General features: G+C 48.3%; 2 protein-coding genes and 2 long non-coding RNA genes across 8 annotated transcripts; 1 reads left to right on the forward strand and 3 right to left on the reverse strand.

The window, feature by feature from the left end:
- Positions 1–6,220: 6,220 nt before the first annotated feature.
- Positions 6,221–23,870, reverse strand: LOC141569155 (uncharacterized). The gene is made up of 3 exons (XR_012492579.2): positions 23,777–23,870; positions 13,525–13,625; positions 6,221–7,114 (listed from the first exon to the last, which is right to left on the reverse strand). It is a non-coding gene; the product is annotated as an uncharacterized LOC141569155 (long non-coding RNA).
- On the forward strand, positions 22,859–48,758 carry NSG1 (neuronal vesicle trafficking associated 1). The gene is made up of 5 exons (XM_074321246.2): positions 22,859–23,963; positions 24,308–24,462; positions 28,070–28,186; positions 44,025–44,135; positions 47,443–48,758. Exons 2-5 carry the CDS (start codon positions 24,334–24,336, stop codon positions 47,641–47,643), a joined length of 558 nt encoding a protein of 185 aa, XP_074177347.1. The 5' UTR covers positions 22,859–23,963; positions 24,308–24,333; the 3' UTR covers positions 47,644–48,758.
- A 188-nt stretch (positions 48,759–48,946) lies between these two features.
- STX18 (syntaxin 18) lies at positions 48,947–155,835 on the reverse strand. 3 transcript variants are annotated; one of them, XM_019716690.3, is made up of 11 exons: positions 155,312–155,819; positions 90,288–90,355; positions 79,116–79,231; positions 77,360–77,437; positions 77,147–77,213; positions 66,981–67,096; positions 62,537–62,625; positions 53,761–53,819; positions 52,585–52,654; positions 50,491–50,571; positions 48,947–49,870 (listed from the first exon to the last, which is right to left on the reverse strand). In XM_019716690.3, the coding sequence occupies exons 1-11, from the start codon at positions 155,474–155,476 to the stop codon at positions 49,775–49,777; spliced, it is 1,005 nt and encodes a 334-aa protein (XP_019572249.3). In that variant the 5' UTR covers positions 155,477–155,819; the 3' UTR covers positions 48,947–49,774. The 3 variants fall into 3 exon arrangements, with proteins under 3 accessions (XP_019572249.3, XP_019572248.3, XP_088649039.1); XM_019716689.3 differs by having other exon boundaries at positions 155,309–155,814; XM_088792913.1 differs by lacking the exons at positions 48,947–49,870; positions 50,491–50,571; positions 52,585–52,654; positions 53,761–53,819 and adding an exon at positions 54,596–62,128 and having other exon boundaries at positions 155,309–155,835.
- Positions 155,836–167,039: 11,204 nt separating this feature from the next.
- Positions 167,040–171,944, reverse strand: LOC141569152 (uncharacterized). 3 transcript variants are annotated; one of them, XR_016019208.1, is made up of 4 exons: positions 171,717–171,944; positions 170,707–170,816; positions 168,803–168,848; positions 167,040–168,416 (listed from the first exon to the last, which is right to left on the reverse strand). It is a non-coding gene; the product is annotated as an uncharacterized LOC141569152 (long non-coding RNA). The 3 variants fall into 3 exon arrangements; XR_016019207.1 differs by lacking the exon at positions 171,717–171,944 and adding an exon at positions 171,045–171,652; XR_016019206.1 differs by lacking the exon at positions 171,717–171,944 and having other exon boundaries at positions 170,707–171,659.
- Between the last annotated feature and the right edge of the window lie 106,979 nt (positions 171,945–278,923).

Below are 278,923 nucleotides of genomic sequence, written 5' to 3' on the forward strand. Positions count from 1 at the left end.
TTGGAGGAATGTATCCTAAGAAGGGCGGTCACTTGCTCATTTATTTTTCATCCTTGTTGAGTGCTGACAATATGCCCGACTCCAGTGTCCACACAGGAGATGCCCTGGGAGCCACGCGGCCTACGCCTTTGCCCTCACGGCTCTAAGAGGAAGCTCCATTCAACAGCTTCGTGAACTCTCACAGTTCCCGGGTCCTCCACGTCTCCTCTGTACAGATGGGCTTAAAAAATAGCTCCAAGTCATATGTGACCCTTGAGGACATGATTCTGAGTAAAAGAAACCAGACATAAAGGTCACACGTTGTAAGAGTCCATTTATATGAAATGTCTATAATAGGCAAATCCCTAGTGAAAGAAAATAGATTAGTGGTTGCCAGGGATTGGGGGAGGGGGAAGGAGAAGTGACTGCCAATGAGTTTGGGGGTTCCACTTGGGATCGTGGACCCCAAGAAAGAATGAATCTGCTAAGGAGGACTCCTTGTGGTCAATCGGGCCCACGTTCTTAGTCAGAGTCTAGCAGCCATTGTGTGTGTGTGTGGGGGGGGGGGTCTTCCACACACGCTGCGTATCAGGGAGGCAGCCACAGACGGAGCTGCCAAGCCTCCTGCACGGTTCCTGTTAGCTGAACCCACCTTTATAAAGCAGTTCCTGGAATCGTATTTCCACCAACGGCCTGAGTCCTGCCCCATCCAACTGGAACAGCACAGCTATATCCTCATCTACATCTTTACTAACCAATCAGAGCATCTCCATAACAACAAATCACCACAGTGCTTTTTGGACCAATCAAACTGTGTGAAGTTGGAGTCCTCATTTGCATAGAAATGGACCAGGGATGGGAACTTCTCTCTATATAAGCCAGCCTCCCCTCTGTCTTGATGGACACTTTCAGTTTCCGCTGAAGTCTGTGTTTCTCCTACTGGAGCTGCCTCACTCGAGCTGCTTCACTGGAATAAAGTCTCTCCCTTCACCACACCACAGAATGGGGACTCCTGTTGGCATTGAATTGGTGGCAGCCATCTTTTGTTGACAGGATGATGAAAAAGTTCTGGAACTGGACAGTGGTTGTTACGGACTGAATTATGTCTCTACTGCCCCCCAATAATGAGGTCGTAAGGCTGAGGTCCCGCCTACAGAACTGGTGTCCTTATAAGAAGAAGAGCCCCCAGCGCTAGTCAGGAAGTGGGGACTGGGTCTTCCCTCTGCTCCCCTGTGGTGACCTCAGTGAGTTAAAGCACCTGCAGGGTGCCCGGAGAGGGAGAAATGAGACAGCTGCCTGATCGCCTCATGTCTGCCTAACCCCCTTCTGTTCGCTTCCCGCTACCTTCAGGACACAAATATCCTGATGGCCTCACCATCTCCTGAGAATTCGCTAAACCGGCTGTGCCTGGCAGACAGACAACAGAAAGGAATTTTGAAAATTCTGCCTCTCTAACAGACCCCTGGCTATCGAATCTATTGTCTTGTGCAAGATGCATTCTGCATGCCAGAGTCGGAATAGACCTCGATCGTTCTCTGCTTCCTCTGCACTTTTCCTAGTCTCACTCGCATCCCCACCCAAGGCAGCTGGATGCTTTGAGGTTCACGGAGGAAGGTCGCGTACTCAGAGGCAAAAGAGAAACAAAATAAGTTTCAAAATAGTGCACCTTATAGATGAACATGCAAATGTAAACCTGATTCCTCCTGGGCCAGTAGGAATGGAAATGATTCTTGTCTATGGTTGTGGAAATTCTGTCCTGGCCAGCACAGCTTCCATCGGCTCCTCTCCCAGCTATGAAAAGCCGGCCCTGGCTCCAATTCATACTCATTTCAGTTCCTGATATGAAATGCATCTGTTCTTTGAATTCTCTGCTGAACCAGTGAGAATATCTGCCTCGTTCCCTCCCCGATGAATGAGTTAAATTAAATCCTTAACACATATTCATTTTTATATCTGTATGAGAGGCATGATTTTACCTTTTTTTGAAAATTATTTTTATTAACAGAGTTCTGAAAGCAAAGGTTTGTTCAGAAGGAGACAAAATTCTCTCGTTTACCATTTAATTTATGCCTGAATTTGTTAGATTTCTAAACATAGAGTGTATTAGTTTGCTAGGGCTGCCCTAACAAAGTATCACAGGCTAGAGGGAATTTATTGTCTTACAGTTTTGGAGACTAGAAGTCAAGATCAAAGTACGGACAGGTTGCTTTCTCCTGAGGCCTTTCTCCTTGGCTTGCGGGTGGTCACTTTCTCCCTGTGTCCTCACATGGTTGTCCCTCTGTGTATGTGTGTGTGTGTGTGTGTGTGTGTGTGTGTGTGTGTGTGTGTGTCGGGGTTGGAGGGCAGTCTGTGTCCTGACTCTTTTTATAAGGGTGCCAGTTGTATTGGACCAGGGCCCACCCAAGTGACCTCATTTTACCTTAATCATTTCAAGGCCCAATCTCTAAACATGGTCACATTCTGAGGTACTGGGGGTGAGGGCTTCACCATATGAATTTGGGGGGACATGAGTCAGCCCATAACAGAGCAGGCACACAGGAGGGCCAGAGTCCATGGTATGAGGAGAGGCCTGGAATCCTCAGCGGGACCCGGCAGACGCAGCTGCCCCACTGCCCTGGGCCTGTGCCAACAATGTGCCAAGTGACCCAATTAAGGAATCTGCCTATGGTTCCCAAACCCAAGAGGCCACAGCAGCAAGGCCAGTGACAGACAAGTCCGCCTGCTAGCGGTCATTTCTCTGTTGGTCTCAGATTCACCAATTACTGGGTGATTTTATCAGGGCCATTGGCTCTAGACTGCCTGACCCTCCCACTGAAGGAAAGATGACAGACAGTGGACTATCGGCTGTGAGGGGAGGTGCTTCTTCCTGCTGCCTGGCCCTATTGCTGCTGGTTTGGCCTCAGGGTTCTCCAAACAATCTTGGCCATGGGACCTTCAATTCGTGGCATGTCAGGTGGGCGCCCAATCCTCAGAGCAGAAGAAACCAAGTACTCTGGTTCAAGGAGGTGGGGGTCAGAGCCCGGTGTGCAGGGCCTCACCACTCTGTCCCCCACCAGCCTTGAACCCTCAGGGGGCTCCCTGAGACCCCCAGGGACTCCCATGAAAACCACTGGCCTCAGGTGGGTCATTGAGTCTCCTGCCATTTGGACATCAACAGAGGACAGTCCTACTATGTCGTTACTTATCAAGACCAGCCTCACTCCAAGACAACTGCAGAAACAAGCATATTTTTGTCTTTCTAAAATACACAAGGAGGCGGACGGGTGGCTCTGTTGGTTAGAGCATGAGCTCTGGGCAACTGGGCGGTTCGATTCCCACATAGGCCAGTGAGCTGCGCCCTCTGCAACTAGAATGAAGTCAATGAGCTGCCGCTCAGCTCTGGGGTGGCCAGATGACTCAGTTGTTTGGAGCGCGGGCTCTCAACAATAAAGTTGCCAGTTTGACTCCCGCAAGGGATGGTGGGCTGTGCCCCCTGCAAATAACAACAGTAACTAGACCTGGAGCTGAGCTGCGCCCTCCACAACTAAGACTGAAAGGACAACAACTTGACTTGGAAAAAGTCCTGGAAGTACACATTGTACCTCAATAAAGTCCTGTTCCCCTTCCCCAATAAAAATTTATAAATACCTAAATAAAACACACAAGGAGACTGAGACAAAGAGAAAATAGAGACAGGTGATAAGTGGAACCAGGGGTGTGGGTGTTATCTAGAAATGTGTGGCGTGGTGTTATGGCTGGTGCTGGACTGCAAGTTTGTGTCCCCCCAAATTTACACGGTGAAGCCCTGACACCCGCCCCCGCAGTGTGGCTGTATTTGAAGATGGGGTCTCTAATGAGGTGAGTGAGGTGAAATGAGGCCATAACGGCTGTGATCTGATAGGTTTGGCTTCCTTATAAGAAGAGACACCAGAGAGCTTGCTCTCTTTCTTCCCACGTGCGTACACGGAGACAAGGCCGTGTGAAGACGTAGTGAGAAGGCAGCCACATCCCTCAAAATTTCATATGTTGAGGTCCTTACCCTCAGGGCCTCAGAATGTGATCTTATTTGGAAATGGGGTTGTTCAGCTATAACTAGTCAAGATGAGGTCACACTGGAGTAGGTGGGCCCTGCCCCAGTGACTGGGGTCCTTCCCAAAAGGAGACATTTGGACACAGACACAGGGAGAACATCATGTGAAGACTGGCTCTGCTGCCACAAACCAAGAAACTGGGAAAGAGGTCTGGAACAGGTCTTCCCCTAGCGCCTTCACAGGGGCATGGCCCGGCCACCACCTTGGCCTTGGACTTCCAGCCTCCAATACTGTGAGACAATAATTGTCGCTTGTTTAAGCCCCTCGATTTGTGGTACTTTGTTATGGCAGCCCTAGCAAACTAATACCATACTGTCCTGCCAATCAATACACATGAACTTCACCTTGAGCCATGAAGTTCCTGGTGGCCAGAGCAAAGAAAGAATCTGTTACTGGAATCTCAGCACCTCTTGTGGGCTGAGCCGGCCACCTCAGCAGAACCGTAAGTCCAGGGTGCTTAGCACGATGCCTGGTACCCAGGTAGTGCTCAAAAGGAAATGTTACCTGCTATGTTTATTATTGTTAATTTTTCTTATTTTTAACTTTTTAGCCACGGAATTTTTTTCCATGAACTCATCGCTTTGGGAAACAGTAGGCTAGAAACTCAATTCCCTCCCAGTTCTGTGATTTTAAGATTTTACACTCCTCTTTCGGTAGCTAGTGTTGGTTTTCATTCCAGAGAAATAGCTGACATGGGACTTCATGGGCTGTGGACTCGGGCCAAACCACAGCCCTGGCGAGGCCAGCGAGGTACCAACGGAGAGGAGACCTGCCCAGGCGCGTGTGACAGGGACCATCCCGGGTATTTGCAGATGTGGCCGGCAAGGCCAGCCCCAGAGCAGTGAGGGCCTCGTCTGTGCTCTGGCTTGTGTTCCCTTCTGGCTGAGCCAAGAGGCCTCAGGCAGTTTGTGTTTTGCTGCTTCCTGCTGTGCAACCTCTGGAAAAGCAGGTGGCCTCTCTGGGCTTGCTCTCTTCCTGTGTGAAACGATGGGGTTAGACCAGCAGGAGTTTCCAGGACATCCCGTGCTCACTCAGACCTGCTCACGGGAAGGGAGGTCTTTAACTCCCCCAAACTAAAGAACCCCAAAGCTCCTTCAAGAGTAAATGTTCTAGAATGTCATCATTTCCGCTACAAGCCCTCAGACCGTGCCTCTTCCATCCTTTGATGCTTTTGTTCTCACAGTCTGGTGGGTCTTTGAGTTGGTCACTGAGTGTCCGTCTCTCGCAGGTTTGTGCCCCTTCAGAGTAGACATGTGGGCGGTCCCCTCACAGCACCAACACCGTCACTCAGGTCACTCAGTCACTCTCCCGTGTGACCCCACTGATGCACTGCGGCCCCAGGGCCTTTGCAAGGCACAGACCCAGAGAAGGGGCGCTTTCCTGCCTCGCAGTGACACACAGGGCAGTGGTCACCTTCTCATCTCTCCAGCCACCCCGTAGGTACCCCCTGTTGCCGGGAGCACAGTAAATGCCGAAAAATACGTATTGATTTTGTGAAATAAAGAACAAATCTGACCTGATACCCATTAGGGTGGCTACTATCAAAGAAACAATACATAGCAAAAGGTGGCGAGGCCATGAAGAAATTGGAACCCTCGCGCAGCGTGCTTGGGAATGTAAAATGGGGCAATCACTGTGGAGAACAGCATGGAGCGTCTTCATTTTTTAATTAAAATTATTTTTAAAAAATTAAACATTGATCCAGCAAACCCACTTCTGGGTATATATCCAAAAGAATTGAAAACAGGGTCCCAAAGAGCTGTTAGCACAACTGTTCATAGCAGCATTATTCACAACAGCCAACAGGTGGAAACCACCCAAGGGTCCACGGGCCAATAAGTGAATAAAGAAATCGTGGGCCATCCACACAATAGGATATTATCCGCCTTAGAGAGGGAGGAAATCCTGTCACATGCTGTAACACGGATGGAGATAGAGGACATTATGCTTAGTGACATCAACCAACCACAAAAAGACAAAATCATAGAGACAGAAAATAGAACGGTGGGTGCCAGGGGTCGGGGAGCTGTTTCATGGGCACAGAGTCTCAGTCTGGGGGATGGAAAGTTCTGGAGACAGTGGCGCTGACGGCTGCACAACTATGTGAATGTACGTCACACTACCAAAGCGTAACTTAAAAATGGTCAAGACGGTACATTTTATATGTGTTTTTTGCCACAATTTTTAAAAGAGAGATGAGCACATATTAAAAACCAAGGAACCAACCAATCTGGACTTCGGTAAGGAAAAACTTTATTGGAAAGGATTGTTGCAGGCGGTTGCAACGGGGAGAAGGCTGGGCCCGTGAGGGCGGCCAGCACCCAGCACCCCTGAGGCCAGGTAAAGAAGGCGTTTCTCCTCCAGGACGGCACGAGCAAGGCAACTGGAGCCCAGTGTGGGGGCGTGGTGGACAGTGGAGGAGGACAGATGGGACAGTCGGTCAGAGGATGTCTTTCCTGCCATCAGCCCTGTGTCTGGGAGCCGCGTCGGGAGGGGTGCTTGCCGGCCCGGGCGGGGGGCGGCCAGAGTTCAGGATCCTGGGAGAGGCAGAACCTCCACTAACATCTGGCCCTGTCAGATTACCGGACACGCCCAGTGGGGACGAACAGTTGGGCTGGTCTTTCGTGAGCAAAGAGCCGGCATTTGGAGGGTCTGTGTGTGGCCTTGTCACGGGTAAACAAGGGGACATCGGTGAGTCATAGCTAAGGCCCAGGCAGAAGGTTGACGCTTTGCAGTCAGCCATTTTCCAGAACACAAAAGTGTGGAGGGATTTCTGCATCCTTGTGTTTCCCAGGCGCACAGGGCTCGGGTGAACTGTCGATTTGAATAGGGGGGAATGATAAAGTGGCAGAGGGTATCTAGTTTGTTCTGGCACAAAGTAGACCCGCAATAGGCACCCACTGAATGAATGAATGAGTAAGTGAATGAGTGAATGAATGAAAGGGCAGCTGGGAGCAGCCACTGCGTGCTGGAGTGGCCTGAGAAGGCTTCCCAGAGAAGGTGGTATCTGAAGTTGTGTGACGGACGCGCAGGAGAAGTGTCACCTGCAGATCACAAGACGACAGCTGCAGGGAAGGGAAGGCAGAGAACCGTGTGATCAGGCGCGTACTCCACGTGAGGCCCTGCAGTTCTACCAGGAAAACAGAAATCTCTGCAGTTATTTTAAGCAGAAAAGGGTGCAGACAAGGAATGGATTGCTTACAAAGCTGTTCAAAGGTGGGGGGAGCAAATGTCAGCTGCTGCTCCAATGCCGTCTCTCCCAGGACCCCGTCTCTCTTTCCCTCTCCCCAGTTTTTCCAGCCTTGGTCACTGCAAGCCTCGCCTCGGGGACTCAGCCTCCCTGAAGATAAAGCCTGAGCCCAGCCCCTGGCAGTCCCGGCAGTCACAGCCGCCGGCACTGCCACAGGCACAGCTGGCAGAGGCCTCCTCTGTTTGCTGTTGAGCCCTCCATGGTTAGCTTACATTTCCTGCAAATCCCCCAGAGATGCAATTATGGAACCCAAGCTTTGCAAACAGACCTCCCACCTGTACAAACAAAATCAGGGGAGCAGGGCTCCCATCCAGCTGCAGCCCTCAGGGACCAGCTCCCCTCATCAGCCTGGTTCCTTCCCGGGCTCCAGGAGAGGAGGAGGTGGCCTGGGTCCAGCCACAGACAGTCGGCCCTTGCCAGAGCCAGTGACAATGGGCCAGGACAATGCTCAGGTCTCAGAGCAGCAGCCTGGCCTCTCACGGTCAAGGTGAAGGTGAGGCGTTCGGGCACGGTTATTCCCACGCTCGCCTGGGGCCTGGTCCAGGGACACCAGCCCGGTGCTGTTATCGCTCCCTGTGCACCCCCTGCCTCCGTCCATCAGGGACCCAGCTCCCTGGTGTTTAGGCCTGTCTCACTCACCCACTAGACCCTGAGACACCTAAGAGCAGGGTCTACACGCCACCCACTGCTGTACCCACGGCCTTGGCTCTGTGTCTGGCACCTACCCATCCTCATTCACAGCGATAGACACGAGCATGCTAGAACAAATGGGCTCTGGGACACGTGAGGCAGAGGCCGAGGGAAAAGTCCTGGTGGGGAAATAGTGTCCACTTCACGGACGTCCTGCATTCGTGTTGAACACAAGCGTGTTCAGAAAAGGATGGTTCGGGGCTGGAAGACCCCCGGCAGAGGCCCACTGCCCCGGCCAAGGTCTAGTTCAAAATACCAAGAGCAGTTCCAGAAACGGACACATTTGCCCATGAGGTGGCCCAGGTAGACCCTCCCTGTATAAAGGATTCTTCATTGTGAAGTTTGCGAGAATCAGCTGCCTTGCTGCTCTTGTTCATTAAATCTGCTTTTCACGGCACAGCATGCTTGTAATACAGCTCAGGGAGAACCCTTCCGCAAAGGAAGGATTTCTCACTCGTATGGGTGCTATGAGGTTTCTTAGAGAGACCACCTGGGCTCCCCACTCCCCAACCCTGGGAGGGAGAATGACAGAGAAACGAGTGTATTGGATAAGTGGCCACGGTGAAGGGAGGTAGAAGCAAGTGCTTTCCCACATCTGTCCTTTGAACCTGGCCCTGGATGACAGCCTGGAAGAGGCTGCAGCTTTCCCAGTGACTCTCAGACTATACAAAGTGTGCCGCTATCTCGTTATTGAAGGTCTAGTGTAGTCAGCTCTAAGGCTACAATGTGGCAGCTAACGTAAAGCACCTCCCCACCCCAGTTCCCGGGTATGCAGGGGTGTGGCTGCGGGTCCCACTCTTCCTGTTACCCCTTGCAGGCCTCTGCCATGCACCAGGCTGCTCCTGGCTCCCCCCGCATGGAGGGTGGATCCTGCAAAGAAAGTGGGCCTGGTGGAGCCGGTGGAGCTGAAGTCTGCTCTTAGCTGTGAGGTGCCCTGGCCAGGCCTGCAGTCATTCTGTGGACACCTGTGGGGGTTCTTGGGAGCCTGCCCCAACCCTACCACCCAAGTCACTGGAGCCAAGAGCCGCTGACAACATCCCATCAGGCCCCAGCTTCCGGCAGGGCCCCCTGCAAAGATGCCTTCTGCGAGGCCCCTGCAGTCAGTTATACAAGACCCCTGAGACTCCCAGGGCCTGATTCCTGGAACTTGTAAAGGCCACCTTCTACAGCAGAAGGGACTTTGCAGATGTGATTAATTTAAGATTCTTGACATAGAGAGATTATCCTGGATCATTTTACTGCACCCCAAATGTCATCACAAAGGTCTTTATAAGAGGGGCCAGAGGGAGAGGTGAAGCCGCAGGCACTGCAGACCCAGCCCTGTGGCCAGGACACTGATCTCATGGAGGCTACATTTCAGTGGGAGGAGACAAGTAGGCAAGCAATTAGCAAGGTATTTTTAGAGAACAGAAAAATGCTACAAGGTAATGAAACAGGATGGCAATCATCTACCTCAGGGGCGGCTGGTATGGGGACAAAGGAGCTTGAGTGAGATGAGAGTCAGGGTGCCTGGAACCCGCTGGTGTGTGTTAAGGACTCACCTACATATCAGCTAAATTTGAGTATGAAATGCAGGCAGGCTTTCCCCGAGGGGCCAGAATATTGGGGGTTGGGGTTTCAATACATACATTTGGGAGGGGACACAACATTCAGTCCATAATAGTGTGGTAGGCTGAATAATACCCCTCCAAATATATGCTTTTCATCTATTATCTAATAGAGAGACTGGGAAGATAAATACTTGGTTTTCCAGACTCCCTTGCAGCTAGAGAGGCCTAGAGACCCAGTCCTGACCAACGAGTGCAACTCTTCTAGAAGCATCTACGGGAAAGGTTTTGTTTTCCTATAGGGACTAAATCTTAATCACCAGAATTTATGAATGTCACCTTATATGGGAAAAGGGACTTTGCAGGTGGGATAAGTTCAGGGTGTTGAGCTGGGCAATCATCCCTGATGTAATCACAGCAGCCCCTGTGGGACACAGATGGGAGGAGTCAGGGCAGATGGGAGGAGAGGATGATGGGACAACGACAGAAGCAGAGATTGAAGGGATGCTCTTTGAAGATGGAGGAAGGGGCTGTGAAGTAGGGAGTACAAGTGACCGCTAGAAGGTGAAAAAGGCAATGAAACACATTCTCCCTTAGCACTTCAAGGAGGAAACAGCTCTACCAACACCTTGACTTCAGCCTAGCAAAGTTGATTTAAGACTTCTGACCTCCAAAAGTATAAGATAATAAATTTGGGTTGTTTTAAGCCAATGAGCTTTTGTAATTTGTTACGGCAGCCATAGGAAACTAATAGAGTGGGGATGAGGTTTGACCATAATAGAAACCTCCGCCACATAACAGTGGCTTAAAGATGAGAGCTGAATACAAAGTCTGGAGGTAAGTGGGTCAGGGCTGTGGGGGCTTCTGCCCCACAAAGTCCTTAGGGTCCCAGCTCCCTGCTACACCACCCTCGGTGGGGCCCTTATCCTCATGACCCAACATGGCGGTACCTGCATAACAGGCAGCAGAAGGGAGGAAGGGACAAAGAAGTCAGAGGCAAGGAGTGGGCACCAACTGTCCCTTACAGAAGGTTTCTAGGAGCAGCCACACAACACATCTGCTCTTTCTCTCTTGCCAGAACTTACTTACAGGCCCATGCTTAGCTGCAACGAAGGTAAGTCAGTGGTATTTTTACTCTAAGCAGACACGTTCCTGGAGGAAATTTTCTTTTTTTTTCGGGGGGCGGGGGTTATTACAACAGAAGAAGGGAGAATGGATGTTGGGGAATAGTCCACATGTCTACTATACTTAACTTGTCTGAAACTGTCAGTTAGGAATTGCTCAGCTTCAAGAAACAGAAATCCTGCCCCACCAAGGCTTAAACAAATAAGTCTATGCTTTTCTCAGAGAACAAGAGGTGTTCGGTTTCTGGTGCAGTGTAGCCATTTCAAAGACGACCACACTTTGAGGTTTGGTTTCCATCTTTAGACTTGGAACCTCATGGATGCAAGAAGGCTGCTGTGGCTTCAAACAGCATTTTCACATTCAAGGAAGGAAGAAGGATGAAGAATAGTGCCAGCCTATATGTCCCTCTTCAATAGGAAAAGAAAAGCTTTCCCATAGACACTCCCAGAATATTTGCATACAGCACTCGTTGGTTAGGACTGGGTTTCTTGGCCTCTCTAGCTGCAAGGGAGTCTAGAAAACCAAGTATTTTTTTTTTACTTTTCTTTTTTATTTTTAATTTATTGGGGTGACAATTGTTAGTAAAATTACATAGATTTCAGGTGTACAATTCTGTATTACATCATCTGTAAATCCCATTGTGTGTTCACCACCCAGAGTCAGTTCTCCTTCCATCACCATATATTCGATCCCCCTTACCCTCATCTCCCACCCCCCACCCCCCTTAGCCTCTGGTAACCACTAAACTATTGTCTGTGTCTATGATTTTTTGTTTCTCATTTGTTTGTCTTGTTCTTTTGTTGTTTTTGGTTTATATACCACATATCAGTGAAATCATATGGTTCTCTGCTTTTTCTGTCTGACTTATTTTGCTTAGCATTATACTCTCAAGATCCATCCATGTTGTCACAAATGTTCCTATATCATCTTTTCTTACCGCCAAATAGTATTCCACTGTGTATATATACCACAACTTCTTTATCCATTCATCTATCGAAGGACATTTTGGTTGTTTCCATGTCTTGGCCACCGTAAACAAAGCTGCAATGAACATTGGAGCACACGTGTCTTTATGTATAAATGTTTTCAGATTTTTTTGGTAGATACCCAGGAGAGGGATTGTTGGGTCATATGGCAATTCTATTCGTAATTTTTTGAGGAACCTCCACACTGCCTTCCGTAACGGCTGCACCAGTCTGCATTCCCACCAACAGTGTATGAGGTTTCCTTTTTCTCCACAGCCTCTCCAACACTTGGTACTATTTGTCTTGTTGATGATAGCCATTCTGACTGGGGTGAGGTGATACCTCATTGTGGTTTTCATTTGCATTTCTCTGATGACTAGTGATGTTGAGCATTTTTCCATATGTCTATTTGCCATTTGTATGTTCTCTTTGGAGAAATGTCTCTTCAGGTCGTCTGCCCATTTTTCAATTGGGTTGTTTTGTTGTTGTTGAGTTTCATGAGGTCCTTGTATATTTTGGATATTAGCCCCTTATCGGAGGCACTGTTTGCAAAAATCTTCTCCCGTTCAGTTGGTTGCCTCTTTATTTTGTCGATGGTTTCTTTTGCTGTGCAGAAGTTTTTAAGTTTCATATAGTCCCATTCTTTTATTTTAGCTTTTACTTCCCTTGCCTTTGGAGTCAAATTCATAAAATGCTCTTTGAACCCAATGTCCATAAGTTTAGAACCTATGTTTTCTTCTATGCAGTTTATTGTGTCAGGTCTTATGCTTAAGTCTTTGATCCATTTTGAAATAATTTTGGTACATGGTGACAGATAGCAGTCCAGTTTCATTCTTTTGCATGTGGCTTTCCAATTCTCCCAGCACCATTTATTGAAGAGGCTGTCTTTGCTCCATTGTATGTTTTTTGCTTCTTTGTCAAAAATTATCTGTCCATATTTATGTGGTTTTGTTTCTGGGTTCTCAATTCTATTCCATTGGTCTATGTGTCTGTTTTTCTGCCAATACCATGCTGTTTTGATTATTGTAGCCCTGTAGTACAAGCCAAAGTCAGGGAGTGTGATACCTCCATTATTGTTCTTTTTTCTTAAGATTGCTTTGGCTGTTTGGGGTCTTTTGTGTTTCCAAACAAATCTGATGATTTTTTGTTCTGTTTCTTTAAAAAATACCATTGGGATTTTGATGTGGATTGCATTAAATCTGTATATTGCTTTGGGTAATATGGCCATTTAACTATGTTGATTCTTCCAATCCATGAGCATGGAATGTCTTTCCATTTCTTTGTGTCTTCTTCAATTGCTTTCAAAAATGTCGTATAGTTTTCAGTATATAGGTCTTTCACATCCTTGGTTAAGTTTATTCCTAGGTATTTTATTCTTTTTGCTGCAATTGCAAAAGGAATTGCTTTTTGTATTTCTTTTTCTGAGATTTCATTGTTAGTATATAGGAATGCAATGGACTTTTGTACATTGATTTTGTAGCCAGCAACTTTACTGTATTCGTTGATTGTTTCTAATAGCTTTTTGGTGGAGTCTTTAGGGTTTTCTATAGATAGCATCATGTCATCTGCAAAGAGTGACAATTTAACTTCTTCATTCCCAATTTGGATGCCTTTTATTTCTGTCTCTTGCCTGATTGCTCTGGCGAGGACTTCCAACACTATGTTGAAAAGCAGAGGTGATAGGGGACAGCCCTGTCATGTTCCTGAACGTAGAGCAAAGGGTTTCAGGAAAACCAAGTATTTATCTTCCCAGCCTCTCTATTAGCTAGTAGACCAGAAGCACATATGCCCTTTGACCACTAATTCCATTTCTAAGAACTCCCATACCCGTAGTTACTACCACAGATGGGCTCAGAGACTTGTAGATACCCAAAGACGTTCATTACAGTGCTACTTACCATTATGAAAAATCATAAACATCCTAAATGTTCGACGTGTGTTTTTTGGGTCCCAACTGATGAGGCAATCATTCAGTGTCTGGTCCCAGTACCTATGTTACCTCATCGGGAAAACAGAAGGAAATACAATTTACTTTGCAGGATTATGGTGAGGACCAGAGATAAGAAACAAAGTTTGTCTGGTGCATAGCTGGTGCTGAGTCAATGGTAATGCATGTGAATCTCCAAACCTTCCATCATCTGCCCCATATTTTACCAACCAAAAGAATGGAGAATGAGCCCATATCAAAGGTTTCTGATTGGTTTATCTTTTCAGATCGCAGGAGAGTGAAATTCTATCCTCCAACCCTAACTCTTGCCCATGTGACAAGATGGGGACAGGACAGCTTTGGGGCAAGATATTCTTGGTTCAAATCTGTGTTAGATGACTTCCTGCTCTACCATCCTACAGAGGTGTCCCTCAACCCCTGTCCTGTAAAATGGGGTAACAGTGTCTGCAACCTGGTACACCCCAAACAGATGCTGCTTCCCCCTCCTGACACCAGATGCTGAAGGAAGCCCACTTTCCTGCCCCAGAGGCGTCCTGGTATTAGCACTGAGACACTGACATGCTAAGGGCTTCTGTTCCAGCTGGAAGTCTCCTGGGCCAGCCAGGGCTCCTGGCTGAAAGGTGACCTAATTATTAATGAAGCCTCCAGAGATGAAAGCTAAGACATAATCCACCCCTGAATGGCTTCAGAAGGAGCAGATAATGGGACAGTAAAATTAATCTTGTAGAAAAACACAATTAGCTATATCATTTATACATCTCATCTGTTTCCACGTCGGGTGACACGGGGAGCAGCATTGCCTGAGACCTTCACAGCCCAGCCTCCCATTTCACAAGGATGGATGCATCTTTTGCTGGGAAAATATTTTCATTTCACATTCAGAGGTCACTGCTGGGAAAATATTTTCATTTCACATTCCGAAGATAGAAAGAATCTTCGGAAGCCAAGATGACCCAGGGAACCAAATAAATGCGATGGCCCCTCCACCTCCCCCACCCCCGTTTCTTGCCTATGTCAAGTCACGTCAAAGCAACCCAAGCACCCCTTACAGAGAACACATCACGAAGGCCCCTCACTAGGACTGGGGGGCCGAATGAATGAGCCCCTGTGTCTTCTCTTCCAGAGCTCACAGGCCAGAGGGGAGGCACAGACATACCTGAGACCCCCACCCCCCACTCACCACGACCACCACCAGCTGCCTGCCTCCACCTCCCTGCTGTGTGACCTTGAGGAAGCACTTCACCTTGCTTGGTAGGCCTCCATTTCCTCAGAGATAATGCACAGCTAATAAGGGTGCCTCCCTCACTCCCACGGCTGGGGGAGGATTAGAGACAAAGCCTGCAGAGCTCCCTGCACAGGACTGGCTCACGGCAGCCTCAGTAACTAACTGGGAGCTGGGATGACGCCTACGGCGGGGCGTTATTTATTGAGCACCAGGTACTGTCAGAGACAGTAAACCTGAGGGCATCTAATTGGAAACTCACCGTGACTCTCATTGTTCAGAGGAGGGAACTGGGGCTCTGAGAGGTGAAATGACTTTGTCACAGCTGGAAAGTGACCAAACCCAGTTTTGAACCCTGTGGCCTGTGTGACTTTGAAGCCCCAGCTAGTTTCTGAAACATTACTCTATGGAAGTGTAGTGAGCTGGGCTGAATTGTGCCCCTCCCCTCTCCCCCAATTTTATATGTTGAAGTCCTAACCCCAGCACCACAGAACGTGACTGGGTTTCGAGACGGGGTCTCTAAAGGGTCTTTGAGGTAAAATGAGGTCACATGTGTGGGCACTGATCCAATCTGACTGGGGTCCTGATAAGAAGAGATCAGGACACAGACACACACAGAGGGACAGCCACATGAGGACACGGGGAGACGACGGCCATCTGCATGCCAGAGAGAGAGGCTTCGGGAGAAACCAACCTACCCTCACCTGGATCTCGGACTTCCAGCCTCCAGAACTGTGAGAACGTACGTTTTTGCTGTTTAAGACACCTGGTCTGTGGCACTTTGTCATGGTGCCCGAGCTGATGAACGCAGGGGGCATCAGGAACGGGAGAGACGAGTCTCAACCTGGGGGTGTGGAGATTTCTTAGAGGAACTGCACCTCCAGCTGACCTTGAAGTTCAGACAGGAGGGGCTGGCCCTGGGAGGGCTTCTTCTGGTCCCAGGTCCCAGTCTCTCTCTCTCTGCCCATCTTGCCCTTAGGTACAAGCTGACTTCCTCTGGAGCTTTTATTCTCTCAACCCAGGCCATCCCACCCTGGGAAACAGCCCAACGAGGAGACAGAGAGCCTCCCTCATGGGCCCTCAGGCTCCTCTCGCGGGCGTGCAAGACCTGTGCACACATGGGCACACACACATAATACACACACGTGTTAGATCACTCAATTTTTCAAAAGAAAGCAGGAAATCAGGATGTTCTTTGAAATTTCCTGGTTTTTAGATATTTCCAATAAATAAAAGCAATTTAAAAAGCATACAAACAAACCACATCTGTGTATCTAGTATAGCCCAGCCTGCAGAATTCCAGTTTGCAAACCTGGAACCAATGGTTCTGAAACCCGAGTGTCCGTGCTGATCACGTGGCGGGCTGGTGAAAGCAGGTGTCTGGTCCTGCGGGCTCCGGGGGCGGGGCCTGAGAATCGATCCTCTGCCAACTTCCCAGGTGAGGCAGAGGCTGCTGGTTCGGGGACCCCACTTGGAGAAGCACAGCCTGAACTAACGCTCTCTACGTTCCATCCCAGCTCTGAAAGGCACGTTCATGACTCTAGAATGCAGAGTGCAAGCGCTCCACTCGAGGGGAGGAAGCAGCTCGTCCCGCACAGGACAAGGAGCCCTGAGCGCCTGTGACCCCCACCTGGCAAGACCACCTGGCAGGAGCAGCCGCCAGGCAGGTACCAGGCACCTTCTTGCTACTGAGCTTCAATCGGAGAAATTCACTCTTGTGAATTGCTTTGAAAACCCTTAATGAGCTATTTTACAAACAATGCATGTGATGTCAAAATATGCAACAGATCAAGATATAAAGTGGAAAAGCCTGCAGTAAGCTGTTGGGGCTGTAGAATTTCTGTGTTAGTTTCCTGGGGCTGTCGTAACAAATGACCACAAACTAGGGGGCTTAAAACAGCAGAAATGCATTCTCTCCCCGTTCTCGAGGCCGGAAGTCCAAAAATCAAGGTGCCAGCAGGGTCGTGTCGGTCGGACTCTCCGGGAGGATCTTTTGCAGGACTGTCTCCTAGTTTCTGGTGGCTGCCTCGTGGCAGCACCACTCTGCTTTTCACCTGCCCTCGTCTGTGCGTCTCCGTGTCCTCTCCGTCTTAAAAGGACACCAGTCATTGGATTTAGGGCTCATCCTAAATCCAGGGTGGTTTCATCCCAAGATTCTCAACCAATTATATCTATTTCCAAAGTTATATTCTGAGATTCCAGGTGGACGTGAATTTTTAGGGGGTGCCCTTCAACCCACTACTGTCTCCTTACTCCCGTTTTTAAAATGTCGTTCTAATACATTTGACTATTTGGATTTTCTGCTCACAGCAAATGGGAAAGAGGCGATGGGGTGCGTGGTGAGGATGGTCCCCAGCAGCCCCCCGACCGGGACAGAGGTCACAGAGATAGCAAGGAAAGCACGAGGCACTCTAATCAAGCCCAGGAGCTTGGGGACGCTCAGTGTGCAAGGGCCCCCAGCCCTTTGCCCCTGGTCCAGCTCTGTGCATAAAGCTGACCTGATTTTTTTTTTTCCCCAATTCTTTTCAACATCCTCTGTTTTAGGAGGCAGGGCAACGTGCCTTGCATTTTAGAATGACTCTGGTCCAAAAGGAGAAAAATTAGACTTTGAGATGTAAAAATTCAATCTTTTGGAAAATCTGCTCACAAGGAACCTACCCTGCCCCCCACCCCACTCCCCAACCCCTGGTGGACCAGAGAACCAAGGGGCGCCTGCCTGATAGAGAAAAGATGGTAAATTATGGATCTTTGGGGAAAAAACCATGCCATGGCTGGAAGTCCTAGGTCAGCTCAGAGCCCACGGACCAGCCATGTGCTAATTTCACTCCGCTGCGCCTACCAAAACCCCAGCCCCAGCTGCAAGAGCGAGCGGAGACGTTACAGACAGAAAAGCCCCATTAGGTCATCGCTGAGCTGCCTGCAATGCAGCTCAGCCTCGCGCTGTGTAATCTCCAGCGCACTCCGGGGATCCTGTGAATTTTAGACACTCGCCCAGGGCCCCCGGCTCCACAGAGCGTGGAATGAATTGCACTCATCCATCTGTGGGCTTTTAAAAAATTCAATAATTAATTCAAGCATACAGTGGTATTACTGTTAGGAGAATTTGGCCTTTCTGTGGCTCTTTACTTTGGCAAAGTGCTTTTATAATCATTTACCAGCTAAATAATTTAATACACGTTACTGCTACGCGCTGGCAACCCGGTGCTTAGCTGGGCGATATTGGAAAGCTGTGAACAAAGCAGGGGAAGAGCTGAATGACATTATATGGCCCTGGGTATTTGTTTCCCAGGTTGTGTGCAATACCTTTCTTGACCTCAACATGCCCTTGAACCTGGGTTCTGATTCATCCTGGGCCATTCCTGTTAGAGTGACAGTGAACCAAATGAGACGGGGGTTTTCAGAGGGAGGGGAATTAAGTTATTCTAGCCCAATCCCTCATTTTATGGCAGGGGAGACTGAAACCCAGGTGGGTCCCTGCTTTGCCTAAGGTCACACGGCTAGTACGACTCCCTGGGATGAGGAAAGGGAGCCACAGCCAGCATAACTCAGGACCTGGGGTAGCAGTCAGGTTTAGGGTATTGCCCCTCCCCCATGTGGGGCCGAAGGGCAACTTGGAGCAAGAAGGGGAAACCAGAGGCCTAGCTGGGCCCCCTCTCGGATGGCATAAGCGTGGGGGCAGGGCTGGGCTTGGAGCAGGGGAGGGGCTGCATCTTCGGTTGGGTGTCTATGCGGTGACTAGGTACTTGAAGTGTCTGGTTTTCTCCCTTCTGCCAACGTATCTTCCGAGCATGGTCTTAATGACCAGGTACCATCTCATCTGAGAGATGGAACAATTATACAGCCCACCCCAGGAGGTGTGGGGAGGGGTTCAGAGGCGGCACTTGTCAGCACACATGCATAGTAGCTGTTATTAATATGGTCGCTTTAACCAGATATTACGGCTCCTTTATCCATAAAATGGGTATAATCATACTGCCCCTTCTATTTTAGAATTTGTGCGAAGCTAAAAAGAAAAAGATAATGAGAGAGAAAGTATTTCATCATCATCATCTAATCCTTCACCCTGGACCAGGGTGGGAGGGGGGTGTATTTCTAGAGGCTCCAGAGGGGTCCAGGCAGGAACAAAAATTGTTCTCCTTAGAGTTTTAGCTGTCAGGACACCCAGAGGTCTCAGGTGGCTGGCTAAAGTGGGATCGGCTTGAACTGACAGTGTGGGGAGGGGGGTGCTGTGACAATTTTTGGACCAGCTGGGGGGCATAGAGAGGGGACAGACGATTGGTGTCCTGGAGGACCTGAGGCTGCCACAGAGGAGTGGTGACCTTCTTTGAGGGACAGGGCTAGCCTGAGAGGCCAGGGGAGTAGCTGTCCATTGGCCACATGGCAAGGGGTCCATTGACATAAGCCCTGGTCATACAGGTAGACAGAGGGTGGGATGGTGGGAGTGGGTCTGGGGGGCAAATGGCGGGGCCCGGCAGGGCGCCATTGGTGCACCCAGGGCAGTGAGAGTCCTGGGAGGTTGAGTGTGGGGAGGGAGTCTGGCTTGCAATATTTATGTGCGTCAGATCACCACAATGTAAACCATAAACATACACAATGTTATATGTCAATTATATCTCAATAAAGCTAAAAATATTTTCAAAATAATGTCTTGGCAAAGATAAAAAACAAAACAAAACATAGTAGTTGCCAGGAGCTTGGGAAGAGGGGCAGATGGGGAGAGCCTATTAATGGGTACGGGGTTGCTTTTTGGGGTGATGGAAATGTTCTGGAATTAGTGGTGATGGTCGCACAACTTTGCGAATACTAAAAACCTAAGTGAAGTATATATGTTTTAAAATGGTGAAATTTGTGGTACATGAATTATAGCTCAATTTAAAAAAAAAAAAAAAAGACTCACAGATGAAGCATCTCTGGGTCAACATGGCCAGGCTGTGGGAAATGGGGCAGAACCTTCTGGGTCACTGCAGCCTGCCCATGCTGACAGCCTGGTCCACCGCTCTGTCCACATGCATGGCGCTCACCAGTGCTGGGGGGTCAGGCTGCTTATGCGGAAGGCTGCTGGCAAGCGTAGAGCCTTCCTTGGCTCTGCCTGGCTCTCTGGGACCTGGGCCTGGGCATGAACTTCTCTGAGCTACCAAGAGGCTCAGCAGGACGTGAGGATAGAGTTTCCTTAGTCACTCTCAGCCCTAATCCTACACCCATAAGAGGCATCTACCACCTAGTCCTGGCTCCAGCATAAGCTACCAAGAAGAGAGACCACAGGGGTACCAAATTAGAGGTCAAAGCCATAATCATAGCCAAAGCAGGCCATGTTTTGTAAAAAATATAATAATAGCTCATTTGATCCTCAACACTACGATGGAAGTATTATCATCATGTCTACTTTATAGATGGGGAAACGGAGGCACAGAGAAGGTAAGCAACGTGTCTAGTCACACAGCTAGAAGTGGGAGATGGGATTTGAAATCAGACTGTCACTCTGCCTTCTGCTGTGGCCGTCTGGACTTCAACCAGTGGGACAAATGGAAGCCACGGAGAGGCTTGGACTTGGAAACGGCAGGGTCTTGAGTGGTGGGGAACAGCAGCTGGCTTCCCGGGGAGGGCGGATGGAGGTGGCGTGTCTGTCCCTGGGATCCGTGACCCTAGAAGTGTGCCTAAAAGTCATTTTGAAAAACCAAACACATGTCAAAAACCCTGCGAGGCACTTGGGAGTTATAGACTGTTGGTGCTAGGATAAAACTGGGGTGCAGAGGGGGAGACTAAGTCCTGTTGGTTTTACTGTGTGTACGCTGTAAAAATACCTTAAATCTGTTTGTCAGGCCGGCCCGGTGGCTCAGGTGGTTGGAGCTCCACGCTCCTAACTCCGAAGGCTGCCGGTTCGATTCCCACATGGGCCAGTGGGCTCTTAACCACAAAGTTGCCCGTTCAACAACTTGACTCCCGCAAGGGATGGTGGGCAGTGCCCCCTGCAACTAAGATTGAACACGGCACCTTGAGCTAAGCTGCCGCTGAGCTCCCGGATGGCTCAGTTGGTTGGAGCGCATCCTCTCAACCACAAGGTTGCCAGTTTGACTCCCGCAGGGGATGGTGGGCTATGCCCCCTGCAACTAGCAATGGCAACTGGACCTGGAGCTGAGCTGTGCCCTCCACAACTAAGACTGAAAGGACAACAACTTGACTTGGAAAAAACAGTCCTGGAAGTACACACTGTTCCCCAATAAAGTCCTGTTCCCCTTCCCCAATAAAATCTTTTAAAAAAAAATCTGTTTGTCCCACAACCACCATCACAGCTTCAGTTGTCCCCATTCCTGTGACTGTGGCCTCTTTAACCTAATTTCGTACCATGACCTTGCCCTCCGAGAACACCCTGATATGCCCAAATCACTGCACCCTTACAGGCCTGGAGCCTGTAGAGAGCTCAGTGGTGGACCCCCCAAAAAATGTCCAGGTCTAATCCCCGGGACATGTGACTATTGCCTTATTGGCAAAGATGTGATTACATTAAGGATTTTTAGGAGAACCTTATCCCAGTGGGCTTGAAACCCAATGACCAGTGTCCTTATAAGAGGCACAGAGAAGGAAGCAGTGGCCCACGGAGGCAGATCAGAGTGATGTGCCACAAGCCAAGTCATACCTGGGGCCACGAGAAGCTGGAAGAGGCAGGAACAGCTTCCCCCTACAGTCTCTACAGGGAGTGTGGCCTGGGTGACACCTTGACTTAGGACTTCTGGCCTCCAGAACTGTGAGACAATACATGTCTGTTGTTTTAAGCCACCCAAGTTGTGGCACTGCCTTGCACATTCCGTTCACCTACCTGCAATGCCTTCTCCCTTGCACATGAGATCTGGTCTGCTGTCCTGCAGGGGTCCCTCGTGGATTTCATCTTTTACCCACAGACCCCTGACAGTGGAGATGCCTCCCCCACCCCCAACCCTGCCGTGGACTCACTGCTTAGCTCAGAGACTTGCCATTTCATTACCCAACTTGGTGAGCTCCTGGTGGGTGGGCTACGTGTGCTGTACATTTGCATTGCCTGTGTGTGCCCTTCAGGGCCTGGCAGGCCCACACAGAATGAAGCTGCAAAGTCTCAACGACCAGCACCAGTCAAAACCCAGGACAGCACCGTGACTGTCCACGGCTGTATCTGGTACAACCACAGGTCCTTCTTGCCTCAGTCTTCTTCAGTTGACAGAGACTGATGGGGAGAGAGGTCCACAGGGGTCCAGGATGGCCCCCCCTGCAGCAACCTGTGTGGGATTCGGCCCAGTGCGTCTGTGTGCCTGTGGCCTGTTGTAGGGTCTGTAAAACACTGGCACCTGAGATGGGGACAAAGCCACTCCCTCCCTGAAGCCCACAGGGCTTTCTCCTGACCCCTGAACTTAGTAGGTCAGAGACTAACCCAGGCTGGCACCTGGGCAAGTTCTAACTATTCTTCACCTGCTGCAGCAGGAACCAGAGTGTCAGGAAGGCAGCTCCCCTGGTTCCACGTCAGAAACCTGAACCACAGAGATGCCATATCGCTGCACAGGTCCTGTGGTTCAAAGGGCCCTTGCCAGCAGGATGCTAAGGCCAGGCCCTGAGGTGGGTGGCAGGGGTCAGCTCCTGGGACACCTGCCTCCCCCAGGCTGGGCAGGAGTAGTGTCTGCCAGAGCCAGGGCCCTGCCAGGCTGTCCTGGGGTCAAAGGCCTACTTGGACACTGCTGGGGACCTGGGGCAAGTTCACAGGAATCCAGTTATCCCATCTGTAAAAGGGGTGGAGCCCTCTTGGGGATTGAAATAGGGTACCCAGGCCAGGTTACTAGCTTCAGCCACAGGCTCAGCACAGCAGGCAGTGGCTGTTCCTGCTCTGTTTATTGCAGGGGGTAGGGGTTGGGGGTCTGCTGGGTGTGGGGTTCTCTCATGGTTCTGTTGGCTGGTGGCAAATGCTGGGTCTCTGGCCATCAGCCAGGCAAAGGGGGAACCTGGGTAAAGGGTATGAAAGAAAGGCTTTGGGGACACCCACTCTGCACCTCCACAGGGCCGGGAGCCGGACACAGGTGACTGGGGAAGTCGCCTGTTCTCCAGCGGCAGGCTTCCTCCAGCTCCTGGTACTGCTCCCTCGGCCCCACCGCTTTTCATCTGGGGACTCCTGCAGTCTGGGGTGGGTTCGAAGTCTGCAAAATGGGGCCCTGCTCTGGGCAGCTGCGACAGTGGCCCTGCTGGGGTGGAAGGCCAACGGGGCAGGCTGGAACCCTCCTCGTTTCAGGCCGTGCCTCGCCTGCGCCCTGGGTGCTGGAGGCTGCCGGCGGCTGCAGAGGGGACCCCTGCTTTCTTCTTCGACCAGATCAGAAACCTTTCTTCCAACGCGGCGCGTGAAGTGCTCTTCACCCTCCCTCAGGCTCCCCCCGGGCGTCGCCCTCCACCCCGGGCACCGTCCTCAGGTCTGGAGAGCGCTCCCCCCACATCCCGCACCACCTAAAACCTCCCCCTCCTCTCCCATCTATGTCGCTTTGTACAGGGACGCGCGCTCTCTTTTTGTTTCCCCCTTCCCAACACAGCCACGTACTAACGAAACGCTCTGGTCCCTGCCACCGCCCGCTGCCTCCAAGCACCCCCTCCGAAACCCTTCATCATCCTTCAGGACCTCCAGGTCCGCGCGGCTGCAGAGAGGGCACTCTCCCTCCCACTTTTGGGGACCCCTGTATCCGTAGGATATCGCCCTTTTCCGCTTCCATTCGCCTTGTGCCCCGGCCGCCGCCCCAAGGTTGCGCAGCCCGCAGCACGTCCCGCCATCCCCGGCCTCCAGACCTGGGGTGCCCTCCGCTGCTGCTGCGATCCCCCATCGGGGGCGCGCGCCCATCCCCCTCCTCGCCCCTTCCCCGACCAGTTTGCGGCGCGGGGTCCCCGGGGAGCGCCCCCTCCCGCCCACCCCGCGCTCCTTTGTGCGCCGGGTGCGCGCTGCGTCAAGGCGGGGGCGCCACGGCCACACGCGCACACTCACCGGCGCACAATTAGCCCCCGGGAGCGGCAGGAAGGGAGGCGGGAGGGGGAGGGGGCCGCCGCCGCCGAGTCCAATCGCTCGCTCCCGCCCCGGCCGCGCGGCGCCGCCTCCGCCATTGCTGAGAGCAGATCGGGGACGCGGAGGCTCGGAGCGCGTCGGAGCCCAGACCTGCCGGAACCGGGCGCGGGTGAGTGCGGGCGGCCGTCGGGCCGGGGCAGGCGCTGGGCCCTTCCCGCCGGGAGCGGGCTCCCGGGCCGATGGTCTCCCCAGGCGGGAGGGACGGGAGTCTCCGGGCGCTGCCGCGCCAGGACCAGGGACGCATCTAGACTGGCCGGGCAGGGGCGGCGCACCCTCCCCTTCCTTTTCGTCCAGCGGGACCATAGTCTATAAAGACACAGCATCCCTTCCCACCCCGGGTCGTGCCCACCGCGTCCTCACGATCCCTCCCGGGAGACGAGGCGGGGACCGGCAAGTGGGGGACAGCAGGTGGGTCCTGCTCGCGGTGACTCCCGCCCGGTCCTCCCGCTGCAGGCGGCAGCCTCGGGTCTCCCGGAACGATGGTGAAGTTGGGGAACAATTTCGCTGAGAAGGGCACCAAGCAGGTGCTGTTGGAGGATGGCTTCGACACCATCCCCCTGATGACGCCCCTCGATGTCAATCAGCTGCAGTTCCCGCCCCCGGATAAGGTGAGAAGCCCCCGCATCTTCACACCCCCCCGCGCTGCCTAGTACGCACCCCCAAATCTCCAGAGGCGGCCGCAACAAAAGAAACAGCCGCGTGCACTGGGGAGGTGAAGTGGGGGACGGCTCGAGGACCCTCCCCCAAGGACAGCGTCCCCGCGCGGCATTCTGGATCGGGTGATCTGGAGGCCTGAGATGACAGCTCCGTGCTGACAAGGTCCCTTCTTGATTTCCGTGGGAGCCTTGTCCGAGAGAGGTCCCTGGCCCCACAGCTGCCACCCCAGCCTTGCTCCTCCCTGCCCCACCGTACCAGGGCGCTCTGGGTCTGGGGTGAGCCCAGGCGCTGCTGCCCCTCGTGCCTTCGCAGGTGGTGCAGTTTCAGCCAGATTTGCCCCATTGCGGTGGGGAAGCCGGTCTCCTTGGCCAGATGGTCCCTCCTTAGGGGCCGAAATCCCCTCCTTAACCTCTCCACCTGCCCCTCCCAGGCAGGCGCTGCTGCAGGCTGTGTGCTCTAACATCCAGCTTCCTGCCTCCTTTGTTCCTTTGTGAAATTTCCAAATCTGTGCCCCAGCTCCTCAGTGTTAGTATAACTGGGGACAGACATTCATCATTTCCCAAAGTGGGGAATTTAAAGAAGCCCTTCTTTTGTTGAATACAGGATCCAATCAAGTAGTTTGCATTCATTAGAGATAATATTTTCAGGAGTTAATAATTAAAAGGGTACCTATGGTGCTTAAAAGTCTAGACAATTGTATTGTAAACCTCAAACCTACACTAATAAACCAGCATCCATTCTCACCACCTTGCTGCTTCTTAAAAACTACCCGGCCACCAGCCACATGTAAGCACATTTTGTTCCCCGAACTGCTTTTGCATTTATTGTGTCATTTGGTCCCTGGTGAGGAGGTTCTGACTCAGTCTTGGTGGTTTATTCCGGCATGTTGGTAATATCTGGCTGTGGCAATGTGGGATATTCCTGTGGGTCCTTCCCTTCTAGAAGATTCCTTTGTGCCCTCGGGGGTCCTTTGAGAGGCTTGCTCAGTCCTCCAGAGTGGGTTTGACCCCCAGCTGTATTGTCTGTGTTGGGTAGGGGGGTAGGGGGGCAGGGGCGAGGCAGGCACAGGTGTTTCAGGGTCAGGAAAGGAAGATCAGCTGGTCACACCTGTGCACCTGGGCCGCGTTCCGGGACACTGATGGCCCAGAAGAGGCTTCTTGGCAGAAGGGGCGGGGCTGCCTGAGGCCTCAGCCTCTGAGTTCCTGTTCCCTGTCTGTGTCACACATGCCCAGTTAGCACAGCCTGGCCCCGCTGCCCCCATCTTACTCCCCCACCTACCCCAAGAGTGGTGGCGACCTGTGTCAAGAACGCTGGGTCTGAGCCAGCACCTGTGTCAGGTGAGCCCTTCCTTCTGTCTGACCCTCTTTCTCCCTCGGTCTGTTCTGTTCCAGGGCCATCTGGCACACAGTCTGCTTATATGAGGCAGGGTTTTAGGCAGGTAGGAAGTCCTGGCCAACCAATGGGGTTGTCCAAGAGTAGGGTAGGCAGCTCTGAAAGGTAATGAGCCTCCTGTCTCTGGGAGTGTTCAGACAAAGGAGGCAACTGGCAGGGATACCCCAGAAGCAGGAATTCTAGCCGGGACCCAGGGCTGGACTCGAAGATTTCTGAGGTCACAGATGAGGAAACTGAGTCTCAGAGAGTTGACAGGACATGCCCAAGATCCCTCAGCTAAAGGCCACGGTCCTCCAGAATGCAGAAGCTTCTGGCAGGGCCTCCTGTCTGCCCTGCTAGAGCCAGACATCTCTCAGGCAAGACCTGTCTGAACCCGAACAGCAGCAGTGTGCTGCTCACAGCCAGGGTTCAGGGAGGCGATGTCACCTGTCTCAGGTGACAGCGTCTGAGGGCTGATAACACAGGGTTGTCAGTAGGATCTGTTCTGAGGATGTGTACCAAGTGCTGAGCTTCTGGAGGAACAACGGAGCCGGCAGCAGTGGCCGGGCCACTCTCACTGACATGTGTTAAATGCTTGTTAGGTATCAGACACTTGTCTGTGTGTTTCACAGGTTTAAATTCCTTTAGTGTGCTAACATTACGAGGTTACTCCTGTAATTACCCCATTTTACAGATGTGGATATAGAGACACAGAGAGTTTAAGGCACTTGCCCAAGGTCGCTTAGCCTGTTAGTGGCAGATGCAGACTGAACCCAGGCCAATGGAATACCGACCCGTCCCCACTGGGCTGAGGGTTCGGTGGATTCCCTCCCTCTCACAGTAACCCAGTGAGACGGGCCTTGTTCCCAGTTCCAAGGTGAGGACACAGGTTCTGAGTGGCCAAGTGTGTGCTCAAGGTCACAAGTTAGTGAGGCACACTTGGGGTTTGAGGATGGACGGCCAGGTGATGCCCTGAGATGGGCGCCTCCCAGGGGAGGACACGTAGACTGTCATCACACTAGGCGTGCTGCATGGAGCTGACGGGGAGAGAAGGGAAGGCAAGAGTGTGCTTACGGGTCATGTGGCCCTTGGGATTGTTTCCTAGTGACACCTGGCATGGGCCACTTTCTTCCCCAGCTCTCCTCCCCAAGACTGGTCCCGGGGGCACAGCTCAGTCCGAAAGCCCCTCCAGCTGCCTGCCCCGGGGTGACAGCCCTGACCTCATGGGTTCTCCTTGTTCTTCCCTGGGTCCCGCTGTCACAGAGAGCGGGTATCTCCCCCAAACTATGGAACCCAGTGAGGGGCATTGTCATGGGGTGGCTGGTTCTCTCCACTCCAACAGCCATGGCCCCTGCTCTGGGAGTGGGGCCTGGGGATATGAGACGTGTAAGCTCTGGACACTGCTCCTGAACGCCTGCCTGTGCAGTGGGGACAGAAGTAAGCAGTCGCTGGCAGCAAGGTGTGGTGAGGGCAGTGATGGTGAGGGGAGACTGAGCATTGAGGGAGGAGGTTGGAAGGGGCGGGTTAGGGGTTCATCTGAAACTGGAGGGTAGGTTTCCTGGTTGGAAAACCATGTCCCACCTTCCAGTAGAGAGAGGAGGGCAGTAAGAGCAGGGAGAGCCTTTGGGGGCCGTTGCAGCGGGGAGAGGCGGGTGGTGGGGGGCTGCAAACAGAGAGACCGACCCAAGATCAGTTCCCTTGAAGGCTGGCTGCCTGCTCCTTCCTAATGCTGGCGGGAAATAGTGCCATTGAATCTTCCCGTTTCACCCATGGCGCCATATAGAGACCCGTGCAAAACCAAACGCAGCCTCCCACCACCGGGCAGTGGAAGGCTCGGGCGTGGAAGGAGCCGTGTCAGGAGTCGCACTCACTCCTGGTAGCCCTGCCACCTATGAGGCGTGTGGCCGTGGCCATGGCCTTGGCTAATGAGCTGAACGTCTCTGCCCCTCAGTTACCACATGCCCCCGACCCCAGGGCTGCTATCAGGATTATTGGTGCGTAATTCATTTCTCTGGAAGGTTGCCAATAAGTGGTGGCTATTCTGATTGATTCTTTGTGTGAAATACTTCCTGGCGAAATGGTGACTTTGAACATGAGAGTTCCCACACGCATCCTCTTTGGGCAGATGTGTCTGAAGGCGTCTGGCCGTACCACTGACCAGACGTTTGCTTCTGTTTCCTGGGCAAGGTGGTCGTGAAAACTAAGACCGCATATGAACCTGACCGCAAGAGACGCAAAGGGCGCATTTCCAAGCTAGCCGAGTTCACCGTCAGCGTCACCGAGAGCATGTCCGAGAGGTTTAAGGTGAGTGGCCCTGGGGCGGGGGGCGTGCTGCTGGACCTCAGGAGGGGCCTGAGCTTCACAGGTGACCAGGGGAGTGACCGGGACAGGACGAGACACCGTTATCTGGCCTGATCCCGGCCGTGCCAGACCACGGTGTGGTTTTAAAAAGTTCTTTGTGTCTTTATCTTCCCAAATAATCACGTATTACTTAGTTTTAATAACAGGGAGACCCCACCCCTAAACTTTCTTTTAGATAAAGGTCATAAGCATAGGAAAAATCACTTCCCAAACATGCAAATCTCGACCTAACAGTTCCAGGAAGGAAGCGGACAGCAGCAGAGGTCACTTGTTGCACTTACTGCCTGCTGGACACAGGTCAGCCCCGTACTCAGGCTCGCTTATCTAAGCCCCCTCCCTGCCAGGTCGGTACTGTCAGGATAACCCATTTAGCAGATGGGGAAGTTGAGGCACACAGGGGTCACAGCTAACGCGGCAGGGCCGGGATCCAGAGCCCTTGTGTTCAGCCTGTGTCCTTGCCGCCCCCTGACACCACGTGGACGTGGAGGGTGGGCTTGACACCGTCGGGACACGGGTTGCTGGAAACACTCACTTGGGGGAGGGAACCTTGCTCCCGATGGGTCTCCGGGGAGGAACAGCTGCTCAACAGGGTGAGTCCCAGCCAGGCCTGGGGGCCTCTGAGGGTGGACACAGCTGTGTTGGCAGAGGAACAAGTTAGGATATTGATCTTCTGGAAACTCGCTGTTTGGGAAATGAGAGATGGTACAGAGTCGCCCTCATGCAGATTGAAATGGGTGATTGGGAGACGTGAGGCACCTCGGCTGGCTGTCTGGTCACCCCCCCGCGGGCATGTGAGCACCTTGCTCAGGCTGGGGTGCAGAGGCTCTCCCACCCACACAGCTTCAGTGTCCAAACTGCCTGTGCATGAGGCGTCCTGTTCCAACCCCACAACAGCTCTCGGGATTGGTTGATACACGAAAGCCAAGCCTGGGGAGGTGAGGGGTGATTGGGGAGGTCAGGGCGAGATCTGACCTTAAACCCTCCTCCTCCCTATCGCTCCTCACAGCCTCACTGGGCTGGAGGGAAAACGTTCAGGGCCTGCCTGGCACAGGGATCCGTCAGAGTTGCAATCCTGTGTGTCCGGGTGTGGGGAGCGTTTCCTAGTGTTAGCTCATCTCATCCTCCCACAGCCCTCCCGGAGAGGTAGGTACTGTTAGTAAAGCCCGCTGTACAGGTGGGGAAGTTGAGGCACGCAGAGGGCTGCGGCCGTGGTTTCTGCTGGTAGTGTAAGGAGGGTAAATAGGCTGGGAGGCTCTTCTGATGGCTCCTGGCTTGGCTCAGACATGCTGTGACGTCATGGCCGGGACCAGGTCGGATTGGCCTGAGGTCAACGTCCCTCTCCCACTCTGGCCAGCCATCTCAGCTTCATCTGCTGCCACTCGCACAACCTGCCCCGTCTGTGCCCTGGGATAGTGCCCTGGGTTTGTGTCCAGAAGTGACCTTGATTTCAAGGTCATGATAGCCATCATTCCCAAGGTGGGATAGCACCTAGATAGTTGAGTGTGTCTGGTTTTCTCCTTCCTGATTTGACCTTTGCCCCTCCCAGCCCCAGCACGTTAGGTCGCCACAGGGTGGGGCGCAGTGTGGCACTTGAATGGTTGTCCCTTCATCTGTTGAGTGTCCACGGGTGCCACGCTATCTCCCACTTCCTGTTTCCTTCATCTGTGCTTCTCCCACATGCTCACCTGATGCAGGTCCCCAGGTCCCTTGTCAAAGGTACAGGTGACGCACATTGGCCACCAGGGCTCCCTGCAGCCATGGCTAGGCCTCTGTGGTTACCTGGCTCCTGTTGCCCAGAAGACCTCGGAAAACCTGCGGCCGTCGCAGGGGACCGGGCTGTGGTGGCAGAATCCTGCCTCACCTGTGCTCGCACCTCCTGGGGATGTCAGGAAGGGATGTATGCAGTCGGTGCTCCATAGATGATGGCACTGCAGTGAGCCCATGTCCCCAGCCTCGCACGTGAGGCCAGGCGTGTTCAGATACTCAGCATGTCTGGTCTTAACAATTCACGGCCACCCTGAGGGGGGCGTCATTGGTCCCTTTTACTAATGAGGCTGTTGAGTCCCACTTGGTAACTGGGGGGCTGGGGTACTTCCCACAACTCCCTGCCTCTGAGGCCAGTGCCTATCACCACACCTGCCACGCACACATCTCCCCACGGGCCCACCGTCCAGCCCCCAGAACCAGCCCCCTTCCATCTCCTTCCAGTGCCAGCTCAGAGATCATCTCCGCCATGGTCTCTGGGAATTAACCTGCCCTTCTGGTGTTTCCGCTGCCCTTTGTCCAGAGGCAGTGCTAGGACCTGACGCTTATGGGGGCTCCCGGGAGCCAGACTCTATGTCGAGCTGGTTAATGCTTATTACCTCATTTAATCCTTACAAAAACCTCACGCAGGGTGCACCATCATTGTCTCCATTTTGCAAGTGAGGGGAAACCGAGGCAGAGCTTGAACCTGGAAGCTGGCCCTGGACTGGGACACCTGCGGTCATGTGGCTTCTCCTGGAGGACAGGTCTGCATGGGGGCCCTCATCCCAGGCCACCCATTGCGTTGTTGATTGATCTGGTTCTAAGAATCCTTTTTGAAACCCAGCTGCACAGAACACAAGTCAGCGTGATTCTCCGTAGCCGCCAGATGTGCGGAGGGCCCACGTGTGAACATCATTCTTCTCTCCTCTCACGGCGCCTTCCTCCCCGCGGCTCCCTCCTCAGGAGTTGCTCCTGGCCCCGCCTCTCTTCAGGTGTGAGGCCTATGGCCAGGAGGCCTGGCAGGGTCCGGTGGGGGGGCCTGTCTGCCTGAGTTAGTGACATGGGGGAGGGAACCGGGGCATATCAGCCCTCGCGTGAGACGGTGTCATGAAATGAAGGCTCAGGGACTCCTGGTGCAGACCTACTTGGTGCCCCGCAGCATACGAGCTCCCTCTCTGGTGCTGAATACATGCACCGTCCCAGCTGGACAGTGACCAGCCAGGCTGCTGGCGTGCAGTGAGTGGGCACGCGGGGAGATGCCCAGGGTCTGCCTGCGGGACCCTCACTTGTTAAGTTCAGTGGCAGTTCCTGATGGGTATTAGCCCATTCCAGGTGTTACCGGTCAGTTCCACCCAGCGGGGCAGGTGACCCACCCAGGGTCACACAGTCAGGCAATGGCAGAGCGGGTCTGAACCTGGGCGGCCTGGCCAGCTTGACCTGGAGGCCTGTAGGCTGGATGCGCACAGCTGAAAGACCTGCGTTCTGCCGGCACCTCTTGCTCGCCCTTCTGGAATGTTCTCTGACTGCACACACACAATGTGGCATCCCTCTGCCGTGTGTGGCGTCAGCTAGTCCAGGGCTGGGAGCTCTTTCTGAACACCAGGGCAGACCGTCTTCCTCCCCCTCTTGGTGACCGGGCAGCTTCCGTGTCTGTCCCCAGTCCAGCCACCTCCTCAGTTCTTTCCATGTCTGTGTGAGACTCTCAGGAATGAAACTGTCTTTCGGCTGTTGAAGCAAGTAAATGTGTCACCCTTTGTCTCTGAATTGTGTGGTTCAGGAGCGAGGCGCCGGCTGGATGGCGTCCTTGAGACGAGATGTCTTTCTGGATGTCACTCTATGGTGATCACTGGGGGATTAATCTCTTGGCTACCAGGTTGCTAGGCTGGTTGCTAGGTAACAGCTGACTGGGGACAGGGTTTTGCAAGACTAGGCCACACTGGGATTTGCAGGATGAGTCACCCAATGACAGCCAAACATCCAGGCTTCCCAAGAGGTTAGTGTCAAGGAGGACAGCCATGGTTTCATTCTTTGGAGGAGTGTTTATGCCGGGAATAAACATATTTTGATTGCGCATTTGGGCTCACCTGTGCAGAGCGGCTGTCGCGGGGACACTGGGGGCCGCTGCTTGTCCTTATCTCCCATCGTGGACGATGGAGGGGCTGTAACTGGGCAAAATAAAGGAAGGTGCCATCTGAGAGCTGCAGGCACACCCGAGATCCCAGGCCCTCTCTCTGTGCATTAAGGGTCTGGGTGAGCAAACTGCTCCCCCTCACCCGTGCCATGTCGCCTTTGGGGCTTTTAGGAGATTCCAAGGTCGGCCTTGCATGTGAACGTTTCAGGGTCCACACAGAGCTTGGAGAATGTCCTAGAAGAAGAGACCATGTTTGTCTGAGTGGTCCCCATTGTAGGCACACGATACTGTGTGGGGGTGTCCTTTTGCATCCTGTCACAAACGAGTCTGTGGGTGGTTTGCATCTTTTTCACGTCCTTAATGACCTTGAGCTTCCCATGCACCCATCTGTTTTCCACACTCGCCAGTAGTCCCCTGGTGCGTCTCAAGACGCATTTGTTAAATATTTATGAACAGCGACTGGCAGTGCCGCTCCTGGAGGTGCATTGGGACACCCCCAACCTTCAGCAGAGATCTTGGGGGATTTGGCCGCCTGGTTCTGTCCCAGTACTAGAGTCGGGTATTCATCCAGAATCGGGTGACAAGTGGTGGAATCATCTTGGGGGTGGGTGTCTGTGTGTTCACTCTTCTGTGGGTTACCTAAAAGGTGTCAGGATTCATCTTATTTTCCCAAGATTGTGTTTTTTTTTAACTGCGTTACTCAGCAGAAATGCACCTCTCACTTTCCCTTCCCCCAAGGGTGGGAAGACAGACACTGGAATGGGAATAACCCAGGCACCACCGCCCCAGTGCCTGCTCGGCTCCGGGCTTCACGACGGGGATTTCTTTCCATCTTAGTTAGTCTTAAAGGTGGAGCTTGCTGTCCTGATGTTGATGGTGGGGAATTAAGGTCAGACAGGGTTAAGAAACAAGCTCAAGGTCACCCAGCTGGCCAGGGGTTCGCATACACATCCATCCGACCCCAGCCCTCCAAGCTGTGTCTTCCACACGAGCAGCTGTGTGGGATCCGTGCTGCTGACATCCTAGTTCCCACCCCAGATGGGCATGACCCCGGGAGGCCGCCAGCAGGAGAGGAGACCGCAGGCCAGAAAGAGCAGATGGGGACGCAGCAAATTCAAACGCCACTTGAGCCCCTCGTCTACAAAAGGGGGTGATTCCTACTTCCCAGCTCACGGCAAACATTTAGAGAACCTGGTACGTGGACCAGGGCCTTGTCAGTTGAGTGGCCATATACTTTGCAGTCCAGACTGGGGACACTTTTGAGAGTGACAGTGGACGCTGCATGTGGGATAGGGGTAGTATCTGTCAGCCTTATCAACTCCTTGTAAAGCTCTGCCCCAAGGCCCATATCCTTTTTGTTATCCACTGCTGGCAGTTCTTTCTAGAAAACTCTCTGCAGACCCCTCTTGCCCCCTGGGACAGGGCTGCTGTGCCTTGGGCTCACTGTGTCCTCAGAACCCCAGCCTCCTGCCCCCCTTTTTATTGTGGTAAAATATACATACCATAAAATTTACCATTTTAACCTGTTCAGTTCACTGACATGAGTACATTTGCAATGTTGTCGAACCGTCACCTCTTCTAGTTCCAGAACATTGTCGTCACCCCAAGAAGAGACCTCATGCCATCGGCGGTCGCTCCCGGTTTCCCCTCCCCAGCCCTGAGCAGTCTAATCCCCAATCTGCTTTCTGTGTTGGTGGCGTTCCCTGTTGTGTCATAGAAATGGAATCCTACAACCTCTGGTCCTTTGTGTCTGGCTTCTTTCACTCGGAATAATGTTTTCAGGGTTCATCCACGGTGGAGCGTGTGTCGGTACGCCATTCTTTTTTACGGCTGAGTAATACTCCATAGCGTAGATGGGCCACATGGTGGTTCCCGTCATCTGTCAGGGGACATCTGGGTGGTTTCCACCTTTTGGCTGCCGTGAACATTCAGGCGCATGGTTTTGTTTGAACACCTGTTTTCAGCTGTTTAGGGTGTATCCCCAGGAGTGGAATTGCCAGTACATGTGGTAATTTTATGTTTGCCAGATGGAGAAACTTCTGTTTTCCGCAGAAGCTGCACCAGTTTCCGTTCTCACCAGCAATGTAGGCGGCTTCCAATTTTTCCACATCCTCACCAACACTTGTTTATTTTTTTCTTGCAGCCATTCTAGTGCTATCTCATTGTGGTTTTGACTTGCAGTTCCCTAGCGGCTAAGGACATTGAGTGTCTTTTTCTATGCCTGTTAGCCATTTGTGTATCTTTGGAGAACTGCCTATGTCCTTTCCCATTTTTAATTGGGTTGTTTGTGTTGTTGTAAGAGGGCCTCGTGTATTCTGGATACTAGGTCCTTACCTGATGTGTCATCTGCAGATAAATTTACCACTTGGGGCTGTCTTTTCACTTTCTCACTAGTGTTCTTCAATGCGCAAAATTGTTCAATTTTGGTGGGTACAATTTATCTTTGTTTCTTTTGTTGCTTGTGCTTTTGGTGTCATATCTAAGATGCCATTGCCAAATCCAAGGTCATGAAGATGTACCTCTCTTTTCTTCTAAGAGTTTTATGGTGTAGCTTTTATACTTAGGTCTTTAATCCATTTTGAGTTAACTTTTGTGTGTGGTGTGAGGGCAGGGTCCAATTTCATTCTTTCGCATGTGGACATCCAATTGTCCCAGCACCATTTATTAAGCAGACTGACTGGTCTTGCCCGTTGAGTGGTCTGGGTATCCTTGTTGAACACCAGTTGACCACAGACACACGGTTTTATTTCTGGGCTCTCCATTCGACTTCATTGCTCTGTATGGCCATTCCTAGGCCAGTACCACACTGTTTTGATTACTGTAGCTTTGTAATACATTTTGAAATTGGGGAGCTTGAGTCCTCCAATTCATGCTTCATTTTCAAGATTGCTTTGGCTATTCAGGATCCCTTGCAATTTCCATTTCTGCAAAAAAGGTTGTTGGGCTTTGATACGGACTGCATTGAATGCATAGATCAGGTTGGGACTTATTCCCATCTTAACAGAATTACGACTTCAAACTCATGAACACAGGATGTCTTTCCATTTATTCAGGTCTTCTTTAATTTCCTTCAGCAGCGTTTTACAGTTGCAGTGTATGCGTTCTTTCACTTTTCAGTGTAGGTAATAAACTGGGGTAATAGTAGTAATACCTGTGACTGTCACCAATTTAAATCACAGGTGTTTTGCTCTCATGCCGCTGTTGTTGCCAAGATCTGGGGAACTGTTTATCCTCGCCGTTCCTTAGAAATCACAGTATTTATAAGAGCTGGTTGTTTGGTGTGTTGATAAAGAAGCACATACATATTAAATCATAGATCTACATGTTTGTGATATTTTGATGATAGTATTTCAGTATAATTGGTCCTCTTTGCCGTCCTGTGTACAGTGTTTCATGCATTTTAAGCACGATTCTGAGAAGGATGCTGTAGGCTTCACCTGGCTGCCACAGAGGTCAGCGGCACAGACCGAGTAGAAACCCTACACCAGACTCCCCCTAACCCACTGCTCCCACACACACTGTGCCTGCAGCCGTGGCGTCTGGGCGCCCGAGGGCCACATGCCCAAGGACATGCTGCAATGAGTACAGTGAGTACAGATCCGTGTGCCGTAGCTGTAATTTCATCTCATTGTCTCCTGCCTTAAAGCTTTCGTTGATAGCTACACAAAAGTCACGTAGATGTAGGGATAATGTAGAATCAGCTCTAACACACACACACATAAATCGTGGCAAACACCTGTGCTTTAGCCACTTGGCGACACCTCCCAGCGCTGTAAGCAATGCCCATTTGTCACAAAGGGGCAGCTGCCTCCTGGGATCCTGCAGTGCACTGTCCGGGTTCCACTTGCTGTGGGGCACACAGGGGCCTTTGTCATCTGGTGTGTGTCCCTGTGTGTCCCCTCTCCTGCAGGACGAGATGCTCCCCCACGCTGGCTGAATACATTGTGCCCTGTGACGCCTGAGCGCTTTGACACAGCTTTCTTTCTTCCCCTGAGAACGCCCTCTCCCCACCTTGCCTTCCCTGATGAGCTCCTCCTCTTCCAAGACCCTGACACCCCCTTGGGGAAGCCTCCCCACACAGTTAGGGTGTCGGCTGCGTTTCTGCCTCTCTCACACTTTTCTCCCTGGGTTGTGATAAGTTGATGCCACTTGGCAGAGACCGGAGTTGACACGGTAGGACCAAGGACACTCCAAGGTGGCCACTGTCAAGTCTCCTGAGAGCATCCGCTGGCCACTAGGGATTCCGTAGGTGGAGGAAGGCGGGGCCTTGGGGCCCGAGGCACTTTGGCCTTTGTCGGCCCCTTAAAAAAACAAAACAAAACATTATCTTATGATGGCCTTGGTCTGAAGATGGATGTAACCCAGGCTGGATTCCTTATTACATCTTTCTTCTATTTTTTTTTCTAGTTTTGAAATAAAATTAAAAACCATGTGCTTAGGTCACTAAAAGCATCAGAGGCCACAACACTGGGCCTCGTGTGCGTAATAGAGACGTCAGCCCGGAAAGCAAGCCAGGCTTCTAGGCAAATACGCTCGTCCAATCCAGGGATTCCCTGGCCTCTAGGCCCACAGCCCCACCCTGGAGACGACAGGTGTGGGGTCAGGCACTGGCCAGCCATCCACCCAGGCTTTCCTGGCCTCCAGGGGTTTGTGGAGGGCACAGCCCCCCTGGGTCCCACCTCCTTCCCTTGTGTGATCATTTGCCTAATAAAACTCAGACAAAGGGTACCTCTGCCAACTGCGTTTGTGTTCCATTGGGTGTAGACGCTCTGGGTCAGCTCTGGTACCGAGGGTTGCTCTGTAAGTACTCACTGGGAGATGGCTGCTCGCTAGCTGCACCCATTCACTCACTCTTATTCATTCATTCATTCATTCATTCATTCACTCATTCACTCACTCACTCACTCATTCACTCATTCACTCACTGCCCACTCATTCCCCATTCACTCACTCCCTCATTCACTCACTCTTATTCATTCATTCATTCACTCACTCATTCATTTACTTACGCAATCCTGATTCACTCGCTAAGCATTCGGGAGGAGCCTCCTCTCTGCCAGGTGTGTGGGCGTCTGCTCTGCCCACCGTGTGTGGGGAGATAGGCTTGATAGGACATGAAATCATTTCCTGGAGCTGCTGTAACAAAGTACCACCAATGGGGTGGCTTAAAACAACCACATTTCTTCTCTTAGAGTTCTGGAGGCCAGAGGTCCTAAGTCAGAGGTGCAGGCAGGGCTGCGTCCTCTGGGGGCCTTGTCTGGCTTTTGGAGCTGCACCCCTCACAGTCCTTGGCTACCGGCCCCTTCCTCCGTCTTCCAAACCTGGAGCACAGCATCTTACTCGCTGCCCTCTTCTCTGCAGCAGCATCTCCCTCTGCCTCCCTCTTCTAAGGTCACCTGTGACTCAGGGCCCACCCGGAAGACCCAGGATAACCTTCCCGTCTCAGTATCCTTGATTAATCCAAGTCCCCTTTCCCATATAAAGTGGCAGGCACGGGTTCCAGGCATTAGGACCTGGAGGTTCTTAGGGACATTATCCTGCCGACCCAGCCGACTCGCCTTGGGCCACTCCTCTGCGTGTTTGAGCCTCAGCTTCCCCGAGAGTAAAACGCAGTCAGTAACCCTCCTTTGCAGGTGCTACTGTCAGGAGCACACAAGCTTTATTGAAACACCAACCTCAGTGAAGAGCATGGCGGGAGCCTCCAGAGATACGGTGGAAACCCTGCACCAGGCTCTCCAAAATGTAGTGGCATTTGGCACGAGTGTGCAAAGGTGGGGTGGCGGCTCAGTAGCCCCCAGGCTCTGGGAATCCCATGCAGACATGGGTCCTCTACTTGTCCCCATGGCTCTGAGCTTAGGCTGCGCACAGGAAGTGGACTCTGGGTGGGCCTGAGGCCTGGCTGCGGCCCCCATAGTCCGCGGTCACTGCTCGGGCTGGGGTACGGGTGGCGGACCCTTAGGGGACCCTGTGATTCTAACTCAGCAGCCAGGGTTGAGGCCCTCTTTTGTGCTCAGGCTGGGTCATTGCAGATGCTGCTTCTCCTCTTGTGTGCACCCCTGGGCTCTCAGGACCACTGGAGGGTCCTGTTGGCCTAACTGGAAGGTGCTGCCTTTTCAGTGAGTGGACCTCTGTCGTGCATAAAGGAAGTTGCTGGATTTGATGGTCTCTGAGCGTCCTTCTTGCTCTGATGCTGCAACGCTGTAGGAATGGGGTCCGCATTGTGTACCGAGGGCAGGGCTGTGTCCCACAGGGGACGTCTCGGATGCCCCACTATAAACTGGGGCACTGGGCTGTCACCCCCTTTCACAGCTGAGAGGGAACCAAGGGTCAGGGGGCAGATGCCTTTTCCAGAGTCACTGTGTATGTTTACCGAGCAGCCTCGAACCCAGGGCTCTGGACACACATTGGCAACAAATGGCTGGTCTTCATCAGTCCTTTGGAGTTGGCTGACAGACGGAGCCGCTGGTGATTGGGGCTCTCCCGGTGCTTACAGTGTGGCGTGTCAATGTAGAGACAGCCTAAAGGGTATATACCCTGGCCTGGAGGAAGCACCTGGCTAAGGAATTCCACATTTTGTTCTAGAATATTCCTAGTTGTCTTTTTTTTTTTTTTTTTTTTTTGGGGGGGGGGGAGGTTCATGAAACTCTCCACACTGGGACACACTTTTATTTCACTTGAATTAGGAAGGAATAGATGCTGGGTTGCCTGGTGCACGCACATGCTGCTGGGTTGCAGAGAGGATGGGCGGTTCCAGAGGCTTCCTGGAGCCAGGGGCCTGGCTGGGGCTTTGACGGGCAAGGAGGCAAGAAGGCCGCTCAGTCTAGTTTGTGAGGACAAGGATGACGGCAGAGAGAGAATGCCTTCAGGGGAGGCGTGTCGGTCCTGAGCCCCCGAAAGAGCTCTGGTGTTAGGGGCTGTCAGTTTGCTCCGGCTGCCATGACAAAGTGCACCCCCTTCGACTGGGGGCTCCCTGGCAGAAATTTATTCTCTCCCCGTCCTGGAGGCCAGAGGTTCGAGACCAAGGTGTGGGCAGAGCCAGGCTCCCTCTGAAACCTTAGGGGCCAGTCCTTCCTCGCCGCCTCCTGGTTTCGGGGGTGGGGGGGTTGCCGGCAAGCCTTAGTGTTCCTTGGCTTGTAGACACATCAGTCCAGCGTCTGTCTTCAGGTGGCTCTCTCCCTGTATGTGTCTCTGTGTCCAGATTTCCCCTTTTGATAAGGACACAGTCATATTTGATTCGGGTCCACCCTAATGACCTCATTTTATTTAATCACACCTGCAAAGACCCTATTTCCCAATAAGGTCACAGCCACAGGGACCAAGAGTCAGGACTTCTGGATTTTCGAGGAGGGGGGTGCACAATTCAACCCATAACGGGCTCAGCACATGGGGCTGACAACATGCTCTCAAATCCTTGATTTCTTGTCGTTCTCCTGATAAATATGCGTGAGGCATTGTTCCCCTCTTCCGAGATGAGTTTCACAGGCAACTTGCGCAGTCGCACAGTTGGCAGGTGGCAGAGCTGAGACCCGGTTTTGAGCCAGTTGGGGATCTTTCTGGAAAGGCCTGTGGCTCTCTCCTCCGACCATGGGAACCAGAGGGGACACCATGCCACATAGTGAACTGCAAGCCCACATTTCTCTTCCCACAAGAGGGCATTTCCCAGGTCTGAGCAGACTCGGGGGCCCAGAAGAAGCCCAGGGTTTGCAGAGGTGTTGGGGCAGGAGAGGCCTTTGCCACGTCAGCTGCCTCCTGCTGACTCTCCATGCATGTATTTCTTTGCCCTTCTCACTCAACTATTCTGGGGACTGTCACTTTCTCATTTCTCGGTTCTGTGAGCTCCTCCGTCCTCAGGCCCTGGGAATCCTGGACGAAAGGCCCACCCAGGACAGGTTCCAGGAGGAGAGCCCCAAGGAAGTGGTTCCCCACAGCCCTGCGGACAGAGCTGGGGGTTATTTTTAAATCTAAACAGCTGGGGTGCTCTGAACCAAATTCTGATGAAGCTTTCAAATTCAGGGGACAGGTTTAAGAATGCCCCATCTCTCGACTTGAAATCATACTTTAAAAAAAAATTGAGATATAATTGACAGATAGGATTATATTAGTTTTAGGTGTGTAACATAATGAGTCAATATTTGTGTATATTGTGAAACTACCTGCACGATAAGTCTAGTTAACATCCGTTGATGGACACTTAGGTTGCTTCTGTATCTTGACTACCGTAGGCAATAAGGCAGTGAACATGGTATGTGCATGGATCTTTTTGAGTTTGTGTTTTCATTTCCTTTGGGTATATACCCAGGAGTGGAATTGCTGGGTCGTAAGGTAGTTCCACTTTTAATTTTTTGAGGAACCTCCATATTGTTTTCCATAGTGGCCGCATCACCTCCTTGGTTAAATTTATCCCTATGTACTTTATTCTTTTGGATGCAATTGTAAATGGGATTGTTTTCTTCATTTCTCTTTCTGATAGTTCGTTGTTAGTGTATAGAACTGCAACAGATTTTTGTATATTGATTTTGTATCCTGCAACTTGACTGAATTTGTTGGTAAGTTCTAACAGTTTTTTTGGTGGAGTCTTTAGGGTTTTCTATGTATGTCATCTGCAAATAGTGTTAGTTTTATTTCTTCCTTTCCAGTTTGGATGCTTTTATTTTTCTTGCCTAATTGCTTGTGACTTCAATACTGTCTTGACTAGAAGTGGTGAGAGTGGGCACCCTTGTCTTGTTCCTGATCTTAGAGGAAAAGCTTTCAGCGTTTCTCCGTTGAGTATGATGTTAGCTGTGGGCTTATCATAGATGGCCTTTGTTATCTGAGGTTTGTTTCCTCTGTACCCACTTCGTGGAGAGTTTTTATTTATTTTTTAACCATAAGTGGATGTTGCATTTTGTCAAATGCTTTTCTGCATCTACTGAGATGATTGTTTCCAGTATCGGGGGACTTTTTGTTCTTCATTTTGTTAATGTAGCTTGTCACTTTGATTGATTGGTGGCCGTTGAACCATCCTGTGTCCCTGGAATGAGCCCCACTTGATCACAGTGTGTGGTCCTTTTAATGTGCCATTGAATTCAGTTTGCTAATATTTTGTTGAGGTTACAGTCTAACAACTCCTTAACGTGTTGTGTGCCATGGGCCTCTTCTTGGAATAACGTTTTGAAATGCCCAAAGTAAAACACAAAGGGCTTTGAAGGAGGCCGCTTATATTAAATACAGCTCTTCTGACAGCCCCCCCTGGGTGAGGCAGTCCTGATGTTCTAGTGCGGAGAGAGCCCCTGGGGGCCGCCAGCAGGTAGCTGGGTCCCAGGCAGGGAAGATTGGGGTGAGTGGCAGTGGGAGTGAGTGTGGGTGGGACAGGGTGACAGGCTTGGGGGAGGCTGTGCAGCCTGGGCTGAGAGCCCAGCTTTGCATCTGCCAGCTGTGTGACCTGAAGGAGTGGTGGAATGACAGTGGTGACAGCCACGGCAATAAGAGCAAACGCTTCCTTCCATAGCACTCACCACGCACTGGCCCTGGGAGCCGGGTCCCCTCATGGCCATTGGCAAGCAGGATCCTGGGCCCAGAGGAGCGGAGTGACTTGTCCGGAGCCTGGCTGCAGGTGCTGCATGGCGGCCTCGCCCCTCCCGGGCCCGGGCAGCAAGGTTGCTGCTCCTGTTGGAAAGCCCTTCACCTGTTCCAGCCGCTCCCTCAGGGGCCACCGCCTCCTCCCCTTCCTGGCTGATTCGACCTCCTTCGTCACCCAGCTCCACTCTCAGCATCCTCTGCAGTCTCCCTGGGGCCAGGCGGTTGCGTCCTTGCCACCAGAACCCAGATGGTGTCTTCCCCATGGGTGCTTTGGGCCCCGACGCAGCCATGGCTCCATCCTGACCATGGCCCGGTGTCAGGCACGGGCTCCATATGCAGTACAGGTTGTCCAGACAGACGGGAGCTTCTCTGGCTCTTAGGGGTCACAGGAAGGGACAAGGAGGGCTGGGGGATAGAGGTGTGACGGGGACCAAAAGGATGGAGAGATGGGTAGGAAGGGCCTCAGCAGAGGCGACTGAGATTTCTCGCTTGCCTGGGAGTCTGAGGGGCTGTCCCCTGGGTGAGGGGACACAGAGGGCCTGGTGTGGTCCAGGCTGTAGTGAGTATGAGCTGGGGGAGTTATGGGGTTGGACATGGGCTTTGAAGCTGGGTGGGTGTGGCCAGTGGCCAGGGTGGCCCTGTACGGAGGAGGGAGAGAACAGCAGGCTGGGCCGGGAGAGTCTGGGTGTTGAGCTGGCCTGGAGCACGGGGGGCAGGGAAGGAGGGCCCGCTGGGCTGGGCTGGCCCTGGCCTGGTTCCCAGTAGCCAGGACGCAGCTGGGGCCAGGTCTGAACCCTGGAGGTTGACCCTGGGGAGCGGAGTCAGGGCACAGGCACAGTGATGCGATGGACACTCGCTGTGGTGGTCACGATTCTTTACCCAGTGCGTTCCTCCTTCACAGCCTCACTGGGGAACCGTCATCCTGGGTCACAGGCGAGGGGACTGTGGCTAGAGGTTCAGGGCCTTCCAGGGTTGGGGAACTTGGACCCCAGTGCTCATGCCTAAGCTGGGTGTAGGGGTGCACGGGGTTCCCAGAGGGCAGGAGAGTTACCTCCAGTCCCCAGCAGGGCTGGCATCCTGCCTTCCGGTGAACGTGCTGTGCAGTTTGCACACACTCCCTCACATCCATCTTCCCATGTCGCCCAGGATCCTGGCTGGAGACGCTCTGTCTTCCTTTCACAGATGGGGGCTAGGGGCTCCGAGAGACCATATAGGAGCTGAGGCCCCGCAGTATCGGGGGACCTGAGTTCGGGGTGAGGCTCGCGCACTTTGCTTGAGGGTCTCCCCAGATGAGCTCAGGGCTTGCCCCCAGCCTCTCTGCAGCCTCAGGAAGCAGCAGGGCTCCCCACACCTGGTGGCTGGGGACTGTGTGTGGCAGGAGCTCACCTGGCCCTTCGAGGAGAGGTGGGGAGTGAGCCCTGTTTGTCAGCCCTGCCCTGTGCTGGCTTCCAGGGCCCCACTGCCTGTCTTCTTCCTTCCCCCGTTCAGGAGCCTAAAAGCTGTCCCTGTGCTCTCCCGGGGCGGGGGTGGTGGGGGGCATGTCAGTGGGAAGGCCCTCGCCTCCGGACCTGCCATGCATTGCAGGCCCTTTTGGCCTCTGGACATGCTCTCGCCCCTGCCAGGTGGCCCCCAGTAGTCCAGTGAGCACCTTCAGGCCCAGATCCACTGTCATTTTGTCCCCCAGGTCCCACGTCCTCCAGCTGGGGTGGGACCTCCCACTTCCGTGCCCTTCTCACATGCAGTCTTGCATTCGTCTGCAAATGTTAGCTGAGCACATACTATGTGCCGGTCAGCATATACTGCACTGGGCACTCAGGTGAAGAAAGCTGAACCCCTGTGCTCACAGAGACTGTCCTCTGGGGAGGGGACGGACACTAACGGAGCACATAGGATACTGTCGAGGGCGGGGTGATGGAGGCCCGGGAGGCCAGCCTTTCCTGCTCAGCTGGTCGTAGCTCAAGGGCAGGGCCAGTGTCCAGGTCTCAGGAGATGTTTGTGGAACAGCTGATTAGCTGGTGGCTGCTGAGTCACCTTGGTGACTGGCGGCAGTCAGACGAGCAAACCGTCAATCACGTGTCTAAGTGTCCATGAGGCTTGATTATATCTGTACCCTGAGCTCTCTGTTAAGGGTCTGGCAGACTAAAAATGCCTAATTTATAAAAGGTGACGTGAGGATGTAGTGAAAATGAAAATGGTACGAAAGTGCAGTGATTCTGCGGACCGCTCATCCCCAGGGGCCTCCCGCGCTGTTTCTGTGCCTCCTGACGTGCGCATGCGTGCTTACCTGCACGAGCGCGTCTGGCTGCCCCGGGTCACCGACACTGATGCCCCCGCCTCTGCCTGCAGGTTTCGGTGCTGGTCTTCTTCGCCCTGGCCTTCCTCACCTGTGTCATCTTCCTGGTCGTCTACAAGGTGTACAAGTATGAACGCCTCTGTCCTGATGGGTTCATCCTCAAGGTAAAGCCCCTCCCCCACCCCGGGACGCCTTCGCACCTTGTGTCTCGCTGGCCCTCGCAGCACTTGAGGGACAGGCACTCGAGCAGCCGAGCAGCCATAACCCAGGCCGGCGAGGACGGTTCTTGGGAAAGGTTCCTGTGGAAGGTCCTGGTGGGAGCAGGGGAGGGAGGCAGAGGGGCAGGGGCGTGGCGGGACCTGTGGGAGGGGACGGCAGGCCCCACGCACCCCTGGGGGACGGACAGCGAGGGTGCTATGGGCCACATGAAAGGGGCAGGCACACCAGGGAGGCTGCCCAAGGCCACGCGGGGATCTGGGAGCGGGGCCAGCACACAAACCGCCCTCCTTACTGTGTGTCCCCCGCTCGTGGATGCTCACTGCTGATGGCTGCCTCGGTCCACAAGGCTGCACGTGGCACACAGCACACCAGACGCCGGGAGGGAATGAAGAAAATGAAGGGGAGTGGGGCGATGCGGGCGAGGAGGGGAGGCTGGGAGGAAGGCAAGTTCCGGGTGGACTTGCCCCTGTCCCCATCCACCCGGCTCTGGGCACCTCGCCTGGTTCTGAGCTTTCCAGAGCCAGTGTGAAGAGGAATCACCGTCATTTCCAGGGTTGTGTTACTGATGTCACAGCAGGAAAGCCCCATTGTCTGGCACTGAGCACTTGCAAGGACAGGCTTGATTTGTCATCTGTCACTGGTGGCTTTGGTCTGGGTGTCGCTGATATATGTGGGGCCCTTGCCAAGTTAGCAGGTGAGGCTGGGATCCAGTTCCTAACCCCGCCTCCTCGGAGAGGTACTTAGGGCTCCCACGAGGCAGCTTTCTGCACCCTGCCTGTGTGTGTGTGTGTGTGTGTGTGTGTGTGTGTGTGTGTGTGTGCGCGCGCGCGGGCGTTCCCCTGCCTGTGCCTGCCACGTGCAGGTCGCTGCTGCTGTCCCAGGTGCTGGAATATGGCAGGAGCCAAGCAGACAAAGAGACTGCCTTCGTGAAGCTCCCTGACATTCTCAAAAGCAGCTTGAAGTCAGTGGACTGAGTTACAGGGTTATAAGCACCGGGAAATGGGAAAGCAAAGCAGGATGGGCGCTGCCGCTTCTAGAAGGGAGGTCGGGTTCCAGGAGCAAGGCTCATGGGAAGCCTGTGCGGGAGCCTGCAGGGACCTGGGGAAGTGCATCCAGGCAGAGAGGCCCCCCACCCTTTAACAAGCCGCTGTCCATATCCTGGGCTGGAAGTGCCCCAGTTGCCACAAGTTTCACATTTGGGTGTTCCTTGTAGACTTTGTGGACACACGTTCCTTCTCTTTGTGGGGCACACAGCTGAGGAGGGCTTAGTAGCCAGACGCCCATGTGCCTGGGTTGTGGGGAGCATGCTCTCGGATTACATCACCAGCCTGATTAGCATTTGTTTCTGGCTGAGGGACAAGGCACAGGGAGGGTCAGTGACCTCCCGACACCCACCCGCAGGTGATGTGCAGTTCTCTGTAGATCCCATCTCCATGACAGCCGGAAGGGGGCTGGGTCGCAGCTTCCAGGGGAGCCCCCCACCCTGCCCCATCTTCCTCAGCGCCCCAGGGTGCCTGCCAGCATTTTCTTGCAGCCTCTCTGGGCTGCAGCCTAACATCTGTGCTGCTCCCTGGCCTGGGCACCGGGAGCCGTGTCACTCGCTGGCCAGCAGGTGTCAGCTGTCTCAGGTTGTCTTGCAGGACCCTGGGCTGGCGAGTGGCAAGTGGAGAGGACAGAGTGAAGGGCGGGTGGCAGTGCAGGCTGGGGCCAACAGAGCCTCCCCTGGACTGGCCAGAAGGCGGTGCTCAGGCTCAAGGGACTGTCTGCCTCTGCAGTGCCCAGGCTTCCCAACACCCCGGCCTGGCTGGAGTCAGGACGCTGATGGGCTGCGTATTGTCACTGTGCGGCCTTGGCCATGTCCTGGCTTCTTACCTGAGTTACTGCACCTTGACTGTAGTTCTCACAGCAACCTGGGAGGTGTGACTCATTAGCCCCATTTTAAAGATGAGGGAACTGAGGCTCAGAGAGACCAGGAACTCTAGGGAACTCAGCTGGTAACATGGGGCTGTGGGCAAAGCTGAGCTTTTTCTACCAGCTCCCACCCACTGAAACACTGGGTGAAGAACACTGCATGCCTCTGTCATTTCCTTCTGGAAATAGCTCTTTGTGCTCATGGGGGGGGGGGGGGGCTGGCAGGTATTTCTATCCTTATATTTCAGGGTTCAGTGAGCTGGGATGGAGAACCAATTCTCCGCGGGGCTGAGGGAAAGCAGGAGTTTATTACTTTCCCTTTCCCGCCTCAATAAAGCCATGGCAGCGAGTCACTCATGTCTGGGTAGCTATAGCAACCCAGACAGGAAAACAGCCAGAGCAGCACCACAGGCCCTGGCTGGGGGGACAGAGGTGTGGGGGTGCTGCCAGGATCCACTTACTTACAAAGCTCTGCAAGATCCCAGAGCGCTAAGCCTCCTTCCCACCAAACCATGTCCCGTCCTGCATCTGCCCACGTCTCCCCAGATTCAGCAGCGATGAAATCATAGCCTGCGGGCCAGGTGCTGGGCCAGGCTGGACACTGTCACATCTGGACTGACAAGGAGAGGCAGCCTTGGCCCCAGACCCCTGACAAGCTCATGAGAGCTGTGGACAGGTCTCTGGGCAAAACGCCCGGGCAGCAGAATTTCACACGTAACCTCAGGGGCTTCCCAGGTTCTGTGGGCTGCAGGGACAGTGTCTTCCTTATTAGGGGCCGGCTGCTCGGGACAGTGCCCTGCACTCAGTGCCCTCTTGCTGCATCCTGGATCACAAGGTCACACTCCCACAGGCCCTTGCAGGCTGTGCTGCCTCTCACTGTCGAGCCAGTGACCTTCCCTCAGGCCCCTGCCCCCAGGCCTGTCTCCTTCACCTCAAGGCTCCCCCCACACCAAGGCCTGCTAGGGAGCCAGCGCACAGGACGCCTTTCTGACTTCCCTCCCTCCCTTGTGTGAATGTGTTCTTTCTGGTGGACAGGTGAAAGGTTTCGTTGTTTTCTAGATTTAAAATAAATGACAACTAGCGTAAGGTCTTTAATGAGGTCGGAAGGCCTGCCGTCCTGTTACACACATGCCCTGGGAGCCAAGCAGCACCATCACGCCTTGTTAAAGATGGCTGCTCCGGGGCGGCTCCTCGGCCAGGCGGTCACCTGGCTGCGCGCCAAGGGCTGCAGACACGCCCCCCCCTGCATCACGCATGTGCTCAGTGGACACCTGCGGGGTGGTCACTGCAGACACGCCCCCCCCACCCCCCGCGTACGCTCACTGGCTTCCCCTCTTGCAGAACGCCCAGTGCATCCCTGATGGCCTGGCGGCCTACTACGCGGAGCAGGACACGCGCTCCCCGGATAAGTTCTACGCCATCGTGAACCACTACAACCTGGCCAAGCAGAGCATTACCCGCTCGGTGTCACCCTGGATGTCGGTTCTGTCGGAAGAGAAGCTGTCAGAGCAGGAGACTGAAGCTGCTGAGAAATCAGCTTAGCGAGATGGGCAGATTCCTCACAGTGTGTCACCCGAAGGTAACAAAGGGACTTTGAGGGACATTTCATTCAATATAATTACTGATAATTTAGAGGTTACTCATTTATGGTGCAACTGCTTCTGTTTGCTAATGCTGCTTTGCAAATAAAACTTGCTGCAGACCACCGTGGGCATAAAGGCAGGTGTGTATCAGCATTGCTTAAAGAGCGCTGACACCACTTTTCATGGTAAGGAATCTTAATTTAGCTGCGTTACTGGGATTTGTTGGATGCTGTTGAAAATAAATTTACACTGGATATGCAAGGGGTTTGGACTTGAGATGATAATGCATTTGTGGTTGCTGTGTGCAGACCTTACGCCCTAGCCGTATCTAGAATGATCCCTGCTTTGCTCAGAGCGAGCTGCACTCCACTCCCCCCCATTAGACGGTAACAGTGCCGAGCCCGGGACGCCCTGCCGTGGGCGGTGCAGAGAAGGAAGGGCAGATGCCATCAGGTCACTGCCAGGCGGGTGCATGTGTGTCACGGCACGTGAGGTGAGGGGACTCTGGAAAGAGCTGACCTCGGGCCCTGAGCTGCAGAAGCCCTTCTCCTGTGGGTGGTCTGTCTGCTCTGTGACGTGCTGAACAGGAACAAGCCCCACTGGCCCTTCTGTTCACTTCTGTTATGAATAAATTTGCACCAATGGCCCTATTAGCAAGTTAGGGTTTTAAAAATTGGCAGGGTGGGAAAAGTGAAAATGTAATTGTTGGTAAGCCAAGGCTACTTTAGTTTTAATTTTGTGAAACAGATGTGACTCCTTTGATGTAAGAAGCGGGCAGGAAAGGCTGGGGGGGAGGGGTTGGTGTGGTACCCCACAAGTCCAATTATGACATTTCAACTCACAATCTTTGTAAGAAAATTGTTTCAACCTGAATCTTGACATTAAAGTATATGTTTACAAAATTGCCAGTTAGATAAACTAAGTGTGTAAGACGATTAAATAGAACAAAGATATTCAGACATTTTCTTCCATGTTATTTGAATGTGTTGTTTCTGGTAGATGTGTCAAAAGTTTTACTGTTTTTTAGTAGATCCAAAATAAATGACAAATAGTGCAAGATCTGTTTCGAACAAGCATGCTGCTCACGGCCAATTCCATTCCCGTTTCCTGAAATGTGCTTCCAAAGCAAACTGCATTCTTATCGAGGGTGTTTGGAAACAGTGGCCACGACCGCAGGGCAGGGGGTGTGCGGCGTGGGGTCAGGTGCTGCGCAGCCGAGGGAAGCATACTGAGTACTAACTAGTCCCCAAGACTCCTGCACAGAGCTTTCAGTGGTGCCGAGGCAAGCCCGTTCGTGTCTGCCAGGAGACATGTACTTTATTGACTGTCAGTTCATTCACCTTTTCACTCTGCAAATAACACAGGGGTCCCCATGGCTGTCCAACACTGTAACACGCATGTCACAGGAGCCGTCCGCACCCGCACTGAGGTGGCCCTTGGGACACCGGGATGCTTCCTGCACAGATATGGCTCCAGGTGCCTCGTGCTTGCAGGTACAAACAGGCGTTCCCATTTTGTTTCCTAGAAGGTCAGATGCACAGGCCCAGAGCCGCAGGCCTGGTTCTCCTGGGGCCCAGGGCCCTGAGGCAGGAAGTCAGGCTTCCCGGCCCCCTGCCCGCCCTGTCAGGACGAAGTGTTGGGGTAGCAGTTCTGGGAGGAGCAGGCCGGCTGGTCCCACACGTCTTCCCAACAGGAGGCAGGCAGGCAGGCGGCTGCTGGATTTCTGCACTTGTACCCAGCGACATGTGAAGTGGCTGCCATGTATTTATTAGGTTAACAAGGCAAAGGTGAGTTTGCCACAATAGAGCATGTCTCAGTAGGCTCAGGCGGGGAAGAAGCCTTAGGGAACAGTCATCCGTGCTGAGGGGCTCTCACCCCAGGAGGGAAGGTCGTGCCTCCTCCAAGCCCAGAGGCAGCTGGGGGGCTGCACAGGCCACTTTCAATTGTGTCCATTGTTTTCCTTTTGCTCCTTGGTGGTCTGGGCGCCCCTTCTGTGAGCGTATGGGTCTGCCTCTCCCCACCCCCCTCTCACCAGTGGCTCTGTGGTCAGACCTGGCCCTGACCACGCTCCGGCGACAGCGCCCGGGCAGCTAGCTGTCGTACCAGTCGAGGAAGAGCAGCGAGAAGGAGCACATGACCAGGAAGAACAGCACCCACACTCGGAAGCCCGCGTTGTTTTTGATGGCCTGGAGGACGGGAGCACAGGCGTTTTCACCCTCCACGGCCCCCGACAGCGCCCCCACCGGGCTGCACCTGCGTGCATCGCCCCATCCTATGCTTAACAGGCGGCTTGCTTATTGAGCAAAACCAAACAGTCGGGCTAAAATCCCCGAGAAGACACACGGGCGGTATCTCCCTCCCTGCTCAGCGTTACTGGGCGGTCCTGCCAGTCCCCGGGAAATCCGGCCCCCAGAGCTGGCTCCCGGCCAGGCTTGGGTCCATCGCATCCACCCTGGCTGGTGTCCCCGGCAGCAGCCCCCGTCAGCCCAAACCAGAGGACCGCACTCAGGAGACGAGGTGCTCTCAGCAGTCAGCTGGTGGCCTCCGTACACAGCCAGGGCTTCTCCAGGGGGCACCCACCCCTGGATTTCGGGAGCTGGTCAGACCCTTGCCAAGAACACCCCCACACCCCAGATCGCTGCTTTGGAGGCAGTGAGCAGTCGGGCCCTGGGATTGGCCGGAGGGAGCGTGACCATGTAGCACACGGTGTGGGGCCAGCCCACAGGCTCGGCCCCGGCAAGGCTCTCGGGCTGGCACTCCTGCCCGGGCTCAATGCCAAGTCTGACTCGGGCCCGCGAGCACCCACCTCTCTGATATCTTCATTGCCTTCCTTGATGTTCTCAGTTGCCCCTACGACTAACTGGTGAATGCTGTCAATCTCGGCTTCCTGCGGAGACAAGGCGGCAGATAAACACCAGCACCGCCCCCCACCCGCCCCAGCGTACATCGTGATACAGACAGCAGACGCGATTACTAAGGGCTGGGCCTTTACACGCAGGAACCCGTGGATCTTCACAGCACCCCGACGGAGGCAACACCCTCATTTTACAAACGGGAAACTTAAGGCTCAGAGAAGGTTAATAACTTGCCCAAAGTCACACAGCGACCCAGTGCCAGGACTGGGAGTGGACCCCAGTGCCTGGGCCCCGACCTGCCACCTCTCCTGTGCCACTCGTAGGACAGTGAGGGACAAACACCTAAGGGCTGCTGATGACAGAGCAGCCACCACACGCCAGGGGCTTCTACTCGGGTCTCATCTCTTTGATGAAGTCCAGAGACGTAAGCTTCAAATGCATGTGCTTTCAAACACATAAACGCTGGCTTCAAAAAAGTGCTGTTTCGCCACTGTAGCTCTAAAAAAAGGCTAACTAAATATCAAAATGGGATGCAGGATGTTTGCAGAAAATACTCCTAACACTTGGAAAGCTTAAGAAGTAGGGGAGGCCGCTCTTACACACACAACATCTGGCTAGTAAGCGCCCGCCATTGCACAGGCAGTGACAAGGCCAGGCCGGTCTCAGCAGCAGCGGTGTCTCCCCCACTTCCTTTAGGGGTGGGGGTGGGCAGTGTGCACTCCGTGAGGTTTTAGACAATCAACTGTTGACGGCCCTCGGTGCTCCGTGGGAGCTGGGCCGAGTGTAGGAGCGCCAGCCAGGTCAGAAAAGTAAAATGACTGTCACTGGTCTGGCAACCAGGACCTCCGAGCATTTCACGGCACCCACGACACACGGTGCTGGGCTTCCCTTTGCCAGCGGCTCCCGGCTGTGCCAGGAAAACATCCGGGTCTGTCACAGCCACAGCTAGAAGTAACAGCTCACACATACTGAGCGCCCGCAGCGTGCCAGGCGTCTGTCAGGCACTTCCCCGTCACTAGCTCTAAATGCGGCGGAGACATAGGCCCATTTTGCAGAGGGGACGGGGCCCTGGAGCGCCCCAAGTCACATGATGTGTGATGGCGAGCCCAGGTCGGATACTGACAGGAGCTGGCCTGTCAGCCTCCACTGGCCCCTGAGTGCTCCACCCAACTCGGCTGCTTCTAGAAACAAGTCGTGTGCTCTGAGGGAGGCATATGCCTTAAGTGCCTGGGCGTCAGGCGGACCTCAGGGCCACCAGGCTCCTAAGTGAAGGCTAAGCGGAACACCTGCTAGAACAGCCCCTTCCACGTGCTGTTAAGAAAGGCAACTCTTTTGAAGCTGAACTTCCACACAGCTGTTGGGCTCCACATACCTGACCTACAGTGATTCCCCTTGGCTCTGTGGTTCACAGAGTTTAGTGAGTGGAGTAAAGCCAACTAGCCCAGTTTAACACAGCGCAGAGAAGTGAGTTTGTCTTTCAAACCCTTCCAGTCTGTGGAGGCTAAAAACAAAAGGGGAATTGATCAGGCCTGTAAAGACTTGCCAGTTACTGGCTGGAAGAATTTCAGAACTGCAAACCCACTTAGGAGAACAGTGGCATTCCTGAGGACGCTGCAGGAGGTGGCAGGGAGCAGGCACCGTGCGAGGGTGGAGTGTGAGCTCCTGTGAGGGCCGAGGGGCTCCTCCCCATCAGGACCAGCCGGGCGCTGTCCGTGTGTGGTCATCAGCCACGGCCCTGCAGCCCGCCAGGGCCAGTCCACACAGGTGGGCAGCTGGGGCTCGGCGGCCACCCAGCGCACTGAGGCCTGCAGGAGCTGGGATCTACGCGCCCTCCTCCCTGTGTCGGCCGCAGGTCCATGTGCAGCGCTGCCCCCCAACGCAGAGGCCGCCCCAGGGGTGAGAGGCTTCCCCCAGGAGCTCTCCAGACGCACACTGGCCGACAGCGCCAGGCCTGGGCACAACTGCAGACATCAGGAGAAACGTCCTGACATCTTAGTGTAGTCCTTTTTAAAGCTAAAATATAAAACAACATTTTTTTTCCTTACCTGTTGTAAAACCTTCTCTGTGAATATCTCTTGGAGTCTAGAAATTTCAACCACTTTCCCTTCGATTTGCCTTCATAAAAAAACAAAACAGATTACATAGTAATCATTAGTACTTGGTAATCTTAACAGGACTGTCACATGTCTAAAGAAACTGTCTCTAAGTGAAGGCATGAGAGGGAGAGGACACCATGTCATCTGTGAGAGAGGAAGGGAAAAAAGTCCTCTGACTGTGTTTGAAAATACATCTGCGTCTAGCCACTGAGTGAGGGAGTTTTCCGTGTCAGGGGCAGCATGGATGAGCCTGAGGGCGGCTGGGGTGGTGGGTGCCTAGAAAGGGAGGCTGAAAACAACTGCGATTCCAGCATGAGCAGTGATACAAGTGGCAGGAGGCTGTGGGCAGAGCCGAGCTCCCAGCCCAGGAGAAGCAGGCGTGTTCCCAGCTGTGTCAGGGGCACCGAGACGCCTCTCAGACTAGGTGAGGGACAGGCGAGGAAATGTGGTGACAAGAATGAGGTGGAGTGTGTGGGACAGAGCTGTCTCAGGGAGGACGAGGAGGCCACCTGAGGGCAGGGCCAGGGAGAGGCCGGGCGGCTGTCCGAGGGAGACTCCTGCACTCAGGGCAGCGGCAGGACTCACTTCACCGGGGACGCGCCCACAATGCACAGGGGTTCCGGGCCTTCCTGCCGGCCTGCTCCAGACACACCCAGGAAAGAGGACCCCGAGTGCGCCACCACAGGGCCAGCGCTTGTACCCGTGCGTGACCACGGCCACTTGCCTTGTGTGTCACAGGGAGCAGAGACCCCAGTGGAGCCATTTGCAGGAGGCAGCATCCTTCACAAGGCCCCCCCATTTCACCATAGAGGAATTAAATGTTAACAGCCCCCCAAGTGGTGGTGCTAATTATACCGGGTGCAGCCTGCAGTCACTCACTGGCCTTCTGGGTGGTGTGGCACATGGGAGCCCGGGAGCCGCAGGCGGAGGTGCCCGCCCACAAGCCCCAGGTGGAGGGGTTAGTGATCCGGCCAACTTCCCTGCCCCCCCGCAATGGCTCAGTGGGGGCTGCATTTGGCCCAACAGCCGGATGTGGATGCCTGGGCACCAAAGTGAATGAAGCAAGTCCCCAGTTTCGGAAAAGTTACAGACCGGGCCCTCAGCTCCCAAAGGGACTGCACATACCTCACTTCATCAAACAGGCTGTTCATCTCCCCAATCAGGCGCTGGTTTTCTTGCTCAAACTGCGAGGAGACACACACAGTAAGGATGACATCATGCTGAACTCACGTCTGAAAAGCAACGCAGGCAAAGGCAAGCGTCCAGCAAGGCGCCTGTCCAGAAACCTCTGGTCCGTCCTCCATGCGTGGGGTGACACGGCATTGCTGGAAGACCCTGAGCACTAAGTGTGAACACATCCCCGCTTTAGGAAGAAAATAAAAATGCACCGAAAAGCTGGGCAGCCTGGGGCTTGAGCTCCAAGTGTGCAAGCCGGCTTTGTGGGCCGCGAGTGTGAGAATGCAGAGGAGGGTGATGGGTCAGTGCGGCGGGGCCTTAGAGAGAGTGGCCCGTTATCCTGCCCACACCCTCCTCCGGGCTCCCCCGGGCCCTTGCTCTCTGCCTCTGGCACAGAAAGCCTCACACACATCCTTTCTCCCACACCTACGACAGCTGCAGTTGCACCACAGAGACATTCTGAGGCATTCCCCGTGCCAGGCGCTGGGGCGGGGGGACAAAGAAGCAAGTCCTTGCTGTCCAGCGGCTTCGCTGTCCAACTCAAGAGCTGGTCACTCGCTGAGTAAAGCACCAATGGAGACGGACATGGTTCCGGAACTCGGGAGGACCACCTGGCCCATTTCACCCCTGCACGGCCCTGCCCACCCTCAGCCCTCTTGTGGGGGCTCAGAGAGGCGTCACTTCCCTGGGCAGGGCCTCGTGAACAGCCCTTCTCATCTCCCTCCGGCCCCTCTCCTCCAGGCACGTCAGGCTGGCGCCCTCCCATCCTGTCGGCCAGTTTTACCTGGCACACTGGCTGTGTTCATTCGTTCGCTATCGTCTGAATTCTGCCCTCAGTCTCTCCTCCACGTGTCCTCCGCTCCTTGGTCAGAGTGATCTACAATGCAAGTCCTGCCACACTGTCCATGCTGGCCCTGTGCCTCCGCCCTGTATGTAGCTCAGGTCTGAGGTACAGTGTTGTCTGTGCTCTGGCCGCTGCCCGCCTCTCTGTGGATGTTGCATGCGCTCCCCGCCTCACCCCTGCACAGGCTGGCTCTCGGCCTGGCATGGACTTAGCCCTGGCTGGGGAATGCCCCTGGTCCCCGCCCTCAGCATGGGCACCTTAGTGAGGAGGCCTTGAGGGCAGATTCAGTCACTTTCTGTCAGCCCCTGTCTGAACGCTCCACGGCACCTGACTCCATCACGCACGCTCACGCCTGTCCTCCCTTCTGGGCGGGGTGGTCTGTCTTCTCTGGACCAAGTCCCGCACAGGGAGCGCCTGGCACTTCAATCCTGGCTGCTCCACAAAACACAGAGGCCTCTGCTCCGCCCCAGACCTCCTGGGTCGGAAAGCAGTGGAGTGGCAGAGCTTCCGGAAGGGCGGCAGAGCTGGGGCAGTGCCCTGAGTGCCACCTCGGCCCCAGCAGGCTGCCTCGGGGCTGCTGACACAGCGCTGCATGGCCCGTCTAATTAGGCATCAGAAAAGCTAGTAAGAGAATAAGATTTCACTTCTGAGTCTGCAAGTATCAGCTCTGTTAAATGTCAACTCAACCGGTATTTAAGAGTCTAGTATTTAAGGAAAAATACAATTACTTCAGAAGGTAGGTGCTAATTTACCCTGGCTAACCCTCTCAGGAACTACTCAGGTGTTTTTGTTTGTTTTTTTTGGCAGGGGGCATTTTGGGTTTTTCCAACAACAAAATAGGACCCTGTCCTTTTAAATCCACAGTCCTTTTATGCCTTGAAACTGTTGCTGGAGGAAATTAACCAGGGGTTTGAGCTGCTTTATGACTGGAATCTTCCTTGGGAACAAAGCTCTTTTGTTTCCCCCCCAACTTGAGGGCACATGGCCTCACGCTGCCCTTCCTTCTAGGCCTCTCAGTAATTGGTACTCGAGGGCCTCAGGTGAACAGCAGCAGGCCAGGCTCACAGGCTGATTTCCTTCAAGCCGCAGTTCCTGGTGCCACCTGAGAAGTACCCGGGCCCTGGAGGAAGTGGGAGAAACAAATGCCTCTAGGGACCGAGCAGTGCTAAGGCCACGCAGAGGCTGGCCAGGGGCCAGGAGGCTAACCCCCAGGCCCTCCCTGCTCTGGGCAGGGGTTACAATGAGACTGAGGGTTAAAGACAAAACCTGGCCGGCCAGGTGGTTCAGGCAGTTGGAGCTCCGAGCTCCTAACTCCGAAGGCTGCCAGTTCGATTCCCACATGGGCCAGTGGGCTCTCAACCACAAGGTTGCCAGTTCAACTCCTCGAGTCCCGCAAAGGATGGTGGGCTCTGCCCCCTGCAACTAAGATTGAACACGGCACCTTGAGCTGAGCTGCCTCCCCGATGGCTCATTTGGAGCACGGGCTCTCAACTACAAGGTTGCCAGTAAGACTCGTGCGACTCCCCCAAGGGATAGTGGGCTGCGCCCCCTGCAACTAGCAATGGCAACTGGACCTGGAGTTGAGCTGCGCCCTCCACAACTAAGACTGAAAGGACAACAACTTGACTTGGAAAAAAAAAATCCTGGACGTACACATTGTTCCCCAATAAAGTCCTGTTCCTCTTCCCCAATAAAATCTTTAAAAAAAACACACAAAAAAAACCTGTTTCCCACAGCCAAGGGCAAGGCAGCAGCTTAGGTGACGGCCAGGCTGCTGCCGTCCACCTGCAGCAGCCTTCAGATGGTTTCTGATCTTTAAGGCAAAGCTTTAAACCTCACCTCTCCTCTGCAGAGTGAGACAGGGAGCAGCCAAACAAATGGCAGGTGGCTGGGGCAGGTGGTGGCTATGCAGGGGCCTTGTGGGGACTCCCTGGGTGACCCTGGACAAGTCACTGGCCTATGTGGCCTGTCGCTTTCTCTTTGTGAACTGATGTGGTGACTCTTATCCTTTCTTGCCTGATCCTGAGGGTGGGAGGGATGGCTCCTTCACCATCTAAGCTGTGTGACTTTGGGTGGAACTTAACCTCTCTGTGCCTCTGTCTTCATCACTAAAATGGGGCTAGTACTTAATAGCATTGTTAGGAGTAAGCTATGTACTAATACACATAAGTAGATTATTTAAGTGCACAGCACACAGTCGGTGATTACTAAATGTTAATTGCTATTATTTACTCTGGGAGCCTGATTCCAGATACGCAAATGAATCACTAAATGCTTTGAAGGCCCCTTCCCTCTCTCAACCACAAGAAATGTGCACACAGCGTCATCTTCTAGGGCTCAATGGCAGCTGCGGCTGCTGGCGTCTATCCCTACACAGACAAGGACGTCACAAGGTGCGATGCTGAATGAAAGGTGTGGCATCCACAGCCAGCACCAGGGACAGAGGGACGTGGCGGGAAGGCAAACCTGGCCCAGGCTACGAAACACTTCATCCATCCGTGTCAGTCATTGAAAAGGGGGCAGAGCGGTCTAGAAGAAGGGTAAGGCAGGCAAGCAGGCCCCACAGGCATGACAGCAGCCAGCCGCTGTTCTGGGCTCCCTCCCACGGCCCATGCTGCTGTGTAGGCCTCACACCAAAAGGACAGCGCTTTCCCTCAGCGCAGACGGATGCCCCAGCCAAAGCGGCAGGCATCGTGTTCACCCGTCCAGCACCGGGAAGCTCTCTGCAAACGGGGCCGGCAACAGTCCCCACCCCGGGGTGGCATAAACTAATAGCCACTCAGGTGCTCAGAGCGGTACCTGGCACACGGTGTTACGTGTGTTAGGCAATATTATTTAACTGCCTTATTCCACTTAAAGTCACTTAGCCTTTCATATAAGGCCCCCCCAAATGGGTTTATAATCTGGTGTGAAGGATACAAATCCACATTGCAAATACATTGTTACAGAAATCCTTTTCTAACCTGATCCTCTTTACCACAGTTTTAAAAAGGAACTCACTCCTTGGAGTACAAAATGAGGCCAGAAGAAGTATTTGCATTGCAAAGGGCCAAGAGCAGCTAATGAACCAGAAACCTGGGAACCCCTGGGGCTGGAACCCACGGGGCAGGTGGCCACAGGGCTGCCCTAGAAAGCCTGCTGCCCCTGCTCAGAAGCCCCCAGCCCAGGCCCTCTGGGCTCTTCCACACGTGCTAGTTCTGCGCCGAACATCTCCACACTCGGGGCTCTGTGACCCTGACCTTGAGCCCCGCCTATGAACCTGGACCCTCCCCAGGGTCTAGACTCCAGCTCTCGCCTGTGTGGCCCCAGGATTCTGTCAATTCTCGCGTTCTCAGTGCGTGAGCTAGTGGTGGCCACAGATGGCAAGCCCTGCCAGCCAGCCACCTGGTGCTTCCAGGGCCACCTCAGGGACAAAGGCTAAGGACACCTTTCATGTATATTTCAGAACAGAAGTCACATTCAAGTCCTTAAAAATCATCCCAAGGAACACGTCAATAACTGCAGGTGGTTTCGCTGGAGGCAAGTAACGTGCACGTGGGCTTGGAAAGGGGGCCTTTTCTCCCCGTAACATGGGAAACAATGTGGCCGCCCAGCCTGACCACAGAACGCCTGCTTAGATCACTCGGAGGCATCGCATACCTGCATCCTGGGTTATAAATGGAAATTTATCGTGGAAATCATAGAATACTCTGCAGCCATTTTGGAACCTGTAACAACTGCTCCTATGGGTGAAATAATGAATTAAATTGCTATTATAGGGCTTAATTCTTTATTTTACCCCGAGGAAAACTTCCAAAACAGTGATTATGAATTACGACCACAATTTGCTACAACACTTTCCAATTCAATACCAACAGTGTAGTATTTCTTTCTCTTCACTTTCATAGTTAGGTTTTTTTATATAAGATTCGGGTTAGTCAGACTATAAGATGTGGTGGTGCTTGGCTGTTATTCCCAATTAAGAAAGAAGTTAACTGGACGTTAAACAGCTCGTCATAAAAGTACTGAACAGTGCAGCCCTTTTGCCCAACCCACTGGCGGTGACACAATGAAAATGAGGGAGGTCTGGCTGGTCCCGACCACGTCAGTCACTGACACGGCAAGGCCGAAATAATGGCCACTGGCGTGCTTTCAGACGGTGACTCAGTTAGGACAGCACAGTGAGATGACGTGAGGTGCAGCAATCAAGTCATTATGGGAAGGAGAGCCTGAGGAGATGGCCGGGTATTTGTCATCGGCATTAGCTAAGCCACATCCGGGCGTGTGCCGCAACAGCGGCAGGGCACGCACGGGCCAGTGTGTCCGGGGGAGGGGCCAGGATTTGGTGTGCGGCCGGTGGGTGCCTGTCCACACTTTCCTGCGCTCCCAACAGTTCTGTGGGTTGTTACCAAATTCAAGCTCAGTGAGGCTAATTTTCTTACCCCAAATTATACAGACAGTAAGTGATACAAAGAGGACTCATAACTGACTTTGCCTCGTCCCAGAGCCCATGTCCCGTCACCTCCCCTCCTGGGAGCCCACATCAGCTGGTCACAGATGCACTCGCACCAGCCTTCCTCTCTGGCCCACCCTCCACACACCCACGCAGAGGCTTCTAGGCCACACGTCTGCGGAGGTAAACAAAGCCCTGCGGCTCACCGCTGCCTACAGGAGAAAGGCAGACTATTATTATTCTAGCTGTTTCCTTTGCAAAGAGCAGTGCAGTGTGTTATAAAGAGTCCCAAACAAAAGTAAATTCTGCCTAAACACACATGCATTCATTCCTAATGAAGAGACTGTGCTAGACACATTTTTATCTCCCACACAGACATGTGGCCATGTTTCCTTATTTGGGGGAACATGACTCATCGTTTTCATTACAAAATTATTTTGTATAAATTGAAAAACGATGAGATTTTAGGAAACTTCTGCCATCATCTGTCTATAAGAAGGAGCAGCTCTAACTGCTCTCTGCTCCATGAGTTGGCCTCTCCGCCTCGGCCTGCCCTCCAGTGGAGTGTCCCGGGGTGATGTCCTTGGTCCCTCTCTTCTCTCCCCTGTCCACGCTGTTTCAAAGGCCAGCAGTAAGACGTCTCCCACATTCGCATCTCCAGCCGGAACTCCGGATCCCAGTGCCCACCAGACACCGCCACAGATGTCCCTGGGCACCTGAGACTCACACCTGTCCAGTGAAATTCGTCCCCTGCTGGACCACCCCAGCCTGCCCACCGTCTGTCTGCCTCCCTTCTCCTGACCCCCAGCGCCGTTTAGCCGAGTAACAGCTCCAGGCTTTTTCCTCACACTTTCCACACAGCCTCCTGCCCTCCAGTGACCACACGGCCAGTCTGCCGCCCCAGCACAGCTCCCATCTCTGCCTGCACTGCCGCTCTCTGGCCAAGCCCTCGCCATCTCCCTGCTGGACGGGCGGTGGCAGCCACCTGGAGCCCAGGCTGCGTCTCCTCCAGCTGCCCTCTGGGCCCCGCCTGCTGGGTCTGCCATGCACTGAACATGGGCTCAAGGTCAGACTGCATCTGGAACAGGGGCGGAGCCTGCAGGGAGGCGGGGCCTGGCAGGCCACTCCAAGGCGTCCGAGGTACTTTTGAGCTCAGGATCATTCTTGTCCACAAAAGACAGAGCGAGCCCTGCTCATTATTCCAAAGATCGTACCACAGGCTCTGAGGGAGCCTCCCCCCGCCCCCCAAAGCAAGTCCTAGGAAAGTCAGGCTAGTAGTTTGGAATCAGTTTCGAGTTTCTAAGGGGCAGATTTTAAAGGGGACACCACTCATCTGGGTGGATAAAGATTTGTGAAACCGAACTGTATAAACTATGAATCTCAACTGAGTAGCAGCTGCCACCCCACGTGACCTTTGAGCCTGCTGCAGGGGCAGCAGGCACCACAGCCCTCCCCTGCACACACGCAACTATGACCAAGGAGCCCAGGCACTGCCCAGTCTCCTCACCCTATACAGGGCACAGCTCACCTTTGCCACTCTTTGCTACTCTGTCACTCGGAAAAAGAAAGGCCAAAGGAACACAATTACAAGCGCCCACTGTGTGCTGGTGCCCTGATGCGTGCACCCCTGGGTCAGCTCACTCAGGGGCTAGCCCCACTATGAGGTGGCTTGGAGAAGAAACAGGAAGTCTGGAGAGGAAGAGGAATGGAGCCAATTCTCTGCCTTTGGCAGCCCCCAGCCACCCCTGCAGGGCCTGGCCTGCAGACCTGCGGGCAGTACCACTCCATGGGTCCCGAGTGGCTGGCTGACTCCTCTGCCAGGCTGCCCACACCAGTTTGTCACACAGCTCCTGGGCAGGCTACACTCACCCTGACCACCAGATGCCACCGGGGACTCATGTGAGCTGTGATACGGTGACAAAGCCCAGGATTGGAGCCAGGGCTTGGGGCAGAGCGTGGCTCAGTTGCTCTACAGTCTGGCTCTGTGACCTTGGGAACCTTGGGAGGGCTTTGGAGGTTTTGTTCCTTATTTTCTGCAACTGCCTAAGAGAGATAATTGCTACTTCACTGGATTGTTATGAAGATGACACGAGACGACACATAAAAGGCTTGGCATAAAGAAGGCATTCGTGAGTACAAACACTAATAGCAGTAACTTAGAACTAGACAGAATATTCCTGATGATCCTGCTCTCCCACTTAAAACAACCTACAGCTATTACTTTATACTCCTCAAAGTCACTCATCCATTCAACAAACAGTAACCGACGCTGTTCTAGGCTCTGGGAATTCTGCGATGGGAGCAGAAAAGTCCCCATGCTCATGGCACCTGTGTTCTCGTGGAGGGATGAGGGAAGGTGGGGCACGGGTCAGTGTGGCTGGGCACCACTTCAGCGGGGGTGGCCAGGGAGGGCGTGTCTGAGGGCTAACATGTGATTCCTCCAAGACATGACGACAACGGTGAAGAGGAAGAGTCCTTGGTCTGTGAGGCTCACGGCGGGGAGAACACTGGATCCCTTTCTCAGTCGGCTGAGCCCTGGCTCAAGGCTGTCTCCCTCTGACTTTCATCAGGAGACGGGGCTGGAAATCCACCAACTGATTATTAGGAAGGTCTACCTCTTACCAACTATGGGACCTTGGGTATAACACTGTACTGTCTGCCAACGTTACAAAAGATGGCAACGCCCCACCACCTCTTAGTGTGATTAGTGAGTACCGTGGAGAAAATGAGCATGAAAAAGTTTTGTCTCCTGTGAACGGCTGCAAATTCAAGGTGTCACTGGTTGGGTCCAGCCCCCCGGAAATCTGTGTGGGAGCCAGTTTCTCAGCTCTATAGGTAAAGGACAGTGTCATGCAAGGGCAGCTCTAGGAAACGTCTGTCCCCAGCCACTGTGACAGGCCCATATCTAGACAAGCTGCACAGATACTGCCCTGAACGAGCCAGCAGGGGCTCCTGCCAAACCTGACAGTTTCCTTTTGAAACTCACCTGGAGATGATGGGCCACGGCAACCGGCAACTAGAGGACAGGTAGCTAACAGGAGCTGCGAGGAGCAGTTCAGGCGTTACTCTGCATTTTTTAGCCTTATGTACACACTGCTCACATCACCATAACACCAGCAATTCAAGCAAAAAGCACCAGCACAGCAATTATAAAACCATTTAGTCTAGAAGACCATTTTGCTGCCGCTAAAAAGATACCTAATATTAGTAAAATTATTCCCAGTCAATTTCTTCCTTAATTATGCTGCTTCAAATTTAAAATACATGAAAAGCACACCAAGAATTAGGAAATCTGGTGGGACAATCATATCCAAAATGTTTATCTATAATTTTAAAAACTCGGTATGAAAATCAGGGCCAGGGCACTCACTTAGGACGACCCCCGACTCAGTGAAACATTCTCACTAAAACGAGTTACAAATAAATGAGTAGGCAGACAGTAACCTTACCATCTGTATCTCTTCGGGGGATAGTTCATCTTCAACTCTGCCATCCCCCCAGCTTCCCAGTTCCAGGTGTGCCTCGGCCGGAATCTTTTCTGTTAAAAGAAAAATCAATGAATCAATCAACAGAAGGCAAAACACTCATTTTAGGGCAGGCGGGCTGAGGATGCAGGTACGTGATAAAACACGAAGCTCTCATAGCTTTGTCTGCATTTGACTATTTTATCTGTTGGCCAATACTCAGGGATGGCAGCACGATTCTTCTACATGTGAAGACCAGCGTGTGCATGTGTGTACATTTGTGAGTGCACAGACGTGTGCGTGTGTAGTGGGAGGGGACCTATGCACACTCTCAGTACTGCAGTGACTTCAGCAGTGGTTGCAAACCAATGGACGCTCTTCATGACCAGCCTTCATGTGTATTTTACCTCGGAACACACACCCACATACACCCTCCCCCTATTTTGTGAAGATTGCAAACTATATGGGTATTTTCATTGTAAAAACAAGTTATACGTATGTAAACGATACAGAAAATACTGCTCCCTAATCCCATCCCTCTCTGGGAAGTAACCACGTTACTTTGTACCTCACGGACTTCAGCCAAGCACCTTCACGAACATACGCAACCACCTGCCTCCCCTCACCCCACCCCAAATATGATCCATAGTTCTGTGTGTGGTTTGTTTTGCTCAAGGATTTCAGGGGTAACACTGTTCGAAAACTTGCTTTTATGGCTTAACTATCTCGGCGGTCACCCTGTGCTGGGCGGGCCGCACAGGGCACCTCGCTCGCTGCATACTGTTCCATTGTAAGGACACACTATTCATTATGTAGCCGTAACGCCCCTGATAAGCCTTCAGTTCTGTTGGCTTGTTACTGGCATGATGGGATGTTGTGCCCGGCCGTACTGTGTTCATGTGGGGTGCTCTCGCACAGACACCTGGCTGGCGGTGTACGAACATTTTAATCTGGACAACTTTTTGGCCATGGTCACAAAACCACGTGACGGCTTATCCAGATGCACACCCATGGCACCAGCTCCTAGAAAGGGCCGTGCCACCCAGGACTGTGTAGGTGGGGGCAGGGGAGTGGAGATGGCAACGTGCTCTCAGCTCCTAAAGGTGACTTTGTGTCGGGGTCTCAGCAGTGCCTCTGGCTTGTGTGTGTGTGGGGGGTCAAGTACCCAAAGGCCAATCTGCTTTGTCTTTTCTTCCTCCATCTCGGTAAATTTCCCATAGCCGATCTCAGCCGTTGGAGATGGGCAAAAGCCCAGGGCTTTTGCTCTGAGGCTGATAAGGGAAAAGAACACACTGATAACACCGATTAGAGGAAGGAGGTCAGGCAGACCGTGTGTACAGGGCATGGTTATTTGGGATACATCGTCACAAAAAACTCCATGACCTTGTCCCAAGTGTTTAAAAAAATGGCTGTATGGCTATTTATGCCAGAACTGTTTTCATATTTATAAAAGACACGTATCTATAATTTTTATATAATAAATATGCACACACAAATAAAAGTAATATATAATTTATACATAAAGCCACATTTACAGAAGACAGGCTAGGGCACCTTTAGGGATGGATGCAGTTTCCCTCAGGACACTCTTCGGGTAAGCCTCTGCACTTTCGCTCCTCCCCCCGAGAGCCCTGTCTCCTACTGGACCCCACCAACCTCGAGGTCTGATAGAGGTGACCTGTCAAAGGCCCAGCAAACGGGTCGCAACAGGAAGTGGGGTGGGCACAGGCCTCTCCCCTCGCCCCATGCACTCCTTAGCGATGCTGCAGGCCCCTGGCTCCCAACGGCTGCTCTCCCGTGACTCCAGCCCTGAGGTCTGCAGCCCTGAGATCTGCCCCGAGCCCTAGGCTCACTCCAACAACTGACCCACTGTTTCCGCCTGGACATCCAGCAGGCGCCTGAAACCTAACACATGTAGACCAGCATTTCAGTTCCATTCACTGCCTGCTTCACCCAGCCCTGTTGCCAGACCCCATCTTCCTTCCACCGTCCTCATCTCAGCCCACCCAGCTGCGCATGCCCCAAACCTGGAAGTCACCCTTGGTTGCCCTTAGTCCTGCTCCTCTCACCACCTCCCTGGAGGCTGTGGCTATGGCTGGGCTTTGAGCACTTCCCTCCATCCCCCCCGCTGTGTCCCTGATGACAGATGCAGTTGTCCTGGTCTGGACCACTCACTGCGACAGATGCCTGACAAGCCCACCTGCTTCCACTTTTCCTCACTCCCCTCCAACTCCACACAGCAGTCAGAGAGCCAGACCTTGTCCCTCTCAGCTTAAAATCTTCCAGGGGCTTCTCACTACACGCAGAATCAAAGCCAAGCCTTCACCACAGCCTATAAAGCCCTGTAGGATCAGGCTCTGCCTGCACCTCCAGTCTCTTCTTACGCCACTCTCATGCGTGCCTCCTCTTGTGTGTGCGTGGGCACGTGTGTGTGTGCACGTGTGCGTGCACGTGTGTCTGAGTATGCCAAGCTCATCTCTCCCTCCCAGGCCTTTGCACTGGCCTGTCCTTTGCCTGGACAGCTCCTACCTGTGTGAGGGTTCTGATTTCCCCACATCCTCGCCAACATGTGTTGTTACCTGCCTTTTTCTTCCTGCCTATTCTAGTGCATGTGCAGCAGTATCTCATCACAGTTTGTATTTGCGTTTCCCTGATTTCTTATGAGCTGAGCATCTCATGTGCTTACAGCCATCTGTGTATCTATCTTGGATATACTGAAACGTGAAAGTCTCCCAGCTCTCTGGCAGGCCGAATGTCTCCTAGTACTAGGCCTTGTGTTTCACAGCACACAGGGATTGCACACCCATTTATGTAACTATCCCACTAACATCTGTTTCCCCACCAGGCTGCAGGTAATGAGTTTTCTACCCACGACCGTGTCCCCAGCACGCAGTGTGGGCTCAGGCCCAGCAAGGGCAGACTGGCCAGATCTCTCCCCAAACTGACCCTCAGCTCGGCCCCAATATCCACACTGACTTCTCCCCACGCTCATCAGCCCTAATGATATTTCTTGGATGGATGGATGGATGGATGGACGGATGGATGGATGGATGTGCTGTATATGGCACGGGTGAATTTAGATATGCTATCTCAATGTCTTAGGAAATGCAGAGCCCCATTACTTCACGGGTAATGTTGGGGTCTCCCTCATTAGGGACCAGTGGAGAGAGGAGGTGTGCAGGGCCTCTGGGAGGCAGGCAGCCACCGGGGGGATGGGCTCAGGCTCGACAAAGACAGTGTCCCACCTGCAACCCCAGTGCCCCCCCCTTTCTTGTTTGGCTCTGAACAGCTGTTTCCTTACACACAAAATGATTAGAGTAACACCTCAGTAAGACTGCATCTGCTGACACCCCAGCATATGCCCAGCACAGTGAGGGGCTCACTAAACGTCAGCCTGCTTGCCCTTCCCCACTGAAGTGGTTTTCATCGACGGGAAGGGCCTCTGGCATCTTACAGGTTTACAAAACCAGGATGTGTTCTGAATTCCCTCCCTTGTAAAATGCAGGGAATAAATCAGATGGAGAGGCAGCACACACCCCCACGTTACCCAGCCTCTTGGACCCTTTCACAAGGCTCCTCTGAGAAAGAGGCCGTACGGGTGGCTAAGATGTCTGTGAAAACTCAGGACACCTGTGGGACTGAGAACCACTGTCATGATGTCATGACACAGAAGGCAGCCTCAGCACACCACCCGCCTGGCTTTGTGCATTTACAACAGCGCCCCCACCCCACCCCCCAGCCTATGCGTGGTGGCCACACCGGCCGGACACACAGGAAAGAGGTCCGTGACAACACGCGTGTTCCTGATGTTTCCAGACTTGAGGGAGACCCTTGTTCACTAAGCGTCCACTGTGTGTCAGGAGCTGTTGGAAGCCACGGGCCCTCGAGCATATACACAGGCAGCATACAGAACCGGAATGGCAGTGTCCTCTTAGCTCAACTGGCTGCTGGAGGCCACTGACATCGCACACTCCACCCCAAGGCGGGCTGTCAGCTCCACGCAGGGTCACTGCTGACAGCGCCCCGATATCACTGGGGCAGCACCCTACTTTTCCTAAGGCCGACATGCAAGACGCAAGACTCCCGGAGCAGTGATCTCCGCCATTTCCTCCTGATTCTAGGTCTCCTGTGCCCGCCTCGCTGGTGCATAGCGACGTCAGGCCCTTCTGTCTGGACCCTGCCGGTTGCCAGGTGACTGGGGGAGCGCTCCGACTCTGCACCCCCATCTTGCCCCCCCACCCTGCCTCAGCGGCAGTCATTAAGACCCAACTGTGACAGGAAAAAAGGCTGCCACATCTGTGTTTCCTTGGCTTTATGTGAGTACAAACACCATAAGAGATCTGGGACCGTGTGCCTTCTTTTTCTGCTTTGTTTTACCAACATGTCATAAGGAAAAGATGCAAGGCCAGATTTGGACTTTAATTCATACCTGGATATTCTTCAGTGACGGGTTTTTCTTCAGAGTCTTTTGCAGGATCCCGCGAAACTTGCTCAGAAGACACAGATTCTCTTGACTTTGTATTTGGTTCTGGTTCCAGCTTAGATCTAAACACAAATAATTAGCAATCATATAACTTACTTAGGCAACAGGATTCCGTATGACGACAGAAGGGAGTCGCCTGGGACCTCGCACGCTTGTTCTGGGCCCTCTACTGGGGGGCGGAGTTGCTGCCTCTGGGCCCCCTGACCATCCTGCCACACCTCTAGTGGGGCACTTGGTATAAGGTGCTGGTGGCACTGTCTGCAGGGCAGGGACTGCGCACCGCCCCACCCCCACAGTGCACGGGGGACAGTGCGGTCAGCATGGGATGAAGGAAAGGACGCAGGGACCCGTCCCACACGCTGATACCACACCCAACACGTGGGCAGCGAAAGCTGACTGCTCCAAGTTCAACAAATCCAGGACGCTGGTTGTTTTACACCAGTGCCAGTGTTGCTAAATGAACACAAACACACACATGTGCGCACGTGCGCGCATGCGTCCATTACATAACATACATAAGTAGCATCTTAAAATAGTTTAAATATACAAGTCTTTAAACAACCCCTGGATGGAACCGACTTGTCTCAGGAACTCAGGCTTCTGCTCTTGGCATTGCCTCGGGCCTCCTCCCACTGCTGAATTCCGTTCCACCTGCAGGGCTAGGCTCAGTCTCACCTTCAGAGAGGCCTTCTCCCACTTTCCTATAAAAAAAGGCCTCCTTCCGTTACTGTGCCCACAGCACCTGTCTGCCTCCCGCTGCCACCACAGCCTGCACTGACCGTACTAGTTCGTGCTTCCTGTCTTGCTCCAGGGCAGTGCACACTGTCTGCTATGTAGCCCTAGGTGCCCGATGCACACCTGGCATGCAGTGTTTAATAAATATAAGTTAAATGAATGGATGCTTTATAACTGTCAGTAAAAGGCTAGTGAGAGAGAGAAAATTTGGTTATGAAAAAACAGGCCTTGTAATGGCTTTACGGGAATCCACACAGCGCTATGAAAATTATAGGCAGGGTCCTAAAACATATACGTATAGTCCACAGAAGTAGGCAGAGAGGTTATGAATAAAAAGAACAATGCAAATACATATGAGGGCGCTATTAATGCCAGCTGACATTTATTGACGGCTCATTGTGTACCAGGCATTTTTCTAAGGACTTCATACGGATAAGTTTATTTAATGCCGCCCATCCCTAGACGGCATGCTTATGACAAAAAAAATGACCTAAATGTTCATCAGAAAGTACCTGGTTTACAGTGAGAAGATATAATGAAAGAGGAAATCCATTTGCGGTAGCCAAAACAAAAGATAAAACATTACCAATAAAACCTGCAGCAAACTTAACAAAACCAAACTTAACAAAACCAAAACCCATATGTGAAAAACTGAAAGATGTTCTTAAAAGATATATAAAAAAAAATACTGTAACTACTGTGTTTCCCTGAAAATAAGACCCAGCTGGATAATCAGCTCTAATGTGTCTTTTGGAGCAAAAATTAATATAAGACCTGGTCTTATTTTACTATAAGACCCGGTCTTATATAACATAACATAACATAACATAACATAACATAACATAACATAACATAACATAATACCGGGTCTTATATTAATTTTTGCTCCAAAAGATGCATTAGAGCTGATTGTCTGGCTAGGTCTTATTTTCAGGGAAACACAGTAATTAGAAGATGTATTATGTTTTTGGATAGAAAAATATCATAAAGATGTGAGTTCTCCCTAAGTTAATTTATAAATGTAATGTGACCCCATCCTGAAGTCAGACAAGTCAGTTATGAAATTCATGTGGAAACATGCAAGAATGGTCAGAAAAACTGTAAACAAAACCTCTAGTTAATGATTTGCATGCTGAAGTATTTCAGGGGAAGAAAACTGATGTCTGCAGGGCTAAATGAACATACAGGATAGATATGTGACAGCAGGAAGGAACAGTAAAATGTAAATGCTCAAATTTAGGTGGTAGGTATATGGGTGTTCACTGTCAAATTAAACTGTGATGTATGTTTGTAAATGTTTATAACAAAATGTGCTAGGGGGTGGAGGAGAATAGCCAGGAAAACCCTTAAAAAGAAAGTGTGATATTAGGGTATAAAAAGATTGACAGACCAATGAAACAGAACAGAAAATTCAGAAAGACTCAATCATATATAGATTTTCGTATAAGATAAAAGTTTGACAAGTGAGACCAGGATAAACAGGCAGTTACATGGGAAAAGGATACAAGTGTTTCCTTATGCTGTGCACCAAGATAAACTTCAAATGCATCAGAGGTACAGACATAAAAAATGAGCCTCACACATGAAAAAAACATGGCTTCATTCTGGTATTCCCTCTTCCACCTCTGTGACAATGAGGAACCTGGCTTCCAGTAGCCTTCCAATAATATATCTACCACTCAAAAGTTGTTGCAAGACTAAATAAAATAGTAGAGCAAAAAAAAGTACCAAGTAAAATGTACGTACTTTACAAATTCTTCCTACGATTAAGCCAGAGTGTAGAAATTATTGGGGGTGTCACAGGTAGGTGTCACTTAGGCAAGATCTTGAAAGAGGAGCACGGTTCTGACAGGTACAGAGGGCAGAAAGGATATTCTATGCACATGCTTTCCCTGGCATCCTGTCAGGTTGTGCGTGAATTCCCTGTGGCCACTCCATCACAGTGGTGGCGGCCAGGCTTCTCCCCCGTAAAGTTCCTCTTTCCCCCTTTGTAATGAATCAGGACTGGGGCAGGGAGTGCGCTGACGCTATCTATCAATTTCAAACTTCCCATTTATTCATTTATTTATTCCTATCTAGATGGACTCATGATGTCCTATTTTATTCAGTAGGCTATCGTTTGCTACCATTTATTTCAATGTTCAAATGGTCTCCAGTTTGGCCAGGAGAAGCCCCTGCAAAATGGCTTGTGTTCTTTTCCCATGTCCCCATCATTCTCTGAGCCCTTACTCGTTTTCTGGTACAAAAAAAAAACACAACGTTTCAGGCTCATTTTACACTTTCTGGGCCTCAGAATCAGCCATTTCTCCAAGGAGTCATGGTTCCTGGCAGCTGAAATTGCTGTTTAGAAGCCACGATCTGAGTGCTAAGTATGGTTATTGCTCTCGGGTGTCACTGCTTCCAGGCCCTCTCAGTAGACAGTGCTAGAAAACTCGTGTATTCACTTGAGTACCTATACAGACATACACATTTACAACCACATTTATTTCTGTCTGTCTACGTAAACTGCAAACCATGCGTTCACACCAGCATCTGCCATTCCAGTCCAACACCACAGGGCTCATTCTGGCTTTTCCCCTCTCACTTTTCCAATAGTGAGAATCCTGGCTTCCGCTATCTTGATATATGTACTTGTCTGATCAATCCCTCTGTATAGAACCAGCCCCCCAGGCCTCCCCACAGGCATGTGCTCTCTCCCTGCTGGGGCTCCGACTGACTCCCCGTGCTGAGCCAGCCCTCCCAGCTCCACCAACTCTGAGCTGTGCAGGGAAACCAGCCCCATCACTGCACACACCCAACTTACTCTGCCCCACACCAGGCGGCAAGACTTGTGCATGAATTGTTCACGAAGGGGAAGGGCTTAATTGACTTTTAAATACAAGGCTGCTTTAATGTCTGTCATCCTTTGTGTCCAAAATATGCTAATGTGTCAGTGTGCGATTTAAAATGAACAAAAGACTGCAATGCAGCAGACTTAGACAAAGTTGAGTGATTTTTTTTTTTAAGTGATAAAAACAGATCTAATTATGCACAGAATGTCTACTTGAAATCCCTCAGGGAAAATTACAAATTATCTAGTTGAAGGCAATTTGAAAAAAGCCATTTTTAAAAAGTCATCAGAAAGATCAGTTTATGCCCCATGATTTATTTAAATAAATGTCTCTCACTGAAGGCGGAGCATTTCATAACTGCCATCAACACAGTTTCCACCTGGCCAACATCTGCTTCCAAGTCCCTTATTTGAAAAACCTTGGGGTTCTGTTTAAAATTTTAGAAGAACAGGAGGACATAGAAAAGAGGAGAAAAACAGATTTGTCAGTTTTGAAACAAGAAAATATATGGGAGTAATTCTTTGCAAACCTTAACTAAAGCCCAATACAAATATTAGAGAAAAGTAATTCAAATTCCAGGTTCAAGTGTAATTCTTATCCTTCTTTTCTGCCCCCAATAAAGACTCTAGGGGAAAAGAAGATATACTTGCCACATAATACTATAGTACTGTAACTTCAAAAGTGGCTTTCGGGCTCAGGCATGCACGTGGGCACAGATGCTCTGTACCCCCGTGGAGCAGGACTGTCTCACGCTACCTTGATGAACCCATCTGCACCATCTCCCATCACTCCCTGCAGGGATTTACTGGGCATGTACTACACAAAGGTGGTTTTCAGGCCAGTGCTACTCAAAGTGTGGGCCACGAACCAGACCAAGAACTGTGTGTTACTGGTCTGCTACGAGCTATGCACCAAAATGAAAAGAGCACGCATTTAGAACCATTTATAGCAATGTGACATTGCCATTTAACCAGTGGACTCATCTCCTGAACAGGGCACAGACCAGTCCAGGTGGGGTCAAAGCACTGTGGTGGGTCACCTGCGGTACAAGCCGTGAGCCTGCCCTGCACAGGGCGATGCATATCAGCCCAGGACGGATGCAAAGAACAAACAGCATAAAAAAAGGCCCTGCACCTCGGAGAGCCTATCCTAAGCCAGGGGTCGGCACGCTTTCCTGTAAAGGGCCAGACGGTAAGTGTCTCAGGCTTTCTGAGCCACATGTGACCTCTATCTCATAGTCTTCTTTCGCTCGTGTTTGTTTTGCATTAGTTTGTTTTTTACAAACCTTTAAAAATATAGAACCTGTGCTTAGCTCGAGCGCTATACAAAAGCAGGCAAAGGGCTGCAGTGGCCCTCAGGTCAGCGTGCTCACCCCTTCTGCAGACATGAGAAAGGCCCGTTTTGGGGAGTGAAAAAGACAAAGCCAAGGGAGGGGTAAATGGGGAGAGGCTGGTAAGAGGGCACAGACTACAGTGAAATGAACAAAATCTGAGGACCTCGTGTACACCATGCTCTCGAGAGTTGATAACACTGTAATGATAAAACTGAAATTTGCTGAGTAGAACTTCAATGTTCTCACCAAAAAAAGATAAATATGTGAGGTGATGGGTGTGTTATTAACAGATGGGCAGGGATCCTTTCACAATGCGTGTGTGTGTGTGTGTGTGTGTGTGTGTGTGTGTACACACAGATACATATATATATCAAATTACCACAATGTATACTTTAAATGTCTTACAATTTTATGTCAATTATACCTTAATAAAGCTGAAATTAAAAAATAAAAGATGAAATCACTGCTATGGACCCAGTATCACTTTTTCCTCCTCCACCACCCCCACCACCGTCAGTCACTGGCAAAATCCACTGAGCTTTTATATGTACGGCACACTGTTACGGGCTGCGGGTCCAACGCGGTAAAAGACAAGATTCTGCCTTCACCAAGCCTCCAGTCCAGCTGGGAAAAGAGGACCGGGTCATAAATAATAAGAGTATATTCTTGAAGGACCAAGTAAGTACGGTGAGAGTACATGTTGCAAAAGTACCAATGTTTTTTATTTTTTAAGAAAAATGGAACATGACAAAGTTTTGACCTTCTGTCCTAACTTGTAGGCGTAATAAATAACTCAGGGTCACATACCTGGCCATGGGATTAGGCAGTTCTTTCTAAAGTGGGTTTGCCAGGTGCCTCAAGAGGGAAGGGCTCCACTATCGGCAGGGCGCCCTCCTAGATGTAGTCGGGCCCCGTGGCCACGTTAAGGTCTCAGAGAACTCTTTACACCAAGTACTTCTTACCTTGCTGGACCATGGGAACAGCTTTCAGACTAGCATTTATGTAGGTCACCAGGCTTTCCTCAGAATACCTTAGGGAATTCTCACATTATCCTTCAGAACTGACAGTAAGATGCACTAAGATTCTGGTAGTTCACTTCAACTACACTGACCAATCCAGAAGGTGCTGTCAGGTTGTCCAGTCTTCCTGTCTGTTATTTCATGACCTACCCAACATTAGAAGAAACCACTATCTTTCAGACTAATATGTTTTACCCTTTTCAAATCTCCCTTGAGACAGAGAAAGTAGTCCAAAGTTTCCATTCTTAAGGACATCACCATAATAAAGTGATATGTTCAAATGATGGGCTGAAAACCAGCAACCTTCAAAGCACAGCTGGCCCTGGGTAGAAATGGGATCAGATGACCCACCACTTGGTAAGAGAAACAGCTGCCTGGAGAGAAAGGCCTTATGTTTTAAGTGTGCACTTCTGTATAGTTTATTATGCCTCCACAAAGAAAATCCTCTGATCTAGTAGAAAAGAATCTCAGAGGTTCATTCTGATTTCCAGAGTGTCACCTTAAACCTCTTCTCCAAGGAAAAGAGAGCCAATGATACACAAGCTGATTACTTACTGGAAAGGGGAAATGTTTCCGACTTAATCAGTTGGTTTTTAATTAGAGCATGTACTCAGGAGGGCATCTTACGGTTATTTCAACGTAAATCATAACCACATATCCGTATTTTACCGCGGTCAGAAAGGTCTAGGGTGTATTTTAAACCCTTTGGGATGACGAGGCCTCCTGTGCCAGTGTGGTACCTAGCGGCCCACAGCTTTTTCAACTGAGAAGCTCTCACTATGTAGAACCAAGGAGCCAGGAAACAGGGACTGGGCCCCCTTCTTTCCTTCACTCAAGAACTGTTAATTCGGCACCTCGTCTGTGGCAGGCTCTGATCAAGCCACTGGGATCAAAGGACTAAAAGTCACAGTGGTCCCTGCATTCGAAGGACTCGCAGTCTTGTAGCAGGAGAAACAGAGAGGAGACTGCCCCAAATAATTACCACTGTCCCTCACGTCCAGCTTAAGGCAACTAGCAGCAGGTGCCACTGTCAACTAGGATAGCGCAGTGCCAGGGGGTGGGTGGAACGAGCCACATTTAACGATGGCACTATCCTTCTAAGGAGACAGCGGGATGGGGAAAATGCAGGAAGACTTCGTGCTTAATAAGCAAACCATTTTCACCCCATTTGGAAGAAGAGCCCTGCAGTACGATAGATGACTGCGATACCACCATTCTATGAAAATAAATACCAGCACAGAATACCTTTTTCCCTATTCTGTGAAAAGGCTTAAGCAATTTGACGGCTCCTTAACTAACAAATATCTTTTTCTTTCCCCAAGAACAAAACAAACGCGATAGCAGCAACAATGCCATAAAACATGAGAACTAGGGGTTCTCAAATCTATTTTATAAGAAAGGTGTTTAGCCATAACCATCACCAATCAAAACAAAATAATAACAAAAAGAACCAATCCAACTTGACAATGAACAAACTCCACTTACAGTCAAATTACCTTCAGGAAATGTGTCATTCATTCATTCCTTCCTTCATTCAACAGTCCTAAGGGAGTGGCTTCTGGGGCCTCGGCAGGCGCTGGGCTCAGATGGGCTGAGGTGGTGGAACAGCAGCTCTCTGAGCGTTAAGAGTTACCCCTGGCCATGACAGTGTGGAGGGAGCTGACAGAGAAGGGACCCACTACCACGGCCCACAGGCACTGGGATCTTTACAGAGCAGCCACATCTTAACTGGGCCTGGAGGATGGGCAGGAGTTTGTTTGCCAGACAAATGGGGGGAAGGGCAGAAGTCAGAGGGGAGGGTATTCAGGACAGACAGATCAGCAAGAAGTACAGCGTAAGAACCTTCCAGAACAAGGCCTCTGCAGAACACACAGTAGTCGAGTGTGGCCAGAGCATGATTCCAAGAGACCAACTAAGAAACAGAGGCTGCCATCCAGTCATCAGGGGCCCTGAATGCTGTGCTGTAAAGTTTAGCCTTTGTAGGGCATGGCAGCACAGTGATAAAATTACAGGTGTGTTTTGGCAGATACATTCCGCAGCCAGGTGAGGAAGGAACTAGAAGAGAGGGTGGACTACATTGTGAAGGGTCACTTTCTTATTTCCCTCAAGGTCTTTCGCTCAGAGTAACTGGCACAGGGCAGCTCCATGGCAGGAGGCTGGGCTCCTTCGCTGTCTAAATGAGAACAATTCCCATCGGACTGATCTTAATTTGTCAAAACCTCTGCCGAGGACCTGGGACGGAGGCGGCAGCAGCAAAAGCCTCTTTTGACTCTACTTGGGGTGCTCGTTAAGTCTGGAGTGTCAGGGTCCTCCGGGATAAGGAAGCAGAGATTGGCATCTCTCCCTTGGTGGGTGACCCCCAGTGCCCTCACCACCTCCGCCGTGAATCACACATCTTCAGTCGCCTTCCTCCTCCTCCAGGACTGGCCTCAGACGCTCTGCCTGCTCTCCTCTCTGCCTCTCTAATCACTTCCCCACATCCTGTTCTTGCAACATCCAACGCAAAGCCCCTTGTTTTGACAAATCTGCCCCGGGTACTGGCTCACCCATTACGACCTGTGCTGATTAAGCTGGCTCATTTTTCGTGTTTATATGGCAAGCCATCCAACTGAACTCCATGAGGACGGAGATCCCATCTCTCCTGCTTCTCTCCGCCTGTGCTCTCAGGGCCTTGTGTCACAGTTTTGTGGACAGATAACTTGACTCATCTACTTACCATCTTCCACAAGTGCTTCTATTTGTTGGCATTTGAGGTTTTAAATGTTTCACAAGTGCGCAGAACAGTTAACAACACAGCAGGCCCGAGACTGCGCTCCTTAGAAAGGCTGGTTTGCAAGCTGGGCCCTGGGCTGGGGTCTGGGAACTTGGAGATGGTTCCCAGCACCTGACTGATAAGAGAGGCTCACTGTGCAAACGACGTGGCTTGTGCTAAAAACCTGCCTGCCTTCTGGGGTCTGCAGTTATGGTATGTGCAGCTGCGTACGTGCCCAGTCCCCAGGAAAATGCCTAGGCAGTGAGTCTCTAATGAACTTCCCTGGTGGACATTTCACACAAGGGGGCACAAGCGCCATCCTGTGTGACTCTGGAGAGGACGCTGGACGTGTGCTCCTGGCTTCCTCGGTTCTCGCCCGTGTGCCCCTTCCCTCTGCTGCTGGCCTCGCACCTTTCCACCTGAATAAGTCACAGCCATGAGCAGGGCTGTGTGCTGAGTCCTGAAAATCCTCCTGGCAAATCACTGAACCTGAGGGTGGTGTTGCGGCCCCGACACAGCAAGAATTCAGAAAATTTGTCCCCGATAGTATGCACTGTTACCTTCTAAGAGAACGCCCCAAAATGATCTAAGAGAACACCCCACAATCTTTCCCAACTTGTAAGTGGCCAAGGTTTGGAGCCTGGACCCACACTCTGTGTTCGTGTAGGATCCAATCTCAGGCTGGCTGAGCAGCTGCGAGGACAGCAGCTCGGAGGGCCCTGTCCCTGTGCTCTGAGGCTGGCATGCAGCCCAGTGGGGAGGGCAGATGCAGGGACGCCAGGTGCCGTGGGAAATACGGAAGTCTGGCGCTGCTGCGTCCTGGCTGTGTGGCTTTGGGCCGCAGCTTCAGTGTCCTCACCTGCAAGGGGGGCTCAGAACTGTACCTGCAGTAAGTGGGGGCTGGGCGCTGCAGTGGGGCGCGTGCTCAGAGCACCTGGCATCGAGTGAGGGGTGTCAGGAGGGGGTATACGCCACAGGAGCCCTGAGGGAGACCTCACAGCGAGCACTGCTGGCCGTGCTCCAGCTCTTTCCTCAGGAAAACACTTTCAGAGACAGCAGGGAGGGACGTGGGGCTCAGAGACCCAGGTACAGTGGCTAACACTGTGCCAGCCTCACAGGGTTCAGACCTCAGCTCTGCTTCCGCCTGGAGCTGGGACCTTGGGTGAGCCACCTAATGTCCCGAGCCACAACCTCCACACCTGCAAAACGAGGGTAACACCAGACCTGCTTCATGGGGCTGCGCTGACCTAATAAAGTCGCCGGCACGTGGTAAGTGCTGAGTAAACACTATTTCAGCGTTTTGTGAAGAAATTCCAGGACAGTACACTGTGGGGCCTCAGAGCTCCTTGTTAGTAGTAATAGTACTGCTATTATTATTATTATTGTTGTTGTTGTTATATTACTAACAGTGCTTAAGGAACCCCAACAGACACAGTACTTACAATCTTTTCTTATCCACCACTCGTTTAACTCGGATGGCTCTTTGTTCTGAGTAAAGCTTACACACTCCTGTTGCAGGGAAAATACCAGAAGACAGACTAGTTAAAACCGCTTCTCAGGCCAAAGCATCATTCAATATAAGGAGACACTACGGTCCGCGGCGGGCACCACCACACGGGCAGCGCCAGCTCCGACCCGTAGGCTGACGTGCATACTTTTCAGGTAATCTTCAGTGAAATCCAGAACAGCGGCCCTGTGCTCCTTCACTTGCTGCGGCTGTGCGTCCTTGCAGGCTGCAGAGGAAAGGACAGCAGTCAGGCCTCTATGTCACTCACGCTCAGGGACGGGCCGTCGGTTTCTCACGGCACGTGCTTTACTGACAGTGCTTCGCGACGTGCCGCCCTAACACCCATCTGTGGCACGGAACGCTACACTTTTAAAGAGTACGATGCATTAGGCTTTCCAACCTGAGATTAAGGCTGCAGAAAAACTTCCGTCACGTAGTTTACGGCGTGTCTGACAGCACGGAGTGCACGTGAGCAGCGCTGTCTGCTTCTGGGGTGCTGCCCTGTCAGCAGTAACAGCATCCGGTGCTCAAGCTGACTCTCAAGTAACATGTGTAAACCACTCAAGCCACACACGCCCCGTGGCTGAGCGAGTGGAACGCTCCCTCCTCTCCCCTCAGCCGTCCACGTTCCGGGCCCTTAGACACCGGGCGAACCTTCCTTCTCTGGGAAACCTTCCTCAAGGATGCCTTTCTTCTGCAAACTATCATATCTTGTGAAGTCTGGGCCATTTCTTTTGGTAGACAGCTGCCATTTATTGAGAGGCTGAGTGCCTACTGTGTGCAGGCACCTGCTAGCACATTACATCCATTACTGTTAATAATCCAAACAATCCTAAGGCCATTACGATTATGCTCATTTTAGGCGAGGAAACTAAGGTTCAGAGCCCAGAAGGAGCCCAAGGTCACAGGGCTTGGTACTTAACGGCTGGCTTTACTAATGCTCACGGGTATTTTCTAGGCTGTCTCATGCACAGGCCCTTCAGGGCCGGGGGCATGATGTGTTTTTGCTGTAGGGCTGCTTCACTTGGGAGTCCCGGGAGGGGCGCCGCGGGTCCAGGAAGCTGTCCTCTCAGCGACCTGTCCACGTGGTCTGCAGGGTGCTGACGGAAGCTTCCCAAATGAAGTCTGCGTCAAGAGCAGTGCAGTAGCACCTGGCCACTTTGAACTCTACACTACTGAATGTGCTCTGCACCTGCCTACGCAAGTGAAAAAGGAATCAAGGAAGACACGTGGCTTGGGAAGCCATCTCACGGCCTCGACTGGAATTAAACATCAATGAAAGGGACAGAAATAACCACACTAGTGCCAGCTACAGTTCTAAGCATGAGCTATGCGAGTTTAATGTATTTTTCATCACAATCCTGAGACATACCCTGTCGTTGTCCCCATTTTGCAGATGAAGAAACCGAGGCCCAAGGCAATTAAGTGGTTTGCCCCAGGCCGTATGGCAGATCTGGGCTGGGTACCTAAGCTACCATGAGAGACTGATGCTCGACTTAACTTGGATACACGAGTAGAGAGCTTAGATGACCCTCTTTCATCCTTATTATCTACATGTCATCTACCACTGCCCACTACTCACCAGGTGGGACACCACACGCACGCGCACACACACCCCTACACGCACCATTTGCCTTCTCTGACCCTGGTCGCTTAGTAAAGTTTTAGTCCTGTCTGGAGAGGTCCTTTCCACCTCCTTCCTCCCATTACTTATCTTGAGTCATGGCCCCTTCATTACTTTTAAGCTTAGGTTAAAGCACTGATGAGGACGGGAAGGATTTTTAAGTTTTCAGAGAGAAATCTAAATAAGAACCCAGAGGGCGGGACTTTAACTGGTTGTGCCCCGTGAGTCTGACGCACTGAGCAGCTCACGGCTGCCTGCCCGCACCTTTCAGGCACCTCACCTTGAGTTCTCAGCTGCTGAATTGCTTCTGAGCAGGTCCTCATGAACGTCTGAGCGTCCTGGTCTATCTGGTCGCGTTCTGCATCTGTCATCCTTCCATGTTCAGACGTGATATGGCTGAGGGAGAGGGAGAGAGAAAGGCACAAAACGGAAGGGCAGCAGCAAATGGCCGCATGATGTAGTCTGAATGGGGTGTGAAGGGAAGAAAACGCTCCTCTGTTGACACCAGTGACTTGTGAGCTGAGACTTGGAGTGAGGAGGAACTGGCCAGGCTAAGAGGTGGGAGAAGCGTCTCGATAGTGGGAGCAACGGTCAGGAAGGCTGTCGGGTAGAAGACGCTTCCTGCAGACACCACACTGGGGAGTCCAGGGCAGGGGAGGTGGGCATGGAGAGGCGTCAGGGCCGGCACACACGGCCTTACGCTCTGACAACAGGGCAGCCACCGCAGGCTTTCACACTGCACCACGCACAAGCAACTTCTGTTAGGAGAAATCCGTGGGTGCTGCGTGGACAGTGCTTCGGGACACTGATGAAGGCTCTTGAGAGGTCTGTGAGAAGCTGTTTCAGACTGCCACTCTGTCCCTGCTGACAGGCAGTCTGCAGAACTCACAATAAAAGAGCTTCCAGAAACACATTTCATTTCCCAATACTAAGTTAAAAACCCTAAAGTTACTCACCTAGTAAGGGTGCTCGCTTTTAGTAATGTAGCACCTGGAAGTTCAAAATATGCTAGTTCCATTACCGTGCTCACCCTGTCAGGTCCGGGCGGGTGTGGCAGCTTTATTGTTGACAGTGATGCTATCTGCCTAATTAACCACTCTGGACATCACAGCTGAAATCCAGAATCACCAAATATCAAGTCACAGGGAACTCAGATAAGGTACAGACTCAATCACTTCATTTCCACCCGCCAGCTCCTACTCTCACGAAGGATAAAATACAAAGTCCTGAACGCCCCCCACCCCGACCCGGACCTTACTTCCTGCCACACCCCCTCGTTCACGTCCCTCCAGCCACACTGGCCTCCTTGCTGTCCCCCCATGGCCACGCTCCTGCCACAGCCTGGAATGCTCTCCAAGCAGATGTCGGCTTTTCTCTTCCTTCAGATCTCTGCTCAGACGGCCAGATCAGAGCGGCCTCCCTTGGCTACCCTGTGTGCTCACAGTCCTGTGCCATTATTAAGCTGTTGTGTCTGAACTGCAAAGCCGTACACTCTGCTTCCTGGTACGTGGGCCAGGGCTCTCCAATCACTCTGCTACTCTCCTATCTCTCCTTTAGCCACTTTATTTTTCTTCACAGCACATATTACACTCTGAAATAAATATTTATGTCTATCTCCTCCCAAGAGACTGTAAGGTTCCTGAAATCAGGGACTTCATCTTGTTCATTTCTGCTTCCCCAACACCTGAAATGCACGTGGAGGGTGCGCTAACATCAGCTGAACTCTTAGTACACACCCGGCACTGTTCGCAGCATCTTACATGTCTTTTATTTACTTATTTTATCCTCGAAATCCGTTCATGCACTCATATATACACACCCCTACACACACACACACACAAATGTCAGGCACTGCGGCAGGGGTTAGGGGCTCAGAGTTGAACAAGGCTCATTTCTGATCCCCACAGAGGGGACCATATAACAGGGGGCAATGACCCAGAAACGGGGAACACAAGAACTGTGGTGGATGGTGTTGGTTTGGAAGTGGACAGTGGGACCCAGAGCGGGGTGGTCGGTTCGTGCAGGGGAGGTGGGTGCCAGGCAGGCAGAGAGGAAGACGCTCCACCCAGAGGAGAGCCGGGAAGACCCGCTGCCAGTCCCCAACCTGCGGTCATGGCTGGAATGACCATGTAACGTGGTTCTCCACCAGGACGGAAAACAGGAGTGACCTGGGTGGTCCCTGCACACCGGGCGTCCTAGCTATGGACCCGTGGGGTCCCTGCATTACATCGAGGGACAGCACAGCACACGAGCGTGTGTATCACAGACGCACTCGATGTATCTAGCACGGATCCCCACCTCTTTCCAAAGGAATGTAAATGGTATCATGATGAATAAGTACACATTTATTTCAAATTGTTCCTGAATCTGAATAGCTGTTTCTCCAGTATCAACAGGTTTCCCTAAAATACGATAATCATATAAAAGACAAATACCTCACTATCAGCTGGAAAGGAGTCCTTGTGGTGCAGAAGTTGGGGGCCACTAAGTTAGCCACTGGAGGATTTTAAACAGAGGGATCTGCCTTTTGCATGGGTTCCTTGGTGGTGACTGGCCTGGGGACGGAGGAAACCAGACGCCAGGTGGCCCTGACCACAGTCATGGCCAGTGCAGAGCCCAGGAAGAGGTGAAGAAAGCCTGGGTTGAGGCCACGTCAGTGGTGTGAGGCGGCACAGCCCCCCTGAGAGACATTTCACAGGTAACGTGGACTGACGGGTGGAGGCAAACAAGGAGAAGCCCAGGACACAGCGCACAGAAGAAGACACAAGTGTGGAAGGGAAGATGGGAGGTGCCGGGCAGAGACACCACGCCAAGCTTAGGACACGGAGCAACTTGAAGAAGGGCTCGGTCTCTTACTTTTCTCTGACATTTTAAGAACAGCACTAGAGATATAATGGGCATTAAAAATATAATCATCAAAAGTAAGGGATGCTTGGGGCTGGCCCAGGGGCTCAGGCGGTTAGAGCTCCGTGCTCCTAACTCCGAAGGTTGCCGGTTCGATTCCCACATGGGCCAGTGGGCTCTCAACCACAAGGTTGCCAGTTCAATTCCTCGAGTCCTGCAAGGGATGGTGGGCAGTGCCCCCTGCAACTAAGATTGAACATGGCACCTTGAGCTGAGCTCCCGGATGGCTCAGTTGGTTGGAGCGCGTCCTCTCAACCACAAGGTTGCCGGTTCGACTCCCGCAAGGGATGGTGGGCTGTGCCCCCTGCAACTAGCAATGGCAACTGGACCTGGAGCTGAGCTGCGCCCTCCACAACTAAGGCTGAAAGGACAACAACTTGAAGCTGAATGGCACCCTCCACAACTAAGATTGAAAGGACAACAACTTGACTTGGAAAAAAGTCCTGGAAGTACACACTGTTCCCCAATAAAGTCCTGTTCCCCTTCCCCAAGTCACAGGGAACTCAGATAAGGTACAGACTCAATCACTTCTCAGCTGCTGACGAAACACGGTAGTTGCAGGAGGCCCAGCCCACCATTCCATGTGGGAATTGAACCAGCAACCTTGTTGTTCAGAGCTCGCGCTCTAACCAGCTCAGCCATCTGGCCGTCCCTGTGCGTGTGTTTCTTAATGCTCATTTATTTCTTTTCATTCTTGGCATTTGAAATATTACTTTATACATTGTGCTCATGTTAAGTATTGCGTTATTATACTGATGACATTATTAAGTCAGTAATTAACCCTTTCCATGCATTAACACCACTCATTGTTCTAAGCGCTTCACATATATTTATGCACTTAATTCTCAAAATTCTATGAGGTAAGTACTATTATAATTTCTATTTTACACATGAAGCAATTGAGGTCAGAGAGGTTAAGTAACTTGCCACGGTCACACAGCTAGTAATTAGCAGAGTTGGGATTTGAACCAAGGCATCCTGGCTTTGGAGTCCATACTTTGCACTAACACCCAGGACAGAAAAGTTCAGAAGAAGGGGCGATGCTTGCTTCCCACTTGTTGATGTGCCGTGAGGAGACAAGAGGAGACAGAATGAAGTTGGGGGAGGGAGCCTGTCTGGAGAAGTCAGTGGTTCAGTTTGGCTGGAGCGCAGGACAGGCAGAAAGCGCTACATTCCTGGTGGGCTTCCAGTGCAGGTCAAAGGACTTTTCTTCTGCAGCCAACGGAGGGCTGAGCTACGGAAGTAAATGTGGTAATACCAGGTGAGACAGAAAGAGGCGGAGGGTCAGGCAAAGGGTTATTGACATCAGGCAGAGAACGCTGCCTTACTCATCTTGCACCCCTAGCGCCACGTAACAGGTGCTAATAAACCTGGTCTGTTGAACTGAAATTTAAGAAAGGGGCCACGGTTGAGCGTGAGTGGTGGCAGGACCCTGGAAGGCGGGGCTGGTTCTGAGATGTGACATCTCAGGGGCAGAACAGACGTTGGAAGCAGGGAGTCATCAGACTCTGAGCCCTGGGGCCGGGAGGAGTAGGCATTAAAACGAGGGACACAGAAGGAAGAGACGAACTGGAAACAGGAAAGTGAAAAACCACTATTAACATTTGTCCTTATAACGCAATTTAGAAGGACAAATGTCAGGCTCCTGACACCAAATGTTCTGTGACTAACTTTGTTTTGAAAAAAGAAACCAGGGCAAATGGTCTTCTAACCATTTTGTGATAAAAACTGGAGAAACTACAGGAGATTGTAAGTAACAAAGGGTCGCTCTCTGAGGTTCTGTAATCTATTTAGGGGGAAGGGAAAAGTCACTGTGACATACGTGACAACAGACACACGCTGTCGCAGGGCTGAGGCTACTAATGTTTCCCATGGCCTGATAAACAGAGCAAAACTCTGGTGCCGTCCAAAACCGTGCTTCCCGAAAATAAGACCTAGCCGGACAATCAGCTCTAATGCATCTTTTGGAGCAAAAATTCATATAAGACCCGGTCTTATTTTACTATAAATATTTCACTTATTTTACTTATAGTAAAATAAGACCGGGTCTATAATATAATAAATATAATGTGATGTGATGTCATGTGATATTAATTTTTGCTCCAAAAGACACCATTAGAGCTGATTGTTTGGCTAGGTCTTATTTTTGGGGAAACACAGAAATTGCAATAGCAGACTGCTGTCCCATGACGGGCACTGAGAAAACATTTGGTTGCTTGGGTCTTGTTCAATGGCTCTGAGCCTTTCTATCCTAATCCCTGAGGGGCACAGGAAAAGCCTGGCTCCTGGAAGAATGCTGGAGTGGGAAGCAATGAGAGAAGACCCACCTGGAGTGATAGTCAGAGAGAGAGGAGATGGTGGCACATAGAAAACCAAGAGTTAACAACTGGTTATTACAGACAGATCTAAATGCTGGCTTTATCACGATTACTAATCTCAAGTGGGACCTGGCATTTGCTCAGGGGCCCTGGTGTGTTTGCTTCCCACTCTGCTGATGACCATGTCATAGCTTCTCCACACTCCTCAAACCCCAACACCTTCCTCCCCTTCACAAGTGTGTGTGTGTGGGAGGGGGGGCTTTGCTTCCTGTTTCCTGGGAACTCCCACAAGCTCCCACCACCACATGGGCCCGCCCCTCTTCCTCTGGGCCTGCAGACTCCTGGCCATGCCCCCCACCTGGGCACCAGGGTGGCCCCAGCAATTCCCCTTTCTCTCTCCTGCACCACCAGCCTTAAGTGAGTTCATATGTGTACATAATGCTTAGACGGTGTCTGGCACAGTGAATAAATACTACACGTGTTAGTTACTAATAGCATCATTTTTTTTTCTGTCTATTGGATCTTTCCCGGCCACATACAAACATGGGGATATTTCTCCCAACTTAAAAAACAAAACAAAACCTTTCAACTGCATGTCTCCAACCAGCTACTGCCCGATTTCCCCCTCTTTTGTGTAAAACTTCTCTAAGACACCCCAGGTCTCTATTTTCCTGACCATTTGGTCTCAAACCCAATCCAAACAGGCTTTTATCCTCATCACTGCTGTCCTTGCTCCCAAGGTCACCAATGAGCCCCACCCAGTGACCTTCACAGATGGGATGGAGCTGATGGCCTCCTCCAGCCTCCACGACACCACACTCCTGTTTTCCTCACCTCACTGGCCACTTGTTTTCAGTCACTTCTGTCAATGCCTCCTCGCTCCCCGACCACTTAATGACGGGCAGGTCACGGCCAGCCCATGAACTCAATCTCCTCGCTATCTACGCTGCTCCCCGGGCGAGTTCGCCTCGTCTCGTGGCTTTAAGTGCCAGCTGTAGGCTGACAAGCCCCAAATTTATGTTTTTAGGCTGGACCGCTGCTTGAAACTGAGACACATGTATCTCACTACCTTTCAACATCTCCATTCAGATGCTGAATTTGTGTTTCAGCTACACCCCAAACTGAGCGCTGCCTGCTCTCCTCTGCCGTCCTCCCCACTGGTGCTGATGGCATTCCTTCTAGCTGCTCAGCCCCAAGGCTGGACCCATCCTTGACTCTCTCCTCTTTCTCTCCCAGCTCATGTCTAATCCATCAACACGTCTTGTTGCTCTCCTGCAAAGGTCCTCACAACCACCGCTCCCGCACTGGTCCACGCCACTACACCCCTCACCTGGACCGTAAGTGTACCTGCCTAATTCTGCTGCTTCTGCTGGTCCCTGTTCAGTCTGTTCTAACACATCAGCCTCACTGACCTGTTACAAAGTAAGTCAGATCCGTCATCCACCTATGGCTCCCAGTGGCTTCCCACCTGAGTGACAGTCCCTCAGATGGGCTCCTGCCATCTCTCTGAGTTCATCTTCAAGTTTCCCCTCATCCCTCCTGCTACATTCCCACTGGCCTCCTTGCTGTTCCTGGAACATCTGGACACACTCCTACATCAGGACCTTTATACTTGCTGGCTGTCTCTTCTTTCTGGAATGTTCTTTCTCTAGCTATCTATATAAACTAATCCCTTATGGCTTTTAGGTATTTTCTCAACATCTAAACGAGGTCTTCCCTAACTTACCTTTATAAACTTGTACCCTCCCTGACATTTTCTGTTCCCTTTCCCTCACCTTACTCCAAACGCACTTACCCTCGCTCTAAAATTCTATATATTTGACTTGCTTATTTTGCTTCTTGTCTGTCTTCTCCCACAAAATACAATCTCCACAAAGGCAAGGACTTCTGTCTGTCTGTCCACTGCTGTACGCCCATCACCAACTACAATGCCCAGCATAGAGTAGGCTGATCCATCAACAAATCAATAACCAGATACTTCTACAGCCTGAGGCTGACCTGGAGAACGGGCTCAACATACAGCCACAGCTGTATTCTGTGACAGGTCCCTCCGAACTGAGTCTACCCCACCCCAAGATGTGCAGGCACCCCCCTTCCAGAGCCTTCACTGGAAAACTGAAGGCACAGATGGGCAGGATGCATCCAACCTGACAGCAGGCCCCTCCCAAAGAGAAAAGGGCGGAGCCAAGCACAGGGGTCTCCTCAGCCATTGGCTGAGTCTCCTGTCCTCCCCTGGTTGCCCCCTTCCCACCCCCCACCCGGCCCACCTCCACGTTTTCTGGGAGACAGATGAAGGAGAGAAGGAAGGCCACAGGTTCCTGGGGAATGGACGGTCCTCCCCGCAATGAAACATGGAGTGAGACAAGCATTTCCCTATCCCCACACTCACCAGCATCTTGTTTTCTTAACTAGTTTCTTTGGCCTAACACGGTAACCCTAACAACATGTACTCCACCTGAGGCAGAAGGCCCAACGGTGGGGAACAGGGGCGGAGCGAGCTCGATCCCCTGCACCCCCTCCCCAGTCACCTCACCACGGGAGGCGTGACAGTGATGAGCAGAAGCCCCCCCTCCTCGTGCTGGTCCCCAACAGAAATGACCTCATCAGAAGTGCAGGCTGAAGGGGTCAGGGGCCAATACCTGAGAAAGGGACTCATTCTGGGGGAAGGCGCACGCGCGGTCAGAGCAGACCTATACAGGACTAATTCCAAGAACATTAGAGTAACATCCTCCTTCACCACATTTGGATTCAATGGAACCTCAGCTCAGTGAAATGGAAAAGGCCTAAAGGTTAATCTGAGAAAACTGATGACTCAATTAAAGGTGAGGTTCCCTTAGCACACAGTATACATTAACCTTTTAAACCGGAAATTAAGAGTATGGTTATTCTGTTAGTAACAACAACGGAAACCAAGCAAGTTTTTCCCCCAACTGGTATTGTTTTGTTGCCAGGATAATCCAGAAAAGATACATCTACCAGAGGGGAGAAATTACTTTTAAATAAAATCATTCAAGAGATCCAGCCAGAGGCTACCTAGGTTACATGCTGTTCTCTAGTAAAACGTCATTATTTAAAAAATTAAATGGGTCAATAAAATCTGAGCTCTACATTATGGAAAAAATTACAGCTTCCTAATTATGGGTCTGAAGGCACTGTTTCTAAACACGGTCTTTCAATTCCACCATCATATGCCTTCCAAAATGCCCCCAGAGGCAGGCCAAGGCCAGCTCCATGCCTGGGAGGCAGGGTGGTAAAAATGAAGGGCTTTGAACAGTCTGCCACCTTGGGAGGGAGAACTCCCTGGGAGAGGGAAGGGCCGCCTTTCTCCATCTGGAGAGAATATAGTGCATTGGGGGGAATGCTTATTCCCCAGCCCTCATGTTTCCTGCGAGGGAACTCACCCAGGCTGACACCCAGCCTCCTTCCTCCCTCCACCGCTCCCAAGGCAGGGGTGGGACTTCTCTTTCTGACAACCTGACAACTGGCAGGAGACATGCATCACACACCTCCAGCCACAGCTCCTTTCTCTCCTCTCTTTGGCGACTGCCTGCTAACAGACAGCAGGGGTTCTGCTCTCTCTCACTCTCTCATATGCTATCGGGGGCCTGTCCCTGCTGTCTGTGCTCCAGGAACTGTGACTGTCCAGTGGCACCCACAGCTGATGAGTCTGTCTCATTCAGGAGCCCTCATCACGGCCACCACGCGCAGGCCTGACCTCTGCCTGCCACCCCAGACGTTCCTAGTGATAAAACTGCTAACGCATGCACCTCCGTCATGCGGACCTGACGCCTGCATCCTATCCCTCTCGCTTTTCCTCCCTCCCTCCCACCTCTCTCTGGCAGGAAATAGAGGTGCTTTCTTTTTTAAATGACCGCCCCCAAACTGCATCTCAGGTCCAATGGGGTTCCAATTCAACCATCATTCCTTAAGGGACGGTGTGTGCCAGGAGCCCCACACACAGCTCTTAGGAGCACAGTCCACATTTTATGGAGAAGAAAAGAAGCAAGAGGTGGAGTGAGCCCCGTGCACTCTCAGGATGAACACTTTGCAGAACTAAGACTGCCGCTTAGGGGTGACTGACGGGAGGAATGGAACTCAGAGTGCATTCGCTGGCAAGGACTGGCTGCGACCAGCAAAAGGAGTCAAGGCTGAGTGTCTACTCGGGCCATGGACTCGCCAAGCCTAGAAAAGCCTCAGGAGCTGCAGTTCTTTCTGATGCTGGAGCCACAGCAGTAAGTGGCAGGGCTGGGACTGGTCCTCAGTCCCAGCTTTTGCTGTCATCGATGTCGGGAAAGGGGAAGGCCCGCTATACTGAGGGACATCAGAAAAAGGGACTCAGAGTGAGTCTGTGCCCTGGTGGCCTGGGACACTGGCACACAGTGGTGGGAGCTGAGGTGTGCGGTTTGAGGAGAACTGTCTTAATACCACTGTTATAACCAAACGTTTAAAACTACTGCAAAGTTACAGCACCCTCATATAATCATCTTTTTATAAATCCATTGTTTCTTTTCTTTTTGCACCGCATTTCAATTATATTGTCTTGTTTGAATTTCCCAACACCTCCATTATTTAGAGCAGGACTCGGCAAACTTTTTCAGAAAAGGGCCAGGTAGTAAAACGTTACACTCTTCGGGCCACGTGTTCTGTCACAGCCACTCAGCTTTGCTGGAGCAGCAGAAAAGAAGCCAAAGATAGATGTCAGCGAATGGGCGTGGTAGTGTTCCAATAAACTTCATTAATGATCACTGAAATCTGAATTTCATATGATTTTCATATGTGGTCAAATATTATTTCCCCAGCCATTTAAAAGTGTAAAAACTACCCTTAACTCACAGGCTGTACAAACACACAGGCGGCCGGCTGGGCTTGGCCTGCAGACTGTAGCTTGCTGAGGCCTGGTTTAGGGAAAGACACTGGGGTTTTACAGAGTAAATGACATTTTCAGGTTCATAAGTGAATAAGGGGAGGGTGGCTTGAACTAAACCAACGTTCACAGTCTTCACCTGCTGGACGGCTTTTCAAGGCAAAGGGAAGTGAGCTTTTCCACGAAAGCGCTACAAGCACCCCTGTGGCCTAAGCTGTCAGGCACCAAACAAAGGAGCTGCAAACCAAGGGTTTGTACCGGTGCTGTTGTTTCCCAAGTGACTGCAGCCTCCATTTTTATGGACTATACAATTAGCATCTGATATACAAACACATCCTGTTTCTAAACAGAATTTACACTGCCATCTAGTGCTCACCAACCATTTGGACTAAGAGCTTAAAAACAAGGTCCCCTTGGTACTATGCATTAGAATAATGATTTCTGGTACCATGCAACAGAATAATTTAATATATTCCCAAATTATACAAACAAAATACACTCAAAAGTATAAAGCTGCCAATGTTGTTTAAGTGGACAAAGTGGCAGGGGTAATTTTAAAAGTCACCTGAGGTATAATTATTTTCTCTGTTAAAGAATTTATATGAAATACTTTCATTTTTGCATATATGGACAAGGTTTTTAAAAGATCAGAGGATTTCTTTCGTATTCTCTAACTTCGTGAGAAGAAGGCTTCTGAAGTGCAAACACCCTGGTGTCTTTCATGATGATGAAACCTGTACAGATGCCCCTAAGGACGTCATTTCGGATGGCCAATCCCCTCTGCCACTAGCTGAGGTGACACGCGGGAAGCGGCCTCCTGTGGCAGAAACACATGCCAAAGCCAGGCGCCAACGTGGGTCAGGAAGAAGAGACAGGCGCCTGGACGGAGACGCTGGCTCCGTGTCTGCTGAGACCTGCAGTCTATTCCAGAAACCACTGTGGAAACCCCGATCAAGACGTGTTCTCTCTTTAATAAACAGCCTCACCAAAACCCTCCCTGGGGGCAAGAGCTGCTCTCTCCAGATGGCACCGCCCCTCATGTGAGCTGCATCGTCCCCTCATGTGTGTAACAAACATTTACTGAGTGAGACGCGGTCTCTGCCACATCTGCATGTTCACACGTACGGCACGCACAGCAGTGGGAGTCTGAGGACAGAAGCTGCTGCCGTGGGGACGTGTGGACTCAGGACGTAGGGATGGCAGTGCCCTCGCTGGCCAGGGGAGCTCTGTAGGTACCACTGCCAAACTGACCTTCCCCATTACAGCCCTGAGGTTTTAAATAAAAAGTGAGACTAAAAAGCTCAAAAGGAATACAGGTGCAGAAAAGAACACGGTTGGCAGAGTTATGGTAAAAAGACGCACTTACCTATAAGCGTTAATATAATCTTTCCTGTGTTCCAGAAGAAAATCTCTCAGTTTGCCAATGTGCGAAATCTAAAATGAAAAAACAAAACACAAAAACAGTTTAGATAGATATGTTACAATCACACGTAATAAATTTTAAATTACAGAGAATGGAATGCAGGTTGTAGAAAGATTTTGAAACTACAAACTGGATAACTTTGGTTTTAAACTCTTGTACAATCACAAGCTCGCTGGGTGACTCCCCCAAAGTTACCCACATTCCTGGGCCTTGGTCTCTTATTAATGGTTCCTTTTTCCTGTAATTGTTGTGATCTATGACATTAGGAAGAAATAACCTCCAAGGAAGCTGGAGATTAAATGAAACGATGCACGTCTGGTGTCTATATAGCCCGTGCTCAACACAGGCCAGCTCCTCCCTTTACGTGCTTTGTATCTATAATTTTCCCGTCACATGTGCCTTCCCCCAAATGTTCCGGGGATGGGTCCTCAGGCTGGAGCTGGCACAATCATAAGAAGGGCCATGCCCCTCTTACGTGAATCTTGAGTTACAAGATTCAGTTACAATTTATCCCTCCCCAGCAAGTGTCCGTCTTCCCTACGGCCTGCCTCGGGGACGACGAAAAGAACACAAGAGGACAAAGGATTCTGTTTGTGAGACTGATCTCTAGAATCATAAAAACCTAAAGCACCTACTGTGTGTCAAGTCCTGTGTGCATCGACCCAGGGGTTAAAAAATAAAATAACCAGACGTAGGAAGAAACCTAGGCTCATGTGCACAGGGACGGAAGTGTTTCCAGGAGAGAATGACAAGGCTGGCAGCCTGCTCGGCCTCTGACCACTGCTCACGCGGGTCTCCTGCCCTGTGAACTTCCTGCAAACACACACCGCCCCAGCCTTGAGGGTCTGCTGAACCTCCACCTTCCCCATGAAGGCTTTCCTGTCAAGGCCAAGCCAGGCTAATCTGCGCTTTGCTCTGAATTGGAAAGCACTTGTGCTTACCACCCAGCTGGCCCTCAGTTACACTGCTCTGGCTTAACTATCACATGCGTGCTTGTCAGTGGCATTGTGAGCCACACAAGGAGGGGCTGCACAGCTTCCCCCACAGTTCTAAACACAACATGCAGCACAGATGGGGGCCCATAGGTATTGTGGAATGAGCATGTATGTCTGAACACAAAAGTGGTATTTATCACAACAGAAACACGTGGCGTTCGTCTGGGGACAGGTCAGCAGCGGTTCAGTTAGATTTCCCACAGTCTACACCAATAAATGCAATTCAGGCATTTTAAGAGCTAGAATCAAAGAAACAACCAAGTGTTGCCACAATATTCACTTAAGGATCAGATAACAATGACTGAGTCTGTCCAATGTCCCTGGCTGTCATGTACCTGCCTCTTAACAGACAGTGTTCTCTTCCCCACAGCCCTGGGGGTCCCTGATCTCACTGCTCTCATTCATCAGTTGGGGACTTCACAGGAGCTATGTGACTTGTCCAAGGTTACACATTTAGTGCACGACAGAGCTCACACTCGAACTCAGGACTGCCTTCCTCACACGCCTATTCCTGCCCCCACTTAAACTGCATTACAAAATCTGACTTGCACATGTACTGCAAAACAAATGCAGAGATAGGCAAGCAAGGTGTTTACTGCATCACATGCAAGATTTGATCAAGTTACTCTTGTTTTAAAACTTTCAGTGTCCATCCTCGTCCCCAACCCCTGCCCTTGAGGGGCCAGGTAAACAACGCAAATGAGCAACGCAAGGAGAGTGGGTGGGTGCAGTGCCTCTGGCGGTGGTGAATTCTGGTCTTAAAGTACACTGCAGCCAATGTGTAACCTCTGGGCCCAACCAACGGAGTCAAGTCCAAGGCCCTGCCCAGTGCAGCTGCAGACGTCCCGAGTGGCCTCAGTCCCCCCACACTCTCCCACACTCCCAGCCGCGGGGCTCCCCAATCCACACGCCCACATGGTTCTCCCTTTCCCTGGAGTGCCCTGCCCGCCTTCTCTCCATCGCGAATTCCTCCTCCTCCTCCAAGGTCCTCTTCTCTTCCTTAGACCCCTCCACACGCCCAGGCACAGCCAGACCCCATTCGTGCACATGCGTCTGTTTTAGCATCTCTTCCTTTGTGGGGACCACGTGACGAGTTATAGACTGACTTCCCGTCCCCAGACTGCAAACTCCTGGACAGTGAAGGGCCCCTTCTCTCTCTTTCCCCAGAGCTCGTCAGGAAGTTCCTGGGCAAAGCAGAGCCTCAAAAACTTCTACTAAATTTTGGATAAATAGTGGGCACTGCATACTCATAATCCCAGAGGGTTAAGCCTACTGTGGTAGGCAGAATAATGCCACTTCCCTCCCTCCAAGATGGCCACGTCCCAGTCCCTGGAACCTGTGACTGTGATGTTACATGACAAGGGGGAATTAATGGGGCAGATGGCCCTAAGGTTGCTCATCGTTGACCTTAAAGTAGGACCCAGTAGGGAGGGCCCTCTATAATCACAAGGGCCCTTACGTGCGGAAGAGGAAGGCAGAAGAGAGTCGGCGTGACGCAATGGGAGAACTCAATCCAAGGCTGCTTGCTATGAAGACGGAGGAAGGAAGCCAAGAATGAGAGCAGTCGCTCCATACTAGAAAAGGCCACGAAATGCAGTGTCCTCTAGAGTCTCCCTGGAAAAGCACTCAGCCCTGCCAACACCTTGATTTCAGCCTAAGGAGTCCCATTTTGGACCTCTGACCTACACAAGTATAGGATAATAAATGTGTGTTGTTTTAAGCCACTGATTTGTGGTGATTTGTTACAGCAGCAATAAGAAACGAATACACCTCGTCTTAGTCCCTTTGGGCTGCGATCACAAAATCCCGTAGGCTGTGTGGCTTCCACAACAAACATTTATTTCTCACATTCTGGGGGCTGGAAGTCCAAGATCCAGGGGCAGACTCGGCGTCCGCTGAGGGCCCGCTTCCTGGTTTGCGGACAGCTGCCTTCTTGCTGAATCGTCACACGATGGAAAGAGGGCTCCTCTGTGTCTCTTCCCCTAAGGGCACTGATCCCGTTCATGAGGGCCCCACCCTCGTGACCTCGTGATCCACAGGCCGCACCGCCAAATACCATCACACGGGGAGGAAGAGCTCCAACATATGAACGAGGGCGGGAGGTGTAAGCATTCAGTCCATAGCTCACTTACTTAGAACCTTAAGATCCAAAACAGGTTTTTTCAGGAGTCATAAAGTTTTCCATAAAAAGTTTTAAAAGGTCCAAAGGAATCTACTACATAGGCTCATTCCAGCTGCTGACCCCCTGCCCACCCCACCCCTCTCTTCAGCTAGTTCTAGTCTACCAGGGTGAAATGGTACATGGGGTTCAGTGCCAGAACAAGAAGGCCCCACGGGCATCTCAAAAAACATAATTATAAGAGGGTTCACTTAAAGGATAACAAATGTGATCCCAATTTTGTATGCTCTGTAATGGCAAATTTCTATAAAATGAATTTATTAAAATGGAATTAAGCTTATTCAGGATTAAATGGAATTCTTGATAAGTTAAGAGGTTAAGTAATTACTGACTTAATAATGTCATCAGTATAATAACTCAATACTTAACATGAGCACAATGTATAAAGTAATATTTCAAATGCCGAGAATGAAAAGATATAAATGAGCATTAAGAAACACACGCACAGGGACGGCCAGATGGCTGAGCTGGTTAGAGTGCGAGCTCTGAACAACAAGGTTGCTGGTTCAATTCCCACATGGAATGGTGGGCTGGGCCTCCTGCAACTACCGTGTTTCCCTGAAAATAAGACCTAGCCAGACAATCAGCTCTAATGCATCTTTTGGAGCAAAATTAATATAAGACCTGGTCTTATTTTACTATAAGACTAGGTATAATATAATAAATATAATATAAATATTAATTTTTTTCTCCAAAAGACGCATTAGGAGTTGATTGTCCAGCTAGGTCTTATTTTCAGGGAAACAGGGTAAAGGTTGAAAACAGAGACTGGACTTGGAGCTGAGCTGCGCCCTCCACAACTAGATTGAAGGACAATGACTTGGAGCTGATGGGCCCTGGAGAAACACACTATCCCCCAATATTCCCTAGTAAAATTTATTTTAAAAAAGGAAGAAACATACGCACAAATCACAACAAATCAGTAAAGAAGAAAAAAATTTCAATCGGTCTTTGATTTACCTAAATAGACAACTTAAATCCCCAAATAGCAACACATGATAGGGTTATTTTCTTAAGAATGTTTTGACAACTGAATCACATGACCACCACCATCTTTGTAAAGATTCGTGGCCGAGCTCTGATCTGTTACTGTTGTGCTTAGTCCTATTTTTCAGAACAAACTGCCAAAGATAGCATATTACATTTCACACAACTCTGATATTTTCAAACATTTACAGAGGTTGAATAATTGTACGCTTTGGATCTCTAATATTTCCACATACAGTGCTAATTTTAAAGAGTCCTCATATGTATCTAAAGAGAATGCCTCTTACTTTTAAAAGGAGGCCATCTTTCTAGTGTCAAGTTTGACAAGGACATCAGAGTGAAATGACAGTACATTAGCCCATAAAGATCTAAAACTCGTGTCACTCTCTTAGTCTTGCTATCACTGAGTGACACGGGGAGCAGGGGTAGGGAGAGGGTCTCTGTGGGGCAGGTGGGTGACAAGATGCAAGGGCTAGCTCAGGGAGAGCTTTGGGGCTGCACCACGTCGCGGGCCTTTCCCAAGCCTGGGCGTGAGGGCCGGCCCATCCTCACAGCTCTCGGCCTTGCGGCTGCCCTTCTCTGCTTGGAGCAGCCTTCTTCCCTCACCCCACGCCCAGGCCACCCAAAGAACCCCTGCTCTTCCTTTAGGCCCTGCTTCAAGTTCACCTCCTCCATGAAGCCTTCCCTAACACTTCCCTCAGGCCTTTCCATTTAGAGTCCCAGTATTTATCTGTGACCCCACCAGACTTCAATTAAGTTCCTTGAGGTCAGGCTCTATGTGCTACTCATTGTTGCATCTCCGGTAGCGCCTACATGTTGGAAAGGAGAAAGGAGAAACAAAAGGGGCGGGGGGCAATCCAACAGAAAAAGGGCTTCAAGGTCTGATTATTCCTGACATACGGGTGGATCCAAAAGGTATCAAAGGTCATCACGAGGCTGCACTTAGATAACTGAGTGAGTAAACAAATGAAGAGAAACACGCTGGCGATTTGTGCACAGAATTTTCCTAGCAAGTCAGTGAGGTGCGTTTGGAAGGCACAGCATCAACCAGCAGGTAAAACCTACGGGGAAGGTGCAGCCTGAGGGCTCCACAGAGACGATGGTTCCCCAAAGTCAACAATCTTCCACCTGACAGCCCACGTGCAAGTCTCCACACCAGAGAGCTGTGGTTCTGACGGCACTGCCATGTCATACAAACGTGTCTCTATCGGAGGCGACGGGAGAAACCCTCATTTCTAACAAGAACTGTGGTTTAAAGTAAGAAATGAACTGTAGCTAAAAAAGGAAGAAAGGGATGCAATATTTATTTAATATCTCCTCCAAACCAGTCGCTTTGAGTGGGTTACTTCATTTTATTCTGAAAACAAGCCTATGGAAAGAGGTATTTTTCTTAGTGGAAAGAAACCAAAGCCCCGAGAGGTGGTATTACCGACAGAGCTCGGACTAGACCCTTACCTCGCTGAACTAGCATCGTTACTGTTAAATTGATGAGTATGTTGGTGTTTTCCAGCATCATTTGATATTAAATTCATTTTAATGCCTCCTGTGTATTATTATTTCCCTGGTTTAAAAAAATCGGCCAATTAACATGTAGTGATATTAAGGAATTATGATTTTTTTATTTAGGTATGATAATAGTATTATGTATTAGGATTATGTTTTTAGTTCTTTTTGTTTTTAAACCCCGTATTTTTTAGGGATATGTATACCGAAAAATTTATAAGTCAAATGATATGATACCTGGGATTTGCTTCAAAATAATATGGGGGGGAAGGTGTGAATAACAGATGAAACTAACAGATGAAACAGGACCAGTCATGAGTTGATAACTGCTGACTTGTTGAAGATGGGTTTGTGTGTACACGGGGTTCCTTACACCATTCTGTCTACTGTAGTATATATTTTACGTTTTCCTTAATCAAATATTATTTTTAAAAATCTCCCATTTAGCACTTTCTTCGCTTAACATTTTCAGTCATTTTGAAGTACAGATTTTCTGCCGCCAAACTAGTAACCCAAACATGAACCAACAACTAAATCCCACCCACCATCTCTAGCTACTTTATTTCCAAGTACTTGCAATCTTTGCTTAAAGTTCCCTTTAAAGTGCCACTTTAAAAAAACCCCCACCACCCCCACCTTCACTGCGAGTTAACAACGTACCAGGCAGCATTGCCAGAGCTCTGCACGTATCAGCTCATCTCATTCTCCCAGCAGCCCCCATGGGACAGGACGCATCATCATACCCATTTTACAGATGAGAAAAACTGAGACAGCGGGCAGCTAATTTGCTCGGGAACGCCTGCAGTAAAGCCTGGCTGGAACCCAGGCATTCTAAGAATCAGGTTTGAGTTCTTAACCCCTAAGTGTAAGCACAGATTCTTGGCAATTGCAGTTTTCTAGTACAGACACCACAACGGGGAGGGCTGGGAGCTGGGAAACGCAGCCAGTGAGCAACATCATGCTACGCTTTCCTTCTGGTATCTGGATTCAACAACGCACTCACTACCCACTCGAGTTAGCGAACAGAGTCTGCCCCTTATTGAGCACCCGCCATGTGTGGGCGCTGTTATTTACTGCCCCCATAGCAATCGGATGCAGTAGACACTACCCCATTCCCACTTAATGAACGTGGAAACGGAGGCCCACGCAAGGTCACAAGGCTAATGAGGCAGAACTGGGATGGCCTGCAGCTCTGTGGCTCAAAGGCTAAGGCATTTATTCTACATGATGCCACCAAAAGACTAATAAAACTACTACTACTTACTTAGCTTAATTAACTGAGGTTTTTCTTCACAGAAATATAGGCAGGGTTTTCATGTGAGAATATTTGTGTGTACTGATTTAAAAAATATTTTTAACTACAGCGGGTACAGAAAGGTCTGCAAGGAAGGCGTTCTGAGTGTTTCCACACACAGCACTCATTTCAAATCCCTTACATGGTACAGTGGGAGCGTGCGTATAGCTAAAGGGGGTGTTTGCACTGGCTGAAGTCACCTCCTCTGAAGTCGGCTGCTGCTCCTAGTGTTTTGCTACCCAGGAGGCCCGGAAGCGCCAAGACCACAGACAGGGATGCTGAGAGGGGGCCCACAGGTGTGAGCAAGGAGACAGGATGGTCAGAAAGACTGCCCAGTGGGGACCAGTTCATCCTGAGTATCAATCGGCAAACCACCACAGAACAGGGTCAAAGGAGCAATGAAGGCAGCTTCCAGGATGCGACATCTTCCCTACGACTGAGTTCCTCTCCACCCGGCTTTTGGCTGGGGATGGGGCGTGGGCAGAGGAGCAGGCTGTGGGCAAGACTCAGTGTGGGGTGTGCGTGGAGCAGGGCGGGAGAGGGGAAGGGGGAGGGAGAAGAGCGACCCACAGCTGGCCGAGGTTCTCTCTCTCTAATCTCTGCTCTGCTACCTACTGCCGAGGGGACCTGACTCCCACTCCTGAGGCTTTGTTTGGAGGGACTTCTTTCAGCTGAACATTCCAGGCCCCGGAAGGAAGAGGACCGCCGCACCTGGTTTCTGACCTGCTTTCGGACAAGGTGAGCATGCCTGGCAGCGGCCAGCGGAAGGGCCTGGTCTGGTCCACACTCCACCTGTGTGTAGCCACACATCGAAAGCCGGGCTCTGCATTTTTCATATTCTGACTCCTGTATTTCTCTTTCAGGTGGCTCCAAAGTTGGGCTGGGGAAAAGAGGTGTTTGTATAAGCTCCCCTAAACTCTTAAGTTTTGCCAAATGACATTTTGAGCAAGTTGCTTAATATCCCTGGGCTTTACTACAAAGGGAGGGCTGTAAAAATATATTTGAATAAATAGTAGTACACGTGTTAAGAGCTAACTTTTACTGAGTGCATACTATGGGGCAGGCACCACACTGAACACTCTGCATCCATTAGCTCACTTACTTCCAACAGCCCGAGATAGGGGCCATTATAATCCCACTTTACAGATGAGAAGACGCCGAGGTAACACATTACATATAAATGGTTCAAAACAAATGGGAGCCCAGTCCACCCACAATGGCCCCGTCTGTGGTCCCACCTGAGCACTGCAGCTCTGAGGGCTGCTTTTACCAGCAGTGCTGACGGAGCGTTTTGAGAGCAACAGTACCCAACGCTGAGGTGATCTGTTCAGGTGATCTGTGTACAGGTAGGTAGGGGGCAGCACGAAGCTAAGGGGATCCGCCAGGATCTGGCTTCTTCGGGAAGCTGCTACGTAACCAATCCATTTATTTGAACTGCATTCTAAAACCACAGGTACTCACCTGACTCATCCCTGTCTTTCCCTGAGGATAAATGCAGTTCACTACACGTGGCCATGCTTAAATAAGGAAATTCCCCAGTCCATCAAGACCGAAGGTCTCCGTGCAGCCCATCTACCACGAAGGGAAGCTCACTGTGAAACAGCAGCAGTGTGGTTCCCTCGTGCAGACGCATCTGACGGGTCAAAGAAGATTCATGTGACCTGTCCTTACACTTCCAGGTTTGATGACGAGACCAAACAGAAAGAAAACGTCCCAACATGGCCGCTGTGATCTGGGCCCATCCAGGGCTGCTGACAGGGATGGTTTCCCACAAGCGTGTTGTTGGGTGGGGAAAGCCAAGACGGCCGAGCATGTACCGTGTGATCCACTGATGTAACACACATGCCAGGCGCACCTCATGCTGTTTCCACGACGGAGAGGAACCCCAAAGACTGCTCACTAAATACTGATGGTTTCTGGGTGGTAGGGCTTAGCGATACCGCTTTATTCTTAATACCTTTTGTAGTTCAACATTTCCTACGATTAGTGTGTACAGTCTTTGCAATCAGACAAAAAAACATTTTTAAACCAAAGGTACCCCTTCCCACATACTTCCCGGACTAAAAGTGTCACTGATTCCCCAGTACCCACAGGACGAAGTTCAATTCCTTACGCCCGCGGCCCCCCATGACCCACTCCCCGACCTCCCCAGCCCAGCCTCTGACTTCCTCCGACTCCTGAGACTCTGCTCAGTGATACACCTGCCGTCCTCGCTGGTTGCCAGGCCAGGTAAAGGACCCTGCTGCATGCTGCCGTCTTGTTCTGAAGTGTGTTCCCGTCTCTCTGACAAGCGGCTCAGGCGTACACCTAGCCCGCAGCGGTTCCTCAAGAGTCACTAATGCTCCGAGGTGAACCGCTTTTCTACCGCTCGGGGAATTAACAGCAGGGAAAATGCCCTCAAACACAGGAAGCCCGCTACATACTGGACGTTGTCCACTAGGTGGCGACACACGTACTAGCGCTGTAGGAGCGACAGGAACTCTCAAACATACAAGCTTTTCCCAAGGGCTTTTAAAATGTCTCGGGTTCTTTGTTTTTGATCAGGAATCAAAGGATTATTAAAGGTTAATTGTTCTGCGCCGGCAGAAGCTGAAATGACACTGTTCTTAAATACATATGTGCACTTGGATGCGTCCGCGAAGCTCCCACACAAAGGGAGCTCGGGGGGCATGGCTGCCATCTGCCATCCCAGGCGGCCGGCCCAGCTTTGTTTATACGTGTCACCCACAGCACAGTCCTGCTAGCTGCTCCGTCGTGGGTGTTTTGTAAATTACCCAAAGGAAGATAAGCTGTAAAACAAAAACCCTGGTACAAAACGGTAGGGTTCTTCTCAAAGGACAGCGGCATTTTAACTGGAGGGAGAGTTCAAAGCAGTCACAGCGGCCTTTGCTGATCACAGCAGTGGTTTGACTTGCAAGCCGCCCCCCCTGCCCCCCCAGGATGATAGGAATTCTGTTCTGCTGGCACTCACAACACTGCCAACAAAGACCTGATTGATTATGAAACACTAAGTACCGATTTGCATAATTTGCCTCTGCAAGAAACAACCATTGTTCAAGATTAAAGAGACTCCAGTAGGTCCCTCTGGCATATTGTAAAAAGTTCCCGGTAACACAAAATCATTATTTTTTTCATTCAATCAGTGGACACAGCTTGCTGTTCAGTTTAGTGTGCAGCCAGAGGCACAGCCAACAACCACTGTTGTATAAATGCTTGCCAACTACTGATAAGCTAAAATGATTTTTCACAAGGATCATGTTCCCAAGTTTAATTTGGAGGCCCACTAACTAAATTCCGAATCCACTCCCTTCAGTCATAATTGAAAAATGCAACAGCACCAATTACAGCTCAAACTTTACAACCAGCACACCCTGCTGGAGTCCCAGCAGGGGCTGCGTCCCGTCCCCGTGTTAGAGAAGCTCCCCAGCGACTAGTCACCCACAAAAGCGCCTGGCATGGCCACAGACATTCCACCGGTGCTCTGCTCGGGGTCACACCAGCGAGCCTGACAGGGGGTTGCCTGTGGGAACTGCCCCTTTCTTATGCTCTTCTTCTCTTCCAGCAATTGTTCTGTAAGCAAACACTGTGGGCGCACCTATCACTGGCCCGGGTGGAACGGCGTGATGCCACCCTGCCACCCTTCCAGGACTGCGGGACACAGTGGGAGCCCAGGCCATCCGTCCAGTCCTCACACAAGCCCCGAAGCTCTCCCCCTACCCCTCCTGAAGCACTGTCCTCCCTTGGCTTCCAGGGGCCCACTCCCTCCAGGCTCCCTTCTTACACCCCACTACTTCTTCACCTTCATTCATTGCCTCCTGTGGCCTGGCTAACCTCTGAAGGTTACACCCAACCCTTACACTCTCCTGCTAAACCCACTCATTCCCACCCACAGCTTATTTACTGCCTACTGACAACGTCCACCGAGCCCCTGGCTCACCCCCAGTTCCGGACGAGTGGATTCCACTGTCCGAGGCAGATCCCACTGGAGCCTCAAAATCAACATGTCCCGAAATGCTAATTATCCGACTGCTCCCACCCAACCCTCCTGGCCCCATCCCCCTGAAGAGGAAGGGCGATCCCCCAAGTTAGGAAATCTCTTCCCTTTTCACCCCACACATTAAACTGGTCAGCGGGGCCTGTCCACTCAACTTGTGAACGGGCTGCCAAAGCCGCTGGCACCTGCCCGCATTCCCGAGCATTCCCAACGACCGCAGAGCCTCTCCCTTACCCAGAGGCTTCGTTCCGCCTCTGCGCTTTGGCGCCCGCTCTTCTCTCTGCCTGGAAGGTCTGCTGTCTCATCAGCCAAACTTCTACTCCAATGTGCTGGGCCCAAGGAGGTCCTGGCGTCCTGGGTTCACTTCCCACTGTCTCTGCATAAAGCCTTCCTTGAGGCACGCTGGGTCTGTTAGCTGCATGCTATGTTAGTGGGATGTATGTATGCTACATACATTAGATATATGTATGCGTGGGTGCACATATAACACTATACGTATGTTAGTTGAATGTATAACGTGCTCTATGTTTATACATTCTGGTCTGGAAACCTCATTAGAAAAAAGACATAGGGCGATCTTGATCCAAGAAAACCTGTAACCAGTAGCTAAATAACCGGTTCTAAATAAGCCGTTGCGAACCAATGCCAACCTTACTGGACTGTAGTTTCTAGAATTCAGCACGTGTTTTTAAGAGACAGACAGAAACGCAACATGAAAAAGGAGGGAGGCTGGTTTTACTAGTTCGACGCTTCAATGCTGGCTTCACAGTCCTGAGTGCAGACAACAGGACGGTTAAGCAGAGGGACCAGGACTCCTGACAGTAGTTGGGATGAGTTTGGTGGTCTAATTTTTTATATTAGCAACTAACTTTCTAGCAACCTGAAAAGGTTTGCTGCTTTCTATTACGCCTTACCCCCTTTTAAGAAATTCAGAAATTAAAAAGCAGTAAAATCTTACATTCTTAGTGTTAATGACATAATGAAAGAACTTGTGACTTAACTTTAAAAGTTGAGTCGCACCAGACGATGCTTACTGATCCATGAAGCTCAAGGCGACTTCCATTTAAAACAGGTCTACGACCCTTCAGCCTCAAGAAAAAGCAACAGCCTATCATGTCTCGAGCTTTTCCTCCTCACTCCTGGCCCCACCTTTCTCTTTACATCCCACTGTCATCACGGTGATACTTTTCTCTAATTAAACACTTTCATGCCCATGCTTCTAGCTCCCCAAAGTGCACGCATGGAGCACAGTGCCCCCGTTTCCGAAGCTCAGTCCACTCCTGGGTCTGTGACCTTGCTGCTTATTAGCACATACTCGATGACTCCCAGGGTCTGAAGCGAGTAAGGATGGCCCTTCCTGGAGTCTCGAGACTGGCCAGCGCCTGGCAGACACCACCGGCCTGTGTGCGTGGAGGCAGCCCCCGCCTCTCCCAGGTCTCCCACCCGCTCACAGAACACAGCTCTTTTCATCTGCGTCGAGGGGATGAGTCCATTCTCAGGACCACATGTGATTTCTGAGGCCTATAAATTACTGCATTCAGAGGAGAGTACAGAATTCTCGAGGGGATTGAGAATGTTTAGCTTCAAGCAGGGAGAAGACTCAGACGGGGGACTCCATCCCGTGCGTGAGCGGGAAGCACACAGGAAAGCAAAACCCCAGCCTCCCTTGTTCTAGCCTTTAGGCTTCCATTAATGCCACCTAAGGGCAAGCTCACTTTCATGTCACTGAGTCAAGCTGACTGAACAGCAACTCAAATTATTTCTTCAACTGCTGCTGATAAGCTATGTGTCTTCACTATATTCATATTTTCGCTTGCTTCCTGTCATTTGCCATTCTGATCATTCTGCCATTAAAGACATGTAACTAAAACTCATCAGTTAAAAAAATGGGATGAAAACGGGGCTGAAAAAAGCAGCACGGAGTTACAGACCCCTCCCTGTGGACAATCAGCTCACAGATGCTCTAACAGTCCAACTATTCAGTCCATTTAAAACAGGGGTGTCCAAACTTTTCTCAACGTTTTTCACCAAGGGCCATATGCGGTAAAATACACAACAAACAGCCGGGCCACTCACTCGAGGTGAAGTACGATTGCCTCACCTGGTTTATTTAAGTAAACTAAATATATTTTTGGAATTTGCTGAGGGCCAATTAACAACGGATTGTGCACGGGCCGCAGTTTGGACACCCCTGATTTAAAACAATGTTTCCTCCACAAAAGCATCCGAAAGCTGGTCTTCTCCCCACCTACCCGCCTCACGAACCCCCCGAGTACAGTGAGACCTGGGACGGGCACCATTCTGTATCCTGTGCGCTTGGAAACCTCTTTTATTTGTTCCCTGGACAAATACGTTAGACCCAGTATGGCCCAGGTACATTAAGAAAGAAGGTGATAAAGATAGAGAGGAAGGGAGGAGGGAGACAAGAACAGGAAGTCCCGACCCAAGGATCTGACACGGCTCCACACTGCTTTTCAGATACAATCCAATCCGTCTGGTCTGGAGGCTGAGTGCAGAGTGTGTGTGTGCAGAGACTGCGTCTGCAGAGACTGTGTACGTAGAGATGGCATGGGCAGAGACCGTGTGTTTGGCCTTCTTCCCAGTCTGGGTAATTCAAGCACAGACTGGAGTCTTACAGACCTGGGTTCAGATCCCAGCTCTGTCACTTACTATGACATGGCCTCGCGCAAGTTATTTAACTTCTTCAAGCCTTAACCTCTGATGTATAAGACAGTGAGACAGCAACTCTGAGTGGCCACAAGTCGTCAATGAAAGAATGTCTGGAAAGAGTGTGGCACACAGTAGGTGCTCAATCAGTCCCGGTTTTCTTCCGCGTCCTCTTCATCGCTGTTTGGGTCTCACCCATGGGGCCAGGGCAGCCTGGCCTGTGGACTGCATGGGGCAGCAGATGGAAGGGGAGGCGTGCAGGCCTGGGCCTGGAAGGTCACTCGCAAAACCATGGCGCCGTGGAGGCGAGTGGAAAGCTGCAGTCAGAAGAAGAAACGAAACTGGATTTGGCACAAGCCCAGCACACCTGGAGGACAGGTGGTGGCGATCCCCGCAGCGAACAGCACGGCAGGCTTACAGTACCCCGGGCCCAACTAGGAGCTTGACATTACTTAACTTATTTAACCCTCGCAATGATCCTGTGAGGTAGGTACTGTTATTCTCCCCTATGAAAGAGAAGGAAACTGAGGCCCAGAGAGAAGGTAAACACGCTGTGCTAGGTTCCACAGGAAGTCAGGGACACAACACAATTTGGCCCCAGACAGTCCGGCTGCAGAGCCCAAGTTTAACTCCCTCGAGGGCAGTGGGTGGCCCCCATGTGTACCAAGGCCAGAGCACAGGCAGGTAAGGGCTCAGAGCAAAGTCGGGAGTAGCAGAGGTAACCTGAGGTGGCTCAGTTCCATGACGGCGGGGCAGCCACACAAGCCTTCCTCGAAAGACACCTGGGCACAACCAGCTCCTTAAAAAAGCCAAACCTGGACACGATGCAGCGGCCCAGCCGTCCTCTGGCTGCACCTCACGTCAAGCTTACCCTGAGTGCAGAAGTTCCACAGCACACACTCTGATCCACACACGCTCAGAGGGCCCTCTGGCTTCCAGCGTGCACCCTTCCGTTCGGCTCCAAGCAGCTCGTTTCTCCAGCGTTGGACTAGACTGCTGTGTCTTCGGTTGTGCATCACGAGTGGCTGGTATGAGTCTGGGAGCCAGGGGGAGAGCGAGGACGCGTATTCCTAGAGACTGGGATCCCGGCAGAAGCCCTCAGCGTTGCTGCCCTGGGCGGCGGTCCCGCACAGGCTCGCTCGCTGCAAAGGCTACGCGAGAGGAGGGTCCCGTGACTCAGAAATCCCGAGATAACGTCCGGGTGCTCAATCGACTTGGAAGTTCCTTCTGCCCAGACCCTGCTGGTTCCTATTCGCTCCTTTCATGCTTTCCAGTTTCAAGCATGAGTCTAAGCAACCATGCACCTGGTGCCTTGTTTATTCCATTTTCCTGACTTAGGGCAATTCAGCTATAGGACCTTTGGAAGTTTAGTCCTAAGAAACTAGAAATATTTATAACTGTTCACACATCAATAAGGTGTAGGGGAATGGGCAATAAAAGACAATTTCTAACAGGCAACGAGCTTGTACCTATTCTAACGCCATCTAAGCGTCATCACACCCGATGAGGTAGGTACCGTAATGATTCCCTCTGACAGAGGGGAGAGGCTAAATCTCTGGCTCCAGGTCTCACTAGTAAGTGGTGCAGCTGAAGTTGAACCGGGGGGGTCCACTCCAGAGCCTGTGCTCCTAACGTTTCCTTGCTCCATGATCCTTCAGAACTTTGATAAGAGGGGTAAGATGGAAAGCACTCCATTTATATGTGAGTCCCTCAAATTAAAATCTCAACTCCATGCTTAAAATAATTTATCTATCAGCCAAAACAAATAGTGTAAAATTCAAATTCGAGTTACCTTTTCTAGGAACGGGTTCTATTTTTAACCTCTCGAGTGGCCTTCCAGAAAGAATCATGACCACCTAAAGTATACTTGGCCTTTTTACAGGGCACAGATGCCTCTGAGACTCTGACACGAGCTATGTAGTATCTGATCTCTTCCCTTAAGAAAACGAATATTCCTACCGATACTAAAAAAATTGTGCCTACCGTTTGGAGCTTCAGAGGCTCTGCGTTCTCTGGAGCTCAGGTTAAGAGCCTCTGCTCACAAAACTCGGTCCAATAAACAAACAGGACACGAGCACGGGCAGGCACAACCTTTCTGTCCACCTCGTGTGTAAGGAAGCGCTTCCAGGCCAGCACGGCTGCTGGCCATCCGCCCGCGGAGTTTGTCTGCAGGCTGAGTGCCCTGTGACAGCCCCTCACATGGCTGCCTGACGACACACACAAGTGGGGAGACGTGGAAGAGCACCATCATCATCCTTGTCAATATTTAGTGTTGACTATGCGTCAGGTACTGTGCTAAACCCATTGCACAGATGACCTATTATTCTCAACACACTGAGGAAACCGAGGTGGAGAGCCATTATGTAGCTTCCCAAGGTCATACAGTGAGCAAGTTTCAAAGCCAAGGTCCATCTTCCAAAACGGACTCTAGAGCCTGTACTCGCAATTCTTCACGCTGCACCTCTAAGCGTGGGCTCTTCAAGGATAAAGTCTGAGCGGAAAAACCAAACCCAAGAAGAGTTTCACGCAGCCTTCTACGACGTCGCACACACCAAACTCGTTAAAACAAAGCCACCAGTTTTGTTCGTCAGCATCTCCAAAAGCACTTGCTAAATGTCTTCTGAATTCTTCCAATCCAGGGCAGAAAGTACTACGCAAACAAACACACTTGTACTTCACTGTAGTACATTCCACATCCCAGGCATATGTTCATTCTCTTTTGTGGTGAAGAATTAAAAGACTTTTAAAAATTGTACACCCAGAAATGACCATACATCATGTTCATTTGGGATTCCCAAAGCTGGGCAAGGTTCCTAGCTCAACAAATGTCTGTTGGATGAGTGATACATTTTATCCAGAATTTGTCACTCTAAAATCAACATTAAGGAACAGCTATACCTGAAGCCAGCGGTTATGGTGTATTAACGTTGTTTTAATATGAAATTTTCTCACATGGTTTTTGCAAATGTGTTAGTATACACCAAAGGCACAACTCTCTAGAACAAGCAACCAACAAGTCATGACCCACAGCGGACAACCAGCAGCTACTCCCCCTTCACACGGTGAACAGCTTAGTAATCAAGTTTGTGGCAACACACGGTTTCTACCCAAAGGTAGTCTCTGATTACTAAGGTTAAAAATACACACTCAAAAACATAAAATCCCCAAACACTGAATGCTGCCCTACGGACATTTTTAAAAATGATCTTTTTATTTGAATTATAGGATCAACTATACAGAGAAAATTTTTGTGAAGACGGCAAGGACCGGCACATAAACCTACGGAAGTGGGAAAACTACAGATGAAGCTGACATATCACAACTGCTCCCAATCTCATTCTCCTGGGATCCTAACCCTGGATAGAAACTGCGACCTGGGAACAACATAAAACGTCACTTATTTGCAAGCCAAGGGCAAGAGTCAACAGAGACTACTAGTTCTCTAACCTTCTGCCCGTCGCAGCAGGAGCAGCCCCTGACCACTAGGTGGCGCTCTCCACCGCTCTGTTCCTCCGCGAACAGTACAGTACCTCAAAATGACAACAGCCTGGTTTTAAGATGATTTGTCTCTTGAGGATATACATTTGGTTTAAGTTTCCACTGCAAAGTTAAAGTTCTTAAGATAGGTCATGCAGATCAATTGCTCCTGTAATCTGAAACTCAAAAGAGCAAGTAATATCTAAACAAGGGGAGGGGGTGGTGGCCCTGAGCTTATGAGGCCCTCTAAAAGCCAGGAGACAGTCAGCCTGGCTACCTCTAATCTCATCATCAAAACTGTTACCTTGTCCAGCTTCTGCTTCACATCAGCAAAGAGAAGAGCGAAATCAACTGCGGGTGGTACAAAGGGAGAACATACATTCAACTTCCATACTGTGTGATAGAGGCCAATACTGTACATTCAACAGAAAGCCCTGCTTGATAACACTCGAACCCCCTACGTTTAAGCGCTTTGCTCTATTAAGGCATATTCTTTCTCTACTATAAAAACAAAAGCAAAGGAGTCAATGTGCATTTTATCGTGAAGCTCTGAGAAAGAGGGCTTGGTAACAAGATACAGAGCCCTGCCTCCAAAGACATCTTTCAGCTGAGTGAATAGCAATGAAATGCAGAGAGTGCGGGCTCCGCTTCCACCGAGAATCCAAATGTGCAAATTCCAAGCAAACTCCAGGGCCTTGTTTCATCATTCCCTGTCCTCCAAAAACTATAGATTCCTTTCCCTCATTATGGTCTTCTTTGGAGTAAATAGGGCATGAAACTTAAAGTACTTCCTTACACATGCCAAAAAAAAGAAAAGCAGAAAATATTATTCCAAGGAATAAGTTACAAAACATTCTAACAACCTCTTTGCTTGAAAAAAATGAAAATGAAATTTAGTGGTTTCTAGGATTTAAAGAAACTGTAGCAAATTGCTAACTGCTAAGTTTTATAAAATGGGGACTAGCTTCATAAAAATTGATTCTTACTTATGATTGAAAATAGCATAAAATAATTAGCCCCTAACACAACACTTGCTAGAGAAAAATTTGTGTGTAAAAATAACTAGAAAAATAATGCTTAGATCCTGAGTTGTGTATTACAGATCTTGATTTTGAGAATCAAAGCTTATCTTTTCATCCTAATTTTAAGATTGACTGTTTTACTAAGACAAAAAGTTTTAAGTCCTATATTTGAATTTCATATTCAGAACTCATGTTTAAAGCTTTAAAAGTAAAACCAGTATATATTTAAATCCCCTTTAACAGTTTTTCAGATCATTAGTAAAGCCTTTGACACAACTCATATAAAAATTTCCATCCTTAGCACAGCAACAAATTTCAGTTAAAATCACGTATCAAGTTGTAAGTAATAAAAGTGTCATCAAAATGTAACCCTGCCTCCCCAAACACGTACATATACACTTTTAAATGAAAGTCAAACTTGACAATGTTTGAGAACTCCTTCAAAACTCTACAGTTTTAGTCAGTATCTGATCAAATTTTGGCACAACTGCTATTTCAAAAGTGTCTATATGTAATAATTAGTAAAGTGGTGTCTTTCCACACTAACCGTATCATTACAGTAAAAAATGGACAAATTTCCCCAAGAGCTGGGGTAAAAGCAACTAAAAATAAAATGCCAATTTGCAATTGTGAGGTTAATGTTATAACAGTGAGATTTAAAACAAACTTTAGATTAAGGTTTTTAAATTTTATTTTTATTTATACTCTATATTGTGTTATAGTTCAATAAAACCAACTAAAATTTTTTTCCTCCTTGCAAAATTAAGACTCTCCTTATATGCTAAAATGTAATGCTTATTACATTTTTAAAAAATAGTTTAAATTTTCCTGGCAACTAAGTGTATATTTTGTTTTTTTAAATGGAATCTATAAATACATCCATAATTTCTGTGCCCATAATTGGAAAGGAGCATTTTTGGGACTCCTCTATGACAATCACTAAGGTTCTTCTAAAAAAAAAAGCGAACATCCATGTTGAAGAATTCATATATAATTTTCAATTACAGCCAAAGTCTTTGTTCCAGACCCACATAAATCACCATTCTTCTCTCTGAAAATGAGTTTTGGAGAAAACATTATTAAATGTTACATCTGACTTTAATCGAGTCTCCCAATTTGCTTTTTGCATGTTTATTATCAAACTCTAATCATGACTTTCCCAAACTTATTTATACTTTCACACAAACTTCCAAAGTTTTCCCAACTTAAATACAAACCCACAAAAACTGTGGGAAATGTTTCGCTTGAAAGATAAAAGTAAATTGGTTCAAATGTACATGTACAATAATCAGCATTTACTTTCGTTGCTCAGACATTCAGCTTACAGAACTTTCAATATCTGCATTCAACTTAATTTTCTTGTCTCTTTTTTTAAAACATGGAGGGAACGTAGTTTTCTTTTCCCCCATTTTGTTCTCAAAATATAAACTCATGTAATGCAGAGCATTCATGGATCCTGCATGTTTTAAACTACAAGCTTCCCTAGTCTCGACAGCATTCTTACTGCATACGAAATGTCACTTCTTTCAAAACTTCAGTCTGAATAGTTTATGAATCTAATTTCACTTTTCCTAATAAAATGAAAGCGTTTTTACTACATAAGGCCCAATTAAAATTTTAGTAAATGAAAAGAGCAAAAGAACTGATATGACAACGCTAAGATGGGAAAGAGGGCAAGTATTACTTTCCTTACTTTCAAAGTTGGGTTTTTTCCTTGCAGCGTCTCTTCCATAGACTGCACTACGTTTATTAAAATATGACAAGGCTTTAACCTGGGAGCAATTTACCAGTTAACATTATCTACCGAAAGAGGAAGTATACTTTGAGTAAGTAAAATACTAGAAACTACAGATGCTGCCTGTGTTCAAAGCTGCTTAGAAAGCTGGGCAGTGCGTTTTTGAAAATAATCATTACAAACAGTCTAAGGGGTAACTGGGATACAGTTAATCCACAAGCCAAGTGATGCCATTTAATTCTAGAGACAGAAATTTGTCTCTCAGAGGGGATCTTAAGACATCCATAGAGTAATACACGTTAAAGGTAATGAAAATATCTCCTAACAGAATGAGTATATTTTAAAGTTTGCATGACTGGCAACAGAAAAGATTTTTTTTACCATTAAAAAAAAAAAAAAATCTCCTGACAAGAGATTCTGGTTTTGAAGTATGTCACACCCCAGTTCCCCAGCCTCGAATCCCAGTTCATTTTTTAAAATGAGGTCTATTTCCTGTAATTTTAGATATTTTAGAGCACAATTATTTTACATTTTTATGATGCCTTTGGGGTATCATTACAAATATTTTTATGTGTTTAAACTTAGGAAAGTAAAATTAAGTAATAGCTTCTCTTAAAGGGAGCTGTCAACTCTCTCCTGAACAAAAATCTTTGTTTTAAAGCAATCTAGAGATTTATATCCCTAGTAACCATAGAAATTAATCTTAAGCTTTAGAAAAAAATTGCATAAAATGCTCTTTATTTAATTAAAATCAGAGCTCTGCTCTTAGAAATAAGGACCCTCTTTTGAACAGAAAGAACTTTCTACAGAGTCGAATTGTTTTAACTCAAGGTGGCACTCTTTGTGATAAATTAATCAAACACATGTTTAATTGACTCTTGAATTTGTGTGCACAGAAAGTTAATTACTTTGTTGGAAAGGATTTGCTCAGGGAACACATCGACTGAAAGCTTTTAGTAAGAAAGGAAAGTGAAACACGCAGGATCCAAAGAGGATGTGTGTAGATGACCTGAGTGAGAGCAGAAAGAGAAAGAGCAAAGAAAAGAATTTAATAGTAACAATGAGGAGAATCACTCGAGGAACTCACTTTGTTTTCATGGAAAATACCATACACCGTGCCTTAATATGAAGCCCCATCAACACATCATAACTCAAATTGCATTCTTGCGACGGCTCTCACTTTCTATTTCACATGCACTAAAACAGAGACATATTCCGCATTCTGCTTATCACCGTATGACTCGGAGTTTATTTCAGACGGAGAAGCTAGTGGGGGGAGGGGGCGCAGTGCCCTCCTGTGCCACTCTCTCCTCGAGTGGTCTGAAAGAATGTGCGCATTTGAAGGGTGGTAAAGACAAATTCCTTGAACATTTTTAAAAAGTCAAAGTTTTGAAGCTTATAAAATTCGAGTTTTGATGAAATCTGTGTACTACCAAATTTGATTAACTTTCATAAGATTTAAATTTTATAGCTTCGGGTTATCCTTTGCATAGTGGATGAATACTTTTTAAAGTGAAGCCACATTCTGTTTCCATTACATTTTTAAAAACCCAGACTTTCGGACTTTTCTGAGAAATGAGATAAAAACAAAACTGGTTAAGAGCTTAGTGTAGAATCAGAAAACAAAGACACTGATGATCACATAAAAAAAAAAACATGCTAAATATCCGTCAACTGCTTACACAGTGTACTGTGAACACCAAGTCAGACAGTCGAAGTCTTTGAAGAAGCCTGAAATAGGTGTTTTTTCACATGAGCTTAGGCGCTGCTAAGAATTCTACACATTGAGCATCTTCTAAGCAACCCCCCTTTTTGGAAAAGACACAGGCATTTTCTCCCCACACTGCCCATGGCTAGTAATTTCAGAGTTCTACAGAAGGAACCAGTTCCCAAGCATTTGAGAAAATCGGACGTCTTGGCACATGGGACGAGGTGCAAAACGGCACAGAAAGTGAGGAGGAACTGTAATGAGAAGGATGGGTAGCTTCCACTGTATTGGACCCCAGTGTGTGTTCACCTTGGTGGTTCTAAAAACTCTTCTTCTGCAGGGGAAAAAAATAATTGTTTCTGCGAGGGAAACAGGAATCAAGAACTTTGATTCTGAAAAATGACACATCTTACCGTCTTCACTCCAGGCTGCACACTTCCCTAGCAGTTAGACCCCAAATTAAACGATACATATTACGTGTCAATGAGCTGTTTTTCACTTTTAATTCACTTGCATAGTAATCAACAATGATAGAAATTCTAAAACATCAATAGAAAAGAATGTTTATAATGGTTTTAAAATCATCTCAAAGCATGATGCTGTTTTGAAACTTAATATGATGTTTAGGTAAAACATTGACTTTCTATTAAAAGTATAGTTGGAATTCCTTCGTTTCCCTCTGCTTTTAACCTTACACATGTAACAACTTATGAAAGATACAAGAGCCCCATTCTCATGGAAAACACAAGAAGTGGACAGAGGCTTATGGGCTTTCAACGATTCACCGTTGGTATGTTTTGAATTCTTCTGCCTCCTCGACCCCGACCCCATGGCGGTCTCCTTTAGGATCTCACTGGGGTCAGGCATTCTCGGCCTGCAAAGTTGCTTTGAGGGCTGCATAACATACACAAGAGCACACTGAGGTGATAACGCGAATGAAGTAATGGTGAAGCAGCAGGTAGTAAGAGCCACAGCTGTAAGAAAGTGTTTATCAACCACCTGTCTGTACCCAGTGTGGAATAAGCACCCACAGAAAGGCTGCGTCTGGGCCCAGGCGAGCCCTTGTCAGGTCCCGTCCTTATGCTTCAATTTCCTGGCTTGCATTCCCTGACCGCTACGGTCCAGCTGAAATCCAGAAATTCCATGACTTCTTGGATTTGACTGAAAACTGAAGAGGATATTCTCAAGTGATTTTTCATATGCAAGTTTCACGGGTACCTGTGCTTAATTTACAGGGGGAAGAACTTAGCATCTATTTCTCATTACCTACTACATGACAGAGCGTAGTCCGTATTTTCACACGCCTCATTTAACCTTCACAGTAATTCTCCACTATTATCAGCTTTCCCATTTTTACGGGTAAGAACACTGAGGTTCAGCTCTGCTACAGTTGCTAAAATCAGATCTGTCCAATGAATCATCCATGCTCTTCCCACCCATCATGGGCTCGCCCCCGATGCAGAAGGCCAACAATGCACTGACTCCTCACAAGCAAGTGCTGTGCGTGTGTCAAACGCTGTGTGCGTCACCTGGCAGAAGACCCAGGTGAGAGGCAGGTCCTGCCTCCACGGGCCCTACCTTCCAGGGCCATTAAAAACCCTCCATATGCCATGAAATTAGGGGAAGGAGAGGGTATGGGGGACTAGAAAACCAGGGAGGGAGTGCCCTTGGACTGTGGACATGGCAGAAGAGGGCAGATGTGATGGGTCTCAGGTAGGACTGGGTCAAATGTCTGTCTCTCCCCCAGGTCCTCTCCACAAGCTCCCCAGAAGACGCTAACTTACACGCAGGGCTGAGAGCCACCAATGGGGAGGGCATAGGAAGTGGCTTTGCAGTCGGACGGCCTGGATCCACACAGCTCTGACAGTCACCAGCTCTGTGGCCGTCCCAAACTACTCAACCTATCTTTGTCTCCATTTCTTCATTTGTAAAATGGGGAAAATAACAGCCATAGGGTGTGTCAGGCTGAGATGGGTTGTTTCCTGCCAAGGGCTTGGAAAAGTCCCACGGAAAGGCTGGGGGCCCCTGAAGGCCCAGGGAAGGGATTGTCAGTGGACGCTGTTCCATGTCCCATATAGACGGGGGTGACAGAGATGACAGCTTTTCTTCTTTCCTTTTTATCTGACTGTGACTGTTTGAATCATTCCGCTGAATTACATTTCCTTCAATAACTGCACCTTCAAGATCTTTGTCATACACACTTTCAAAACCAAGATTTCTGTCTTTCCTTTTTTGTTCCCAAGAGAAAAGTAAAACAAGAAATACAGGATCTTGGATTTTAAAATGAAGACACTGAGCGTCAGAGGGACTGTCCAAGGCCACCATTAAGTGAGACGAACAGTGATTTTCAACAGCAGCCCAGTGGTGACACGGGGAGAAGGCAGAGGCCTGGGCAGCAGAATTAAACAGTGCCCACCAGCTGCTGAGTCCTCGCACGTGCCCAGACCCCCATCTCAGCACAGATCTGTGGGCGCAGGGCCTGGGTTAGCCAGCTACCAGCTAGGAGCCAGTTCTGAGGACATCACTGTCTCCTCAGGCTGAGGCCCAAGGCTGCTCACTGCCACCTACTCAGCTACGCCAGCCAATGAGCCAGCAAGACCTCCAGATTCCAGCCCCTTCTGCTCTCCCGTCAGCTGGGATCCTGGAGAGTCCTCACTCCTGCCCCTGCTTTGCAGGCTCCCCTCTTCCGGACCCCACGGCCACCCCCCCACCCCCCCACCCCCGCCCGAGCTGGCCCCGGCCTGCCAGGGACAGGGAGCTGAGGCCTCGGGAATTCATGCTGTTTTAAAGTCAGTCACTTTGGCGTGTCCTTCTCAGCCTCGCACATACGTCATGAGGCTGCCCTCCACAACTGTGGGCGAGAGCCTGGCATTTCATCTCTACCCCTTTCCGTGCTAAATACTCATGGCACCACCTGCCACATGAAACCCTGGGGTCCTGCAGGAGCCTCAACTTCTACAAGCCCAAAGTGCTCAGGCTGTGCAAAGAACAGAAGCCTGAAAGAGCTAGACGAAGGGTGTGGGAAGCAGGGACCCACACGTCCTTTGCAGTAGGGAGAAGACGCCTCCGTACTGCCAAGAAAAACCAGCCCGTATCTGAGACGCCTTCACTAGGGGGCCCAGCCAATTAAGAACTGGCTCCTTACTGTTTTATACAGAAACGAATTCCATAAAACCAGTGTCAACCAGCGGCGTTTCTGAGGAGCGTGGCAGGCCTGCCATCCAGACCCAGGCTGGCTGTAAGAGTGGATGGTCACAGACACACAGGGGACAATGGCCCCGATGCCCCCGCAGGCTCCACAGAGCCAGGGGGCTGTGAAGACGACATGACACCCGCCCCGCCCCCCAAGTATCTATACAAGAAGACCTCCTTGGCATGGGATTAGGGAGGTATGCCCTCTGATTCCGCTCTCAGAGGCCCAGGCTGAATTCCCAGGATTACTGGACAATAGGCCAATGACAAGCACAGCCTTCCAGCTTCTGAGATGTAATGCACCACAGGGGCTGGGGACTAAGAAAAACCAGAAAAAACTAAGTCACCATCTGACTTATTCAGTATCAACTGACCAAGCCCTGGAGCTATAAATGTTGCTTTATTACTCTGTGATTAACACCCAAAATATCGACAGCTGACCAAGCATCTATTCGCCCGCTCACTAGCTCGCAGATGACACTATGCCCCAGGCACAGTTTTATGCTGTTCTACAAATAGTAACTCACTTAATTCTCATTAACAGCCTTAGGAGGTAAATGGCATTATTACCCCTATTTTACACGTGAGGAAATTGAGGCACAGAAAGGTTAAATACTGTGCCCAACGTCACTCAAATACATAGCATAACTGGATCAAAACCCAGTTAATCTGGCTCGAGTCTTTGCCCTTAACCACCGTCTACACTGCCTATCCTGCTGGAATTGACAAGATCTACCAATAAAAATGTGTTCACGGGTCCTCAGAATCACCTTGTCATATCCCTGAGACGCATCTAGTATGCCTGGAACAAAATGTGTATGTGGTGGCTAAGTTAGGCGAACATTAGCGTTATCTTCTGAAACACACGTGTGTAAGGAGACAGCAGGCTATGGCCACAGTGCGCTCCCCCAGGTGTCAGCACCTGGGGGTACATGGTAAGGCTCCAAGAGAGGTGTGGTCACTACCACGTTTCCCCGAAAACAAGACCTGGCTGGACCATCAGTTCCAATGTGGCTTTTGGAGCAAAAATTAATATAAGACCTATAATATAGGACCGGGTCTTATATAAGACCGGGTCTTTACACTACACTATAATAATGTAACATTATAATATAATATAGTATAATATAATATAATATAATATAATATAATATAATATAATATAATATAATACTGGGTACTATATTAATTTCTGCTCCGAAAGACGCATTAGAGCTGACAGTCCGGCCAGGTCTTATTTTCGGGGAGACAGGGGAGACAGCACATTCCAGGTCTAAAATTCCCTGGTTGCAGCATATGAAACAAAATATACAGACAGGTAAATGTAGAAAAAAAGGTGCCACTTTTTAGCAGGGGATAACCATTTAAGGTTATCGTGAATTTACATAAAACAAACATTTCAAAAATGTATCCCAGTGCCTAACAAACTTTCCTTAAAAGACCTTTTCTTTTAAATTAAAAACAGTAGCTTTATTAATGCACAACCCATTTCAAATTTGAAACACAACTCTAAGCCATACCTTGTGGAATGGAAAGCCATAATTGTAATATGGAATGAGACCAACTGAAATCAATATAAGAAATCTGAAGTAAGCAAATACTTTTTTTTCCTAGGGGGTAGTATAAAACGTATGAAATTACAGGAGTAAGAAGTTATTAATTTGAAATTATAAAGTGGAATTGAGGACTTCAAAATATTCATAGATTTTTTTTTTCCAAAGAATTTTGAAAGCAAAGAACACCATACCATGCTCTGGAAAAGCTTACCTTTTAGAAAAACAGCATTTAATTTGCACAGCTGCTCAACCACGTTGTACGGCAAAGCAACAGCAATGGATCCCTCCAAGCCCAGCCCTGACTAAAGTGGTATTTTCAGGTTCTTAGGTATTACACTGACTGGCTTCTATACAAATATTCATTATTTAATAGCTAACCCCATTTAATGATTAAACCCGAACCAGGTGAGAACAGGAACTGTGTCAAGTTACCTCTCTAACAGAAGACTCTGGCCAGCAGATTTATGGAAACCTCGACAATGACGGGGCAGAGACTCACTGGTAGCAGAACATGACCTCCAAGCCCGAGCTATCTCGTAGGTACTCAAAAACATTTGCTGAATGAAAGAATAAAGGAATTTTCGCTCCATAGGGGGAATCGGCTTTGAGAATTTATTTTTTCCCAATAAAATGCTGATTTTTTTCCCAATAAAATGCTGATTTCACCCCATTGCCCACAATCCAGATGGGTCACTGTCCCCCATTTGGGGTGGACGTGAGCAGCTGTGTGACTGATAGGAGCACGAGCGACAGAGAATGTGTGTCGTGGCCTCAGTGGGATATAAAGTGGGTTTTCCATCACCTGGTATTACCAAAGAATTTGCCTCTTCAACTACATTTCACTTTCTTTTTATAACCATCTTTTCTGCTTAGAGTGGAAAGTTTGTGAAATACGCAAAATATAAAAAAGAAAATAAATTCAACCTATATAACATCATTACCTAGAAATAAAGTCATCACTTTGATTTTATTATTATCCATTTTATGTATATATATCCTTCATATAACTGAAACCATATTAGATGTACAATTCTATTTTCTACTTATTTTAATTAACACCATAACAAGCACTTCCCCATGTAATTAACATTCTCCTAAAAAATTACTTTAATGTCTACATAATGTTTCATGTTTAAATTTACCGTAATTTGACTATTTTTCTATTGTTGGACAACTAGGTTGTTTCTTCTAAATTTTCATGTGGTAAATTATGCTGTAATGAACATCTTTTTGGTAAACCATACCAGAGTATTTTTGTCTCCTAAACTTCCATCTGATTTTGTAATTCCTTAAGACACAGTCTTAAACGAGGAATTACAAGGTGAAAAGTTACAAACATTTTAAAATCTGGACACAGATGGCAAACACTGCCCAGACAAGAAAGGACCTGTTTGCCCCACAGGGCGTCCCGCCCGGCAGAGAACAGCCGTCTGAAACAGTGCTGCCAGACACCCCTCCCTGTTTGCCTACCCTGAGCGATGGCATTTGAAAACAGCCACCAGCATGGTTATCCCAATACCAGTAAATCCAATTTCTTTTGCCTCAAGTTAGTGATCATTTTCTGTAAACAGGGCCAAACAGCACCTCAGTTTCCTCACCTGGAAAATGAGGAGAGTCAGACTAAACGACTTCTATGGCTCTTCTGAGTTCTACATTTTATGGTTCTCATCTGTCACCCTGTAGACACACAGTGTGTGTAAGTTCACAGGACACTGACAGGAGAATAAAATGTAACCTATTTGCTTAAAGCTGTTCTGCGCTGATTCAATCTGGTTTCTCTTGGAGCAAATCATGAACAATAACTCTGCAAATTGGAAATACTTAAATACAATTGCCATACTGTTTTATGAAAAGAAACAAAACATTCACTTCTGGTATTTAAATACATAACCTAGTTTTTGATTCTCAATTCAGGCTCCATAAAACTAGAAGCCACAGCTGGAAATTCTGATTCAAAATTATGACTTCACAGAAAACCAGATGCTATATCGAAGATAAGGTTTCCTGGAGAAGTGTAGCATTTTAAGGGGCAATCGAAAATCTGTATTCGATTTTCTGCAGAAAAGCAGAAACCTCCAGGATACTACTCAGCATTAAGAATCTGCACATTAACAGAAAGATAAAGCTGCCAATCTGCTTCATATTTCTTAACAGCAATATAACATATTTATTTGATGTGTGCACACAGACCTCTATTACCCTATAGGTGTAACGTGCCGAAAAGGATCTGCCAGATTCCTCAAACCACTGTAGGCAAAAAGAAAACAAATGACAACACTAGTTTTTTAATCTTTGAAAATTACATTAGTATAAAAAGTACCAAAAATATTCTAAACATTATTTTAGCACAGAATTCAAGCAGAACCTTGTTATTTGAAAAACAGCACAAGTTACGTAAAACAATGTAATTGGGAAAACAGAGAAAAAGAAATTAGGGAAAGCAGCATCGTGATTAAGATAGCAAGAGAGCTACTGAGTCAAAAATTTTACTTGTAAAAGGACATTTCTATTCTTGAAGCTCAAAATTTAACTTCATACATAGCATACGATACTGTTCAGGAATTTTAAAATTATGTTTTATATCTTTGGACGACAAACGAAAAGGTTAATAGATTTGGAGTCAAATTTTACATAAAATGTTTTGCCCTGGATTCAATATCAGTGAAAAAATATTTATTGAGTTCTTACTAGATGCCTTGAGTTGAGGAAAGAAACAAAAGAAAACACAGCTCTGTGCCCTCATGGAGCCTTGCAGCAGTGGTCTGTCCACACCCCAGAGGGACAGGGAGAAGCCGATTTCCAGATCCGCGACTTTAGTATGTGCTGTTTCCTGAAGCAGATCTGTGATCCACACCCCACTGCTTCCACTTTCCCTCACACCCTTCACAGCTACCCTCTCCCACATCTCCATCTTTAATGGTGCGCTGTCCTGGATGTGAAAACCTCTAACAAAGGACACTCAGAAATCCTGGGTAAGCTGAAAAAGTGGATGGCTCTCATGACCGGACAAGAAATCCTTTCCCAGGTCTGGGGGGTTCCCAAGTTTTTCCATTCCACAAAATTAAGGAGGATCTAACTGAGTTGTCATCTGACAGTTCATTAAAAAAAGTTTTGATGACAGTTTTGGCAAGTAACTCAAAGGAAATTCAAAGAACTGAATGGAGTGGCAGTGCTATCACAAAACTCCTTGCATTCTTGTCCACTTATGTGTATAAAGAAGGTTTCTCAGCTCTTACGTCACAAATGGAAACTAAGAATGTAGTAGATATTGAACCCTGTCATATTCTAGAAAAAAGTAATAGTCATCCACTTGCACGTGATCTAGTTAGGGAAAAAAAAAATCCACTGCCTTAAGAGGATTTTCGAATAAAATAATGTATTTTTTGTTTTAATCCATGTACACTAATAATCGCAAAGGTAACAAACAACTCAATACAATAACTCAACAGAGAGCAATTGCAGCCGTGTGGTCAGCACTGGAATTTTTAAAAAAATTAACTTGCATTTCTATTTTTGCATAATCTATTTTTGTTGCATGTAAGTATGATAGAATGATCAGGAAAGGATTTGCAGGCATAAACAGAGATAGGATACTATGATGTGGGGGAAGTGAAATGGAAATATGAGACCAAGGAGAAAAAAAGGTAAAATTGTGACTATAAAAACTGTTTTTTTGGGGATATTTTTTCAACAAATGATGGTATCAAACATAGTATTTAGATTCCGTGGGATACATTTTAAGAAGTGATACAAAGTTTCACTTTAAATGTTAAGGTTTATAGTATACTGGAGAGTATATCCTTTGCAACTATTTCAATTTATGATGAAAAATTATAGCTGTCAGCTTGAAATATATATATGAGTGATTACCAAGTTTCTTTCAAAATTTTTTAGGGAGTAAATAAACAAAAATGCTCAAAGGGCACTGGCTTATGGTCTGGTAGGGTGAAAAACGCTGAACATACATAATTACAAATAATTAAAGTTCTGTGAAGCAAAAACACAGGGATACTATGAGAGCATAAAATAGAGGTGCCCGGCCTCGTGGGGAGGTAGGGACAGAGGGTTTCTGCCACTAAAAGGAGCCCCAAGGGGATAAGGGCTGCGTCTCTCTTGTTCAGGCTTGTATTCCCACGGTCTAGAATAAATAAATAAACATGATGTTTGAGGTAGGAAATAAATGAAAATAAGGAGTTGGCCCGGCAAAGAGAGTGGAGGAAAAGTGTTTCAGGCAGAGGGAACAGCATACGCAAAGGATATGAGGCAGAAAAGAACATGAAAATGTCCAAGGAACCAAGATGGATCATGCCATGCTTGACAATCTGTATTAGAGGTTGTTGTTTTTTTCCCCTGAAGAGGTAACTGAAGAGAAATATTTTAATCAGGGTGATTAGTGACCTAATCAGGTTTCTTTTTATATATTTGCTATCTCTCAGAAAAAAATCTGTTGCTAATCAGTAAGAAGCGGCAACTCATGCATTCGTCCATCAAATACTAACTGAATATCTGTTTTGTGCCAGATACTGTATTAGGCGCTGAGTGTACAGGAGTAAACAGAGAAGGAAGCCCTCACCAGAACCTGTAACCCATCAGAGGCATTTAGAGAGTGAAAACACAAGTAATTTGGAGACTAAGAGAAAATACTTGCAAATCACACATCTGACAAAGGACTTGTATCACAAATATGTAAATAACTCTCGAACTTAACACTAAGAAAACAACTTAATTTTAAACTGGGCAGAAGACTTGTACAGACACCTCACTAAGGAAGGCAGAGAGGCGTATGAAAGACCTCACATCATTGGGCAGCAGGGACAATGAAAGAGCACTACACACCTATTAAAACAGCTGAAATAAAAAGTACTGACAATACCGAGTGCTGGTGAAGATACAGGGCCCCGAGAATTCTCACACATTGCTGGTGAGAATACAAAATGGTACAGCTACTCTGGAAAACAAGCTACAGTTTATTTTTTTAATAATAAATCATATCATAATAACTATATATCTATATATAATATAGATATAACTATATATAGTTATTTAATAATAACTATATATGAATAGCTTTATTGATATATAAGTCAGAGAACACATAATTTACCCATTGAAAGTGTGCTTCTCAATGGTTTCTAGTCTATACACAAATTGTGCAATCATTATCCCAATCAATTTTAGAACATTTTCTTCCCCCCTAAAACCCCAATGGGTAATTAGCAGTGACTCCCCATTTCTCCCTAAGCCTCCCAGCCCTCCAGGCAACCTACTTTCTGTCTCTATGCATTTGCCTTCTGGACAGTTCATGTAAATGGAATCAATCATACAATATGTAGCCCCCGTGACCGGCCTTTCTCACGGAGCTTGTTTTCAAGGCTTGTCTGTGTTGCAGCCAGTATCAGCACTTCCTTTCTTTTTATTGCCAAATAGATCCAGTGTGGATATATCACATTTTATTTATCCATTCATCAGTTAATGGACATTTGGATTGTTTTCACTTTGGGTCATTATGAATATGCTGCTATGGACGTTTGCGTCCAGGCACTTGTTTATAACATTAAACATACAGGTACCGTATGACCTAGCAACCCCACTCCTGGGCACATGCCCTGGAGAAACGGAAATGGAAGCTCACTCAAAACTCAGTACACAAACACTTACAGCAGCTCTAGTCGTAACCGCCCCAAACCGGAAACACCCCAAATGCCCTTCAGCAAGTAATCAACGGCGGTGCATCCACACGATGGGCTATTACTCAGCGAGGAAGAAGGAAGCTGCTACACACACATCTGGAACGACTCTCGAAGGCATTACGCTGACTAACGGAAGTCAGTTTCAGAGGGTTGTGTTCTGGAGGATTCCATTTACATAACATTCTCCAAAGACCAAACTATAGCCAGGACAGGCTGTGGAGGGCGGGGGGTGTAGTGTGGCGACAAAGGAATAACACAAGGGAGGCTCCGGGCACGAAATGGTTACACCAGTAAAATGTCAGAATCCACAGAATTGTACAGCAGAAAGGTAAACTTTACTATACGTTAATTTTAAAATAAAATTAAGAGAAATAAAGCGACACTGGCTAGAAAGACACACATTGCCTCTCCTAGCACCTTGTGCGCCAGCCTGGAAAGGAAGCATTCCGTCCTGACTGCATGCTTCTCGTCACTGTGCCCCTGGGCCACACAACAGGTGACACTGGCCATCCTAACGCGACGGAAAAGGTATTCTGACCCAGATCAAGAGTGTTCTCCAAGTGTAACCCTAGCTGGCCTCCAGGACTGCCTCGGAGAATTATGAATCATCATTAAATGAATGGGTCACAGCTGACATACCCGCTACAGCACAGAACAAAGAAATGCCCTGCGAAAAGCACCTGCTTCTAGGACTTTCAATCTGGGCCGTGTATCCCAAAGTGTTCTTCCTGTTTTGCTTTGCTTTGTCTGTTCATGGTGCCTTAATAAGTCTGTCATGTGGGCCTCTCCATGTTACCCCATTGAAGCTGCTCTGGAAAACAGCCTATCTTTGTGGACTGCCCCTTTCTTTCCTCTCATTTATGCTACGTGGCCTATACTTTACGTAAGATCATCCCAAACAGAACTTCCAAAGTTGGCAAAAATCCAGGGTTTTTTTGTGTTTTTGTCATAAACACAAAGCAACATCTCTTTAATTATGTAAATTACATATATTTATATATATATATATATATATATATATATATATATATATATATATATATGGACTTTACTGCTTTGAAGCAAAGACTGAGCCCAGAACTTCAGGAGACCAGGGGTAGTAAATCCCAAAACGTCGGGATCATTCTGAACTCAACAGGAAGGAGCTGGTTTGTCACAAAAACTGAATTGAACTTGGAATCAAAAGGCACCAATTTGAATGATCATGGCTTTGCTTACAATCCAGCCAGATTCTAGACAGATATGAAACAATATGATAAACACGTTTAAAAATAACAATAAATAATACTAAGTCTGTTAAAAGTACGTTAGATGGTGATAAGTGTCATGGGGGGAAAAGTAGAGCAAGGGAAGGGAAACCTCGGTCAAGTGTGGGGGAAGAAGTGAATTATCATTTTAAATAGCGTGGTCAGGATGGCCTGAGTGAGAAGATGACAGACATGTAAGGACGTTTGGAGGAGCAGAGGGAAGCGTTAGCCAGCGGTATCTGGGGAAGCACTGCAAGCGGAGGGAACAAGGACAGGGCCCAGAGACAGGCGTGCACCCGGCATGCGCGATGAAATGCAAGGAGACCAAGTGCCTGTCAGACCTCCTGGCAGAGATGTCAGGTAGGTAGTCAAACCAGAGTTTGAAAGAGAGTCTGAGCTGGAAATAAAACTTTGGGAGTTACTAGAATTCAGATAACAGAGCTGTGGAGCTGGGTGAGATCACCATTTATCATTCTTTGAACAAATATTTAATGAGTGCCAGTGTGTCTGTCATATGTGTGCCAAGGAGGGGAAAGAGGGAGGGGGTAAGGGAGGAGGAGGGAGAGGCGAGGGGAGGCAGAGGGGAGGGGAGGAGAGGAGAGGCAGGGAGAGGGGAGGGGAGGGAGAGGGAGGAGGCAGAGGGGAGGGGAGGAGAGGAGAGGCAGGGAGAGGGGAGGGGAGGGAGAGGCGAGGGGAGGCAGAGGGGAGGGGAGGAGAGGAGGAGAGGGAGGGAGACATCCTCACAAAACGCTCTCCATTTCAACTGTAGTTTAACCAGAGCAATACAGGAGGCCAGGGGGAAAGAAACAGAGATACTCCCCAGTTCATGGTTTTAAAAAAAAGCCAACGAGGGTTTTAAAAAGTAGTGTAAAATGTAGGTAACATCAGGCCTGATCCTTACTGCAGGGGATTAAGGGCAGGGCCACACTCAGCCTCAGCCTCTTGTCACATCACCGCTCACACGCCTCGTCCGTCTACTCTCTGAGAAACCGGTGAGTGCGATCAGAAGATGAATCAGAGCTGCCTTGCTTTCTGGTAGTTTCGACTAGAGGGATTCCGCTTGCTCAGCCTACGTTAATGCAAATGCTTCCAGTTCCTGCGTCTGCAATGCTTCATCAAGGCCGTTATAAGACAGTGTTATGTTTTGTTCTGCATAGCTGAACATTTGATTTTTATCACAGCTATTCCTAAAAATTGATGTTTCATCCCTGATATATGAGTTGAACATAGATCTCAAAAGAAACCTTATGGAGGACAGCACAGTTTTGATGCAATCCTAGCAGTAATTTATGACAGGCATTGCTTCAAAAGTTTAAAGTTTGCAGAGTCTACACACGTCCACCTATGTGGCAGGTGACTCAACAGCCCCTCTCATCTGGGTGATGGGGTATCTGTGTATTAGGTCAGCTATGTGCTGAAAAATCTTAGATATGGGACTGAAATGTGTACCAATAACCAAACACTCACAGTTAGCTTACATTACCCCTAGGTAATTAAGGTTCTCTTGAACAGAAACGAACTCTAGCTAGCTTTCAAAACAGGGCGGCACAGGAAGGTACTGAATGAATACTAAGGTTACCCAACATATTTGAAAGATGTAACTTCAGAGTTTATCAACCTAAGCCCTACCGACATTTTGAGCCAGATGATTTTCTGTTGTAGGGGAATTTCTGGGCGGCGGGTGGGCGGTGTCCTATACATTGTAAGACGTTTAGCAGCACCCCTGGCCTCTACCCTCTAGATGCCAGTAGCAGTTCCCTCGTTGTGACAACCCAAAATGTGCCCAGAAAGTGCCCAATATTCCCTGAGGCAAAACTGCCCCCAGTTGAGAACCACTGGTTTAATGACTAAAACATGGGAAGGGCAGAGGTACAGTTGGGGCCCTGGAACTAGAGGCAGATATTTCAAATGTCTTTGGAACTCCCCGGAATTCCAATCCCTTTTATCCTCGCACATTAGCTTAATTCTCTCAATGCAGTTCAGCAACGGGAGCATGGCTACCAAGAGCTGCTGAGTTCTGTAAAAATCCAGGCCCCAGGAGGGAAGAAAAAAAAAAAAAAGACTCTTTTTCCTAATCCCAATTTGTAAAAATTCCTAGGGGAGGACTCTGATTGGCCCGATTTGAGTCTGGTACCTGCCTCTGTTCTGTGACCTAGAGGGTGGAGGACGTTATGTGGGAACACAGCAGCTTCTGCTGAAACTACCAGTTTGCAGCCAGAGGCAGGGTAAGTTCCCAGATGGAGGAAGGGCAGCTGTCAATCAAAGGATGGTCAGGGGACAAAAAAATAACAAGATACCCACCACAGCCATTTCATGCTGAACAAGAAGCGAAACGCGCAGCAAACAGGCAGGCCAGTCAGAGCTCCTCATAACGGTGAGCGGGAGCTGCTCTCCTACATCCGGGGTATGTTTGTGAGTTAGGTTCTGCAGGAAGCCTCTGAGCCCACTTCGAGACCATTATTCATTTTTGGATAAGTGGGCAAGCGGAGTACGTATCTACGCTTGGCTGTTTTGTCACTGATGTATTTTAAAGTGAGTTTCTGGACGATACATTTAAGCAATACACAGGTGAAATTTGGGAATCACCGTAATATTACTGCCCAGTCAGACATGGGCAAGGAATCACAGTTGTGGGCTACTAACAAAATATACTGTTAACATGTGACCCTGCCTAAGTCAACGGGAGACCATAACTGAACACCCATTGCCCAATTTGTGGGCCATAAGAAAACCAAATGTTTGCCTTGAAACTTTCCAACCGAGATCAAGAACAAAATCCAGGAATATAATATACACATCCTACAGACGTGAATGCGTTCAATTCAGACTTTAAAAAAGGAAGCTGTCTAAGTTAAAATATTTTTGAGACTTTCCCAAAGTCTAAGAGAAGACAGGAGACAGGAAATCCTTCCCTGGTTTTCTCATTAGCAAATCGCAGAAATTATGTTCTGTGTTCATTAAAGAAGCACCTGTAGCTTGAGTGTGGCGATGGGGGTGCTGGCCTGCATCCCAGGTCTCAGCTTTGCCCCGGCAAGCCGGTGTTCCTACGGTGTCTCCCACGCCGTGTCATCTCCACAGAAGGGGGCGCAAACACCTGATTACAAGCTTAGTGCAGAAGAAGTTCCCCTTTATTGGCCAGGAGCCAATCATAACCAAAGGGGGACAAAGTGCGGGGGGTTTCCACCTGCACACTCAGCTCAGTCACGTTCACGGAGTCGAGTCGAAGGGTCACAGCCCTCTCCGCTGTGTTCTTGGAGCTCACTGTGTTACAGTTGGTTTGGGGGGCCACAGTTCCCAGTGAGCAACACACAGGAATAGCAGTATTTTCAAAGTCCATCTGTGGATTACTTACATGTGGCACCTCGAAAAATCTCTAAAATCCCAATATTAGGAAAAATCCCATTCCTACATTTTAAACAGACAGCTGACAAAAAGGAATAACCAATGCGCTTCTTAGTTGTGGGAGGGGTAAAAAGCACCCCAACACGCACCTCTTCACTGTGAAGCCAGAGCTCTGGGAAGTCTCCTGCTAAGGCAGCGATGACGAGCCTTGGCGGCAATCAGAAAACCATAAACTTCTATCTTTTCTTACAAAAGGCTGACGTTCAATTATTGCTTTTATGAAAGCCATGATTTCTTTCCATTTCCACCTGAGGGCCTAGGAAAAGCCATACAAAGACGGAAGCGTCACGACTGGAGGGAGGGCTGTGAGCTTCCACGTTCCACTGAGGGAGAGAATCCAGCCTGGGATACGTGACCATCAACCGTCAGACGTCACATTCCAGGAGGTGAGGACTTCTCTGTTAGGACTTCCCTGCGTCACGCAGCTCCGTGACGTCGGCAGTAACTGGTCACCGAGTGATTATTTCTGTAAGGCTTCTCCGGGAAGCAGGAAGACGTGTAAAGACACAAATCAGAGAAACGTTTCTCAGTCTTCTCACTGGGGGAAAGTGTGAAGCATAAATATGTATTGTGGGAAGTTAAGCAATCCATTTGTCAAGCCCAGCAACAGAGAGCGTACCTTCAACGGAAAACAGAAACTTCTTCATGAATAAACTTCATTCCATCATTGTTCTTTTTTTAAAAAATTTAAAGTGAGAAATAAAGTTCTTTCAGCTATTTGGACACGGCAAAAGAGCTTAGATGTTATGCAGCTGTGTTTCTATTAACTTTTAAGGGCTCCGTCTCTCACCTTTCCATACTAAGAGCCCTACATGGAGGGTCCACTTTGTCCCCCGTTTTCGACACCTCACATTAATCCTAGACCCTTATGACCTGGCTTCTCTCTTAACTCTTCATTATAACCATTACATTCTCTCCATTATAACCAATGAAGCGGGTCAAGCCTCCTGGTCTCTCCTCAGCATCATCACGACACATAACCGAGCATTTAGTCATAATTGTCTCTCTGTTGGCAGGCACGGTACCCCCATCTGTGCTCTTCATTCTCTAAGGGCACACTCCAGGAACTGTCCTTAGCTCCAGGCCAAAGAGCTGCTCTTGGCACCCTTCTCCTCCAAACATGACCTGTGGAATTCAGATGCATTTGCAAGGCAGCGTGTGCAGGAAATGCGGGGTAAGCTTTGCCGAGTGAACGCACTGTCGCCTTGAAACGCTCTTCTCCCACACTCCGTGTTCAGTATTCGCCTCGCCCACTGCGCATTCTCACACTGACCTCACTTAGCTTCAGCCACCAGATTATTCCAGCAACTCCTTAGTGTTTTCTACTATTCCTATTGTTACACACAATCAGGCGTGTTTATATTCAGTTACGGATGCCTACCTTTAGGGCCCAGTGCACTCCATGTTAATAAAGCTAATATTTGTTGAGCATTTACTATGAGCCAGACACTATTCTAGGAATACATATGTTAACAACCCTATGAGACAGGTACTAGCACAATCCCCATTTCACAGATGAGTAAACTGACGCACAGAGATAAAGTAACTTGCCTGGGTTGCACAGCTAGAAAGGGCCAAAGCTGGGGCTTGCAATCTAGACACACTGGATTCCAGCATCTCTGATCTTAACCACCACCCTGTACGGCCTTTACATTAGCCACTGTTTTCTTTTAAATTCTACACTCGTAAAGGCAAGCATTATTTTCCTCCCAACTATTTTTCCAGCGTCCAGCAGAGTGCTCTGAAAAAAATAAGGGTACATAAGCTATACCAGTTAAGGATTTCGACTTTGAGTGCATTTCTTTTCTTTCTTTCACTTAATTCATTCTACTCATCCCACAAATGTTGTCTGCATGTTTACCATGACCCTGCACTGCGGACTGAAAATTGAACAGGGCATGGCCAGTGCCTAAGAAGCAGAAGTGGGGAAAACAGTCAAGGACGGCAGCATAGCGCACTAAGTGTGTAACAGACACAACTGCAGGTTGCATCATATCAACCAATGGACAAACCAACACAACCTTCCATGTGCCCAGAATGTATATAAACATAAAATGTACCAAGAATTTACAAAAAAATATTTACAAAGACTCTTGATGTAACAGAAAGAACACAGGGTTTAGAGTGAATTCTGATCTGAATTCTTGTCCTGACGCTTTGGGGTTTACGACTCAGTCAGGTCAGCCTGGGTTCTCCAAAGCTCACGCTTCTTACAGCTCAGACAGGGAGGCCTTCCTCAGAGGACTGTGAGAAGCAAGTGAAGATGGCAAACTGGGATGCTTAAAGAAGGACCAGCCACAACTCACAGACCCCGGCCCAGGAGACCACACTGGTCACTACCAACAGATCAGGACACACTGTCCTCAACTACACAATACAGAACTTCTCCGAGGCCGTGTTTAATGAAGTGCAAATACCAGGCAAGTACAAGTATATAAAGAAGGTGTAGCTTGGAACGATCAGGTTTCTGAGGAATGGACCATTTTTTAAAAGACAAGAGTCGCTGGCTGGCTCAAAGGAAATGGTGGAAGGGATTCCAGGGCAGGGCACCAGCATGGCGACAGTCACTCGGCGAAGGAAAGAAGAGCCATACGATGATATGGCCCAAAAGTAAAAGGAGAGGAAGACTGGCAGGGGAACAAGAGGGGCGATCTGACGAGACAGTCTGAATATGGTGACACAGCCAGGGAGAGAGTGGGATGAAAGCAAGGAGACGGTGCCTTCATCCAGTCAACAAGGAGCAAGGCCTGCCACGCACTGTGTCTGATGCCGGAATAAAGGCGAGAACACAGCACGCGGCCAGCTTTGATCTGAAGGAGCTTCCAGTCCTGTGGGAGTGGCGTCAACAGGTTAATAAACAAATATAAACCCCAGACCACGCGAAGTGCCCGGAAGGAGGGAGCTTCCGTGGCCCGCACATTATATACTGGTGCAGAGACAGGAGGGAGGGCTGGTCTAGGAACAGGACTAGATAAGGGAGTGAACCAGCGAGGATCCCAAGGGTCTCTCAAGTTCACAGTCAGGAAGCCAGATCTTGCCCTTCTCCCTGAGGCTCTAAGGAGCAGGGGACAGGAGGAAAACAAAGTGAAGACATGACACTGTCCCTGCTCTTCTTGAGCAAATGTCTCCCGGAAACACTAAGCATAAGGGATGTGCAATCCTCTGTAAGTTTCATTTTCCTCATATGATTCTCAGAAGTACATTCATGCGACCAAATAAAACTCCCTCTCTCCTCCCGTGACAGAATCACTAAAACTTCCCTAGGATGGTGAGACCTAAATGAACACAACTTTAAAAAAATAATACAGCATACTGGGAATGGTCGTAAAGTTTCTAGAAAAATGCATGGTCTAATATGCACTGATTACATCCAATAAATACCTCAAAACATTTGTTTTCAATGCTAATTGGAATGTGAATGATCTGGGTACTAAATAACAGGGAAAAGAGCTTTGACTATTGCATACGCATTCTAAAAATGTGGTCATGTTTTGTTTGTATTTTAAGAAAAACTTCAGTTGACAAGATTCCTAGATAAAATTTAAATATTTTGAACTGGCCGTGCCTGCCATTCATGGTAATTCTCACAAAGACTCATCAAATCACAAAGTGACCTTAAGAGAAATGGTTTGAAGTGGGTTTTGAACACTATTCACTATATCTAATGGATACCAGCCTGACAAGCAAAAGCAATAGAAACGTATAAAGAGGAAAGAAAAACAAAACTGTAAGACCTATTTGAAAAGAGAGAGAGAGATTTCTTTTAGCAGTCTCCATGTATTTTAAAAAACATCTTATTAAGTGTACAAAGCAACTGAAAATTTCTACCTTTAAGAGGAAAATAAATTATATTTCCCTAGCACATAAAAAAGAGTTATAGTCAGCGGCAACATCTTAAAAGCTACTTTTAAAACATACCACTCCCAGATCTATGCCCCTCCCCCACCCCACGCAGCCTTTCCTTCCAGTGCAAATTATTGATTTGCAGACAAAAGTAGGCAGTATTCAGAAAACAAACATCTGATTATAACATAAGCTAACGCTGGTCCAAAAGCTTCTGTGATGATAGAAGGCACTATCTCAAATCTAAGAAGGTAAAACATCAAGTAGCAAAAACGAATCCTTTAAGAACGATCAAACTAAACAAAAATTAAAATTAGATATAAATTCAAGTTTTAGACTGTGGTCAATTGAGGTCTAGACAAAACTCTCTGTTTGTTCACTGCCTAGTCTCCAGTCTGCTCCAAGTTTGAAAAGGTAATTGAACACAGTCTATAATTACTGGATTAGACACAGATGGGCTCTGTACATTTCAGGGGAAAAAGCACTGTTTTGATTCATTTTATGATTGCCTGTAAGGTCAGACTTTTCAAAATGTACTTTCATCTGTTAAATGGTTTCTCAGATTCCCTGGGGTATATCTTCAATAACTGTGATGTTTTAAGCAATTTGGGCCTATCAGATCCTGTCTTTGAATGTAACTAGCTGCCCATTTTCTAGTATTATAAATGTGCATGTAGGTTAATTGCTACATCTCTTACATATTTTCTGAAGTTGAAGTTTTTTGGGAAAATACTGAAAAACTGTGCCCCTTTGCTGACAGGAGTTGGTCATACTGATGAAGATTTTCACATACGGAAAAAAAAAACTTATCTACTTAATAACAATTTAGTGTCATCTAAAGTCCATGAAAAATGTTTTCTAACTGAGGCAAGTGAAAAACAGAAACAGGAAAACATCAACATTTTGGACAAAAGTTGTAAGCAAAGTAAGCTTAAGTTTAGATTTCTTGCAACTGAATAATTTATCAAACATACTTGACTCAAATCCTATGTATTTTTATTTAATAACTATCCATGACTAGGAAGTATGCTGTCTGTGCTAACACAAAAAAAGAAAAACTATTCCCTAATCTAAAAAAAAAACAAAGAAGAAAAAAAAAACCCTAAACATAGCATTCCGTATCACTTACAATAATAATGCTGTCATTATACAGCAACGTATTATAAATTCATAGTGGAAAATAATATCTAACTTGGAGAATTCGGTATTTGGTCCCTTCAGTGTAAAGCCTATCCTATTTCCAAACATCTCATATTAAAACAATTTAGTCCACAGAGCTAGACACAAAATTTTTAATTATGAAAGTTTGTGGCATACTCAACAGCTTCAGTTAAGACGCCAGAAAAAGTTTCCTTTGCTCGGTATACTTAACCACAGAAAGTGGATTCCTAGGCCAAAGACCTGGTCAAAGGAGCCCCCCAATTCCACCAAGCAGCCCCCCGGAGAAGAGCTGGAGAAGTCCCGGGCTGTCGTGTACCAGCAGGAGCAAGGCTCACGATACATTCCTCATCTCATCCCTACCTTTCAGAACATCACAGCCTGACATGAGACGCTCCGAGGTTTTTCAACTCTCCTTTCCAATTATAGCTTCATTTTCTATTCCCCAAATTCACTTTGGTCAGCTATTCTGTGATCCTGAGAGAAGAGAAACACCCCAGTACCAGAAAACCAAAAACAGAAAGATAGTATAGAATAAGAAATAATTTCAAAACGTTTTTATATGTTTTAGGAAGTTGATTGTGTATGTTTAACACGTATGGAAAAGAGGAATTTATAGTCACATAATAAAACCTAAGTTGATAATCTTCATAAAATTACACATGCAAATAGGAAGTATTTCTACTTAGACAAAGACTTACAGCCATGTTCAAGAAAACTGAGCAGTTTTACTGACGCTCTCTACAAGATGCATAAATGTGATCTACTTATAACCTCTTGTCACAAAACCAAGGAGTTTCTAAACCAGAGATAATCTTGTTTTTTAAAAACACGCTAATTTGAACAGAAGAGAAAATTTTGCGGAAACAAATGTTTGTATCACTATTTGCACAAACACAACAATCATTTCATTTATACAGTGTTCCTATAAAATAGAATAGTTGTTGCAAATAGAATAATCTCACATGTACTAAGGAAGTGGTTTTTAACATAAAATCTATTATATATTTGTTATATCTTTATGCAAAATGAACAGCTACATTTGACACATATGTGGATTTTCTTATAACAATTTGCTAAACATAAGCTATATCTATCATAAGTGACTAAAAGCTCAGAGTGCCATGTAAATACCATAAAAGATTATTAACAGTTTCCGTCCTCGCTTTCCTTGGAGCTCATACACAAAACCAAGATAATATCAGAATAAGGCATTTGGACAGAAAACAATGTAAGAACTTTGGCCTTGTTACTGCGCTGTTTTATGCTTTTTTCCTAAGGGTGTATATAAACTGAGCGCAACAAGCCAACCGAAATGATACAACTGCCAAGGAGGGAAGTTTCTTTAGGTAAATCTACTCGTGAATTTAAATACGAGTTTCTCAAGAACGGTTAGCAAAAATGTTGCCTTAGTATTGATTATAGAGATACAACTTAAGAGAACATGAGGATTGTTTAAAAAGATGTATGTACACGCTATAAATTAATTCCATTCTTCCTCCCTTCCTCCCTCCCTCCATCTCTTCCTTTCTTCCTTAATTTCATTTCCAAGTCACAGAAAACACGTAAGAAGAGATTATACTACAATGAATTTGATCTATATTATTCACCGCCAACACGGGTTGGTTTCAGCCTTGCTCTAGCTCACAACCATCTTTACTCACGTACACGTGCACTTTATTTTTTAAACATTAATGCTTTAAATAAATTGTGAGCTTAAACTCATGAAACTGACTATAAGAAACAAAAGAAAGCCTGGAAAGATTTCTTCTTAGCCTTTCTCAAAAAAGGCCTTTCCCTTTTTAAACAATTTACATGATGTTTTATGGTCCTTTTAGAAGAGAATTATAGTAAATGGCACTCCAAGTGGGTTGTGTGAACCCACAAACCACTCCTCATAAAAACTGCTATAATTTTCTAGGACAGGGACAATAAAATATCATACATAAGCCAAAGCTAAATCACGGTGTGACCACAGTAACAAACACATTATTTTCACAAAAATTAAGCATGATAAAGCTAACAAAGAGATGACAAAAAATTTTTTTTCTCACAGATTTTTCCCAAGCACTTACACAAGCATTTTCAGAATTTTCCTCCATTTCCTAAGTGGCTTGAAATACAGGTGCTAATCTTGTACCCAAGTTTTTATATGTAGTTCACCTATTTTCAATAAGAAATTAAGAAAATAATTTCAACTGTAGCTCAAAGAACACTTTAAATAAAGCAAAACTGTTAACATTTTTGTTTCCAATCAAAATGTTAAGCTTTATGGGAAGTTCTAAAGAAATTTTCAAGAGATGCATTTCCTATTACAAACCACTAGGGACCAATAAGTGTCTTCCACTCCCAAATCAGTATCTTAATAGTTAATAGAACTAACATGATGGAAACACTAGCAATGCACTCCCTTCTGCCTAACAGAACCAAATTCATTATCTGTAAAACAGCTGAGAAGACCCCAACGCTGTACAGAAAAAAGGGTTGATCAATAAAATTTTTAAAGATGGAAGTAATTCAAATGGTACCATTCTCTAATCATCATCTACTCTGAAAAACTTCCCACTTTTCCCTTCCTCTTCGTAGAGTTATTAATCATTAACCCTGAAAAGCAATACTAAAACCAGACCTTTTCTCACTCAGGAGAAACTGCAATACCCCAATGATAGAGAAAAATAAAGCCTGCCTAATACGATTCATCGTAGCTGACAGTTACGGCTTCTTGCTAAGTCAGGCATAATACTGAAATTAGGATCAGCGTGCCACGCCAAACGATGTATAAAAGAATATCATTTACGGAGAGTTATCTTATGATGCAGTAATAATGGTGAAAGGAAACAGCATTTTGTACTTAAATCTGCTATTATTAATTCTGGATAAAGAGAATTATTTAAAATATTCACAACACTCCTTTATAGCAAAACATCAGGAATGAAATCATATAAAGCCTGAAAACAAGCTAACTGATGGAAACCTTAACAGATATGTTTTACTGCCTTTCAGATTCTCATACTAAAATGGATGGCTCTTTCGAGAGTAACAAATTATGCTCCACTTATATAGTATTTTTGTATATAAAGTTCCCAACTCTTTCCAAAAGGGTACCGTTAATTAGCATCTCAAATTTCTAGGGGAATATGGCACTGAATCAATTAAACCTGGTAAGACATCAGTACTCAGAAATCTGCTCTCCCTTCTTCCACACAGTGTACGTTAATGATAATTCTAAAACAGTGAGCTAGATAACAAAAGTTAAACACTTGAAATGTATCCTCATCAAATCCTTTCGTACAAAAATGCATTTTTTTATATGAAAAAATATTTCTGTTTCTAAATCAAGCTTGAAGAAATAGGACACTTTAAAACTATTTACTATTAGATATAAAGAACAGTCACATTGAAATAGTGTGCTATTAAAAATGAATTCATTCTTCGTGAGGTTGAAGCTTTGTATGACAAAACACGTCGCTCTACTTGTTCAGCCTAGCAGGCCTTTGTTTGTGTTTATTGGAAATGCCTCCCATACACTTAGGCCCCAAATCAGAGCTTCCCAAGTGGAATCTGCGGAGAAAAAACACTGATTCCAAAGAGAAGACTGTGCAAACAACGATCAGTTCCAAGATAAATAAATCAACCCACCCCAACTAAACTGTTCCTCCAGGTTAATCAGACTCCTCCCTAGTGAAACAGATCTTTCAGAAAACTGAAGATGCCCGTATGTCAGACTTAACAATTAAAATGATCTTCAGAATTAAAAAAAATCCATCCGCCCAAACACAACAATGAACAATTTATCTAGTCTTGCAAATAGATTTGAAGAATCTTTGAAGATGCAAAATATCTTCACCTCATCCTACAAAATCCGACCTGACTCCTCCTCCGATTACCGAAGTCTACCCACCCAATTCACGTCTCCACCCCCCCACCCCACTCCCCTTCCCTCACTGGACTCTATGTTATTTGCCTAATATGGCAAAATCCTTCTAAGTAAAAAGAAGAATTTGCGAAATCTCTTCTCACTCCACGGCCTGGTTTCCTCTGGGTCCCCTCACTGACGTGGGGGTACAGGCCAATCTCCATGGCTGGCTATGCAGATGGATCATGAAGCCTTTACAACTGACCACACAAACACAATAGCGCAGTGTAGGTCAACTTGTGCATTCAAATGCCAACGCGAAATTTATATGGAAGTAAACTATAGACATAAATCTAAAAGGGTAGAATCCCACCCAATGATCTTAAAATTATTTCAAGGAATCAATCTCCAAGAATGCATCATGAAATCAGAAGAGCCCCGTTAAGCTTTAAGGGGGGGGCGGGAGGCGAGAGGGGAAGAAAGAAAGAAAATGAAAGACTTTAGAAGAGGCAGCAAAGGTTTCACCAATCATATTATTGAAAGGGCTCAAACTACAGATGAAGTTAGAATACAGAAGATTGTAGAAAGGGCATTTAAAATTATTAACTGATCAAAAATTTGTAGTTGTCATTAAAAAAAAATACAACTTAGCAATTCAGTTCAGAAAGAAGAATATCCCCAGGAACATACACATCTGTTTAATATTACAAGCCAACTGTCAACATCCTAAGTGAAGTTTTAATTTAATATTTTTTCTTTCTTGATGTTTTACCTTTAATCAATGCCTCATGAGAGTATCAGCTTTCTATAAGAAACTGTTAAATATAAAGAAATGTTATTGTAGCATGTTTATAAAATCATAGTTCGAGAACTTTTTATTTTTCCAAAGCCCGACCACAACTTAATTATCTGCAGGACATTGCAGGCTCACAACTGCAAGCTCCAGTTCCCAAGCAATTTTAAACAATATCTACTGTACAGGACAGAGGGTACACAACAGACCGCAACACGGTTCTATTTCCAAAAGTCAGCATTAGGCCCTTTAGACATGGTTTTTATTTTCATTAAACAATATTTGTTTCCTCACTAATCATTAAATGGTTTTCATCACTATTGCCTGTTTTCCTTTCACATGTCGGTTGTTAGCATCAGTGTTTGTGTTCGTAATAAATAAAAAAGTGACCCACCCAGTTATTTAAAAATGAACACACACGACGTCTGGTGCGACGAGTGTTTAGAGAGGCAGCAACAACAGACTCACACTCTGACACTGTTACGTTTTCATCGAGACGCTAAGAAACTAGTGGAGCAAGACTCTGTACAATACCCCTTCAAGTCCGATTTCAGTTTCGTGCCTGCTTCTGTTATTGTGGGCAAATAGATCTAATCAGCGGTTCGAGACATTTACTTGGGAAAAGGGAAGAGGAAGGAGGAAAGACAGCGAGTTCATATTCCTAACCATAATGGGGAGGAGTCGAAAACACTGCCAGTTCCTACAGACAGATGAGAAAAGTAGCCTGATTGAAAGTAACATGCCAGAGACTGACCAAAATGCGGGGGAGCAAGGAACACAGCATTCCAGAACTTTAGGAATGATTCTGGGGAAAGAAATCTAAAGAAGGAGGAGGAGGCGGAGGAGGAAGGCAAAGAGCTGTATGCTCTGAGGCATCAGGAACAATTTAAAAATACGTTAAGTGTGGAAGAAACAGAAAAGTACATCAAAGTCAGAGGTAAAATAAGCAGCCAGTAGAAAAAAATAATCCCATAAATAATCTGGAAAACCTTCCAGAAGTCAGATACTTGCACTGTTGCACTGGAGCCACCAGAGTTTTCAGAAGAGCCAATGACTGCTGTCCAAATAAACCTATTTTGGATTTCAGGTTGACGGTGAGCTCAGAGACAGACATGACAAATGCACACGGACATGTTTATTGGTTTCTGGGTTTATTTATCAAACACTTTATAGCACTTACTATGTACCAGCACTTCCAAAGTGCTTTACGCATTGAATCCTCCAAAATCAGGGACTACTTTACCCCATTATATAGATGAGGAAACGAGGTTCAGTAATTCGCCCACAGGTCAGTCACCAGCAGGTGGTGGAGCCCAGAGCCCAGGCCACAAGCCATCCAGGTGATACTGCCTTCATCAAGGTGAGAAGAGCTCGACGAGCTGGAAGGACCCAGGCGGAACCTCGGCACAGCCCCTCTCTGACTCCTGCTCCTCTCCCAGCCTCTCCAATGCCACTGCCCAGAAATTACCCTGAGGCCCCCTGGGCACCCTGGCCCCTTCCTCAAGCCTTTGACCTCCACCCCCACTCTGAGGTCCCCTCATCTTCATCTCTAGCTCAGAAGCCCTTCCTGAGGTCTATTTCAGTATTTACAACTGCCTGATACCGTGTTTCCCCGAAAATAAGACCTAACTGGAAAACAAGCCCTAGCATGATTCTTCAGGATGCCATCCCCTGAACATAAGCCCCAATGCGTCTTTTGGAGCAGAAATTAATGTAAGACCCGGTCTTATTTTCGGAGATACACGGTAAACGTGGGTCCCTTGGGTGTTCGGCATGCACCTCAGAGGACACAAAACTGAGTCCGTCTTGACCACATACCTGTGCCCCACAGTTGACACCCTGAGGTCATCTAGAACCGCTGATTTTCAGCGCCTACAGCCAGCAAGTCCCACGTGCTGTCAAACACACCGTGACTCTGTCCTCTGTCCCATCAGTCACCGGCTGAGTTCAGGCCTCCACTGTCCGGATCAGACCTGATGACAGCAATGGCTCAACCGGTCCTCCCCCTGCCTCCCGTCCTGCTCCCCTCTGCTGACTCTACCAGCTGCCCGCGCGGTGACCTTCCTAAAATCCATGCCTGGTCCTGTCAGCCCCCTGCTGAGAACTTTCTACCGTTCACCATTCAGGAGAATGAATGCCTTTCCTTTCTGAGTCCAGGGAAATCCTTTACCCTTCAAGGCTCAGCTCAAAGCTCACCTGTCCCGTGCCGCCCTCCCCCCAAGCCCCGCCCACGGAGCCCTCCCAGCCTGGGGCCTGGGGCCTGGGGCCCTGATAACAGCACTGGCTGCAGCTGCTTTAGTTATCTGCCCAGGGTCGGCCCTTCTCACTACACTACGAGTTAGTTTCTCCTCGTGGGGACTGTCCCCCGTGTTTGTACACCGATACCCAGCCGCTTGCCTGGCATATACTGGGTGCTCAATAAGCAGTGACTAAGTGAAGGAAGACGTCGTTCTCAGACACAGCCTCAGTTCAAAGCCCTGTTCATAATCTGTCTGGGGCAGAGTGAGGGGGCACGACTTTGAGTGTAATGTACCGCTGTTGTTGGCCACCCACATCCACTGCCCCCTTCTTCTGGCAACGGTTCCCCAGATTTCCTGGGAGTTATTCTTCTCCTGGTCTCAGCCAGGGTACTGGGCGGCGTGACACTGCTCCAGGGCTGGGTCTCCCGTAGGCCACGCTGAGCAGTGTAGCCTTTCCCTCTGGAGACAGGCTGGGTATAAGAATAGGCTCATGGCCCAGCCTGAGCCAGTGAGAAGGACTGACTCCCAACATCCTCGCGGGACCACAACAGAGCCCCTCTCTGCCTCTGGATGGGTCAAGGTGGGACAGTGAGGTCCTCAAGTGCGGCAGCTTAAAGGTGCCTTAAGGGACATGCTGACACCATGAAGGCAGAACAGAGGGAGTGGGAAAAACCGGACCTCTGGTGACACTGCTGTGTCCACAGGTCCAAGAGTGCCAGAGGTCAGGTCCTACCACGACTGCTCCGTGATAGAAATCAATTAAATTCCCTCGATCATTTACGCTCATTTGCATTGGGTTCTCTGCAACCTGTAATCAAAAGACTCCTGATACAGCAAGTTAATGTTTGTGGGGAAAAAAATCAAGCTACGCATTTAAAGAAATGCACCAAAAAAGAGAAACAGAACAAGGAGAGGGGGAGAGCAGACCACAAGTTAAATCTGACAGGCAATGGGACCAAAAAAGCCAACAGGAAACTCTAAGACGCAACTGAGAGAATGAGCTTCGTGACGCCTTCCATTCCAGCCAGCGTTAACCAGGCCCTAACAGGGGTGTCCTGCGGTACATTTATAAAAAGAATCAAGTTTTATAAACAGCTAGAAAAAGAAATAAAAAATAACGAATGCTTCTTTTTGAAAAGGCCTTTATGAGGAGGAAAAAAAAAAAGCTTTGGGATAATTTAATCTGGAGAAAGCAAGTCCTAGAGGCAATTTAACTTGTTGAAGGGTTATTTATAAGGAGGTGACTAAACAGCTGTTCTCCAATTTCACAGGGAAAAGAATTAGAGGAAATTGATTTCCATTTCGGTATGTAGCTGAAAGCAGGCGAAAGGCAGAAGTGCTGGAGGGAGAACTGTTAATGACGAAAAGAAGCCACTGAAAACCTGGATTTTTATGGCTCTTAGAAGATGAAAATCACCTATGTTGATGCTTCTGGTTTGGGGTCAAGCTCATAAACAAATGTTTGAGAATGCCTTCTGTTCACGTCTTCACGTATCACGTACTGCGTCCCTACTATGGGCCAGGCGTGCTGCGCGGCACGGGGAACACAGACGATTCAGAGGTGGTGACAGTCCTGTCTGACGGCTCCCGCACTAGCTACGAGAGCCACTGAGGGAAGGCAGGGCAGCATCACATCAGAGACCTACCCACTCCTTTTCCATCCCCATGCTCAGAAGCAAACAATATCGTTTGCGAGACGGCGCAACAGCACTTACAAAGTTAAGCAACAAAGCAATCATTAAATGACAACACAAAACCATAACGCGAAGGCTGGAACAGCCACACATAGTTCCTCGCTCAATGAGCGACACAGGCAGCAAATGATCCGCGTTCAGAAGACTCGCTTGGATGGCCTGTGCCTTAAGGACGGGGGAATCTGAGTACATAAAGGAGAGCGAGGCATCCAGGCAAGAGAGACAGCAGGAGACAAGCAGGGAGGCGAGAAAGCAGAGGCTCTGAACAGCGGAGCTTGGGAGCTTGGTTAAAGCGGGTGGGATGATGGGGGAAGCGTGGGACGTAAAACTGGGAAAGTGGGTAGGGCCAGCTTTGGAAAGATCTTTGAACACCAGCCAAGTAACTGCGAGTTCGTCGCCTGAGGAATGAGCAGTACTGAACACATTTGCTTCTGAGCAAAGCAACACGATGAAAGCAGCATTTTCTGCACAGTGGCTTGGCAGGGGCGGGGGTTGGGGGGGGTGCGGGGGGGGGGGTGTTCAGTGTTGTTGAGCTCAGGCTCAAGACGGTGAGGGTCGGAACCCACACAGCTGCAGTGGGATGAGTGAGAAAGAGAGGGAACACGAGGCGTTTATTCACTTAACCCATCTCCCAAATCTGTGTCGACTCTGTGCTCTGTGCCGTGAGGAGGAGCACACGGCCCCGGCACTCTTGGGTCCGAGAAGGAAGGGGACGGGGAGGCTGGGAAAAGGCAGACAGACAACTGTAAAAACGGCGGTCAGTGTGGGTGCAACACGTGTTGGGTAGTCTCTGACGCCTGGAATTTTATTTACATAAGCTGGAACAACAACAGAATGGCAAAATATAAACAGAAAAGCCAACCCTCCCAAAATATCACCTCATGTGTATCTTGGGAGATACTGATTTTTGCTGACAGTTGAGTCATGGAAAAGTATAGAAGCAAATATGCCCGTACTGACTGAACTGTACCAAGAAATGAATATAAAGAAGACTTCTAAAAAAGAAAGGTCTTTTTTAGGACTGAAATGTTTCCAGATTTCATCTTTTCACATAACAGATATATTCACCGATTTCCCACTTACCCACAGATAGGTATTTAGAAGCTTTCAGAAAATTCATCACCTCTCCTTGATATCTCTCTCACTCTCTTTTTTTAAATTTCTTTCCCTTAATTTAATTTTGATTTAACTTCCTCTTGTCACTGCTTGCTTACAAATCACGGCCTCTATGTCTGGAGTCAATTAGGGCTATAAAGTACCCCACCACGCCTTCATCTGGGGACCCATTTATATGTATTTTCTTATTTCAAGAGGTAGAACTAAAAGCCTGTAACTCCAAAAGTTTCCAATCAACCATCACATTCTATTCTTTGGAAAAGTATGCTTCTCTCCACAGTTAAGAAAAAGACATCAAACTACACGTTTTGCAAGAATATTTCCTTACCACCTGTGTAAAGATGAATTGTACTTTGGGAATTCATTTGCAAAAAAATGGGTTGAGTGTGTGTAATACATGCTTAATAGCAATAACATTAAAAAAATCTTTCTACCATTTAAAATTAAACGTAATTTCCTTATTACTTTAATGGAATCCCTTGGAGTTGAAGTATTTAACTAGTCCCTTCACATCAAGTATTCATTATATAATTCCCTCTTACTATTAGGTACATTAGGTATGTAAACTGTCCATTGACAGAATAAAAACACACATTTCCACTGAAACAAAAACAGGAGAAAGACAAGGCAGCTTGATTCAGAATCTGATAATGGGTTACAGATTCCATTCCAGTTCAGATTTATAGTCAAAAATGCCACAAGAGCCATTTACCACCTCTAACCTTTCAGGTCGTATTTGGAAGAAAAGTATGAACTGCCACATCATTGAGAGAAAATCTGGTTGAGCCTAAAATTCTTGACTTTTGAGCTAGAAAGGGAGAGAAAGAAATATATTGCCGATAAACCCCCTTTCAATAAAAAGGCAGAGATGAGTTGTCCCACATTCTGCCCACAGGGAGGAACTCACTCCCCGTGGGCCCTGACAGGCCTGCAGTGCACTCCCGGCTGTGGCGGGCCTACCAGCCTGCGGGCTAACCGCATCCTCCCCCACGGGATGCGTGACACACACACAGAAACAAGCAGAGGGCTGGTGGGCAGACACCTCCCCAAGTCAGTCATGCAGTGTGAACGCACAGCCTCTCCCCACTTTCCAAACCAACACCTCTCTTCCAGCCCTGCAAGCCCTTGGCTGAAGCCAAGCGGAAGTCAGAGAGCAAGGAAACCCAGCCACACGCTCCATAAAGATCAGCCTCCTGGGGCAAGAGCAGGGGGAAGGGAAGGGCCAGGAGATAAGGTGCGGCCCGTCACCTGCAGCTCCATTACCTGCTCCTCACACTCCTTCCAGCTGAACTGAGCTTTCCTCAGATCTGACCATCCTGTGCATCCCCCCCCCCGGGGGGGGCCTCCGTCCTGCGTTCACGTCTGCTTCTCCTCTCCCCACTTCCATAAGTGGACAATCTATGAGGCCCACCTAATGTCAACCTCACCCAGAAGTCATCTCTCTGTCCTCTGAATTCTTCAAGTTCCCCTTTTGAAGATTTCTATAATTACATATGAGCATGTCTTATACTTACAAGTTTACTTATTAGCTGACATGAATATTTGTGTGCATCTGTTTACTTGTTTACTGTAAGTTTCCCATTTGAATATAAGCTTCATGAAAGCAGAGGTTCTGTCTGCCCTATCTTTGCTCCGTCCCCAGGAGCAAAAACAAATATTTGCTGAATGAATAAACAAGTGAACGAACGCCCCCTTCTAGACTGTAAGCGTATTGATGGCCAGAGGAAAGTCACTCATCTTTCTCCCCAAACAGTAATCTAAATGCCCTCCTTACTCACAGGTAGATACTCAACAAACATAAGACAACTATAAAGCGGCTGCCATTTAATGAGTGTCTGTAACGCACAAGGTAAATGCTGGCGGCTTCACATACAGCATCTCCTTCCATCCCCACAACAGCCCTGAGAGGCAGTGTGGCAGAGCTGTGCCTGCAGAAAGGAGGCCCTCACTTCCCTCCGCTTCCAGAACTGCCTGCGGATGGCTCACAGCAGGGAATGCTGCCTCGCCGCCCCCCACCCCCACCCCCTTGCCCATCCCTGGGGAAGCCCAGGGCCACTGGCTGGCCAATGCAGTGGATTGACAGGTCGTGCCCCGCCTCACCGGGCAATTCTGGAAAGTCATCTGGGCTCCAGCGTTCTCCACAGAACTGACTGTTGAACAAACAAATAAACAAAATAACAAACTAGTGCCCCCAAGACAGAAAAGGGAATTACACTTTTTCTAATGTCTATAATATATAAATTGAGTCTTCTTCCTTCTCATAATTATACTATCTAAAACCATAAATCTTTTCTCTTCCCCCCAAAGCATACCTCAAGACTACCTGTAAGAAATGCATTAAAATACGTTAACTATTAAAATACAAAAAAAAATAAATCTGTGTAAGAGGTCATTGTTGATTCAAAAAGAAAAAAGTTCGGTTTGGAGGCAGCTGTATTTCCCGAAAGCTAGTCAGGCACTTTCAAATGTGTATGATTTATGGACCAAAGTGTGCTCCTACAGACGGCAGGTCATCTGACAACACGCCCGGGAGAAAAATCACCAGAGATCTGACCTACGGAATTGGAATGGCGACCGTCCTGGGACAGCGCTCACCTGGAGAGGCGGCAGACAGCCCGAGGACCACGCATGCTCCTCTCTGTCACACCAACCTGCTCGGGCGTCGCCTCCGAACCTGGGTTTCCTCCTCAGGAAGGGAACCTCACTTGCAAAGGGAGTCAACTACATTTATTAAAGCTTTCAGCAAGCGCCAGGGACAGTAGGTGCTCAGCAAGTGGTAGCTATTATTAGCCTTTATTATTTTGTAGAATGCCAACCAGAAAGCTATACCTCAGTGCAACATTTGTGGATGATTTTCTTGTATAGGTTAAGAAAGTCCGAACTGAAAAGCCAGCTGAGTTACAGGAAAATTACTCCCTTTTCAAAAGTTTTCATGCAGACTTCCTTTAAAGGGGGAGGGACCTCCCTCCATTGTGCATTTGATATATAATTAGATACTGCTTACTCACGACACTTTTCTAATGAAAAGGTATTAACTCTTCTCCACTACCTACTGCAACATCTCAAAAGCAACTCATCTTCCGAGCTTTTACTAGTTCTGTTCTGCTTTTCATTTCAAAATATGTGCCCATTAAAGAAATTCAGGATGATGGAAGCAGAAAAATAAATCACCCATAGTGCCATCAGCCAGCAACAGCCATTGATAGTATTTTGGTGCATTCCCTTCTAACTGTTATTTCTATGCCTAGAGCTTTTTGATTCTGTATACATAGTTTTAACTGCAGCTGGTTTGGGTAGTAATTTTTTCAACCTAATATGATATAATTCTTCTCATGTCATGACATACACATCAGGTTGCCTTATTTACCTGACAATTTCTCTGGACTTGGGAATAATGCTACAATGCCTCTAAGGAAAGTACGCGTGTAGCTGCCATCACCATCATCACCAAAACCATCACCGTTATTAAGACTACTGCTGCTAATTTTCAAACTCAGAAAGACCTCCTATTCCCAGAAGATAGGTCAATATTCATATTCATTTTCTTCAGGTTTGCTTTTACAATGAAATATTTAATTCATCTAAAACTTTATTTTAATGTGTGTACAGTATAAGAACCTTAACAACAAAACCCTTTTTTTCAAAGTGCTAACCAATTAGCCCCAAATCATCACTAAATAAACTTTCCTTTTTTGACTGACAATGCCTCTTTTGTCCAGATAAACAATTGTGGGGGCAGAGCCCCAGAAAGTAGTTTCCAGGCTCTCGGCCTCACATAGACAGGTGCTGGCTCAGGTAGTAAATGGCCATCAACTGTGATTGCATGGCCATCAGCTGTGGCTAGTTGGCCGTCAGCTGTAACCAGTGAGCCACTGGCCACTAATATAACTGCTGTGGCTACGCTAGGAAAGAAAGGGAGAAAGAGAAAAGAATGGGGGCTAGCAAGAAGATGGCGGCTGGGCTGGCAAGCGTGGATGGCGGTTTGCGGACAGTGTGGATCCAGCCTCCAGTGAGAGTATAGTGCCACCAGAGAGAATATAGTGATATGACTCCCCTACCTATGGCTCCGTGGGTGTTCCTTTTTGGCCTCACCATATCCTGTGTTCTTGTATGGGGAGCGGGAGCAGAGACCTTGCAGGCCGCCCCGCACGACAAATGGCGCAGCGAGCAGGGTCCCCCGCACGACACAATACACCCCCCGCGCCACACACACACACACCCCTGGCCTAATAGGCTACACTGATGGATCTATAAATCCACAAATTAATTTAGGAATAATTGATGTCTTGAGAACACTTTCTCTTCCCTTCCAGGGACACAATATGTGTCTATTTACTCAAGTCTTCTGTATCTCTCTACAGAACTCTGAAGTTTTCTTTAAATGGGACATTTACATTTCTTACTAAGGTTATTTCTAGAAATGCTTTTTGTTACTACTGTAAATGTTTTCATTCGATTTTACGGGGTCATTAACTAGGTATAGGGTGGCTACTGATTTTTGTGCCTTCTGCAATCTGGAGGCCATAAGGCACCTCCCCAAGTTCATTCCACACTCCAAACCAAGAAGCACCCAGTGGCCGAGGCAGCCAGTTTCCTCACTGTCGCTGAACTTGCTTGTGTTCACCCCCCATCCAGTTCCACTTGCTCTTCCAGACTCTGCCGCCGCGTAAAAGCTTTCCTGAGTCTGCCCTGGTTATCACCCCCCTTTCTACACCTCTCCAGCATCGAGAATCAGTTCTAACATTTAACACTTTCGGAAAAATTAGGGACATTTTCCTTTATATATATTAGGACAACCAGTTTTTTTTATATTTGTGAAAAGATTAAAGAGAAAATGAGTAAGGTAAACTTATATATTGTTTTGCCTTTTTAAAAGATGATAAATTTCAGACAAATTTGGTAAAAATATACTGTTTAAGTGATAAACTAAAAGCAGCCTAAGTAGCTTTCAATGAGGGTTCAAGTAAATAAGTTATGTGATATTATTTTTAATGGCTATAAGGCCAAATAAATTGGTGACATAGAACAATACGTACTGACCTAAAAATATGTCCATAATACATGGGTAAGTAAAACAGGCAAGGAAAAAAAGAGGGGCTACATAACAGTATTATAGAAAGATTGCTCTTTTTATAGCCAAGGAAAAACGTCTGGAAAGATATTCACCAAAATTCTAACAGTGGCTAGTGGTACTCACGTGAACTTTATTTTCTCCTTTATTCTGTTTAACCAGCTCTTACTACTTTTATAATCAGATTTTAAAATCAGTCAACTTCCAAAGCACGTCCCGCTGACGCAAGTCCATTATGAGAATATACAATCACTACTAAATCAAATAACTTTGAAACACAAACGCATTGTTTTCATCTAGGTGAAAAATTCTGAGTCCATAGGAACTCAAGGGGGTGGGGGGCAGCATAAGGCATGGGGTAGTTATCACTGCAAAAAGCATTTAAAAATACCTGCTGGGCCCTTCAGGAAGAAGAGCACTGAATCATGGCACCTGTGGAAAGGTCCTTAAGGAGTATCACCGCCTCTCATTAAACAAGAAAAATGGGCGAAAAAGCAGCGAAAACAAAAAGGAAGTTAGGGGAGTTCACCAAGATTCCATAATTAATTAAAGTCCAAAAGTAGTTGTAATTCAAACTTACACTTTTTAATTCCTTCCTCAATTTCTGTAAGTCAAGATACGCTGCTTCCTGTCACTTCTACTTTGCCAAAGCAGGCAAACGTTCATGTCGCCAGAGGTTTCTTATCATCTGTCTAAAAGTAAACATGAATTTGTACAATAATGTGAACTAAGACTCGCGGTTAAATATCGTTTCTGAGCCCATAAGAAAGTCGTGACAAATAGGCATATGTGGGACCGTGACAAGTGGGGGCTGGCAAACGCTAGTATTTATAGGCTTCGAGAACCTGCAAGTCAGGAAGAGAAAACATACTGAGTTTAAAATGACAACTGTGCTGCAAGCTTTTCACGTCTGAGTTATATGAGCTCATTCAACACATCATACTTTCATTCCTCGGGTTTATTCACTTTCTTCTAGAGGGGTTTTGAAGGGGCCTCTTTTTAAGTCAACTTTAAACCTAATGTGTTTTAAACGTGGTAAGTTTTTCATAACACAAGCCATAATTAACCACTGTAGACGTCACTGATACTTCGCCCACCAGAGGGAGCCCACATAGGTGTCCAGGTAACAAAAAAACCTCAAACACCAAGTTTGTATGAATTCTATGGTGATATTATTCATAGTACAATCAATACTGTAAAATCACTTAATAACATTATATTTCTATCCCCCAAAAAGAGAAAAATTAAATGAGATCAGGTATGTAACATCCTTAACAGAGTTCCTGACCTATAGCATAAGTTCAAAAAGAAACTGGTTTTCCAAAATTTGTATCGTCCTGAGTATCAGTGACAGTGCTCAAAGGAAACGGACAAACTGGTATTCTGAATTTATACAAGTTGACATGAGCTCGGTTGACACCTGTCCTGACAGATGCCTCCACCCTCAGTATGTAGACAAATCTGGTTCTCAAGTTTGCAAGGCAGAACCAGACCCCGGATGGAAAGAATTCACTTAAAGTGTCACCCTGAGGGGACCTGCTTCAGCAGCCCTATCCCAGTAAGTGATGCAATGAACTGCTGGTGACCTGCCAACCAGAAACTGAAGAAGGAGGGAACTCTGATCCATTCCAGATTTTTCTTGACATGAAGGAGAATATCAATGACCATCCTTGAGAACCACGCTTCTCCAATGCATGAGACGATCGTTACCACCACCGTGAGTTCCTTTCAAGAATAAAGCAAGCACACTACATGAGAAGCTGGCATCTTGAAGGGCGCGGACGAGTCTCTCTCCCCATCTGCAGGCTGGCCAGGTTGACTTGCCTTTATTTCTCACAATAAGAAGGCCCAGCCCCGCGTTGGCTGGATTTGTGAGGCAGGTCTCAAATCTCCATGCAGCTGGCAGGGTATATGTACAGTTGACCCCTGAACAATGCGGGGATGAGGGGCGCCAACTGCTGTGCAGTCAAAAATCCATATCTAACTTTTGACTCCCCAAAAATGTAACTACAGTCATCCGTCAGTATCGGCAAGGGATTGGTTCCAGGACCTCCCAAAGATCCCCAACTGCACATGCTTAAGTCCCCTATACAAAACGGCACAGAACAGTCAACAAATAAAGCCGGTCCTCCACACGCGAGGATTCCCAGCCTCGGATGGAAAATACGGTTCCCCATCCACAGCTCGATGAATCTGCAGATGCAAAACCCAGGGACGTACGGAAGGCTGACTGAACATTTATTTTTTAAAAGTCTGTGTATAAGTGGACCCACGCAGCTCAGACCCACGTTGTTGCAGGGTCAGCTGGACTGGGTATCTTATTTGCAGACTCCACTGTCTCCGAGGTGAGTGACAAAGTTGGAGAACCCCACTGGGTCTCGCTATGCTCCCGTGTGGGTTTACCAAGAAGCATTGCCACTGGGGAGTTACCCACCACCTGCTGCCTTAATAAAACTCCTGTGCCCACTGGGCACATTGGCTCTATTCTCTACTGCTTCAAACTGAGAGAGAAGAACACGTAATTGTGTTCTCTGAGAAAACGTCACTGTGGAATATGACCACTTAACTTTGCAACCAGAGCGTGGGAATTACTTCTGCGTCCTCCTCTTTCTAACCCCACTAGCTACTGAAGTAGAGTCTCCCTCCTAAACAGTGACTGCATCCATCCACTCCTGCCCAACCCTGCCATCACTAACTCAGCAGCTGTCACCAGAACTACTGGGACAGCCTCCTAACGAGCTCTTCTGTCAGCCTTGTTACACCCCAAACCCATCTTCAGTATTGCTGCTTATTTTACAACACACACATGATCCCTTCACGCCTCTGCTTGCAAAGCTCAGAGCACAAAGTGCAACGTCCTCAGCCCTGCTGACAACGCTGTCACCTAAGGGTGGGCAGGCTTTTTCCCTCAAGGGCCAGACGGTAAATACTTGAGGTTCTATGGGCCTCTGAAGGCCACGGCTCTGCCACTACAGCACGAAAGTGCCCACAGCCTATATGTAAACAAATGAACGTGGCTGCACTCCAAAAAAACTTCATTTACAAGAACAGGCAGCGGACGGACGTGGCCTGGGGGCCGAAGCTGGCAGAGCCCAGCTCTAATCCCATCCAGCACAGCCCATCGCCGTCCACGATGACCCCCACCAGGCCTCTTCCGGAAAGGGGCTCCAGCCACCCCAGTCTTGCGTCCGCTCTGCCATCCCCTGCTGTTGTACACCAGTGCCTTTGCTCACACTTCCCTCTGCTGGGAACGTGATGTATCCCGTCCTCTGTCTGGTGCAATGGCTCTCATCCTTCAAGGTCCAACTTGAGGGTCACTTTCTGTCTGAGGTCGCACTGATTTCCCTCAAGGAGATTTTGTTATCCTTTCTCTGTGTTTTCAAAGAGCTGGGCATGTCTCCTAGTTTTCTGTGTCCTCACAATGCCTGACACACATCAGGGGTTCAACGCTTATAGGATGATGGAATAAATCAGTGAATAAATAAATATAATGTCAAAAGCTGCAGTCTTAATATATCCCGGGGGAATTCAGAAGTGCAGTGCACACAAAGGGCTCACTATTAATAGCATGAAAAGTCTCTAGCACTGAGTTCTGCTTACAGTACACACTCAGTCATTACGACCCATAAAAACAGAGCAGCGTGAAGCTAAAAGAGGCCTTGGAGAACACTAACACGTGGTTTTTAACCTGTGTGTCTGAGCCCTACGGTTGGTTCCAAAGGGGCTCCTCAAGGAGAGGGCAGAAGGGTGGTAGAGGGCAGGATGCCTAACAAACCCCTCCTCCCAGCCCTCCTCCCAGCCTTAGCCAGAGCTGCGCCTTCTTCCATTGGTACAAAGGTTTCTGCATTAATATTATGTTACGACTAACAAATACACGCTTCAACAGCTCATGCTCTGTGCAAAGCCTGCAGCCTAAACCTACACGGCTTCCTGGTCTCCTCTCTCGTCTGGCCCTTCGGGCTTCTCACGGATCCTGCCACTTGTTGCCTGGCACCTTTGCTTCAAGCCATGCTCCCTCGACTGAAACCCCTAAGTACAATTACAGCCAGTCCTTGGAGAAAGTCTACTTCCAGCTACTCTAGGTAATAACCCAGGTGGTCCCAGTTCAACCCTTAGGTCCCCAAACTCGCACACAGGTCAACACTACATCGCAGAAGAAAATCAAGGAGGATCTGTGGAATCAATGTCGAGAGAGGTGGCTGTCACTCATACCTGAGTTTTATACTATTTATGTGTCAGTTTCTCCACTGGACTGAGGTAGGAACCAAATCTTAAGAAAATAATGAGTTTAACAAAGTAAAAGCTACCGTTTATCTAATGTTTACTGCAGACGCTGCACTAAGTATACACATATGTTGTGGAATATTAAGGCATCGTGTTAGGATCACACGGTCCCAGAACTGGAAGGAGCCCGGGACAGAAATCAACTAGCTCCAAAACTGAAAGCAAAGCAGCACAGCAGATTAACACACGTTCATTAATTCAAGAAATATTGATGGTTCAAGAAATATTTTTGAGTACCTATGTCCCTGCATTGTTCTAGCACCTATGGGTTCAGTGTAAGCTACACAAAGTCTTTGTTTCCATGACGTGTACATTCTAGTGGATAAACAACAAATACATGGATATGCGATATGTTAGATAATGAAAAGAATAAGGCAGAGTAAGGGACAGAAAAGGATGCTACTTTATCCAGGGCAGTCGAGGAAGGTCTCATGAGGGAAGGTCCGAGCAGAGACCTGAAGACCAAACCATGTGCAATCCGGGAGGAAAATGTTCCAGGTAGAGGGAACAACATATGCAAAGGCCCTGAGGGAGCAGTGTGCCGGCGGCGAGTGAGAAGGCCGAGGCGAGGGCGTGGGAGTAGAGGAAGAGGAGAGAAAGGAGGCGAGTCAGAGAGCCCTGGGGACCAGACCATCTGGCTGGCGGTCACTCTGAATTTCAGACTGGAACTCAAGATAATCAATTCCTAAGAAAATAAAAATATGTGACAGTTAGCTTTCACACAAGCAATGTAATTACACAAAGAAAACCTCATCTACATGCCTCATCTGACAGCAGAATTCCCAACAACTCAGGGTTGCTCTTATCTGATATGTAATCAAAGCATCTTTGTTTGACAAGAAATCGTTGCAGTTATCTAGTCTGAGCTCTGAGTTTTACCCATGTGGAAACTGAGGCCCAGGAAGATTACGTGGCCTGCCCTCTTAATGGCAGGTCTGGGCTATACCACAGGTTTCCTGTGCTTTTCATTGGCCCCTGCCGCCCCTGGACAGTTTGGCCACTTAGCGGGGTCTTGGTTTCCTGTGTGGTGCTTTCCCTGGCCTCTGTAACCTTCGTAAGTCAGTAAAAACATGAAGAGCTGCCATCCGAGGCCCTTCCAGACACATTCGCACACCCAAAGTCTGTCATTCCAAACAACCACAATTCCAGTTTTTCATTCCCCCCAGAGTGAAGACCACCAGGCAGGCAAGGGGGCGGCATTCAGGCACTGCGCTGGCCACTGTGGGGACATTTCCGGTGCTTTTGCCTGCCCAGCATTCCTCACTCCACACTCCTAGACACTGCACTCCCTTTTCCAAAGTTCGGGCGGGGCAACAGTCATAGTATCCCACCCACCTACTGGGGTGGACATACGACCTGGCCTTTGGAAGAACCTTATTGCTCTGATGCCACGATGAGAGCTCAGGATCCAGGCAGAGTCAACCAGTGTCCTTTCCTGGGTGTGATGTCGAAGAGCCAGGGAAAGAAGGCCCATGCTGTGTTTTCCAGCTACATCAGCCAAGACGTTCCCATTTGGCTCAGGTGAATTCACATGACTAGCTCACTGTTACCTGCAACTAAAAGAATTCACACGCATGCAGGGGCCAGCATAACTGTTCTCGTTTCATTTGTATAACAACCTTACAAGGTTGCTCTTACTTTCTCTATTTTAGAAGTGAGGAAACTGAGGTTAAGGAACTTGACCAACTGGACACATTAGGAAGCACTCAAATTCAGGTCTTTCTAACCATTCAGTCTCCAGTTAGGAATTCAGTATTAACTCAAGAAGAAATTCACTGCCATTCGAAAGCCAAAGAATTTTGGGTTTAAAATAGCAGTGGAAATTAAAGGTAGGAGGATGGGGGTGGGTGGGACTGCGTAATAAACAGAATTAAACTGGGGTCAAAGCACCTGGCTTCTACCTCAGGCTCTGTCCTGTGACCTCAGCTATTAGGACTCTGGGCAAGTCGGTTCACTTACTTGGGTGTTAGTTTTCTCTATATCTATAAATTGAGAAACCTAAACAACATGAACATAAGATCCTTTTAAGTATATACAGAAAAAAGACCATGGCTCCACTTTAGGCATACGGGTTCTATGTTTACTATGTGTCAGGTAAGATGTCAAGCAGATTTCAACTTGAATGTCAGGCCCAACAACTGGTAACGGTTGCCTGGGACACAATGTTGCAAAGGAATGAGCTCCCCAGATCTGCTCCCAGGGTCATAGGGAGGAAGACACGCGCACAGCTGATGCTTGCCATACATGTGCCAAAGGACAGTTGCTGTCCCCACTGATGCTATTAGTACCTGCATGAGATTTGCACCGATTCCTTCGTGCACTTATTTGGTTCCCATTTGCAAGCAAGGAATGAAAAGTACAAGACAGCTAAGTGGTTTAGGGAATATAACTTGGTACCAATGATGAAAATAGTCTAAACAGCCTACACGGGGTTGGGGGTAGGAAGTGAAGGGAAACAATACTAATCAGTATGGTTCTTTATGATACATACTCGTAGATAGTCTCACAGATCCTAATAATTAGTTTATCGGTTAAGTAGGTATTATCGTTTCTATTTTATAGAAAGGGCAAATGAGACTCAGGTAATAGGACTTGCCCAAGTCACCAATTATAAGTAGCAGAACCCAGAACCCAAGTCTTTGAAATCCAAGTCCTAGTTCTCTTTTCATTCCCAAGGCCCCATTGGTCCCCACAACCCAAACGAATTCACTAATCAAACTCTCACTGCAAAGCAGCATATTCATCATGGTTAGGGAGTTGTTCCGCTGTAAGCTCCTTCCCCAACCCCCACCTGAAACGTCATTACTGACCAGTATGCTTGTACTTTAATGGGTAGACATGCACGAGTATATAAATCAAACGTAAGTTAACCCAGCTCCACACTTCTGTGCATCCTCTTCTCGGAGCCTCAGATGCCCTTTTGCACCAACAACTACTCCTCTTTCAAGATTTGTTTCAGGCAGTATCACCTCTATAAAGCCATTCTTGGAATTCAGGTAGAACCGAACACATTCTCTTCTGTGCTCTACACAACACTTACAAGGCTTTACGGCACGTGTTTGGTTAATATGTCTGTTTCTCCCACCCGTCCTTTTAAATTGTGTTATTCTAACATAGTGCTGGTGAGAAGGTAGGTGCTTAATGAATGTTGATAAATGGACTGAATGGATTCATGTCGTCCAATTTACTTCCCGGTATTTGGCTGTCCTCTGCAAACTGCCACTCATTAATTCATGCATACATATATTCATTTAAAAACAGCTGAGTGTCTACAATGTACCAGGCATTGGACTGCATGCCAAACAGAAGTGGATTTACCATGAAATTAATGTTCAAGCTTCAGGGCCCCTCCCACTTACACCTCCCAAAGCTCTGAACCTTCTTTTGTGATTTTGCATTTTAATTTCTTAAAGAAAACAGACAGAACTGTATAAGCTTCAAGCTCCACAAAATCAACACCTGCCCTTGGTGCTAAGGTTACAAAAGCGAACAAGGCAAACATTGTCTCTCCCCTTACCGTTTCCTCTCCCCTTACAGAGGTTAGTGGGGAAGACAGACAATCATTTGTTCATGTTTTCATTCAACACGTACTAAGCAATGCTGAGTGGGCACCGGCAACACTGTTCCTGCCGGAAGACGACGGTCCCTGCTCTCCTGCACGACAGCCCGCTGCATTCAATGACAGAAGCAGCAAGACGACTGTAACAGAATGTCCGTGCAAGACACCTTACACCGGTCTCAGGACGTACGGATCCCTGGCATGAGCCCGACCTACTGCAGGAGACAAGGGGCAGAGGCAGGCGAGCCGAACACGACCTCTGACCTCAGTGCGGGGGTGGGGGGTGAGGAGGAGCAAGAGAGACAAGTGAATAGACGAGGCAAATGCACCGCGGGCGGTGCTGCGACAGGAGCCAGGATCCGTGGGGAAACCTCCCCGGTGCCCAAGCCCGCAGCGACGGCGACCTCACGCTCTGCAAAGCAGCCCACGAACTGTGCCGACTCACATTTCCCAGCAGCTCTTCCCCCTAAGGAAAGTCTACTTCGTAGAGTCCCCAGTATATGTCCTCGTCCCTCCAAGGCGGCCACGTTCCCAACACAGCTGTCGGCTCTGGGGCCCACTCTCCTGTCCCCCGTCAGACCACTTTTCTCCAAGCGCTTCCGTCATGCACAGCTTGCGCGACACGGTCTGTTTTGGAGTCTGGGGTCTGCGTGGCGGGTGCGTCCCCTCTCCAGCCCTCCGTCCCCATAGCAACCAGCTTACCACCTCGCGCGCCCGGCTGGAGAAGTCGCCTTTGGGCCGGGGGCTCCGGCGGAACAACTCGTCGCGGCTGCCCTCGACGCCGCCGCCCACCGCCACTCCCAGCGCCTTGTTGCGCGTCTTCACGGTCTTGACGCTGGCCCGAAACAGCAGTGTGATGTCCACCGCCATGGCGCCCCGCACTTACTGCCCCCGACCCAGCCGGCCCACGTCAGCAGCAGGCGACGACGGCGCAATCCCAGCCGCCGGAGGACTGTTCCGGCTCCGCACGCCTCCGCCCGCCAACCGGGACGCACGAAGAAAGGTTCCGGCCCCCGCGGGATGACCGCCGCGAGAGGAGAAAAGTTCCGCCCTCCGCCCGCGCGCCTGGGGGGTGCCCGCGGCCTCCCCAGTCCCGAGATGCGTACACGTGCCCCTTTCTTTTCGCAGAAAACCTGGTCCGGCTTGGCGGCACAGGAAGGTGCCGGAGCCCCGAGCCCTCGTGAGCCGGCCCTGGGCGTGTGGGCCCCGGGAGCGAGAGGATGCGGAAGCCTATGGGCTCCATCCCGCTCGTCGGCTCCCGCACGGACAGCCCAGCCGCGCAGGTGGCAGGATAAACGACCCAGCCTGACCTTTGACCTCAAGGGCTCTCCTAGTGCGGGACCGGAGCACGGTGCGGGACGGTGACAATCTGGGTTCAGTTAGTGCGAGGGCAAAGGTATGCGTGGCCCAGAGCCAGACGTCGGAGGCCTTTCGTTTTCAGCCTCCAGCCACCAGATGCCTAGTACCTGCCTCAGTGTTATTGTGAGCATTAAATGAGATGACACGTGTAAAATATTGTGACACTTCCTTGGCTCCTAGTGACCAATACAAATTAGTTACCGTTGTTAATAATCTCGTTGTTATTTATGGTGGGGAAGCACTGTCTCTATGGGGAAGGCAACAGCATTAGAGAAGGCAGGTTTGAAGGATGACTAAGAATTTATTAGGTGGAGACAGAGGTGAAGGATGTCACTGGTTTCTGTTTATCCCTGATACGTAATGTTTAAATATGCCCTTCAAAGTCATAGTTATGTAACTTGCACATTAATCAGTGAGCTCTTACTACGTTTTTGGTTCAGGTTCAGATGTAATCCACGATCTCATGGATTTCATTTGTTTTCATTTTTAAAGAGGATGCACAAATTGGATATCAAAACAGAGGTTGTCAAAGAGTGGTCAGCAAGATATAATTATTTTGATAATAATAAGATGTTATTTGACTTTTTACTCTCAATTCTCTCATGAATTACACACAGTTGAATTTTCCAGAGGCTGTGTGACTTGTGATATTGCAAAACACTGAATGCAGAACAGCTGTCTCCTATTAAAGCCAGACTTTAAAGAGATTTGCAAAAATGTAAAACGATGCCATTCTCACGACATTTTTTTGTTTGTCTTGGGAATGTATTTTTTCACAAAAATATACTATTTATGTTAATATGTTTGGATTTGTTTTTTTGAGTGAATATTTACAATTTTTGTTTTCATGTCTAATATGGTAAATACTGATAGATAAAACCCATACAGACAAAAATTGTTTAGGGCCTTCAATACCTTTTAAGAAGGTAAAGGAGTTCTGAGAGCAAAGGTTTGACACCCACTGTGTTAAATAAATACGTTTATCAAAAATTGATGTCAAGAAAGGACATATATGGACCTGAAAGGAAGAAGGAAAACATTGTTTAAAACCCAAACTATAGCAGCTTCAGCCTTTCTGTATGAGGAAAACAAGTTTCCGTGCAGCCTATGGAGCATGAGAGAGAAAATGAGAAAGAAATGACAAAATCTCTGCCAATGATTCTGTATTGCATAAATGGTCCTTGTTTTATCAAGACACTAATGAGTCTTTGGCTATGCAAAGGTGAGCCTGGGGGCAGAGAAGAAGAAAGAGTTGAATTGCTCTGCATAATGTAGTGAAGGGTATTGAATTAGGGTAAAAGGGAAACCAGGGCCCGGGGAGGAGGCCAGGAAAAGAGTGCTTCCTTGAGAAGGGTTTTTAAGTTGGAGGAGGCTGAACTACACCACACCAACCTGCAGTGTGAGTAGTGTGTTTGGTGCAGTGGGTTTCGGTGTGAGAGCATGGGAACAAAGGTCTGAGTTTTCTTTCTGGGTCTGCAAGAGCAGAGAAGATTCTGAAGGTGAGACCCAAATAGGCTGAAAACATCAGGCTCTAAAGGCACAGTAACCACAAGTACCTGCTATTCCTAGACAAGTCACTGCGGAGGCCATTCATTTTGCCACAGCCCATGGGATATGAAACTTCACTTTTTTTATTACTTTATTTTATTTTATTTTACTCTTTCAACCTCGAAGAGCAAGGGAACTCCAGTTGACAGCGGACTAACAACTACCGTTTCCCCAAAAATAAGACCTAGCCGGACCATCAGCTCTAATGCATCTTTTGAAGCAAAAATTAATATAAGACCTGGTAATATATTATATTTGTTATATTATAGCATAGCATAACATATCATTATATAAGACCCGGTCTTGTTTTAATATAATTTTTTTAATTTATTTTGTATTATATTAAATTCTTGCTCCAAAAGATTCATTAGAGCTGATGATCCGGCTAGGTCTTATTTTCGGGGAAACACGGTATTTGAAACCTCATAAAGCTGAAAGAGGATATGGATAAAAAGGAAGAACAGCGAGGTGAGATGCTACAAACTATCCAGTTTGATGAACATAAATTATGTTTTATAAGTAACAATGTTTCATTCCTTAGGCCAGGTACTCATCTCTTGAAAAAGCGTAAGGCATATTGAAATTCCCTACAGCTCCCATAGGGCGCCCTACAACCACATCCTCCAGACCGTCTGGATGGATGCAGACAGCTTTGAATCATTCGGGGACTCTCACAGAAGTCCTTAAATGCAGCCTCTACCAAAAAGAGGGTATAGTGCACATTCAGATGCCCAACCCATGACGGACATGGGCTGTGAGTGAGAAATAGATTTCTGTTTTGGTCAGCCACCAAGATGTCATTGTCACATCCCTTAGAGGAAGATGGAGAAAGCAGGCATTTGCTGCATGGAGGGTGCCCAGTGCCTGGAAGTGTGAATTCTTACGGGGTCGCACAGGAAGACCAGAGTTTCATGGGCCCGTGGAATCACAAACTTGCCACAGCAATAGAGACTGGAGACCCTCTGTGGTAGTCTGTTTCATTGTTCAGTCATAGTCATGACCTCTCCCAAGGGGAGGACTATAGGTCCTTGACCTATTGATGGATAACCTGGCCAGGTGATTCTTTTTAGCCACAAAAAGTGATATGTGTTGCAAATTTAAGAGCTAATATGTGGTTCACTGTGCTCTCTTTACCCTCTGCCTTGACAACCCATATTACAATGTTTCATCAGCCTGGTCCCTAGTAAAGATGAGATGGAGCACAGTCAAGCAAGGCTGTGTGCTGGCAGTGACAAGTAAACCTTTGGTCTGCTTGTGCATGGAGATTTGTGGTTGGTTGTTACTGCAGCATAATTAGCTTCTTTCAATTGGTAAATCCATATCCAGATATCTGCCAAAACAGGACTGTTGGATGCACACTTCACTTACCATCATCAGTGGGTGGGAATTGCAAGCCTTGACATCAGGCAGAGATAGCGGCCCTAGGGCTGCTGAGTGTCCAGTGTCTGCTGGTGGGCACTCCCCAGGAACCACCCAGATGCGGACACCAGTTAGTAAAAGGCATCAGAAGAGAGACTGGGGAGCTACTGCTCTGTCAACCCTCATCCATATCTGACCTGTAGCTTCTGGACCCTGTAAGGCCCAGACTTCTCTGGACAGGAATTGTTGTAGGGTACATAAGAGATATTTATTAGATCTCTGAGTTCTTTCTAGTTCAAAAAAAAAGGAATTCCAGGAAGCAGTTAGCCAAGGATGAGTAATAGGAAAAGCAAAGGAACAAACGAAAAATACATGAGATTTGGAAACTGAAAGATGGGTTTGAATGCCAGCTTTCCTATGCACTAGCTGTGTGACTTTAAGCAACTTACTTCACGTCCCTGAGCCTCATCTGAAAAATGTCTGAAAAACAGAGAAACACCTATTAGCCACTCCTGATTCTATGAGCAGAGATTCCCTTCTAAAAACTCTTTCCCCCTCCCCATGGAACCGGTGTTAGTGATCTGGTTGTTGGGCAATAGCCACCAGTCTGCATTTTACAGTTGGTTGGAGCTGATCTGTCAACGTTTCTGCACTGAGGACATTGGCTCTTTTGCAAAGGTCAGTGGGAGGCAGTGACTGGGTGAGGCATTTGTTCTGTAGACTTGCACTTCACCTCAGAGGAGAGCTAGAAACTGGAATGCTACCAGATCGCTCTCCGTCTCTCTCTGCCTCTCTCTTCTTTGATATAATTCTCTTTGCACACCTTTTTTCTCTGCTTCTCATTCACATGGCCAAACATGGGCCCCTGTCAGCTCCTGAGTTTATATGTTATGCCTCTAGTCCAAATTCTGAGCAAGCAGAAAAAAAAAAAAGGCCCATCTTGGTACAGACATCTACCTCTGGTCCAATCAGCTATGGCTCAGCATCCAGTCATGTGGTTCAAACCTGACTGTCAGGACACACTCTGCTGGTTAGGGGTTTGGGGCATGTATTCATTTCCTGTGGCTGCTATAACAAATCAGCACAAAGTTGGTGGCTTAAAACAACCCAAGTGTGCTATCTTCCAGTTCTAGAGGTCAAAATTCCAAAATCGGTCTCACTGGGCTAAAATCAAGGTGTGGCCAGGACTGAGCTCCTTTCTGAAAGGTCCAAGGGAGAATCCATTTCTTTGCCTTCTCCAGTTTGTAGAAGCTGTCCACATATTTTGGCTTTTGGCCCCTTCCTCAATCTTCAAACCCAGCAATGGTGGGTTGAGTCCGTGCAACCTGTCACTCTGACACCTATGCTTCTCCTCCCTCTTTCACATTTAAGAACGCTTGTGATGACGAGGGGCCCACCCAGGAAGTCCAGGATAGTCTCCTATGTGAAGGCCGCTGACTGACAACCTTAATTCCACTCGCCACCTCAATCCCCCCCTTACCATGTAACATAATATATGCACACGTTGCAGGCATAGGATTTAGACATCTTTTGGGGGCCATTGTTCTACCTACCACAGGGGCGTAGCTCCAACAGAAAGGTGGGATGATGATGAACTGGGCAGATACCCCTTGCCTGTCTTCCTGGATGAACAGAGAGAGAGAGAGATCCACCCATAATTTTCCATTTCTCAATGTTTCTAAACCTCCTGCTTATAACACTCCTGGGGCTACAGCAATAAGGAGAGCAGTAGTGCTGCCCTTAAAGGATTTACTATGGCAGGAAGCTTTCACATATCCACAGGATAAGGCAGCGCTCCTCTGAAATCTTCCAGCCCTGACACCTCTAGTCAGAAATGATCCCACTTCGCTTAACCGTCTTAAAGGACACAACTTGCAACAAAGTAATCAACGGTTTCCAAACTTCAAGTTCGCTCTCCCTTCACCCCCGCCAGTTTGGAAGTTGGTGCCACTTCTTCCCAGCACTCGCTTCGTCCACCCCGGGAGTTTCATAAATCACCTCATAAAAACTCATTTACTGGTTTCCCTGACATAATGGCAGAAATAAACTGCTCGATACACACTCGGAAGCCCCCTCCAGAAAACGTGTGCAGCGTTTTGTTGGCGTGGCATCTTGGTTCCCAACCTGGGTGCTACCACCGTTGCTTTCTGACAGTATCTTCCATAATTAAGATGCCTGAACCCTCTACTTTTTATTGAGTTGGATGGCAAATCACAGAATAAATGCTTTCCTTTGCACTTTAAGAGGACTTAATAGGAAAATATTTTTCCTACATCCTGTTTCAAGGGGAAAATGTGATTTTAGAGGACATTTTATAGCTCACAACAGGATATTGAAGGGCATTTGGTTTTGCTTAGTTTATTATGACTGTATTTCTCCAGCATTAAGTGGTGATTTCTGTGATTATTTAGATAAGTCTGATTAAGGTAGTGGGATAGCCATAGAATTGTGGAAATTTTTGACTGGAAAGGGCCTCAAATATCATCCAGGCCAACTCCCCTCATGTTACAGATGAGAAAACATGTGATTTGTCCGAGATCACACATTGAGTTAGTGGGGGGAAATGAGAGTAGATTCTTTATCTCCCAACTGTTCAATGCCCTCAAACCATTATTTTTTTCCTTTTTTGGCAGAAGTGACATGTATACAAAGGGATCCATATGTATCTGTAAGTGCTTTTGAATTTAAGAATTGGGGGTAATTAATAAATGTGGATTTGTGTGGATTTCCTCCCTCCCCCACAATCCATCCTTCCATCGATCTATCCATCCAGTCATTCAGTCATATTCCAAACACATTTTGAATGTCTACTCAGTAAGTGGCACTGTGTTAGGTGCTGAAAATATAAAAACAGATCTGAAGTCCCCACCTTGTACAGGTCAAAGACTAATGGATCAGACTAGTGTATACATAGGTCATTATAATTAACAGTTGCAATAACAAAGTTTGTTGTTTTTAGATGACATCTCTGAAGAATGAAATGTTTCAAAGAAACCTTTAACACCCACCGATCCTCTATGGATAGGAAAAGATCTGCATGAATTCAGAAGGGGCCTCAACTCCAGAAACAGGGTTGTAGAGAAGGTGTTTTCATGGTCCTTTCTGGCCGTTTCAGTCACCCCAGTCTTGATGGGACTCGACAGCAGGTACCAGGTCTCAGCCTGGCATTGTTGCACGAGCTTGTGCTCTGCATCAGACAGCCCTAGATTCAAATCCCCAGGCACTTATTAGTAGGGAGATCTTTAGAAGATGCTTCTTCATCTGCGAATTCAAGATAAAAGTATCTATTCAACAGGGTTGTGTTAAAATGAGATTGTCTGAAGTATGTAGCAGCATCTGGCATGGAGCTGGTAATAAAAATAAAGCTGTGACAATGAGGGTGTGGAGGATGATGTAGATTAAACTTCACAGCTGGAGGTGGTGGAAAGTCTTCTTCAAATATTGGAAGGAGCCCTGGTTGAAACCAGGTCTCTACATGGCCCAGTGTGTGTGGGGTTCAAGAATGAAGGCTGAAATGGTGCCTTGGATTAACGTTGGAAGCAGAGGAAGCTCTTAGAAAGTAAGTGGCTACTGTGGTTTGGGTCCATCTCAGAGAATGTTTCTGGGACTTGCAGTATTTATTCTGGAGAAGACAAGACTTAGGGGATGGGTGAAATAGAGATCCTCAAGTGTGTGAACCGTGGATGAAGAGCAGCTGTTCCCTATTTCTGTTTTGGACAGGAGGAGAGGAAATGAGCTTACGCTGAAGCAGGAGGGAGGGAGGCTAAACATCAGGAAGAATTTCCTGGATGTGGGTGCTGCTGGACTTCAGAATGAGTTACCGTGGTGTTCCAGTGCAGGACAGTGTCTTCTGGCCACGGATCTTTACATGTGGGAGCACTGTCTATGTGTAGGGGTGGCTACACCCTTGAACACTTTCCAAACCAGGGAGCCCATGACACTAACAGCTCCCCGCAACACAAGGACGTGAGTCTCAGCCAACCCCAAACCGCTGTCCTAGGCCTTGGTCTATCATAAGGAACGATTAGGATTCGAGCTGGATGATCTCCTCTGGCAATCGGCACTTAGAACATTCCACAAATACCACAATGGCTCACGCAGGCTACTCCAGCGACCAAGCACCTCCCCTCTTTGAAATTTATTAAGAAATTCTCTGTAGGGCTTCTTTCACCAAAAGTGCATTTAATAAAGCTTGGAATTTCCTCACAACACATTTATTCTTGTTGCTATATTTTTAGCTCTCCATTATGACTTGTCTTCACCTTTCTGCTTTGGAGGCATGAGGCAGGCCAACACAGCAGGATTCCAAAAGTTATCAATAACCAGGAATTGGCCACGCCGCCAGGGTTCTCCCCAACCCTCCCAGGAAAGCCAAGTTTCTCCTTGTTAATTTAGGAAGCCTTTAAGCCAGCCACTGGTTTTAATAAGCATTCATTAAAAAAACGCCGGCAAATTATGGCTCTAAGTTCAAAATTGAATGCGAACGTCTCACTGTGACCATTGGTGGGAGTAGTTTTGAGTTTTTTCCCCCAAAAGTAGCCTCCGGATGGGTTCAGTTTGTGTTTTAAAATAGATTTAAAGTTGAGCAACTATAACTTGGAAGAGGTTTTTAACAAAGAACCTGTGTCATGCGGGGACCAGAACGCAGGACATGGTGAGGCCAAAAAGGAACACCCACGGAGCCATAGATAGGGGAGTCACACCACTATAGTCTCGCTGGCGGCTGGGTTGGAGGCACAGGAAGCAGGAGCCACACGATCCGCAACCCGCCATCCGCTTCTCTGCCAACCAACCAACCAACCGACCAACCGCCTTGCCAGCCTAGCCACGCAGTTATATTAGTGGCTAGTGGCCATCTGATCACAGCTGATGGCCATCTAATAACCAAGCCAGCACCTTTCCACATGAGGCCGAGAGCCTGGAAACTGCTCTCTAGGACTCTGTCCCCACAACCTGTATGTTGGTCATTCAGCAAGTATCAAATATGCCCCTGTACACCCCCAAAGTATTGTGTTGGAAATGCCTGATTTATTATAATAATACATTAATTTTTAAAGTCTGTAATTATACCCAAAGGACTTTCACCTGTTGGGTGCCCCCGTGACGAGGCGTAATTATGAATGAGCCCAGTTTAGCACTCTGTTTCCTTTGTTGAAGGACGGAGTCATGGTTTCCACAACCAACCACACTTGCTCTTATCAGGTAAATCTCCACAGAGTCCCGATAAGTGTGCAAGTTGTCCTTTACTTCAAGTTCCGACCCAGCAGGGTTGACAAAGGGAGGCGAGGCAGAGGCAGCCGGTCTACCCAACCATCGTCCCCGCCCTTGGGGCCAGCATGGGACCTTTGCTCTCCATTGCTAAGGCACCGCCACGCCCACCCTTCTGGTGTGCAGACGGTGTCCTCCCCTCAGACCCCCTTCCTTTTCTTCCCTTCCTCCCTCCCTGACTCCTTGGTCTGTTGAAGCCCTTCAGGTCCTACCCTCTCTTGGGTTGCCATTCATCTTTGTTTCTGCCGCTCGCTCGTAAGGGGACCAAAGGGGGGTGTGCTCCTCCCCACAGGGCGGCGGTCTGTGTAAGCGACAGCCAGACCTTCCGTTCCTGCTTCCAATGTGAGTCCTCGGCCTCCTTCTCGACCTTATGTCTCCCTCCTCCCCTTGGGTCGTAATCCCTGTTAGTCTTCACCTTGGAAACGGAGGATGGGAGTGGAGTGGTACATCCATTCCCCACAAGTAGATAAACTGAAATTTCTTGCTTGGGTGACTGGTTGCCATTAATCGAGGTGGGGGATGGTGAAGATGATGATGATGGTGGTGACGAGATAGCAAATAGCACTTACTGGCTCATTTACAAGCACTGCTATAAGCTTCATGGACAATAAATCACACAGTCCTATGAGGTAGGTAATCTTTTTTTTATTTTATTTTATTGGGGACTATTAGGGAACAGTGTGTTTCTCCAGGGCCCATCAGCTCCAAGTCATTGTCCTTCAATCTAGCTGTGGAGGGCGCAGCTCACTGGTCCATGTGGGAATCGACCCGGCAACCCTCTGTTCAGAGCTTGCGCTCCAATTAACTGAGCCATCTGGCCGCCCCAAGGTAGGTAATCTTATTCCCATTTTATAGATATGAGAAAGCAAGGTACAGAATGGTTAAGACACTTGCCTAAGGTCACACAGCAGAGCACAGGAGAAGTGGAACCCCGACAGCCCAGCTCCAAAACTTGAAAGGCCTCCCATGAAGAGAGCCGTCATGCTGGACGTGCCTGTGGGCCAGCCAGGTGTAAACAGAGAGTAGCTGCAGGAACTCTAGCTTTGAGACTAGAGCTGAACCCACAGGCAGAGCCCAGGAGTCATCTCTCCTCTCAGGCTCCAGGCCTGGCCAGACCTCCCAACTGTGCTGCTCTCCCAGCTCCCCTTGCTGGCCTGTCCTCTCCTTTGCCCCACTCGCCTCACCCCTGCACACCCATCCTCCTTGTTAAAGCCACCCAACCCCACCCCGGTCATCTCCAGGCTTCCTTTACACTTCCTGCCCTCGGAGTTCCTCCTGGTGCCAAGATGTCGGCCTCGCCGTTATTCTGTTGCTGGACCATCAGATTCCTGGCTCCCTTTCACACGAGCATCCCCAAAGCTCACATGTGTGCACGGCAGCCACCAGAGGGATTTGGTTCCGAGTGAAGAAGCAGAGGTGTCACACTCACTGTCTCCTTGGGCAGGCGCATTTTCACCAGGCAGCTCTTTGCCTTCAGTCCGCTCTGCCCCATCTCTGCTCCAGTTGCTGGAGCAGGAACCTGCGATCGCCCCACTCAAAGAATATAATTTACATAAAATAGTTTCCAAATTTATTAAGGGAACAGGCAGCAAAAGGAAACCTGTAATTAAGGAGTGTGAGCACGCATTCAATATCCTTCCACTGGCTGAGGTATCATCTTCCTGAATTAATAAGGTCTGGACAAAAACTGCAGTGTAAAAGGAGGCTCCACTTGGGGTGTTTGTCATCCTGGGTGGGGCAAGCAGCAGGGGCGGAGTCAGCAGGCAAGTGTTAGAGGTCGATCTGTGTTGTTAGGCTGTGTTGCCGACTGAAATTGTCAGGCTGACCCAGGTACAGGTCAGAGGAGGAGCCTGTGTTTGTATGCAACTAGCTATCTACCCATCGATTTGACTGTCCGTCATCCACCTTATCATTTAGCTAACTTTCTATCAATCCATCCTTTTAATACTTATATTCTAGCTTGTTTTCAAAAGCATTTGAAACAAGGAGCCAGAGATCTGGACCCAAGAACAACCAGGGGAAGAATGGGTCAGGCAGGTAGCAGGTAATGCCCAAGGTGAGCTTCACACAGGCCAAAGGCCACCGTCCCCTGAGTAGCCTGTGACAAAGAGGTTTCGCTGGGCTTGGAGTCAGGCGCTGCTGGCGTTGAATCCTGACCTGTTCCTTTACCACCGTTGACTAGTTTCTTCATCTTATTAGTCTTTATGACCAGTCACACTTACCCATTAGGGTGAGGGTAGACGAACAGCCCTGTTACTAATGTGCCCACTATGTCCTATCTGGCAGGCAGAAACTATTGTATTCACTCTTGAAGTACTTACTGAGCACCTACTATGTGTCAGGCACTGCTCTAACTGCAGGAACTATGATAGGGAAGAAGATAGCCCTGTCTGTCCTCACTGAAATTTCTTCACGTATTTATGGGCCTTAGCTCATTAAAAACCCTTACCCAAGGTACCAGATAGTATACAATTTTTCTAAACTTTGGAGACCAAGCAAGGAAGAGTATCAAAACCCAAATCCCAGAGATACATGCTCACATGATTTCATTATAAAAACGTAACAAGAGGTTTTGCTGTTTGTTGTTTGATTTTAGGAAACATAACTATTTACAGAAAAGAAAAAGTAAATATGACCTGATGTTTCAGCTTCAGGCATAATACCCCAGACATTTCTGAAACCCACAAAGAGTCGTTTCTACTTCTCCAGGATGTCTCCCTCTACCCCACCCCGCTGTCTGTCTTCCTTTTTCCTCCAAAGAAATAATGTACACAAACTCTATCTAAGAATGTTGTATGAAAAACACACCAGCGTAGAAAACCCATCCCTAACAAAGTATAAAGTACAAGACTCATTCACTCATTTATTCATTCATGCATTTATTCATTCATTAGACAAATATTTACTAACAGGTACTGTTCGACCAGTACTATGTAAGTGTTAGGAACAAAAAGTTACAAGACAAATGGCTCAGGCCTCAGGGGAGAGAAGCTGCCACACACAGAGACAGCAAACATGCGTCACAGTAAACACTAATGAAGTGACAAGCAGAGGCGGTGGTTCTCCTCCTGAGGCATGGGGAGAGGGAAAACAGCTTCAGGGGACCAACGGCTCTTGCAATGGCCACTCTTCCTTTCTTCTTTCCTCCCTTCCTCCTCTGTCTTCCCTCTTTCCCTTCTCTTTGGAAAGTACTAATGAAAAAGAAATAAATGTCTGAGAGGAGACATGGTGAGGGCATTAATTTCTAGGCTCATGGAATAGGATTCTCAGGACTTAGAAATTAGCATCTATTCCCAAACCCTCATTGGATGTTTGCATCCCTCCTAGAAAAACTTCAGCAAGGGGTTATTTTGTACTCAAATACCCCCATGAATGGGGAACTCTCTCCTTTATGTGAAGCTTTTACTACTTGGGAACACTTTAATTTGTTCATCCAGCAAATACTTACAAAGCCTGGAATGTGTTCCTGGTTCTGTACCAGGAACTGGGAAAACTGAGGTGACCCCTGCTTTCCAGCTGCTCCCAGCCTCCTTGCTTCTTTGAGGCCACCTCTTCTGCCCTGTTTTCCCTCTGTTCCCTCTGCTGTGACGTGGCTTTTTGTTGGGTCACCGTTTGCCCATGTTTCTCCCCAGAAATGAGCCCCAGACTTCAGGTGTGGTCTGACTCATGTGCCTCTCGGGTCTCCCGTTCTGAAAACTGTGTTGTATTAAAGCGACTCAGAAGCTCATTAATGTTTTTGGCAGCCGGGTCCTACTCCGGACTCACCGGAGCTGGCGGCCGCCGGGACCCTCCTTCCCTTTTCTGTTGTTAAGCCTCACCTCCCCCATCACCTCCCTGTGTGGGGCAGTTTGGGACAAATGTTCAGAGTCCAACACCTGCCCTTGTAAAACAGTCTTATTACATTAGTCCCCTTGTTTTAGCTTCTCGAACTTTTGAATCTTGTTTCTGTTACCCAAGAAGAGCTCCAAAGCTCTGCAAAGTTAGTGAGTGTGTGTGTGTGTGTGTTTGCGTGTACACACCTGGTACAGCTTTGAGGAGCCCACCCATAGCTTTCTGAACACTCCTGCATGAATGCAGCTCATTCATACACAAATTTATTCATTCTGCAACATTTATTCAGCATCCCCTCATAAAACGCTTGTTCTCTGAGAACTTTTGGCCTCAGCATTACAAAGAAAATGGAAGCAAAGTAATCCACACTGAGGAGTGAATGGCTGCAGTATTCACCCTCTTCTTAAGGATCCCAGGGTGTTTGCTTGTTAATCCAAATGAGAACCTGATTGGTGAAAGAGCAGACAGTAATATCAGGACTAAATGGAAGTTTGTTTTCAATTGTATTATTCAGCTAACTGTGACAAAGAGACCTTTCAACGCACCACCCATCCTCTCCTGTGGTGGAGCTTCTGGAGCAGGAGGCTGGCTAACCCCCAGGACCTAGAAATGTTCAGAGGGTCTTCAGCACACACTCTGCTCATCCCATTATCCCCCAGGAAACTGCACTGCGAGCCTCAGTGCCGTGGGGACCCCAGAGCCTGTCTCCAGCCTCAACTCACAACTTTCTCCTTTGGTATTGGAACGGGGTGGCAGACTTTGGCTCAAATCTGTTTCTCACGGCAATTTCTTGCCCAGACCATCCCCCGTTAGAAGAAAGCTCCCACTTACTGTGTTGGGATGAGTCCACAGGGACCAGGGTTTGTGCCTCGGGAGTCTGGGTAGAAATGGGGTAGTAGAGCTTTAGCTGATCCAGCCTCGGGAAAAGCAATCTAATGTGATAATAATATCACTTTCTCGTAGCATTATTACAAAGATTAAACGACATGTCATTGTAAAATGCTTAACACAGTTCCAGGCTTAAGGTAAGTGTCTGTCGCTAGTGTGTCAGTTAGGAAAGCTAGTAACTAACACGGAACGCAATCCCTGACACAAAATCCTCCATATACTACCGTAACCAGCGAGGGGTGTTACTGTCCTCAAATGGTTTACATTTGGCTATTGTGAATAATGCCCCAAGGGGTGTGAAAATATCAGCTGGGGTCCCCACTTTGAATTCTTTCAGGGATACACCCAGAAGTGAAATCACTGGGTCGTGTAATAATTCTGTTTCCTGCCGGCAGTGCACCAGGGTTCTAGCTATTCCACATCTCTGCCAGCACGCATTATTTTCTGTTTCTTTTTTCTTCTTTTTTTCTAATAGCCCTCCTCAGTGTATTGTTTTTCGACATACTGTGTACTTTACCTATTCTGACTTTTTTTTTTCTTCTTTCACTAGAATTCAGGCTCACAAGGGCAAGGGTCTTTGTTTCATTCACTGTCTCACTTGTGCCCAGAAATAAAAGGCTGGCATGTTGGGGATGCTCAGTAAGTACTGCGAGTGGATAGATGGGTGAGGAAGCGGAGGCTCTGAGGGGCGCTGCCATGGGCACACAGCCAGTGAGAGGGGGCGCTGGGACTCCATGCAGTGCCCTTTGTGCTGAGTCCTACAGAGCGCTGTGTGTGGGTGCTGTGGATACTGTGATGCTTAAGGCACTGCCCTGGTCCTCGGGGGCTGGCTGTTGGCAGGGAGACGCAGAGACTTAAATAAAAGAGCAACAGTGTTTTCTGGGCCACTGGGAGCTATTGCGCGGATGTGTCCATGCTCTGCCCAGAGACCCCCACACTCCTCAGATGCCCTTTACTGCACGCACGCCCCTCACCCCAAACTTGTGTGTATTGTGCTGTTAAAGCCCCACACCAGCAGCCTTCTTCAGGGCACTATCCTGGGCTGCTGGAGTCGCCCCTACACTGGCAGAGAGAGTAACAAGCAGTTCCTGAAGATGTGTCTCTCCCAGCCTTCCCCACTTGTCCCCCTGCTCCCCCCATGCCCCCCAAGCCAAAGACTGACAGGTAGGATACTAGGAGAGTCACCTTCCCAGCCTTCAGGCAGGACAAGCTCAGAGGTGTAATTGACTCTGGGTCAGGCTGAGTGGGCCTCACCTACCTGTGGTCCTGTGTGCCCTCCTCTCCAGTGGTGTCCGCCCCCACCTCCCCGTCTGCTTCCTCCTGGGTGCTCTTCCTTCATGAATCCCTTGCCCGCTAACTCTAGTCTCAGAGTCAGCATCTGGGAAACCTGGTGCTACACATTGTCTACCCAACGCCTCTCCTCCCTCCTGCCTGGCTCAGGGGCCAGGTATGTGGCCCAGTCAAGGCTCCAAGCAACCACCTCTGGCTCCAGGGCTCCTGTGCTAAAGAAACCAAAAAGGGCTGAAGGTGGGCGAAGACTCCTGGGTGAGCCCAGAGAGCCTTATAGGGGAGGCTACGAGTTCATTAGGTAGAAAATGGGGGGAAGAGCCATGGGTTGATGTAAAAGACAAAGGAGCCTGGGTAAGGTGAGTGGGGAAAAGGGGTGGGGGAGGAAGGGATTGGAAAGGAGAAGTGAATGAGTGCTGGCTTGGACCCCACCATGTCTCCATTTGAAAATGACCACCTCCCCCAGGCCCCAGAACCCCGCCCCCCCCACACACCAGCTGTCCCTGTGAGACCCCTGCAATCCAGACAAACGTGTGCAGTGATTTACTCCCACCATGTACCTTTTTCTCCTGGTCGGCCTCAGGATTCCTTTGGTCTCAGAAATAGCCAAAGGGGCAAATTTTACTTCCGAAAAGAATAAATTGAAGATAATTACGCATTCGGTTTGAGGCTGAAATGAACAAAAAGCGTCTCATTATTGGCCCCCTTTGGGGAAGGCGTCCCCCCACCTCACACCAGAGGAGCCGATATTAACCACAAGACCCGACGCCCGCGCCCCCTCCGTGTCCCCGGCGCGGCGGGGCAGGGAAGGCCACTGCGCCCTCTTGGACCTTCTGGCCCCGCCGCTCCGCGGGCGCAGCCCCGCGGGGATCGCCTGCGGAGCTGGCGGGCAGCTCACACTTTGAAGTGCGGCGGGGCCTAATGAGGGGCTTGCTGGGCCACGGGGATCAAGTGTCAGCGCTGCCCCCAGACGCCGCTGGGCAGACAAAGGGCGCTGGGCCGCCTCGCGGAGCCGGGAGGAGCCGGCCAGAGGCGGAGACGGGCGCGCCGCGGGGTCCCGCACGCCGGGGTCCAGCTCCCCGGCGCCCCGACCGCTGCCTCCGGAGCCCGGCTTTCCCGAGGCGGGAACTGCAGCGCAAGACACTCCAGCCTCAACAAGAACGCGCCTTTGCACAGCCCCGGCCCGAACGACATTTTGTTTGTGACAGCGTGACCTCGGATTTCGCCTACTACGGGTGACGCGCTCGCTGAGGGCAATCCGTTCTTTACGCCGCCACAGGAACGCCTTACAGCACTAACTGCTGGGCCCTCGTCTAAACCCTTTCGCTTCTCTCGTTTAACCCGTGTCCGTCTCCCGTAACTCTCCGAGGCGGCCGGGATGGGTAGGCCGGCCCCGTGGTACAGGCGAAGGAACCGAGCCTCGGTCTGAAGCACCACAAGTGATGCAGGCACGCTGGCTGGCCCCGAGTTCCCGACACATCAGGCTTTTTTATATTCGGCATTTTGCTTACCTGGCATCCCCCACCTCTATTTTGCTTATTAAAATATATTACATTCAACTGTTATTTACCTTGGATACCAAGTTTTTGTGCGCCTCTTAAATTTTGCATCCCCAGCGACTGAGGTACCGCCCAGCTGGTACTTTCTCCTCTCACCTGCCTGGCAAGCCTGGCGAGGGAGGCCTTTGGCGTCTCACAAGCTCCCACGGTTAGGGGCACTCCCCTTCATCTTTCAGAAGGGGAAGAAACCAACGCTCAAAGTGACTTGCCCAAGGATTCCTGGCAGGCTAATCTGACACCAGTCCTGAGCTAGTTAAGGTACCAAGTTTTGGTAAGTGGCAGACCCTTAGGTACCTCGGTTTTGGAGGGCCCAGCCCTCATCCCAGCAAACCCCTAAGAAGAGCAACACCACACACATTACATATAGCCTTCTTATTGCAACATTTTAAAGGATTTTTTTATAATTTTAATTTTGCTTTTACTTGGCTACAAGACCCTAATTTACAATGACTGCGATTTCTTAGGACTGCTTGGGCAAACAGGGAAATTCTTGCAAAATGAGAAAATCTAAATCGTTTTCACATGTAATGAAATTTTTAGGAATAATTAATTTAGCAATTTAATGATGTTGACACGGTGCTACCTTTTGTAGACATTTAATTAAACATTTATTAATTTTGACTTTGTAGTTTGCTTTTCTCATGGTGGAGCCAAAAATTGGTTTTCCACGTCTCCAACATTTTTGTTGGAAAGCCGTCCTAGTAGCTTGTGAGTCCCAGGTACTCTGCCTAGGGTACCCAACCGCTGGAATGGTCTTGCCCACCCGCGCCCCGCCCAGTACAGGCCCCGCCCCCTCTCTGCGGCCCGCGGGATTGGGGGCAAGGGCGGGGGCTAGGGGTGCGTTGCCGAGGTCACCTCCTGTCCTTGCAGTGTGTGTGTGTGGCTTTCAGGTAAGCAGAACCTCCTTGGTTCAGCCCTTATAAAGCTGTGAGTTTCCCCAGACTGGTGTCTAACTGTAACCATGTCCCAATCACCGGCCTACCCTCAATAGAAAGTGGAGACTTTGTTAACATGGGTTGAATTATAACTTTCGCATGGAAGGGGAGAGGGATGTAAGATAGAAAGTGGACCAGAAAAGGTGTGGGGAGTCCCAATGCTACTACTAACGCTGTAAGTCCCTAAGGAGGTCTCTGCCCCTTCTGGGAAATGAAGATGGACCAGGAGAGTTCTAACTTGACGGCCCTTTCAATCTACTGATTGGACACAGCTTTCAGGAGAGAAGACCGAACTCTGCTCCTTACTTGGGAAGCTCAGCCCCAATCCTCCTCAGGCTTCTGGGTAAAAGGCAACTGTCTGAGAGCCCTGGAGCCTGGTTCCGGTTCCAGCTCTGGTGCAAACATGCTTTGCGCTCAGAGCCGTCCCTCACCCTCTCTGCACCTTTGTTTCGATGGCAGTAAACCAGAAAGCTGGACTAGAGCAAAGCACATCATCTAAGGGTCCTGTTCAAACGAAGTCTGATTCTGGAGGCCTGGGGCGGGGCCAGAGAGAATGCATTTCTAACAAGCTCCCAGGTAATGCCATTGCTTCTGCCAGTCTTTGGAGCAACTGAGCGGCAAGGACCTAGAGAACTTCTGAGGTCATTTCTGGCTCTGAAGGGCCAGACCTTGAGCCCTGGCAGCAGGCATGTGGAGAATGACAAATAATAAAGAATTGCCCAGATTTGGGCCAGCTCGGGCAGTACAGAATATGAAATGATTCCGAGGGGGCCTTTCAACCAACGGTTATAAAAAGCGTCATCATCGTCATCATCAACAACAAACATTTGTGCAATGCTTTTCGCCATCCAGAGCAGCTGTCACATCCTTGAACCCAGCTGACCTCTGCATGCACCCTGATGGGAGAAGAGGACGTGGCTGGGGAATCTATTCAGTCCTAGCCAGAGATCTGGGCTCAGCACAATAGCTCCCTAAACTATTGTTTCCCAGTGGTCCTTTGATTTTCTTAGCTTCTTTCTTGGTGCCTGCTCTCTGACCCTTCCCCCTTTGTCTCCTTATACACCTCCTCCCTGTTCTAATTCTCCCCTCCCCCAACACACACATACACAATGTCAGGGGGAGAAAAACAGTGTATCCACCCCCAGATTTCCCACTTTTGATCCTCTCCCCTCTGACCAGATAGAGCCCAGCTTCGGGGACTGGAATCCTGGCTCCTTTGGGGGCGACCTGGGGGAAATCACTTCATCTTTTTAAGATCCACTCTTCTGATTTGTCATGATGGTTATTTTCCCTCAGGTGACATTTGTTGAGGATTTATGTTGTCAGGGACACTACACTCAATGACTCCATCCTTACCTCAGCCCTCGGGCGTAGGCACTATGACTGTCCCCACTTAGGGGATGGGGACACAGGCTTTCAGGAGTGGACCTGCTTGAGGTCATCCGGCTGGTCCGTGATCCAGTGAGGACATCAGACCATGGCCGACTGGCATCAAAGGTTACCGTAGGTTCATGTGCAGTTGTACATGATTTTCTTAGCTTCCTTCGGCAAGCTTTTTATGGAAATAAAACATGTATCCAAAAATTATCACAAACTTTAAGTGCATGGTTCTAAGAAGTTTTACAAAATGATGACTACTCCTGGGAAACACCACTCAGATCAAGACACAGAGCACGACGTATGCCTGGAATCTCCCTCAGGGCTGCTCCCAATTATTATCCCCAACTACAAGGGAACTGTTGTTTGGGCTTCTATTACCACAGATTGCTTTTGCTTGTTTTTGAATTGTATACAAAGGAAAACCTACAGTGGGTTTTCTTTTGCATCTGGCTTCCTTCACTCACCATCATGCCTGTGAGACTCAGCCACGTGGCTGTGTATAGCTGTGGATAGTTGGTTCTTTCTTCTTGCCATGTTGTCGTCCATTGCACGGACAGACCACCACTTGCTTTTCTCTTCTCCAATGGAAGGATGTGTGGTTTGTTTCTAGCTTGGGGCTATTGTGGTTAAAGCTGCTATAATATTCCTGAGAGTATCAACTGATGCACTTATGTACACATTTCTGTTGGGTAGGTACCTGAGAGTGGAATAGCTGGATTTTAGGGTGTGCATTTGTAGATTCTGCCAGTTTCCCAACATTTTTTACCAATTTATGCCGCCACCGGTTGTATAAGAGAATTTCAATTTCTCCACATCCTCGCTAACGCTTGGTATTGTCACTTTTTACGTTTTAGCCATTCTGGTGGGTGTATTGTGTTAACTCATGTATTAATTCCATTTCCTTAATGATTTATGACATTAAGCAGTTATTCATATGTCTAATGGCCATTTGGATGCCTTCTTAAATGTCTGTTTAAGGTTTTACCCCACTTAAAAGAAATAGAGTTAGCTGTCTTTTCCTTAATGATTTATAAGAATTCTTTATATATTTTGAAGATGAATATTTTACCTTGCCTTGTAGTCTCATAATGGTATCTTTTGATTTATATAAGTTTTCAATGAAGTTCAATTTATCAATCTTTTCCTTTATGGTAGTGTTTTCTGTGTACTATTGATAGATCATTACCTATCCCAAGTTTATGAAAATTCTTTTCTTTTTTATTGTCTAAATCTTTTTTGTTTTGGTTTTCCCATATTGGTCTATGACTCATCTGGAATGAATTTTTGCATATGACGTGAGGTAGGGATCAAAGTTAATTTATTTTCCTATGGCTTTTCAATGGGTCAATACCATTATTGAAAAGACTTATTTTTTTGTGTGCCAACTGCATTATATTGGCCTCAATATATGTGGGTCGATTTCTGGACTGTGTTCTGTTTGATTGTTATATTTGTTTATCTTCACATAATTATCAAAATGTTTTAATTATAGTAGTTTTATAAAAAGTGTTGCTATCTGGTAGTGCAAATCACCCAGTTTTGTACTTATTTTTGAAGATTATCTTCACTGTTAATGGCTGATTGTAGTTCCACATAGTTCTTAGAACTTGTCAATTTCCACAACAAACCCCCCTGGGATTTTATCTGTGATTAAATTGAATCTATAGATCTATTCAGAGAAAAATGCCATCTTTACAATATTGGTATTCCAATTCAAAAAACATGGTAAATTCTTATATTCATTTAGGCCTTCGGAATTTCTCTCAATAGTGTTGTGAGGTTTTCTATGTAAAAATCCTACACAGCTTTCATTAGATTTATTCCTAAGTATTTGATATTTTGATGCTAATGTAAATAGCATCCTTTAAAATTTTCCACTTTGTAATGGTTTGTTGTATATACATACAATTGATATTGCTCTATTGACCTTGATTGCATTAACTGCACTAAATTCTCTGAAAATCTCTAACCGTTTAGATTCTTTTGCATTTTTCTATATATACAGTGATGTCCATTAAGAATCATGACAGATTTATTTCATACTTTCCAATCCTTATATCTCTTTTGTTTTTCTTGCTACAACTTCTAGTACAATGTTGGCCAGATGTTGAGATAACAGACCTCTTGGTCTGCTTTCTGATCTCAGAGGAAACACTTTTAGTATTTCACCATTAAACATGATGTTTGTTAGTTTTTCAAAATCTTTATATGTTGAAATAACTGTGGATTCATAGGAGGCTTCAAAGAAATATACAAGGAAAACCAATGCACCACTCCCCCAGGCTCACTCAGTGTTAACTTTTTACACGACTACAGTGTCAAAACCAAGAAATTGACATCGGGACAACCCATAGGACTTATTCAGGTTCTACCAGTTACACATGCAATAGTTTAAGTGTGTGTGTAGTTCTTCGCAATTTTGTTACATGTGTAGTCGGCATAACCACCATCACAACCAAGAGATTCAGCTGTACCCTCACCACAGGTCACCCCTTTATAGCCTCACCCACTTCTTTCCCCTCATCCTTAAACCCTGGAAACTGCTCCTCTGTTCTCTCTCTCTCTCTCTCTCTCTCTCTCTCTCTCTCTCTCTCTCTCTCTGTTATTTTGCTAATGTTACCTTAGTGGGGTGATATAGTATTATCCTTTTAAAATTGGCGTTTTTCACTCAGCACAATTTCCTTGTGGTTTGTCCAAGTTGTTGCATGAACCAGTAGTTAATTTTTATTTATTGCTGAGTAGTATTCCAGGGTGGTGGGTTGAATTGTGTGCCTCCTGCCCCAGAAGGTCTTTTGAAGTCCTAAGCCCTGGTACCTGTGAACGTGACCTTATGTGGAAATCCCTAGAGTCTTTGCAGATGTGATTAAGATGAGGTTGTTAGGAAGGCCCTAACCCACTATGGCTGGTGTCCTTCTAAGAAGAGAAAACAAACACAGAGAGGAGAATGCCATGTGAAGACACAGACACAGAGGGAAGACATCCATGTGAGGACAGAGGCAGAGATTGCAGTGATGCTGCCACAAGCCAAAGAATCCCTGGGGCTCCAGAAAGGGAAAGAGGCAAGGATGGATTCTCCCCTGGAGGTTTCGGAGGGAGCGTGGCCCTGCCAACACCTTGATTTTGAACTTCTGACCTCCAGAACTGTGGGACAATAAACTTCTGTTGTCTTCAGCCACCAGTTTGTGGCAATTTGTTACGGCAGCCACAGGGAACTACACGTGGTATAGAGGTTCCACTGTTTGTTTAACCATTTACCCATTGGAGGATATTTGGGTGTTTCCAGTTTGGGGCTCTGATGCATAACCTGCTATGAATGTTTGTGTACAAGTCCCTGCGTGAAAATAAGTCTTCATTTCTCTGGGAAACAATCCTGTTTGCTTTTAAAGATACGGTTCATCAAATTAAGGAAGGTTCCTTTTCTTCCTAGTTTGCTAAAGCTTCTTATGAGTAGGTGCTGAATTTTATCAAATACTTGCTCTCTATTGAAATGATTGCATAACTTTCACCATTATCTTTTTAACATAGTGAGCTATTGATCGATTACTGAATGGTAAAGCAATCTTGAATTCCTGGAATGAACCCAACTCACTTATGCTGTATCATCTTTTTCATACTGCAAAGCATTGGATTTGATTGTCTATAATTTTGTTCAGGATTTTCACATCTATGTTCATGAGAGAGATTGGCCCATAGTTTTCTTATAATATCCTTGTCAGATTTTGGAATTAGTATTAGGCAGGCCTCATTCATTGGAAGTATTCCCTTATTTTCCATTCCCTGAAAGCATTTGCTAGGGCAGATATTATTTCTACCTTAACAGTTAGTGAGATTAACTGTTGCAGTAATTTGGGACTGGAGGTTTCTTTGTGAAAATGTTTTATTTATAGACTCAATTTCTTTAATAGATATAGGGAATTCATACTTTCTACATCTTCCCATGTAGCAGTATGAAGTTTTAGTTTGCAATCTGTCCATGCAATGTTTCCAAACGTATTGGCATAAAGTTGTTCTTAATGTCTTTTTATTATCTGTAAAAATTCACAGAATTTGTAATAGTGTCCCTTTTCCAATATGGGAAATGTGTGCCTTCATTCTTCTTTTTCCTCAAGTCTTGCCTTCTGTACTAGCGTATCTGCTTTCCACAGATTCGTAAAGAGTCCTGGAGACAAAAATGGCAAAGATGCTCTGATCTAATCTGAGAAACTGAGACAGCACAAGAGGGATAGGTGTCTGAGTCAGCTTGGGCCCCCATAACAAAATACCCCAGACTGGGAGGATTAAACAACAGACAATTATTTCTCACAGTGCTGGAAGCTGGAAATCCAAGTTCAACGTACCATCATGGTTGGGTTCTGGTGAGGACTCTCTTCCTGGCTTGCAGATGGCCGCCTTCTTGCTGTGCCCTCACATGGCCTTTCCTCTATGTGCAGAGAGTGAGTGAGTGAGGCCTCTGGTGGCTCTTTCTCTTCTTATAAGAATATGAGTCCTACCGGATTAGGGCCCTACCCTTATCACCTTATTTAACCTTAGTTATCTCCTTAAAGACCCTGTCTCCAAATACAGTCACATTCTGAGGTTCTTGGAATTAGGACTTCAACATATGCATTTGGGGGGACACACTTCAGCCTGTAACATCAGGGCTATCCAAGATTATGGTTAGTGATAGAAATGAGGCAAAAGATGAAACAGCCCCTGGTACGTCCCTGACCCTAACAATGAGTGCCTCATCAGAGGATGCATCTTCTCAGATCTGTGGCTTCTGTGTCTCACATTAGCTGCTCAATGAGTATTATGGACCCTAGTAAACATGGAGGCTCTAACTGGAATCTCTTTTCAGTGCAATATATAGTTTTCCCCTTCCTTCATGTAAAAACTGAGGCCCAGAGAGGGTAGATGGTTTGCCGACAATCACACAGCAAGGTGGTGGCTAAAACCCAGGTCTCCAGCCCCCAAACATAGTGTTCTCTCCCCTACCCACCCCCCACCCCAAGTGGACCTCTTCCCATCCTTTACTCTTGGCTAAAATCAGAGAAAAGGGAGCAAATCTCTGTGTCAGGAGTCGGCACCAACTCATTTCCTCTGACAGGATATTTGTGCTTAAATCTCTGCGCCAGGCCGGGGAAGAGAAATCTAAGCCATGTGTGTGCAGTGGGCTCTCAGTGTTCGGAAAGGGCTGCGTAGGTAGTGGGGCTGAGACAGGGTCAGACTGGGGAGGCCGCCTGAGTTTCCTACCCCCAACCCCAGCCTCATTTTGTGATATTGGTGTGAGTGTGTGTGTGTGTGTGTGTGTGTGTGTGTTCACACGCACACACGCACGCAGAAAACTTAAAGGAATTGGACTGGTGTTCTGCATCTAGCACTACAGTTTTCCAGCCCAAATCTCAAATGAAAGGAAGGCCAAATTCACTCAGGTCTTCATAACATATATATAATGTAAAATAATGAATGAAAGAGAAATATTCCTTAAAAATGTTAAGAAAAAAAATATTCTAGTTTCTAGGATAAAGTTTGAAACAATACTGCCACAAAGCGGAGTAGATCTCTAACTGGTGATTCAAGTTGCTGAGAAAGTAGCTGAACATTGCGGATTGGGCTGAACATGCCTCTTCTGACCTTGTCACCCACCTGCTGGTTGGCATTGGGCATGTCACATGTCCTCTCTGGGTTGTGGTTTTCTCATTGGCACTGGTTTGTTCATCCGGAGGGGTCCCCCTTTGTTGGTGGGGGGCCTCCTCGCATCACAGCGTTTCATCTGCATGCCCACCCTGTCAGTGTGGGTATCATGACCCCCATTTGGGAGAGGACGCAGGTACACAAAGGCACTCAACTGTGAGTGACAAGGCTGGAAAACATCACCAGTGCTTCCGACCGCACGGTGGTCTTTGCAATCCTTCGAGTAAGAAGAGTTGCGTGACCTTGAGCAAGTCCTCCAGCTCCTGTCTGCCTCAGTTCCCTCGTCTGGGAACGAGACCATGAGCGTGTCCCCCTGAGAGGGTTTCTGAGAGGATTAAGTAAATCGGCTCTCAGATGGCTCGGGGTGAGTTCCCACCCCACACCTGGAAGACGCAGGATGCTTTCTCGGCAGCTTGAACCGCCAACTAGAAATCTGCTCCTGTGCAAGGAAAGTTGTTAGCGTTGCGGCAGCATTGATGTAAACTCTCTCCCAGAAACGGAAATCCTTTTCTCTTACCAGTTTCAGCACTGAAGTCAGTGTCAGCCGCTAGCAGCCCTCCTCGCATCCTGTGTGTCTACACTTTGGCAGGATAGGAGCAAGGCCCTTTGGTGACAAGCAACAAGCCCCAACCCTGGCCAACTTCAGCCGACAGGTACCCTGTAGGGTGACGGTCACAGCTCTTAGAATCCACAGAAAGGCTAGGGCGGGACTCGGGGTGCCTGTGATGGACGGGGCACAGGAGCCCCCAATGGGGACACCAGGCCAGTGCTGCGGGGCACGTCGGCTCCAGCCCTGTTCTGCGTTGCCTCCCTCTGTTCCAGACGGAAGTGTAGGAGAGGGACCAAGTGATCCCGAGTTTCCTATGGCTGCTGTCACAAATTACCACAAACTCATGGCTTAAAATAACACACATGGAGGGATGAGGGGGCAGAGCATAGAGGACGTTTGGGGCAGTGAAACCAGTCTGTGTGATATTATAATGGTGGATACATGTCATTATACACTTGTCAAAACCCATAGCATGTATACCACCAAGAGTGACCCTAATGGGAACTACAGACTTTGTGGCCGACTGAGTAATTTGGTTCATGTGCTCCCCGCTGGCAGCGCCGCACGTCAGAGCCACTGCGGGGCAAACGGAGGCACAGCTGCGGGGCCCCGGCCCCAGACTTTCTCATGCAGTGGGTTTGGGGACAGGCCTGAGAACGTGTATTTCTTACAGATTCCAAGGTGATGCTGAGCTGCTTGTCCGCGAATCACACTTTCAGAAACACAGATTGGCAGTTACAAAATAATCACGGGGATATACAGTACAGCATAGGGAATCTAGTAAATAATGTTACAACAACTCTGTACAGTGCCCGGTGGGGACTCGATTAATCAGGGAGATCACTGCATAAGTCATGTAAATGTCTAACCACTATGCTGGACACCTGAAAATAATATAAAATAATATTGAATGTCAACTGGAGCTGAAAAAATATAAATAATTTTTTTTTTTTTTAAAGAGCCATTGGGCTGGGAGAAGACAGACTCCCTTGACTGACTTTCTCAAACAGCCTACTTATGGTGGGAAGAGAACTTTCCTAAAAAATCATCGGAAAGCAGAAGCCAAGAGAGAGACGGCAGGGACACACACGTCCAGATTGTTGTTTAGGGGCACCTGCCCTGGGAAAAGTGTACCCCATGAGGAAGGCAAGCTCAGAAATGACAGAGGGAGGCTGGCAGATATCATGGTGGTTGTTGAGACCCGGGGGTGTGGGTTCTCAGTCCTGGCCGAGGGTCCAGTGGCCTGCCACAAACACTCCCACGTGCCCCTTGGCTCAGTGGGCCCTGGAACGTGGTCCCAGTGACGCCATTCGTGGGACAATTTTACCTGGATCTTGGAGACAGAAAACAAGCCAGAGGGAGAATCTGCTTTTAATTCTCAGAAACAAGGAGCCTGGATCAAATGACCTGTGGGCCCAGCTGACGGGCCCAGTCTGTGGTCCCGTGTGCTCCATTCCCACAGCTAATGATGTCATTGCCCTGGGCTGCGTCCGCACTGGGTAGTGGGTTGATGGCATTAATCAGCTCATGTTAACATGCTGATGATCGTGAAATAAAGACGACCATTTCAATAGGATCCTCGGAGCTGAGGGACTGAAGGGAAATCATTGGGACTTTTACAGAGGTCACGGTTGAATTATCACAAAACTTCCTTTACTCAAAGCAGATGCTTATTAAGATTAATTTAGTGTGAAAAGTGAACCAGACTGAGTATAAAAGACGTTGTCTCCTCAATTATGTAACGGGACACCTCCTTATTGTCCTCCGCTCACTGACGATGATTGTGCGTTTCCTCCGGGACATTTCAGCGCACCGTGGAGTCTCCGAGCCATCCCTCTTTGGGGATGTTCAATGAGGGCTCGGTGTTCACACACAGACAAAGTGGGCAGAAACAAAAGGGAACATCAATTGGGAAAATGAGGGCTGAAGACGGAGCCCATCTTTCTGCTAAAACCACGTATTCAGCAATTTCTAGACATGTGCCTTGTCTGAAGATGAGAAACAGACGCGGGAAAATGACTTTGCCTTGTAGAGTCCTCGGTGCTTGTGTGATGGGTCGTGGCGACTGTTTGGGTAGCTTAGGCCCAGAGGAGAGCCTCTGAGAAGGTGTCTGGTGAGGCTCACATGTGTTGGACCCGTGAGGTGTCTCATCTTCCTTCGGGACCCCTGCACTGTCTGTCTTCTGCTCCACACCTTCCTTTTCTCTTTCTAAGTAATTTTCATTCCTCTTGTTTGTTGGTTTGTTACAAAATATTCCTTCTTCTTCAAATTCTTTTCCCTTTGCTTCAGAGAGAGGCTCTGGAGCCCTGGCCCCCTCCTACCTCTTGGCCTCTCCTATTCCCTTCTCTGGACCCTTTTACAAAGATAATTCCTTGACTGCTGCTGCTCCCCAGCGCGTGGCTCTCTGTTTCTACTCACTGGGAACACACCTTTTCCGGACACAGTTCACCCAGACCTGTGGTTTCCATGGTGACTTTAAGCCTAGAGATAGCAGGAAGGCAATACTACCTCCGTTAATAAAAAAACAAAGGTCTCCCAGGTTAGCACTGAGAGAATTTCCTGGTGGGAGGCTCAGCCGGCCACGTGGTCCCTGTCTGAATTCTCTTTTCTTTGGCATTCTTGCTCCCCTCCCCAACCCAGGGCATGTCAGGAAGGGCCTGCTTTTCCTGCAAATCTCCGACCTAAGAGTGAACAAATCCCTGTCCCTTGGTTCTTCTAAAGCACAGTTGAGATGAGATGCATTCTTAATATGCAGCTACGTACCATGGAAGAACAGGGGAATGAGCATACAGAGACCAAAGGTCAACAACTTGTCTCCGAGGTCTGTATGAGTTATTTGTGGCTATGTAACAAAAGATGTGGTGGCATAACCCAGTTATTTCTTATCCTCATGGTTTCCATGGGTCAGGAATTGAAGAAGGTCTCTGATGGACACTTCTCACTTGAAATCTCTCCTGTGGTTGCACTCATGTATCAGCTGGGGCTGCAACATGTGAAGGCTTGACTGGGGTTGGAGGATCCACGTCCAAGGTGGTTTGCTCATGGACCGGCTAGTTCTCTCCCTGCTGGAGGTGGCCCGTGCCCTTTTTGATGGGCTGCTTGTGGGGTGGGGCTGGGGTGTAGGGTACTTCTGTGAGAAGTAGGAAAGGGTCACTGCATCCTTTCCCCGGGGCACATGGCTTGGGGATGGAGTAGGCTAGATTTCAGTCTCCTAAGTGGTCCTTGTTGTGCAGTGCACAGCCTGGACAACCATACCTGGGCCCTGATTGAGAGGCTTTGGTTCAGCCAGATGCTTTTCTCCTCGTAGGTTAACTCCTGCCTTCTCTCGCAAGGCACCCCCAACTCGCCTATAACTACATGGGGGTGCCAGGACTCAGAGCTGGAGTTACATCTGCTGCCTGACTTTTATATTTTATTTTAATTATTTCATTGACATATAATTGATATATAATATTCTATTAGTTTCAGGTGTATATTATACTGATTCAATATTTATATACATTACAAAATGATGCCCTGGATGAGTCTAGTTACCATCTATCACCATACAAAGTTATTACAATATTATTGACTATATTTCCTATGCTGTACTTTACACCCCTGTGACTTATTTATCTTGTAACTGGAAGTTTGTACCTTTTAATCCCCTTCACCTATTTCACCCACCCCTCAACCTCTCCCCGCTCTGGGAACCATCAGCTTGTTCTCTGTATCTATGTGTTGGCTTCTGTTTTGTTTTGTTTGTTCATCTATTTTGTTCTTTAGATTCCACATATAAGTGAAATCATATGGTATTTGTCTTTCTCTGTCTAACTTACTTCACTGAGCATAATATTCTCTAGGTCCATCCATGTTGTCACTAACGGCAAGATTTCATTCTTTTTAATGACTAATATTCCATTGTATAGATACACCACATCTTTTATTTTTTTAATTAAGGAATATTCAACTAACATGAAATTAACTACTTTAAATGTATAGTTCAGTGGCATTCAGTAGATTCAGTGTTGTGCCACTATCACCTCTGGTTCCAACACATGTCATCACCCCCAAAGGGAACCCTGTACCCATTAGACGGTCACTCCCTATTTCCCCTCCTCCAGGGCCTGGAAACTACTAACTTTTCTATCTTTATAGATTTGCTTATTCTTGACATTTCATGCAAATAGAATCATACGATAGCTGGCCTTTTGTGTCCGACTTCTTTCGCCGAGCGTCATGTGTTCAGGGTTCGTCCACGGTGTAGCGTGTCAGTGCTTCATTCCTTTCTGCGTCTGATATTCCAGTGTATGGACAGAGCATATTGTTTGTCCACTCATCTGTTGATGGACACTTAGGTTGTTTCCACCTTTTGGCTGGTGTGAAGAATGCTGCTGTAAATATGCACGTGCCAATTTTTTGTTTGAACGCCTGGTTTCAATTCTTTGGGGTGTACACCTAGGAGTGGAATGGCTGCATCGCATGGCAATTCAGTGTTAACCTTCTGAAGAACCACCAGACTTTTCCACAGCAGCTGCACCATTGTGCATTCCCATCAGTGATGAGTGAGCGTTCCAACTTCTCTACATCCTCGCCAACACGTGCTACTTTTCGTTTTAATAATTAAAGCCATCTTAGTGGGTGTCAAGTGGTATCTCACTGTGCGTTTGATCTGCATTTTCCTTGTGACATATTTTCATATGCTTGTTGGCCGTTTGTATATCTCCTTCGGAGAAATTCAAGTCCCTTACCCATTTCTCACTTGGGTTGTTTGTCTTTTTGTTATTGAGTTGCAAGAGTTCTTTATACAGTCATCCCCCCTTATCTGCAGGGCATATGTTCCAAGACCCCCAGTGGGTGCCCGAAACCTTGGATAGTACTGAACCCTTTATATACTATGTTTTACAGCATACATACAGACCTATGCTAAAGTTTAATTTATAATTTAGGCCCAGTAAGAGATTAACAACAGTAACTAATAATAAAATCGGACCAGTATAACAATATATTGTAATAAAAGCCTTGTGAATGGCGTGGGGGCCATTAGTAAGTAAAATAAGGGTGATTGAACTTAAGCACTGTGATATTGCAACAGTCAATCTGATAACTGATACGGCTACTAAGTGACTAACTGACAGGGAGCCTGTACAGCAGGGAGATGCTGGACAGTGATGAGTCACGTCCTGGGTGGGACAAAGAAGTGGGGGGGGGGGGCGGGGGAGGTTGAGATTTTATCACATTACTCAAAAGAGCACACAATTTAAAACTTATAAATTGTTTCCTTCTGGAGTTTTCCATTTAGTATTTTCAGACCCTGGTTGACTCTGGGTAACTGATGCCGTGGAAAATGAAACCGTGGTCACGGGGGGACCACTGTATATCCTGGAGGCTACCTGATGTTTGTTCTACACCCAAGGTGCTTTAGCCTGCGCTTTACCATTTGAAAGAAAGAGAAATCCTCATTGTAAATTCCATCTCTTTCCCTCTGACTCTTGCAAATGTCAAGAATTCATTGAGTGCCTCTGTGCTTCAGTGTCCTTATCTGTGAAATGGGGATAATAATAACACCTGCTGCCCAGGGTCATTTTAAAGATCAAATGAGCTAATAACTGTAAAGTGCTTAGGACAGTGCCACATGAAGGGCTGTCCCAGCTCCAGAAGCAGTCCCTGGGGGTCCTCAGAGGCTGTGGCTGGGCCTGTATTTATTATAAAGAATTGGCTGATGTGATGGTGGAGGCTGAGAATTCCAGAGCCAGGAAAGCCAGTGGTGTAGGTTCAGTGCAAGTCTGAAGGCCTGAGAAGCAGGAGAGCCGATGGTGTAAGTTCCGGTCCAGGGCCAAGTTCAAAGGCAGCAGAAGACCAACATCCAGGCAGAGAGAAGGAATTCTTTCTTACTCAGCCTTTCATTCTGGTCAGGCCTCCAGTGGACTGGATGAGGCCTGCCTACCCTGGAGAGGGCACTCTGCTTCCATCGGTCTACCGATTCAAGTGTTACGCTCATCCAGAAACACCCTCACTGACACACGCAAGGTCATGTTGAACCCGCTACCTGGCCACAGCATAGCCTAGTCAAGCTGACACACAACACCGACCATCACTGTGGGCAAAGGTGCCTGCAGACCTCCACACCTCTCTCTGCGTTGTTCTTTGGCTCTGCTCCACGAAGAGCTGTTGACTATTGAGTGGATGACCAATTGCTCACAGGGGCAGCTGTATCAGATACCAGATCCTATTAGGATGAGAGATTCAGGTTGGATCCTCTCAGGGGGGCTGAGGGTAGCTGTTGTTCCAGTAACTTGGGTATGTCTCTATACTGATTTGAATAGTGTGCTCTAAAAACTCAGGTCCTCCTAGAACCTAATGTGATCTTATGTGGACCTAAGATCTCTGCAGAGGTAATTAAGTTAAAATAAGGTCATACTGGATTAGGGTGTGGCCTAAATCCAATGATGGTGTCCTTACAAGAAGAGGACACACAGATATACAGAGAAGAGCCATGGGAAGACGGAGGCAGAGACAGGAGCGATGCAGCCACGGCCCAGGAGCCCCCAGAAGCTGGAGGAGGCAGGAAGGACCCTCCCCTAGGGTCCTTGGAGGGCGTGTGGCCCTGTGACACCTCGATTTTGTACTTCTGGCTGCCTGAACTGAGAGAATAAATGTCTGTTGTTTTAAGCCACGTGGCTGGTGGTCATTTGTTACGGCAGCTGCAGGACACTAACACAGTCTCTGTCTTGGCCTTTCTGCTTCTCCAGGGCAATTGCCTGGCACTGTTTCTCTTTCTGGAACGAACACTCAGGCAGTTTGGCAAGAATGCCCTCTCGTGGGCCTGCCCCCTTACCTGTAAGTGCTCAGTCCCCACTGGAGTCTAGTAGGCCCTTTGGGATTTTCTCATTTCCCTGGTGCTTGTCTGGGGTGGGAGTCTCACATTACCTGAGGGACTTATTTGCATTTTAGATAGAAAAGGCCTGCTGACAGCGATGGTTGCCAGAGGGGAGCTGAAATCAGACCCAGCCCTGGCCACTGCAGCTCTGAGAAGCTTTTCTTCCACTGGGGCACTGCTGGGGGGGACCCCCTCCCGTAGGAGAAGGCACACACAGCACAAGGGAGCTTGCAGGCTTCCCATCCCACCCTGAATGTAAAGAGTTTTGTTATTTTTTTTCTTATTAGGAAGTAAATACATATTCATTGAAAACAGCTCAGACAGGAAGTAAAAATATAAAGTGGCAAAGATGCCCCTTACTCCCTTCATCCTGCACCAGCACTAACATGGTGTCAGCTCTTCACTCTTTCCTATGTGCACACCCACCTCCCACACACACGCCACTTTGTATGTTTGTATATTTGTGTTCATATTCTATAAGAACAGTGTGTACTAAACATTCCACCTTGTAAGCTGCTTGTTCGCTTTATAACATACTGTGCCCATCTTTCCACACCCACTACTTTGGACAAATCTCTGCATGTTTTGGCTGTAGAGGAGTCCGTGGTGCTGGTCCCTCCTTCGTGTAACACCCCCCTGTTGTCGGCAGGTGGGAGGACAGAGACTCACCTGGCTGAGGAGGAAGGGTAGCATTCCAGGCCTGACCCAGTCAGTACGAAGGTGTTTTTTCTTGAACTTGTTTTCCTAGGTACTAAGTGTGTGTAAGGATCTGTGCTGTTGACTCATCAGATGTCACAGCGGGGCTGTAGCAATGAATGAGACGTAGGTGGCTTTCAGGCGATGAGATAGAACCCTGGATTATGAACTATAGAAGTCCTGACAGTTAAAAAATGTGGGGAGATGCCTGTTCTACCATTTTTTTCGCTGCAGAAACTTAGGGAAGTATTAAGAGATGAGGGCACGGGAATGCGTGTTGTTTACAGTTGAGCAGTCTCACATGTTGGCTGCTGTTACATCTGCTGCTGAGCAGGTAAGGGAGGGGGCATGCCTCTGGACCTGGAGCCCACTGTCTGTATTTAAATCTCGGCTCTGCCTGCTGCATGAACAAACCAGGTACGTTACCTGACCTCCATTTGCCTTTGTTTCCCCCGTTGTATTAGCTTTCTGGGGTGGTTGTGACAAGTTACCACAAACGTGGTGGCTTAACACAACAGAAATGTCTTCTCTCTCCTAGTGCTGGAGGCCAGAAGTATGAAGTCACGGTGCCAGCAGGGCCCTGCTCCCTCTGAAGGCTCCGGGGAAGAACCCTCTCTCCCTCTTCCGGCTTTGCCGATGGCCGGCAATCCTTGGCCTACCTTGGCTTGTGTCTCTGTGATTGCTGCCTCTGTCATCACATGGCCGTCCCCCCACCTGGGTGTCTCTGTCCAAATCCCTCTCCTTTCTCTTACAAGACACCAGTCATTGGATTCAGGGCCCCCCTCAATCCAATGTGGTCTCATCTTACCTTGACGACACCTAACGAGACCTTGTTCCAGATAAGGTCACAGTCAGAGGTTTGGGGTGGACATAAATTTGGGGGACACTTATTTAACTCAATACACTTGTTCTTTAGGAGGAGATTCATCTGGGGGAATTGGTGAATACACATGAAACACTTAGAACAGCAATGGGCCCGATGAAGCTCGCACAGTGGTGGCCATCATGTGTGAGTGACCTTTGAGAAGGCTCAGAGGAAAGGTCACGTGGAAGTGGCTGTGGAGCACTTCTCCCGGCCCAGCAACACGCCCCAGCCCCCAACCCCTGCCAGCCTTTCTGAGTCTTTACGTTTTATATGCCAGAATATCAAGTTTTTCTCTCGCAATCCTTCCATTAAAGAATGGTTTATCTGGCCATTTGTTTATGTGTGGAAAATGCATAAAAATTTATAAAATAAACCCATTTATTTCCAGACGAAAGTTAGCATTTTGCCCGGAGTGAATTTTTGTGGCCGAGTTATAAAATTCCAAAAGTAAGGGTTTCTAATGAAACTGTGCTACCCTTTAATAAATATCACTGCCCTCTCTGTAATAAAGAATGTACAATATTTGGCATGATGCATCTGGAAAAATCGCCTAATGTGTAATATAAGTGATCACCCTCTTTGTGAGCCAAGCTCTGTTTCCATTTTGCGGGGTAATTCAGCTCAACAAATATTTATTGAGTGCCTACTAAGTCTCCCTCTCTGTGCAGGACCGTGGGGACACAAAGACAACATTGGGGGAGGGTACGGTCTCATAAACTATGAATTCTTGATGGGGCACATGTTGGGTGCTGTTCTAAGTGCTGTACGTACCCACATAATCCTAACGGGCTCCTCACTTACAGATGGGACACTGGAGGTACAGAGAGCTGGCTGCCCACCGTCATTCCAGCCAGCGCATGGAAAGTTGGGGTTCACATCCAGGCAGTTGGGCTCCAGAGTTCACGCTCTTAACCACAGCCCTGGGCAACATCATTGAGGCGCGGCAGTGCGGTGGGGTGGGCACAGGGGCCGTGGAGATTCACAGGGCTTCTTGGAGGGACCGTCTCACAGGGCTGGGAAGCAGAAGGGACAAGCGGGCAACAGGCCCCAAGCTCAGGAACTGCGTGGCATGTGCACATGTGTCGGGTGTTGCTGGAGTCCCCATCAGGGGTGAGAGAGCATCAGGAGATGACACCAGAGAAGCAGGCAGGGGTCAGCTTAAGAGGCAGTGTGGATACTGCCTTGAGGAAGTTGGGTGTCAGCCTGCACACGAAGGAAGGAAGGCCTGAGTTGGGGTTTGAAGGAGGAGAAAGACACACAAGTCTGCCGGTTAGCTTTCTTCACCGTCACTGGAGTGTTTCAGGACATGTGTCACCTGGCTGTTCATGTGGGGAGAAAAAAGGATTATAGAGGGAAGTTGATCCATTTCATCTTTCAGCCCCAAAGGTCTGAATCTTACCGGTTTTTGCTGAGAGCAAGATGTTCCTGATGACGCAATAATAATAATAATAATAATAATAATAATAGCAAGCTGCACTTTTGAATTCTTCTTACACAGCAAACATCAGTGCAAATGGCTTACATGTTTCAATTCATGAGTCCTCACCTCAGCAGGACTGCACAAGCCGGGTACTGTGGGTGTCCCATTTTCAGACGGGACAAGCTGAGGCGCAGGGTGCTTCCTTAGCATCTTGACGCTGGAAGGGGTCGAGCCAGGACTTGCAGTTGGCAAATGGCTCCATTGTCCAGATCCATCATTCTTCAGCTATGGGGGTTTCCCCAGAGGCAAGCCACACCATCAGTGGTACGCTGTGGAATGAATTGTGTCCCCCAAAATGCATGTGTTGAAGCCCTAGCCCTCAGAGGGATGGTATTTGGGAAGTGTTAAGGTTGGATGAGGTCATGAGAGTGGGACCCCCATGATCGGATAAGTGTCCTTACGAGAAGATCACCAGACAGCTTGCTCTCTCTCTCTCTCTGCTATGTGAGGACACAGCGAGAGTCCTCACCCCAGACCTGACCACGCTACGCCCATATCTCAGACTTCCAGCCTCCAGAACTGGGAGAAATAAAGCCTCCCCATCTATGATAGTCTTTATGGCATCCTGAGCTGATAAGACAAGGTGTGCCAAGACACTGAATCTAATAGCCCTGGGAGTGGGTGGAGATACACACCCGCTGGTCGCTCCTGGCTCCGTGGTGGACCCAGTGGGCCATCCGAGGTGCTCTGTCTGTGTGTGAAAACTGTGCTGCGTGGTGTCCCGCTCAGAACGAAGGGCATGTGAAAACCCGGTGAAATGGTATTGTCGGAGGGTGCATGGTGGGACAGACACTCAGGGGCTGGGATCCAGCTGTGCCACTCACAGGCTCTGCACACGCCTGCACGTTTAATGTCTCTGGACCTCGGTCTTCTCACCTCTAAAGTGGGGGCAAGAATGCCATCCCAGCATCGATGTGACATTTACGGGAGGTCCTGTAGTACAGTACCTAGCACCTAGTGAATGCTTCATGAATGGTGGGCATAACGCTAATATCATTGACGTTGTCTTCAATACCTAGCTCTGGCAACCCCTCATCTCAGAGGCTCTCCCTGGCGCTCCCTCCTGGGTCCCCTTTGTGCCTCATACACCCTGAGGGTGACTCCTTGTCACATTAGGTTCCAGTTACTCGCTGACGTGTCCACCTGCCTCCCAATACATGGATAGATCCTTTTGGCACAAACTGCTCAGGGTTGTAACAGCGGGACCAAGGGCTGTGACACCCGGCAGGCGACAGAAGGAAGGTCATCTCAGAAAGAGACGTAAAGTCTTGCACGGGGGCCCAGGTATCTGGGAGAAGAGAAGCGGGGGCAGGGGTGCTGGCTGTGGGAAGAAGAGCAGGGTGTGGTTTTACAGTGAGCAGGGGTGTGGAGAGCCGGGACGTTGTCTTGGGTGTTGTTCTGGGCACACAGGTAGACCCCTGTGGGGTTTGGAGCAGGGAGTGGCTGTTCAATTTGCTAAAGTCTAGACAGGCTCCCTGACTGCAGCGTGGAGGTGCCCCAGCATGGCTGAGTCTGCAGAGGACCGAGCAGCCGTCGTGGCATGGGCCCTGGGGTCTGAGCACCGCTGTCTGGCTGCTCAGAAGGTTCAGGAGAGGATGAGGGTTGTTAATACCCTCACAGGCAAGCAACGTGGCCCCCAGACCTGCTCTGGGGACCCCTCCCTCCCCAAAGGTGTGATGGGGAAGCCATGGCTGGAGGTGGGAGGCTTTCTTTCCTTTTTTTTTTTTTTTTTTTTTGTCCCATGATCATTAGGTTTGCTGATAACTGAGGTTTATTAATTAAAGGGATGAAGCATGTGCTTCCCAGGGTGATTACCGTTACTGTAAATCAGACTTAATGGTGGCAGAAACTCATTAGGGATTCGTTTCCTAACGATAACGAATTGGTTTCAGCAGATGTCAGATGCGACGTGACTGTAATTCTAATGCCTGGCTCTGGGAGTGGCAAGTGTCAGGGACGGAGAAATCAGAGGGAGCCCTTCTGGGAACGTGGGCCTTGGCTCTGTGGCCAGTGCTGGGCGGCCACTCCATGTACGTGCGCCTGAGAACCTCTGGGTCTTTGCTCTCACCCTGCCTTCTTCCCCGAGCAACGTTCCCATGACCTGTCTCTTCAACCTCACTTCCCTCGGAAGTCTGCCCTGACTGCTCCAGGCGGGGTCGGGGTACCTCGGGGCTCCTGGAGCGCTGACCACATTGCTGTTCCCCTCGGAGGCCGGCACTGGCTGAGCTCCACTTCTGCAGGCCCAGCACCAGGCACAGAGCTGGTGCCCTGGGCGGTGACTGAATCATGGATAATGGGTGAGTACATCATGTTTGGCTGAAGGAATCTGACGTGGCTCAAGCTGCAGCAAACTCGTTCTGCTTGGAACGCGGGGGTCAGAGAGGAACCACCTTGTGGCCTGGGACACCGGGCCTTCCCTTGTGGGCCGAGGTGAGTCCAGGATCTTCCCTGGCACATGGATCCCTGAACTATGCAGGTCCTGGCTCTTGTGAAAGTCACAGATTGACCAAGGCAGCAAGAGGTAAAGGGCCCCAAGCTCATCACTTAGCCCCGGTTTCCTCACCTGTAAAATGGGGTCAGTGGTTATTGCAAGGAGGACATGAATGAATGCATGTCATGCTCACGCACTTAGCACAGGGCTTGGCACCTGGTAGGCACTCAGCCAATATTAGCCAGTATTACCATCATCATCATCATCATCATCATTTTGTTGAACTGATAAGGCAGAATCACCAACCTTGTGAGTGGGAGGAGAGCAGGGGTTTTTTATAGATAAAATCTATGGCCCCCATGACACACCAGGCTTTGGAAGGATGTGGTAAAGTGTGGGTGGGAAAGGAAAAGGAGAGGCAGAAAACAAACAGGCTCCAGAAGGGCCTCACCTTGGGGAAAAGGGCAGGCTGTGCCCGGGGAGTGCAGAGGAAGCACAGACGGGACCCAGCCCATGCAGTGCCGTGTGGCCAGGCCATGACCTCTGCAGCCCTCCAGAGCAGTCTGGTCAGGAAGGTCAGCTCGATGGCTAGAATAACTGTCCCCAACACACAACATGGTCCTTCTGTGTCTGCTCTCTCCAGCCAGGTGCTTGCAGAGTGAGAGCCAGGTTTGGGTCCTTCTCTGGATGAGGAACCACACTCAGCCAGGTGGAGCAACGTGCCCAGGGACATGCAGTGGAGACTTAAGCCCCACCTGTCTGCTTGCTTGCATGTCTAGAAACCTGACCAGCTGGCCACAAAGGAGGACATCAGGCTAACTATGTGACCACCGAAGGGGACGGAAGTCCTTTCTGATACTGTATTTTATTTGCTGGACTTGGAGTTAATGTTTGGGTCCTGCCAACGCATCTTGGGAATGTCATGTGTAAGTATCTATTACTATTTAGAAACACCTATTCTCTTTGATCCTGAATCCCACTTCTGAGAATCTATTCCCCAGAAGTAAGCCTGTAGGATTGGGATGTTAATTGTCGCATGTTTGTAGTGGCAGAAACCTGGAAGCAATCTGGAAGGCCATCAGGACTGGAAAGGTTGAATAAGCTGTGACACACGCCTTTTGGGAATGTCAACCCTTTAAAAATTAGATTTCTATATAATTATCTGGAGTGCTGTCCTCAATATATTATTAAGTATAAAACAAACAAAAAACTCAAAGTTGGCCAATAATATGAATTATGCAATGTCTTAAAAATAATTTAAAAGTTCTGTATGGGTATTTCTATTCGTTTCCTAGAGTTGCCAGAACAAAGTACCACCAACTGGGGGGCTTCAACAACAGAAATAAATTTTCTCACTGTTCTGGAAGCTGGAAGTTAGAGATGAAGGTGTTGGCAGGGTTGGAGACTGGGAGCAGTTTAGTGCCCGGCAGAGACGGGCTCCATTCTTTAGACTTGGAAGAATGAATGAACTTTGTGAGACAGAAAGGGAGTACCGTGCCCAGTGCCCATTTAACAGATGAGGAGACTGAGGCTTCGGATATTTATCCACCTGCTCAAGGTCATCCAAGTGACTCCACAGCCAGGATTCCCCCCTTCCCTGTGCTGCCCTGTAGACCGCACAGCGCCCTGTAACACCGGAGGTGTTTATCCCCCACTCCAGAGGCGGAAACTAAGGACCTGAGAAGTTAGCAGCCTGCCTGACCTCTCACGGTAACTGGAAGGAGAGAATGCTCTCGTTTGGTGACTTCAGGTCTCACCTAATCCTTCAGAGGCACGTTGTTCTCCGGCACATCTGGATGTGGTTGGCAATGGCCCCTCGTGTGCAGGGTTTTCTTTCCGAGCGCCTTTTTATAGACTTGTAATGAAATTCTCTTGTGCTTGGCAGATCCCAGCTTGCCCCTGCAAAGATAATTCCTTCTGCAACCGGAAGACAGAGGCTTTTTGTTTGTTTTCCTAACAGCACTAGAGACAGGTGTACCGCTCTTGGACAACTCCATAGCTGTTTGAAAACGGGTCCTCGCGTAGTGTGGGGAAGTGGCGGTTGTAATAGGAGAAACATTGCACTGCGTGCTTTCACTGTGGTCTTACTTAAGGCCCCTGACGTCTCCGCTGGGTAGTATTACTTCTGACAGAAGAAGAGACTGAGGGTCAGATGGGTTCCTACCCAAGTGCAGGTGGTAAGTGAGTGACAGAGGCAAAGCGTGCTGTGTGAACATGTCGAGAATCTGGCCCTCCTTAGCGGTTTTCTGCATGGCCCCTGCCTGAATCCAACTCTTTCTTCTGGATCATTTTATCTCCTAGGCTCCAAGCCTCAGTCTTCTCCCTTCCCCTCAGTCCTGCCCAATGGTCCTAAACCACAAATCTCTTCAGCCATTCCCTTGTTTAAAACACCCGTGAGTCCTCATTGACCTTGGGAGAAAATTCAGTTCATCAGCTCTACTTCTCTCCTCCATTTGGAAAACTTTTAAAAATGGGTTTTCACCGGTGCCATCCTATTAGAGAGAGGACGTTATGACAGAACAGAGGCAATAAGATATAAGAATGATTAATAACAAGGAGCGTGGGATCGTAGATTTATACACCACTCCTCAAACAGGTAAAGAAAACATAGCTTCTGTGTTTTCTGTAAGTAACCTAGCCCGTGCTGTTGGGTAGCAGTGGGAAGGGAGCGGGACCAGCAATGCCACAGCCACGGCTGCTCAGGGTCTTCCACAACTGTAAGGCTTCTTGGAGCTAACAGTGTCTTTCAGGTGAGTGCTCAGACTTTCCGTTCCCCCTCCTGTCTTGGCATCTGCAAGGATTGGTGTGAAGCTTCTGTGACCCCATCAAGGCAGGCCGCTGGACTGTCCCTGGGACTTCTTGGCTCTGTGGTTTTGGGGACAGAGCCAGGAGTGCAGTTTCCAGGCTCTCGGCCTCATGTGGAAAGGTGCTCACTCAGGTAGTAAATGGCCATCAACTGTGGCTAGTCGGCCGTCAGCTGTAACTAGTGAGCCATTGGCCACTAATATAACTGCCGTGGCTACGCTACCAGAAACATGGGGGCTAGAAAGAAGATGGTGTCTGGCAAGCACGGATTGCAGTTAGCACGGCGGAGTGCGGGTTGCAGATTGCAGAGAAGTGGACAGCAGGTTGCAGACAGTGTGGCTCCTGCTTCCTGTGTCTCCAACCCAGCCTCCAGTGAGACCATAGTGGTATGACTCCCCTGCCTATGGCTCAGTGGGTGTTCCTTTTTGGCCTCATCCTATCCTGAATTCTTATGTGGGGAGCGGGACCAGAGACCTCACAGGCCGCCCCGCATGACAGTGGTGTCATGTCCAGTTTGTGCTGGTCTGGTCCTTGGGCTCCTGTGTGGAATTAACGAGGGACAGCTGGGCCCAACTGGCTTTCTGGGGCATCATCTGGCCACGCATTGCTGATGGTCCTGGCCCTTTGCTCTGCTCTCAAAGTCCCTGCCTTCTGTGGCCCCTTCCTACTGCTGGTCCCCTTGTCCTCTTTGACCCTTTTGAAGGCACCCGGGAGCCTGAGTCCTCAGCTGATCATAGGGGATGAGCAGGGCTTCCTTGGGGGCGTGCGTCTAGATGTTTGCTCTGTCCATGCTTCACTGACCGCCATGTTGGCTGTCGCACTACATGCTATGGCAGCGTCTCCTAGGGGCTCGCAGCCTCCTTGGCCTCTGCCTGAGCAGGCAGGTCACAAGCCTGATGCTCTCTAGTTCCTCCCAATCACTTGGGCATTTCCATCTCAAGGTCATGGGCATGTCACTTCTCTGTCCTACCTCCTTGTTCCTCCTCTTGGAGAGCCAGATGGATTTTGTTTTACTCTCCTTCCTGACTAATAGGGACTGCCCTAGGCCCAGTCGTCTTCATTCCAAGGTGGTGTTCCTGTTCTCCTAGTCCCTGGGACCCCAACGCAGGATGGCTAACAGGGCCTGAGATTTATAGTCAGGTGAAGGGGATGAAAAACATACCCATATAATATATCCAAATGTTATAGTAAACGAACCCTTGAGCTTCTCAGTAGCCCTGTAAGGCTTAACGATGAGGGAACAGTGGCTCACAGAGGTGACGTGATTTCTCAGTCACATGGAAAATTAGTGAAGAATCCACATTTGACCTTGGTACCCTGACCTCCAGGTCAATGCTTATTCCACTAGACAGTGACAAAGAGATACGGGGTGGTGTGGAGAGCACAGACTCTGGAGTCAGACAGACTTGGGTGTGAATTCTAGTCCCCCTGTTCTGGGAAATGACCTTGAGGAAGTTGCTTAACTTTGCTAAGCCTGTTTTCTTCAGCCAAAAATTGATGGCATTAGTCTTTCAGGATTGTTGTCATAAGTAAATAGAATGATGTAAAGTACATAGTACACGAGTCAGTTAGGATGCATTTGGCTATCAGTAAAAGGATACCACTCCTCAACTGGTTAATCAATAATTAAGTTATCTGACATAAAAGGCACTCTGAAGGTAGGGATGTCCCAGGGTTGGCTACTTCAGCAGCTCAACAATGTCAACAAAGACATGGGTTCTGTCCATCTTGCCTCTTTCCCATCCATTCTCGGTGTCATCATTAGCTCTCCTCACATTTGCAAAACGGCTGCTGCAGCTCCAGCCATCAGGCTCGCACATGCTCATGTCCAGAAGCAGAGAAGGGATATTTCTTCCCTGTGCATTTCTTCTGAAGAGCAAAGAACTCTTCCCCAGATGATCCCTATCAGTCTTCCACTTATGTTTTATTTGCTAGAACAGATCACCGGCTATTCTGGGTATGTACAATTGCATAAGAAACCACTTCAAAATTTAGTGACTAATAACCACAATCCATTTGTTTTGATTACAAATCTGCATTTGGGATAAGGCTCGACTGGCAAGGACAACTCGACTTGGCTTCATGTGTAATCTGGGGCAGCTCTGCTGGGAGCTAGCAGTTCCAGTTTCAAGATGACTTATTCACACAGCTGGCACGTTGGTGCTGCTGGCTCTTGGCTGGGGGCTCAGCTGGGTTCCTCCCACGTGGACCTCTCCATGGGCTGCCTGAGCTTCCTCACAGTATGGCAGCTGTGCTCCAAGAACAAGCATCCCCAGAGAACCAGGTGGAAGCTACATTACCTTGTATGATTGGCCTCCAAAGTCATGTGGCGTTCTTCTGCCACAGACACAATCCCATCCAAATTCGGAGGGAGGCAACCCAGACCCCCGTCTATCAATCAGAGGCATGTCAAAGTCATATAGTCAGAAGGCCAGCCATCTGGGATGGGATATAGACTGGTACAACCTACAATCCGCCACACACGCCTCTTAACTCATCAGTAACAAGGAGAAAGAGATCACCACATATGGCTCAGCTCTCTGTTTTATTAGGGGCAGGACCTCGGTCGATATGAAAGACGTGAGAAACTGCAGTTATTTAGATGAACCCAAAGCATTTGCATGAAGAGCTGCTCAACAAATGGTAAATGTTATCGTCTTCAGTTATCTAGTTCTAAGGCCAGGTAAACGTATTGAGAAGCCTCTGTGCAGCTACTTAGAGCAGAAATAGCCTCCAGAGAGAGTTTCTTGAGGGGCAGCTGTGCAAGCTAAGCTGACTTTTCTCCCTAAGTTCCCCCATGTTCATGGCTTGACTTTCCCTCACGCCTCAAGGGCTAACGTTTTATTGGTATGGAACATTCCAGCAGGGCAAGTTAGTGGCGAGTGGAGTCTTTTCTGAGGCAAACTCTCCCATTGTTCCTTCATGCCTGTCTATTTCCTTGGAGCTGTTTTCGGGTGTTAGAAAATTGGATTAAACTTCAATCGCATTTCCCCCTAAACACAAAAGTCCAAAATTAGTAGCACATTTCTAAGAGACCTCACTTAAAGCCACATCAAATTAAATAGAGTTGTTTTAAAATGGTCCTGTGTATATTGTGCAGCATGGATTGCAAAGGTTTATGAAGTGAGGTATGTTTGTAAATACTGGAAAGCTCAAAATTGTTTTGACCTTGTGATATTTGAACCATATTCTTGTAAATTGTATTCAACATGGAATTGACATCCTGTGGATTTACAGCCCTTTCCCGCCCTATATATTGCTTTGGAATTTTATTACAAGCTCGTTTGATGATGTTTTGTTTTTATAAGTGCTGATGTTATCCGAAGTTGCATAAGATCAAAGGATATGGAAGATAGAAACCTTTTTTTTTTTTTTTTTTTTTGAGAGCTCCTATTCAGCTCTCAGAACCATCTCATTTTAGGGATGGGAAAACTGAGGCTGAAGGTGGTGAAATCAGTAATTTAAGCCACACAGAATGTGGGTGTCTGGGCTGGGAGTTAAATTCAAGGCTTCTGAACACAGATTTGGGGAACCAGAATGAATACGTGCTTTGGAGAGACATAGATGGGCCTGAACCCCAAACCAAGCTGCCTCCCTTACTGGCTGTGTGACCTTGGTTATGTGGCTGAACTCTCTGAGCCTCTGTTTCCCTGAGTCTGTGAACTGTCCCTATCTCAGGGTGGGTGTCAAAGTGAAATGAGATGCTACCAAGGCGGAACCACAGAGCCCAGGACCTGGTTCTAGAAGGTGCCCAGTTCCTGTCCTTTCCTATCGTCTAATGGCCCCTTGTCCAGTGCATATTCACTAACATAAGCTGGGGGGTGATGAGAAGTCTTGGGGGTGGTTCTGGTGGCAGTGGGTGAGAGGACACTGAGAGGGAGAAGGTGATGGTTCATTTAATTGCCCAAAGTGTAGGCTCTTGGTCTCACGGGGCTGAGAAGAAATGAGTGGGTCCCAGAGGACGGGTGTCACACAGGGATGGCACACTCAGGTAGGTGTAGAAGCCCTGGGTGGCCCCTCTGTGCCTTTGCGATGGGAAATCTTTTGCCACCTCACTCACTCTCGAGACTCAACTCAAACATCACTGGGGCTGTGGTTGCCACAGCCCCTGGCAACCACGAATCTGCTGTCTGTGTCTATAGATTTGCTTATTCTGGACATTTCATTTAAATGGACTTATACAACATGTGACCTTTTGTGACTGGTTTCTTTCACTTAGCGTATGTTTTCAAGGTGTATCCATGTTATAGAATCAGAATCCCATCCCTTTTATGGCTGAATAATATTCATTGCATAGATAGACATACCACATCTTGTTTCGTCATTCATCCATTGATGGACATTGGGTTGTCTCCACTTTGGGGCTACTATGAGTAACGCTGCAATGAACGTTCACAGTCAAGTTTGTGTGTGGACATGTGTTTTCAGTTCTCTTAAAGTGGAATAGACCTAGGAGTGGGATTGCTGGGTCACATGGTTACTTTATGTTGAACGTTTTAAAGAACTGCTCAATTGTTTTCCAAAGCAGCTGCCCTATTTTGCATTCCCAGCAGCAGTGTATAAACAGGGTTCCGATTTCTCCACATCCTCACTAGCACTTGTTATTATCTGTCTTTTCGATGATAGCCATCCTATGAGAATGAAGTGGTGCCCCATTGTGGTTTGGATTCGCCTTTTCCTCATGTGAGTGATGCTGAGCACCTTTTCTTGTGCTCCTTGGCTATTTGTATATCTTCTTTGAAGAACTGCCTATTCAGAGCCTTGGCCCATTTTTAAATTGAGTTGTTTTTTATTGTTGAGTTGTAAGAGTTCTTTATGTATTCTGGCTACTGGCCCCTTATCATAGATACAATTTGCAAATATTTTCTCCCATTCTCTCTTTTCACTAGTAGTGCCCTTTGATGCACAAAAGTTTTTAAGTTTGGTGAAGTCAATTTATCTATGTTTTTCTTTGGTTGCTTGTGCTTTTGGTGTCATATTAAGAAACCATTGCCCAATCTAAAGTCATAAAGATTTATCCCTATGTTTTCTTCTAAGAATTTTAGTGTTAGCTCTTACATTTCAGACCTCAACTTATTTTGAGTTAATTTTTGTGTGTGGTGTGAGGTAGGGGTCCAGATTTATTCTTTTGCATAGGAATGTTTAGTTGTCCCAGCTCCATTTGTTTAAAAAACGATTCTTTCCTACATTAAATGGTTTTGGCACCTTTGTTGAAAATAAATTGACCATAAATATGAGGGTTTATTTCTGGACTCTCAGTTCTGTTCCTTTGATCTCTGTGTCGATCCTTATGCCAGAACCACAGTGTTTTGATTACTCTCATTTTATAGTAAGTTTTGAATTTTGGATGTGTGAGTCCTCCAACTTTGTCCTTGAAAGTTTGTTTTGGCTCTTTTGGGTCCCTTGCACTTCCATATGAATTCTTGTATTAACTTGTCCGTTTCTGCAAAAAAATAAAAATAAATGCTATGGGGTTTTTGATAGGAATTGCATTGAATCTGTAGATTCATTGGGAGAGTATTGCCATTTTAACAATATTAAGTCTTCTAATCCACAAACACGGGGTGTTTTTACTTATTTGGGTTTTCTTTAATTTCTTTCAACTATGTTCTGTAGCTTCAGTGTACAAGTGTTATACTTCTTTGGTGAAATTTATTCCTAAGTATTTTATTCTTTTTGATGGTGTTGAAAATAGAATTGTTTTCGGAATTGAATTTTCAGGTTACGTTATGAGCCACTGGAGGGCAGAGTCAGTCGGCCTAGAGAGCCAGCTGCGTACCAATTCTGGTTTCCTTTGCCCCAGGCACCTGGATCCCTGCATCCCTGGAATGTGGGTGGAAGTGATGTGACCCCTTCAGGCCTGGCCTGTGAACCTGGCATGATCCTCCACACCATCTTGTCCCATCTCCTGGCCAGAGGTCAAAGCCCAGGATGACTGTGGAAGCCACTGTGGGAGATGGCAGTTTCCCCCTGAGTGACTGTGGAGAAGAGTGGACCCTACCTTCAGCAGATAGGTACATCTGTGTGGGACTGTTATGGACTTGAGAAACATTTTATGAAGTCACTGAAATTTGGGGGGTTATTTATTACAGGAGCTAATATTACCTCCACGAAGACAACTGGTTTTATTTCTGAACCTCCAGCATCAACACACTTCATACATAATAGGTGCTCAATAAATTGTTTTGAATGTGTGCATTTTAAGCCTCCCTGGCTTGACACTTCCAAGACGTCTTTGATTTCCCCCTTTTGTCTTTTCTCCCACAGTTAAGCAAATGTCTGCTGCATGATTGATTCATTCCAACATTGCCTGGAATACAACAAAATCATATTTAGGGAAAGCATCAAAAAGTGGAAATCTGTAGGTGAGAGAAAGAACCCTTTCATTGGCAAAAACCTTTTAGGTAGAGTTTAAAACTGGCTTCTACATACGTTTTATCATTTGATCCCAATCCTATCATTATAACACAGGCACTCCAGCTACCCCATTTGACTGACGAGGAAACTGAGGTCCAGGAATATAAAGTAATTCGCCTGAAGTTATGTAACTAGGAACTAGGAGAGCTGAGATGTGGACTCAGGTAAGCAGACCCAGGCCCAGTTCTCATTCCGTCATCTCCCTCTGCCTCTGAGAATCAGGGGTTACACTAGAAGGGGTAACAATGCTGGTTAATTTTATTTGTCAACTTGTGTGGGCCACCAGGTGTCTGGAGCAAACCCTGCTTCAGGGTGTGTCTGTGAGGGTGTGTCCAGATGAGACTGGCATGGGCATCCGTGGACGCAGGGGGCCGACTGCCCTCCCCAGTGTGGGTGGGCATCATCCAATCTGCTGAGGGTCTGAATGGAACAAAATGTGAAGGAAGGTGGGATTCGCCCCCTTTTTTTTCTGCCTCACTGTGTGAGCTGGGACATCTCATCTCACGTTCTCCTGCCCTTGGATTGGAATCTATGTCATTGGCACCCTGGTTCTCAGGCCTTAGGACCCAGACTGAATGACACCATTGGCTTTCCTGGGTCCCCAGCTGGTAGATGGGAGATCGTGGGAGTTCTGGGCCCCCTGAGCCAATTTCTCATAATAAATCTCCTCTCTCTCTCTCTCTCTCTCTCTCTCTCTCTCTCTCTCTCTCTCTCTCTCTCTCTCTCTCTCTCTGGTTCTGTTGCTCTGGAGAACCCTAATACAGATGCTAATTGACTTTCCTCCCTGTCATTGCATAAACTGTTCCCTCAGCCTTGAAGGTCATTATTCCCTTGGCTGACCCCTTTTTTGTCCGTAACTCTGCCCCGGCCTCCTGCCTCCAGAAAGCCTTCCTTGATGCCTCCTCCCCACCTAGTCTGGGGTAGTTTCCCTCTCAGGGGCCACGTCCCCCAGGGCTCCCTGCATCAGAGGCGTGGTAGGAGAGGGAAGAGTGTGGGCTCCAGACGTGACTCTAGAATTTAAATAGTGACTCCAAGTGATGGCACTGTGTCTCTCAGCTGCCAAATGGGGGTGGTCCCAACAGAACCCAGCCTGCATGTGTCCCAAGGATTAAATTAGATAACACGCGGCTCAGCAAGTTGTGGCTCTTCTCTACTGCACCGCGTCACCGAGGTCTGTTCCTGTGTCCCCTCCCCGACTAGACTGTGAGTGAACTTGAGGCAGGGACCGGGCGCATAGTAAGTGTAGAGTAAACGTGAGTCAAATTGAATGAATAGCTGCAAATGGCCAGCGCTATCCCCTGCCTGCCTTACCTGTCAGCGTGTAAGGATGAAACGCAGCGCTGCAGGAACGTGCCATGGGCCAGTGGTCAAATCCCAGGAAAATATAGATGGTTGTAACTACTGTGTTTCCCCAAAAATAAGACCTGCCCCCAAAATAAGCCCCAGTTAAGATCGTCAGCCAGATGGACGCATTTAGTACATTATGACGATGTTCCAGAAGAAGATGACATGACTGTATTTGAATAAATGTAGATTATTGTACATGAAAAAATAAGACATCCCCTGAAAATATGCCCTAATGTGTCTTTTGGAGCAAAAATTAACCTAAGACCTAGTCTTCTTTTCGGGGAAATACGGTATAAGACCCAGTCTTATTTTCAGGGAAACACGGTATTAGAAAGCTTTGTATTCACAGACCATCGCTACAGCATCTAACATCATTTAAACATCAACTTTGTACTGTCCAATGTTCATGAAAATGAGCTTCTCAAATGAAGAAACAGAAATCAAGAGCAAGGTTTTGGTTCGGCTTTGGTTAAAATGAAAAGAAACTATGCCAGGATTTAACTGGACAAACCCAGGACAGAAGAATTTGATTTTGACAAGCACTTTACAGTTTCAAACCGTCTTGCTGGCGAGGTGAAGCTGTTTACACGTCACAGCCAAAGGAACCCAGAAAATAGAGTTTCCCTGGACAGGAAGGGAAAAGTTCAGCTTAAAGTTCATTTTATAGAAGCCCATGTCTTGTCCATATTTTTTGAGATGGAGCAAAAACTTCCTGGAAAAACAATAGCTGCAAGTTCTTTCTGGATTGTCATGGTTGTGAAATACAGAATGCCTGCTAAGTCTCTCCAGAATGTCCCATCAGTCTCGACGCATGTACATCATTGCACGTGACGCTATTCAATATTTTATGTGCACATGAAACTACTATCTTATGGTAGGAGATGGAACTTGTCCACTTCCGCTGTCCAGCAACTCACCAGCCCTGAATCCATGCCTTGGATTTCTGCATCCGTGGTACAAGTTCTTGGAAGATGCTGGGCCCTGGCATCTAGTATTTTCCCCTCCAGGCTGCAGACATGTAAAATAATGCCTCTAGCATATTCGAGTCCTAACACAATGCCCACCTAGTTTTTTGGACATGGGGCTTCTCAGCACGCTGGGAGAGTTATTCTCATGCTGTACGAGAAGCGAATTAAGCAGCTAGAGTTGGGGACAAGCCATTAGATGAACCTGGGACCCAAGCTTAGCAGCCAGAGGCAATGGGGGTCCGATGCATTCTCCACACACAGGGAGTGTGTTCATTCAGAGACAGGCGAGATCTGAGTCCACTCAGAGCTTTTGTCTTATTGCTCACTGGGGAAGGAGGCTCAGACCCTGCTCGATGACAGGAGTCTTTCTCCAATGGTTCACCCATTCTTCCTTTTATCCATTCCTTCATTCGGAAAATATTGACTGCAATTCTGTGACATGTCCGACACTGTTCTCGATATTAGGGAAACAGCAGAAAATATCATAGACCACAATCTCTGCTCCTAAGATGCTTGTATTGAAATGGCAGGAAAGGGAAGCAGAAAGTAAGCCCAAACCACAACAACATGTAATATACAAGCTGGTGATAAATGCTTCAGAGGTAAATAAATCTGGTGAGGGGTAGAGAGCCCCCTTCACCATGTGAGGACACGGAGAGGACGGCTGTCTACGAACCAGAGAGACGGCCCTCACAAACACTGAATCTGCCAGCACCTTGATCTTGGACTTCTCAGCTTCCAGAACAGTGAGAAAGAAATGTGTATGGTTTATAAGCCACCCAGTCTATGGTATTCTGTTATAGCAGCCCGAACAGACTAAGATGATGATATACAGCTCCTCAGAATTTAAAAAGCTTTGTTAGGATAGTGGTAATCATAGTAACAGTTTCCTCTGTGCCCACTACAGGGGTGCTTCACGTTTCATTCAGTTCTTGCAGCAAACAGAGTCGTTCGTTCGTTCATTCATTGTTTCCTGTTTTACAAATGAGGAAATGGAAAGCCAATGAGTCGCTGTGGCTTTTCAGGTGGCAAAGGCAGGTATTGAACCCAGATTTGTCTGACTCCTGAACTCAAGTTTCGTTTTCCACAGTTTTTTTGCCTTCTGGTTTGTCACTTGAAACTTACCTTTCCTGTAGAGAACGTGGGTCCCACTAATCCCCTCACATTGTGCGTTGTAACACATGTGGCTGGGACGCTGACTTCCGGCTCACCTGTGTCCCCTGCCTGAACCTTTGCTTTGCTTGTCAGCCTCCCTCATTAGCCTATGAAACAGTTGGGGACTGGGGGAAGTGTCACTTGTCTGGGCGGTCCATTAAATAAATTAGATAAAACCGAAAGACGTTGTGTCCTGCAAACAGCACTGGGCAGGGAGTCTGAATCCTGCCAGCTCATGAGGCACTTACCCCACCAGACGTGACTCATTGCATTTGTTAGGAGATACTGGGTGGTGCCAAGGTGACAAATTAACTGGAAATCTCAGGGTCTTTCTTGACACAGTGAAGGTATAGTGCTAGGTGGACTCACACTCCAGTGCTTTCTTGCGTCTTGGGACCCCAATGGCAATGCCGCCCAGGACGTGTCTGAGAAGACACAGGGTTGGGGGAGGGCAGATGGGGAGCGAGGGTTCAGTGGGGAAGAAGCAATGGGGTGGTGGACCCACAGCCTTGTCTTATATCTGCACCAGAGTCCAACAGAGGTAGATCTATTTTGGAGAGAACAGGCAAGGATTTTGCAGTTGGTATTTTAGGACACGAAAAAAATAAACTACAAAAAATTTTTAAATCGTGTGTGTCAAGGATACTGTCAACAGAGTGAACAGGGAAGCCATGAATGGAAGAAACTATTGACAAGTCATAGAGCTGATAACAAGTTAATATCCAGAATAATATAAAGACTCCTATGACTCAACAACAAAAAAACAAACAACCGGATGAAAAAATCGGCAAAGGACGTGAGTAGACATCTCTCCAAAGAAGATACAGACATGGTCAATAAGCACGCGAAAAGATGCTCAGTGTCACTAACCATCAGGGAAATGCAAACCAAACCACAATGAGATACCACCTCAAATCCACTAGGATGGCTACTCTCAAAATAAATAGATAGATAGATAGATAGATAGATAGATAGATAGATAGATAGATAGATAGATAGATAAAAGAAATAGGAAATCACAAGTGTTGGGATGTGGAGGAATCAGAACCTTGTGCCCTGCTGGTGGGGATGTGAAGTGGGGCAGAAGTTATGGAAACAGTCCAGCAGTTCCTCAAAAAGTTAAAAAGAGAATTACTGTACAATCCAGCAATCCTACTAGTTCTGGGTGTATATCCAAAGAACTGAAAGCAGGGACTCCAACAGATATGTGTACGCCCATGTTCATAGCAGCTTTCTTCACAAGAGGCAAAGGGTGGAAGCAACTCAAGTGTCCATTGATGGATGAATGGATAAGCACGATGTGGTCCATCCATACAATGGAATATTATTCGGCCTTAAACAGGAAGGAAATCCTGTCACGTGCTACAATATAGATGAAATTCAAGGGCTAACCGTGCTGGGTGAAACAAGCCAGTCACAACAAGATAAATACTGTATGATTCCACGTCTACGAGGTCCCTAGAGGAGTCAGATTCACAGAGACAGAAGTAGAAGGGTGGTGCCAAGGGCTGGGGGGAGGGGAGATGGGGAGCCAGTGCTTAATGAGGACAGAGACTCAGTTTTCCAAGATGAGAAGAGTGCTGGAGATGGATGGTGGTGATGGTTGCACAACAATGTGAGTGTACTTAATGCCACTTAATAATAATTGATGGTAAATTTTATGTTATATATATTTTACCACAATAAAAAAATGGGGGAGAAGAATGACGAAGGGCCTTGTGGGAAGGCCAAGTGCTTCACTTTGCAGCACGGAGAGGACAGGAGAGGAGCGGGTGGGGAGGCAGAGAGAAGGGACACTGCAGGGCTTTGGGACACCTCTCCCCTTTCCTCCCGCTGAGCGCCTGCGGAGGCCCAGCTGGGCCCCGCCTCTCCGTCTCAAAGGCATTTCTGAAATGCCGCGCTCGGGAGGGCACCGCTTCCTGCCGCAGTGACTTGGGGGGATCGTCCAGGGAACTTGTCCCAGAGAATTGACCTCTCTGGCTGGCTTCCTTCTGTCCGGTGCCAGGCGTCATCTGGAACCTCTAAAAAGTTCATTTAACACAAAGGCAGAGGCTGTGGCATTCGGGGTCTGCCCCTTATTGGGAGACCAAACTGCCCTTTCAAAAAGGAATTAATTCAAAATAAGTCCTTAGGATCACAAATCATTAACAGACATGTTCCAAAAATGTCCAAATAATTGCAACTTCAGGGGGTTCTGAAACTGTCTGCGCTGTAAATGGGAGAATTGTTCAGGATGAAAGAAGGCGGAGAGCCCCACAAAGATTCCGACGGCAAATGTGAACTTTGTTCTTTTTTTTTTTTAAGCTAGAAGAGGTGTCTATGGAAGGTATTTTTGTTTCATTTGCGTTTTTGGATCTTCTGGCTCCAGAGGGGGTGCAAAGAGGTTCAAACCCAGTGGGAGCAGCTGCCCTTGTGACTTCAGCCTGTTGGACACAGACAGACACTGGGAATGTACGGGTGTGATCGTCGGGTCTTGATATTCAGATCAGAGAATCCTGTCACTTAGAAGTCTAGGGTACAGCATTTCACAGCGTTGTACAGACTGATGGATGATGGTGATTTGCCTTCAAATGAATTGTCTTCTAACGAACGTCCCTATTTCCTGGCAAGAAAGAGGGTTGGCGATACAAGAAGATACATTGGGGGGGGGGGAGCTTGAGCTAGAAAGGGCTGAATTTCAATCCAGGAGCACCCCTCCCCCACCTCCCAGAGGAGGAGCTCATTTTATTCCAAACCGCGTCCTGTGGTGGTGAGTTCCCAGGCCACGCTTGCCTGGGGCCAGGACCCTGGTTCTCTGGGAGGTTTGGCTCGTCTTCCCCAACCCCCGTCACCTTTTCTCTCCAGACCTTCAGTTCACCTTTCACCAGTTTCTTTAAGACGCACAGATGCTATTTCAACATCAGAGGGGGTGGGAGAGTGGGGGAGCCTTTATGAATCTGGGACCCCCTAGAGCTTTGAATTGCACTAACCAGCACTCCTGGTCCAAGGCCGGCTGGGTGTCTCCCGGCAATTTCCGCCTTCTAATCTGACAGTGACAGTTTGCCCGGCCTCTTCTCTTTCTCCCTGTTCCCCTCCGTGCCCAGGCCTTCTCAACTTTAAGGCTGATAGGGTCTTGTCATAAAGTCTGGCTGGAATTTATCAGAAACTGATAAATTTCCTTTTGATCTCAAATTTGCAAAGCCACTCAGAAAAAATAAATCATAACCATGGGCCCACCGGCTGGGTCAGAGCCAGTGGAAGCCAGGAAAGGTTCCTTCGGGAGCTCAGGGTTCCTTGATCCCCTGGCACATTACATATCCAAAGGAGGGGGCGAGGCCTGGGGGGGGGACCCCCCAGGCTCAGAGCAAGGCAAGGAACCTAATTAGGTGAAAATCATTTAAATGGTTTTGGAGGCATCGCTTGATTTAAAGCATTTATCACCAGCTAAGGCATAATTAACAGCAGGACAAACGACCGAACAAAAGCTCTCTTCTCTTCAGAGGGATTATGTTAATTTTCATTAATCTTATGTATTACCATCTCTTCCCAAATGAATGTTATCTTAAAGACCCAAATGCCTGCTTTGATCTTGTGGAAAAGGAAAAAAAAAGAGAGAGAGAGAGAGAGAGAGAGAGAGAGAGAGAGAGAGAGAGAGAGAGAGAGAGAGAGAGAGAGAAAGAAAGAAAAGATTGTAACCTGTGTTTGTTTGGAAATGACACTTTTAACAACAGGCTCCAAGCACAGGATCAGAAGTTTGCAGTATTCGAGTTAATCCAGCCACACAGAGAAGGAAATTCTGCTGGGAGGGATGGGAACCAGCATTTCCTGTGGAGGCCAGAGGAGAGGGCGGGCTCAGCTAAGGTCTTTAGTTTCAATGGTTGATTATGGTTCTAAGAGAATATTCTCGGCTTCTGTGATAACAGGACATGATGCCCTCATACAATTTTGTGATTTGACATGTTTGCTCCCCTTACCAGCCTATCCCAGAGAGGCCATGACAATAATTTTAATTTAAAAAATCAGTTAGGACTATGACACTAATAATATAAATGGTTAACATTTCTAAGAACCACACACTATCGGCTCTTAGTAGTTAATTGCTTTCTGTGGATTACATCATCAAAGCCTACTGCAGCCCGATTAGCATGCCCACTTTGCAGATGAGGCAACTGAGGCCTGGGAAAACAGAGGCCACTTGTCTCAGATGCTGATCGCAGGGATCCTTGCCCAGGCAGGAAGCCTCTTGAGCCTGTGCTCTTGATCACTGGGCCACACTGCCTTTCTGTGTGATCGACCATGGGAGGAAGCATCTGGTGTACCTCTGGCAGTGCGTGTTGGCCAGTCCGGTAGAAGAGGTGGCTGCAATGTATCCACCCGGGCTCCCACCTCAGCTATACCTCCAGCTTGGTATGTGGTTTGGGGCTTCTAGGGCCTCAGCTTCTTCCTCACCAGCTTCTGGAAGTTATACGAACAGCTTTGCACATATGCGATGCTTTGGTAAGAGTGCTGGGAACTGTCATTTTCCCATTTTACAGACGAAGAAACTGAGACTGAAGAGGCCCCACTCAGGGTCACATGGCTGTGAATTGCAGAGCTGGGCTTGGAACCCAGGTGGGCAGACCACGGGTTCTCTAGGTTATCTTGACTCACAAAGTCACACTAGAGGACTTTCCAGCTTTAAAATGATACGGTTCCGACATTTTTGTGGCTTTGTCTTGACTGTGGTGGTGGATACACAGACCTACACACAGGTGATAAAATTGTACAGAACTGACAGACACACACGCTCACGTGCATGTGCGCACGCAAACACACAGATGAGGGCAAGCAAAACTGGAAAATCTGAATAGGATTGGTGGTTGCATCATCCGTCAATATCCTGGTTGTGATATAATACCACAGTTTTGCAAATTGTTAGTGTGGGGCCGAAGTGTACAAGAGACCTCTCTGGGTAATTTCTTACACCTCCACAGGAATCTACCGTGATCTCAATGAAAATTTCAATTAACAAATAGAGATGAACTAAAATTATAAGATGCTATCTACAAGCACGTTGAGGAACTCCGTTTTTTGTGTGTGAAATGTTGGGAATAAATGAATTATAAGAACTCATTCTTGCATAGAGGACTGTAATGAATTAATCATAATAATTAACTACATTCATTCCATGTCTGAGCTCAAGCATTGTATCAATTCCACAGCATCTTATTATTACAAGATTATGTACAGGCCAAAGAGGCCGAGACTCAGAGAAGTTAATGAATTTGCCCAAGGTCACCCAGCACATAAGCTGTAACGGTGGTGGCCATGGGTTTTGCTATATTCTCTTCAGATCAAGCCAGGGCTTCCTGAGCACCTACTCACTATGCCAGTGCTTTGTATTAAAATAATCTCACTCAGCCCTCACCCAGTCTGGCATGGCAAGCAGTATCCTCCCCACTTCGTAGATGAGGAAACAAACTGAGGCTCAGAGTAGGAAGAAACTTGAACCCAGCTGCCTCTTCCTCCTACTAGGAGGAGATGGAGCAAAATGCCCGTGTTCCAGCCTATGGGGTCGTCTGGACCTCAGGGCATGCCGCAAAGAAGAGGGGTCTGGAGAGGCCCAGGGTGGAAGGCAGGGCCTAGATAAGCCCCAAGGGCTTCAGAGCTGAGAGCAGAGTGTGAGCGGAGCCCAGAGCTGTTTATTCAGCTTTAGGGGGAAAGATTTCATCCAGGGCCCTGGTTGGTGATAAAGCCATTCTGTTTTCAAACCAAACACAGTCTTTCCTTGGAGGACTGTGACATTTGGGAAGAAAGATACTGTATGTGTCTCCTGTGGATCTTTCCAGTCATATCACCAGCCGAGTATCTCACTGCAGCAAAGTCGAAACGGACTCCCAACGAGACTGGAACCTCCGCGGGTAACTTCAAAGGACAGTCATCCAGGAAGCCCATGACGAGTCCATTAGAAAAAAGGGCCTGGACACGCTGCTGGTCTGGCCCCCTGGTCCCTGACCCTAAGCAAATGCCTCGGAGGGCTGCGGAAGTGTCCGTGGAGAGGGCCGCCTGTAATTCAGCCCTGATGCACAACGGACAGGAAGCTGCCCTGCAGTGAGCCAGCATCAGGCCCTCGAACTTTCTAGATGTCCTCTCACTTTAAGACTCAAGACAGTCCTGGGAGAGAAGGCCCCTCATCTTCAGCTTCTAAATTCAGAACATAAGGGCAGAAAAGGCTTTCATTCAAGGTCACGAGGCTGGTGAGAGATAGATCTGAGACTGTTTCCAAAGCTGGTTTCACTGCACTGAATGGTGTTGGCCTGGGTGATCATCGACGGTGACAGTGGTGACCATTATTATTATTATTCTGTGACAGGCAGTATTTTCAGAAGATGGCTGGAACAGAGCCTCCATTCCACATGCTCTGCTGATAACGTGATTTGGACACTCCCCACGCTGAGTGGTGAGTTCTGTTTTCTCCCTTTGAACCTGGGCAGTCTGTGACTATGGCAGCAATGACGCTATGTAACTTCTAAGACTTGATCATAAAAATGCCATGTGCATCTGCCTTGCTCTTGTGGGTCACACTCTGCTGGAACCAGCCGCCATGCTGTCAGCAAGCCCAACCCAGCCCACACGTGAGGTCACCCGTGTCATAACCAACAAGCCAGTTGAGAGGCAGCATCAGCTGACAATCACGGGAGTGAAACTGGCTAACAATGGTCCCAGCCTTCAAGTTCCCATCCGTTTGAGGCTCCTGGCTGGGGCCCAGAGGTTGGAGAACAGAGACAAACCCTGCCCAAATTCCGACCCACAGAACCATGAGTATAGTGAAACGGTTATTTACGGCCGCTACGTTTTAGAGTCTACCTGTTACTCAGCAACAGTGGCCACAGCAAATACGACCACCATGGTTCCAAGACTAACATTTGTTGAGTACTGCCAAGAGCTCCTCGAGTCAGAGGTGGAGGGTGCTCTCTTTCTGGACCAGAGATTCCTCACCCTGAGATGTGAAAACTGAAGGTGTCCAGGTCCCATCCCAAACCGTCTGGGTCCGCCTCATGTCCAGCATTCCAATGGCCAAGTTTCCTGGCCAAGGCAGGGTCAGAACGAGCCCAGGAAAGGGACAGGCCAACTGGATTCAATGGAGTGCAGCAAATATGAGTAACAGTCCGTACTCTACACCCGGGTCCTGGGCATGACAGCCCTTGCGTCTTGTAGAAGATAGACGTAAGATGTAAGATGACAGTGCAAACCAGGGCTTGGCAACAGTGATTACTCAAGAATCACTCTCCTGGGTGCTTTACGTATAATCGAAGACTCCATGGCTTTCTCACAACTGCTTTTATTATTATTTTGGAAGACACAGCAATTGACAAAGTTTCAATAACATTCCCGAATCATCTCGCTAGAAAGCGACTAGCCAGGATCTCAACCTGTGTCCGTCTGACTGCAAAGCTTGTGTCTTTCGTTATACCTGCTGCCTCCCGGAGTAGGAGCTCGGTGTTATGTGGAGATGCTCATGAAACTATTGCGAGCTCTGAGGAAGAACGTCACTTCTTAGTTGTGGGAGGCTGGGTTGTCTCTCAATATCCATTCTCCCTTCTGTTTTGGCAATGGACGTGTTCCTATATTCCCCAGCCTGGACCCAGTGAACAAGTTCTGGCTAAGGAGATGTGAACAGAAGTCTTGTGTGCTACTCCTGGAAAGCCTCCTGAAAGAGAGACCATACACTCTTCTTCCCATCTCCTCCAAAAAACCTTCTACTGTGTTTCCCAGAAAATAAGATCTAACCGGACAATCAGCTCCAATGCATCTTTTGAAGCAAAAATTAATATAAGACCCAGTCTTAGTTTTTATAATATAAGACCGGGTAATGTAATATAATACCAGGTCTTATATTAATTTTTGCTCCAAAAGACGTATTAGAGCTGATCGTTCGGCTAGGTCTTATTTTCGGGGAAACAGGGTATCTGGAATGTGGATGTGATGTCTGGAGCTCTAGCAACCATCTTAGACCATGAGGAGGAGTGTGCACCCCAGGAATAGTAGAGGAAAGCCAGAAGAAGCCTGGGTTCTGGATTATCGAAGAGCTATGATGCCAGCACCTGGATTTTCTACTTCTGGTCATCTTTCATGCAAGAGAGAATGAGTTTCTATCTTGTTTAGATCACGGTTGTACCTTTAGGTCACTGTTGAGACTTGTTTTCTCCCAGTTACCTCTGATCCTAAGTGATACAGTGGGGCAGCAGATAAGGCTCTGAGGGAGGCAACGAATGTGGGTGGGGCTTTGAAAGGCGGATGGGACCGAGACATGCTGGGATGGGAAGGGCCTTTCCTTAGAGGCCTGGGAACAGCAAGAGTGTGCAGGGTCCTTGAGGTGCTGTGTGGAGTATGACAGGGAGATTTAGGAGCTAAGCGGGGTTGGAGCAACATTCTATAAAGTGTTTTGTACGCCAGGAGGAGAAGATATAATGCAATTGGTGAGCACTGGGGAGCCACTGAAGTTGTTTGAGTGGAAGAATGATGTGCTCAGAACTGTATTTTACCTTCAGAACTACAGGAAAAACTGGAGCGCAAAGAGCCTAGCACAGAATTGGGGGTGGGAATTGGTTGGAAAGGCGATATGGAGACCAGCTTTTCCAATGGTCCATGGACTAGTGAATTGGTGACACAGTGGTGTGACAATACCATGATGATTTGGCAGCCATTAAAATGGTGATGTACAAGAAAGTGTGATAACCTGTGAAGTTGCTCATGGGCTGTTGTTATATGACACTATCGGTCCCCAACACAGTGTGCACCATATGACCAATTCCTGAAAATTAAAAAACAAAAACAAAAAAAAAACCTGTGCATTTTTAAAAAGCCAAAAAAGGTGGCTCTCCAATTGTTAACAAGAGTTACTGCCAGATGGGCATAGTCAGGGGTGACTTTTGTTTCATCTTTCTTCCGGCTATTTTCGAACTCTTTCCTCATCATGATAATCGCTGAGCCTTCCCGCAGGCTCCGAGTCCTGTGCTAGGGCACCGTCGTAACACTCTTTCGTGCATTAGGTCTTTGGACCCTCATAATACCCTACGAGGGAGGAAATTTAATTTTCTTCTTTTTATATTTGAGGCAACTGAGGGGCAAAGAGTAGGGGCCTTGGTCAAGAAGAGGGGGCCAGTGGAGAGAGGGTGATGTGGTGGGTAGGGGAAGCCCCGGCTGGCAGGAGGTCACAGGGAGGGAGGGAGGACGCATGGCCCTTTCTCTGTCATCCCAGCGGATGTCCCTCTGGGCCTGGACAGTTTTCTTCCTTTCCTAACAACACGTTTTTAGGATTTATGCTTATTCTCTCGTGGAAAAGAAAACAGGCTCAGGGGCCTTAGCAAGCGGCTCAAGATAACAAAGTGGAGGAGGCAGGATTGGAACCCAGAGCTCTCTGCCTGGCTCAAAATTTCTTTCTTTCTCTACAATGCTTTCCCAAAAAAGGGTGCTTGCTAGTTTCAGGATATATTGGAAATCTCTCTGTTTGGCCTTCCTGACTGTCGTAAGCCAGCAGGCTCTGTACCTGCAGCTAGAACCACTTAAGAAGACACTTCTGACTGCTGCCTTCTGGCCACAGCCTGGGTCTTGAATTGCTTGGCTGGACCGATCTGCATTTCTTGGCCCAAATGGACCCTGATTTTACTTGCTTCTGTTCATGGTCCAGGTCACCCCTTGAGCATGACCATCAATCCTGCTTCCTCGACTTCCTTCTTGACCAAAGTCAGAGCAGGCTTTCACCTCCTGGGTAATACCTCTGCCCCACCAGTGACACCTGGCCCCTGGCCTCCCACCCTCAGACTGAGCCCCTGCAGGTAACACCTGAAGCAGGTAATGCTGCCTGGCTGGGCCCAGCCAGCCTGGCATCTGGCTTTCCCCATCCTCCACCCGCCCCTCCTTCGCCCATTGTGTTCTGTGCCTACCAAGGCCACCCCTCCGGTGGAAAGGCCCCAGAGAACACGCTGTCCCTCTTGTCAGATGTTCTCCTAATTCCCCATGGCCTGATCTTTCGCTGTTTCAGTTTATCACAAATGATTTTCCAAGCCAGTGGACTTAATTACATTACACTTAGGGAAATTGGTGCCATTTCTTAATTACTTTTATAGTTGGAAAGCAATTACTTAGCAATCACATGAAGGTCTTCTTGTGTTTCCTGGAGCTGTGCAGCCTGAAAAAAACGTCTGTGGAGAACCAGGCCTGGCTTTGAAAGGATTGGGTTCACTCTTTGTGGGAACTAGAGTTATTGGGTCTGAGGAGAAGGCTCAGTTATATGGTGTAAAATTGGATGAGATTAAGATGTTTTTAATGATCTGCCCAGTTGTTTAAGCCAAAATCTGACACTCTCTCTTAACACCTCCTTCTTCTTCTACTCTGCATCTGGGCATCTGTTACATTCTTCAATTCCACCTCCTGATACCTCTAAACCTGCCACAACTCTGCTCTCCCTTGTCTAGTCCAGGCCACCACCATCACTGACCTGAAAGACAGTGGTAGCCTCTTAACTGGTCTCCCTGTGCCCGCCCGGGCCCCTGGTGGTGGGTAGAATAATGGTCCCCAAAAGATATGCCTGCCCGGAACCTGTGAATGTGACTGCATTTGAGAAAAGGGCCTTTGCCAATGTAATTAAGTTAAGGATCTTGAGATGAGATTATCCTGGATGACCCAGATGGGCCCAAAGCCAGTGAAAACTATCCTTAGAAGAGAAAGGGAGGAAACACACAGACTACTTTCCCAGACTCCCTTGCAGATAGATGTGCCCCTGTGACCAAGCTCTGGCCAATGGGATGCGAACAGAAGTGATGCGTGAACTTCCAGAGCACGGCCTTAAGTGCAGAAGCCTATCTTCATTGTTGCCTTTCATCTCACTGGCTGGAGTGTGGATGTGAGGGCAGGATCTGATAGCACCATCTTGGGCCATGAGATGGAAGTTTCCTATTAAGGCAGAGGGAGAAGATAGATACCTAATAGAGCAATTGGTCTCTATCTTGTTAAGCTACTATGCTTCTGGGTGTCTCTTGGAGCCACCAAGCCTGAATGGCTGGTTACATTGGTTTTTGTCCCTCACTATAACAGGGGCTGCAGGGAGCCAGGGAAGTGGATTATCTTTCTGGATATTGAGCCCCCTCTGTGCCAGGTGCTGTGCTAGGGTACAGTGTGGCCAGGGCAGATATAGTTACCTCACCTGGAACCCTCGCACACACAGGGGCTACAGGAGGGGCTGATCTGGCGTGGGATCACAGGCCTCCCCGAGGAGATGACATTTAAGCTGAGCCTGGTGGGAGGAGTAGGGCCAAGGCTTGTAGGGAATGGAGTTTCAGGCAGAGGGAATAGCAGCGAGCAGCATATTTGAGGCTTGGCAAGAAGTTCAGGATGAAAGTGAGACTTTTATACTGAGAGAACACAGCCTGTTCAACTCTCCTTCTGGTGGGTTGTGGTCATCGGGGAAATATTAAGTTATTGGCTGTTGAACTCTTAAGAAGATTCTTCCTAGATTCAGGGCTTGGAGCTAGCCTTCCATAAATGAAACACTGACCTGCATCTGGAAATTTCTTCCCAGCATCCGTGTTATAATGCTCTCCATTGGGTCCCTCTTAAGACCAAGCTAATGGCCTTCAGGAAATCACTTGTATGTCTGTTCCTGCCAGTGACAATATTCCCTCCAAAGGCCAAACCGTCCAAACCCCCAGGTGATAAGGGGGGTTTGGAAACCCATAAAGGGAGGAACTGTTCTACCGCCAGACAAACTACAATTTTCTTATGTTCACACACCCAAAGCAAGGGCTCAAACAGCATGCTTCAGGTCTGTCTTCAATGGACCAACTTAGGGAATTCAGAGGGATTTTCCTCTTTATTTATCTTTGCCCTTTAGGGGAGAGCAGGCCATGCTGGAGCTTTCCTTCCTACTTCTGTTACTATGTGGGGCTGTGAGCAGTACACGTGTGGGAGGGCATTGAGACCCACCCATTTATTAGTCGTTTATGCATTCAACACACAGCCTGAGCTTGGTGGGTCCACAGAGCTGTGTGCACGGAGGTGGGCCATCCATGAAGCCTGCCTTCTGGTGATGTTGTTAGTGAGCCCTGCAAATGGACAATGACAGTAGACTGTGACAGGTGCTATGTGAGGGCTGTGGGGACACAGAAGCAGGCCCCGAGCCAGGCTGGACAAGGGCCAGAAATCTCTCTAGGGGCCTTGAGGAGGGATCCTTGAGTGGGTCTTGAGAGTTAAGTGACAGTTGGCCAGGCCTAGAAGAGGGGTGGGCTACAGGGAGGGAGAGCAGCCTGGGCGAAGGCCCAGAGGCTGGTGGGGCAGAGCCAGTCCCAGTTCAGGGAGCTGCATAGACCCAGGGGAGCTGAGGCACAGGGAAGGGGGCCTGGGCAGCCAGTGACGAAATCCCAGAGACCAACAAGGTGGCAGTGGGCAGGCCTGAGCGTTTGCAGGCTGCATGGCTCATACTGGTCCCATGAGGGCAAAGCTGTGGAAGACCCTGCCCCACATTCCACGGCTCAATGCCCAGGTCCAGGGGGAAAACACAAACAGGTGGTTAGTACTAAGGTTTTAAAAGGTGGCTTAGTTTCCTAAGGCTGCTGTAGTGAAATAGCATAAACTGGGTACTTAAAACACTAGACGTTTTACTCTCTATAGTTCTGGAGGCTCGAAGTCTGAAACCAAGGTGTCCTCAGGGCCACGCTCCCTCTGAAAACTCCAGGGGAGGGTCCTTCCTGGCTTCATCCAGCTTCTGGTGGCTGGTGGCTGCTGGCCATCCTTGGTGTTCCTGGCTTGTACCTGCATCACTGCAGTTTCTGCCTCCACCTTCACGTGGCCATCTGCTCCGTGTGTCTTTGTGCCCAAACTTCTCTCTTCTAAGGACGCTCGTCACTGGGTCAGAGCCCCCCAATCCAGTGTGCTGTCATTTCACCTGGGTTACCTCTGCAAAGACCCTATACGCAATAATAAGATCACATTCACAGGTTTTGGGCATTAAAGCTGGAACATATCTTTCGGGGAGGGGGGGGGAACACAATTCAACCCACAATAGGAGACAAATCAAGTTCACCCCTCTGCTCTCCACCTGAGCTCTGAGTCCGCCAAGGTAAAAATACCAGTCTTGTGGCTCATAAAAGCTGGTGTTGGTGAATGGGTCTCACAGTGGACTTACTCTGGCGGCCCCCAGAAGTCCAAGCCACCCTGCAGAGAAGGGGGGTGTAGAAAGGGCCACAAATGCCACGGATTGTGAAGCTAGAGAAGAATGTTGTCCAGCAATGAAGATTCTAACTGCTAAGAGTAAGGTGGCAGAGACAGAGAGTGGGGACAGGAGGGCTGCAGGGAAAGGGCCTCCTTAAACTGGAACAGCTTAGAGGGAGCAGGAGAGAGGAGAAGGGTGCAGAAGGGGACTGGGAAGGAAGTCTGCAGAGGGAAGTCAGGGGGTGGGGGCAGCCCCACGCACCTTCCCCACCTTCCTTCTCCTGGGATGGAGTCCCACGTCATCCAAACACCTTGGGACGAGTCCGAGAAGACAGTCCGCCATTTTGACTGGTAATCTGTTCAAAAATAAAATGGAGCCACCCATCCGCATCGTCTGCCTGGAGCAAGCTGCGCCCCAACCCCTGGTGCTTTCTAATGGTCTCTGGCCTCTGCCTTGCAGGCCTCATGCCCCTGAGGAGGCTACTCATGAAGTAGCCTACGCTGCAATGTTTGGCTGTTTGCATTTCTTGACAAAGGAAATTTGTTGGGCTTAAGCTGCCAAGGGTTTGCATCTGGATCCTATGATGTCTGACTTTGGGAGGGCTGCGCGCAGAACCTCCACCGGCCTCCATGTAATTAACTTAAGTGCTCCAAAGATGAAAGCTTATTTGCTTGATCCTGGATTAGGGCCTGGGCCACGAAGGTAGGCAGAGCAGGCTGTCCGAGTTATCTCCCGCGATTGAAGTTTCCAGAGATACCAGTGGTGGACAGTGGAAGTCAGGAAGTTTGGGCATGTTGGAATTTATTAAATTTGCAGTAAAAAAAAAAAAAAAAAAAATTATTAAAAAAAAAAAACACCCAAAAAACAAAAACCGAGCTCTGGATGCCAGCGCAAAGAGGTTAAGTGGAAACATAACTTTACATAATGAAGTGGTTCATCATATTTTGCTTTAGAAACACTAATATCATAAATTGGCCTCATACTTTTGTGCTTCCAGCTTCAACAATAGAGCAGAGACATTAATTTCCTGGTCCGGTATAACTTCTGGGGTTTTCCTCCTGCATCTCCTCCGCCCCCCTTCCTCCCTGCCAGCCGGCCAGCCGGCCTCCTCCCTTGCTTTCCCCCTCAGCTGGAGTGAGGAAGACAGCTTTGATCCTTGCTTCTCTGGGGGCCTGGGGGAGGCGGAGCAGGAGGGGGTGGGGATTCCCACAGGTGATTTTTAGGCCTGAATTCCATTGTGACAGCAATGATTTATTTTAACTACTAACCCAGGAAAGCAGGCGCCACCAGGATGAATACCTCCACTAGCCCCTAGCAGACTAATTTTACTGTTTATGAATCACTAGTATGTTTAAGAAGAAAAAAAGGGAGTACCATTTTAGATAACTAAAAGTAAGGCTTCGAGAAAAGACCCCACGGTGCCCAAACAGTCCCACATGGGGAAGAGGACTTCGGCTTCCAAGGCAGAGAACACATGGGGTCCAGATAGCTGCCCCCCACCTCCGCGGCGGGCAGAGGCTACTGGCACATGAAACACTTTCATCTCTCCCAGGGAGATAAACTGGCTGGTCTGGACCGGCCTCTTTATTTACAAAAGAAAATTAAATCCGTTTTAACACTTGCACCGCTCATAGGAAACACATGTTGGCTGGTAATTGTTTTGAACTCGCTTTCGAGCCTGCTCTTGCGTTTTCGCACTGGCTTGGGGTGGCCGTGGAATTTGCCTGGAATTTCTTCCCATCTAGAGGCTCCGTGAGGGGACATTCCTTGGTCAAACTGGCAGAAGAGTGCTGTTGGGTGGGTTTCCTGCCCTCCTGGAGGACAGCACTTTCCCCTTGTTGCCTGAGGCTGCCCCCTGTGCTCCCCCCACCCCCAGCGCCCCGCTCCCCGCTCCCCAGTTCTTATCGGGAGATTGGAAAGGATCAAAGGGACTTGAAGCCCTAATTGAGCCTGACTGGCTCTCCTCTGCCTGGGGTTTTCACAGAAATAAAGAAAAGTTTGGGTGATTTTCCCAAGAGCCCCTGATAGAGTTTTACAGCTGCGTGCGTGTGTGTGTGTGTGTGTGTGTGTGTGTGTGTGTGTGTGCGCGCGCGCGTGTGGTGGGTGGGGATGGGGCTTTCCACTCAGAACCTCGTGTCACCTGGTATCACTCTGGGACTTCGCTTTTCAAATGTTAATATGCACATGACCCCCTGGGCATCTTGTGAAATGCAGATTCTGCTTCAGTAGGCCCGGACTGGGGCTGAGACTGCATTTCTGAGCCCTGGTTCCTGGCAGTGCTAATGCTGCCGGGCCCAGTGCCACGCTTGGGGTAGCAAAGTGGTTCTTAGACTCTCCCAGGCTTCAGAATCCCCTGGAGGGTTTGTGAAAACACATTGCTGGCCCCCATCCTCAGAGTTCCTGATTCCACAGGTCTGAATCATGAGACCTGAGAATTTGTGTTTCTGATAAGCTCCCAGGTGATTCTACGGGTTTGGGGACCTGTCATGCAAGGTGTCATGCGGGGTCTCAGTTCCCACTCCCCGCACAAGAATGCAGGACAAAGTGAGGCCTAAAAGGAACACCCACGGAGCCCTAGATAGGGGAGTCACACCACTATATTCTCGCTGGCGGCTGGGTTGGAGACACAGGAAGCAGGAGCCATACTATCCGCAACCTGCCGCCCGCTTTTCTGCCAACCAACCTCACTTACTAACTGCAATCCCCTTGCTAGCTTAGCCACTGGCAGTTATATTATAGGCTAATAGCTAACCAGTAACAGCTGATGGCCAACCAGTCACAGCAGATGGCCATCTACTACCCGAGTCAGCACCTTTCCTCGTGAGGCTGAGAGCCTGGAAACTGTTCTCTGGGATTCTATCCTTACAGGACCACTTTGAAAACCACTGTCCAAAAACCAGTGCCCTCTCTGGGGGAAACTGAGGCTCAGAATGATTATTTCCTCCCCCCCCCCGGAGGTCACACTGCTCAAACACAGCAGGACTGGAGCCAGCACCCTGGTTTGCTCGCTTTTCTATCCACAAAGACAGGTGAGAAGCAGTAAGCCCACTTTTCCATGGGGTCCCCTCTCTGTCCAGACACTAGCAGTGGGTCTGCTTGAGGACAGAAGCTGGGGTGTGATTCGAAGCACCCAGACCGCCGTTCCTCCTGGGCGTCAAGCCATGCCCTTGCTCTGGAATGCCCCTTCCCCTCTCCTTCCGAGTTACTCATTTTCAAGTCTCAGTATAGGCAGCCCCTCCTCCAGGCAGCTTCCCTTTCCTCTGGTCCTAAGTCTGCTCCCTCAGCACTTTTTGCGTCTCTCTGTCATCATTTATTCCCTTTCATTACAGTGCTGGGGTCAGGCCCCTCCTATAGGGCGGGTGGAGAACAGAACAGAGAACGCAGGAAGTAGATATTTCTTAATCGAACAGACGAACACGTATCTTCTGAATGATATCCTTACCTGCTGTGTGTCCTTGGGCAGGTTACTTATGCTCTGAGGCTTGGTTTCCTTGTCTCGTAAAACGAAGATGCTAACGTCTGCCCCATGGCATCAAGGCAAATAGAGATAATATTTGTAAACAGGCCAGGCACCCGTAAGTGGTAAATGAAGAGTCACTTTTGTTGTTTTTGATGTTTTCATTATTCATCATTATTATCGCCTTGGGGGTCCATATTTTTATGCTGAAAGTCACTCTTTTGACTAAGGTTTTTGTCTTTCCAGAACACCCCAGTTGGCATGCAAATGTATTTTGGGGAAGCTGATATCTTAAGCCATCGTTAAGAGACACAGCTGTGACTCGTATTTGTTCAGCACTTTACAGTTTACCTGACAATTCCCCCACAAGTTGAGTCACTTAATTCTCACAAAACACCAGTGGAGGGAGTGCTGTCAAGCTGAGGCCCCCAGGTGATTGAGGCAATTGCCCATGTTCACAGAGGCTTTCTTTCACCTCAGTGAACGTGCCTCCAAGGGCAGCTGATCAGGAAAGCAGGGCGTGTACCTGCGTGTGGACTGGGTCTACTTTCCCAGGACCACACCTCAGAAAACAGCTCCTGCAGAAAATGGCTCTTCCATAATTCCAACGTAATTTCCAAGGAATGTGGATCCTGGATAGGCTTTTCCTCTCTCCGAAGTTCTGGGGTCAGATATACTTGGGAGCACTGCATGGTATGGGCTGTCCCCATGCTGAGCCTGTCAGAGGCCCCAAATGTCCCTGGGTAAAGAAACCTACCCCACTTTGTCTCGGCTCAGCATTTTCCAGATTGGTCTTCTCTTCCCCCCCCCCCCCCCCCCCCCCGACATGGATGATCACAGCTGGGAATAGGGTCTGCTCTCTTCAGCCTCTAGCAGCTGCCATCTGTTCCTCCCCTCAGCACAGGCCTGCTGTTCTCTGCCTCGAGTCCCTATTCCCCCTATTTCTCACTTCCTTCAAGTCTCTGCTCAAATGTCCTCTGATCAGAAGTCTTTCCTGACCACCCGATGTAGAACAGTGAGCACTGCCGCTGTACCTGCCAGACACACTGCTTTAGTGCCTTTCACAGAACTCATGGCCATTCAGCTGAACGGTCTCTTTTTCGTGGGACCTGTCTCTTTTTCGGTTGTCTGACCCCACCAGGTAGAATACAAGCTTTACGAGGGCAGGAACGTTTCTAATTTGTTCTCCTCTGTTTTCCCGTGTCTAGAACAGTGCGTGGCCTGTTGCGCGCGTTCAGTAAACAGGTGTCAGTGGAATGAATGGATGGTGCTGGAGTCGCCATGTGTCTCTCAGCATCTTTCTAGAGCTCCTGCCAGGCTCCTTCCAGGCCCAGCAGGGCTCCCCGCATCAGGATGTATCAGACGTGAGCCCCGCCCAAGACGCAGGCCTGTACAGACGGAACTGCACATAGGGTGACAAGTGACAACGGCTGGTTTGAGAAGCAGGCAGCGTATTAATGGTGGAGAACCATGGGCTTTGGAGTCAGGTGGACCTGAATGCAAATCCTGCCTCCAGCACTGATTAGCACTGTAGCCTTGGTCAAGTTACTTAACGTCCCCAGCCTCAGGTCCCCTGTCATTACGTGGGGATAACAATGTCACCTTGCCTGCTTGCTGAGGGTGGGTAGCTATCAGGAGTGCAGAGTCTGGTGTGTGGTAGACAGTTGAGGCATTCGTGCTACACAAGTGGCACAAAGAGGGATGGATTCAAACTTTGCCATGGTTATAAGGTGGCCAGAGAGACTTCTGAGATGAGGAGGAGCTGGAAGTTGAGCTAGAGGGTCCGCAGGCCGGAGCCAGAAGACAGCGTGACAGCCAGAGCCCAATGACACAGAAGCTGGAGCCCGAGCATCTGGTTCAAAATCACTTGCTGTGCCTCAGTGTCCTGACTTGTAAGATGAGGGTTCAATCTGGCAAGCATACCATCAATGTGAGGAGTCCCCGTCGTCATTATCGTGGGTGAAGGGACGAGGGGTACGTCAGCAGTGACAGGCTTGAGGAACTTCCGAAAGTCTGCTGGACAGAGCTGATCCTGAGTTTCGGTGGGCTCAGCAAACCGCTAAGTGACGCTCCCTCTTAGGAAGGCGTGGGAACCAGGAGTGGGTGCTGTGTTCTGCACCTGGTCACCATGGGGACATGCAACTTCCAACATGTCCTATGAACTTCCCTTCTGGCCCTTTGTACATGAAAAGGGAAACCACAGCCCCTTGGCTCAGAGTGGGCCTCCGGAGATTGTAGAATAGAGGGGACATCACAACAGTTGGAGCCAGGCATCCCTATCTCAGTTTTGCAGATGAGGTAGCCAAGGCTCTGGCTTTCTTATCTGCATATATTTGAATATACGCATATACTGGCAGAAGCCCCACCCACTTGACCACAATTTGCATATATTTGCATATGTGGAGGCTAGTCAGTGAGACCCAGAGGAAGGCTGGAACTGGTCCCTCAGGAGCAGCTAGACGCCCCAACGTAGAGGGCCTGAATTGTCCCTGATTTTCTTTTTTTAAATGTTAGTTTTTCCTTTTGTGTTTGGTTTGCTTGTTTGGGGGCTCCAGAATGACCTTGTAAGATTTTCCCTTTGGAAAGGTATTTCCTTTTTGGAAATACCTGGTGGTATTTGCTCCACCCAATCGACACATACAGGAAAGCTCAAGGTCACTGTTGTGTCCATTTATGGATGGGGAGATGGGGCACAGGACGGACTGCAAGTGCCTGTGGATATCTACCTGCACTTTGAGCTGGAGCCTCCTTGCAATAGAGATTCTGCCTCCTGTTTCAGGACACTCTCGCTCACCCCAGGCCACTTTTTAGGCTGTAGCCACATCTTCTTTACAAATGAGAACATGATGGAAAAGTCAAACTGATGTGGCCTTGAATGGCTATTCTCCCACTTCATAGCTGCATGACTTTTGGCAGGTCACTTATTGGGTCGGGGCCTCAGTTTCCTCATCTGTAAAATGGGATTACCATTAAGCCTTCATCAGGTTGTTTTGAGGATTCAATAAGACAATCTATACACAGTACTTAACCCAGGTAGGCATATAACAAGTGTTCAGTTAATAGCAACAGTAAGAGAAATTATTATGCTCGAAGATAACAACTCTCTTGGATAGGCAAGAAATGGTGGTGGTTAAGTCTCACATCTTACTAGCTGGATGGTCTTGGACCTCTATGTTTAAAAAAATCTCTGTCCCAAGGATTGCAGCAGGATTAGCAGTCTTGCATTTATGGGTTGCAGACTGGGACCAGAAAATAAGGGACAGTGAGGGGACGATGGCCCAGGTGGGGACGATGGCCTGTTAAAAGTGGACAGCTACTACCAGCTTCAACTGGGAAAGAATGTGAGCTTAGGGAGGACACAGCTTCTCACTTTTAAAAAGAAAATGGAAATCTGGATTTCTACTTGCAATCTCCCAATTTTTAAAAAAATTTTTTTTTATTAAATTTATTGGGGTGACAATTGTTAGTAAAATTACATAGATTTCAGGTGTACAATTCTGTATTACATCATCTATAAATCCCATTGTGTGTTCATCACCCAGAGTCAGTTCTCCTTCCATCACCATATATTTGATCCCCCTTACCCTCATCTCCCACCCCCCACCCCCCACCCCCCTTACCCTCTGGCAACCACTAAACTATTATCTGTGTCTATGAGTTTCTGTTTCTCATTTGTTTATCTTGTTCTTTTGTTGTTTTTGGTTTATATACCACATATCAGTGAAATCACATGGTTCTCTGCTTTTTCTGTCTGACTTATTTCGCTCAGCATTACACTCTCAAGATCCATCCATGTTGTCACAAATGTTCCTATATCATCTTTTCTTACTGCCAAATAGTATTCCATTGTGTATATATACCACAACTTCTTTATCCATTCATCTATCGAAGGACATTTTGGTTATTTCAATCTCCCAATTTTTAAAAATTAGCCACTCTGCGAGTTTGCTCAGGCCGCCATAATGAAGTACCACAGACAGGGGGCTTAAACAACAGACATTTATTCTACCCCCGTCCTACAGGCTGGAAGTCCAAGATCAAGGTGTCAGAGGGTTGGTTTCTCCTGAGGCCTCTCTCCCTGGCGTGTATACAGCCATCTTCTCCCTGTGTCCTCACGTGGTCGTCCTTCTGTGTATGTCTGTGTCTTCATCTCATAAAGATCCCAGATTGGATCAGGCCTCCCCCAATGACCTCTTATAACCTTAAATACCTCTTTAAATACCTTGTCTTCAGATATAGTCACACTTTGAGGCACTGAGGGTTAGGATGTCCACATATGGATTGTGGGGGGGGGGGACCCAATTCTGCCCATGATGTGCCCTAACTCAAGTGCTTGCAGGAAGCCTGTCTGAGCCACAAACCAGCACCTGCGGCCCCTGTCTGGTGCCGGGGACGTGTTTGTCCAGGTATGGAGGTCCAGACACAGAACAGCGGCTCATTCTTGTGAGCTCATCCTCCTGTTGATTTCCCATTTTCAATTAAAAGTTAAATCCTGATGGGCTGAGGGTGCTGTGTGCTGGGTCAGGCTGTGGGTGTGATCAGCAGCCTGTCAGCAGGGCTGCCTTTGTGTCTCGCTGGGTCCTTATCAGATGTTTGTGGAGGCTTGATTGAGGCCGCCCCTGTGTCCTGGGCTGGGCTGCTTCACGTCAGCACAGCACCGGGTATCTGATCACCCGCATTCCTCCGCAGCCTTCAGGTTAACCACTGGCAGTGTCATCTGCAAACATCCTGCAGGGCTCTCAGGGATCTTGTAGCTGGAGGAGTGCCTACCAATGAGCAGTTCACTGCCCTCTGCTCCCTGCAGGCAGCAGAGGAATGGAGCCGCCTTATCTGCTTGCAGAGGGGCAGCTGGGGGTGGGGAGACTCCAAGGGTCTGAGGTCTGTAAGCAGAGCAGGGGCTGAGGGAGGGCAGTGGGGTCCTGTTATCCTGTGCCCCAGATGACCACCGTCCTGGTTTGGTGAGCATCCTTCCTGATCTTTCGTTCCACGCCCACAGATGTCCAAACATGTAAATGCACCTTTAAATGCCAGAATGAGATTGTATAGATGACGCTGCAGAGCACAGCCCCTGCCTGCGGTTACACGGCAAGCCTTGCGAATGGAAACGGTCATCTGCCTCCAGAACCCAGCATTTAACCACTCATCTCAGTATGCTTCCCACATGCTGCTTGTGCCTTTTTTTTTTTTTTAAAGTCAACTATTTATCAGGACTCTCTGCATTAATCCATACCAATACCACCTTCCTTAATGGTTGACAGTATCTTAAATCCAGAAAGATCTTCAGTGCTGGTTGTCTGGCTTTTAAACTGGCCTCAGGCTTCACCAGGAGAGGGTTAGAGACCCAACGCTGGATGCAATCACCTCTCAGTGGTCTGCCAGCAGATGGCCTGCATTGTGGGCCTGTCTTGCCATGATGTCTCATCCCGCCTGTTTTTCTGAATTGGCCACCTCTGACTCTGCCTCTCATTAATTCTCACCCTCCAGTAATTTCCAGCTCCCTGAGGGAAAGGGACAGGCCTGCAGGGCTCGACCTGGTGGGGGCCTCAGTACTTCCTTATCTTCTCCTCCCGTGACTCCCCTTTGCTGACTCTGTCCAGCCACACTGGCCTCCTTGCCATTACCCGATCACACCTGGCATGCCCTGGCCGCAGGGCCTTTGCACTGGCTCTTCCTGGTGCCAGGCATACTCTCCCTTAGAATATCTGCATGGTCCTGCTCAGCTGTCCTCTTCTCAGCCAGGACTGCCCTATATTGAATGGCTACCTCCCCCTCTCCCCTTGGAAGGCACTGCCAACCTCCTTTATCTGCTCTATTTTCCCCTTAGTACCTGCTCCCCTAACATACTATATAATTCGCTTACCATGCCCTCCACTAGAACGCAATCGCCACCAGGACAGAGATTTCTGTATGTTGTTTGCCTAAAACAATGCCTGACCATAGTAGGAACTCAATTTATATTTCTTAGATGAATGAATAATTTAAACAAAGACCATTTTTTCCAGAGCCCTCGTGGTATTAGAGGTGATGTAAACCAAGCCCCTACCCCACGGTGGAATTTCTACTCCCACTTCCAATGGGAAACAAAATACACAGGGAAAAAAATCCCTTAACACACTGCGGTTCACGCAAAGATGTGTCCATAAAGCATGTAGCACCATGTCTGACACTGAGCAAGTGCTCAACAAACATGGTCCCTCTTTCTTTTTCCAGGGAAATGTGTCTTTTAGAGCATCTGGTGGGTGTAGCTGCTCGGAAAGTGCCGTAAGGCCCTAGAGGCCGTGGACAAGTCAATTCAGTGAGCACTGCTCTGGGCTGGGTTGTGTTTCTGAAAATCCATCTATTGATGTCCTAACCCCCAGGACTTCACAATGTGACGGTATGTAGAGGTCAGGTCTTTACAGAGGTGATTTATGTAAAATGACGTCACTGGGGTGGACAACAATCCAATGTGACTCGTTTCTTTATAAGAAGAGGAGATCGGGGCACAGATGGGCACAGAGGGACGACCACGTGAGGACACTGGGAGAAAACGACCATCTGCAAGCTGAGGAGCACAGCTTTAGAAGGAACACACCCTGCTAATACTTTGACCTTGGGCTTACAGCCTCCAGAACTGTAAGGAAAATAAATGTCTGTTGTTTAAGCCGCCCAGTGTGGTATTTTGTTATGGCGGCCCAAACAGAATAATACAGGCACCAAACACGAATGGGCTGATTTCCCATTTATTGACCTGCGAGTTTATGAATGATGTCCTTACAGTTCAGATGGTAGAGAAAACCTGCTTGTATGCCCCAGCTGGCTTCTAAGCTCACCTGTAGCACCCACTCCCTGTGTCCTTGGCATTGCACCTGTCGTGGCTGGAGCTAGGTCCTGAAGTGGAAGCTGGCAGAACGAAGCTTTGCTGCGGGGTTTGGCCAGAGGGTGACTCTATGCTTGGAAGCTTCCTAAGTGCTGCCTTCTCAGAGTGGTCCCCTCCCAAAGCAGAAGTTTCCATCCATGCAGGAGGGAGCCTTTCTCTCTGGTGAGCTTTGAGGAGGGGGCATGGGGTTTTCTCATAGCACCCTGGCTCCAGAGAAAAATGTGCGGGACTATTTCCTCTGGACCCTGTGATGACTCTGAAAACCAGAGCCCAGGGAGCAGCTACAGGAATAAATCCTGAAGATGTTTATCCTGAGAATTCCAGGCCTAATTTATGGCCTCATGCAAACAGCATCAGGCTCAGCAGCATTGGGGTCACTGTAAGCAGACCAGAGCCTTCAGGTCCCAGAGCATAAATACCTGCTGTCAGCTGGGCCTGGAGTGGGGGTGGGGGTGGGGGGTGATGGGGGTGGGTTTTCCGCCGGGCTCCCAGTTCCCTTCCAGCCCCTTCCAGAAGACCTGAGGCTGCTCCTACCAAGTCCCCACAGAGATGGGATTTTAAACGTCATTGGCCCCAGGACAGCATCAGGCCTTGAATTTACTGACAGCAATTTGTAGGACCAGGTAGAACACGCACAAAGAAACCCAGTATGAGGGGACCTGTGCCTTGTAAGATAAAGATGCACAAAGGGCAAGCCTGAGGCAGCACCGTTAGCCACCACTGCCGCCAACATGTCTGGATTCCTGGGGAAATTCTCCAGGGTTCAGTGACTTGGGGCAAAGACACTGGCGTTTGAGAACTTAGCAGTTCAGGAGTGTCACAGGGACACCCGGGAAAGGGAGCAGAAGGAGCAGACAGACCTGGACGTAAGCCCTGGCTCCCTCCTATGGTGGGACAGTGGACTAGGTCACTGTGAGTGCTCAGGGGTGGGTAGGGAGTGCCAGGCACACAATAGGTCCTCAGACCAGCAAGCTCCTCTTTCCTGGCACAGTTCCTTTTAGAACCCTGATTTTTCCACCCTCCAAGTGAACGTTGTCATTGATCAGTTCATTCGTTCGTTCGTTCATTCATTCATTCGTTCATTCGTTCATTCATTCATTCATTCATTCATTCGTTCATTCATTCATTCACCGCTCAATGCACCCATTCATTCAGTTAAAGGGTACAGGGCGCTGTGGTGTGCTGGCCTGGGTGAGACTCTAGGCAACATTCCAAGTATCAGGTTCTGTCTTTGCGATTTGAAAGCGGCTCCCTGACGACGGGAGGACGTTACTGACAGGCGGGATGATGAGTGGAGCTGGACAGACTGACCTTCGGGGTGCTCACTCCTCACGAGGGGGCGGAGCCTGGCGCACAGGGCGGGGCTCCCTGTGGATACGTTTATTATATTTACCCTCATTTGTCCCCACTAGAATGTAAGCTCCACTCGAGCAGGGATTTGTTTTGTTCCCTGATGTGTCCCCAGAGCCCAGAGCAGCACCAACGTAGGAGGCGCTCAATAAATATTTGTTGAATTAATGGGTAATATTGACAATAACTCACAGGCAGCTTCCTTGGCCAGAATGTTTGCGTCTGGTCCTCCCATTTAAAAGTCCCGGAACAAGTGCTCTCCCTCCTAACTCCATCTCTACAGCTTAGAATGCCCGGTGGGTGATTTCAACAATATATTTAGTTCTGAAAAGCTCTCAGTTGACTCCACCTCCTCTCTGAGCCTTTTGCTTGGACTTTCCTTAAATATCAGGCCTGACCTGATATTTAAAAAAGGGAATCTTTTAGGGAATCTTTTTTTTTTTTTTTTTTTTTTTTTTTTTAGGAAAGGGCATCTTTGTGAGCACGCCTGCCCTGCAGGCTGCCTGAGAGCACTCACTAAAGCATGTCAGGAGTCCTGGCCGGACCACACCCGTCCTCCTTCTAGACATTGCCGCCCACCTCCCTCCCAGACCACGCCCATCCCTCCTCATCTTCCCCTCACGGGCTCCCACTCCTGTGTGCTCTCTTGCAAGCCTTCTTTCCACCTACCCACCCACCCACCTATCCATCCACGTATTCACCCATCTACCACCCTGTAACCTGTCCACCCACCCATCTACTCATCTGTCCTTTCCACCCACCCACTTACCCATCCATCCACCATCTACCCATCCATTCTGTTATTTCCGCTTCTGACTTCCTGGGAGCTACTCTCATATTTGTTTACAACAACGACAGAATAAAAAGGTAAGGATATCTAAGGATCCTTCTTTCTCTGCCCTTTGTTCCTCCAAGGGTATCTGAAAAGTAACACTACATTAGTTATCCCCCCGCCCGCACCCTACCCCTGGCCCCCAGTCTCACTTAAATTTTTCCATTGAATCTCTTTGATGGAGATTGAACTTCCCTCCCCTCTCATCCCACCCAGTTTCCACCATGCCATGAAAGTACTTTCGATTGTTATTGTGGAGTTTCAGTCTCACCAATGAGCAGCCCCTGCTTTGTTCTTTCCCAAGCAGGTAGGTTGGTGAGGATGCTGTCTGTGATTCTGGGGGGCTTCTAGGGGGTACCTTGTAGAGTAGGAGTTCCCAAGTTCTGAAGTATCTCTCAGATGCAGATAACAACTCGGGCCTGGAGCTAAGAGAGGTAGGAGGTATTTACGATGATTGGAAGCTCATTTTGGGTCATGTGTTCCCACTTTGTCCTGGAGTTTGTAGGGGACATTTGGGGGTTGGGTTTGGGTGTGTCTTAATGTAAATGACAGGCATAGTGTATGGGGACATTTCTTTGCAAACAAACAAACAACAATCACGTGTATAGCTCTATCAGTTCCCTAGAAATCACCCTAAAATAGACATCAAAGAGTCTCTCAAATAAATAGAATCAAAAGTGAGAAAAAAGAAGCATTTTAGAATTAGGTCTGATTGGTGTGTAATATGAAGTCAGTGATACTAAGTGAGCTCCAAAGGTGGCTTAGCAAATAATTAGATTAAAAACAACAGCAACAAAACTAGTTTCTCAGCTAAAAACAAAATGAAGAGAAGGGTTTACTGTCATGAAGTTGATATTCACATTTTAAAAAGCAGACAATTTCAAAGATGGACGGAGGTGGTGGTTCCATCAACTGGGTTTTAACTTCCCTTCAGTATAAATTCTAATGCAGGGGACTGGAGTCCCACACGCTTGGGGGGGTCTCTCCATCACCACCTGGTATCATAGCACCAACACTTCCCCAATTGTTGACTTTGAGGGTAATTTCGGTATCAGTCCAATGGGCACTTTAGAGAGAGAGGGTACTTTCCATAAGATTTAACTCGGGACCAAGCCAAAAATACCACCATGTGGGAAAAGAGCCAGCGCTGGAAACACTCCCTGTGTGTGCATCTGTGCATTTCCTTTCAGCTTCCCACTGCCACAGGGCGCTCACGGCTGTTCTCCCATTCCCCAGAAGCTGGCACTGATCGCTAAGCTTCAGGGAGGTTGGAAAGGGGGTGTATTTATTTTCAAAACACCACTTGACTGCCTCTGTTGCTCTCTTTCCTAAATACTCGCTTGTAGTCCGTCTTTCCTGGGGCTGTTTAGTCGTTCATGCCCTCTGAAAAAAATATTTAGTTGATTTGAATTTTCTCTTTTCAAATGATATTTGGAGAAAAGAGGAGGGGGACCGAGGTGGGACAGTGTTTGCCCTCTGAGAGCCCACATCTTTCCCTGATCTCACAGGGGACAGACTACCTCAGGAGAACATTTCCAGAACTTTGCTGAAAAATGCTCCTCTAACCCTTCAGAGGATTCACAACCACTACTTCTTCAAGGGAGCAAACTTCTTTCCCAGAGCTAAAGTTATGAGCCTTCTGTGGATGCCAAGTGTCACAGCTGTCCTCACATATGGGACATCCTGAAGAAAGGAAACTTTGTAACACACGTGTGTATTGTGGTCAAAATTTTCACTTTGGTCTTTCTCCTCACTGTCTCAGTTTCACTCTGGAATGTCCTATTCTTTAACTTAAAAAAAACAAATTCCTTCTTTTCTTCTCTGTTTTCCCATTCTTAAATTCTTAAATAAACCTTACTGGTAATTATGGGTTCTTTATGAGGAGGATCATATCTTTCCATCTTAAGTCTTTCCAAGTGTCTTGCCTCCCTCCCCAAGGAAAGAAGCTCTGTCTCGATAAGAATGTCCTTGGCATTTTGAGTTGGGGATTTCATTCAGTTGGCAGGAGAGGGGCTCCCTCTCAGCTTGGGGTGCAAGCAGGCTCTGGGATGTGGGCGTGTTTTGGGGAAAATCTAAATTTAAATCGGCCACAAGAATGAAGCCAGTAAAAGTGCCAGAGAGGCTTTGCCTTTGAGGTTCAAAACCTCTTGTGTTGACAGTAGTGCTTCTGAGCCACAAGTAGTAAAGTCCACAGAAATGTATTTTCATAGGCAGGAAATCCCCAGGCTAGTATTTCAATACCATACCTGAGTGCGCTTCTCTGTCAGGCTTTGGAAAACCAAGATGTGAGACGAAATCACAGATCGCTTTAAAACATGCTTATTCCTCTTAGGGGTGGGGGGAGTCTCTCTGCTGAATTCTTTAGATTCTCTAAGCAAAAATGTCTGTGCCGAATTAACACCCCCACCCCGACCCCTGCCCCGAACTCCAGCCACTTTCCCAGTATGTTATCTCTTTTCCTTAAGTACTGGAGAGTCTTCCTCCTCGTCCATTGTGCAACTGAAGCTGGCAGTTAGGGAAGGTTGTAATCACTGACAATATCAGAATAATTTCATTACTGTGGACACAACCGCATAGCTCAGTTTAGAAGAACCGTTTTTCACTCCTCCAATACCCCTAAGAATCCAGTGCTAATGCATATCTTTTAGCCATTCCACACTGAGTTTGAAATGCTTGTGGTTGACAACAAAAGAAAAGGTCTCAGGAAACACCCTTTGCAAAGCATGGACTTCCCTTTGAAAGATGTAAAGGATGTGTTTGGCCAGAGAAGGCTGTGGTAGGCTTGTAGTTCTCAGGTCCTACACAAGAGGGCGCTTTGGTATCCCATTGCACAAGACTTTTAGAATTACAGGGTGTGTGGGGGGGAGGGAGGTAACTTTTCGTAAAAGTATTTCATACCCAGGGCCTGCTTACTCTTGGCAAAATTGCTTCTGACCACAGTTAAGAAAAGGGAAAGTTATGTTTTGCAGATTCCTTGTCTTTCTTGTGTACTCAACTTGCATGGAATTTTATAGTCCCATGTCAAGGTTTCTTAGCGCTAGCTCCTTCTAAGGAAGGAGTTGGTGTTGTCCAACTGGAGTTGTATCATTTTACATAGAGTTCGCTGTGGGCAAAACTGGGACACAGCCAAAGATTGTCATCCCATCTCAAAATGTTACCAGGTGGAAAAGTCTTCAAAATGAGCCTTGCCTTCTTTCTGGGCTTCGCTCTTATCTCATTAAAACCATGTCCTCCACTAACCTGCGCCCCAGATTCTCTTTCTGAGGTAGACTCAGTCAGGTTTTGATTGAATTAATTCCCACCGAGACGTGAATTAATCACATTGTTTCTACCTTAACCCTTTCAGAATTAAAAACAAAAAACAAACAAAACTTAACGGTTCAAAAGAAGGCACCACATTTAGGCTCTAGTTAATAGAATTCAAACATTGGTATAGTGATATGGATAAATGTTTTTATGTCAGATAGCTGTGGGTTCAAATCCAGATCTTGTCACAGGGTGACTTTGGAACAGTCACTTTTCAATAATGTACTCAGTAAATATTTGTGGGAGACACTGGGGGTGCAGTGATGAGCAAAACCAGACAGACTCTCTTCTCAGGATTTATAGTCTAAGGGGAGAGGCAGACACAAATCAGTCCCAGAAATGCACATAGATTCACAACTGGGATAAGTGATGCTGTGGTGGTTACTAGTGATGTCCTCCCATTCCCTTGTCAGGCACATGGTAGGACTGCACTTTCCCACTGCCCCTTTTGAAGTTACACATGGCCATGATTGCTTTGGCCAATAAAATGTGAGCATAAGGCTCGTGTGTCTCAGTGATGAGAGGAAGCTGTAAAGCCAGTGCAGCATTCGCCACACTCCCTTCCCACTGCTCAGTGAATGTGGGAGCATGTGTCCCACATTCTGCTAGGCCTAGGCTGCAGAGCAACCATGAGGAATTAGCCCTACACCCCGTGCCATCCCACAGTGAACATGTAACCTGAGGAAGAAATAAACCTTTGGTAAACCACTGAGATGGAGGGCCCATTTGTCACTGCAGCAGAGCCTGGCCCATCCTGACTGATACAGCTCCACTGGACAGGCTCACGATGTTGTGAACGTGTACTGTAGGGGATGGGCTGGGGAGGGGACGTAGGAGAAGTCTCTGATGGTGGAACAACTGAGCTGAGATCTGAGGAAGATAGAGAGGGGCCCTGGAGGAAGAGCCGTCCAGATGTTAGACTAGGGAGCAGAAATGTTGATGGAGAGAATTGGATGGATTAACCTCTTGGAGCTAACTGACAAAACAGGGCTGATAGATTTACTGAGAGGATAAGCAGTCACGGAGTGAGGGCACCCAGCTTACGCGTGGCGTGCAGTAGGTGCTCAATGCATAGTAATAGCTAACACCTATCCTATATGTGCCAGATACTACACTAAGGGCTGTACATGCATGAACTCTAATCCGCACATAGTCCCATGGTATCATTATTATCCAGAGTAGTGACTGGGGCACAGAGAGGTGAAGTCGCTTGCCCAAGATCACTCAGCTACTGGGTGGTAAACTTAGATTTGAATTCAAAGGCTGTGCTTTCAGCCACTGTACTTCCCTGCTTTTCATCGTTGCTGTTATGGTTATGACTGTGGTTTTAGTCAGGGCAAGGGGCCTTCCCCCTCCGACAAGCCATATCAGGAGTAACTCACTGCCAATTTGAAGCCCTGTGTGTGATGATGTGAAACCACTTCTAAGCCCCCTGATGTCCTGTGTCAGTCAACTCTGGCCGGGTAATGCTGTGTGACACCCCCCACAAAACTCCAGGGCATGCAGCAGTCCACATCTGTGCCTCACAGTGTGTAGGTCTCCTGGGACAGCATCTGTCATGCAGGGTGTCATGCGGCGTCTCTGGTCCCGCTCCCCACAAAGAACGCAGGACATGGTGAGGCCAAAAAGGAACACCCGCGGAACCATAGATAGGGGAGTCATACCACTATATTCTCGCTGGCGGCTGGGTTCGAGACACAGGAAGCAGGAACCACACTATCCACAACCTGCCATCCGCTTCTCTGCCAACCAACCAACTCCTTGCTAACTGCAATCCGCCATGCTAACTGCAATCCATGCTTGCCAGCCACCATCTTCTTGCTGGCCCCCATGTTCTGCTAGCATAGCCACAGCAGCTATATTAGTGGCCAATGGCTCACCGGTTACAGCTGACGGCCAACTAGCCACAGCTGATGGCCATCCAATCACAGTTGATGGCCATTTACTACCTGAGCCAGCACCTTTCCACGTGAGGGCCAAGAGCCTGGAAACTGCACTCCTGGCTCTCTCCCCACAGCATCCTCAGGCCGGGCTGAGAGGGCTGGTTCTGCCTCAAGCTATCAGGCTAGCTGGGCGGGGCTGGGGTGGCTCTGCCCCTGTGTCCTCCTTATGGTTCTCTCTGAAGGAAGAGCAACTGCTCAGGGACATTCTTCTCAGGGGTGCTGGCAGAAGTGCTCAGAGAGCACGTGGAAGCATCCGGTACATCGTCAGGCCTCATCTGGAACCTGGAAGGCCCTACTCACGGTGGCAGAGCCGGGACCTGCCAGAGCCTGGATGCACACCCTGTCTGTTAGACTGCAGTGTTGTAGAACTTTCCAGGGCGTCGGGCTGCTTTGCTTAGGTGGGGCAAGACTCTCAGAGAGGCATCTGGGATAGAGGTGAGGGAGGTGGTGACATATATACATTTATGTGTGTATGTTTCTGTGCAAATCACGGGCCGTGGATGTTTCCAGGATTGTCTGAGCAGGGGCAGGCGTGGAGGTCCTGGGAATGGAGCATGGTCCTTGGGGTCTAAAACGCTTCAAAATATTGATTACACCTGAAACTAATAAGAATATATAAACGAAAACTCTTGAAAATATTGAGTCTGGGAGACAGTATTGCTGTTACAAGGCTGAGAAATTTGATCTCCTTTCTGACTCTGTCCCATAGGGTTGGGGACCCGTGCTAATTCTCATGGAAGTGCTGCATTCGTGTAAGGTGACTAACAGTACAACAAAGAACGTTATTTCTCCTTCTTTTTTCCCCATAAATTTTACTGGGGAATATTGGGGAACAGTGTGTTTCTCCAGGGCCCAGGGGTCATCAGCTTCAAGTCGTTGTCCTTCAATCTAGTTGTGGAGGGCACAGCTCAGCTCCAAGTCCAGTCGCCGTTTTCAATCTTTAGTTGCAGGGGGCAAAGCCCACCATCCCATGAGGAATTGAACTGACAACCTTGTTGTTGAGAGCGCATGCTCTAACCAGTTGAGCCATCCAGCTGCCCCTCTGGCAGCTCAGCGGCAGCTCGTTGTCTTTAATCTAGTTGTGGAGGGTGCAGCTCACTGGCCCATGTGGGAATCAAATCAGCAACCCTGTTGTTAAGAGCTTGTGCTCTAACCAACGGACCCATCCGGCTGCCCCACCTATTTCTTTAAAGTTTTACACTTTTCCATTCTCTTTATTTCGCTCGGTTATCTCTTAAAAGCCATAGTTTCATTGGTTAGGACAACTTGGCGAGTAACTTCACCTCAGTTAGCCCAGCCATAGAATGGGAATAACACATCGCTTTTTATGATGATAAATGAGGTAACGTGGGCCCAGTGCAGGGTGGGTGTGTTAGTTTGCTCATTCCACCGTAACGAAGGACCACAGACAGGGAACTTAAACAACAGACATTTATTTTCTTACAATTCTGGAGGCTGGAAGTCCAAGAGCAAGGCGTGGACAGGTTGGTTTCTCCTGAGGCCTCTCTCCTTGGCATGTAGACGGCTGTCTTCTCCCTGTGTCCTCACATGGTCGTCCCTCTGTGTGTGTCTGTGTCCTAAGCCCCTCTTCTTATAAGGACACCAGTCAAACTGCATTAGGACCCACCCATACGACCTCACATGAACTTAAGTACCTCTTTCAAGACCATGTCTCCAAATGCAACCACATCTGAGGTACTGGGGGTTAGGATTGTAATATATGAATTGGGTGTGGGGACACACTTCAGCTCATAACAGCAGGCAACGTAAGGTCATGACCCCAGCTTTGGCCCTTTGACAGCTGTCTGTCCTTGAACAAGCTCCTTCTGCTGGCAGAACCTTGTTTCCTCATCAGGGAGGTGGAGTCAATTCTATGAGTCCTCAGAGGTACAAGGAGGGTCAAGTGCATGAGAAGTGCTGTAGCTTTGGGAGGAGCAGGGAGCATCCTTGGGGCAGCTCATTATTGGGGGGGAGGGGGGAGGGGAAAGCCTTCCTTCTGTTTCTGCTGGGGCCGGCCCTTCTGTGTGCTCTGGCTGAAAGGGACCTCTGGAGTCGGGTCAGATGACCAGGTGACAAGTAAGGGTAGTACCCTGGCATTCTCTTTGTGACCCATCAGGGAAGTTGACCCTCTTCTTCCCAGCCAAGCTCCAGCAGCTCTGCTGCTTCAGGAATAGAAGGGAAGGCAGGAGAGCTGAGGGTAAGGGCACGGGCTGCAGGACCTGGCCCCCTGCACCTGACTCCCAACTCTGCTCCTCACCCACCAGGGACAAGGCATGGACCGTTGTGTTCTGTATTCCCTTCCTGTAACCTAAAATCTTCGGTAAAAATAGCTAAGCCAGTCATATGAATCAAAATGCAAAAAGTCTAAACAAACATATGATGAGAACTTTCTCTTCAACTCTCTCCCCAGCCTTCTTGTCCACTCCCAACAGGCTTCCAGTTTTCCCAGTTTCTCGTGCATCCTTCCAGAGACACGTTCTGTGTGCATAAGTAAATGTGCACATGAGCTCCCCCCCTATCCCTCTGCTCTGCACTTTTCTTCTCCCACTTAACCGTCCCTCCTGGAGATTGTAAGACGCCAGCCCATGAACTTCCGCATTCTGCTTATTGCTGTCCCCTCATCAGATGCCACAGTGGGCTACACTACAATTTATTGTCAATCCCCTATTGATGGATACGTAGGTTGTTTCTGATATTTTGGGCCAGTTACTTTAACTCTCTCTGCCTCAATTTCATCATCTGTGAACAACTTAGAATGGAGCCTGGCACAAGAAATTGTCCAATACATGCTAACTGCAAAGGGTGGCTCTTTTGATCATTAGTCTCTTCCCCTTATTTCAATTTCATTCATTTATTCACTAATACTCTGAGCTTAACTGCATGCTGTTCCTTCTTCCCTTGCATGCTGTTCCCCTTTCCTTGGGTGGTCCAGCTGTGTGGTGTCATAGTGCCTTGTGCTTCCCCTAACCAAAATCACCAGAAATGAAAGTACGCTGAGCAGATATCAAGAAATGAACTGAATTTAAGTCCTCACATGGCCATTCCTCTGTGCATTCTTGCTCCTTGTGGTTCTTCTTATAAGGACACCAGCCCATTGGATCAGCATTCCACCCTTATGACTTCATTTAACTTTAATTATCTCTTAGAGGCCCCATCTCCAAATATAATCACACTGGGGGTTAGGGCTTCTACATATGAATTCAGTCGATAACTACACAGTCTGCTCCAGATTTTGGGTTTTTACACTCCCCCATCCCATTTCACTTTTCTAGGTCTCAGTCTTATCACATATAAAAGGGTAATTGTAATGATATCCACATGAGAAAGTTGTCTGAGGATAAAATGAGATGATGTGCAAGAGCTCTTAAAAACAATAAAACAGTATTTAAATATGAGGATATTAAAAAATAAACCTCATCACCCACAGAAATGAGGACTTTGAAGTGATTTTTGGGACCACATGTTGGCTGGCTTGGTTAGAAAAGACTGTTTTTTAACTGTCTCTCCTGACAAAATTCAAAAATCAATCTTCTCTGGGATGGATACCTTTCGGCCAAAAATATCCAGACATGGCTCTGTTTCCTGCATTGAACTCTGTGGACGCAGTTTGGCACCGTTCGAGGTCCTGGGGCCACAGGTGAACCTGACGTAATTCCAGACCTCAACATGCTCACACTCTAGTGATGGAGACAGAACGTGAGGAAGCACTTTTACTACAGTACCTGTCTCTTAGCCCCCTACTCAGAGGCAGGTCTTCTCCGAAGTTAACAAAGTTTAAGCTTATGAGTAAACATCCCTCACTTGCATGGGTCCCTTCCAAGGCTCCAAGAGAGGCCTTGCAATTTTGATTTCATAATTTTGTGAAGGTTTTTTCTTAATAAGCACCCTACCCCACCCCCATTGTATAAGCTCCTGGCCCACGAAAACCTGGATCAGGCCTTGGCTCTGGGGAACCCCACCCACTTGATGGCTTAGCCCACCAGCCCTGCGGTGGGAATCTCTCTGCTGCTCATCGTCAGCCAAGACTGAGATCCAAGCTTTACCACTTGCAGGACGTCACTTCTGGTTGTCCCGGTGGCACTTCAAACTCCACATTTGTTCTTTTGCCAAACTTCCCTTCACCCTGGAGTCTTTCTGCGTGACATCAGTCTCCATCCGCTGGCCCAATCCAGGCTCATGGCGGGAGTCATCATTCACCCCCCCTCTTAGTCCTATGCCATTCATGGGGCTGGTGTGCTGTAGAAAATGTTTGAGAGTGAGAATAAGTGAAAATGAGGCATAGTTGGCAATTCTGTCACCAGGAGAGTGGTCTCAGAAGAAGGAGCTGCCTGGGCCCAGGCAGAGAACATGATGTGGGGAGCCTGGAAAATGACCCCAAAGTCTAATCCCCACAGTAAGGTAAGGATGGAAGTGGAGATGGATATTGACAGGTGAGGATCCAGATAATTAAAAATGAGGTGGAATCCAGTGACAGGAGGGAGCTGAGAATGACTCAGAATTAAGGCCATGAGGGAGGCACAGCCCGGAGCTCCCCTTACAAAGCACCTGTTACTTACAGGGTGGTGTCTAAGCGTAGGTTTCCCCAAAGCAGATCCTGAGACGAGGATTTGATTCAAGTAATTTATTTGGGCGATGTTCCCAGAAAGCTTGGAGAAGTGAGACAGGAAGAGAGGTGTGGGGACAGAGTCCCAGAGAGCAGTTTCCAGGCTCTCAGCCTCACGTGGACAGGTGATGGCTTGGTTATTAGATGGCCGTCAGCTGTGGCTGGGTGGCCATCAGCTGTTACTGGTTAGTCATTAGCCGCTAATATAACTGCCGTAGCTACGCTTGGGGGTTGACTGGTGGGTGGGTTGGTTGGTAAGAGAAACAAGGGATTAGCAAGGGGTTGGTTGGTTGGCAGAAAAGCGGCTGGCGGGTTGCGTCTGGCAAGTGGGGTTAGGAAGCGTGGATGGCGGATTGCGGATCGTGTGGATCCTACTTCCTGTGTCTCGCCCGGCTGCCAGCAAGACTGGGGTGCAGGAAGAACCCCTGTTGGGGTACTGGCGGATGTTTGCTGCTGTGTCTCGAGAAATAGGCTTCCCCCCAATTTCTCGACCAGCCGCCATCGAGAATATGATGGTATGAACCACCTATCTGTGGCTCCGTGGGTGTTCCTTTCTGGTCTCACCATATCCTACGTTCTGGTGCAGGGAGCGGGAGCTGAGACCCTGCATGACAAGAGGGAAAGGCAATAAAGGGGGTGAACTGGGCAGGTCTCTGCGGAGGGCAATGGGGGCTCTATTCCCCAGCACCTCCGAGTGTGTGGAACACACCCAGCGTTGTCTCGTGGTGGGCAGGGAACACGGGAAACTTAATCCTTCAACTCTTGTCCTTCATGGGCTGAGGGTGGCACCTGGGGTGTTCACCTTCCAGCACTTCCAGCTTGCCACATTTGCCAAACCAGCCGAGCCCCTGCAGCTGGAGGGACAAGAGCCCTTTGGCTTGTTGGAGTGGCCTCCAGGGTGTGAGGTGTTATGGGCAGGGCACTGATGGAGTTTGCACTGGGGGCTGCCTCTGTTGTCTGAAAAGCTGGACACTTATCTTAGATGCAAGCAGGCTGTGGGAATACCTACCTCCACCTGTCTGGTGGGGAGGCAAGGGGGAGTCTTCTTCTTTGGGTCACTGAGTGGCCAGCAGCAGGAATGGTTCAGACTGGGAGAGGAGCTTGCTGGCTGTGAGTCTGACAGACCTGGATTTAAAATCTGAAATCGTAGTTTGGTAGGCTTGTGACTGAGTGTCAGGCAGGGACTCAGCTCCTGCTCCCCACACAAGAACGCAGGACATGGTGAGGCCAAAAAGGAACGCCCACGGAGCCATGGATAGGGGAGTCACACCACTATGTTCTTGCCGGCGGCTGGGTTGGAGACACAGGAAGCAGGAGCCACATGATCCGCAACCCGCTGTCCTCCTCTCTGCCAACCAACAAACCGGCCCCCCAGTGTAGCCACAGCAGCTATATTAGTGGCTAATGGTTAAACGGTAACGGCTGATGACCACCCAGCCACAACGGACGGCCATCTAATAACTGAGCCAACACCTTTCCACGTGAGGCTGAGAGCCTGGAAACTGCTCTCTGGGACTCTGTCCCCACACTGAGCAATTTCTTTATCCTCTGACCTCACAGTTGTCATGCGTAAGGTGGGGATGACAATAGTGCCTACTTTGCAGGGCTATTGTGAGAATAAATCAATCCCCAATAGCATCCCCCCGCCCCCCACGCCTCCAGCATTTGCTCATGAATGACCACAGGGCTTGGTGGATTCTGCTGAGTCAGCGATTTCCCTCCTGCAGGCCCTGACCTTGGCCTGAGGGCTTCCCCCCAATTCCCCAAGCAGCCCTTTCAGGGTAAGAAATCCATTCTGTGCAGGCTGCGGAAATCGCCGCGGTTGCCGGGCAGGGCACGTCAGCATCTTTGAAGGCCCCTGGCTGGCAGAGCTCCCTGACATTGTGGGGCCCTGTGGTTCTCTCTTCTCAGCTCGTGGAATGACAAGTTTGCAGGAGGCCCCAGTGGCCTTGGCGGCCTGGCCAGTGTTTAGATCATTTCTTCTGCTGTTTGAATAAGAGCATGGTGTTATTGCATCTGCCCGGTGCCTCTCCTGTGGCCGGGCAGCCTGACGGCCCTTCATCTAAAGCCACTGATGAAGTTCACCTGAGCTCCCGTGGACGCCTTATAGTGAGGAGCCTTCCACTGGGCTGCAAGGCTCCCCGCCCCCTCCCTTTTGAATTGCCTTTCCTTCACACTTAAGCAAGGCTGCAACACTTCGAAAAACCTTGGCTGCCCCTGGAATTTGTTCTCTCTCCCCAGCAACCATTAACCTACAACAGAATGACCCTTACATATTCTTTAGGAGGCTCAGAGAGGTTAAGTGACTTTCCTGAAGTGGCACAGCCAGGTAGTGGCAAAATTAGGGACTTGGGTAACTTCACGTCTTCCCGTATCTGGGCGTGTGAGAGACCTTTAGCTTCTGGGTGAGGGCAGGACTCACCTGAAATCACCTTCCTACCTTTTTGAGGATTCATGAGAAATCAAGTAGAAAATGCTGTGGAATCTCCCATGAAGGGGCAATCGAGTGTGATCAGGGGCACTGTTTGTCTGTGTAATCGGGGAGACAGTGAGAACTGGTGTGATAAGGAGGCCAGCTGCACATGACTGGAGTCAGGTACTCCAGGTTCAAATCCAGGTGTCCTGAGTTCTGAGCTGTGTGACGTGGGGAAAGTCACCTAACCGCTTTGTGCCTCCTCTGTAAAATTATTACACTGACCGCATTGAGTTAAAATCAATGTCTAGGACAGCATGAGTCCCAGTGAATGTGAGCCGTGGCTGTTATTAATATGATTACCATTGTTATTATCATCTCCACAGAGGTTAACTTAACTGTGACAGTGAATCAAGGCTCGGTAACGGGTAGCAATGATGATTACGGTTGCTCTTAACCTTAGTAAACCTGAAAGTGGCTCCCAGGTCCCCAAGGTGGGGAGGCTGCCCTGGAGGAGTGGGGAGACGATGGCCTGCAGAGGAGATCAGGTGGGTCCCCATGAAGGCTCCACATGTAGCTCAGGCCAGACATGAGGGCACGGGGTGGGATGGTGGGTGCTATCATCTAAATTCTCTGTTGCAAGTTCAGTCCCAACCCAAGGGATCGTGGACATCAGAAAACTTAAAGGGAGGAAGGGCCGGGGGAAAGAGGGCCAGGACCCCTTAGCCCTGGGCTTAACTCACTGTGGTCTTGAGCAAGTCACTTGCCCCACTCAGGCCTCTGTTCTCTTGAAGAGGAAGATGTATATTGAGCTGACCAGCCCCTCTTAGTTCTGAACTTCTGCCCATCTACCGACTCATCCATCTATCTATCCGTCCATCATCTATATATCCATCCATGCATCGCTGTATCCATCCTTCCATCCTTTTGTCCTTCTATTTATCCTTCCTTCCTTCTTTCCTTCTTTCCTTCCTTCCACCCGCCCATCCTCCCATTCATCCTTCCATCTACCCATCTATTCATCTATCTAGCCACATACCCACCCAGAGGACCATCCTATGTGCCAGGTCCTGGACTGGGCATTAGAAAACAGATGAAGAGGCTTCCCCACCATTGAGGAGTTCACAGTTGGGTCCAAGGTCCCACAGTTGGTCAGTGAGCCAGGCTTCCATCTCAGGGCTGTGTGACCCTCCCAGAGTCACTAGGCCTCCCTGCACTGTGACCTTGACCTTCATGAGCTGTCAGACACTAGGGCTGTGAGTTCAGACCATTCTTCTGCAATACTCGGTCACGTGCTGGGATCCCACTCCACGTGCATTTCCACCTCTAATTCTCATTCAGTCTGTGAGGAGGGCTTCCTATACCGTTACCTGAGCAAAGGGCTGAGGCTCAGAGAGAGGACAGTCAGCCCAGGGCGTCCTCTGTGACGTCATCCTGAGGCCCTCTCACAGGGCTGACCTCTGCCCTCCTGTGCCCCTCCCTGAGATGCCCACGCAGGGTCCAGATCCTAGTCTGCATCTTGGGAAAGTTACTTCCCACCCCGCCTTCATTTCCTCATCTGTGCAATGGGCTAAGAAGAATCCCTGACTCATAAGATTGTTGTGGGTGTTATCTAGTGTGATGCATGAGAGTGGCACATAGTAACCACTCAAATGTTAGTCACCGTTATCATTGCTACTTGTCAGGGTCAGAGAGGCTGCAGGTAACCGACAGAGAGGACGGCCTGCTCAGTAAGCATTCCATGGATGAGGAAGGAAGGAGGAGGACTCCCCCTGGAGGCCCCAGTCAAGGCCAGTGTGTTAGGAGCTGCTGCACGAAGGTGCCTTCTGAGTCTCCATCTTCCGCCCTGTGAGGTGAGCACAGAGCCACAGTTAATTTCTTTAGCGCAGAGTGGCAGGAGTCAAGCCTCATTAACCTGAAGAGTCCCTGAGCCGGTGGGATTTGTGTAATCTTGTTTTCCCTTCAGCTGGCTTCCCGGGATGCCAGCTCCCGCGGAAGCCTCGTAACTCCATCAAATTCCCCAGCCAGGCAGGCGAGGCCTTTGCATGGCTAAGCCCTGTCTGCTCATGTGACAGCCCCGCAAGTCACTGCTCTGTGCTCAGGCCCAGCCCAGCACCCCTGTCTCCTCGGCTTCCTCCAGCCTCACTCCTGGGTCACGTGAGTGGAGTGGAGACTCCCACCCCCACCCTGCAATTGCCAAGACACCTGTGAGTACATTGTGGCACTCTCAAAGCCATTCAGATGGAGAAAGGAAGGGGACTCATGAATGTCCACATGTGCCAGCAACTTCTTACCCACCTTGGGTCTTTCTACTGGCCACCATGTGGGGAGCCCCTTCAGGGTGACTTCAGAGACTTTAGGGGGTCCACTAGAACCCCAGAGGATGGAGCAGCAAGAGGTTATGGAGGGGTGTTGAGTTTGGGGTCGGCTGCCTGGACTTGACTCCTGGCCCCCTTACTTCTTAGGCCAGAAGACCTGGCACAATTTTCTTGTCTCGGTTTTTTCATCCATAAGACCTACCTCATAAGGGTGAGGAGCAGGAGATGACGGCACACAGTAGGACCTCACAATGTCGGTTCCCCTCTTCCTCCTTTATTCATTCATTCGACAATTTGGAACTTAGTAGATACCAGGCCTGGCAACCGAGCAGTGACAGGACATATGTGGGTGACCTTTTGCCTTATGAAAATTATTAATGTTTAGTTGGAATGACAGACACTAAGTTATACGAACAATTTAGTAGTTGTCAATATGATAAGTACTAGGAGGGAGCATCTACAGGGGCTGAGAGAGCCCCGGGGAGTGGCGGCCAGGGACATGTCCTCAGAGGGTCTCCTCAGGGAGGTCAGCCCTAAGCAGAGAACCACCTGCAGGTTGAGCGGAGTTTGACCCGGGTGGGGGTGGGGGTTGGGACAGGTGAGGGAGCACTCCACCAGAGTGGCAGCATGGGCCAGGCCTGTGTGATCCTGGGAAGTGACCAAAGGCTGGGGTGCTGCCGGGGCAGGGGGCAAAGGCGGTGTGAGGTGTGCAAGACAGAGCAGGGAGGGTGTCTAGAGACTTCACAGCCCTCCCCATGGGCTGCCGCCCCAGTTCTCAGGGTAAAGTTCTGTTTACAAATTACACTTTCTCAATAAAGTTTATGCTGATGGATCATGGCCGGCAATGTCCCCTGGGCCTTTGGGTGTGGGTGTCTGCAACCCATTCTTTCATTTCTCTGCAGTTGTGGTGTCAAAACCAGATACATTTTGTGAAAGCACAACTGCGGTATGGTCCTGGGGAATGCTGTCCAGGTGTCTAAGGCAGAGGCTGGCATCCTGTCTCCTTTCTCAAGGATGGTCATTTAATGGAAAAATGTCCTCTCCTGGGTCCTCAGCATTTTTGGTGCTAATCTCACTGAGTCCTCTGCGGTGCTGCCTTCTGGGACGGCGATGAGCTCCAATGACCTGATGAGACCTGAGAGTGAGGGTTCAGTGACTTGCTGAGCGTCACCCACCTAGTAAGAGACAGGGTCAGGACTCGAGGCCCAGGACCTTGACCTTTAAGTGCAGCATTCTATGTGATGTCAGTAAGTGGAGAGTCGCTACAATCGTGGACACTTAGTACATCCTCCCGTGACACAGGGCTTGGTGTCTAAGGCCGAGAGCTGTGCAGGCTCATGTCACAGAGAAGGACGTGGTCAGAAGAATGTTGACTAGAGAAAGTGAGCCAGCACTTTGGTCTCTCGAGGGCAACCATCAGCTCAAACAGAATTTTCAAGCTGGAAAGGATGGAACATGACTTCAGACTGAATGTCTGATTCTTTGTTGATGAGCAAACAGACCCAGAGCAGTCAGGGAATATGCTGTCACATGGCTGGTTGGGGTGGGGTTGCCTGGAAGCCAGGATTTCTACATCCCACGGGGTGTGTTTTCCACCCCAACTCAGGCCTGTTAACCTGGACCCTTCAGAGGCGGCCACGTCCCACTTCCTGCCCTTCCTGGATGAAATACCTACACAAATGATCCCGCCATGACACACCTCAGTAAATGACATTCCGCCCTTGAGATTGTTCTGTAAGGAACACTTGATTTTAGGTTTTCAGTTCTAAACCCCTCGTGTGTCAAGAGGTGTTTTGCACTGAAACTTGAAACTCGGGAAAGATTGGCGGGTAAGAAAGCAAGTGGCCGAGTGAGGTATCTTGAAGCGTGAGCCCAATTTGGGCCCACCCAGGTGTGTGAAACGGGGGGAGACAGTCAATCTCCAAACCTCCATGTGCTCATCTTCGAAGTAGGGTAAAAAAAGTTCACTTCCCCTTGACCTCACGTGATAACCATGGCAATTAAAGCAATACACGTAGGCGGTTAGGTGGTGAGCAATAATCATGGTTTTCATGTGAAGAGTGATTTTTCTAAAGCATTGATATGATCAAGATCAAGGATGTTTATTAAAATGCTGCAGTGGTTTTCTATTGTATTCATTCATTCATTCATTCATTCATTCATTCATTCGACGCCTATTGAGCATTTGGTATGGGCCAGTCACTGTATTAGGTCCTAGGGACAGAGCAGGGAACAAAACAGGCAAACCCCTGTCTTGAGCTTACAATATAACAAAGAAGACAGACAACAAACAAGCTGAATAAATAAAACATAGAGTACACAGAGATAGTTTGGGTGTGTTTGGGGGACACGGATGCCCTTGGGCCTGGAGTGAAGGGGGTGGGGGAGTGTGGGGGCGGAGCCCAGAGAGTAGTTTCCAGGCTCTCGGCCTCACATAGACAGGTGCTGGCTCAGGTAGTAAATGGCCAACTGTGATTGCATGGCCATCAGCTGTGGCTAGTTGGCCGTCAGCTGTAACCATTGAGCCATTGGCCACAATATAACTGCTGTGGCTACGAGGGAGAGAGGGAAGAGAGAGAAAGAATGGGGGCTAGCAAGAAGATGGCGGCTGGGCTGGCAAGCGTGGATGGCGGTTTGTGGACAGTGTGGATCCAGCCTCCAGTGAGAGTATAGTGCCGCCAGAGAGAATATAGTGGTATGACTCCCCTGCCTATGGCTCCGTGGGTGTTCCTTTTTGGCCTCACCATATCCTGCGTTCTTGTATGGGGAGCGGGAGCAGAGACCTTGCAGGCCGCCCCGCACGACAAATGGCGCAGCGAGCAGGGTCTCCCACACGACAGGGAGTGTAAATGGTGAGCTGTAAAAGGCAGAGAGGGGCTGCGAGATGTTACACATCACAGCTTTTATTCTGTGTGAGATGCAGAAGCCACCGGAGGATTTTGAGCAGAAGAGAGATGTGATCAGGTTATGTTTTACCAAGCTCACTCTGGTTGCCAGGGCTGACAACAAACTACAGTGAGGACAAAGACAGAAGCAGTAATCCAGCTAAAGGGGATGCTGGCTGGGACCAGCTGGTTTCAGGAAGGTGGCAAGAACCCGTGGAATATGAGAGTTCTCTCATTTGGACTTGGTGGTGTCTGCTGACCCCTCCTGTGGTTTTGCAATTGTGGAGTGTGTGCTCACTTCCAGAGGGCACACTGTGCAGCTGGGGTTGACGGATGCATTGCCAAAGAGATTTTGCTCGTGCTTCTTCCAGACGCCTACCTTTATCAACACTAGTTCACTAACTTACTTTCTACAACAACCGACAAATACTGATTGATGATAATAGTTAGCCTGGCCTTTGAGGTCAACTCTGCGTCAGGGTTCTTTAACCACATGGGGAGTGTAACTGTTAACACGAAATACGAGTGCAGCCGAGCTACGGAAATGAGTTCCTCAAGATGACGTGCTTGAGAGAGATGAGCTTGTTGGTCAGTTCCCAGGAGTAAGGTTTTTTCTTATCCACCCCTCACTGAAGTTAGAGTCTGTCGATGGTCCCTGCTTTCTGGTGGCTTCCTCCATTATAATTCCCCGTCATGTGTGGGCCTACAGCTTTGTCTCCTGTCCCCCGCTAGCCCACTGACACCCATCCTCCAAGTTACCAAACCTCTGCACCTCCCTGACTCAGGGTGGCCACTGGCCACCTGTGCGGTTGTTTTGGTTGTCAGTTCCTGCTTCTTTTTTGTGCCTTGCAAACTTCTCTTTTGTGCTTTGCAAACTTCTTTTTTTTTGCTTTTAGGAGATTGGCTCTGCATTAAAAGTAAATTTTGTATGCTTTTCTCCAGCATGTAGTATGAGGGTTTCTGGTTATCCAATCTACTATATTGCTGGAAACCAACCTGATTCCTTATGTCGCCATCAGTGTCTTTTTACAGGGCTAATTAAGGTTTATCAGCATCAGGGTCACCTTGGGCATGCGTGATTAATAAAATGCATATTCCCTGGTTTCACCCCTGAACGATCAGGTCCGACTCCTGGTCATGTGACCTGGGAACCTGCATTTTAACAAACACCCAAGGTGGTTCTGATGAACATACAGGGGTGAGCACCGCCTGTTTGGCGGTTCAGGTTTATCAGTTAACGTAGTAAACATTTATGAAACCCCTACTATGTGCCTGGCACCACACAGGCGTCACAGGATGGAAAAATAAATAAGACCTTTTCTTCCTTCAAAGGGCTTATAGCAGAGTTTAGGAGTTGGCACGCTTTTGCTGCAAGGGACAGGTAGTAAATATTTTAGGCTTCGTGGATCACATGGTTTCCTTTGCAAAAGCAGCCATAGACAATGTGTAAATCACAGCTGTGGCCGTGTCCCTAAACATTTTATTTACAAAAACAGGTGGCAGGCTGACCCACCATGGTTTGCCAAACTCTGGTGTAGCTAAAAGAGAAACATGCCAAAGAATGGAACGTAATGCAAGCAGTTTGGTATAGTGCAGATGTGGGAGAGCTGTGGTAGGACCAGCAGGGGAGTCCTGGGGTCCTTCCAGGGGGCTTCCCAGGTGAGCTAACACTGAGCTGAGACCCTTGGGGGTCCAGGGGGCAAGCTGCAGGCAATCATTAAACAATTAGGTTGTTTGCATTCCTTGCTATTGTAAACAGTGCCCTAATGAGCACCTTTGACTTTGTAAATTTGTCTGATTCTTTCCTTCGGATGAAGGCACTGGTTAAGGCTTTGGTAGCATTTTCCCAGGAAGTCATGGGAAATAGAAAGTTTTTATCAACTTCCACACCCTCCAGGGGTGTGCAGGAGGGCACATCTTCCCCTTGCATCCACACTGGGTCACTGACTTCATTTTTAAAAGCAGCAACAAATATCAATTCATGATATGACAGTCTGGCTTTTAATCACAAAATTAAAAACCTAGACTGGAAAACCTTGCTTGCCTTATTATTTTCACAAGACATTTCAGGTTTTTGTGTTGCTGTTGCTGTTGTTTTGTAATTGAGCTATAACTGATACATAACGTTGTGTAAGTTTAAGATGATTTGATTCTTTTATATTTTGCAATCTGATTCCCACCGCAGGCTTGGTGAAGAGATGTTCCAGTTTTTATTTCTTAGTGCAGGGAGATGCAGCCTGCACACTTTGGGGAGCTTGAAGGGTTTTCCCCTTGTGTGGACATGACTTCTCAGTGTCTGACATAGGAGGAGGGTTGACACCCGATCTCTTCTTTGCTGTGTGAGCCGAGGAGTCTGCCCAGCCCACTCTGCTCAGAAATCAGCTTTTTACACCGTGGCTAAACGCATACCCACATCAGTAGAAAGGAGGCCTGGGGAGCCTGTTTGATCTCGGTGGAAAGCTGGCCCAGGCTGGCATTTTGACATTTGGAAACAGTGAATACAATTACCCATCTGTGGACCAAAAGGGATTTTTTTTCCTTTAAGGGAATTGAAGGTATTTTGCCCATGGTAGTTTCTAAGAGGCCCCTTCTGATTTGAGCAGTGTGGAGACTCCTCCACCAAGTTTAATTCAGAAAAGAGAGGGAAGGAACAGTGTCTCCTGCCAGAAGGTTCGTCTTCCTCTGGAGCTGACCTTTAGTCAGAGAAAGGTGGGAAGCAGGCACGCGAGAGCCATCACGGCCCTTCATAGTTTGCTTGGGGCTTTTGTAGACACCGTTCGTCTGTCCCTTGCCAGCCCTGTGAGCAAGTGTGGTACTTCATCATTGACAAATGAGGTCCCTGAGACCAGACCTAACGTGATCGTCAAAGACGACACAGCCCGCTGGTGGCAGGGCTGAGATGTGAACTCATGTTTCCCGACTTCAAATTCAGTTCTGTTCCCACTTGTTATGGGTTGAATTGTGTTCCCCTAGAATTCTTCTGTTGAAGTGCTCCCCCCAGCACCTCAGAATGTAACCTTACTTGGAAATGGGGTCTTTGCTGTTATAGTTAGTTAAGATGACATCATGTTGGAGTAGAGCGAGTCCTTTTTTTTTTTTTTTTTTTTTAAATCCATATGGAGAGATAGGGACACGTACAGGGAAGACACTGTGAAGACACAAGGAAAACACCATCTGCAAGCCCAAGGAAGCCCAGAAGCACAGACAGAGCTATGGAGTAGATTGCCCTCACAGCCCTCAGAAGGAGCCAAGCCTGAGACACTTTGATCTTGGCCTTTCATCCTCCAGAACTGCAAGACATAAACTTCTATTGTTTAAGTCACCTGTCTGTATTATGTTGTTATAGGAGTCCCAAGGAAACTAATGCACCACTCAGCATAGTCGTGACTGTTCTTGAGGATGTTCTCTATGTGGCAGTACAGTTTATTCAGACTGGTGTTTTGTTCTTTCTATACCTTTTCTCCTTGTACTCCGAAAAACTATGGCAAGGATGGCTAACTGTTCTCTAATATACATTCTCCCTCTTTTTAATAACAGAAGCCTTCTCTCTCGTTTTAATAGCCAGCGACTACATTTCCCAGCTTCCCTTGCAACTAGGTGTGGCCATGTGGCCACAGTCTCACCAATGGAATGTGAGTGGAACCATTGTGTGCCACTTCTGCAACACTTCCCTAAGAGGAAATTGCTTGCCTCCAACTTCTCTCTTTTTTGCCCCTCTGCAGGCTGGAATGGGGCTCTGATAGCCATGTATGTTCATATGGCCATGGAACAACAAGATGGAAGGAAACGTGGTCCCTGAGTGACTTTGTGCTTGGAGACCCCTGCCCACACTGGGCTGCCTGCCTTCCTCTGGGCTGTCACGAGACAGGAAAAAGCTTCTCTCCTGTTGGAGCCACTGTGTTTTGGGACCTTTGGGTTATAGCAGCTTAATCTATGTATATGTGTTTGCCCTTCATTGCCTTTGGAGAAATTGCACCCAGACTACCTGATTTAGCTACTTTTAAAAACAGCTTTCTTGGAGTATAATTGACATACAGTAAACTGCACATATTTAAAGTGCATTATTTGAGAGACTGACATATGTATATGCCTGTGAAACCATCACCACAATCAAGGTAATACACCATCCCCTTGAAAAGTTTTGACATGATGCTTTTTGTTTCTTGGAATCCCTAATTCCTGGATTGGAAGAGGAGAGAAATGAGTGCTTTTGAGAGCAGCTAGAGGAATGAGAGACCCTGGAGCTCGGCATGGGACAGAGAAACTGGCGACCTTATATTTGGAGGCTGAGATTCAGAGGGCCTGGGGATCTGAATTCGTAAGGAGTCTCACATGATTCTCATATACAGTCAGGTTGGGGGAAATCTGGTCTCCAGCCTTTTCCTGGGAGACAGTGAGTCCAAGGCAAGCAAGGTTTCAATTCTCCGTCCCATGCTCTTTCCACACATCCATCTGGCCTCCCTAAACAGAGTATTAACTTTATGTTCTACAAAGAAAACAAGGAGAAAAACTTTGTTATTCTTCTGATTAACAGGGAAGTTGTCCAATTGGCTACACTTGAATTATATCCCCTGAATATTAAACTCAGGCTTCTTTAGTTTTCATTTATTTTATTGGATTGTATGGAGATGTTTTAAAAGAGGAAGGCGGGGTGGGGTGGGGGAGGATTCTGGGACGGTGGCCATTTTTGCCACATGCAGAAACCAACACTGCTTCTTGAAGACTTAAGTAGACACAAGGATTCCTTCACTCAGGGAAAGTTTTTCTTTCTTCCAGAGAATATCTGGGTTCATAATTTATAGCAAGCCAAAGGCTTTTCTGGTTCCCTATTTAAACAACAGATTCCTTGCTGCACAGTTCTGCTCCTAGCTTCCTTCCCGCAGCGGCAGTGTGGCTGCTTAGAATATAAATTCTTAAAGCTTTGGCCAAAGACCACAGGCACTTATGTTCTCCACTGCTCTTAAAACGTTGTTGATTCTCAATAAATAACCCACAGCCAAAGCATAGTGTTTTGTTTTGATTTGTCACAAAGAGTTTTCCAGCCTGTTTTTATTACCCTAAAGTGAGAGCATTTCAGTCTCCGGGAGCAGATTCTGAGTTGGCTGCTGTTAGGGACACTTGCTCTGCTTGGTGAGGGTCTCCAGGTGTCTGTCCTGCAAAAGCATTGTGGACACACAAGACCCTAGCCCCATGTGCCTCTTGCAGAACCAACGATGGCATGTGGGGGGAAATTTCATGCTCAGAAATAGCAGTGTGCAGGACAGGTGACCAGCTGAGCAGCTGGTGATCCACCTGGACCAGCCACACTATGGAAATGGCTTCTGGAGAGGGACCCTGCCCTAGGGCTGCTCTACAGACTGAGAGGGTGGCAGGCAGGAAATAGTTAGGCAGGTTCAGCCTGGTTAGAAAGGGGCTTCTTGAACTCAGCGTCCGCCATCTTTTTCCATCCCTCTGAACAAATGCAGACCTGTTGACCTGGCTAAGCTCTCAGCGGGGAGGAATGAGCCCCAGAGCCTTCTGAGTTGTCTGTCCTCTATATGCTGCCTTGCAACTTTGTGTGACTTTTCCCTGACCTTACCTGGGATGAGGGCGACCCTTTAATCTGAGTGCCTGGGGCACAGAATATAGGCTCCAGGTGGGACCTGTAAGACTCTCCAGTTCAACTCCTCCCTGGCTCCAACAAGGACGCAGAAGCAAAGAGAATTTATGGGACTTGCCCCAAATCACATAGTGAATTCTTGTGGAGCAGGTATGAGTTTTCAAACTTTTGGTATCTAGGTAAGGGCCCTTGCCATGACAACCAAAGCTGTCCTTATAGTCCTGAGTTTTCACCTGAGCTGATGAGCTGAGAATGAGGTTTTCCTTGTGTGTTTGTTTTTTCCAAGTTTGCAAAATGTAACCTATTTCTTCCTTTAAATTTTACTATGATCAAAATTTACATGTATCCAACTTAAAGGGTCAAATAATTTTCCAGTGTTTGTGAAAAACAGCAGTCAGTCTCCTGTCTATCCTTTCCTCTCTTTCCCCAGAGGTCACAACTTTTAATAATTTGACTGTTCTCTCTCTCTCTCTCTCTCTCTCTCTCTCTCTCTCTCTCTCTCTCTCTCTCTCTTTCTCTCATTACATTTATATTAGAAAATTACGTGCTTATGCTGCTAATTCTTGATATTTCTGTTTTGCCATCCCGCTATAGAAGATTGTTAGTTTTCTTTTCATCTCTCCTGTCCCCTCAACCTTTGGAGGCTTCCAGCTTCTCAGTACATTTTAATCTTAATTTTCTTAGATTAATATGTATCTTTACATTATTATGACTGTGTAAATGCTCTTCAGACTTATTGGATATTCTACACATTTTTATTCCTGAAGAAGCCTCCCCTGAAGATTTCTGACTTGAGCCAGTGTAGGCTTAATGTGGAGTTATAGTCTGGGCTCTCCCTTCACCATCACCCTGGGTGTGCCCAGGGCCTCTCCCCTGTGATGGGTCCTGTTTTCCTACACGCCATTCTAATTGATTTATTCCTTTTTTAAGTGTGCGTCCTCTTGTAACTTTTTGAGAAAAAGCACATGGATGATACATTTTTAAAGCTCTTGCATGTCTGAAGATATTTTGTGCTCACACTTGATAGAGAATTGAGCTGGGTATAGAATTCTAGAATAAAAGTCACTTTCCTTCAGACTTTCCAAGGCATTATGTGCCACTGCTTGTTGTGAGATTGTTGTGGTAGAGATGCCTGACCGTGTCATGACACTTGGTCCTTTGCATGTGATCTATTTTTTTTTCTCTCTAAAAGATTGTACCATCTTCTCTTTGTCTCCAGTGTTCTGAAATTTCATGATGACTTGTCTTGTAATGGGTCCCTTTTGATCCATTGTGCTGGGCACTGCATGGACTCTTTCAATCTGAAAACTTATGCCTTCAGTTCTGGAAATATTCTTGAAAGTAATTTCTTTGAAGATTTCCTCTTCTATTATGTCTTTTTTTTAAAATTAATTTCTATTATTCATATGGTCAACTTTCTGGAAAGTGCTCTAATTTTCTTATCTTGTCTCCACTTTACTTCCCCCCCTTTTTTCTTTTTGCCATTTTCTGGGAGATTTTCTCAAATTTATCTTTAAAACCTTTAATTTTCTTTATTTCTACTATTATATTTTTAAATTACAAGACAACTTCTTCCCTTATTTTTTCCTTTGTTCTCTGACTGAACCTTTTATATTGCAGCCTTTTCTTGTTTCATGGATAAACTGTTTTTCGTCCATAGCCTATTTTCTCAAAGTTACTTTCCCCTCTTTGTTTGTATCTCTGTATTTCCTCTTCAGGATTCCTTAGATGTCTGGTGATTGTCTCCCACACACTGTCTCCTCTGTCTTCATATGACCGTCTCTGAGTCAACTTACCAACTCTGATTTGTCTCTTCTTCCAGTCCATTTGGCATAACCCTGTCAAATCAGTCTTTCTTATACACCAGTTCAACATGTTATTCCATTAGTGAAAAGCCTTCAATGGTGGTTCCCCGTTTCCTACTTCATTAGACCTAAAATTTGCCATTTTTAACATTCCCAAGCCCTGACGCCACCAAAGCTATACCCCACATCTCTTGTTCTTGTAAAGTGGACACTTGTATGTGGTCAGAGTTGGAAGTGAGGTAATAATTATGCTAAATATACTAATACTAATAGTAATCAACGATGACGAAGACCTTACACATTGACAGACATTATTGACTTCTAACAGCTCTATCACGCCTATATCATCATGCCCAGCTTGCAGGTGAAGAAATAGAGGCTGAAACAGGGAAAATGACAAACCCAAGATAACACAGTGCATAAGAAGTAGAGTCGGGCTAGATCCAGGTCTCAGTGCTCTGTCCATGGACATTGTCTACTCACTGACTCAGGTGATTCACCTGGGTGACGAGGCTTCTTCAAGCCCACCTGCTGGTAAGTGGCACTACCACATTCATTGACCGTGAACCCCCATGTCTTCCTCTATGCACCAGCTCCTCTCTGTACATACAGTGATCTGTTTTATATACTTTGTACCTCGCTCACAAGCGTGTGAAAAGCCTTGGCTGTTCTGGTGTCAGGGCCAGTGGGAGCTGCTTACCATCTTCCAGGACCACTTGGCCTCCTGCCTTCTTTCCATACAATTTTTAATAAACCAGTAATATCTCTCCAAGCACTGCAAATTTCTGGCTTGGACCAAGAAACCTGGATTTGTTTAAGAGAACATTAATTTTCTATTAGCTGGGATTATAGGCCGTCTAGAACTTCTTAATGAACAGCCACACGGCCTTTCTGAAGCATTTATGTGTTTGCCAACACACATTTGAAGGTTTGTGGGTTGTCCTTTCTGGAAATGAGGGTCTCTGGAAGCTGACCAGTGACGGACCCTGTTGCCTGGTCATTTCTTTGGTGAGACCTCAGAAGTGTTTTATTAGTCCTTTCTCCTTCACATGTCCCCCTGACGTCTTACTCATTTTTATGGGGTTTTGGTAAATGAAACATTTTAAGACTCAAGCCTACCACTTCACTGAAGATAAAAGCACATTCAAACCTTGCTTTATTTTATTTTTTCAGCTTCTTCTCCCTTGGACTGGACTACTTGAGCAAAACCCAGAAAATCCAGGTTCAGACCTGATGCTATTTGGCTGAATTATGCTGAACAGGACACAGCACCTCTGAAGTTCAATTTCTTGATGAGAGTTTAATGAATGATTCTCAAACCAGCTCTAACACTCTATAAATGAAGCATACTTGCTTCTGATTTCACAGTTTCCCGGGAATCAGGACACTGACATGGCAATGAACCCTCCTGATGTCACCCTAAGATCATAAATTGAATGCTGGCCAGGACCCTGTTGGGAATCTTTCAATGGCACCTTCTCCAGGGAGGAAAACTGAAGAATACTTTTCAAAAGAGACTGTCCTTGTCCTTTTTACCTCCCTTCTGATTCCAAGCACAGCGCTTCTGCTAAGCTGCTGCTTCTGTGAAAATAATTTTGTGAGAAAATGTAACCAGTGCGATTATACTGAAATTTCATAAGATGAAATGTTAATAAAATGAATGTTGGACCAATAAAATACTTGATGCCAAATTACATGGGTCTGAAGGGAATTCTGCTTTGGAGCGAACTCCATGGGAAACAGGATGAAAAGGGAAAATAATATTTTGGAGCAACTATATGAATTTCCCCAGAAATAAAAATATAGAAATGGAACATCTTGGGCTCGCCTAGAGGGAATAAAACCTAGTGGATAAAAATGTGGAAGCTAAAGATGGATTTCTTGAGTTCATATCCCAACTTTGCCAGTTCTGGTCTGCAGCCTTGGGCTCATCATTGAATCTTTTTGTGCTTCAGCTTTCTGGCCTGGAAATTGAGGCCACTGTCTCTGTCATGTTGTGAGCACTCCGTGTCTACGGTGTGATGCCAGGAGCCCAAGAAGTGTTCCGTCTACACTAGCGATCACCAACCGATAGTCTCATACTTGAAATGAAATGGTGCTTGAGAGATCATGTGTTCAGATCTCTGCCGTGGGGCCCTTGCTGTGGTTCCCTATTTGATCCAGGAGGCGTCGCAGACCTTGGACTATTGAAGGACTTCCCCAAGGCCACATAGCTGGTCTGGGACGGGAAGAAAGGAATGTTGGCATTCAGCATGAGTGACCTATAGGTGCCACGATTCTTGCTCCTTTGTGTAGCAATGAAGTGGCGATCTAGAATGCTCCGGGGAAAAGCAGCCTGGATAGCTAAGCTTCTGGTCAGCCAGAGGTCACTTTTTCCTAGGGCGGCTGGACAAGAGCCACCTCGTCCAGGCTGCATCCTCTTCCTGGGGGCAGCCCACACCCAGGAGCTGGTTGATGGGGGAATAAAGACCTGGCCCCCTATCTCAGTGGTACTTGTTGGATTTTAATTTATGGAGATGACTGACTGAGGCCACCGAGTGAGGCCATTTCCGGAGAGGAGGGGGCAGGCCATGCCACACAGGGCCATGTGGGGAAGCACCAGTGTTGGTCAGGAGGCCGATGCAGGAACGAGGGGAAAACCTAGGTCAGATCCTCTCCTGGGGTTTCTGCAGAAAGGGCTGGGCAGGGCAGGGCAAACTTTAGGGTACTACTTTAGAACTGGCTAGTTCGAATAATTCTGGGCTTTGGGACACAGGGGTTTGTCCCTAGTTGTCTGGTAGCTGGTTCTGGATGACTTAGGGTAGCAGAATATTGGCTTGTTGTGTGACAGTTAGATAAGGAGGTGGTTCCAGGTATGGGCTCAGAATCACAGGGAAGACGCCAACAACTTTGGCTGTTAGTTTGGCCTAGTAATTAATGAAGGTCATATAGACAAATACAGACTCTAAGAAACCCCCCTTGTCCCAGATGTCACCTCAGCCCTGTGCTTGACCCTTGGGGACTGGCTAAGACCTTTTGAGGGGCTGCATTGCCATTCAGCTTCCCCCACTACCCAATCCTGCTTTTTTCTCTCCCTCATGGGTACTCACTCATCCTGTGATGTTTGCTGCTTCCTCTACCCAAGTCTCTGCCCTCAAGTTTATTTGGGAGAAACCTGCCCTACACAGTATCCACCTAAATAAGTTAGAAAAAAGGACCAAAAAAAAAAAAAAATGTCCAAATAATGTGAAAGGAAGGACATAGTACAAGTTAGAGTAGAAATTACTACAATAGAAAATAAACATGCAATCGAGTTAACAAAGCCAAAAGTTGGTGATTCGACTAGGTTGATGAAATTGCTAACTCTCTTGTAAGGCTGACTAAGCAAAAAAGAAAAGGCACAAGTGATTACTCTCCAGAATAGTTATGCATTTTATAAACAAGAAAAATGTAACTGAGGAAAAGTGAGCAATCAGCAGCAAATACGTCAGAGCATCAATGTTTGTTAAATTCGGGTAGTGAGAACATAGATGTTATCACATTAATCTGTGCATCTGATACTGCCTCAAAATAGTCCAGAACTGTAAAACAAATAAATACATATTTTTAAAAAGACCAGCTTGCATTTCTGACACTTAGTCCAGATTTTCATTTACTATTAATAATATGGCTTGTTTCCTTCCTTTTGTGATTGTCGGTGGAAAGAACAGGTATATTGAGTATCTGTGATGGGCTGGGCACTGCTGTGAGGACTTTCCATGGCATTTCACTGATTTGTCCTGGCAGGCAGCTCAGGGAGACAGCACCGATTCCGTCTGTGTGATGGAGGGATCAAAGGAGACTCGGAGACTAGCCGTCCAAAGTTACTCAGCCACAGTAAGTGTAGGAGCTGAGATTCAAACCCTGGACTGATGTCTGAGCCCCAAGTGTCTAGGGATGAAGGTGTGGAATACAACTCAATAAGTATTCACCCCACCCTGGGGGTACGGGGTGAACAAGGCTGACGTGGTCCTTGCCCCATGGGCAGATGGTTGAGTGGTTCCTGGGGGAGAGGATGCCAAACCCTAAAATATGTTGTTTCCTGGTCCTGCTTAGTGGAGACACAGTGTGTTAGGGTTTCTATTTGTTGGGGTCTTTGTTAGTGTCCTGTGACTGCTGTAACAAATTACCACAAACTGGTGGCTTAAAACAACAGAAATGTATCTTCTCATAGTTCTTGGGGCCAGAAGTCCGAAATCAAGGGGTTGGCAGGGCCGGGCTCTCTCCCCAGGCTCTCCGGGAGAATCTGGACCTTGCTTCTTCCAGCTTCGGTGCTGGGGGCAGTCTTTGGCATTCTTTGGCTTGCAAGCACATCACGTGAATTTCTGCCTTCATCTTCACCTTTCCTTCTCTGCGTGTGTGTCAAACCACCCTCTGCCTCTCTCTTATTAAGGACACTAATCGTTGGCCTTAGGGTCCATCTAGATCAGGGGTGTCCAAACTTTTTTCAACGGTTTTCACCAAGGGCCATATGCGGTAAAATACACAAACAGCAGGGCCACCCACTCGAGGTCAAGTACGTATTGCCTCACCTGGTTTATTTAAGTAAACTAAATATATTTTTGGAATTTGCTGCGGGCCAATAAAAAATGGATTGCGGGCCGCAGTTTGGACACCCCTGCCCTAGATCATCTAGCAAAAGCACCTCCTCTCAAATCCCTAACATGATCACATCTTTTGCCATATGAAATAATATTCACTCCTTTACCACATAGGATCATAGTCACAGGTTCCAGGGGTTAGGACATGAACTGGGGGTACCATTCAGCCCCCTAGAGGATTTATGGCCTGTTGGGTTGTGGCCGAGTCAAGGTTGACAGTGCTTAGCAAATCATCTGGGGAGGCAAAGAATCGCATAACGTGACAGGACATGGGAAGAGACTTTCAAAAAAAGTACAACAGCTATTACTGCAAAGCTTCGTATTCTGCCATCGGGGGCACTGGCAAACCACCAAAATATTTAATCTGTCTGGCAATCTGTTGAAGTGTTCCGATTCAAAGGAGATGGCTGGATATGTATCATTTTCCCTCGAAACAATACACTTATTACAAAATGACGGGCAGGTCAAATTTTCTAAGTGGAATCACTTGCTTTCATGTAAAAACCATACACAGTGTAAAGTCCTTTTGTTCCAGTGATACAATCGATGGGGGTATGTGGACTTTCTGAGGCAGAACTGAAAGAACGTGAATCCTGGCTTCAGCCCCTTACTTGTCATGGCGCTTTACAAGTCGGGCCTTTCCAAGCCTCGGTTTCCTCATTTGCAAAATGGGCATTCGCATGGCTGAGTTTTTACCGTGTGTTACGTGCTGATGGCAGAGAGAACCCAGCCCCTCCCTGACCTTTCCACAGGGAGCTCTGGACTAGGACACAGAAATAAATATTCACAGCTACATTTCTCACACAATGCAGCAGGGTCATTTTACTTTGAGGCTGCCATACCTTATCTGCTGTCCTTTCTCTCAGCTTCTGGAGCCAGGACTGGCTCTGCAGTTGGTGGGGCTCAGTGTAAAAAAATATATATGGAGTCCTTCCATGAAGATGTAAGTGGGCTTCTGTTCAAAAATCATGTAGGATTTCAAGAGAGAGGCGCAGAGCCTGAAACGAGCTCAAGGCCTTCCTGAGAGTGGGTACCTGTGCCGGTTGACAGGCCACACACCTGAGGCCAGCCCTGTCTGGAGCACTCACACCTCCTATCACAAAGGACTTACTTCTTGTTCCCTATTGTTTGTTTCATTCTGAGAATGTACATTCCTCAAAGGCACTCACCTTTGCCTCATTCACCCAATCCTCTAGAACAGTTCCAGGCGTGTAGTCGGCTCTCAATCCACTCACGTTAATGATTTGATTGAGAGGAATGGCCACTGCTCTTATTCTCAGCTAAGGGCGGGGGCCGGAACCCAGGTCCACGTGCTTTGGGGCCCAAGCCCTGCCCTTCTTACCAACACAGCGTAAAGCTTAGAGGGGACACGCCACGAATTCCTGTCGCTCGTTTCTAAAGCACAGAGCTACTTCACATCTCCGGCCTGGGTTTCCTCATCACGTCACCTCTTGAGATGGTTCAGTAATTAAGTGACAATGCATGAGACACTCAGCACAGTGCCTGGCACATCCCGTTAGGTCTTCTCCCTCCTGCTCCTTATGCGGGTGTCTCTGTGCATGAGGGTCCCCCTGGGAACGGAAAGGGGTAGGGGTGTTGTAGGGAATCAGCTCACAGTGTTTGGAGTACAGAGAACAAGGCACACACAGTGTAACACAAGTCAGGAAAGTGTTGGCTGTGCTCGGGGCGGATCCACTAGCCGTGAACTTGTAAGCGGCCGCCCGAGTGAAAACAAAGAGGCTGGTCCGGGCCTCCTTCCCTGCGGGCATCTCTGTTTTGACTTAGAGGACGCGTTTTGAAGACTCTAGCAAATAATTGATTTTGAAATATTTGAATTCTGGAACATGAATGGAACCTGTTAAGCTTTTCATGTACCTTCCTCTCCCCCATAACAACGAGGAGCTTATTTGAAACTCCAGAAATAACAAAAAGAACTGGGAGACCACCCCCTTAGAATAACTCCCAGCGGGCCACGAAAGGCAAGCGGATCAAATTCACTTTGGGATAGAAAGGGGTCTAAAAAATGGATTTCCACAATGTCAAAATGGGGTTGGCCCGGGGATTTTCACAAGGATTAACCCAGCCTTCCCTGCCCTAGGATGAATGCAGATGGCCAAATTCATTTCACTGGAATTGCTAAAAAACCTTTTTTTTTCGGGGGTGGGGGGGGGTAAATGATTTAAAACAATGTGCAGTTCTTGAACAACATTGTTTGTCAGCAAAACTTTCTTTTATATGAATAGACTATTTTTTAGAGCAGTTTTATGTTTATAGACACATTGAATAGAAAGTACAGAGAGTTCCCATGTTCCCCCCACCTCACCCCCACAATTTCCCTGTTATTAATCGTGCATTGGAGTGCTATGTTTGTTGCAATGGATAAGAACCAATATTATTCCATTAGTATTACTTAAAGTCCATAGTTGACATTGGGATTTATTTTTTGTGTTGTACATTCTATAGGTATTGACACATGTATACCGTCATGTATCCTCCATTACTGTATCGTGCAGAGCAGTTTCACACCCTAAATGCCGTCTGGTCCTCTGTGCCCCTCCCTATTCATCCCTTCCACCCCCCAAGCACCTGGCAGCCACTGATCTTTTTACTGTCTCCATAGTTTTGTCTTAAACATTGCCTTAATTAGTTTATTGTGTCTTAGGATTAGCCAATAATAGTAGGATACTTAACGGGGGTATGAAAGACAGTTTGGGGAATATAATCAATAATGTTGTAAAGATTTTGTAGGGTGTCAGATGGGCACATGTCTTATTAGGGAGACGGTGTAGACGTGTATTCATAGACGGTGTGGATACTTGACCACTGCGCTGTATACCTGACACTGAAGCTGAATAATATTGTATGTCAACTATAATGTAATATATACATATATATAGTCATGGAATATGGAGTACAGCATAGGGAATAGAGTCAATAGAATTGTAATAGAGACATACGATGTCAGAGGGGCAATAGACTGGGGGAGGGGGGTTATCACTTTGTGAGGGGTGAAATATCTAGTTATTGTATTGTTTTGTACACCTGAAACTAATAAAAAAAATAGTAGGATACTTATTGGACTTATAAAGAAATGAATCAACATATGTTAATGGCGAACATTTGTTTTTATTAAATGAGTACCAGGTCAAAAAGTCTGGAGACCGCTGCCTTGGACATGAGCTTATAGCCAAACAATTTTCAGTGGGGGTCTAGAAGCTTACACTCCAAAATAAAACATTTATTTTTAAGAATTATAGTATTTCACCATTAAGGAGGTGCATATTTGAGTTTGCAAAGTGCCTTGACCACCACTTTCTCATCTTCGTCCTTTGTGGGTGAGAAAGGGAAGTATTTTTATCTCCATTTTAGTGGCAATATTTAAGTGACTTTCTTGGCTCCCTGCCTCTCTTCCTGCCTTTCCTTTTTCTCTTTCTCCTGTAGTGATGGGTCAGTAACAGAAGTTTTCTTCCATGGAATTCAGCTTGTCTTCCAAATAACAATGTTCCATTGTTAACGGAAATATTTTCTGGCCAGTTCAAGGTACTCAGTCACTTCTGATTTAAAACAACCTCAGTGGGGCCAATACTCCATTCATTCTGGATTCTTCTCTTCCCCCCAAACTTCTCTCCCACGTGGAGGTGATATAAATTCTGGGGCTTGGGCTTCCACAATATTGTCCAGAATTGCACTGTCAAGAAATTCTCCATGTCTAAACAGTACCTTGTGCTCAGTAACATTGAACAATTGACTAACTGCCTGTTCGGTCTTGGCTCTGGAAGGTTAGACTCAAAAACTCCACAACTGACCCCGTGTCTTCCTTCTCCATCTCCAGCTAGCTGCTCCTTCCGCAATGTTCCCCATCGGACTCATGATCCATCATTCACCCAGGGGCTCAAGCCAAAAACCAGGAGTCACACTTCGGGGTCAGCCCTGGGACCCCGCCTTATCTTGGCTTTCACTCTCTCCTTTTGGTTGGAGGAAAACCGATGGGCTATACAATAAAAATTTTCATCGGCAGTCAGCGCATAGGACGGTAGAGACAGTCATTTGTGCAGACTAATTTTTTTTGTAAACCTGTGTATGCCAACATCCATCTCAAGTGCAGACTTCCTGGTAGGACACTGGTTGGTTAATGCTTACCTCGGTTATCCCTGGGGAGAAGGCATCTCAGATGGAAGAAGATGAACCTTTAGATGACTACTGCCTCTTTGCCCCAATTTTAAAGGAGATCTCTCTTTTCTTTGAAACAAGAAGTTCTGCCTCCCAGGGCTCAGAGAAAGCCCTGCCCTTCACAAGTGGTCAGACACGGTCACTGGTTCTCTCCCTTCTCTGCTGTTTGCTAAGCTCTGGGAGCTTCTGGGTGCAGGAGGGCAGGACGTCCTGAAGGATACAATTGACCTGAAAAATCAATCTTAAGAATCTTTGCTAGTTTTCTTCCTTCCTGACTCTACTGGAAAAACTGGCCTGAGCTCCTGGCGTAGAAATGTTCTGGGCTTCACGAGATGAGCATTGGAGGCAGGCGAGGGAGCAGAAGTGACCTGGGTAGAGGTAAAAACTTCAACAATCATCCAACCATAACTCTGTCCTTCTCTGGCTAAGCAAATGACCCCCCTCTTGCTCAGTGACACAGAGCTTGGTGTGGTTCCTCTGGGCGCTGAGGACCCACCCCGGAGGTGGCACTCTTAGCAGTTTGGAGTTGGCGTGTGAGGCGGGCAGTTTTTGCACAGAAACCTTACAATGGCCAAGGATCTGGGGGGTGGGGAACATAAGGAGAAGGCCAGCCAAACCTTGTTTTCAAAGGGACGGTCTTGGTGGAGTGCACCGCCTTGTAGCCTTCTAACGTCTTAAAATAAGCTGTTTCATATTTTTATGGTAGGCCTCATTCCAGTGTTCTCATCCTTACCTTACCAATGTGGAAAACGCAGATAGGAAAAGGCCAAGACAATAAATGAGTTGTCCAAGCTTTCCTAGCCTGTGGCCTTAGAGCCAGGAGGAGCATCTGGCGGGGCCTTGTAAATGTTCCGGCTGTAAAGGTGTTAGCGGTATGGACCGAGGCAGGGCTGGGGGCCTCGGTCTCTCTGCAGCAGCCTTTTACCCCTGAGAGGCTGCAGGACCAGAGGCTGCAGGACCAGAGGCTGCAGGACCAGAGTCTGCGGACTGCGAAAGGGATTTTGGGGCTCTCCAGTCATGCCTCTCATTTTTAGTGAGACTTTAAGATGAAGTGACTTTTGCAATGTCATGTGTCTAGCTCGTGGCAGCCTGCTCCCAGAGGTTTGAGACACAGTCAGAATGTTCTGCTTTCCCCTAACAACCAGATGGAATAAACACTGAGTTCTCTATAAACTTTATTCAAATACAAGAAAGGCAGAATGGAGAAAATTATGAGTTTTCTCATCTGGAAGAAGCATGGCAATTAGGATTTCTGGGCCTCCATCCATTTTTCATAAAGGGATGATGGGGGAACAATATGATAAATAATAAATAATATCAAATTTTCATTTCGGGATCCTGGTCGACTTTTGCTGGAAGTTAATAGCTTGGCATTGCTAAGCATACTCCCTAGAAACTGTTTTGTTCTTGCTAATCAAACCAAAAATGGTTTTAAAAGTTTGGAGTGTAGTCTGGCCCCAAGATAGCCAAAATAGGCTGAAGATTAAGGCCCAAATCCAGTTTTGCTTTTGTATTAAAAAATAGCATTTTTATTAAAATGTTATTATGGACTCTGAGGGGCATATTAGCTTTACCACTGACTGGCAATGTGACCTTGGGGATGGGACTCCCCTCACTAAGCCTCCTTCTCATTGTGAAACGTACAACACTCACCTCCCCGGCTTAGCAGAGAATCCAGTTGGGTTAGAAAATGTATGTAAAGTGGAAGATGGGGTTGGTAGGCCCACCTGTGGTCCTGTCTGTGATTGCTTCCGGGGTCTTAGCCGTTGGGAGATGGTGCAACGAATCTTGAGGGGCTTCTCTGAGTCGTAAATATAAGTCAGAAAGGCTCTCATTCGTGAGACAATGGGAGGAAGGGCTAACAGAGCCCTGCGACCCAGGTCCCTGTGCCAGAACACTGTCGGGAAAGACTGAGGTCAGCCGGAGGGAGACCTGTGGGCAGGAAAAGCCCACAGAATGGAGAATTTTCTAGGCAGCCGGGAGTCAGGCCTGGCGACCTGATCGACGCAGAATGGAGGATGTGTTAGTCAGGATTCTCCAGAGAAGCAGAACAAACACCATGTGGGTATAGAGACAGGAAGCTTGATTTTAAGGGTTGGCTCACACAATTATGGAGGCTGGCATGCCCAACATCAGCAGGGTGGGCTGGCAGGCTGGAGACCCAAAGAAGAACCAATGTGGCAGCGTGAGTCTGAAGGCTGTTTGCTGGCAGAGTTCCCTCTTGCTTGGAGGAGGTTAGTTTTTTAGCCTAGTCAGGCCTTCAACTGATTGGGTGAGGCCCACCCACTTTACTTTGACAATCTTTACTCAAAATCCACTGATTTAAATGTTAATCTCATCCAGAAATATTCTGACAGAAACATCCAGAATAATGGTGGACCAAATATCTGGGCCCAGCCAAGTTGACACATAACATTAACCATCACTGAGGTTTACTTGTGAAAGAGCTGGTTTGGGCAGAAGTGAAGATGTATTCTGAAAATTGTTCTGGACCCAGTCACTCTTGAACAGTGGTTATGCTTGGGGAACAATGGTTGAGCATGGGAACGTGGGGGTGTGAACCACAGGATTTATATTGTTGGTGCCTAGCATGGGCCACGGTGATAGCCCCAGCAAGCAAGAGAGCGTGCCCACGGTAGGGGCAAGTGTTGTTAGCCAAACTTCACCAAGACTGTCTTCAACAGTGACATCTTGTGGCCACGAGGAGCAATGACAGTGGTGGACGGCTCAGACTCCACTTCTACTGGACCTCATTTCAGGACCTACCTCTTATCTAGACTGAGTAAGCCTCAAGGATCCAAACGATTGTGAGACCAGCAGTGGAGTGGGTTCAGATGTGTGCAAAAAGGTCCTCAAGAAGGAGGTAAGAACTTCCTGTTAGTTGAGCACAAAATCCTTCAGCGAGTCACTGGGAAAATACAGGTGTCGGCTGCACCCTGAGTTGGTGAAGCAGAGTATACTGGCTGCCTTGTTAAAATTAATAAATGGCTACATCGTCCTTCACTACCGCATACACAGACATGGCAGAAGCCTCACAAGAGTCCCCACAGTTTAGGTGACAGTTTGAGCTGGAGCCTCCTTTGTTTCTGGCTTTTCCCAGGAGGTAGTTTAAGTTTAGGCCAGTGAAGTGAGACAGAGTTTGGTTTCACGTCGCTAAACATGCTCCCATATGTTCAGAACTATGGCAGCGCGCGTCCTGCAGAGCAGAAGGTGTCCCCTGGAAGGTGGGGGAGGACGGTGTGTTTAAGAAGTTCAGAAAAGTGACATTTATCAGGGCCTGCCATGTGTCAGGACTGGGCTAGGTGCTTTGCCTTTGTTATGTTTTTATATCCTCAAACCACCTTGGCAGGTGGGTGTCAATGTTCCCATTTCACATGCAGGGAAACTGAGGCACAGAGAAGTTTAGTCACTTATCCATGGTCCCAAATCCCACAGAACCTGGAAAAGCAGATGGTTCCCCTCCGTGGAGATACCCGAGAAACAGGATGAATTCTGTGGATATTTTCTTAGGAAGCACAGGAATGTGCCCCTCCCCCCCACACCCCAGAACTCCTTGGCATGCAGACAGTCTTTTCTTTACCACAACAATTTGCTTCCAGGATTTTTCTCTGAGGCCAGCAGAGGCACACGGGTATGATCATTTTTCATGGCTCAGTTACCCAGCAATCTGCAATTACAAGATGGTGGGAAAGTTTCCTCTTACTCTGTGGTAGCTTGGAGCCAACCCTGGCATCTCTCTGAGGACCAGGCGTAGCGGCAGAGAAGGGGCTTTATCCATCTCCCCCTCAGCACCACAGACCCTCCGAGGGGAATGTGCAGAGGGTCTCATCACAGAAAAATCACACAAACACAGCAAAACCGCTTACGAGTCTGCTCTGGAAAGGAAATACCTTACAATTTTGGGTAGGTTCTTCATATAAAAAGCACCAAGCTGTTTCCTACCCATCATAAATTTTTTTTAAAAATATTTTTCCCTCCAAATAAAAAAGTCTTATTCTCATAACCGCTGACATAGGCTTTGAGTTTAGACATCCTTGAGTTAAAAGTCTGACACTCATACACTGTGCGACATGGGGCAAGTCATTTAACCTCTTTCAGCCTCAGTTTGCCCAGCTCTGGAAGGGGCGGTAACACCTGCCCTCAGCTGCTGTGGGGGTTGAGGGCGTTTAGAGAGGTGAAAAGTTTGTCAATTGTGAAGCGTGAACTCGGGTGGAATATTGTTAGTATTTTCATAGTTACAATACATGGGTCTTAGGACAGAATAAAGGATTTTTTGCTCTTCTGGGCACTGGCTGAGTAGGTCACCAAATTGGTGCACACAGAATTCCTCCATGAAGGATGATCAGAATGAACAGCGTGGGGCGCTGACCTAAGCTGTGCACCTTTTCTAGGTGGGGGCACGGGGGTGCCAAGGCTCCTGGCTACTTCCCTGGGGCAGCTTTCCAAATCCCCAGAGATCAGAAGGCGTACCACAGAAGTGGTTCGTGCATGGTCTCTGGAGCCAGCCTTCTCTGGTTCCAGTCCCAACCCTGCCATTTTCTTGCTGTGCAACTTCAGGCAGTGGATTTTCACCTGGGGATACCTGGCTTCTCAGTAAAATGATGATGCTGATGGTGAGGATAGAATGTTCCTCATGGGGTTGTTGTGACGAGTAGGAGCTTGGATACTCAGAGCGTGAGGTGCGGATCCTGGCACATCGTAAATGCTGAGCCAGCTGGATTTTGGCAGTGTCCCATCCACAGCGTGGCTCCACAGTTCCACTGTAACTTGGTCACTGTAACTCCTGCCCGCTGTCCACCACAGGGCCGGGTCCTTTTCTCTGTGACAGTCTGGAAGGCCAGGACAGAGTCCATCCCCTTCCCTGCTCCCCAGCCCACAGGCTTGCACAAGCAAACACAGGCTTTGAAGGAGCCCTGTGTTAAGGGTCAGGGCTGTCCCCTGGGGCACTGCAGCCCAGCAGGGACCACACTTGATCTGACTTGGGTTTTCCCTTACATTGCCCAGGACTTGGGCCTTCGCAGGAGGAGCGTGTGGCCCTGCCCCACCGCCCTCCCTGGCCTGACACAGTTCCTTCTCCAAGTCTCACAATCTGAAGCTCCACCCCTCTTTTTTTTTTTTTTTTAATTTATTGGGGTGACAATTGTTAGTAAAATTACATAGACTTCAGGTGTACAATTCTGTATTACATCATCTATAAATCCCATTGTGTGTTCACCACCCAGAGTCAGTTCTCCTTCCATCACCATATATGCTCCACCCCTCTTTCTGGAAACGGATTCATGCCACAGATGAGCCTCATTTGGGGCCCTGCAGTTGGGGGACGTGTCTCAGGCCTCACCTGGGTGAGCTCCGGCGCTTTGCCTGCTCAGTCTACCTTGGGTAGGCCGGCTTGGGCAGGGAAGACGTGCACCTGTGGAATCTCAGCCTCCACGTCCATGTCCGCTGCGGCGTGCCAGCAGCAGGCCTGGGCCCCCTCCCCGCCCATCTGGCAGGGGTGGGTGCTGCGTGTGTTGGGTGGCTCCACAGCCTATCTCCATCTCCGGAAAAGATGATTTCTTTTCCTGCTAAGGTTGGGGCGCTGCCCTTGGAAACAGAGGGTCCCGTTATTCCATGTGATTATTCTATTTGAGCATTCTGCTCTAAGTGCATTGTTAAGGCCCAGACTCTCCCTCTGAGGGTGCTGGTTTTGGGGAGGAGCAGGCAAACCGCCAAGTCCAACTCCCTCCTTCATTGCAGCTACTTCTCCTCTGGCAAAGGCACCACCTGTCTGAGCGGTTATCCCCGTCATTACCAGGCTGTCATATTTGATTCCTCACCCTCCCTGGCACCTCCAGCTGGTCAGCGACATCTCTTGGGTCAGTCCGTAATCATTCGATAAACATTGACTGAGTTTCAGCCACGTGCCGGCCTTGTGCTGGGCTCTGGGGGGACCACGTGGTCCTGTGCTCATGAGCCTTCGATCTAGAGGGAATCGAGACACAGAAGAGACCGTTGAGTCAATAAACCATACACCGAACCGTGCACCTTGAGTTATGGGGACACATGAAGCTCCCAGAGGCCTCGATGCCCCCTTCCCACCACCCGGGATCACATAGAGTTATCATCTGAAGTCTGTCTGACTCCTGCCATGCTGGAAATCGTAGCTATCACTGGACTGTGGTGGGTCCGTGAAGCACAGAGCGAGGTCAGGCCTCTTCCCCGGCTTCACAAGGGTGGGCTCAGCCCCCCCCCCCCCCATGGGCTGTTCCTGCCCCAGCATTTCCTGGGCCAGGATTAAATGTTAATTTATAATGGGGTCCACTGAAGCCATCTCTGGTTGCAGGCCGCGAGGCAGATTACTCTGGAATCTCAGTGGAATGAATCAGGGGCCTGCTTTTGGCAGTCGGCATCTGAGACTTAACCAGGGAAAGATGACAATTTATGTATGCTGTGTCGAAGAGAAGGATAGCTTTCTTATTTTACTGCCAGAAGAACACCATGAGCAGGGGCCCGGGGATGGAAAACCAAAGCTGTGTCGGCTGGAAAACTTTTGTTTTTATTTATGAGACTGATTTGTATATGTTAAGGCCAATTGGTAGAAATTGGTCCATTTGCAAACTGGCAGACAGAGAAAAATCTTGATTTAAGACCAAAAGCAATGAAACTGAGGCAATAAAGAGAGAATCACTTTCATTGAGTTAAACGTCAGACGCCTACTCAAATGCTTTTTCCCTTCGCAAATCCTTAACCTCTCTCCTTGCAAAAAGGTTTGAGGTGGTTTCAGAGACGCAATATAAAAAGAAATAGAGTAGGAAATCGGGGACAAGGGACTCTGAGGGTAGGATAACAGAATAAAGCCAGAGAAAAGATAATACACAGATGTATAGGATACTCTAGGGGCATTCAAAATAGTTCATTTCCTTTTTATTTGATTTGATTATTTATTTATTTGCTTACTTATTTATTAAGGAGGGCGCAGCTCACCGTCGCCCATGTGAGGATCGAACCGACACCTTGGTGTTACTAGCACCATGGTCTAACCAACTGAGTTAACCAGCCACTCTGCTTCCTTTTTATTTTTAATTGAGGTACAACATACATATATTAAGTACAAAAAATCTTATGTGAATAGCTCAGCTTCATGAGTATATGTGCCGGTAACCAGTGCCTAAAGAACTTGCAGCATCTTTCCCTTCTACTCAGTGCCGCTGACAAGAGCATCGCTTTTTGGACTTTTTTCACCATATATTAGTTTTGCCGATCCTTAAAACTTCCTGTAAATCCAATACACTAGTACTCTTTTGTGTCTGGCTTGCTTCTCTGGATACTACCCCTGTGCGATTCATCCACGTTGGTACATGGGGCTGCCGTGTGTTCTTTTTCACTGCTGTGTAGCTTACCACCTATGTGGCTTCATTTGGATCCTCCTGGAAGCTAAACCCCAGACACAGATTTGAGGGACGAGGGAAAATGAGATTGGAAAGGGAAGACAGTCCACAAGCAATGTGTTATAAAGCAGGTTATGGCTCGTGCCCACTGGAAACTCTGGAAAGAGTACGGGCAGGCAACTCATACATAGCTCACCAGAGGAAGAGGGAGCCTGGGTGTTTATACCCCAACTTCCCTGGGGCACTGCCTCTTGCCAGCTCCCCTTGGAGGCATGAATTCCGTTTGCACTTCCTGCTGGGTCGGTGGGCCAGAGAAAGCCCTCGGGCAAAGAGAGACAAATGCTGGCTTTGGGAAACAGGTTACAGCCTCTGTCCTACAGTCCAAATGTGTCCCCTTGCCATTCCCCACGGTCCTGAGGCAGCCATGCTGAAGGACAGAGCACCTGCTTTGTACCCAGTCTGGACCTACTGCCTCGTTTTCTGCTCGGTGACGTCAGTATTCCCTTTACCAAGATGAACGTGCATTTGCTCAGCCATGAAATGAGATGGCAAGCCACACCTGCAGGTGGCAGGCAGAGCCCAGCACCATGATGGCTGCTCAGCAACTGGCGAGGGGTCTGGCCCCCACCCAGCCAAAGTTCTAGGCAGGCGTCCTCCCTCTCCCCACTTGAAGGCGGTTCCTTCCAGCAGGGTTAAGCCACACTTTTTTTTGTACTCCAGAGTCAGATAATAAAATAGAACCTCAGCATGACAAGTCTGCAGCAAATGTTGTTTAAAATGCGGGGGTGGGGGTGCGCTCTGGACATCTCCTCTCTAGACTCTTCTAATTGTGTGGCTGGAGGACACCCCTTTCCCGCTTGTGTACACCAGCAGCCCGGGATGGCCCCTGGCCAAGAGAGGATTTAGACCTTTTCTGAAAAGTCTTAAGCAAACAAATAAATAGCTATTCCTCCACGCCACCCGAAGGAGAATACCTTCTCAGTTTAATTTCAAACAGCCCCTCTTTGTGGGCCCGGCAGCCGCCCGCAGGCAGTGCTGAGCACAGGACTCTAAACAGGCTTCCTTCTGGATCTTGGCAGAAGACTGTCTGAACCACCTGGGGACAGCTCCCATCTCCAGGAAGGATAAAATTGCCGGGACTCCTCCAGGGCTCAAGCCCTTTTGAGGTTCAAAGCCTTTTCTCCTCCAGCTTCTCCTTTGATCTTTGAAACCAGCCCTACTGTGAGCAGGCCAGAGTGGCTTCATTAGAGCCTCTTTAACAAGAGCTGGGAGGCCCAGAGAGGGAGAGCTACCCATTAGCAGTCACACAGCAAGGCACAGCACAGCCAGAATGGGGACCCAGTCTCCTGACTCCTGGACAAATATTTTCCCCACCAGGGGCCTTTGCACCCCAGTATCAAACCACAAAGTTCCGGAAGGGAGGCGGCCCTGTCCCTTCCTGCTTTTTAAAGAGACCTCTTTTCTCGTCCCCGCCCCCTTCTTTTTAGTAAGTAGAACCATTAGTTTTTATTGACAGGACTAATGCTTTTCATTTAGGGCCAATTACAATAGGAAGGGAGACGCTTAAGGGTAACTGGGTGATGAAAGGCCCCCATTAGGGAACAAGCTCGGGGGCTGCTGTTTTCCATTTGTCATGCTGGTTCCACATGCCAGTCATATTCAAGCCATAAACGGTGGCGCCCAGGGAGCACTCCCGGACTGCCTTGAGAAACCCAATACTTTTATCAAATCGCCAGATGGCCCCGTATTAGAGAAACCATTTATTTAATTTATTTTTTCCCCTCAGAGCTGCTTAGATTCTCAGAAGCTGGCTCCACCTAACCCCATGGACCTTCCAGTAGCATCTATGGTCCTGGTTGAAATAATTGTCCTTTAGGTTTTACTGGCGCCCCTGTGGCTGCTTGTAAACTCTTGTTCATTTTTTTCCCGTTTTTTTTTTCTCTCCCCCTTCAATTTTGTTCAGGGCAGGAGAAGACGAACATGCACTCAGCGCTCAGTGCTTACCAGCTCCTGGGTGCTGGGTTCCACCCTTCTTTTACCTTAAATCATTTGGTTCTTGCCGTATCCTTCAGATATACCCAGTTCACAGATGAGGAAACAGAGGCTCACAGTGGCCCCATAGCTAGTCTGGAAGCAGCAGAACTGTCTGCCTCTTTTCTGTGCTGCAAATAATTTGGAATTTATACTGAGAATTCCTAATAGTCTGATACATTGTATATTTACATAGTATTTTTCCACTTTAAACCAGACTTGGCAGGACCCATGATTACGTAGAGGAGACCCAGATGATGACAGTGTGGTGTCTGAGCGTCACAGAAGGTTTTGACATCTGCGATCATCTTTTTTCCCCCTTCAGGTTTGTGAAAGTAAACTGGACCTTGCCTTAAGGGGCTAAGCCAGGAGGGCAGGGCGGAGAGCAGGGACAATGCATAGCGTGGGCTGGAGGCCTGGAGGCCTGGAGGCCTGGGAGGGGAGGGTGAGCCTCAACAGAGAAATGAGGAGCATGAACAGCAAATCAGCCCAGGACAGAGACTCCAAGGGATGGGCAGGAAAATGAAGGAGGAGGTTGCAATCTGCTCTGAATCCTGCAGACAGATTGAGTTCAGGGGGCTGGGAACGTCCAGAGTGGGTGGGGAATTCTCCTGCTTGAGCTGTCATTCCCAAGAGGAGGGGGCGCGCCCAGATACACTGTGCTGGGAAGAGCCTGTGCTGAGCCCAGGAACTGCAGTGGTGAACCCAAATCCCAGCGAGTAAGTACAGATGAACAATGGAATATACGCATTCGGCATGTTGTGGGGTGGCCCACAGTGGGGTTCCCATTTCATCTGCATCCCAACCCTTTGCAGCACTGCGATTAGTCTCATTTTAGAGATGAGAAAGCTGAGGTTTGGGGAGGCTAAGTCATTGTCCCAAGTCCCCTAGCGAATAAGTGGGAGGCTGCGATTTGAACCCCTCGTCAGATTCCAGAACCCAGCCCTCAGCACTACACAGAGCTGCTTCCCAGGTAGAAGGTGCGGAATGGGAAGAAGCACCAAGGAGGGGAGAGCTCAGCTTGACCAGGTCAGGGGAGCCGCCCAGGAAGTAGTGATACTAGATCCAAGTGCTGGCAGATGACGTCACCCGTCAGAGGCATTCGAGGCAGACAGACTGGCTCCAACAAAACTGGAGGCTTAAGTCCCCCAGTGTGTTTGGTGAGGTTGAGGCAGCAGAAGTTTGGAGGGATGGAACAGAGAAGGGAACACCACGCAGCCTGCCTGCCACCAAGGCTGGGCAATCCGAGCTCCTGATTTGATCCTGCACTTGTGTTTTGTAAGTGAAGTTTGATGGGACAATGGGGCACGCACGCAGAGAGGAGACACGTATAGGAAGGCCTCACTTGACGTCGTCCATGGGTTCTTGGAAACTACGACTTTGGTGAAATGACATGTAATGGAACCAACTTCACCACAGGCAGATATAAACAAGAGCTAAGTTCCAGCTCTATACTTCTGGTCACAAAAAACATCACCAAACTTCTAAATAAAAAACCCCCAAACTTCTAATATTAAACATTGACATAAACGTGAGCTATGCATACATTTAAGAAAGATTAATAAAAACAAGTAAGATCATTATTTTCCAACCCGCTTATTCCAATGCAGGGTCGTGGGGGCCAGAGCCTCTGTGGGAAGCTCAGGGTACCAGGCGGGACCCCACCCTGGACAGGACGCTCTTCCATCTCAGGGCACACACATACACGCCCACACTCAGTCAGACTAGGACAATGTAGGACCACCAAGTCACCTCACATGCACACCTTTGGGATGTGGGAGGAACCCAGAGTCCCCAGCGAAAACCCACACGAACATGGGGGAGAGACATACAAACCCCACAGGGACAGTGGCCACGGCTGGAATCAATTTTTTTTTTCCTCATTAACATGATAACGGAGCAACGTTGAATGAAATGACGTTATTCGAGAACCTCTGTGTAATATGTGTGTTTCCTGCTGTTCTTGGAGGCCCCGTTCGCATATAGCGTCCGTGAGGCTCCAGTCGGAGCAGGCAGCCATCATCACATGATCAGCTGCACGCTTTGACCTCTAATGAGCTCCAGGGCCACTAGCAGAGATGTGCTTACGTAACGGTTGTTTCGGGAAAGGATTGGGGGACCAACCAGTGCAGTAGTTAACGTTAGTGACCTCCTCACTGCTGTATGCCTCATCTTCTCTGCCACCAGATTGGTCTCTAAGGTCACCCTCAGGACAAGATACTGCACGGAGGGTCCTAAATTGGAAGGAATCTGGTGTCTGCTCTGGGGAAGGTTACTGGTTGGTTTAGAAAAAGTGAACCAATTCAGTTAACTAGTTAAACACATAAGGGATCTCTATGTAGACATTCATTCATTCATCTCTTTGACAACTATTTATGCTTCAGTATGAGCTAGACGCTTCCGGGGTACAGGATGCAATGGTGAAAAAGTTAGACAACGCCCCTGTCCTCAAAGAATTGAGATTAACACAGAGATTAACCGTCACGACGCATTCATCAGGCACTTCATTGTTCAAAACACTTTTACAATAATTTTCTAAATCTGGCCCTCAACAGAGCCTGAGGAGGCATTATCCTCCCCATTTTCCAGATGGAGAAACTGAGTCCAGACTGTTAAGTGAGGCACTCAAAGTGAGTCATACTACCTTGGATTCAAACCTGATATTGTTTTCCTACTAGAACATCTTATATATTTTATTTATATTTATATAACTGTGTTTATATATACATTTCCATACGTAAATATATTTTTCATTCCGTTAATTACTATTTACTCATTCATCAGGGCTGGCCAATGAGACAGAAGGAGAGATCTGCTGGGCGAAACCTACTAAAAGTTTTTTGCTGCTTGAAAGAAAACCAGACTGACTCTGGGTGGTGAACACACAATGAGATTTATAGGTGATGTAATACAGAATTGTACACCTGAAATCTATGTATCTTTACTAACAATTGTCACCCCAATCAACTTTAATTTAAAAAAGAAAGAAAGAACGAAAGAACGAAAGAACGAAAGAACGAAAGAACGAAAGAACGAAAGAAAGAAAGAAAGAAAGAAAGAAAGAGAGAAAGAGAGAAAGAGAGAAAGAGAGAAAGAGAGAAAGAGAGAAAGAGAGAAAGAAAGAAAGCCAGCCAGCCAGCCAGAGCGGCATGAATAAAACGTCCTCCTTCCACGCGTACCCCCACGCATACATATGCACCTGCTCTACTTCCGGTCTTCAACTAGTCTGGACCATACAACTCAAATTAAAAAGACAGGTCATATCAAATGCCAGTGAGTTTGCAAAACAACCAGTGCACTCACGCTGTTGGTGGGAACATGAAAGGGTAGAGCCACTCTGGCAAACAGTTTGGCAACTTTTTAAAAAGCTAAGCATATTACTTACCCACTCTACTCCTAGATACTTACCCAAGAGAGATGAAAGCACACAAATGCTTGCATACGAGTGTTCGCAGCAGCTTTATGTGTAATTGCCACAAACTGGAAGCCCCTGAGTGGTCATTAGCAGACTGTGGTCTGTCCATAGGATGGACTACCATGGTTCCCCCAAAATAAGAGCGGGTCTTATATTAATTTTTGCTCCAAAAGATGCATTAGGGCTTATGTTCAGGGGATGTCTTCCTGGAGAGTCATGCTAGGGCTTCTTTTCCAGTTAGGTTTTATTTTCGGGGAAACATGGTACCACTGAGCACTAACAAGGAATGCACCATTCATATGTGCCACGACACACATCTCAGAAGCATTACGGACTGCACGTCAGACTAAAGAGAGTACATGTGTGTGATTTCATTGATGTCAAATTCTACAGAATGCATACCAATCCTCAGTGACGAAAAGCGATCTGTCGTTACCTGAGTTGGGGATGGAGAGGGCAGGAGAGAAAGGGTACAAAAGGGTACAAGAAATTCTGAGGGTCCTGGATATATTTACTCCCTTGATTGTGGGGATGGTTTTACAGGTATAGGAATCTGGCAAAATGAACCAAAGTGTACACTTGAAATATGCACAGTTTCTTGTGTGTCACTTATACACAATAAAGGTACAGAGACACAATTAGGACAATGTTAAGCACGGTAAACGTCAGTTATCACGAATACTTTGCAAGATGTGATCACTGAAGCCCAGAGATAGAAAGTGACTTCATTCCACACCTGTCCTATTTGTCCAATCATCCAGCCATTTACTCACTCCTTTTCCCCCTGCGATATTTATTGAGCACATACTATATCGCAGGTCCTGGTCTAGGGTCCTGGGATGCAAAAATGGATGACATGTCAACTCTTGCCCTTCCAGAGCTCACAGTGGCCACAAGTTAATGATTCTAAATGTTAGGTGACCCCCAGCATTTCTGGGCCACAGTGGCCTTACTTGGGAAACACACAGATTGGGTTAGTTGATGAGACTTCCGGGGGTCTGTTTTCTTGTAGATCATTCCTCAGCGACCCCTGCTCTGCTCTGTATCTCCAGGGCTAATCCCTACAGGCTGCAGCTCCCAGGCTCCCCATCAGCTGGATGCTGGCTGGGTTCAGCAAATGGAACAACAAACGGCTCTGGAGGGAGGCTTGATGGCAGGCTTGGGGTGGGGGGTTGGCCCAGGGTGTCGTCCCTTCCCTCTCTGCCTCTCTGCAGCTCCAGAAGCAGCCTCTTCTCCTGCATGGCTTGGCTGCCATCCTGTGACCTGCTCCAGACCACTGCTGCCCTGGCACCACGGGGTGGCCCTGCCCCCGCTCCATGGGCACCCCCCACTTTGTCCTCTATCCTAGGAGTGCCAGTGGATCCTGCTGGTGCTGACCTCTGTGCTACCTCACACATGTCCTCTCTTGTCAAGTCTGAAAGTGGCTTCAACTAGCTTGGTTAAACCTTGACTGACACAAGTAATTTCTAATGTTTCTTCCTGGTTAACGAGGAATAAATCCAAGAATGTAAGAGTGG

Source organism: Rhinolophus sinicus, chromosome 1 (genome assembly GCF_057876585.1).
Source record: "Rhinolophus sinicus isolate RSI-liver-muscle chromosome 1, RSI-T2T, whole genome shotgun sequence".
NCBI classification, from domain to species: Eukaryota; Metazoa; Chordata; class Mammalia; order Chiroptera; family Rhinolophidae; genus Rhinolophus; species Rhinolophus sinicus.

Bases quoted from the DNA above. Each gene is read 5' to 3' on its own strand.
- STX18 (XM_019716689.3), bottom strand. From the start codon at position 155,476: ATGGCGGTGGACATCACACTGCTGTTTCGGGCCAGCGTCAAGACCGTG. The intron at 77,214-77,359 runs GTATGCACGTCA...TCCCTGCAACAG, and splicing joins CACTGAAGATTACCTGAAAA to GAGTGTGTAAGCTTTACTCA. The intron at 62,626-66,980 runs GTATGAATTAAA...TTCTTTTAACAG, and splicing joins CGTCACTGAAGAATATCCAG to AAAAGATTCCGGCCGAGGCA.
- NSG1 (XM_074321246.2), top strand. From the start codon at position 24,334: ATGGTGAAGTTGGGGAACAATTTCGCTGAGAAGGGCACCAAGCAGGTG. The intron at 24,463-28,069 runs GTGAGAAGCCCC...TTCCTGGGCAAG, and splicing joins AGTTCCCGCCCCCGGATAAG to GTGGTCGTGAAAACTAAGAC. The intron at 44,136-47,442 runs GTAAAGCCCCTC...CCCCTCTTGCAG, and splicing joins CTGATGGGTTCATCCTCAAG to AACGCCCAGTGCATCCCTGA.